This window comes from Cydia strobilella, chromosome 9 (assembly GCF_947568885.1).
Source record: "Cydia strobilella chromosome 9, ilCydStro3.1, whole genome shotgun sequence".
Classification (NCBI taxonomy): domain Eukaryota; kingdom Metazoa; phylum Arthropoda; class Insecta; order Lepidoptera; family Tortricidae; genus Cydia; species Cydia strobilella.
This window is the reverse complement of record NC_086049.1, coordinates 2,944,585-3,232,942: the sequence shown is the minus strand read 5'-3', so window position 1 is coordinate 3,232,942 and position 288,358 is coordinate 2,944,585. Positions and strand designations below refer to the sequence as shown.

The window sequence follows — 288,358 nt, the reverse complement described above, 5'->3', positions numbered from 1 at the left end:
TGATAAACGTAATAGTATGAACCTGCATTCTAACTAGAAATATTGTTTTTATCTAGGTACAGGGATATTTTGAACTCTCTATGATGCGTTCAAAACGAACTCACGGCCAATTATGAAATTCTTATATGTGAAAATGTTATTATTGCGTAATAATAACGTCGATATCGATTTAATAATGACATTCAAATTTAGAACATCTCTGAAAACAAAGGAATTAGTTTCGATGAGTCAATATAAATTTTTTTTTGTTAAAAATCGTTTATTCAGCTTCAGTTATCAACTTCCACAGTCGGAGCTATATCCGGTTTGCTTTCCTTTCCAATTCCATTGCTTTCTATTAAATTTCTGTCCCTGTAATAAGAAAAATGTGTCACAGTCGGGAAGACGACAGCAGAGACGCAGAGAGTAAATATTTAATACTGAGTAAGAATGTTGCTTTTCATAAAAAGAAGCGATATTAGATAAAATATATATCTAAATAATATCAAGATTCTTTGAAAAATTGTGTTTTTTTCGTGTACACAAATTTTATTTCTGATTTTCCTTTTCTGTCGCTAAAAGAACATTAGACGCTACATCGGGACGGCTTTGGCTGACTTTACTAAGGGCCAGTTGCACCAACCACAGTAAAGTTAACAGACTGATCAACGTCACGCACCAGAGATCTATCAAACTTCCCATACAATATAGCGAACGCTTTAACGGTGACAGACGGGTTGGTGAGTAAAGTCACAATTATCTTAGTCTCTTTCTATACATGACAATATGACATGCGCACATTATTGCCATATGTAAGCCGCTTGTAGCGAGACTATCTCAGGGCCAAATATAATTATTGAAAGCTTTCAATAGGAAAAATAAAATGATGACTCCAAAACTTACGAATGCTTCGCCAGATACCGACTGGGGACCAGAAAACAGTTCGATTCGCGGTACATTATATCGCGTTTTTTGCTGCACGGCCACGCCAGACTCCACGCATCGTTCTTAAATACAGTAGACACATTTTTATTTGATCTTTATATTTTTCTGTTATTTTTTATCATAGTTTAATTTTTCTTGTTAAAAATAAACAATCGTTTGGTGCTTCAAACAATGTCGATTATCTCAAATACGATTTTTTTAAATTGCTTTTGCCACATCGTAAGAAAGTACCATAATATTTATTGTTTAAAAAATGTTCCCATATCACTAGCTACCATAGACAAAATTGCACAGAAATATAGTTTTTTTTTGCGTATTATATTTCTAAGAAGTAGAAACATAAATAACGAGGCAAAGAGAAACTGCGGGGCGGGAACAGTACTGGTAAACCGGGGTGACTTTGAAATGCATGGGCGAAATTACGTCCGGGCGGGATTTTTAGTAAATGAACAATAAATCTAACTTATAACATGAACAGTTCGAGAAAATAATTAATAAGTAATGATAAATTTGTGGCCATGGAGACTTTCAAAGTAAGCCCAACATTTCCTAAAGTTACCCCATTTTACGTACCGCGCAACTTACCGTTTTAGCGCCTTTAAAAACTTCTTGTTTTCTTAATGATTTCACCTCCTGCACGCGTCGTTTTTCCTCTTCTTCATCTTCCTGCAAAATTGCTAATATGTACTTTACTCACTTAGTATTTGTTACTTAGTTTTATAACCTCACGTCTCTTTCAAAACTATTTTAACTCCCAAAGAGAGGCGTTATAAGTTTGACCGCTGTGTGTGTATGTGTATGTGTGTGTGTGTGTGTGTGTGTGGCACCGCAGCTCTTAATGAAAAGATTTACAAAATTAGTTGTTTGACTTTTTAACTTACAAAAACATCTTGATAAACTGTATGAACCGTTTCTTCAACATCAGGCCTGAAAAATATAAGAGCGTAGCTTAGGTTAGAATATAAAGATTGAAAGATAGCGATAGCTAAAACCTGTTTCAATTCTAAAATATATTTGCAAAGGTGTTTGTCTAAAAATGTAACAAAGCACAGCTCCATTTTAATTACAAGAGTAACGCGAGTAACAATTTTAAATTACCACGAACAAAATAGTTTTACCCTTAAAACTTTAAATTGGTTCGAAACTTTTAACACATAAATCATACTGCGCTAGGGTGCACCAAAAGGCGCTACTGAACTGGAAAATAATTATAAGTTACCGTAAATTGTGCCCACTCTGCTCCCCACTGGGTAATTGTGCTCCAACAGTTTTGGGTTCCGTAGCCAAAGGGTAAAAACGGGACCCTATTACTAAGACTCCGCTGTCCGTCTGTCTGTCTGTCCGTCCGTCTGTGTCACCAGGCTGTATCTCATGAACCGTGATAGCTAGACAGTTTAAATTTAGTTTAAATTAATATCGTGGGCCTCCTGTATCGTGAGCGTCGTCGAGTCAATACCATTGATGCTCGTCAGGTAGTCACCGACTTTCCTGCCTGCGTAGATGTACATACTGGGGAGGTGCGCGCAGTTTAAAAACTTTCAGTACTTACCAAAGTTCTCAAGTTGGATAAGGTACTTATACGCTGACAGCGCGAACTTAATTTGCAACCCCGACTCAAGAATCATATCATGAGCCTCCGATATCGTGAGCGTCGTGCTGTCAATGTCATTGATGCTCGTCAGGTAGTCACCGACTTTGCTGCCTGCGTAGATGTACATATGGACATACTGGGGAGGTGCGCGCAGTTTAAAAACATTCAGTACCAAAGTTCTAAAGTTAGATAAGGTAATTACGCAGACAGAGCGAACTTAATCTGCAACCCCAACTCAAGAATCATATCATGAGCCTCCTGTATCGTGAGCGTCGTGCTGTCAATGTCACTGATGCTCCAGGTAGTCACCGATTTTGCTGCCTGCGTAGATGTACATATGTACATACTGGGGAGGGGCGCGCAGTTTAAAAACTTTCAGTACCAAAGTTCTAAAGTTGGATATGGTACTTACGCAGACAGCGCGAACTTAATCTGCAACCCCGACTCAAGGATCATATCGTGAGCCTCCTGTATCGTGAGCGTCATGCTGTCAATGTCGTTGATGCTCGTCAGGTAGTCACCGACTTTGATGCCTGCGTGTTCGGCTCGGCTGCCTTCTTTTACCTACAACCAATATGTGATGTTCATGATTTTCATGATGTTGGATATATTTTATGATTTTATTAAGAATGAAGAGCTGACGCTTTTAATTAGTAGTTTGAGGAGGAGTCATATTTGTTATTTTGATTTAGAAATTGCTTCATATGTATATCGATAAGACTTGAGTGAATATTTAATTAAACACTAGCACTGATTCATTTTTGCCATCGTCAAACCTATCGTACGGGGCTATATCGTTCAGGACCATTTTGCTAAAACGGCCTTTCTGAGTCATACACAGCAATTAGGCCCGCGTTTCTCCTGTGGACATAGCCACATACCCAAGGTTAAGGGCTACCGTAAAATGTGGCTACTTTATTTCTTACACTATTAATTTCAAATTAAACTAGCAATTTGTTTGTATGGTGGGCCTTAGGAGGTAATAAATGTCAAATGGTATGATATGGCATTAATTCAAAATAGCGAGAAATACGTTTAAAACAGTATTCAAGAAATAAAACAATTCTTCCCTTAATATATTTCGTGATTCATTTCGCTCGCGGTTTGCAAATGAAAAGGGTTTCAACTTGTCAAGTTTAGGGTATAAAAGGGTATCGGACCGAAATAATTTACGCACATTCTGAGACAATATAAACCTCGTTTCAATATGGAATTTAGTCCTCATTCAAATTCACTTTATACCTTCGCGTGCCAGTTTTAAAATACGGCCATAAAGAGATTAATTTAATAAACCGTACAAAATACTTTAGGCCACCGAACAAAGGATATACAGGGGAAATAATTCGTGTATAAGCAAATTTTGGCATAGTTGTAGGGAATGATGTATTAAACAACATACTAAAAGTACCGGAGGGTGGGGGTGAAGCTAAAGGGTGGGGAGAAGATTTTAGGGTCCCTTTTTTATAGTTTTTTCGTAAATAACTTAAACGGTGGCCCGCAGCAAAAAAAAACTACTACATAAGTAATCTACATAAAAGATTCAGTACCCTTTCTCGCTAGGATTAAATGAAAAATTAAAATGAAACATGAATGAAAAAGGTCGTTTTTTTTTAGTTATTCGTAAATAACTCGTAAACGGTAGCCCACAGCAAAAAATGTACGTAAATAATCAGTATAAAATTTCCTACAAAATAGATATACAGGATGTCCCAAAAATAACACGTCAAACTGACACTGGAGGTAGGACACCCTAAGAGGATCCTTAACTAAATGTAAATGCTGGTCAGCAGCTCTACAATATCGATGATACTGACATTAAACTATAACTAGCTCCTCAAAAATCACTAGTACCTGTGTAACTCTAAGAGGGGTGTTATAAAACGCGCCGCCAGCCAGACTAAGCCCCCAGATCGTGTCATCGAAGTTGACCCTCTCGTGGACCCCTCGTTGCTTGATTCCCAAGAGATGGCTGACCGGGGCGCCCGCCAATATAATTGAAATAATCTGCCAATAAACCTAGGTTCCAAAGTCCTCCGTAGGTACCTGTGTAACCCTAAGAGGGGTGGTTTAAAAGTTGCCGCCAGCCAGACTGAGCTCCCAGGTCGCCAAGCTGACCCCCTCGTGGACCCCCTCGTTGCTAGATGCTCAGAAGCGCGCTGAGCGTTGCTCCAAGTTTTACTAGTACCTGTGTAACTCTAAGAGGGGTGTTATAAAACGCGCCGCCAGCCAGACTGAGCCCCCAGATCGTGTCATCGAAGTTGACCCTCTCGTGGACCCCCTCGTTGCTGGACTCCCAGCAGATGGTCGAGCGTTGCTCCGCTTTGCGAAGCTCTTCAACTAACGCCTTGGGCAGTTTCATCTGAAGATGACATATTGGTGAGACTACAAGTAACCTTTCTCCCAATTTTGTTTGCTGTAGATCCAATTAATTAGAAAACAATGATTTTGATTTTCATATTATAATTATTGAACTGCTAAACCAAAAACACGAACGTATACAATAATTTTTAGCAAAAATTAGTATTTATTAATTAAGTGTTTTATTACTATTAGTAAATAGATAAAAATAAACAACTAAACATATCGTCATGATTAAAACTATTACGTATCGATAATTGTAATCACTATAAACAAGCGGTATGCGAAGATATTTGCGCATTTTAATAAACTCTATTAGCAAGGTATTAATAAGAAATGTTATTGTTTAATAATTACTATAAGCTCTTATAATTACGTAATCTTCGACCAGAAAATCCAGTGCACAAATATACATTTCTTTTAACTTAAAAAAATATCGTAAATAAAAACTCGAAGTCGAAAACTCGAGCCATGAGACTGGCGGAATCTACAACTTACATTTTTAATCTCCTCCATTTTTCTAGGATATCGCAAACTCAGTTATTACCGTTATTAGTAAAAATCGCAACGTTTATACTTTTTACTGGCTCCTGCAACGAATGAACACTTTTTGCTGGCAAGTGGTGAATGAATGGCGGGTTGTCTCGTTATAAGAAGGCGCCCGTGCGAGGACTAATAGTTGGGCGGTATTAATATATTTTAATTGGCATGGAATTAATCGTTCTAGATTGACGTGTTAAGGGGATTAATGTCATTAGAAATAAAACGACTGTTGAACAGGGAATGTTTTTCGGGTTAAAGCATGTTTATAGTTGTTATTTTTGATATTGGTGACAGTTACTCATTGAGTGTGCAGTAGGTGAGGGCATAATTTGACTCTAACAACAATTACTTAGCAACTATTTAACGATTCCCCTATGAAATAAAACTATGAAAACGGATTATATCGCGTATATTGAATTTATAATACATCCCGACGTTTCGAACTCTTTACAGCGTTCGTGGTCAACGGGTGACTGAGGAAAAATTACAAAATGCAAAAATACCCAAATACTAAAATAATGAACAATCATAGACTACAAACTTTAAGGCTGGTTGTACATGCAAAATCGGTTCATAAGGCTAGTTATACACTATAATTATTTTTCAAGTAAAGATATATATATATACGCGATAAAAAACTATGAATTAAATCTTCTCGGGTCCGTGGTGTAGGGTTGGAGCCGGCATAGTTTTTTATCGCGTATATATATATATCTTTACTTGAAAAATAATTATAGTGTATAACTAGCCTTATGAACCGATTTTGCATGTACAACCAGCCTTAAAGTTTGTAGTCTATGATTGTTCATTATTTTAGTATGTGGGTATTTTTGCATTTTGTAATTTTTCCTCAGTCACCCGTTGACCACGAACGCTGTAAAGAGTTCGAAACGTCGGGATGTATTATAAATTCAATATACGCGATATAATCCGTTTTCATAGTTTTATTTCATGAGTAACTATCGCGGTAACCGAAGACAATATGATTCCCCTATGGTTTTCACGCATCTGTTATATTTTTAAAATACTACGGTTACCTCACACCATGCTCAGTCAACAATAAATAAATAGTAGCGGATGAAACGATCCAAATTATATGACACTTAGAGTTTTGTTTTGATGTGTTTTTTTTTTTGGGAGCTCACAAATAATACAAAAGGTAATTACGGTATATATCCCGGTCAATATAAGCCTATATGGCACTTTCCTGGAAATATTTTCCAAATATACATATTTTTCTACTATTCGCATTCTAAAGTATTTGTCACAGTCTAAAAAAATAAAAAAAACTATCGTGAGACATATTTCAAAATGTTTAGATCAGTACGGTTTCACTCACATGTCGCCAAAAGCGACTAAAATTAATAGTGAGTGATTTCGAACCTCACTCACTCACTGTACATATCCTTCCATCCATTATCCTTCCTTTTACCATAACATTATAACCCTTATTTTTTTTATAAATTTGCATAAAATAAATAAATAAAAATAAAATTTGTTCATTTTAGACCATCAGATCTATATTTTGTTAGTTAATCAGAAAAACATAGATCCTATGTTAGTACTTACATAAAAACACTGATAACTATTAACTATTTACAAACTACACATTATTAATAACATCGGAGAGGAACATCGGACAAGATGGATTATTTAGCCGTGCCTATCACCACCTCTACCAGTATTTTGTGAGCATAGACTGCGTTGTCCGATTTATAGCTAATTATTATGAAGGTAAATGTCGTCAAGTGCATACTTTAAAGTCTACCTAAGGCTAAAGCTGACTACACGAATTACTATAATTAAAAACCAATATGACAAAGCTCATAATTAATTACCCTTAATAATTAAATCAACCTTCAATCGCAAACACATTTGATGCCTCACAACATTGACGCTGATTCGAACTAACAATTTTATGAACATTCAACCTCATTCTGACATCACTCTCCCGACCAATCTTGAGCTTAGGTACTTATTGTTGCGAGCTAGATACACAGCGATTTAAAATATATGAATAATAAATCAATAAGTACCAGATTTTTAAAGCTCAAATTCGTCGCTCATATCAGTGTTAATAATATGCTCTACACATCTCACTTGCAGTTGCGTTACATTGCGGTATTCGATCGATCGATTGAATAGGTGCAAAAATTCCATGTCATTTTTGCAAGGTCTGTAGAGGCCTTAAAAAGTGGCCTAGTGATGTGGCATTTCTGAGCCATTTTATTAAAAGTTATTTAATGTGATTTCTACAGTACTTATATCTTCGATCCTAATAGGAGAAAAAAGTGAATAAAGTAGTAAAGTAGTAAATAAAGTGTAAAAAGTTATAAGATTAATGTTGTCGACAAAAAATACAAAAAACGTAAGCAATATGACAAAGTCATACACTTAAACAAATAACTCCTCCTTCAATACATCTCAATCACTACATAGTATAATAAAACAAAGTCGCTTTCCGCTGTCTGTCTCGTATGCTTAGATCTTTAAAACTACACAACGGATTTTAATGGGGTTTTTTTAATAGATAGATTCAAGAGGAAGGTTTATATGTATTATTTGTGAAGGTTTTCTGTAAATTAGTTAAACACGTGCGAAGCCGGGGCGGGTCACTAGTCTGATATAAACTTGTCAGTGTCAACGTGACAGGGCGATAACAAGGTGGGTGTGTCGGTACGCCGAGTATTCCAAGCACTTGGCAACGAGTCCGCGGCTCGTGTGACTTCCGCTGTTACTTTAACACCTACAACTACGCATAGACAACATACAGTTCAGTTTTTGAAAAAAAGCCGCGGATATAACCTTCGGCTAGGCATAGATAACTCACGACGGAAGGAAGATAAAGGTAGGGCTTGGTAACGAGCTTAAGGGGCCCACTGATTATCAGTCCGCCGGACGATATCGGCCTGGCAGTTGTTCGGAACTAAAATAGTTGTTCTAACTGACAGGCCGATATCGTCCGGCGGACTGATAGTCAGTGGGCCCCTTTAGAATCGAAAGAGTTCGAGATTCTAAGTAGAAATAATATACAATTTCCCATAGGTCCAGGAATATATGATCACGCACCATGTTGCGGAATTTCACTGGAACGAATTTTTTCATACTATACTGAACTGTCACCCTATATATGAGAATGAACAGCGCCCTCTTGACAAAGGTCAGGCTTTATCTAAATAATAAAAGTGTAGTGTACAATTTTAAATAAAATAATCCCAATAAATATCGAAATATAAACTTGTCACTCTAGTCAGTGTCAATGTGACAGGGCGATAACAAGGAGGGTGTGTCGGTGCGCCGAGTATTCCGAGCTCTTGGCAACGTCTGCTGCTCGTGTTCGATATTCCTTTCAACACCTAATAATCGGGTTTATACCTACCACACCCTCATTTATTTATTTATTTGTTATCAAATAAAATTAATTTGATATACATAACAGACAAGAATAGAATTATATATTACTAGGTTTTTCCCGCGACTTCGTCTGCGTGGAATCAGTAACAGCAGCTAGAGTAAGTTTCGCGCCTGGATAAAAGTAATAGCAATCATTCAATTTCAGATTTGCTTGACATCAATTATCAGGCAATTAATTAAATCTCTCAATTCCATAACAGACACACGCCCGGTACTTTCTGTTTTCACAAACTGTGACTGCAGCTGCGATTATTATATTGCATAACGAAGCGTGTGTAAAAACTGAAGTATAGTTATGACTTGCTAGGAACGTATCGAATAGTTATTGGTACGAATTTCCCTATGCGATGTTATTGAATGAATGAAAAAAATAACTTTATTACGGGCAACTATAGCCCATAGATATAGTTGGTCAATTAACCAAATTGGCAGTAAATAAGAACAAAAAAAAAACTATACTCATCCTTTTCTTTTGGGTGCTAGTACTAGTGTAAGACAAAGATAGTATGAGTCTCTCTGTCTATGTTTGAAATGAGACAGTCCTTTGACAAACTATAAATACCTTGAAACTAGCATACTTATGTATGCTATAATGACTGCTAAGAGTCCGTGACAGTTCTTTGTAACATGTAGGGTAACCATAAGACTCGGTAAATGTGTTAAAAAAATTATAACAAACTACGTTTACTGATTTTTTAATATTCTTAAGTGTTTATACTAAACGTAGGTACACACACATAGGTACTTTTGATCAAGGCTTATGAATCAACTTGTATTATTCGTATCCGAAAATTACTTGAAAGCAAACGATTTCTCCGAAATCCTGCCACCGTGAAAATCGTCCTTGGAAAAAATTGTTGCTTTGCTACAAAAATGTGCTTGGATTTGAAAGCTTTTCATCAAAGGATTAGTAAGAAAAGAAATAAAGTGGGTAGATGTATAGTGAGCGTCGTGATAAGGGCCACGTTAGAACCCGATGAATTCTCGTCGCGGATTAGCCCCTACAATATGAGCACAATTTCCCATGAGAGGGTCTAGGGTGACAAATGCCGGCGTGAATGTCTCGCAATTTATTTTCGGTCTGTGTGGTGCAGTGTATTTTCAAATAAAAAAATAACAGACATTTTACGTGCGTTAGACAGTTTGCATCAAAAGTAACGAAACAGACTAAGCGTCAAAAGTATTCTAATGCGTAAGTTATTCATAACAAAAAGAGATATTTATCTTTAATTTAAAAAAAATGCAAATACTTTTGAACGCGAACTGTCGATATTCGATGAATAGTTATATTTACAGTACATATGGTGCTACTTTCTCGCACTAGTGCGTAGAGTGCACTTTTTGTGCATATGTCGAAAGTTTAAAGGGCCATATGTACTGTAAAACGTTGTTCGATACACGTGCGAATAGGTAATTCGCAACTCATGTCTATTTAAAACTGCCTGCGGTCGTGTTTTAATTTATCGCCACTCGTTTCGAATTTCCTCTTTTCCGCACTTGTATCGAAAATAACTATTGGAAAAGTATTCGAGGGTGGCAGATACTTTTGGCGCGTTGTTTCACACGCTAGGTACTATTGATGCTGACTGGACAAAAATTTGATTGCATGGTTAGCATGCCCTCCCATCTCTAAAAGCCGTAAGCGATATCTCCTTCTCGCTCTTACTTATGGGTGCGTCGCACATTGACCTTGGTGCGGTGCGATGGAGTGTTACGGCTTTAAGGCCCTATAATTATTGTCAAATCGATATCATAGATGGCGCTAAATGTTAGTATCACAGTCAGCGTTAGTATTGGTTAGTATTGAGTCCTTTCCTGTCGGAAAGGAATGTAAGCAAGGGATGGAAGGAGCCACGTAATTTCAGTTGAATTCGATCGTCACATTCATCGTACATAGAGGTACTAAACGTGTCTTCTAACCTTAGCGGTAAAAATAACATTTTATTTTGACCACACGAGTCAAATAAAACCGAGCCTCTATTTTAACCGAATAAAATTCTGTAAATAGAATTAACCGTCACAGGAAAATCCTTTTGACTTCGCGTTCTCAAATGTTGACGAAACGTTTTGGTGAAAAAGCTTTTCAAATGGATACGGCCCGCGAGGATGACCTGTTATGTCAATCCAAATAAAAACCGGCCAAGTGCGAGTCGGACTCGCGCACCGAGGGTTCCGTATTTTTTAGTATTTGTTGTTATAGCGGCAACAGAAATACATCATCTGTGAAAATTTCAACTGTCTAGCTATCACGGTTCATGAGGTACAGCCTGGTGACAAACAGGCAGACTGACAGACGGACAGCGGAGTCTTAGAAATAGGGTCCCGTTTTTACCCTTTGGGTACGGAACCATAAAAAACCAGACCACCGGAGTTAAATCGGGAAATGCAAACCGAGTCAAAAATGTTAGGGAAAACCGGCGTCTTTTCTGTGGACATTACAAAAGTTGGTGCAGTCCAGGTGTATTAAAAAAACAAAAAATTTGACACAATTCTAGAAACTCACAGGGCAAGCTATACTGGCGCCATCTGCTAATAAACAATTCGACCGGCCAACCCCATTCAAACGTAGTGTTGCTAACCCGCGATTTTTTCTACTGAAAAGATTTGCTTGACCAACTATAGTATGATTCTCTCTGTCTATGTTTGAAATAAGACAGGCCTTTGACAAACTATACTTACCTAGATACCGCGTTTGCTACGAATGAATCACTGCCAAAGTTATGTTGACAAGGAATGTTGAGATCTGTAGGGTAATATTACGGGTAAGTATTAACATAGAGTAACTTATACTAGAGCGGTACTGTCATAGTAAATTTTGTAACCCCAGTAAATTCACTGCCATCTGTCGACACACTTTAAAACTAAAAATGAAGATTTATAAAAATACGATAGAATGTATTTAAATATAGATAAATGATTTTTTTTAGTTGCAATAATTATTTTTATGATTTTGACCCATGTTCTTTCACTGATATGCGTTAAAATTGTTAAATAACGAACGAAACCGTCAACGCAATCTATACGACTGTAGGCCAAAACTAGTAGCGCCCTCTGAACGAGAATCAAATTTTCTTGATTTTCGAGGCACGTTTTTTCCTTAGACTGTATCCATCTATTACGGAGTTATATCTATCTTTGGTATTAATAAAGTAATCCATCTTCTAATTCTTATCGACAATAAAAAAAAAACTTGTTACCTTTAGTTTGTCAAATGACTGTCTTATTTCAAACATAGACTGAGAAAATCATACTATATTTGTCTTTCACTAGTACTAGCACCCAAAAGAAAGGGATGAGTATAGTTTTTTTTGTTCTTATTTAGTGATAATTTGGTTTGACCAACTATAGCTACTTAACGAAAAACCGTTAGCTTAATACGGACTCAGTAGCAGCTTAGCTGTCAGTGTCAGCTGTCAGAGTGATTTGACGTATGCTTGACGTTGACTTGATACAAAAATGTTTACGAATACGTGAGATCCACTTCTCGACGTGAAGTAAATATTTCTCGTTAAATCGAACTTTAATATTAATTAGTGACTTAATAAAGTGGATAATGTTTTATAATTGAATTGCTGACATTCGGAGGAAGCAGGTGAGTGGCAATTTTTTTGTTTAAACCTACAGTTGTTAAGAAACAGTTTATGTAATTAGTTCTATGTTTAAGTGTAAAACTTGGGTAGGGATGGCTTGAATAAATAGTACTTCTTGATACACCAAACTATACTTTCGCATTATAGAAGTAGGTATTTGAGTATTTTGGTACAGTAAATGTGCAGTTTTAGCTGAAAATAGGTCAAATGAGCTTGCAGCAATTATATATGTGTATCTTGTCAAATAAATGTGAATCTAGTATTGGAAGTACCTACCTATAACGCAAATTGTTTCTCATTCTCAATATTATTAGTTCTGATCATAGAGTAACTTATACTAGAGCGGTACTGTCATAGTAAATTTTGTAACCCCAGTAAATTCACTGTCATCTGTCGACACATTTTAAAACTAAAAATGAAGATTTATAAAAATACGATAGAATGTATTTAAATATAGATAAATGATTTTTTTTATTTGCATTAATTATTTTTATGATTTTGACCCATGTTCTTTCACTGATATGCGTTAAAGTTGTTAAATAACAAACGAAACCGTCAACGCCATCTATACGACTGTAGGCCAAAACTAGTAGCGCCCTCTGAACGAGAATCAAATTTTCTTGATTTTCGAGGCACGTTTTTTCCTTAGACTGTATCCATCTATTACGGAGTTATATCTATCTTTGGTTCTGATTGTGATATTGGAATAATTGCAGGGACAAGTCAAGTCACCCCCTGCATAGTCTTACATGGGGGGTTGCAAAAGACTATTTCTTCTTCTTCCTCGCGTTATCCCGGCATTTAGCCACGGCTCATGGGAGCCTGGGGTTCGCTTGACAACTAACCCCAAAAAGTGACGTAGGCACTAGTTTTTACGAAAACGACTGCCATCTGACCTTATATTAGAAGCATGCAAATACGTTAGAACAAACCTTGAAGCATACAAAAAAACCTGTATCTGCGACACAGACAGAATGCCCATGCTAATCGCTCCTACTCAACGACTCGCGAAGGCCCGAAAGTCTCTCAGTGTTATCGGGCCAAAAATAAACAACAAAATTCCTAATGACATTAAATTTACAGAAAGCGATTCAATATTTACTAAAAAACTTAAATAGCAGTTAACTCCTAGACCACGCATGTTACTCTGTTGATGATTTTATGAAAGAGATTATTTAAAATATTATTGTATTGACAACTATTGCACGATCATTATTTAAGAAATTGTAAACTCTGACCAATGTATTTTATCTATCATATTTAATTGTATAAACTGTCATATTTCAAATGTACCTGTGTAACCTGTAAAATATTTTTTAACAATAAATAAACTAATCTGATACGCATGCTGCCAAGTTTTATGCTTTCTGCCATACGGGACTATATACGCCGTATGGGTATTTGTGACATCTTTGTGGTAACGGTACCACATTGCCGATCACTAATGTTAAGGCCGGTTTATATCATTATGAATTATGTAGGGCAATACCGTTTTGAGGCCCTTACAAATGACAGTACCTTTGGCTTAAAAACGGCACAAAGGTAAGAATTAATACATACATATTAACATGGAACCGCCATTAATATCAATAGTAAGCTATTAAAAAAACCAGCTAAGTGCGAGTCGGACTCGCGCACGAAGGGTTCCGTACCATTACGGAAAAAAACAGCAAAAAAAATCACGTTTGTTGTATGGGAGCCCCATTTAAATATTTATATTATTCTGTTTTTAGTATTTGTTGTTATAGCGGCAACAGAAATACATCATCTGTGAAAATTTCAACTGTCTAGCTATCACAGTTCATGAGATACAGCCTGGTGACAGACAGACAGACAGACAGACGGGCGGACAGACGGACGGACGGAGTCTTAGGGCCTGGCCACATGTACGCGGTGCGACGTCGCCGACGCAACGCGGCGCGTTTTGCGGTGCCGCCGCCGCAACGCAGAAATCTGCGGCGCCGCTCGCCGCAACGCAAAATCTGGCGGTGCGTCGTGCGACGCCGCGCGCGGTACCGCAAAACGGTGCGCGGCGCCGCCCGCCGCAACGCAAAATCTTGCGGTGCGTCGTGCGTCGCCGCGCGCGGTGTCGCAAAGCGTTGCGCGTCGCCGCGCGCGGTGCCGCCCGCCGCAACGCAAAAATTTGGCGGTGCGACTTGCGGTGCCGCGTCCGTCGTCGCGGCACCGCATGCGGCGCCGCGCTGCATAAGTAGTAAAGAATTCGACTACCAGTGTTTGGCTGTTATTAAGAAGGCGCAGAAATAAGAAGCAATTGAAAAGAAAATTTTGGGTAAACCCATGTCTTCATGTCATGAATGAAGATGGATATCATTTCAAAAGAAAATACGAGGCATTGAAGATGACTGAAAATAAATTTTATAACTATTTTCGAATGTCTGTGCCGTATTTTGAAGAACTTTTAAGCAAAATATCGCCTCTAATAAAGAAGAAACACATATTTAGAAGACCCGTTGGGCCTCTGGAGATGTTGGGAATAACAATAAGGTAAGAAATCATAACTATTTTTGTATGTAAATTATTTTTATTCTCTAGACCATAATTATTAGGTAATTATAAATAGGTAAATATAAAAAAACATGTAGGTATATGTCTTTTTGCAAAATCAACATGATATAAGATTGCCTTTGTTAGGTATATAAAATATGTTTATACTTGTGGCTAACTAAATCGACAACTTTTATTTTTAAATCATCATTTTTTTATATACCTGCTAACATGACTATAATTAACTTTTTTTTTAATTACAGTTTTTTGTATAATTGTTTTACGAAAATCAAAAACTTCCATGAAATTACAGTGGAACCTCGATAAGGCGAATTCCTCGTTAACGCGAAATAAAATGCCAATGCCTTTCCCTTTCCTTCATAGTCGAAAACCTCCATAACTCGAAATATTTAACCTCACAAGACGAAGTCACCAACTATTCCCTTCACGACTATAACTCGAAAAAGATATAAAGATTGCACTTTCTCCGTTTCTACAATTACGCCTCTTTAACACTAATAATTTTTCGTGCGTTTTACCTCTGTAACTCGAATCCTCTTTAAAACGAATAAAAACCCACAAGAACCTCTCTAAGTCGGTGTCCTCTACAAGAGGAATCCTCTTCGTTAGCACGTACTTTTTGGCATTTCCCATGAGATTCGTGCTATCGAGGTTCCACTATATAATTATAACTGTAATCGTTAGGTACAGAAAATCACAACTATGTACTTTATAATTCTAAAAATAATACCACCACCATTTTACAAAAGCTTAAGTATAATTAAATAATTATACAAATTTGTAATCACAATTAAGTCAACGTTCCATAAATAATAATATACTATATATAGGTATATATTTTTTTTAAATCAACAATCGTTTATCTACAAGTCAACATTCCAAAAATAATTTACACGGCTTTAGAGATAATGACAATCAGGTCGTGTTCTAAAATTCTAAAATTAATACCGCCACCATTTTACAAAATAATATTTTTTTCTTTTTTTTAATACTTAATACGAAAGTGGAGGACCCGCGCGAAATCGCCGTTTCATACAAACGTGTAGTCCTGATTTTCCTCTCTGGTTATTAACATTGTTGAAAATATTTTGACACAATTTGTTGTATAGCTATGCCCCCTATGGTTAATATATATACATCAAATTATGAAAAAATCTTTTCCATAATGTTAATATCTAGAGAGGAAAATGGGGAGTACGTTTGTATGGATTAGCGGCCGACCCCTTTGCTCTTGAGTATATTTTAATAATTTTGCAAATCTGTAATTACAATTTGAATATATGTATATTATATAAATCAACTATCGCTTATATAAATATGGCTATAATGAATACTTGCTAATTCACCAACTTTCATACAGGCTTAATATAGGTATCTTAGAAAAAAATCAACAGTTTTCAATGTTTTCATATAGGTACAGTCGAGTTCACAAACATTTGTACAAGCAAACATTAGAATAATAATAATATTATATAGGTATATATCTTATAAAAATCAACAATCGTTTATATAAATATGGCCATAATAACTACTTACTAATTCACCAACTTTCATATTAGAAAAAAAATACAGTTTTCATATAGGTACAGTCGAGTCCACAAACATCTTTACAAGTCAACATCCAAAAATAATTTACACGCCTCTAAGACAATGACAATCAGGTTGTGGGGGTACAGTACATAGGGGCACAGCTAGACAACAAATTGTGTCAAAATATTTTCAACAATGTTAATAACCAGAGAGGAAAATCAGGACTACACGTTTGTATGAAACGGCGATTTCGCGCGGGTCCTCCACTTTCGTATTAAGTATTAAAAAAAAGAAAAAAATATTATTTTGTAAAATGGTGGCGGTATTAATTTTAGAATTTTAGAACACGACCTGATTGTCATTATCTCTAAAGGCGTGTAAATTATTTTTGAAATGTTGACTTGTAAGTAAAGCTGTTTGTGATTGTTGTTGATTTTTTCTAAGATATATTAAGCCTGTATGACAGTTGGTGAATTAGTGAGTAATCATTAGAACCATATTGTTGATTTAAAAAAATATATACCTATCTATAGTATATTATTATTTATGGAACGTTGACTTAATTGTGATTACAAATTTGTATAATTATTTAATTATACTTAAGCTTTTGTAAAATGGTGGTGGTATTATTTTTAGAATTATAAACTACATAGTTGTGATTTTCTGTACCTAACGATTACAGTTATAATTATATAGTGGAACCTCGATAGCACGAATCTCATGGGAAATGCCAAAAAATACGTGCTAACGAAGAGGATTCCTCTTGTAGAGGACACCGACTTAGAGAGGTTCTTGTGGGTTTTTGTTCGTTTTAAAGAGGATTCGAGTTACAGAGGTAAAACGCACGAAAAATTATTAGTGTTAAAGAGGCGTAATTGTAGAAACGGAGAAAGTGCAATCTTTATATCTTTTTCGAGTTATAGTCGTGAAGGGAATAGTTGGTGACTTCGTCTTGTGAGGTTAAATATTTCGAGTTATGGAGGTTTTCGACTATGAAGGAAAGGGAAAGGCATTGGCATTTTATTTCGCGTTAACGAGGAATTCGCCTTATCGAGGTTCCACTGTAATTTCATGGAAGTTTTTGATTTTCGTAAAACAATTATACAAAAAACTGTAATTAAAAAAAAAGTTAATTATAGTCATGTTAGCAGGTATATAAAAAAATGATGATTTAAAAATAAAAGTTGTCGATTTAGTTAGCCACAAGTATAAACATATTTTATATACCTAACAAAGGCAATCTTATATCATGTTGATTTTGCAAAAAGACATACCTACATGTTTTTTTATATTTACCTATTTATAATTACCTAATAATTATGGTCTAGAGAATAAAAATAATTTACATACAAAAATAGTTATGATTTCTTACCTTATTGTTATTCCCAACATCTCCAGAGGCCCAACGGGTCTTCTAAATATGTGTTTCTTCTTTATTAGAGGCGATATTTTGCTTAAAAGTTCTTCAAAATACGGCACAGACATTCGAAAATAGTTATAAAATTTATTTTCAGTCATCTTCAATGCCTCGTATTTTCTTTTGAAATGATATCCATCTTCATTCATGACATGAAGACATGGGTTTACCCAAAATTTTCTTTTCAATTGCTTCTTATTTGCTTCACACACACACACACACACACACACACACACACACACATTTAATGTAGATAAAATGGTATTAGCTTAAGTTTTCTTTCTGCTTTTGTTAAACTAAAAACTACTTGTTGCTACGGAGGAGCGGGGCTTCCTGATACAGGTATAATATACTTAAAAGGAAGTCCCAACCTACTACCTTGTAATGTAACTTTTTATTAATGAAATAATTTTCATTAATAACAGCCAAACACTGGTAGTCGAATTCTTTACTACTTATGCAGCGCGGCGCCGCATGCGGTGCCGCGACGACGGACGCGGCACCGCAAGTCGCACCGCCAAATTTTTGCGTTGCGGCGGGCGGCACCGCGCGCGGCGACGCGCAACGCTTTGCGACACCGCGCGCGGCGACGCACGACGCACCGCAAGATTTTGCGTTGCGGCGGGCGGCGCCGCGCACCGTTTTGCGGTACCGCGCGCGGCGTCGCACGACGCACCGCCAGATTTTGCGTTGCGGCGAGCGGCGCCGCAGATTTCTGCGTTGCGGCGGCGGCACTGCAAAACGCGCCGCGTTGCGTCGGCGACGTCGCACCGCGTACATGTGGCCAGGCCCTTAGTAATAGGGTCCCGTTTTTACCCTTTGAATGAATGAATGTGTGAATCCATCCATCCATCTGAATATCCTTAGCTATCGAACACCACACTAGTTAAATGAGTCCCGCGTTCGTTAATCAATCGGAATGTCCCCTGATGTAATGTTTAATAGTTAGTCAATATCGTAGCGCGACCTGCGCACACGCCGGTACAGTTCGCGTCAAACGCGCCGCCGCGGTACACGTGTCGCGAATATTTGCGAAAATGTTTCTTAACGCATTGTGATACAACTGTTGATTGTGTGTGTGTGCGTTTTGATGATAAAATAATTAGTATCTACTTACTACTATCTACTTACAGTTTTATTTATATAGGTATGTAATGTCTGTATTCTTTTGTAGATTTTTTTATCATACACAATCTTTTTTAATTACCTCACTGTAAATTAACTACAGTTAATAATATTGTTAAGGCCAATAACCACTGGATTTATATTGTATATATTGGACTCATATTCTTTAAAAAATAGGTTTTTATTCCCAGAGACTCCATTGCTCGCCCGACAATTAATAAAAATTACTAATAAATAAATAAAAATAATTAGAATAAAAATATATTTGATTGCCATAGATGTATTAGAATTACTCTAGGTATTAGAAAACGGGCCAAGTGCGAGTCGGACTTGCTCACGAAGGATTCCATACCATTAAGCAGAAAACGGAATAAAAATTACGTTTGTTGTATGGGAGCCCCACTTCAATATTAATATTATTCTGTTTTTAGTATTTGTTGTTATAGCGGCAACAGAAATACATCATCTGTGAAAATTTGAACTGTCTAGCTATCACGGTTCATGAGATACAGCCTGGTGACAGACAAACGGACAGAGGTGTCTTAGTAATAGGGTCCCGTTTTTAAAAGAAGACGGCTGTTGGCACAGAGATTGTGTATAATATATTAATAAATTGTATTGTGTAACAAAATGTTAATTTCGTTGACTGTGCGACCGGTGTGAAGTTAGCGGCCAAAGTTATCGGCCAACGATAACCCGACCAAATTAAGAAGTCAACATTTTTTACTTGTGCATTTCTATTAAAAAGAGCTTAAGTCGGATATTAAATGGTCAAAAGTGAAGGAAAAAGTGAGGCATCATCCTATTAATAACATATCAGGATACATTTAACCAACTAGGTATCAAAGATCCCGACATAATGTACTATACAAACCTACTATAAACGCATTTTTAGACACAAAAACGCTTCAAATATATTATTTACAGAAATAAAAAGCTTTTATCAAAGCTTTTAAAACCAATTAACCGCGCTTTTCAGAGTTGTTACACGAAAACTATCCATTGGCCGAGTCAGCGGCCGAAAGCTTCACAAATCACCAATTTTACCCAACTTCTAGAAATAAAGACACTTTCATACTTACTTCAACGTACATAGCTGTCATAAGCTTTCGAAAAAAGCTTTCCGAACCGACTTTCCTCGCTAAATATAGATATTGCAAAAGAAAAATCGTTAGCGGCGGAACGATTCTGAAAATATTTTTTTAAATGATAATAATTTCTAGATATGGAAAGTAATTATTACATCAATGTAAACTGTAAATCAAGAGCTTTTGTCAAAGCTTTCCAAACCCAATAACCGCGCTTTTCACAGTTGTTTAACGAAAAATATCCACTGGCCTAGTCAGCGGCCGAAAGCTACAGAAATCACCGATTTTACCCAACTTCTAGAAATAAAGACACTTTCAAACTTACTTCATCATACACAGCTGTTATAGGCTTTCCCAAAAAAGCTTTCAGAACCGACTTTCCTCGCTAAATATAGGTATTGCAACTGAAAAATAGTTAGCGGCCGAACGATTCTGAAAATATTTTTTTTAAATTGTGATACACATGTAATTATGGAAAGTAATTTTAACATCAAGGATAAATATAAATCAAGAGCTTTTGTCAAAGCTTTCCAAACCCAATAAACGCGCTTTCCATAGTTGTTTTACGAAAAATATCCATTGGCCGAGTCAGCGGTAAAAGCTACACAAATCACCGATTTTACCCAACTTCTAGAAACAAAGACACTTTCAAACTTACTTCGTTGTACACAGCTGTTATAGGCTTTCCCAAAAAAGCTTTCAGAACCGACTTTCCTCGCTAAATATAGGTATTGCAACTGAAAAATAGTTAGCGGCCGAACGATTCTGAAATTTTTTTTTTAAATGGTGATACACATCTAGATATGGAAAATAATTATAACATTAAGGATAAATATAAATCAAGAGCTCTTGTCAAAGCTTTCCAAACCCAATAACCGCGATTTTCACAGTTGTTTTACGAAAAATATCCATAGGCCGAGTCAGCGGCCGAAAGCTACACAAATCACCGATTTTACCCAATTTCTAGACACAAAGACACTTTCAAACTTACTTCGTCGTACACAGCTGTTATATACTTTCCAAAAAAAGCTTTCAGAACCGACTTTCCTCGCTAAATATAGGTATTGCAACTGAAAAATAGTTAGCGGCCGAACGATTCTGAAAATATTTTTTTTTTTAATGGTGATACACATCTAGATATGGAAAGTAATTATAACATTAAGGATAAATATAAATTAAGAGCTTTTGTCAAAGCTTTCCAAACCCAATAACCGCGCTTTTCAGAGTTGTTTTACGAAAACTATCCATTGGCCGAGTCAGCGGCCGAAAGCTACATAAATCACCGATTTTACCCAACTTCTAGACACAAAGACACTTTCAAACTTACTTCATCGTACACAGCTGTTATAGACTTTCCAAAAAAAGCTTTCAGAACCGACTTTCCTCGCTAAATATAGGTATTGCAACTGAAAAATAGTTAGCGGCCGAACGATTCTGTTTTTTTTTTTTTAAATTGTGATACACATCTAATTATGGAAAGTAATTATAACATCAAGGATAAATATAAATCAAGATATTTTGTCAAAGCTTTCTAAACCCAATAACCGCGCTTTCCACAGTTGTTATACGAAAAATATCCATTGGCCGAGTCAGCGGCCCAAAGCTACACAAATCACCGATTTTACCCAACTTCCAGAAACAAAGACACTTTCAAACTTACTTCATCGTACACAGCTGTTATAGGCTTTCCAAAAAAAGCTTTTAGAACCGACTTTCCTTGCTAAATATAGGTATTGCAACTGAAAAATAGTTAGCGGCCGAACGATTCTGAAAATATTTTTTTTAAATTGTGATACACATCGAATTATGGAAAGTAATTTTAACATCAAGGATAAATATAAATCAAGAGCTTTTGTCAAAGCTTTCCAAACCCAATAAACGCGCATTCCACAGTTGTTTTACGAAAAATATCCATTGGCCGAGTCAGCGGCCGAAAGCTACACAAATCACCGATTTTACCCAACTTCTAGAAACAAAGACACTTTCAAACTTACTTCATCATACACAGCTGTTATAGGCTTTCCCAAAAAAGCTTTCAGAACCGACTTTCCTCGCTAAATATAGGTATTGCAACTGAAAAATAGTTAGCGGCCGAACGATTCTGAAATTTTTTTTTTTAAATGGTGATACACATCTAGATATGGAAAATAATTATAACATTAAGGATAAATATAAATCAAGAGCTCTTGTCAAAGCTTTCCAAACCCAATAACCGCGATTTTCACAGTTGTTTTACGAAAAATATCCATAGGCCGAGTCAGCGGCCGAAAGCTACACAAATCACCGATTTTACCCAATTTCTAGACACAAAGACACTTTCAAACTTACTTCGTCGTACACAGCTGTTATATACTTTCCAAAAAAAGCTTTCAGAACCGACTTTCCTCGCTAAATATAGGTATTGCAACTGAAAAATAGTTAGCGGCCGAACGATTCTGAAAATATTTTTTTTTTTTAATGGTGATACACATCTAGATATGGAAAGTAATTATAACATTAAGGATAAATATAAATTAAGAGCTTTTGTCAAAGCTTTCCAAACCCAATAACCGCGCTTTTCAGAGTTGTTTTACGAAAACTATCCATTGGCCGAGTCAGCGGCCGAAAGCTACATAAATCACCGATTTTACCCAACTTCTAGACACAAAGACACTTTCAAACTTACTTCATCGTACACAGCTGTTATAGACTTTCCAAAAAAAGCTTTCAGAACCGACTTTCCTCGCTAAATATAGGTATTGCAACTGAAAAATAGTTAGCGGCCGAACGATTCTGTTTTTTTTTTTTAAATTGTGATACACATCTAATTATGGAAAGTAATTATAACATCAAGGATAAATATAAATCAAGATATTTTGTCAAAGCTTTCTAAACCCAATAACCGCGCTTTCCACAGTTGTTATACGAAAAATATCCATTGGCCGAGTCAGCGGCCCAAAGCTACACAAATCACCGATTTTACCCAACTTCCAGAAACAAAGACACTTTCAAACTTACTTCATCGTACACAGCTGTTATAGGCTTTCCAAAAAAAGCTTTTAGAACCGACTTTCCTTGCTAAATATAGGTATTGCAACTGAAAAATAGTTAGCGGCCGAACGATTCTGAAAATATTTTTTTTAAATTGTGATACACATCGAATTATGGAAAGTAATTTTAACATCAAGGATAAATATAAATCAAGAGCTTTTGTCAAAGCTTTCCAAACCCAATAAACGCGCATTCCACAGTTGTTTTACGAAAAATATCCATTGGCCGAGTCAGCGGCCGAAAGCTACACAAATCACCGATTTTACCCAACTTCTAGAAACAAAGACACTTTCAAACTTACTTCATCATACACAGCTGTTATAGGCTTTCCCAAAAAAGCTTTCAGAACCGACTTTCCTCGCTAAATATAGGTATTGCAACTGAAAAATAGTTAGCGGCCGAACGATTCTGAAAATATTTTTTTAAATGATAATAATTTCTAGATATGGAAAGTAATTATTACATCAATGTAAACTGTAAATCAAGAGCTTTTGTCAAAGCTTTCCAAACCAAATAACCGCGCTTTTCACAGTTGTTTAACGAAAAATATCCACTGGCCTAGTCAGCGGCCGAAAGCTACACAAATCACCGATTTTACCCAACATCTAGAAACAAAGACACTTTCAAACTTACTTCGTCATACACAGCTGTTATAGGCTTTCCCAAAAAAGCTTTCAGAACCGACTTTCCTCGCTAAATATAGGTATTGCAACTAAAAAATAGTTAGCGGCGGAACAATTTTAAAAATATTTTTTTTAAATGGTGATACACATCTATTTATGGAAAGTAATTATAACATCAAGGAAAAATATAAATCAAGAGCTTTTGGCAAAGCTTTCCAAACCCAATAACCGCGCTTTTCAGTTGTTTTACGAAAAATATCCATTGGCCGAGTCAGCGGCCGAAAGCTACATAAATCACCGATTTTACCCAACTTCTAGACACAAAGACACTTTCAAACTTACTTCATCGTACACAGCTGTTATAGGCTTTCCAAAAAAAGCTTTTAGAACCGACTTTCCTTGCTAAATATAGGTATTGCAACTGAAAAATAGTTAGCGGCCGAACGATTCTGAAAATATTTTTTTTAAATTGTGATACACATCGAATTATGGAAAGTAATTTTAACATCAAGGATAAATATAAATCAAGAGCTTTTGTCAAAGCTTTCCAAACCCAATAAACGCGCATTCCACAGTTGTTTTACGAAAAATATCCATTGGCCGAGTCAGCGGCCGAAAGCTACACAAATCACCGATTTTACCCAACTTCTAGAAACAAAGACACTTTCAAACTTACTTCATCGTACACAGCTGTTATAGGCTTTCCAAAAAAAGCTTTTAGAACCGACTTTCCTTGCTAAATATAGGTATTGCAACTGAAAAATAGTTAGCGGCCGAACGATTCTGAAAATATTTTTTTTTAATTGTGATACACATCGAATTATGGAAAGTAATTTTAACATCAAGGATAAATATAAATCAAGAGCTTTTGTCAAAGCTTTCCAAACCCAATAAACGCGCTTTCCATAGTTGTTTTACGAAAAATATCCATTGGCCGAGTCAGCGGTCGAAAGCTACACAAATCACCGATTTTAACCAACTTCTAGAAACAAAGACACTTTCAAACTTACTTCGTTGTACACAGCTGTTATAGGCTTTCCCAAAAAAGCTTTCAGAACCGACTTTCCTCGCTAAATATAGGTATTGCAACTGAAAAATAGTTAGCGGCCGAACGATTCTAAATTTTTTTTTAAAATGGTGATACACATCTAGATATGGAAAATAATTAAAACATTAAGGATAAATATAAATCAAGAGCTCTTGTCAAAGCTTTCCAAACCCAATAACCGCGCTTTTCACAGTTGTTTTACGAAAAATATCCATAGGCCGAGTCAGCGGCCGAAAGCTACACAAATCACCGATTTTACCCAATTTCTAGACACAAAGACACTTTCAAACTTACTTCGTCGTACACAGCTGTTATATACTTTCCAAAAAAAGCTTTCAGAACCGACTTTCCTCGCTAAATATAGGTATTGCAACTGAAAAATAGTTAGCGGCCGAACGATTCTGAAAATATTTTTTTTTTAATGGTGATACACATCTAGATATGGAAAGTAATTATAACATTAAGGATAAATATAAATCAAGAGCTCTTGTCAAAGCTTTCCAAACCCAATAACCGCGCTTTTCACAGTTGTTTTACGAAAAATATCCATTGGCCGAGTCAGCGGCCGAAAGCTACATAAATCACCGATTTTACCCAACTTCTAGACACAAAGACACTTTCAAACTTACTTCATCGTACACAGCTGTTATAGACTTTCCAAAAAAAGCTTTCAGAACCGACTTTCCTCGCTAAATATAGGTATTGCAACTGAAAAATAGTTAGCGGCCGAACGATTCTGTTTTTTTTTTTTTAAATTGTGATACACATCTAATTATGGAAAGTAATTATAACATCAAGGATAAATATAAATCAAGATATTTTGTCAAAGCTTTCTAAACCCAATAACCGCGCTTTCCACAGTTGTTATACGAAAAATATCCATTGGCCGAGTCAGCGGCCCAAAGCTACACAAATCACCGATTTTACCCAACTTCTAGAAACAAAGACACTTTCAAACTTACTTCATCGTACACAGCTGTTATAGGCTTTCCAAAAACAGCTTTTAGAACCGACTTTCCTTGCTAAATATAGGTATTGCAACTGAAAAATAGTTAGCGGCCGAACGATTCTGAAAATATTTTTTTTAAATTGTTATAAACATCGAATTATGGAAAGTAATTTTAACATCAAGGATAAATATAAATCAAGAGCTTTTGTCAAAGCTTTCCAAACCCAATAAACGCGCATTCCACAGTTGTTTTACGAAAAATATCCATTGGCCGAGTCAGCGGCCGAAAGCTACACAAATCACCGATTTTACCCAACTTCTAGAAACAAAGACACTTTCAAACTTACTTCATCATACACAGCTGTTATAGGCTTTCCCAAAAAAGCTTTCAGAACCGACTTTCCTCGCTAAATATAGGTATTGCAACTGAAAAATAGTTAGCGGCCGAACGATTCTGAAAATATTTTTTTAAATGATAATAATTTCTAGATATGGAAAGTAATTATTACATCAATGTAAACTGTAAATCAAGAGCTTTTGTCAAAGCTTTCCAAACCAAATAACCGCGCTTTTCACAGTTGTTTAACGAAAAATATCCACTGGCCTAGTCAGCGGCCGAAAGCTACACAAATCACCGATTTTACCCAACATCTAGAAACAAAGACACTTTCAAACTTACTTCATCATACACAGCTGTTATAGGCTTTCCCAAAAAAGCTTTCAGAACCGACTTTCCTCGCTAAATATAGGTATTGCAACTAAAAAATAGTTAGCGGCGGAACAATTTTAAAAATATTTTTTTTAAATGGTGATACACATCTATTTATGGAAAGTAATTATAACATCAAGGAAAAATATAAATCAAGAGCTTTTGGCAAAGCTTTCCAAACCCAATAACCGCGCTTTTCAGTTGTTTTACGAAAAATATCCATTGGCCGAGTCAGCGGCCGAAAGCTACACAAATCACCGATTTTACCCAACTTCTAGAAACAAAGACACTTTCAAACTTACGTCATCGTACACAGCTGTTATAGGCTTTCCAAAAAAAGCTTTTAGAACCGACTTTCCTTGCTAAATATAGGTATTGCAACTGAAAAATAGTTAGCGGCCGAACGATTCTGTTTTTTTTTTAAATTGTGATACACATCTAATTATGGAAAGTAATTATAACATCAAGGATAAATATAAATCAAGATATTTTGTCAAAGCTTTCTAAACCCAATAACCGCGCTTTCCACAGTTGTTATACGAAAAATATCCATTGGCCGAGTCAGCGGCCCAAAGCTACACAAATCACCGATTTTACCCTACTTCTAGAAACAAAGACACTTTCAAACTTACTTCATCGTACACAGCTGTTATAGGCTTTCCAAAAAAAGCTTTTAGAACCGACTTTCCTTGCTAAATATAGGTATTGCAACTGAAAAATAGTTAGCGGCCGAACGATTCTGAAAATATTTTTTTTAAATTGTGATACACATCGAATTATGGAAAGTAATTTTAACATCAAGGATAAATATAAATCAAGAGCTTTTGTCAAAGCTTTCCAAACCCAATAAACGCGCATTCCACAGTTGTTTTACGAAAAATATCCATTGGCCGAGTCAGCGGCCGAAAGCTACACAAATCACCGATTTTACCCAACTTCTAGAAACAAAGACACTTTCAAACTTACTTCATCGTACACAGCTGTTATAGGCTTTCCAAAAAAAGCTTTTAGAACCGACTTTCCTTGCTAAATATAGGTATTGCAACTGAAAAATAGTTAGCGGCCGAACGATTCTGAAAATATTTTTTTTAAATTGTGATACACATCGAATTATGGAAAGTAATTTTAACATCAAGGATAAATATAAATCAAGAGCTTTTGTCAAAGCTTTCCAAACCCAATAAACGCGCTTTCCATAGTTGTTTTACGAAAAATATCCATTGGCCGAGTCAGCGGTCGAAAGCTACACAAATCACCGATTTTACCCAACTTCTAGAAACAAAGACACTTTCAAACTTACTTCGTTGTACACAGCTGTTATAGGCTTTCCCAAAAAAGCTTTCAGAACCGACTTTCCTCGCTAAATAAAGGTATTGCAACTAAAAAATAGTTAGCGGCGGAACAATTTTAAAAATATTTTTTTTAAATGGTGATACACATCTATTTATGGAAAGTAATTATAACATCAAGGAAAAATATAAATCAAGAGCTTTTGGCAAAGCTTTCCAAACCCAATAACCGCGCTTTTCAGTTGTTTTACGAAAAATATCCATTGGCCGAGTCAGCGGCCGAAAGCTACACAAATCACCGATTTTACCCAACTTCTAGAAACAAAGACACTTTCAAACTTACTTCGTTGTACACAGCTGTTATAGGCTTTCCCAAAAAAGCTTTCAGAACCGACTTTCCTCGCTAAATATAGGTATTGCAACTGAAAAATAGTTAGCGGCCGAACGATTCTAAATTTTTTTTTAAAATGGTGATACACATCTAGATATGGAAAATAATTAAAACATTAAGGATAAATATAAATCAAGAGCTCTTGTCAAAGCTTTCCAAACCCAATAACCGCGCTTTTCACAGTTGTTTTACGAAAAATATCCATAGGCCGAGTCAGCGGCCGAAAGCTACACAAATCACCGATTTTACCCAATTTCTAGACACAAAGACACTTTCAAACTTACTTCGTCGTACACAGCTGTTATATACTTTCCAAAAAAAGCTTTCAGAACCGACTTTCCTCGCTAAATATAGGTATTGCAACTGAAAAATAGTTAGCGGCCGAACGATTCTGAAAATATTTTTTTTTTAATGGTGATACACATCTAGATATGGAAAGTAATTATAACATTAAGGATAAATATAAATCAAGAGCTCTTGTCAAAGCTTTCCAAACCCAATAACCGCGCTTTTCACAGTTGTTTTACGAAAAATATCCATTGGCCGAGTCAGCGGCCGAAAGCTACATAAATCACCGATTTTACCCAACTTCTAGACACAAAGACACTTTCAAACTTACTTCATCGTACACAGCTGTTATAGACTTTCCAAAAAAAGCTTTCAGAACCGACTTTCCTCGCTAAATATAGGTATTGCAACTGAAAAATAGTTAGCGGCCGAACGATTCTGTTTTTTTTTTTTTAAATTGTGATACACATCTAATTATGGAAAGTAATTATAACATCAAGGATAAATATAAATCAAGATATTTTGTCAAAGCTTTCTAAACCCAATAACCGCGCTTTCCACAGTTGTTATACGAAAAATATCCATTGGCCTAGTCAGCGGCCCAAAGCTACACAAATCACCGATTTTACCCAACTTCTAGAAACAAAGACACTTTCAAACTTACTTCATCGTACACAGCTGTTATAGGCTTTCCAAAAACAGCTTTTAGAACCGACTTTCCTTGCTAAATATAGGTATTGCAACTGAAAAATAGTTAGCGGCCGAACGATTCTGAAAATATTTTTTTTAAATTGTTATAAACATCGAATTATGGAAAGTAATTTTAACATCAAGGATAAATATAAATCAAGAGCTTTTGTCAAAGCTTTCCAAACCCAATAAACGCGCATTCCACAGTTGTTTTACGAAAAATATCCATTGGCCGAGTCAGCGGCCGAAAGCTACACAAATCACCGATTTTACCCAACTTCTAGAAACAAAGACACTTTCAAACTTACTTCATCATACACAGCTGTTATAGGCTTTCCCAAAAAAGCTTTCAGAACCGACTTTCCTCGCTAAATATAGGTATTGCAACTGAAAAATAGTTAGCGGCCGAACGATTCTGAAAATATTTTTTTAAATGATAATAATTTCTAGATATGGAAAGTAATTATTACATCAATGTAAACTGTAAATCAAGAGCTTTTGTCAAAGCTTTCCAAACCAAATAACCGCGCTTTTCACAGTTGTTTAACGAAAAATATCCACTGGCCTAGTCAGCGGCCGAAAGCTACACAAATCACCGATTTTACCCAACATCTAGAAACAAAGACACTTTCAAACTTACTTCATCATACACAGCTGTTATAGGCTTTCCCAAAAAAGCTTTCAGAACCGACTTTCCTCGCTAAATATAGGTATTGCAACTAAAAAATAGTTAGCGGCGGAACAATTTTAAAAATATTTTTTTTAAATGGTGATACACATCTATTTATGGAAAGTAATTATAACATCAAGGAAAAATATAAATCAAGAGCTTTTGGCAAAGCTTTCCAAACCCAATAACCGCGCTTTTCAGTTGTTTTACGAAAAATATCCATTGGCCGAGTCAGCGGCCGAAAGCTACACAAATCACCGATTTTACCCAACTTCTAGAAACAAAGACACTTTCAAAACTTACGTCATCGTACACAGCTGTTATAGGCTTTCCAAAAAAAGCTTTCAGAACCGACTTTCCTCGCTAAATATAGGTATTGCAACTGAAAAATAGTTAGCGGCCGAACGATTCTGTTTTTTTTTTAATGGTGATACACATCTAGATATGGAAAGTAATTATAACATTAAGGATAAATATAAGTCAAGAGCTTTTGTCAAAGCTTTCCAAACCCAATAACCGCGCTTTTCAGAGTTGTTTTACGAAAAATATCCATTGGCCGAGTCAGCGGCCCAAAGCTACACAAATCACCGATTTTACCCAACTTCTAGAAACAAAGACACTTTTAAACTTACTTCATCATACACAGCTGTTATAGGCTTTCCCAAAAAAGCTTTCAGAACCGACTTTCCTCGCAAAATCTAGGTATTGCAACTGAAAAATAGTTAGCGGCCGAACGATTGTGAAAATTTTTTTTTTTAAATGGTGATACACATCTAGATATGGAAAGTAATTATAACATTAAGGATAAATATAAATCAAGAGCTCTTGTCAAAGCTTTCCAAACCCAATAACCGCGCTTTTCACAGTTGTTTTACAAAAAATATCCATTGGCCGAGTCTGCGGCCGAAAGCCGATTTTACCCAACTCCTAGACACAAAGACACTTTCAAACTTACTTCATCGTACACAGCTGTTATAAACTTTCCAAAAAAAGCTTTCAGAACCGACTTTCCTCGCTAAATATAGGTATTGCAACTGAAAAATAGTTAGCGGCCGAACGATTCTGAAAATATTTTTTTTTTAATTGTGATACACATCTAATTATGGAAAGTAATTATAACATCAAGGATAAATATAGATCAAGATATTTTGTCAAAGCTTTCTAAACCCAATAACCGCGCTTTCCACAGTTGTTTAACGAAAAATATCCACTGGCCTAGTCAGCGGCCGAAAGCTACACAAATCACCAATTTTACCCATCTTCTAGAAACAAAGACACTTTCAAACTTACTTCATATTACACAGCTGTTATAGGCTTTCCAAAACAAGCTTTCAGAACCGACTTTCCTCGCTAAATATAGGTATTGCAACTGAAAAATAGTTAGCGGCCGAACGTTTCTGAAATTTTTTTTTTTAAATGGTGCTACACATCTAGATATGGAAAGTAATTATAACATCAAGGAAAAATATAAATCAAGAGCTTTTGGCAAAGCTTTCCAAACCCACTAACCGCGCTTTTCAGAGTTGTTTTACGAAAAATATCCACTGGCCTAGTCAGCGGCCGAAAGCTACACAAATCACCAATTTTACCCAACTTCTAGAAACAAAGACACTTTCAAACTTACTTCATCGTACACAGCTGTTATAGGCTTTAGAAAAAAAGCTTTCAGAACTGACTTTCCTTGCTAAATATAGGTATTGCAACTGAAAAATATTTAGCGGCCGAACGATTCTGAAAATATTTTTTTTAAATTGTGATACTGTGCTTTCCACAGTTGTTTTACGAAAAATATCCATTGGCCGAGTCAGCGGCCGAAAGCTACACAAATCACCGATTTTACCCAACTTCTAGAAACAAAGACACTTTCAAACTTACTTCATCATACACAGCTGTTATAGGCTTTCCAAAAAAGCTTTCAGAACCGACTTTCCTCGCTAAATATAGGTATTGCAACTGAAAAATAGTTAGCGGCCGAACGATTCTGAAAATATTTTTTTTAAATTGTGATACACATCTAATTATGGAAAGTAATTTTAACATCAAGGATAAATATAAATCAAGAGCTTTTGTCAAAGCTTTCCAAACCCAATAAACGCGCTTTCCACAGTTGTTTTACGAAAAATATCCATTGGCCGAGTCAGCGGCCGAAAGCTACACAAATCACCGATTTTACCCAACTTCTAGAAACAAAGACACTTTCAAACTTACTTCATCATACACTGCTGTTATAGGCTTTCCAAAAAAGCTTTCAGAACCGACTCTCCTCGCTAAATATAGGTATTGCAACTGAAAAATAGTTAGCGGCCGAACGATTCTGAAAATATTTTTTTTAAAATTGTGATACACATCTAATTATGGAAAGTAATTTTAACATCAAGGATAAATATAAATCAAGAGCTTTTGTCAAAGCTTTCCAAACCCAATAAACGCGCTTTCCACAGTTGTTTTACGAAAAATATCCATTGGCCGAGTCAGCGGCCGAAAGCTACACAAATCACCGATTTTACCCAACTTCTAGAAACAAAGACACTTTCAAACTTACTTCATCATACACAGCTATTATAGCTTTCAGAACCGACTTTCCTCGCTAAATATAGGTATTGCAACTGAAAAATAGTTAGCGGCCGAACGATTCTAAAAAAAAATTTTTTTAAATGGTGATACACATCTAGATATGGAAAGTAATTATAACATTAAAGGATAAATATAAATCAAGAGCTCTTGTCGAAGCTTTCCAAACCCAATAACCGCGCTTTTCACAGTTGTTTTACGAAAAATATCCATTGGCCGAGTCAGCGGCCGAAAGCTACACAAATCACCGATTTTACCCAACTTCTAGAAACAAAGACACTTTCAAACTTACTTCACCGTACACAGCTGTTATAGGCTTTCCAAAAAAAGCTTTCAGAACCGACTTTCTTCGCTAAATATAGGTATTGCAACTGAAAAATAGTTAGCGGCCGAACGATTCTAAAAAAAAATTTTTTTAAATGGTGATACACATCTAGATATGGCAAGTAATTATAACATTAAAGGATAAATATAAATCAAGAGCTCTTGTCGAAGCTTTCCAAACCCAATAACCACGCTTTTCACAGTTGTTTTACGAAAAATATCCATTGGCCGAGTCAGCGGCCGAAAGCTACACAAATCACCGATTTTACCCAACTTCTAGAAACAAAGACACTTTTAAACTTACTTCATCATACACAGCTGTTATAGGCTTTCCCAAAAAAGCTTTCAGAACCGACTTTCCTCGCAAAATCTAGGTATTGCAACTGAAAAATAGTTAGCGGCCGAACGATTCTGAAAATATTTTTTTTAAATTGTGATACACATCGAATTATGGAAAGTAATTTTAACATCAAGGATAAATATAAATCAAGAGCTTTTGTCAAAGCTTTCCAAACCCAATAAACGCGCATTCCACAGTTGTTTTACGAAAAATATCCATTGGCCGAGTCAGCGGCCGAAAGCTACACAAATCACCGATTTTACCCAACTTCTAGAAACAAAGACACTTTCAAACTTACTTCATCATACACAGCTGTTATAGGCTTTCCCAAAAAAGCTTTCAGAACCGACTTTCCTCGCTAAATATAGGTATTGCAACTGAAAAATAGTTAGCGGCCGAACGATTCTGAAAATATTTTTTTAAATGATAATAATTTCTAGATATGGAAAGTAATTATTACATCAATGTAAACTGTAAATCAAGAGCTTTTGTCAAAGCTTTCCAAACCAAATAACCGCGCTTTTCACAGTTGTTTAACGAAAAATATCCACTGGCCTAGTCAGCGGCCGAAAGCTACACAAATCACCGATTTTACCCAACATCTAGAAACAAAGACACTTTCAAACTTACTTCATCATACACAGCTGTTATAGGCTTTCCCAAAAAAGCTTTCAGAACCGACTTTCCTCGCTAAATATAGGTATTGCAACTAAAAAATAGTTAGCGGCGGAACAATTTTAAAAATATTTTTTTTAAATGGTGATACACATCTATTTATGGAAAGTAATTATAACATCAAGGAAAAATATAAATCAAGAGCTTTTGGCAAAGCTTTCCAAACCCAATAACCGCGCTTTTCAGTTGTTTTACGAAAAATATCCATTGGCCGAGTCAGCGGCCGAAAGCTACACAAATCACCGATTTTACCCAACTTCTAGAAACAAAGACACTTTCAAACTTACGTCATCGTACACAGCTGTTATAGGCTTTCCAAAAAAAGCTTTTAGAACCGACTTTCCTTGCTAAATATAGGTATTGCAACTGAAAAATAGTTAGCGGCCGAACGATTCTGTTTTTTTTTTAAATTGTGATACACATCTAATTATGGAAAGTAATTATAACATCAAGGATAAATATAAATCAAGATATTTTGTCAAAGCTTTCTAAACCCAATAACCGCGCTTTCCACAGTTGTTATACGAAAAATATCCATTGGCCGAGTCAGCGGCCCAAAGCTACACAAATCACCGATTTTACCCTACTTCTAGAAACAAAGACACTTTCAAACTTACTTCATCGTACACAGCTGTTATAGGCTTTCCAAAAAAAGCTTTTAGAACCGACTTTCCTTGCTAAATATAGGTATTGCAACTGAAAAATAGTTAGCGGCCGAACGATTCTGAAAATATTTTTTTTTAATTGTGATACACATCGAATTATGGAAAGTAATTTTAACATCAAGGATAAATATAAATCAAGAGCTTTTGTCAAAGCTTTCCAAACCCAATAAACGCGCATTCCACAGTTGTTTTACGAAAAATATCCATTGGCCGAGTCAGCGGCCGAAAGCTACACAAATCACCGATTTTACCCAACTTCTAGAAACAAAGACACTTTCAAACTTACTTCATCGTACACAGCTGTTATAGGCTTTCCAAAAAAAGCTTTTAGAACCGACTTTCCTTGCTAAATATAGGTATTGCAACTGAAAAATAGTTAGCGGCCGAACGATTCTGAAAATATTTTTTTTAAATTGTGATACACATCGAATTATGGAAAGTAATTTTAACATCAAGGATAAATATAAATCAAGAGCTTTTGTCAAAGCTTTCCAAACCCAATAAACGCGCTTTCCATAGTTGTTTTACGAAAAATATCCATTGGCCGAGTCAGCGGTCGAAAGCTACACAAATCACCGATTTTACCCAACTTCTAGAAACAAAGACACTTTCAAACTTACTTCGTTGTACACAGCTGTTATAGGCTTTCCCAAAAAAGCTTTCAGAACCGACTTTCCTCGCTAAATAAAGGTATTGCAACTAAAAAATAGTTAGCGGCGGAACAATTTTAAAAATATTTTTTTTAAATGGTGATACACATCTATTTATGGAAAGTAATTATAACATCAAGGAAAAATATAAATCAAGAGCTTTTGGCAAAGCTTTCCAAACCCAATAACCGCGCTTTTCAGTTGTTTTACGAAAAATATCCATTGGCCGAGTCAGCGGCCGAAAGCTACACAAATCACCGATTTTACCCAACTTCTAGAAACAAAGACACTTTCAAACTTACTTCATCGTACACAGCTGTTATAGGCTTTCCAAAAAAAGCTTTTAGAACCGACTTTCCTTGCTAAATATAGGTATTGCAACTGAAAAATAGTTAGCGGCCGAACGATTCTGAAAATATTTTTTTTTAATTGTGATACACATCGAATTATGGAAAGTAATTTTAACATCAAGGATAAATATAAATCAAGAGCTTTTGTCAAAGCTTTCCAAACCCAATAAACGCGCATTCCACAGTTGTTTTACGAAAAATATCCATTGGCCGAGTCAGCGGCCGAAAGCTACACAAATCACCGATTTTACCCAACTTCTAGAAACAAAGACACTTTCAAACTTACTTCATCATACACAGCTGTTATAGGCTTTCCCAAAAAAGCTTTCAGAACCGACTTTCCTCGCTAAATATAGATATTGCAACTGAAAAATAGTTAGCGGCCGAACGATTCTGAAAATATTTTTTTAAATGATAATAATTTCTAGATATGGAAAGTAATTATTACATCAATGTAAACTGTAAATCAAGAGCTTTTGTCAAAGCTTTCCAAACCAAATAACCGCGCTTTTCACAGTTGTTTAACGAAAAATATCCACTGGCCTAGTCAGCGGCCGAAAGCTACACAAATCACCGATTTTACCCAACATCTAGAAACAAAGACACTTTCAAACTTACTTCATCATACACAGCTGTTATAGGCTTTCCCAAAAAAGCTTTCAGAACCGACTTTCCTCGCTAAATATAGGTATTGCAACTAAAAAATAGTTAGCGGCGGAACAATTTTAAAAATATTTTTTTTTAAATGGTGATACACATCTATTTATGGAAAGTAATTATAACATCAAGGAAAAATATAAATCAAGAGCTTATGGCAAAGCTTTCCAAACCCAATAACCGCGCTTTTCAGTTGTTTTACGAAAAATATCCATTGGCCGAGTCAGCGGCCGAAAGCTACACAAATCACCGATTTTACCCAACTTCTAGAAACAAAGACACTTTCAAAACTTACGTCATCGTACACAGCTGTTATAGGCTTTCCAAAAAAAGCTTTCAGAACCGACTTTCCTCGCTAAATATAGGTATTGCAACTGAAAAATAGTTAGCGGCCGAACGATTCTGTTTTTTTTTTAATGGTGATACACATCTAGATATGGAAAGTAATTATAACATTAAGGATAAATATAAGTCAAGAGCTTTTGTCAAAGCTTTCCAAACCCAATAACCGCGCTTTTCAGAGTTGTTTTACGAAAAATATCCATTGGCCGAGTCAGCGGCCCAAAGCTACACAAATCACCGATTTTACCCAACTTCTAGAAACAAAGACACTTTCAAACTTACTTCGTTGTACACAGCTGTTATAGGCTTTCCCAAAAAAGCTTTCAGAACCGACTTTCCTCGCTAAATATAGGTATTGCAACTGAAAAATAGTTAGCGGCCGAACGATTGTGAAATTTTTTTTTTTTAAATGGTGATACACATCTAGATATGGAAAGTAATTATAACATTAAGGATAAATATAAATCAAGAGCTCTTGTCAAAGCTTTCCAAACCCAATAACCGCGCTTTTCACAGTTGTTTTACAAAAAATATCCATTGGCCGAGTCTGCGGCCGAAAGCCGATTTTACCCAACTTCTAGACACAAAGACACTTTCAAACTTACTTCATCGTACACAGCTGTTATAAACTTTCCAAAAAAAGCTTTCAGAACCGACTTTCCTCGCTAAATATAGGTATTGCAACTGAAAAATAGTTAGCGGCCGAACGATTCTGAAAATATTTTTTTTTTAATTGTGATACACATCTAATTATGGAAAGTAATTATAACATCAAGGATAAATATAGATCAAGATATTTTGTCAAAGCTTTCTAAACCCAATAACCGCGCTTTCCACAGTTGTTTAACGAAAAATATCCACTGGCCTAGTCAGCGGCCGAAAGCTACACAAATCACCAATTTTACCCATCTTCTAGAAACAAAGACACTTTCAAACTTACTTCATATTACACAGCTGTTATAGGCTTTCCAAAACAAGCTTTCAGAACCGACTTTCCTCGCTAAATATAGGTATTGCAACTGAAAAATAGTTAGCGGCCGAACGTTTCTGAAATTTTTTTTTTAAATGGTGCTACACATCTAGATATGGAAAGTAATTATAACATCAAGGAAAAATATAAATCAAGAGCTTTTGGCAAAGCTTTCCAAACCCACTAACCGCGCTTTTCAGAGTTGTTTTACGAAAAATATCCACTGGCCTAGTCAGCGGCCGAAAGCTACACAAATCACCAATTTTACCCAACTTCTAGAAACAAAGACACTTTCAAACTTACTTCATCGTACACAGCTGTTATAGGCTTTAGAAAAAAAGCTTTCAGAACTGACTTTCCTTGCTAAATATAGGTATTGCAACTGAAAAATATTTAGCGGCCGAACGATTCTGAAAATATTTTTTTTAAATTGTGATACTGTGCTTTCCACAGTTGTTTTACGAAAAATATCCATTGGCCGAGTCAGCGGCCGAAAGCTACACAAATCACCGATTTTACCCAACTTCTAGAAACAAAGACACTTTCAAACTTACTTCATCATACACAGCTGTTATAGGCTTTCCAAAAAAGCTTTCAGAACCGACTTTCCTCGCTAAATATAGGTATTGCAACTGAAAAATAGTTAGCGGCCGAACGATTCTGAAAATATTTTTTTTAAATTGTGATACACATCTAATTATGGAAAGTAATTTTAACATCAAGGATAAATATAAATCAAGAGCTTTTGTCAAAGCTTTCCAAACCCAATAAACGCGCTTTCCACAGTTGTTTTACGAAAAATATCCATTGGCCGAGTCAGCGGCCGAAAGCTACACAAATCACCGATTTTACCCAACTTCTAGAAACAAAGACACTTTCAAACTTACTTCATCATACACTGCTGTTATAGGCTTTCCAAAAAAGCTTTCAGAACCGACTCTCCTCGCTAAATATAGGTATTGCAACTGAAAAATAGTTAGCGGCCGAACGATTCTGAAAATATTTTTTTTAAAATTGTGATACACATCTAATTATGGAAAGTAATTTTAACATCAAGGATAAATATAAATCAAGAGCTTTTGTCAAAGCTTTCCAAACCCAATAAACGCGCTTTCCACAGTTGTTTTACGAAAAATATCCATTGGCCGAGTCAGCGGCCGAAAGCTACACAAATCACCGATTTTACCCAACTTCTAGAAACAAAGACACTTTCAAACTTACTTCATCATACACAGCTATTATAGCTTTCAGAACCGACTTTCCTCGCTAAATATAGGTATTGCAACTGAAAAATAGTTAGCGGCCGAACGATTCTAAAAAAAAATTTTTTTAAATGGTGATACACATCTAGATATGGAAAGTAATTATAACATTAAAGGATAAATATAAATCAAGAGCTCTTGTCGAAGCTTTCCAAACCCAATAACCGCGCTTTTCACAGTTGTTTTACGAAAAATATCCATTGGCCGAGTCAGCGGCCGAAAGCTACACAAATCACCGATTTTACCCAACTTCTAGAAACAAAGACACTTTCAAACTTACTTCACCGTACACAGCTGTTATAGGCTTTCCAAAAAAAGCTTTCAGAACCGACTTTCTTCGCTAAATATAGGTATTGCAACTGAAAAATAGTTAGCGGCCGAACGATTCTAAAAAAAAATTTTTTTAAATGGTGATACACATCTAGATATGGCAAGTAATTATAACATTAAAGGATAAATATAAATCAAGAGCTCTTGTCGAAGCTTTCCAAACCCAATAACCACGCTTTTCACAGTTGTTTTACGAAAAATATCCATTGGCCGAGTCAGCGGCCGAAAGCTACACAAATCACCGATTTTACCCAACTTCTAGAAACAAAGACACTTTTAAACTTACTTCATCATACACAGCTGTTATAGGCTTTCCCAAAAAAGCTTTCAGAACCGACTTTCCTCGCAAAATCTAGGTATTGCAACTGAAAAATTGTTAGCGGCCGAACGATTCTGAAAATATTTTTTTTTAAATTGTGATACACATCTAATTATGGAAAGTAATTTTAACATCAAGGATAAATATAAATCAAGAGCTTTTGTCAAAGCTTTCCAAACCCAATAAACGCGCTTTCCACAGTTGTTTTACGAAAAATATCCATTGGCCGAGTCAGCGGCCGAAAGCTACACAAATCACCGATTTTACCCAACTTCTAGAAACAAAGACACTTTCAAACTTACTTCATCATACACAGCTATTATAGCTTTCAGAACCGACTTTCCTCGCTAAATATAGGTATTGCAACTGAAAATAATTAGCGGCCGAACGTTTCTGAAATTTTTTTTTTTAAATGGTGCTACACATCTAGATATGGAAAGTAATTATAACATTAAAGGATAAATATAAATCAAGAGCTCTTGTCGAAGCTTTCCAAACCCAATAACCGCGCTTTTCACAGTTGTTTTACGAAAAATATCCATTGGCCGAGTCAGCGGCCGAAAGCTACACAAATCACCGATTTTACGCAACTTCTAGAAACAAAGACACTTTCAAACTTACTTCATCATACACAGCTGTTATAGGCTTTCCCAAAAAAGCTTTCAGAACCGACTTTCCTCGCTAAATATAGGTATTATCAGCTGTGTACGATGAAGTAAGTTTGAAAGTGTCTTTGTTTCTAGAAGATGGGTAAAATCGGTGATTTGTGTAGCTTTCGGCCGCTGACTAGGCCAATGGATATTTTTCGTTAAACAACTGTGAAAAGCGCGGTTATTGGGTTTGGAAAGCTTTGACAAAAACTCTTGATTTATATTTTTCCTTAATGTTATAATTACTTTCTATAATTAGATGTGTATCACAATTTAAAAAAAAAACAGAATCGTTCGTCCGCTAACTATTTTTCAATTGCAATACCTATATTTAGCGAGGAAAGTCGGTTCTGAAAGCTTTTTTGGGAAAGCCCATAACAGCTGTGTACGATGAAGTAAGTTAGAAAGTGTCTATGTTTTTAGAAGATGCGTAAAATCGGTGATTTCTGTAGCTTTCGGCCGCTGACTAGGCCAATGGATATTTTTAGTTAAACAACTGTGAAAAGCGCGGTTATTAGGTTTGGAAAGCTTTGACAAAAGCTCTTGATTTATATTTTTCCTTGATGTTATAATTACTTTCCATAATTAGATCTGTATCACAATTTAAAAAAAAAATATTTTCAGAATCGTTCGGCCGCTAACTATTTTTCAGTTGCAATACCTATATTAAGCGAGGAAAGTCGGTTCTGAAAGCTTTTTTGGGAAAGCCTATAACAGCTGTTTACGATGAAGTAAGTTTGAAAGTGTCTTTGTTTCTAGAAGTCGGGTAAAATCGGTGATTTGTGTAGCTTTCGGCCGCTGACTAGGCCAATGGATATTTTTCGTTAAACAACTGTGAAAAGCGCGGTTATTAGGTTTGGAAAGCTTTGACAAAAGCTCTTGATTTATATTTTTCCTTGATGTTATAATTACTTTCCATAATTAGATCTGTATCACAATTTAAAAAAAAAATATTTTCAGAATCGTTCGGCCGCTAACTATTTTTCAGTTGCAATACCTATATTAAGCGAGGAAAGTCGGTTCTGAAAGCTTTTTTGGGAAAGCCTATAACAGCTGTTTACGATGAAGTAAGTTTGAAAGTGTCTTTGTTTCTAGAAGTCGGGTAAAATCGGTGATTTGTGTAGCTTTCGGCCGCTGACTAGGCCAATGGATATTTTTCGTTAAACAACTGTGAAAAGCGCGGTTATTAGGTTTGGAAAGCTTTGACAAAAGCTCTTGATTTATATTTTTCCTTGATGTTATAATTACTTTCCATAATTAGATCTGTATCACAATTTAAAAAAAAAAATATTTTCAGAATCGTTCGGCCGCTAACTATTTAAATAGTTGCAATACCTATATTTAGCGAGGAAAGTCGGTTCTGAAAGCTTTTTTTGGAAAGCCTATAACAGCTGTGTACGATGAAGTAAGTTTGAAACTGTCTTTGTGTCTAGAAGATGCGTAAAATCGGTGATTTGTGTAGCTTTCAGCCGCTGACTCGGTGAATGGAAATTTTTCGTAAAACAACTGTGAAAAGCGCGGTTATTGGGTTTGGAAAGCTTAGACAAAAGCTCTTGATTTACAGTTTACATTGATGTAATAATTACTTTCCATATCTAGAAATTATCAACATTTAAAAAAATATTTTTAGAATCGTTCCGCCGCTAATGATTTTTCTGTTGCAGTATCTATATTTAGCGAGGAAAGTCGGTTCGGAAAACTTTTTATAAAAGCTTATGACAGCTGTTTACGTTGAAGTAAGTATGAAAGTGTCTTAATTTCTAGAAGTTGGGTAAAATTGGTGATTTGTGAAGCTTTCGGCCGCTGACTCGGGCAATGGATATTTTTCGTAAAACAACTGTGAAAAGCGCGGTTATTAGGTTTGGAAAGCTTTGACAAAAGCTCTTGATTTATATTTATCCTTGATGTTAAAATTAATTTCCATATCTAGATGTGTATCACCATTTAAAAAAAAAACAGAATCGTTCGGCCGCTAACTATTTTTCAGTTGCAATACCTATATTAAGCGAGAAGTCGGTTCTGAACGCTTTTTTGGGAAAGCCTATAACAGCTGTGTACGATGAAGTAAGTTTGAAAGTGTCTTTGTTTCTAGAAGTTGGGTAAAATCGGTGATTTGTGTAGCTTTCGGCCGCTGACTAGGCCAATGGATATTTTCGTTAAACAACTGTGAAAAGCGCGGTTATTAGGTTTGGAAAGCTTTGACAAAAGCTCTTGATTTATATTTTTCCTTGATGTTATAATTACTTTCCATAATTAGATCTGTATCACAATTTAAAAAAAAAATATTTTCAGAATCGTTCGGCCGCTAACTATTTTTCAGTTGCAATACCTATATTTAGCGAGGAAAGTCGGTTCTGAAAGCTTTTTTTGGAAAGCCTATAACAGCTGTGTACGATGAAGTAAGTTTGAAAGTGTCTTTCTTTCTAGAAGTTGGGTAAAATCGGTGATTTGTGTGGCTTTCGGCCGCTGACTCGGCCAATGGATATTTTGCGTAAAACAACTCTGAAAAACGCGGTTATTGGGTTTGGAAATCTTTGTCAAAAGCTCTTGATTTATATTTATCCTTGATGTTATAATTACTTTCCATATCTAGATGTGTATCACCATTTAAAAAAAATATTTTCAGAATCGTTCGGCCGCTAACTATTTTTCAGTTGCAATACCTATATTTAGCGAGGAAAGTCGGTTCTGAAAGCTTTTTTTGGAATGCCTATAACAGCTGTGTACGACGAAGTATGTTTGAGTGTGTCTTAATTCCTAGAAGTTGGGTAAAATCGGTGATTTGTGTAGCTTTCGGCCGCTGACTCGGCCAATGGATATTTTTCGTAAAAAAACTGTGAAAAGCGCGGTGATTGGGTTTGGAAAGCTTTGACAAAAGCTCTTGATTTATATTTATCCTTGATGTTAAAATTACTTTCCATATCTAGATGTGTATCACCATTAAAAAAAAAAAACAGAATCGTTCGGCCGCTAACTATTTTTCAGTTGCAATACCTATATTAAGCGAGGAAAGTCGGTTCTGAAAGCTTTTTTGGGAAAGCCTATAACAGCTGTTTACGATGAAGTAAGTTTGAAAGTGTCTTTGTTTCTAGAAGTCGGGTAAAATCGGTGATTTGTGTAGCTTTCGGCCGCTGACTAGGCCAATGGATATTTTTCGTTAAACAACTGTGAAAAGCGCGGTTATTAGGTTTGGAAAGCTTTGACAAAAGCTCTTGATTTATATTTTTCCTTGATGTTATAATTACTTTCAATAATTAGATCTGTATCACAATTTAAAAAAAAATATTTTCAGAATCGTTCGGCCGCTAACTATTTTTCAGTTGCAATACCTATATTAAGCGAGGAAAGTCGGTTCTGAAAGCTTTTTTGGGAAAGCCTATAACAGCTGTTTACGATGAAGTAAGTTTGAAAGTGTCTTTGTTTCTAGAAGTCGGGTAAAATCGGTGATTTGTGTAGCTTTCGGCCGCTGACTAGGCCAATGGATATTTTTCGTTAAACAACTGTGAAAAGCGCGGTTATTAGGTTTGGAAAGCTTTGACAAAAGCTCTTGATTTATATTTTTCCTTGATGTTATAATTACTTTCCATAATTAGATCTGTATCACAATTTAAAAAAAAAATATTTTCAGAATCGTTCGGCCGCTAACTATTTTTCAGTTGCAATACCTATATTAAGCGAGGAAAGTCGGTTCTGAAAGCTTTTTTGGGAAAGCCTATAACAGCTGTTTACGATGAAGTAAGTTTGAAAGTGTCTTTGTTTCTAGAAGTCGGGTAAAATCGGTGATTTGTGTAGCTTTCGGCCGCTGACTAGGCCAATGGATATTTTTCGTTAAACAACTGTGAAAAGCGCGGTTATTAGGTTTGGAAAGCTTTGACAAAAGCTCTTGATTTATATTTTTCCTTGATGTTATAATTACTTTCCATAATTAGATCTGTATCACAATTTAAAAAAAAAAATATTTTCAGAATCGTTCGGCCGCTAACTATTTTTCAGTTGCAATACCTATATTTAGCGAGGAAAGTCGGTTCTGAAAGCTTTTTTTGGAAAGCCTATAACAGCTGTGTACGATGAAGTAAGTTTGAAACTGTCTTTGTGTCTAGAAGATGCGTAAAATCGGTGATTTGTGTAGCTTTCAGCCGCTGACTCGGTGAATGGAAATTTTTCGTAAAACAACTGTGAAAAGCGCGGTTATTGGGTTTGGAAAGCTTAGACAAAAGCTCTTGATTTACAGTTTACATTGATGTAATAATTACTTTCCATATCTAGAAATTATCAACATTTAAAAAAATATTTTTAGAATCGTTCCGCCGCTAATGATTTTTCTGTTGCAGTATCTATATTTAGCGAGGAAAGTCGGTTCGGAAAACTTTTTATAAAAGCTTATGACAGCTGTTTACGTTGAAGTAAGTATGAAAGTGTCTTAATTTCTAGAAGTTGGGTAAAATTGGTGATTTGTGAAGCTTTCGGCCGCTGACTCGGGCAATGGATATTTTTCGTAAAACAACTGTGAAAAGCGCGGTTATTGGGTTTGGAAAGCTTTGACAAAAGCTCTTGATTTATATTTATCCTTGATGTTAAAATTAATTTCCATATCTAGATGTGTATCACCATTTAAAAAAAAAACAGAATCGTTCGGCCGCTAACTATTTTTCAGTTGCAATACCTATATTAAGCGAGAAGTCGGTTCTGAACGCTTTTTTGGGAAAGCCTATAACAGCTGTGTACGATGAAGTAAGTTTGAAAGTGTCTTTGTTTCTAGAAGTTGGGTAAAATCGGTGATTTGTGTAGCTTTCGGCCGCTGACTAGGCCAATGGATATTTTCGTTAAACAACTGTGAAAAGCGCGGTTATTAGGTTTGGAAAGCTTTGACAAAAGCTCTTGATTTATATTTTTCCTTGATGTTATAATTACTTTCCATAATTAGATCTGTATCACAATTTAAAAAAAAAATATTTTCAGAATCGTTCGGCCGCTAACTATTTTTCAGTTGCAATACCTATATTTAGCGAGGAAAGTCGGTTCTGAAAGCTTTTTTTGGAAAGCCTATAACAGCTGTGTACGATGAAGTAAGTTTGAAAGTGTCTTTCTTTCTAGAAGTTGGGTAAAATCGGTGATTTGTGTGGCTTTCGGCCGCTGACTCGGCCAATGGATATTTTGCGTAAAACAACTCTGAAAAACGCGGTTATTGGGTTTGGAAAGCTTTGTCAAAAGCTCTTGATTTATATTTATCCTTGATGTTATAATTACTTTCCATATCTAGATGTGTATCACCATTTAAAAAAAATATTTTCAGAATCGTTCGGCCGCTAACTATTTTTCAGTTGCAATACCTATATTTAGCGAGGAAAGTCGGTTCTGAAAGCTTTTTTTGGAATGCCTATAACAGCTGTGTACGACAAAGTAAGTTTGAGTGTGTCTTAATTCCTAGAAGTTGGGTAAAATCGGTGATTTGTGTAGCTTTCGGCCGCTGACTCGGCCAATGGATATTTTTCGTAAAAAAACTGTGAAAAGCGCGGTGATTGGGTTTGGAAAGCTTTGACAAAAGCTCTTGATTTATATTTATCCTTGATGTTAAAATTACTTTCCATATCTAGATGTGTATCACCATTAAAAAAAAAAAACAGAATCGTTCGGCCGCTAACTATTTTTCAGTTGCAATACCTATATTAAGCGAGGAAAGTCGGTTCTGAAAGCTTTTTTGGGAAAGCCTATAACAGCTGTTTACGATGAAGTAAGTTTGAAAGTGTCTTTGTTTCTAGAAGTCGGGTAAAATCGGTGATTTGTGTAGCTTTCGGCCGCTGACTAGGCCAATGGATATTTTTCGTTAAACAACTGTGAAAAGCGCGGTTATTAGGTTTGGAAAGCTTTGACAAAAGCTCTTGATTTATATTTTTCCTTGATGTTATAATTACTTTCCATAATTAGATCTGTATCACAATTTAAAAAAAAAATATTTTCAGAATCGTTCGGCCGCTAACTATTTTTCAGTTGCAATACCTATATTAAGCGAGGAAAGTCGGTTCTGAAAGCTTTTTTGGGAAAGCCTATAACAGCTGTTTACGATGAAGTAAGTTTGAAAGTGTCTTTGTTTCTAGAAGTCGGGTAAAATCGGTGATTTGTGTAGCTTTCGGCCGCTGACTAGGCCAATGGATATTTTTCGTTAAACAACTGTGAAAAGCGCGGTTATTAGGTTTGGAAAGCTTTGACAAAAGCTCTTGATTTATATTTTTCCTTGATGTTATAATTACTTTCCATAATTAGATCTGTATCACAATTTAAAAAAAAAATATTTTCAGAATCGTTCGGCCGCTAACTATTTTTCAGTTGCAATACCTATATTAAGCGAGGAAAGTCGGTTCTGAAAGCTTTTTTGGGAAAGCCTATAACAGCTGTTTACGATGAAGTAAGTTTGAAAGTGTCTTTGTTTCTAGAAGTCGGGTAAAATCGGTGATTTGTGTAGCTTTCGGCCGCTGACTAGGCCAATGGATATTTTTCGTTAAACAACTGTGAAAAGCGCGGTTATTAGGTTTGGAAAGCTTTGACAAAAGCTCTTGATTTATATTTTTCCTTGATGTTATAATTACTTTCCATATCTAGATGTGTATCACAATTAAAAAAAAAAAAACAGAATCGTTCGGCCGCTAACTATTTTTCAGTTGCAATACCTATATTTAGCGAGGAAAGTCGGTTCTGAAAGCTTTTTTTGGAATGCCTATAACAGCTGTGTACGACGAAGTAAGTTTGAAAGTGTCTTAATTCCTAGAAGTTGGGTAAAATCGGTGATTTGTGTAGCTTTCGGCCGCTGACTCGGCCAATGGATATTTTTCGTAAAACAACTGTGAAAAGCGCGGTTATTGGGTTTGGAAAGCTTTGACAAAAGCTCTTGATTTATATTTATCCTTGATGTTAAAATTACTTTCCATATCTAGATGTGTATCACCATTTAAAAAAAAAAAAACAGAATCGTTCGGCCGCTAACTATTTTTCAGTTGCAATACCTATATTAAGCGAGGAAAGTCGGTTCTGAAAGCTTTTTTGGGAAAGCCTATAACAGCTGTTTACGATGAAGTAAGTTTGAAAGTGTCTTTGTTTCTAGAAGTCGGGTAAAATCGGTGATTTGTGTAGCTTTCGGCCGCTGACTAGGCCAATGGATATTTTTCGTTAAACAACTGTGAAAAGCGCGGTTATTAGGTTTGGAAAGCTTTGACAAAAGCTCTTGATTTATATTTTTCCTTGATGTTATAATTACTTTCCATAATTAGATCTGTATCACAATTTAAAAAAAAAAATATTTTCAGAATCGTTCGGCCGCTAACTATTTTTCAGTTGCAATACCTATATTTAGCGAGGAAAGTCGGTTCTGAAAGCTTTTTTTGGAAAGCCTATAACAGCTGTGTACGATGAAGTAAGTTTGAAAGTGTCTTTGTTTCTAGAAGTTGGGTAAAATCGGTGATTTGTGTGGCTTACGGCCGCTGACTCTGCCAATGGATATTTTGCGTAAAACAACTGTGAAAAGCGCGGTTATTGGGTTTGGAAAGCTTTGTCAAAAGCTCTTGATTTATATTTATCCTTGATGTTATAATTACTTTCCATATCTAGATGTGTATCACCATTTAAAAAAAATATTTTCAGAATCGTTCGGCCGCTAACTATTTTTCAGTTGCAATACCTATATTTAGCGAGGAAAGTCGGTTCTGAAAGCTTTTTTTGGAATGCCTATAACAGCTGTGTACGACGAAGTAAGTTTGAAAATGTCTTAATTCCTAGAAGTTGGGTAAAATCGGTGATTTGTGTAGCTTTCGGCCGCTGACTCGGCCAATGGATATTTTTCGTAAAACAACTGTGAAAAGCGCGGTTATTGGGTTTGGAAAGCTTTGACAAAAGCTCTTGATTTATATTTTTCCTTGATGTTATAATTACTTTCCATAATTAGACGTGTATCACCATTTAAATAATATTTTCAAAATCGTTCGGCCGCTAACTATTTTTCAGTTGCAATACCTATATTTAGCGAGGAAAGTCGGTTCTGAAAGCTTTTTTTGGAATGCCTATAACAACTGTGTACGACGAAGTAAGTTTGAAAGTGTCTTAATTCCTAGAAGTTGGTTAAAATCAGTGATTTGTGTAGCTTTCGGCCGCTGACTCGGTGAATGGAAATTTTTCGTGAAACAACTGTGAAAAGCGCGGTTATTGGGTTTTGAAAGCTTTTGACAAAAGCTCTTGATTTACAGTTTACATTGATGTAATAATTACTTTCCATATCTAGAAATTATCATCATTTAAAAATATATTTTCAGAATCGTTCCGCCGCTAACGATTTTTCTGTTGCAATATCTATGTTTAGCGAGGAAAGTCGGTTCGGAAAGCTTTTTATGAAAGCTTATGACAGCTGTGTACGTTGAAGTAAGTATGAAAGTGTCTTTATTTCTAGAAGTTGGGTAAAATTGGTGATTTGTGAAGCTTTCGGCCGCTGACTCGGCCAATGGATAGTTTTCGTGAAACAACTCTGAAAAGCGCAGTTAATTGGGTTTAAAAGCTTTGATAAAAGCTTTTTATTTCTGTAAATAATATATTTGAAGCGTCTTGGTATCTAAAAATGCGTTTATAGTAGGTTTGTATAGTACATTATGTTGGGATCTGTTCAAGCCATTTTTGATACCTAGTTGGTAAAATGTATCCTGATATGTTATTAATAGTGACGCCTCACCTTTTCCTTCACTTTTGACCATTAAATATCCGACTTAAGCTCTTTTTATAGAAATGCACAAGTAAAAAAATTTGACTTCTTAATTTGGTCGGGTTATCGTTGGCCGATAACTTTGGCCGCTAACTTCACACCGGTGACTGTGCGACTGCTTTTACCTTCAAAAAATATTTATGAATGAGGACTGTCTTTTCAAAAGGGCTTATTTTTTAGATGGTGTTCATAGCGAAATAAGCCCTTTTGAAAATACCCCTCAAATCTTAATTTTCAATACCGGTTTTAATTTCGGAATTCCGGTATTGTAAGTTAAAATCAGATTTCAATACCGTACCGGTATTGAGAATCGTCCGATATCGGATGTACTAGCTTTACTAAAGATGCAATATTGCTTTTACTGCTAAGACTATAAAAAACATAATTTTTTTAAATGCAATTTTCTTTGAAATTTAATCGTATTTTAATCCAACAGTGCCATTGTCATTGCATGTAAAAGAGCCATTTGACGTCATTACAGTTTTCCCCTTCTATTCTTGAGACTTCTATTATCTACAGTCAAGGTATTAAATATCGGCACAGACAAAGTGCCAAAAATATGTACCTTCCTTGATGTATGCCATACATAAATCTAAGTATTTACCGTCTAGTAGCTTGATAACTGAATTACATACCTATAATAAATCTTAAGACCAGTTAGTGCATTTACTCGATAAAAAGAACCTATAAAAGATAATTAGGTAAAATAAGTAAATAAAGCCATTATTTCCAGTAATTATGTATACGATGACATTTATTATTGGCTACTATTTAATAGTTAATCTGGTTTTCAATTTATCTCCTTTCCTTTCACAAGCACTTAACAAAATTTAAAGGCCAACTCAGTCCTCCATGGTCCAGTATAAGATTGAACCTTGTCGACGCATAGTTGATACAAATCACGGGGTCAAAATATGATGGACATAGATCATATTAGGTGAGCTTAAAACGTTTTGTAAATACATAGGCAGCAATCCCCCTCGTGTTATATGAGTACTTCCTTGTTTTGACACAAACAGGTTCTGATGCAGTGAGAAGTAATCTCGTTAGGTGTGATTTACAACATATGGACCGCGAACCAGCAATAGATTTTTTTATCTTAGGCGATAACTCATAATAAAGTGGTTAAAGAAGGTGTATATGTAAGTCTTGTAAACGTCGGCTACCGCTCCGTTGGTGGGTCGAGGTACAGTAACCACGTACCTACTTAGAAAGTGTTATTTTCTTCAGACTGCGGATTCGTAAAATTACAGATAATCAGTTTCTACAAGATAAAAAGTGTGTCTGGCAAAAAAAAACCTAGCGGCTGGGATACATTTTAGCATAGCATAAGGTATTTTTGGTTACTAATATTTGCAAAAACAAATACACATGTATCGATGTAGATTGTAAAAGGTACAAAAACTAAAGTCATTGCTAATTAGTGATTAGCGCTGAATTTCAATATCGAGCCTGCGTGATCTTTATCGTAATTGCGTTCAATATCACTGATTTCATTAATGATTTGCCCCGTTATCTCCACTAACAAGTTGAACCTTGAAAATATTTGGAATATGAATACCGGATATATATCTATGCAAATACGATAAGAATGGAGAGTGGATTAACCGATAAATGTTAACCTATTAACGGCAACACAATTTATTGACCTTTAATTAACCTTGTCTCCTTGCAATAAGGTTTGCGGATAGTTGATTAGTTTTATCGACAATTGTACTTGCAATCAATATTCATTGATATCCATAGAGGACCACCCACGGACCCCGCTTTATCAAGCTGTTTAAGAGTCACATGAACGTAGCCGCCACCATACGATCAAAGTTACTCTCTCATTTTAAAACGACGTTCTGAAATAACATGTTTGACTTGAACATTCAAGGAACATAAGTATAGGTATGAAACGAAACTCACCAGTTATTTTGCTATAATAATTTATTTCTCCAACATTAACTTATCAACACTATCAACAGTAATACCTTCTTATAACTACACTTCACAATCCCACCACAACCTCGTCAGTCCACCATTAACTTCTTTCTGTCTGTTCCAACCCAGCCGTTTTACATTATTCTTAAGTACCCTCCTTTTATTTTTTTATTTTTAACCACAAAGAAGGAAGCACGATACCAGTGTTACCACATTAAATTTATCAATTACCTACATAATCAAATAAATATTTAAAAATCATGACACTCGGCCATCCGGCACCGTGCTGCCTCCTGGCGCACGATATCGTTCTTAATCAAAAATCATGACACTGCTCTGAATTAACATTGTACCAGAGAAAATAAAAAATACAAAAACATTTCTGTTCTTAAGGAACACTACTTATATACTATATATATAATAACTTACAATTAGTCATGAAAACACAATTTTAATTATATTTCTCGATATATTCAACAGTCATATTTTTATATATTTTATACATTTATAACACTATTTTTTTAATATTGTCTTCGGTTACCGCGATAGTTACTCATGAAATAAAACTATGAAAACGGATTATATCGCGTACGGATTATATAATCCGTTTTCATAGTTTTATTTCACTATTTTTTTAATCAAATTTACGATTAAGAGCCTTGTATGGAGATTAATAATAATAATTGTTAGTTACTATCGCTACTATCGTTATCTTGGCTTTCATCACTGTCGTGTAATTCAAGAGTATCGATATGTATCCATGGTTTAATCGTGTCCATTGCTGTGATGGTCGTATAGAGTTTACCTTTTATGCTAAACCCTGGAATATCTGCTATCCTATATCGATCGTTTCCAAGTATTTCTGTTATTTTTTTAAGGGCCTTTATATTTGGATAACAATTGTACTTTTTCCGTTGTTTTCAAAATTATTTTGCGAAATGTTTACTTAATCCCCTACGGTATCTTATCTTATCTTATTTTTATCATCTCAATTTCATTTTTGTTTGTTCTTTGTCAATATGACGATTCAACGGAGCCACGCCGTTCTGTCGCCAACATAGTGTTTAGTTTTTAAGTTTATGAAATCTATATGTATGTTAGTCTGTAAGGTATATGTATATATATATATATGGTCTTGTTGCCCGAATTAAATTTTTAAAATAAGTAAATAATAATATTGACGCTGAGCTATTAACGTTGTTTTGTATATCAAGTTTATTTGTCAAACTATCGCGCATTTTCAATCCAAACATTGCTTCAGATTGGGTTTTCGTGTGGATACATTAATCGTATTTTTATTAATGTCCCATTGAATTTTACCTAGGCACTTGTCCCAGTCACGCTCATGGCCAAAAGAGTCCTGTGCAGCTAGCGAACTTACGGATCGTTTGGTTAAATATCTCTGCCTGGCCATTAGCTCTAACAAGCAACTGCAAGGTCTCGTTGTCATTATGAATGGGATTTTCTTTAGGAGCAATATTAATATATAATATTAGAAGGCCAGACTTGTATGGTCCTTAAGAGCGGTGAGACCCAGCAGTTCCGTCAAAGATAGCCCAACTATCAAAGGGGTATTCATCCATTCATCATCTACGACTGAAACCTTAATCGGTTAATTTTAAACTAAACTTTATTTTAATTTCATCAACTTTTAAACTAACTCGCGACTTTATAATTAGGCACTACTGCATTTGGGCCGAATCCGTTTATTACCGGTACATTATCAAAACTCTTTGCCAGTCCTAAATTTCCTGCGTTACTTTTTCTCATTATCGTTATTTCGCTACAAAAATCAACCTATGCTGCAAAGCTCTGATCGTTACATAAAAATTTGGTTTGTAACATTGATTTATAAATTTTCTTTTCACCTGTACTATCGGCTCGCTTTATGTAATCATTTACATTCAATGGATCAAGCTTACAATTATCAAGATCATGCCCCACCCTGTTGCAACGCCTGCACCTTATTTGCGGCTTTGTACACTTAAAGTAGGGATGACCTTGAGAATGACAATTAAAACATGTGATCGTGCTAGAAAATATACCAGATTTAGCATTACTCGTTGTATTATCCTTTTCTGTATTATTATCGACTCGAATTTTACTAGTGGATGGTTTATGAAATGGTTGTGTCCTTTGTGAACTTAAGTAATTAAGTAAGTCTTCGGGTTCAGAGCAGTTTAACGCTTGAGCACCATTTCGAATTGATTTATCTGTGACTCCATAAATAATGCATTCCACTGCTTTTTTACCTTGGATCTCACAACGAGTAAGCAGACTAAGCTTATCATAAAAGTATTCCCTCAGATTTTCATCATTACGAGAAGTCCGGCCTATCATCTCTTCTAAAAGCCTCCCATAGTTTTCTTCACTTGGGAAGCCTTTTTTTTTTTCAATTTACATTGCCACTCTTCCCAACTGTAAACTACTGTGGGCAGGGCCTCAAACCATTTTCTTGCTAAGCCAGCGAGTTTCTGAAGTGAGAAGTGAATAACTTGCCTCTCATCCCATTTATATATTTGTGAACATTCATTGACTTTTCTTAGCCAGCAGTCAATGGTTTGGGTCCTGTTAGAAGGATTGAATTCCGGGACCATATTATTCATGTTACTATTACCTAGGCTAGGTAGTATGCTATTCTCTGTTTTCCATGTTAGGAACATATCCAGCACCTTTTCCGTTGACAACCTACTATAATTCTTGCGTTGCTGGACTGGACTTCTCCTTCGCTTACTCTTACGCTGCTTCCTTTGTGCGTGGTCGTCTGATGAGCTCGGCAAAGAAGATCGACTCCGACTTCCTTCTTGACCGTCGCCGCTTAGGGGGCGTGCCTGGCGGTGAGCCGCCTTCATCTTCTGTAACCATTGTACTTAAAACCTGCATTTAGACAAAATTTCATTAGAATCAAGCCTCCCAACTCCCAAAATATTCCGGATCCATATCCGAATCCATATCAAAATCCATATCCAAATCCAAATCCAAATCCGAATCTTATCCAAATCCAAACCGTCACCGTCGTCATCATCATCATCATCATCTTCATCATCATCGTCATCATCACCATCATCAACACCATCATCATCATCATCATCATCATCATCGTCGTCATCATCGTCAATACCATCATCATCACCTCATCATCATCATCGTCATCGCCATCGTCATCATCATCATAATCATCATCGTCATCATCATCATCGTCGTCGTCGTCATCACCATCATCATCATCATCATCGCCATCGTCATCATCATCATAATCATCAGCATCATCATCATCATCATCATCGTCATCATAACCATCATCAACACAATCATCATAACCATCATCATCATCATCATCGTGGTCATCATCATCACTACCATCATCATCACCTCATCATCATCATCGTCATCGCCATCGTCATCATCATCATAATCATTATCGCCATCATCGTCGTCGTCGTCATCACAATCATCATCATCATCATCAGCATCATCATCATCAGCATCATCATCATCATCATAATCATCGTCGTCTTCGTCATCATCATCATCATCTGCATCACCACCACCATCATCATCATCATCGCTATCATCATCATCATTATCATTATCATCGGTATAATCATCATCATCATCATCATCGTCGGTATCATCATCATCATCATCGTCATCGCCATCGTCATCATCGTCATCAATAACATCCTCATCATAATTATACGTCCATAGACAACTCCACGCCTGGATTCGGCCACGGCGACTGCTGTCAACTCCATTAGTGTCGCTAGTGTGCTCGTACATTCACATAATATAGTTTGTGAAAGGGCTGTCTCATTTCAAACATAGACAATCATACTATCTTTGTCTTACACTAGTACTAGCACTAGCACCCAAAAGAAAATATTATATATTTTTTTTCTTATTTACTGACAATTTGGTTTGACCGTTTGACCCATCCATATATCCATATTCTTTCCCTTATCCGTATTCGTATATATATACCTATACCATCCATCCACATCCATCATATACATACATCAGACATAATCAAACGATACTTTACAAATAATTAAAACAAATCTACATCACAAAAACAATTTAAAAAAAATACCGTTAGTGGTTGCATTGTGACGACAAAAAATAATTCAGTCTTGTTCAATACTTTGTAAAAAAAAATGTTTCTTACGTCCACGGCCAAATTAACAATTCGTTAAATCGATCTTCCACTTGGCATATTTTGAATCTTTGCAATAATACCGTTAGTAGTTGTATTGTGTCGGTAACGACAAAAATTCATTCGTAGTCTTGTTCAATACGTTGTACAAAAAAATGTGTTTCTTACGTCACGGCCAAATTAACAATTCGTTAAATCGATCTTTCACTTGGCATATTTTGAATCTTTGCAATAATACCGTTAGTAGTTGTATTGTGTCGGTAACGACAAAAATTCATTCGTAGTCTTGTTCAATACTTTGTACAAAAAAAGGTGTTTCTTACGTCACGGCCAAATTAACAATTCGTTAAATCGATCTTTCACTTGGCATATTTTGAATCTTTGCAATAATACCGTTAGTAGTTGTATTGTGTCGGTAACGACAAAAATTCATTCGTAGTCTTGTTCAATACTTTGTACAAAAAAATTTTTCTTACATGCACGGCCAAATTAACAATTCGTTAAATCGATCTTTCACTTGGCATATTTTGAATCTTTGCAATAATACCGTTAGTAGTTGTATTGTGTCGGTAACGACAAAAATTAATTCGTAGTCTTGTTCAATATTTTGTACAAAAAAAAATGTTTCTTACGTCACGGCCAAATTAAGAATTCGTTAAATCGATCTTTCACTTGGCATATTTTGAATATTTGCAATAATATTTCACATGTAACTATTCATTTCATTGATCATAATCTTAAAATACCACAATTCCAACAAGTGAATATTACCTTGATATTTGTTCATAACGGTTCTTACACAATTATGCAATGAATGATCATTTCAAATTGGTAACTTCTGATAATTGTATTCATACGCGTGGGTGGCGTATTTGCTGTCTTTTCGATATCAATCAAAATTAAAATGCTTAATTGTGTAATAAAATAATTCATAATTAAATAAAAATCCATTGCACATACCTCTTTATTCCTTTTACGTGGGATGCACCACTTCTGAGATGAAACGAAACTCACCAGTTATTTTGCTATAATAATTTATTTCTCCAACATTAACTTATCAACACTATCAACTAGTGATGGGTCGTTACCAGTAACTTACTCAAAAGTGGGAATATTCCCGGTAACATTGAGTAACTTTGAAAAAATTATTAGAATTGTATATGCTTTTTTCGTGTTAAATACTTAAGAAAATAATAATGCTATTATTTACAGTCATAAAACAGTCAAGGAATCTCTGAAAGAGTAAATTCCCAATGTTACCGGTAACATTCCCAATATTACCAGGTATTTTTCCAAAGTTACTGGGAACATTACTATCTGGAAATAATGATTAAAAGTGGACTGGAAATAAAGTAAAAGAAAATATGTGTATAAATCAGTTTAATTATTAGAATAAACCAATCAACATCTAAATATATAAAAGAAGAAACTGACTGACTGACTGCCTGACTGACATATCAACACACAACCCAAACCGCTGGTTCTAGAGATTCCAATTTTGGCACGTAGGTTTCTTATAAGGTCTAGGGGTGCACTAAGAAATGATTTTTTCAAAATTTCCCCCCCCCCCCAAGGGGGTTAAATGGGGGTTCAAAGTTTGTATGGGGAAACAAGATTAGTTAGACTATTATATTCGAAACTTCACAGGAGTATTCCTAAGTTTCCTAACGATAAATGAATAAACACGTGTTACAGGTTTTTTTTGCAAATTCCCCCCTAATAGGGGGAAATGTGGTGACAAAGTCTGAAAATCAACATTGGTATTGTTTCTATGGTTTATCGGGTTGCTAATTAGGAAAACAAGAACGATTTTAAAATCCAACGTGACGGACGTGAAAAACCATCTCCCCTGTTGGGGTGCAATGGGGTTGAAATGTCTAAATATCAATATGGGTGTCGTTTTTATGGTTTATTGGGACGTTAATTACGAAAATCGCATCGATTTTGAAATTGAATAATGTGCTCATGAAAATTCTTGAAAGTACTCGTATTTGTGCCAAATTGCAATTCAAACGGTCCAGTAGTTTCGGAACAAATCGGTTGTAACAGACGGACCGACAGACAGCCACACGTGATCCTATAAGGGTTCTAATTTTGCTTTTGAGGTATGGAGACCCGCGTTATCCTAATAGACTTTTAAATTTGTATTTGGTGCCATCTCGATCGTCGTCAATCGGTACCTAGGCGAGTGCGGGCGGCGCGGCGGGACGGACGGGGCGGAAGGAGTAAGTCATCGGGAAACTTCCTGCATCCGTAATGAGTACATTCAAGGTGCTACAAGAAGGTGGTTGTCTGTTTGCTTCTTATAAGTTTAGGTTTCCATTCTAAGTAAAATGCAAAACATCGTAAGTACATATATATGTATTCTACCTACGAACCATATACCATATAAACCATCTTTATTCTTTTGTAAGTAGTTATAAAACCATATTTTCTCCTTCCCCTGCCTCCCCCGCACCCTGTACATTAGACAAAAAGCCGCGGGCAAAAGCTAGTTTCGTATAACGTTTCAAGTGACAAACGTCATTTTTGAGTTGTTGGAATTTAGATTTTATATTAATTAATCAAATTTGAAATTAAAGTAGTAGTAGTAGTAGTAAAGGGATAATAAATAATGATCACAGTTTTATACAAAATACTAGCTTTTGCCCGCGACTTCGTCTGCGTGGAATTAGTAATTTGGGTAGCTTATTTTTAAACAATCGGCTAGATTTATTGTTTCCCCATACAAACTTCCACCCCTTTTTACTACCTAAATTTTACCCGCTGAATAGCTTGTGGTAGCCCCCTGGTGGGAGATCAGCAGCGTCTCCAGCAGAAACTTGGTACCAAAGTCTTGCAGGTGTTCCAGGTCTTGAGCTATCTCCATCATACACTACCAACGACACGTTGAGCGAGTGTTACCCCTGACCTTTTGTACCCAGCAGCACTCCAGGTGTTCCAGATCTTGATCTTTTCCCATAATACACTACCAGCGGTACGTTGAGCGAGTGTTACCCCTGATCCGTTGCACCCAGCAGCACTCCAGGTGTTCCAGGTCTTGAGCTTTCCTCATCATATACAACCAGCGTCACGTTGAGCGAGTGTTACCCCTGACCCTTTGCTCCCAGTAGCACTCCACATTGTCTTGAGCTTTATCCATCGTATAATACCAGCAGCACGTTGAGCGATTGTTACCCCTGACCCGTTGCACCCAGGAGCACTCCAGGTGTTCCAGGTCTTGAGCTGCCTCCATCAAACATTACCAGCGGCACTTTGAGTGAGTGTTAGAAGAGTGGGGAAGAGAACAGGATGACTTCGGGAATAAAAACTACTCTACACCCTCCCCAACAATTAAGACTATCTCCATATCAAATTTCATCTAAATCGGTTTTATTGGGTTCCATACAAATTTCCACTCCCCTTTTCACCCCCTTTAGGGTTGATTTCTAGGGTAAAACCTATCCTGTGTCCCTCACGCAAAATAGGCGCAATAGTAAGACGTCGAGTTGCGGAAACCAAGCCCGCGAATATCTATCCTATGTCCTTCCCCAGGACCCAAATTATCTCCATACCAAACTTCATCTAAATCGGTTCAGCGGTTATTGATTCCCCATACAAGTGTCAACTCCCCTTTCCATCCCCTTAAGGGGTGAGTTCTGGGATAAAAAAGTATCCTATGTCCTTCCCCGGTACTCACTATCTGTATACCAAATTTATAAAATTGATCCCATAGCTCTTATGTCAGCGAATTAAGAACTATGGGACATATTTTTGAGTAAGTTGTACTAAAAAAATAAGTTTTGAACCTTATTTTATCTCATATAAGTCATCACTATCACCAGTTTCGTATGTTACCGGCTTTTGGGAATGTTACTGGTAACATTGGTAACTTACTAGTAACATTCCCAAATGGAAACTTACTGGTAGCGGGAATGTTACCGCTGCCCATCATATCAACAGTAATACCTTCTTATAACTACACTTCACAATCCCACCACAACCTCGTCAGTCCACCATTAACTTCTTTCTGTCTGTTCCAACCCAGCCGTTTTACATTATTCTTAAGTACCCTCCTTTTATTTTTTTATTTTTAACCACAAAGAAGGAAGCACGATACCAGTGTTACCACATTAAATTTATCAATTACCTACATAATCAAATAAATATTTAAAAATCATGACAGGTACCTATGTCTGGTATTGTAATACCTACAAATAAACTAGTGGCTCTGAGCTGTTGACCTCGCGAGCATAGCTAAAAAAATTCACGAAAATCGGTCGGGAATCGCGACCTGCATAGGAGAACATCCGGACATATGAAAGCATTTTTGCCCAAGCTGAAACGTATGATGTTTATATAATGACACTTTACACTTTGTTATGTCAAAGTCAGAGCAAGGTTAACTAATGCGGACTATAGCACCAATCGCCATAATGGAATTCTCAAGGAAAAACACGTAATCAACATTTACAGTGTTTCTAAGAACATTAAACCACGCAATAAACACTGGAAGCCTTCACCTGAACAGTTACTTAATAATCAACCGTGAAGAAATGAAATATAATAACATATAAAACTAACTATCAATAACTATTAAAGAGTATATCTGCGTATAAAGTTGCCTCCCCTTTTAGGCCAATTTCGCTGATGCTGTTTATATAAATAGAAAAAGCAGTGGCCCTAAGATTGCCCCTTGAGGGACGCCACACGTAACCGATAAAGGTTTGCTTTCAAGTTCACCGATTTTAACTATTGGTTTTCTGTGTCAAATTTGCACTTTGGATACATTTTAAAGATTTTACTGTAATGCCGTCTAAACCTCGGCCAGTATTAAATTTAAGTGTTGATATTTTTGTTTACTTCATCTTCAGACGCAGGTGTAAACTTTACGAGTTTATGTTGTGTCTGTTTTCCTGATGTATGTGAATAGCTTGTATTTGAAACCTGTGCGTTTGTGATATATTTTGCTAATTCTGCCCCGATATTTGAAAAAAAAAAATGTTAAAACTTTCACAAATTTCTTTAGGATCGGTCACAGTTCCAGTTTCGGTTTGTAGTTTCTTCGGGATTTGGCTCTCCTTTATTTTATTCTTTGATAGGCTATTTATTAAGCACAACATCTTTGTAGGCCAGATCTACTTACGAATGTGAATAAAATAATAAAGATTGCTAATCTGACCTATAAATTGTATATACAGATGTCAATCACAAAAATCTGCTAATCTGCATAAAATGCTTTCTTCGTCATAAATTTTATTCTTCCGTTGACATTCACAGTTATCACTAGGAGTATTTATCGTACTTCTAGGCATTTTAATGAATGCATCTTACTGGAGCCGGATTCTGATTTTAATTTCTTGTTCTGAAACTGTATAGACTTCATCTAATTATGTATAAAATTAAATGTTTTGTTTTGCAGGCTGCATTATACACTATGCATTTAAGGGTTAAGTTTATCTGAATACATAAAACAGGCCCGTTATAAAGATAATGACAAGCCTAAAAGGTAGGGCATTAAAATTGTAGAAGTTGACTAAGAGGTTTTTTTTTTAATTAATTGTACTAGGAGATAACAGGTGACCCAATTGTCTTTTGTCATATCCTTGTAGATGAATCGATACTTGTACATATTTACATTATTAACAAGGTTTAAGTTTTAGTTTCAAGGCATTCATTTTATCTTCCTTCCTTATTGTTTGTGTGATATTTATATATTTTTGATCGATAAATATATTATGAATAACTATCCCAAACCTCACGATAAAATGTATGCTGCTTCACCTCACTCAGCACTATTCGCAGATCCGGTTAAAGGGAAAATGGTCGCGCGGGTCGAATTGTCAAGTAAGTAATGACTGAAAGTGGGCTAAACGATTGACATTGTGGAATGTGTGGAAAGTATCCTCAATAACCGACAGAGAACCAAAGTTAGGTTAGACCATCCGATTAATAAACTGTAGACGGTTATACGTACATACATAGATACACACCTATTTCCCGGAGGGGTAGGCAGATACCACGGATTTCCACTCGCCACGATCCTGACATACCTCTTTCGCTTCCTTCACTTTCATAACATTCCTCATACACGCTCGATAAGTGGCGTACGCGAAGAGAGGCCTATGCTCTTGGGCGACTGAAGGCTAAAATGATGATGTCACATGATGTGGTCAAAAATTGTTCAAACCTAGGAGGTGCTGTATAAAGCAGGAAAAATTTCACGAAAAAAGCAAAAAGGTGACTAAATATTCGGTCAGGTTCCTTATACACACACAAGAGATTCATCAAGATCTCTTAGGTACCTAAGCATGCTCCATCATATACCGCATCGGCACTCACCTGATGGTGAGATTGTGGCCAAATGCTCCTTGTCCTTTATCCAATAAAAAAAGTCTTATAAATGGCAGAAAAGTCTGTGACGAAGCCTGGTTTGAAACATTCGCCGGTAGAATGCTGCCCAAAAAATAAACAGTCTCTGAAGTGAAATGAATACCGGAATTCTGGAATCCCAAAATACCAGAATATCGGTGACTAAAACTGCGATTGTTGCGTAAATTTCGCCCTATACCTATATATATTTTTTTTTCAATTAGGTATAATATTCAAAAATATTTTTTGTACCTACAACAACCAAAAAATTGTGACATACACAGAGAAAAAAAAACACTTAAATGATTAATATCAATACCGGTATCAATTCCGGTATTCAGGGCAAATATCGGATTTCAATACCGGTTTTAGCAATCATCCGATATTGGATGCCTCACTCTGAAGCCTCCGCGGTAAACTTCTTCTGCTAGAAGTCCGGTCTCGCATCGACCATCATAATTCATACTTCATTGCCATCAAAAACGATATCTCCATGAATTGAGTAATTTCTAAATTGTCTTTATTGGACGTTGGGGCTAATGATGTTAACAGCTAATCAAATTTACAATTGTTATGAAATATGCAGGAAAATTTGGGTTTATTCAAGCGTTGGCTGGGCAAACATGGGACGACGGGATCTGACGTATGTTGTAATGTGTAACACGTGAAAACACATTGTGAGGTGTTACACGTGGAAATGCCTCTAAGGTGAGGTAATCACGTGTCACACATTACAAAATTCTTATTTACTTATACTAGTAATAGTGCCTCTACAAGTTTAAGGACAGCTTTTTAAAACGATTTTTGAACTACGGCATTTTAACAGTTTTGAATGATTCACGGTTAGTTTCAATATCGACCGGGATATTGACCGTGATTACCTTTTGTATTATTTTTGAGCTTCCAATATTTCGACGCAGTAAAAGATGCATCTTGTAACTGAAGATAACGGGTGTTAAAGTTGTGTAGACCGCGCTCGGTCTACCCTCGTTCGATATTAGTCTACGGCATTTTCTTTTCTAAAATAGTTTTCATCACATATCAATGATAATTTTTTTCTAGTTTTTATTTTACCATTTTATCGACGTGATTGATATTTCCATGCCAAATTGCAGCTTTCTAGTTTTAATTATCACTGAGCTAAGCCGCGGAGAACAGACGGACCGCGGGACCGACAGATAGACAGACGGCCACGGTGAAACTATATCCTAGTTGATTACGGAACCCTAGAAAGTTCCGGATATATTTCCGAATATGACATCCAGTGAAGACAAAGTGACCTAAAAATTAAGTGTGTGCGTGTAATCTTTACGCGTGATTGAAGTAAAACTTTTTTGACGTTTATCGCTATGTTGGCACTTTGACGTGTGTCCTATATTGAGCATGTGTCACTACTGAGCGTTACTTCCGTCAGAAAAACAATCTGAGTTACCCTCTAGTCGCGCCTAAAGAAGTTTTACTTAAAAAAGATAAGCTATCTACTCATAACTAGTCTTTCGTTCGCTCTATAGTTCAATTTTCTTGATGTGCTTCAAAAAGTTGGGCCCAGGCAGATTAGTTATTTACCTATATACACTCATATGCATATGCAACACCTTTTATCAATCCAATTAATTACAAAATAATTATGCTAAACCAGTGTTAAACAGTTGAACGCACTCCGCAAGGGTAACCCCGAACGCCGTATTTCTTATTTCTGTGTTATCATAATTGTAATTTGAACCCAATTTACCTTGTTATGTAACCGAAACTCATTATCTACCTATAAATAAATACTTCGGTTTATATATTTGGTCATACATAAGTACTTGATTTTGACATATGCAGAAATGTAAGTAGTAAGCCTTATAAGTACTTACTCGTATTTGTGATGCGAAATTCATTGGTGTTTTCCGATATAAATAGCAATAAATCACGTCTGTAGTCACATTATAATCAAACAAATAAACCTGACATTCCTGTGGATGTAGGTTTTGCAGGAATATGTTTTTTTCTCAATAAAAAACCCCCATCACTCAATTTGAAAATGGATTGTGCAAAAATGTCATCCAAAACGCCTTCGATCAATCTTCTATCGAAGACTGTTCAAAATTTAACTTTGTTGTTCACCGAAGCTGGGCTATGGATAACATTTGACGGATTATATTTAGCCTCAATGTTAATTTCAACGAGTTTTCAGTAAAGAGCATATGTAGCTTTCGCAGGTGTATGGGTTTTGCAGCAATCGCCATCGCTCAATCTTTAATCGAAGACTATCCTGAATTTAACTGCAATGGGTTGCAATAGCATCCGACAGATTACTATTAGTCACAAACACAAAGTTAATTTCAACGAGTTTCACTAAATTGTATATTAGTAGATTTCGCAGGTGTATGGTTTGGTTTAAAATTATCGACTCAAAACGGCCGCCAACACTCAATTTGAAAATGACATTCGAAGCGTCTTCGCCCAATCTCCCATCGAAGACTATTCTAGACATATAGCTTTGTTTGCTGAAGCCGGGCTGCGATAGCATTTGACTGATCACGTTGGCTGAGCCAGATGAATGGGGCGAATCGACTTGTAATCGATGGACTAACTGGAATCCTGTAATTTGTTCCAAGAAAATTCGTTGTAATATTGATTTAAAACCAAGATTCGTCGTCGTCTATAAGAAATATCGAAAAATATTTGACCGGCGATACGGGATCGGGGAGAAATTTGACATATAAACTCTTCGACCAAACTATTCCGGGCATTGTTCGAATGTTACTTGGTAGTTTTTTCTACGAATATTCGCTTTATAAAAAGTAAAACCGGCCAAGTGCGAGTCGGACTCGCGTTCTAAGGGTTCCGTAGTTTTCATAATTTTTAACAATGCATTTTTTTATGTGAAACGTGAGTGAATTGTCTTTAAAAAACCCGTAGGGGTCGGATCAAAAACTAAGTAATTAAGTCCGACTCACGAGTTATAATTTATGTATGAGTATAACATTTAAATCAAAGACGATCGGATTATTCGTCTTGTTAATCAATAGGGCCGAGATAATGGCACCTTTTCCTTTAAACTACACAAACGAACAAAAAACTATTGAAGACCGCAGATTGCGGCCGTTTCGTAAGTTGATAGTAAGAGTACGGTATCGAGTGACTATCCTTGGAAATCTTGGAATGCTCCTTTATCCCATTCCAGGCAGGGTAACTGACACCTACACTTTAGCCGAGGGCTTTCAGTAGTGACGTTCCCGGGAATGTTTACGGGAACATTTTCGATATATATAAGATGTTTCCATTTTGGAAATGGATAATAAATTCTTACCCATTATACTGACCCCCGCTGACGCACAGTTATTACGAATCTCGGAAATAAGTTAAACTGGGCCTTAGCTCACTGTCAACTACAAAACGTTTTGTGTACATCTCAAGTAGACGAAATGTTAACCATATGCACCACTAATCACCTTGTTTTGTTAAAAGTGTATCGGCCGATTTTATTTTACTGTATGTTTAAATACCCTCTATGTTATTAGTTATTTCGCTAATTTCATGCAAAATAAATGTATTTGTGTAGTTTTAAGTTCTCATGTAAGTGAATTGTCAAATTCTTATTGAGAATAAAGAATCTTAAACCTAAAAAAAAAATTCCTTCCCCATACAATAATATGAAAAAAAATCGAAATAATTCCATGGAAATTTTGCATAATTGGTAATTTTCCGACGGACATCAGACGGACGCAGTGGAGAATATCGAATTCACGGGTACGGGGACGGGTATCAGTAGGTATACCTTATGGAAACCAATGGTTTATGCAATGCGAACTATGCGCTGGCCGAGTATGGTCATACATCAGTCAAAAATAATGATTTGTCAGAATTCATAGGGGTTTTGGCAAACAGCACTTGATCGTTGATAAGATTTATCAAGATCCTATTTACTGCTCTGTGCAGCAAGTGTAATGGCATATTTACTATCAAATAAAGAATTTTAATCTTATTATAACTACCATCACCATGCATTTTACGCCAATTACGTAAAATAGCAATCATAAAAGCAAATCATGGCACAGCACTATTGCCGAGCTATCTTGTCGAAATTAAATTTCTACCTGGCAGTGTGAGAAACAGAATTCTCATAATTAACTCGAAATAAAATATATCTTGAAGTTCATTGTGAATTTAAATACAATTTAATATTTACCACTAGCTTTTCGGTGAAGGATAATTGTGACGACTGATGAAACTGGCCTAATACTAATAACGTCAATATTTTTCTCTGTTTTCGAAGGTCGCTTTCATACTACGCCAGTTCTTGAGATTAGGTCATTGATATAAGGCTGGTTAAAATGAAACTTAAAAAAGTAAACAGCAGGAAAAAAAACAATCTTATACGAAAGAGCGATTTGTTCACATCGTGTCGTACGCACCGGGAAAGGCGGGCATGGATAACATCTTACATGCACATAGATATGCCACTCGAAACTAAATAGAACAGCCTTAAGCTCCCAGACAAGGTTTCACTATTTTTCCAAACCTATCGATCCATTACCATCGTACCTTATCATCGTAAGCTTTTTGACAAATCGTCTTTTAATGTCACCACACACTACATTACAAGACGATTTGTCAACCACCACCGCAACCGCACTCTTGTTTGCCACCGCTAATTTCAATGGATCTGGTGTTGTACTGCGGATATTCACTCAAAAGTTTGTTCTTCCCGGCGATAATCCATCTTGACATTCTTGACACTGCCAATCCATACTTTCTGAATTCGATATCCTCCACTATGTCTAAGTTTCGTGACTCGTCTGATCCACTCATTCTTAATAATGAACCGACTGTAGCGTAGTTCTGAGCACGACGTTCTTTTTGTACATGCACCTACTGTTTTTATTATTAGTGACGTATCTACTGTTTTTAAACATAATAATATTATGTAATCTGTGACGCGGGCTAGGGAACCGACACGTACTTTAGTCATTAATCCGGGCATGGGGAAACTTTTCACCCTTTCGAGAATACGAGAAAAACCTTTTTATATTTTCTTTTCGACCCTTCTCAATTCAGATTTGGGTTGGTTGTCAATTGTCATATTATTAAGGGAAAAAAAAACAATAAAATATATTTGAATGGGGAAGGCAACTATCACATTGATTGTCTATGGCATTGTCGAATTATATACCATTATTGTACTATCGTCTAGAGTACCATCTACGTCTAACCAATCCCATAACCAATCAACAGGGCTGTCTAGAACAGAAGGCAAACGACCCGACGGGCTGACGCTGGTTCCCTGACAGAGAGGGCGGTGTCTTATATGGAATGCAACCTGTGAGAGTACATTTGCTGCATACCATGTAGGATTATGGACACACTGCTAAATCGGCAGGCTCAGCGGCAGAAACTGCCGCCAAAAACAAGCGCCTGAAATACTCTGCCTTGGAAGTCACCTACGACTTCGTGCCCGTCGCCGTCGAGACAGCCGGGCCTTGGGGGCGGGAGGCGCGTGAGCTCTTCCAAGAGCTTGGCAAGCACCTCAGGAAGAAAGGGAATGCCCCCGTTCTGAGTCATACAAGCCATGACTGGTCTCCGTTGCCATACAGCGGAGTAACGCTGCTAGTGTGATGGGGGCCTTTGGAGCCGAGATGGCTCAGAACTGGTTATAGTTTCTTAAGGTAGTTTGTAGAATTATCATGTATTTGTTGCATATATATTAATTGTGGTAGATTTCTTGAAAACAAATTAATATTTTAGTGGCAGATAAGATCAAACTTTTTATTGGTTATACCACATCAAAGAAGGCAAAGGTGGCAAAGAAGCATACGGCCCGCCTGATGTTAATTAAGCAGCCACTGTGGCATATGAACGCCTGCGTAGCGGTTCCGTTAGAAATCTACACACCTTTTTTAAAGAACCCCAACTCCAAAATCTTATCCTCGTTTGGACTAAAATACAATTTAATGTTCGGTATCTATTATATTAGGTAGATTGCCTTGTTGTAGGATGTGATAAGGTCCAGTGAGAAATCCAATCAACTAACAGGATTATGGATGATGTTGTGCGGATTATGGCGCACCAAGCCAGTACCCTTACCATGAGCGTCACACGCAATGAAAGAAGTGTTTGCATAATAGTAGGTAATAAAATATTTTGTTAATTGTTACTACTAAAACGCTTCACGCACCTTACTTAATCCAAATAACTGGCCTCCTAAATAAGATCCTAAAAAAATTCTTCCTAGATAGTGCAGATACGCTCTTAGTCCTTACTAAACGCGGTTACACCTTTACAATTTAGGATTCTGAATTAAGTAGGTAAGATGTGTGACGTGTGACACAAAAACACAAGAATTAGGACTTGGGAACTGTGTTAAGGATATTGATCAAAAATATCAAAATGTATTTCTTGCAGCAAGGCAGATTACAGCAATGCTGCGCTTGTAATGTTACCTTTCTTTTTTTTTTGTTTATCCTTCAATGGAGTTTTCCTGTGAATTAGTCCTAATCCTAGTGTATATCTTAAACGCAAACCAAAAGACCTTCGTAAGTTCTTCATTGTTTAATCGTTGTAAGGTAAATAATTGTTTCTATTATGATTTCAATTGTTTATTTCTATCTAATGAAATACATAACAATGCTTTTATATTAGCATAATATACCTAACGACTGCTAAATACATTGCACGTTTATAACTTATAACACAATACAAAATAGTGGTTGTTGATGTATTTCATTTATTATACATATAGTAAACACACGAAGACAAATGCTATTGACGGCACGTTTCGTATTTGATTGAGTGTTTCCACTTATACGTAGAACACACAGTCACAGGTGTGAAATATTATAAATTGACAAGGGGTGCTAGTACACTATAATAGTTCTTAGATACATGGCACATCAAGAGTAAGCGGGCATTTTGCTCTCTTCCCAGAACATGCAGAATGTGGAATGAGTTACCTCCTAAGGTATTTCTTTTGCGCTACGACATGGGGTTGTTCAAGAAGCCAGTATTCAGGGTTCTCAAGGGTCGGCAACGCGTACGTGGCTCCTCCGATGTTGCTTATGTCCAAGGGCGACGGTGACTGCAGCAAGGCAAGGGCATAAGAACGCAGACACACACACACACGTAGAAGTAGGTAGACGAATATAATAGTTAGGTTCCCCAGCCCTACATCCGACAAGTCTCAAGTCTTTATCAAGCTTATTAGGTACTTACTGGTTTCCCTGAAACAAATGTTCTTCTGCGCTCAGTAAGCAATGGCAATACAAATACGATCCGTGATGAACGGACCAATCATTTAGTTCCTATAACTTGTATAGAGGCATTGAGAAAAAGCCCTTTGAGAGAAAATTTATACACGACAACTATGAATTAATCAATGCTTTATTTTCGCAAAAATAAACGAGCAAAGTATTTCTCAATATCTGAGCAATATTAAGACGACACAAGACTACGTCGCCGCCAAAAAAAATACAGATGTATAAAATGTTAGACGCTTTTTGTACATTAATGATTTATATCAGAAATAAAGATTTTCTAAAAACGCCAACACAAATGCCCGGCGGATTGATCGAGGAATTACGTGGCTCACGTCTCCCAACCCCTCCAATGATAGATCATCATCTCGGGAGGAATTATTGCCAACGCCCAGATAGGCACTTAATATGCGATAGATGAAGCTTGGTGTATTATCATTACAGGGACGAGCGCGGGCGACTCTGACCAGGATCTCAAGAATTGTATCGTGTGCATAGTTATTAGACCGCAATTTGACTTCTGATCCTTCACTAGATCCTAGATAGAGAGATCCTGGTCTATCATGATGTTGGGCGCCATTTTAACGTGACTTCGAGTTCCGTAAGAACTATGGCTAATCTGAGAGCGTCCTTATATTAGTTATCATTGAGCTCGAAGCGAGTGGTTAAAATAACACCCTTGATGGCAATCCGAGTCGTAAAGCTTAAATTACTCTGATAGCGGACATTTTTATGACCAATCAAGATGGATACATTTTAAAGCTGTAGAACGTCGCTCTTGGCGCGAAAATATGTCATTTTATTTTATTATTCATCAAACTTGGAATGCGAGGGAAAGATGGCAAGAATTTTCAGTCATTTCATCAAATGCCCTTCTACGTAATATACAAAATATTACGTCTTTTCTTACCACTCTTCCTTATCTCTTATCTCCATAGTAAAACGAAAATTAGACATTCGTCGTAAATGCGTGCAATCAGTTCAAATTACCTTATTGTGATTTCCGTTCATAAACGTGTATAAACCACACCTAATTATGTACAATAAATAGGTATTATAACCGCTCTCTAATTTTAATCGCAAACGATTATAAACGATTACGATTATGAAACGATGACCATACGCAAATTCAACGTAATTTTCAATTCCTGTTATTTTTTTTATCATATTTCCGTGTGATTATTTTTTATTGCGTACCCAATATAACTGATGTTTACTTAAATTATCAATTTCAATTCGCATTCTGCAATCTAATAGTAGGAAATTATACCTATGCTAGTGGAACTATTCTTATCGCTTACCACGTCAACCAGTTTTATATCTGTTTACGGTTTCAGATAATCGTTTTTTTTTTTTTTTTCTTAACGTCACGTTCGGATGTCAAATCCAGCTGCATTACTGTTGCAGCCGCTGTAGCCGTCAATTTCCTTGATTTTATCAAGAAAGTCACGTAACGAACGTCATAATCGCGACAGTAATGCAGTAGCGAACGTTAATACTCATTTTATCAAGGAAATTGACAGATACAGTGGCGGCAACGATACCGCAACAGTAACACAGCTGCAGTTGAAAATCGAACGTCACCTTAAGAGTATCCTACATTGGGCACTAAACCTAGAACACGCTTATACGTACTAATCAATCAACCCATTGCGAATCGTCTACTCCTGACGGTGGCGACCACAGTGTTTTGGGAATGAGATTTGTCTGTTTTGGGTACGCATTAAGAGATTTTTTGGCAGACGTATACAGGTATATACACACGTATACAGGTAAGGTAGGATGTATGATGAAAAATTTCAAAATTTAGATATTTTCAATAACAAGTTTTGTACCTTCAAACGCCTGACCTTGAAGTGTATTAATAGGCTTTAACAGGCTTTAATTAGAAAATTTAACAACAATTGCACTTTTGTCTGTGTTACAATTTATCCATTTTTGTTTTATTCTTCCATTCTTGTTTTATTTTTATTTTTAGTTTTATTTTTATTTTTATTTTATTATTGTTAAAATGAAAGTTTTTTTTCTTTTTTGTAACATTGTTTTTGACAACTTAGAAGTTCTATTTCTAGTTTAATTTAGTATTTATATAAGTCACATGGTTTTCATACTATTTTTTAGGAAACTGTAGGTCTATGAGTCTATTACCCTATATTGTAACAACTTATTAATATAAGAGACTGTTTGTTTCTAAATAAAGAAAATAAAATAAAATAAGGTACTCCACACAGAATACTGTCGCCCGGTTTTCAACAGCTTGCCCGACTCTGCTTCCTGTCCGAATTTCTCATTACCACCTTATATAAATAATGTTGGATGGAGACATGAAATTATTCCTTACCTGCCGGAGTTACGCGAGAACAATTACCTATTTATATTCCCATCTATCTCCACCCTTCGGAATATTTAAGATCAGAAATTTATCAATTTCATTTTATCATAGATTAAAATCTTTACCATCCTTATAATACCCTATCTGTACCACACCGAGTACTGGCTTCCGCAATACAGGCTTGCCTAGTGCGGGGACCACCGACACCAAGTTTGCATCGCACGTTAAGATAAGTTTCTTACATAGTAAATTAGTGAATAAGTCTGTAAATATATAGGTTACTTAATAAGTTTATTGTACCTACTTATCTTAAATAAATATTTTTTCATTTTTTCATTTTCAATCAGAGTCCATGTATAACTTTTCAACTAGCTTGCGCTCATTATACCTGTTCTGTTATGGTTGGTTATGTTTAGCGAAACAAATTGACTTGTCAGGGCCATACATACCGGCACATCATGATATTCAATTATCGTTCACTGTATGCATTGTCGTTGATTGTGAAATTACATTAGACGCCTCTAATGTGATGTTTCATGTACTGCTGTATGAATACCTTTGTTACGTTTATTTACATATGCCTACTTATTCTTTTGAACATTCTGCATTGTTTCTTCGTTATTTCTATTTCTGCTAACTGTACCTGTGTAAACTTGACTAGGTGTTTTTTTTATTTTCTTTTTTTAGGGTTCCGTACCCAAAGAGTAAAAACGGGACCCTATTACTAAGACTCCGCCGTCTGTCTGTCTGTCCGTCTGTCTGTCTTTCTGTCTGTCTGTCCGTCTGTCACCAGGCTGTATCTCATGAACCGTGATAGCTAGACAGTTGAAATTTTCATAGATGATGTATTTCTGTTGCCGCTATAACACTGTTTCCCTTGCTAATACTTATTAACGAACTTTTTTATTGTAGCCACTTTGGTCTCCTTACACATGAAAACATTATAAATAATAATCCTCTCTTTAGAAATATTATAGCTTGGTAGTACCTAAGCGTTATTTTAATGTAAATCATATTACTAGCTAGCTTGATTTCAAATAAATGTAAACACAAACTGGTTAATAGAAATCCTAATCAAATCCCAGACAAATAATTGATCAGACCTGCCTGACTCGCAACAAAGGGCGACATTGTTCACCAAAGGTTTATTAGCAATCAACCGACGTTACATCTCATCCTAAATGAGTACACAGGCCACAATACCAGCCTCGACTATACCTTAATGGGTTATTATCCCTTGCCAACATGTTTTGTCGGATAGAATTGACAGTAATTGATTGGTTTCAACCCTCTTGGGAGGGTCTGAAATCTCCCAAGTTTTTGTAATTTTTCGTATTCAACTATCTACTCGTCTTAGTTTGTGGACTTTCCGTAATTAGATTTTTGTCAATTGTAACATTTGTAACTTTGTCACTCCTTGCGATGGGATTATACCTATAAAAGTCTGGGAGTTGGACGTCGAATTTAAAGATAGAGAGTTTCTTATTTAGTTCCCTATTAGTTGTGCCGTTCCCTTAGAACGTTCCTCTTTTTGTATGGACAATATATCCTTGCTCGAGAATATTTTTCATAATAAACGGAGAACGTTCTACCTACGTATTATATATTCTGTTCAATATTTACTTAAATATTATAACAGAACCAGTACCCAAATTTTACCCAAAGCGTTCATATGAGATGCAGTAAGTCCCAAAAGTGTCCCAACAATAATGCGTAATATTTGTCGTTCTGGACAATAATACATACAGTCAAAGAATTTTTCCGACCCATTTTGTACCTTGTCACAGTGACAATAATATGAGGTCTCTAGCAACTTGGTTGGACTAAAGCAAAGGGGTTGCCGACACTTTCATCGGAGTGATGTTATTATGACACCTATTTTTTATTGTGTTATCGTAGAGAATACGCTAAAATAAGCATGTTTTGTAGGAAAAACTTTTCTCTAAAATCAAAAATGGCCGAGATATTTGACCCGCAAGTTGAAACCACTACTTGACAAATTAAAATCAATCATTTGGAAAAGTAAATTTAAGTAACAGAGACAAGATAGGTGCGACGACGAGCGAAGCGAGGAGGAGTGTGTTAGGTTGACCGCGATGATCGCGATCAAACAGAACAGACGTTATTGTACCTACTAAAAAAAGTCTTTTTTTTGCACCCCCTTTGCTTTAGGCCAACCAGCGACTTTCATATTGATTGTCACTGTGGCAAGGTACGAAATAGGTCGGATTTTCGTAAGGTTATCCTATAGGTTAGGTTTGTTTTATGGCAATTTTGAGAAAAACCAAATTATGTCTAACGAAAATGCGGACAAACAATACATTATGACTCAAAAGTCTTAAAAACTTTATGGGAAACAATAGAGACCCGATTTTAAGATGTGTTTTGTTATGTTGTGAAATCAAGATATTTGTCTTCCTTCTTTTATATAAAGATACCTATAAGTACTGCTAAAAGATCAAAGCGGAGTCTGTATAGCTCCGTGGTAGATTGAGGCGTTTGTTCTTAATAAGAAATTAATACTTAAGTATATTATAGTTACTTTACTGAGGCAGTTGCGAGGCTTTCCTTATTTCTTGCGCTAAGGTTATCTCTTGGAATTAATCTTTTTAACACACGGCCAAACATAATTTTTCATTTATATTTTTACTACCAACCATTTGCATGAATTATTTGCATAAAATATAATTATCGAAGACTCTTTTATGAGCCATTATTTTCCCTTTTGCATGAAAGAAAATTGTCTCCTAAAACAATAAGGAAATATGAATATTCAAACGAGGGTAAGCATTGTAAGAATTTGTCCAGATTAAACAAATCTTAAATCTTTAATCTTAGATTAAATTAGATTTGATTAGATTAGATTTTGTCGGGATGTATTATAAATTCAATATACGCGATATAATCCGTTTTCATAGTTTTATTTCATGAGTAACTATCGCGGTAACCGAAGACAATATTGTGTCTAGATTAAGTTTTTTTTTAAAAGTAACTATGCTACTTAAACATCTCACATTTTAAGTAAAAATCTTTATCAGTACCCGTACAATGAGTCACTGACAGTGTCAAAACTAACATATACGCTAACGTGTACGTAATTTTTTTTCTTTACATCTCGCTCGCACTATATACGAGTACGAGCGAGATGCATAGAAAGTAACTTACGTTCTCGATAGCGTTTATGTCAGTGCTAAACTGATCGTGAAACTGATGGTAGCCACACTGAGCACACGCCTCCTTTAGTAAATATACGTTTTGTAGGCATTACGAACGACATTGTATTGTTTTAATAATTACTTGTTCTTTTTGTCACCAGGTACCCCAAAATGGCATCCTCTTCAAAAAACCGTTTCAAAAGGCAAGCATGGTGCCGACGGCTGCTGATAAAAAGACTGCCCATAGTAACATGGCTTCCCGAGTACAACTCAGACAAGGCAGTGGCCGATCTTATAGCAGGGATAACAGTCGGGCTCACGGTCATACCACAGGCACTGGCTTATGCTACGCTCGCCGGCTTAGAGCCCCAGGTAAGGAAATCTTGCATGTTTAATTATCTGCCTAGGGATTCCTGTTTCAGCCGGGAAATGATAAATGAGTGAGCTTCCGTAAAGCGTTTCATGAGATTCAGGCGCTTGTAGATTTTAGCTAGAAAATTTTAGTGAGACGAGAACAATTAAATATTTTTCCCCTCACTAGCTCGGAAAGTTGTCTTTTATCCTTTAAAACAAGCGGGGAAAAACGCATTTTATCCACTAGTGGGGAAAGTAATTTGACCTTGGATGGACCATGTTTAAGTAGCTTGACAGATAACAAAAGGTAAAACGCTCATAATAATGATTCATTTGATATTAATTATCATTAAACAAATGGTTTGAAAATCTAATAAAAAATACCAAATTTAGCTTTATTTAATGATTTTATGTCATAAACCTTAAAGTTCCATAAGAAACGTTTGTTTTTTTTAAAATGATGTTAAATATAATTCTGAACGCACAAGTTGAGTCGATGCAATTTCAAAACGCATCATTGACATTTCATACGTCAGAAATGTCAACATTGTCAACAAAAATTTTGCTTAAAAACTTCTCACGTAAAAATACAGAATTTCCAGTTTTTTGTTATAATATCGTAAAAAAATTAGTGATTTCAGTGATGAAGATGATCTACCGCCTGTGGATGTTGCACTTTCCTCGCTATAGTGAGGTGAAAAGTTTTGTGTTACACACGGGTGCAAATGTATTTTACTTCTCGTGTGTTGAAACACTTGCTACGCTCAGGATTCTATTTTAGAACCACTCGCTTCGCTCGTGGTTCAACTATAGAATCCTTTCGCTTGCTCGTGTTTCAATTCCACACTCGCGGGTAAAATACAACTTTGCACCCTTGTATAACAAATAACTATAAAATCGGGTCAGTAATTTAGGTCGAATATAGATCATGTTTTGATCCGAGCGTCCTATGAGCACCAAAGTTTGACGAATACTGCATAGTAGGTATTTGACCGCAGTTGATATTCAACTTTAATAACCTGCCTTTATTCCAAACCTAATCTGAAGAATTGATTTAGGTATTCGTTTTTCTGAAAGCGAAGTGGTTTTTGTCATCTTTTACTAAACCTGTCATTTTGTGGGATATTACGGTTTCGTCCAGATGTTTACCAAAATGTTATTTTGTAAATAAGTTTCAAGAATCTCTTTGGCACGTGCCAGGAAACCCACGACGGGTTTGGAAGCCATACCGCTGCCACCAGCACTCTAACTGTCTTTGACCCGTCTTCTATTCCACAGGACGGCCTGTACTCCTCTTTTATGGGCTGTTTCGTGTACGTGATCTTCGGCTCGTGTAAGGACATCACACTGGGCCCTACCGCCCTTATGGCGTTGATGACGCACGCTCAGATACAGGGCACGCCGCCGCGGCCGGAATACGCCGTCCTTCTGTGCTTTCTGACAGGCGTCGTGCAGCTCGTCATGGGGATGCTGCATTTAGGTGAGTTGATGTACCTAGTTAGTTGTTTTCATATATTTCTGCCGAAAACTGACAAACATTAGTGCATTGTGGCTACGAAATCTGATGCTGGAAATGGTGAAGATGGAAGATGCTCTATATCCATAGACTGTGCGTAGAGTAGAATAGAAAGAAGATATAAAATTAAATAACTAAGTCAGTTGTCACTTAGGCTAGGCGTGTATCGTCGTGTAATCCATACTAATATTATAAATGGGAAAGTCTGTCTGTCTGTCTGTCTGTCTGTCTGTGTGTTCCCTCTTCACGCTTAAACCGCTGAACCGATTTAGATGAAATTTGGCATAGAGATAGGTTGAGTCCCTGAGAAGGACATAGGATAGTTTTTATCCCGAAAATCATCCCTTAAGAAAGTAAAAAGCGGGGTGGAATTGAGATAATTAACAAAGTGTCTGCTAATTTGTGTGCATAATATGCTCAAATTTAGATTGCTATGAGATTTTCTCCAGGCGCTATTCTTACTCTAGCTGCGGTTACTAAGTCCACGCAGACGAAGTCGCGGGCAAAAGCTAGTTACTACATATATACCTAAATTTTTTGGTTATCTAGAGGAAGTATACCTACTGAATAGAAAGTAATTTAAAGTTCGAATAATAGATCCATTATTTTTTACCTTATCTTTATCAGGGGTCCTGATAGACTTCATATCGGTGCCTGTGACTGTGGGCTTCACGTCGGCCACGTCGGTCATCATCGCCGTGTCCCAGCTAAAGGGACTGCTCGGGCTTAGCTTCAAGTCGGGAGGATTCCTCACAACCGTCAAAATGGTAATTAATTTCTAACACCTTTTTTACGTGGAGTTGGTTTCAACTAGGAACGGATATTCTTGTCGGACTCATGGGCAAGGGCCGACACTACCGAGTTACCGACTAAACCATCAACCATCCACTATGCCCGTCTTGCAGCGTTGATGACGGTGAACAAGGGATCGCGAGCATTCAACCGCGAACACCGCCTGCAGCGACATTCTTCTAAGACCTGTGTTTATGTTCTTCTTCTTTTCGTGTCGTGGTTCCATTTTTATTTTATACGATGGATGGTAGTATCAGTATTTTGGATGGAAGGATGCTCGAAGCCTTTACGATTGTAACACAGCGTCTGGCGTACCCCGGGCAACGTTCGGTATTCATTTATCGAGCGGCTAATCCTTTCGGCACGATGGTTCCACCAAGTTATACATGTGTTTATGTTGCTTTCAGTACTATAGATGGAACATAGGCCCATGATAAAGAACCTTAAGCCCGGTTTGACCCCCTGTAAATTCAGAGAAAATTAATAAAATTGGCCCTTATGTGATCCGTACTGAACGGGACACAGTATTTCTCGGCGCTGTGCGAATGTGCATGTTCAAGAAAATCACTGGATTTTTTTTAAATGTGCCTACGTTTTTTTCTATTAACGAAAAAACATTGAAAAAAATACCAAACAGCAGCTGGTTCTTAAATTTGCTACATCTTACACACACTAACTGCTAGCGAGCGGAGCGAATGACAGCGGAAACTAAAATAAACATGGAGTTAAGACTAATATTGCCTGCACTTGCCAGTGTTGAATGATATTATAAATAACATAATTATTGTGTTGCAACGACATCAAAGCAATTTATTAAGGATTTGACAGTCGTGACAATATTACCTACTGTCGCGAGCTTCAAACAACACCGGGAAGGGAGACGGCATTCGTACTATTTCCCCTCTGCCGAAGTATAGGTACAACTGTACCTATGGCTATGCTTGTTGTGACTCGTCCGTACACAAAAAGAGATCGAGGTGTGCAAGATGTGTCTTTGACGTGTGTGATTTTCTGTGTATGTGTGTCGTAATTACAGATTGGATTTTGGATGTAGTGAGTGAGAAGTGCGACTGTGTGCACGTTTCCCCCCCGCAAAAAATGGCAGGTTGATTTGTACGGTTTGGGCCCCTACCTTCCGACATGTCGGAAGCCGGCGTTGCTCGAAGGTCGCGATTAGAACGTTAATTGTAACTTTTACATACTCATACGCAGTTGTCTGTAAGTTATCTTTTTTTGCAGGTTGCAGAAAATTTACCGAATGCAAGACTTGCAGACAGCGCTTTAGGAATTACGTGTATAATTATTTTACTACTTATGCGTGTAAGTATTTTATGATTTCATCAAAAGTAATTAAATCTTCAAGGCAGTAATTATGAATTATAAGCGGCATGATTTTCACAATACATACTTTCGCAAATTTTTTATACTACGATAATGTACATCTTTTATTGTAAATATAGGAATGTTTTGACTTTCTTGGAATACATATAAATATAAAAAATATTGTTCAGCTATTACTTTCATTGCCATTCTTACTTAAATAAATTATTTTATTTTACACATTATGTATAAGGGGCATAGACATAATTTATTGGTAATAAGGTATTACAGCTCACAATTTTTAAACTTATTTGTACACATCTCATATCTATTATGTTTATATCAATTTAATATTACACTATTCTTTATAATCTATGAATTCTTTAAAACTATAAAAACTTTGCTTGACGACCCAGTTTTTTTCAGACCCAGTTTCCGTACCCAAAGGGTCGGGACCCTATTACTTAGTCTCCACTGTCCGTCTGTCTGTCACCAGGCTGTATCTCATGAACCGTCACAGTTGAAATTTTCATGTGTTCATTTTATCAGCCTAGCTTAGTCTCTCACTGCTGGGCAAAGGCCTCCCCTCGTTTCTCCACCCCCCTCCCCCCTCCTCCCTGTCGTTCGTACTTTTCCGCCAATCCGGATAAAATGCGTCCAAGTCGTCCCGCCATCTCCTTTTCGGTCTGCCTGCACCATCTATGGTGTTGCGTGGGTCCCACTCCTTTCCGGGTGCATGCGGCGGACATGTCCAGCCCAGTCCCACTTAAGCTTACCCAAGGCAAAAATCATAAGATTTAAAAGTTTTAAGATTTATATTTTGACGACCGGTCTGGCCTAGTGGGTAGTGAACCTGCCTGTGAAGCCGATGCTCCTGGGTTCGGATCCCGGTAAGGGTATTTATTTGTATGATAAGCACAGACATTTGTTCCTGAGTCATGGGCGTTTTCTATGTATTCAAGTATTTATATATTATATATATCGTTGTCTGAGTAGCCATAACACAAACCTCCTTGGGCTTACCATGCGACTAGTCAATCTATGTAAGAATGTCCTATAATATTTATTTATTTATATGTTCATTGTATTGAAATGTTCACAGAAAATGAAAGATATAAACCTATCTAGAAGCAAAAAGGGCCTAAAGAAGACACTCTGGCTGCTATCCACCTCGAGGAACGCGATCGTCGTCATAGTGTGTTCATTGATATCGTTCGGATTCGAGTCGCACGGATCTCAACCTTTCCGGATAACGGGACGGGTAAAGTAAGTCTATCTACTTATCTAATATCATAATTCAGTCTATATGTGTCCCACTGTTGGGCACAGGCCTGCTCTCATGTACTAGAGGAATTGGGTTAAAGTCTCCACGCCCCTGACCCAAAGCAGGTTGAAAACTTCACATACACCTTGGGTCTTAGCGGATGTATACAGGTTACCTTACGGAATTTTCCTTCATCGAAAGGCGACTGGTATCAAATGATATTTCATACGTAGAAACATAGTTCTGGGAAACTCATTGGCAATCCGGAGCTCGAATCCAAGACCTTCGGATTCAAATTCGCACGTCCTTACCGACCAGCGCTTTCTTCTTCCTACCTACTTATCAATCAGACTCATAAGTCCACTGTATTTTTTTGCCGCAGCGGGACTTTTTACAAGTGAGACTAGAAGTTTTACGAAACACTTAAGGCGGTTCCCTAAGCCTGAAGGCGAAAAATCTCCTTATATGATCATATTTTTCTAAGAGACGTTGATAGTCGTAGACGTGGAAAATAGTAGATTGTTAACCAAGGGATGAAAGGCACTCATTTCTGCTGATGTATTTTCCGAGGTATTATAGTCCGAGGCTGAAATGATGCCTTTCACCCGAGTTAAACACTCTACTTTTCATTTCGAATACGAGGAAAGAAAAATTCATGTGTTTTTTAAAAACATGACTAAGGATACATTTTTCTTTTGTTGAGGGTATTGTTTAACAAATCCATTTAATCTTAAAATGTAATTGCTTATCGTAAAAAAAAACGTACTTCGAACGAAAAATGCTCTAGTGCAGACACATTTCTGCAAATTATGACACTGCGCTCGATACAATGAATTCCCAAAGTAACCTCCAACTAGGACTATAAACAAAAAAAAGACGAAAAAACAATCTTAACTTAAATAGTAATTTTACCGCTTTCGAATTATGATATTGTAATCCAATATTTTTATAATAAATAAAAATCATCAAAATTCGATCAAAATTGACACTTGGCGCGCATGGTCTTTCCCGTTCTTTCTTGCGAAATGTGACAGTGATAGCGGCAAATTGATGGAACAGCCTTAACAAGACTTTTTTTTGCAGAGAAGGTCTCCCATCTTGGAACCTCCCCCCCTTCAGTACGTACGCTAACGGGGAATACGTATCATTCATCGACATGTGCTCAGAGTTGGGCTCCTCGATCATTCTGGTTCCTATTATTGGCGTGCTGGGCAACGTGGCTATTGCTAAAGCTTTCGGTAAGTGATATTCAATCTTATTACTATGGTTTTAAGGTTGAATTTTAAATTAATTCGCATTGTTTGTGATTTAAAGATTTTGATTAGGGAAACTAAATCTTATTTTCCTATTATTATGTTTTATTCTTGAATTTAAGTTGGAACGTTAATACTACAGTTTTCTATGGGACATTCAATCTTAACGCCTTATTATTATGGTTAAATCTTGAATATAGTTGTGTCATTCGTCTTAAATCTTCTGGCAGGGGAAATTCAAACGTATCAATTTTTTGTTAAAGTTAAAATTTGAAATGATTGCGATGGATATGACCGAGAAATTGGCACTTAATTACTAGCAAGCTTTCAATTTAAATCCACCGTCGCAAGGAAACTCGCTTTCACGTAAAAAAATCGCATCGAAATCGATCCATCTATTGGAGAGCTAAGGTACCACAGACATACAGACAGACATTAGCGTCAACCATATATAACACCCGTGTTTTTGCGTAGGGGGTTAATTTTGTCCATTTATGATGGACATTTCCACACTATGTTATTGCAAATACCATGCTCTGTATCCCGCGAACTTAATGTTTAACCAATATAATCTTCCTCTTTCTAGCAAGCGGAGAATCAGTAGACGCGACTCAAGAGTTGTTAACGCTGTCCCTCTCCAACATATTGGGCTCGTTCGTAGGTGCCTTCCCAATTACTGGTTCATTCTCGCGCAGCGCCGTTCAACACGCAAGCGGTGTGGCCACGCAGGCGGGCAGCCTCTATACAGGTGACATGTTTTCAACACACTATAAAACAAATGTGACGTTCTCAATCAAAAGGTACCACATTGTTGGTTGCCATAAGGACGCCCTGACAGGTTATTTGTATAAAGATACAAGCAAATTTCGTCTTTATCATAAGCGACAAAGTGGGACCTTTTGATTGATAACGTCACAAATAGTGGGAAAATGCCGATGACAGGTCGAGTGGAGAAAACGAGGGGAGGCCTTTGCCCAGCAGTGGGACACCAAAGTAGGCTAATAAAAATAAAAAACAAATGATTAACTGACTCCCACTTTTGACTGGGAATAATGATCATTATTACTCCCTGCGAGTAATCCTTTTTTATAACGCCCTAGCTTGTAATATTCTCAGGAAGTGAAAGTATGTATTATTTAATTAAAGTCATTACGGGGTCTACTTAACGCGATTAAATTTGAACACAACAATGACATTAATTATGTTTCAAAACGCGAGAATTTTAAGTGTTATATGTATTATTTATTTATTTAGACTTAATTGCACAAAATACAAAAAAAAATACAAATGGCGGGCTTAATGCCTAAAATCATTCTGTACCAGTCAACCATTGGGCTAAACAGAGATGTAATAAACTTTCTAAGTTGTAATAATCATTGCAAGTTCCTTTGCAGCAACGTTTGTCATTACAACCTGGGGGTCGATTTTATTACTCCCTAGGTAGCAAAGGTCGCTATTACTCCCTAGGAAGCAATGTTCGCATAAGTCCCTAGGGACAAGTTCTAAAGCATGACACCCAGGAAAGCTAGTGAATTAGGGCCTTTTAAATGGGACCTCACGGCTTCGGCGGCTTTGCCGTAAGGCCCATTTAAAAGGCCCTAATTCACTAGCTTGCCTCGGTGTCATGCTTCAAAACTTGTATCACCGAATTAGGCGTGTCACCAAATAATGCGAGTTTACCCTATAACATCATATTTCCTCATATTTACAGGTACGCTGGTATTGCTGGCGCTGAGTCTCCTCACGCCGTACTTCTACTACATCCCTAAGGCGGCGCTGGCCGCCGTTGTGATATGTGCTGTGATATTTATGATAGAATATGAGGTAAGAATACTAAGGGGTAAAGGGCACTGTTACATGGGTCCCATTTGGTGCAGTAAACGGTTCAGTTACGAAATCGACTTTTAGTGAACTGTTCTATAAAAGTAGAACTTCTACTTTACAGAATAGGTACTAAAATTACCCCTTTTCATCGTTTAAATTTACTATATTTTTTTTACCAGGTAGTGAAACCAATGTGGCGCTCCCGACGCGCCGACCTCGTGCCCGCCTTTGCAACGTTCTGTGTGTGCCTCGTGGTGGGCGTGGAGATTGGCATCTTGGTGGGCGTTGTATTAAACGTGCTACTGCTGTTGTACCCCAGCGCGAGGCCTCAAATGGAGGCTGAGATCGTCACGGTACGTTCTAAGGAGTCCTAAACCTAACCAGGCGGTGTAGCCGATGTAACCGGGTGGTGTAGCCGATGTCGCCTTCTGCGTATGCCTGGTGGTGGGCGTAGAGATCGACATCTTGGTAGGCGTTGTATTAAACGTCCTACTGCTGTTGTACTCTAGTACGAGGCCTCAGATGGCGGCTCAGATCGTCACGGTACGTTCTAAGGAGTCCTAAACCTAACCAGGCGGTGGGTGTAGCCGATGTAGCGCTCCTGCCGCGCTTTCTGCGTATGCCTGGTGGCGAAAAGATCGGCATCTTGGTGGGCGTTGTATTAAACGTCCTACTGCTGTTGTGCCCTAGCGCGCGACCGCAGATGTACGCGGAGATCGTCACGGTACGTTACAAGGAGTCCTAAACCTAACCAGGCGGTGTAGCCGACGTAACCAGGTGGTGTAGCCGACGTAACCAGGTGTTGTAGCCGAGTTTTTTGAGCGCGCTTGGATCATGACTGCTCCGGCTGGTAAATAATTGAAACATGTATACAGATTTTCAATATGGCGCCCACTTTCTCCGAATCTGACCTTAGCTTAAAATAATTAGAAGTTTTTATTATGTAATAAAACAACAACTAAAATAATGAAGTATAATTTCTTACTTACAGAACGCATCAGGGCTGGGCTACCTATTAGTAACAGTAGGCAACAACCTGTACTTCCCTGGGGTGGAATACATAAGACAGTACGTCGAGCGAGCAGCCAAGAAGCAAGGAGGCTGTAGAATGCCAGTGGTTATTGACTGCAGATACGTACTCGGTAAGTTGTTATAATATTTCTACGGAATTGTGCCTTGAAGTTGTGTGAAAATAACTATTAATTGTATTTGTAATTTATCCCCTAAGTTTATTCAAACAGTATCTACTCGTAAAAAGGTGGTAAACTTACCCACAATAGTGTGGGTAAGTTTATTTTATAATGAGAAACGATCTTAAATAGAGTTAGACCAAGAAAAGTCTCCCGAGATTTTGACAGCACACGCAGTGCTAACGTGTTATTTATACGTCATAATTTCATAGGTTTGACGTTTTAAATAACACCTGCACTGCGTGTGCTGTCAAAATCTCTGCACTTTTCTTGGTTTAACTCTATCACCGTCCATTTGTATCAGCCGTGTAAGAATTCTAATGACGTCATGTTTTGTCGCAACTACTTCTTGAGCTTCTTTCTGCCAACTAGACAAATTCAGCCTAGTGATTAGTTATGTAAAACAGAATATGTCTTAGTCACATCATCATCATCATCAAGTCATCCCCCACCGCGTCTGTCTGTTTGTATGTTCGCGATAAACTCAAAAACTACTTTTTGGAATTTCATGCGGTTTTTACCTATCTATAGAGTAATTCTTGAGGAACGAATTATTTTTTGTAACACGTGCGAAGCCGAGGCGGGCCGCTAGTTCATAATATATCTTGACCGTCGCATGGGTCTCTATTAGATGTTAGGATACTTAATATAATCCCACTCTTTCAGGTGCTGATTTCACAGCAGCAAAAGGCATCTGCGCGTTATCCAGCTCTCTAGTATCCCGAGGACAACCACTAGTACTACTATCACCGCGTAGCAACGTGTCTGCCGTGTTCAAAGGGGCCGGTTCAAGCGTAGTGGTGGTTCCTACTGCCAACGACTTGGAACGGGCGCTGCAAGGTAATACTAGAGGAATTTGAACCTTCCATACAGTGCATTAGTTCCATATTTAAATGGAATCACTTACTAGTATCACGAGGACAACCACTAGTACTACTATCACCGCGTAGCAACGTGTCTGCAGTGTTCAAAGGGGCCGGTTCAAGCGTATTGGTGGTTCCTACTGCCAACGACTTGGAACGGGCGCTGCAAGGTAATACTAGAGGAATTTGAACCTTCCATACAGTGCATTAGTTCCATATTGAAATGGAATCACTTACTAATAGTATCACGAGGATAACCACTAGTACTACTATCACCGCGTAGCAACGTGTCTGCAGTGTTCAAAGGGGCCGGTTCAAGCGTATTGGTGGTTTCTACTGCCAACGACTTGGAACGGGCGCTGCAAGGTAATACTAGAGGAATTTGAACCTTCCATACAGTGCATTAGTTCCATATTTAAATGAAATCACTTACAATATATTTACGTATGTGCGATACAGATAGGAATCAGAAATCGTTTATTGCCTTTTAGTGTTTATCTTTCAGTTCCCGCAGGATTGTGTCTGCTAACTGTCTAAAAAAAGATCTGTGTAAGCTGAAGATGTCATGTCACAAGGGACGAGTTGATGATGTTAGTATTTGTGTTTCATTTTCATACGTTACACTTTTATTTTATTTTTTATTCTAAGAGGACGAGGAGCCGCGGCCCTGCGAGGCCAACGTCTCATGTCTTTATTAATAGTATACTGTATTTCACCGATTCTCTTATTTTTTAGTAGTGGGTTAAATTCTTCGTGTGCCACGTAAGTGTCCCCAGGTGTGTTCAGGTCTTCTATTCCCAGCGATGCGATCTTGTCCAGCATTTTGTAATTCTGATCGGCAGCTCGGAGGTGCCTTGCTTCTAGATCTGTCATTACAGATAGGAACAGGCGGGTGAATGTACGAAATTGTTCGTGCTTAGCGTCCTTCCTTTACTACCTATGCTCACATTTTAGACAATACGTTTTTTCTTTTTTACAGATCTTACCGGCCAAATAGCAATGCCTCTACTAAACGGCACAAAGGAAACCATCACACCACCGCCGTCGTACAACTCTCTACTCGACGACGTCACAGAAATCGTCACCGAAGACAGAACCCAGACTCCCTTGCTTAAGATAGAGAACATAGAAACGTCCAGTGAGATCAATGATACTTGACCATGTTAATTTTTAGCGTAGATATCTGATAATTTTTGTTATAGGTACCGGCAGGAGAGTTGAGGTTACTGATGCGCCGTCGGAATGTTTCTAAAATAGCAAAAGTTTCACGTGAAATAATTTTGAAATCTTGTCATATTTTTGTTAATGATCCAATTTTTCCAATTTCAAAATGAAAACTTTATTTACTTTTTGTAATTTCTGAAATTTCTGAGACCTTCACCAACTTTTTTTGCAAATTGCACATCTGTAGTTAAATTGAATCGAAACTACAGCTATACAGTTTGAATTACAGCTATACACGGTGGCTAAAAAGTAAGTGCATTCCTGTTGCCAGGGAGGTTTTGGGATTATACTGAGCAACTTTTACTATGGGACCAACCCCGAAATCGCCAAAAAAAATTTGGCTGTTTCATATCTTTTGGCTCGTCCATTTCCTATGGGAAAAGTTGCTCAGTATAATCCCAAAACCTCCCTGGCAACGGGAATGCACTTATTTTGTAGCCACCCTAAATAGAGTGATAGCAGAAACAGTAGTGAATGAACGAATTAGTGAATGTGATCTTTAAGATTTTACACCTTGAAACTTTACCAGAAGCATACTTTTTTAGGTTAGGATTTTTTCTATTTTTTCTTTATTTTGAACATTTTTAGTGTGTACCTGTACCTATCTGCTATATTGTCTGTGCTGCTAGGTAGTATGCTTGCCTTTTTGCTTGATAAAAATTAGTGATAATGTAAAATGTTCAAGATCTTCTCTTTAAGCACGACAATTCAAGATAGTCAACGGGAACCAAACCAAAATTGCGCTGGAACAACACTGCGCTTTCATTATATGTGACGTTTTCAAGTAAAAGGTACCACATTGTCGCTTACCATAAGAACGAAATTTGCTTGTATCTTTACACGAATAACGTGTCAGCGCGTCCTTATGGCAAGCGACAATGTGGTACCTTTTGTTTGAAAACGACACGTATGATGTTTTGACCTCAACTCTATTGCTGATATCTATACTGACGCTTAATTAGTATTAATTAGGTATTGAATAAATGTTAATATGAAATTGATACACTGTTTATAGGAAGAGACCACAGATCAGTGTTGGCAAAACGTTAATGCAATTAACCATTAACCAGTGCAAATTGAACCGTAAACTGTAACCGTCCGTTGCGGTTTACGGTTCAATTTCTGCTGGTTAATGGTTAATTGCAATTATCGTTGGGCCAACACTGTCATATATCGTAGATGCCGCAAAAATCTGAACCATAATTTTAAACTAACACTGGACTTAATCGCGTAAAACTTACGTTTAATTATGGCCTGACGTTTCGAATGTGACGTTACGTTCGTGGACACAGGCAGACTGACACGTTCGAAACGTCAGGCGATAAATAAACGTAAGTTTTACGCGATTAAGTCCAGTGTTAGTTTAAAATTATGAGTAAGGATCATGTTAGTTTAAATCAATAAATCTGAACCAGTTTGACTCTTACTTGGACTGATTTTAGTTCAATATTTATACGACGACCGGTCTGGCCTAGTGGGTAGTGACCCTGACTGTGAAGCCGATGGTCCTGGGTTCGAATCCCGGTAAGGGCATTTATTTGTGTGATGAGCACAGATATTTGTTCCTGAGTCTTGGATGTTTTCTCTATGTTATTAAGTATTTATATATTGCTTACCCAAAGTGACATATTAACATAAACTAACACAACAAAACGATAAAACTGGTTAGATTGTATTTAATAGAGGCAAAAACTGGTGCGATAAATATTTAATGATTGTACACTAAATGTGTTATTATATATATCATTGTTTGAGTACCCATAACACAAGCCTCCTTGGGCTTACCGTGGGACTTAGTCAATCTGTGTAAGAATGCCCTATAATATTTATTTATAATATTTATATTTGAGCTTAAGTACCTACATATCGTATTGCCCATTCAGTGAACAATAAGATTTTAAATCTTATACTTAGAGGCTTTATGGATAATTGTGATATGGGCGAATCAACTTTTAGACTGGCTAATCTGTCCAAGACATTTGTGACGTTTTCAACCAAAAGGTAACATTGTCGGTTGTCGATAAGGTTGATTTTAAATTGAAGCTATATAGCTTCCATAATATAGAAATAGCGCCTTATTGACGGCCGACAATAAATTACATTTACAGTACATATGGTACTACTTTCTCGCACTAGTGCGTAAAACGCGTTATGTATTGTAAAACGTTGTACGATACACGTGCGAATAGGTTATTCGCAACTCGTGTCGATTTAAAACACTCCCTGCGATCGTGTTTTAATTTATCGCCACTCGTTTCGAATTTCCTCTTTTCCGCACTTGTATCGTAAATAACTATTAAACTTCAATCGAAAATTTTGCTTATAAATAATATACATACGTTAAATCAAACGATTTGGTCTCTGATAGATCTACAATTTTGACAAAAATTCAGTTAGGAACATGATTTCTTGGTAATTCCAGACACATTACCAATATTCCTTTCATACATACATATAATCACGCCTATTTCCCGGAGGGGTAGGCCTCTAGACCACGGATTTCCCCTTGCTACGATCCTGACATACCTCTTTCGCTTCCTTCACTTTCATAACATTCCTCATACACCCTCGCCGGTTTAGCTTAGGGTGCTCTTGGCCTGGCCTTTCTTTAGGATTTCCCCGATCTGATCAGAGAAAGTCCGCCGAGGTCTGCCCCTTCCAACTCCCGTTTCTACCTCTCCCTTATACACTCTTTGTTAGCTTTTTTTTTTCTTTTCGTTATATTACTTTCATTTTGTACAACAAAGTGTTTACTTAATTACTTACATTAGTTAGTAGAGCCAGATACGTAAAAACAGTCTGTTTAAAAGTTGATTTACTCATATATTTGTTTTTATTTTTATATAGAAGTAGATCCTATAAAAGGTTCTACACCACCTATACACACATATATGTGATAGGATTAACAGTGAATCGAGTATGTTAAGTGAAGAAAAACTTAGGAGTCATGTTACCTACCTTATTTATATAGAAGTAAAATTTCCTAACCAGTCAAACTACCAGAGTTATCGTATTATGGACGGATAGTGCCATCTACATTAGCTGTCAAATCCTGATCACGAATTTTTCGTAGATTTTGCACATGTTGATTTTTGCGAATTCTAATTTGCACAAAAACAATAAGGGCCTCATATTTTCAGTGTTTTCCGTGAATCTGATTTTGGTCACTGCTTAATTATTTATTTTTGTATAGTAGTTTAATAAGTGACTGCTACATAACATAATGTTTAATTATGTACAGTTACATACACTGCTGTATCCATACACATACCTATTGTAAGCTCTCGAACATGGTTCATGAACCGCATACGACCGTCACTGCGGCCTTTCCTCACGCCAAGGGCCTTACACTCTTTGATAGAGAAATATAGTCTTATTGCGATTTCTATAAGAGGAAAGAGAAAATAGTGCCATGCTTTGTCTTTATCACCGACCGGGCATTTTTTCATGGTCGGGTTATGGCATCATGTGAGCATCATAGCTATGGCGAAATACCGAAATTTATAAGAGTGAAAGAGAAAAGACATTGGACATGCAAACCGGATAAATTGCGTAGTATACATTTTGTATGAATATTCTTTCTCTTACCCCCGGTCGCTCGGTGGCGCGTCTATACTAACTATAACTACTTGTATATATACTATATGGATCACACACAACAAAACGTCATCTGGAGTTATACTAGGAATGATATCAAATCAAATGCTTTGTTTTTCAGAGATGTCGGAAATTTTAATGTCATTATTATATCGATATCGACGTAATTATTACGAAATTATAACATTTTCATATTTGGTATGACGTTTGTTGTCACAAAACAGTTTATCACTTTAAACTGGCCGTAATTTGCATCATAGAGAGCTTATGATATGTGTGTGTAGATAAAACTATTCAATGTTAGCTCTCTGCCTTTAAATGAACTCATTCCATTTTCTTGTACATTGTGTATACCTCGTATTAAATTATTTTTTTCGTTTCGTTTGTGTTGTTCTTTAGTTTACTGCCAATTTTATCGATTAAAGGCCTATTCACACCAGATGCATGAGCGTACAAGTGCGCGTTGTAATATACAGATCTTTATGACAGACGGCACACTGCTTGCGTGACGTGTGCGTTGCCAACATTTTGACGACTGGTCTGGCCTAGTGGGTAGTGACCCTGCCTGTGAAACCGATTGTCCTGGGTTCGAATCCCGGTAAGGGCATTTATTTGTGTGATAGCACAGATATTTGTTCCTGAGTTTTGGGTGTTTTTTATGTATTTGTGTATTATATATATCGTTGTCTGAGTATCCGTAACACAAGCCTTCTTGAGCTTACTGTGGGACTTAGTCAATCTGTGTAAGAATGTCCTATAATATTTTATTTAATATTTATTATTAGCGCACGCGCATGTGCATGTAGACGCAAGCGCATCCGGTGTAAGTAAAATTTTGTATTAAGCTTTAAATTACTGAAAATGACTACAGGAACATAATGTATTAAACAAAATCTTTAAGGTTAAGCTCTCACTGTACCTAATCTATTATTTATTTATTTAAGGGGGCAAAGAAATCTTGTACTTATTTTATTATGAGTAGTATGTAATATTATGGTGATACTTACTTTAAATTGATTGGTTAATTTATATTATCCTTACCCAGAAGTATCTGCCTTAATCAATATTACTGTATCTGTAAAAAGCACACAAATAATAACCATAGTTCAAATGACATTTGGTGGATTTTATTTTACTCCTTGACAAGAAAAATGCCAGTTACGAATATATTTTTTTATTCATAAATTACACAATATATTTTATAAACTAATCTTAGCACCATTAAAGTTACAAATTAATAAATGCATCATCTGACTATTCCACATCTATGAGTATCTTTAAAACTTAATTTTCCATAACAGTCTTAACTTGTATTTATAAATTAAAATCTATAAGCCCGCTCCACACTCGTGCGCGAATCGCGGCGCGAAGCCGCGAACGCGAGTGTGGAGTCGATTTCGCTGATTAGCGAACTAGACTTCACACTCGCGTTCGCGGCTTCGCGCACGAGTGTGGAGGGTGCTATAAATGCAAATCTGAGTACAATTAAAAAAAATAGATGATATACTAAAGCAAATCCGACCAGGCTTATTCTACCAACTTGACAATTGTCACCTGACTGAGAGGACCAGGCTTCTTGACATTGGCAATTCAGCTACATTTGGCAAAAGTCACCAAAAACGAGCTTATACGCGCGTATAATGTGCTAGTCTGAAACCGCCCTTATAGTTACAGGGCTATCAGTGTATCAATTGTCAAGTTGATGAGGCGACAGTGTCAAAAGCAGGATTGGACCTTTTCATGGCAGTCACTCGTTCGCGGACCCGTCCCAATTTCCTAAGTATATGCATCTTTGCAAAGCTATACGCCTACGCCAAACTCTAATGTGCCTTACGCTAAAATGTTAAGGTTGCTTATTCCTTTGTCACGCTTTGCACGAACATGGGTTTGGAAGCTGACAGCAGTTTTTCTGACACGACGTGCGCGATTCTCGCGCTGCGACGCCAAACTAGTTCCCGTGTGCGTTCGTGGTTGCTGTCAACACGGACCTAGGAAACAAGGAATAATTAGTCGTATTGGTACTGGAATAAAGTTTATATTTAATTGCCATTATAAAGTATCCTATCACTTCATAGGCAAACTTTTATAATTTAGTCGAACTCGACTTTAATTATAGTCGGAACTCGAGTTTCATTCAACTTGTTACAGACTCGAGTCTTTTGTAGAGACTTGAATCCTCTTCAAAGTATTCAATTTAGTTACAAAATTTTCATGTTTCATTTTGTCTTTACATGGGTTAGGCACACAAATTATACACTAACGCCTAAAGTTTATTTAATGTTAATAAATAAGTCCCTTTGAGTTGAGACTCGACGATCGAAGTTATTAAAGCGCGTCTCGTAAAAATGAGACGAGTTTCTTGAAATTTAGATTCAGCAGACTGGAGTTCCTACCAACACTAATAACGACGCCGCTATATTATATTAATATCCATATGATTGTTATGCAAAAAAGATACCACTCAAAAAAATGGTGCTTATCAGGGGGCGATTGTTGAATTTCAATCACTCGATTTCGTCACTCGAAAATCGATGGAAAACGGTTAAATGCTAATTTTTGAAATACGAGCGATATAAATTGGGAATCGAGTGGTATTGACAACTCGTTTTTAATTCTATTAGAATTTAAATGAATTTAGTAGTAGAGATATTTTTGAACGAAATATACGAAATCGAGCGGTCGAAATTTTAAAATCGGCCCCTTGTCCTTTTATTAACAAAATACACTTAAAACACAATTGACACATGATTTTCTGTACATTTTTGGGCTAAAATAAAATGAAAGTAAGTTGTACGATTACGTGTCGATACCACACTACATGTAAATTGTCAATGGAATAGATTATGAGAAATACTCCAGGCCTAAAATGGGAACCTAAGTAAAGGATAAATAGAGTTAGGCCAAGCTAAGTTGACAGCGATTTTGATAGACTGTGCAATAGCACAAGGGAGCAAAATGACATATTTACGGCGAAGGCGTACATTGAATCCTGAATGAAGCGAAGGATTCTATAATAGAATCCTGAGCGTAGCGAGTGTAGCGAGGGATTCAAGTGATAACGCCTAAGATAGAAATGTTATTTAAACGTCATAATTTCATAGAAGTTTGACTTGAGTTAGACGTTTAATATAACACTTGCACTGCGTGTGTTATCAAAATCGCTGCAGACTTTTCTTGGTCTAACAGGTAGGATTGTATGTGTTGCCAAGTTGCCAACCTTATTCTAAAATACTATTTTTTTTTCGCTTACCTGTTTAGGCTGCAGAACTTTGATAGAGTGTAAAGTGGCGACACCCTCATTGTTAACCCTGAGGCTAATCTTGCCGGTCATCTCGGCGGTGGTGGCGGTAGCAGACTTCAGCTCCTTCTTGGCTCCACGTCCGACCTGGGACCAAATAAAGTCAAAGTTTAGAGATAAACAAAGGTTACGGTAGATGTCGCATGTAAGTGATATGGTGGAAATATTCGCTGTCATCGAGTCAAGTCTCAGTAGCTCAGTTGGCAGAGCGGTGGGCTAGTGATCCAGAGTCGCGAGTTCGAGCCTCACCCGAGTCAGTGAATTTTCCACTTTTCATTTATCTTCAAGAAAATCGTCAACGTTTTTTGGGCCATCCTGTATAAACTAGAGTCCATCTAAGCTAGCTCTGCACCGACTTGACATGTGACTAGTGTGGACGTGCCACAATAACTGTCCAATTCCTATAGGGCCCTCCACACTCATGCGAGACTCCAGACTACGCGGCGCGAAGCCGCGAACGCGAGTGTGGAGTCTAGTTCTCTAATCAGCGAAATCGACTCCACACTCGCGTTCGCGGCTTCGCGCCGCGTAGTCTGGAGCGGCCTTATGAAATTACGGCTTAAAAATTGAGAAAAATAACGGGATAAAATCATCGCATTAAAAACTATCATGACTGGTTATTAAATCAGACATGTGTTTAATCCTTAACCCTGTTAGCTGTACTCCTTGACCGTGTGCAAATAATTTAAATTGCGAGCGGGTTTGCTTGCATGCCGTTGCGTCGTGTGATGGACCTACTATTTTTTATTCTGGGTACGTGAGTTAGAAGACAAAGTTGGCTAGAAGAAATATATCCAAACCGAATTTATGACGTGGTTCAAAAAAACGACGAAGCGCTTCAAGAAAAGGTAGGTAGTGCCCTTGCGCTTCGCTTTGCTCATCTTAGCGGGGGCACGGTAGTGCTGAGATACTGTAACTACCTACTCAAAAAAAGCCTCGACCTTAACTATCGCAACGAGTGACAAGAAAAAGATGATCCGCCTAAGTATTTTTGTGTCGTACCTCGTTCAAGCCTGTGAACGGGCACTAAATAAAACAGCTTTTTAAGAATGATTACCAATATGTACCTAATGGGGCACTTTTTGCGGTAATTTTTTTGAGTAAATTACATATAAATTATTAACCATACTGAATCAATTATTATTAACAATTAAAGAACCTGATAAAAATTGCACACTTACTTCCGTGGAATTCTTTCTAATGTCAAAAAACGAAGTATAATAATATGTACGTACCTCTTTTTCCACTCTCAAGATCAAAGGTCCAACGGCAAAGTTACTCTTCACAGTGGTGTGATCCGACATAATGCTGACGGCAACATCTCCCATTCTCCTCAACGAAGATAGCCCATACAACGTCCCCTTAGCTCTCGGCTTGCTTTTATTAACTGTCGTCTTCGTCTTAGTCTTATTCGGGGCTGGTTTTTTATTGGATGTCGTTTTAGGAGGCTTAGTTTTAGGCTTCGTAGTTTTTGAAGGTTTCGGTTTTGGAGTAGTCGCTTTAGCTTTTCCGCTTTCTGATTTCAATGCCCTGCCTTCTGCTTTAAGCTGTTCTACAGGCACTTCAATCTTAGGTTCTTCGATCTTGTTAATTATCTCAATGTTATCTGAGGCGATTTTGTCAGTCGTCTTTTTTGGGTTTCCGCCGCGAGCGCTGTTCTTTTTTTTGTTAGTCGTTTTCCTGGAAACGAAGTAAGTGTTAATCTTAATTGAAACAAGTGAAAGTTATTCGATTTCGAAGGCTATAAACGTTTCTTATTTGTGGGCGTATTATCTCACGATCATTGATTGCCTTTTGGTCCATTAGAACCAATTGACTTAAACATGCCGTTTATTGCTTGTTAGGTAATCTTGTAGTTACAATAACGATAGCTCGTTTTTATAAAGAGGGTAATTTTACTGTTTAACAGTTCTCAATGTAGAAGAAACCGCGTGATTGCTTTTGATTTGCGTTATCAATGTGAAGTCTTGGGTGCGTAGCCAATATGCCAATCGCTTACGCTCCGTTACTGTCTCTATTGCACTAATATGGAAGTGATAGAGAGAGACGACTATGTACGCTACGGAGCGTTAAGGATTAGCTCTTGGCTGCGGACCTTGGTCTCAGATTGCCACCGTACCTACACTACTTTTTATAGAATTTGACAGTGAACGCGGATTACGGCTTGAACTGGATGTCAGATGATGTCAGGGACAATAAAATTTTAAAAACTAGAAGAAATGCTAGAGGAGTTTCGATTTTTCAACATTGTTTAGCAGGTCTTATATTTACTTTTACCTAACCCGGTGTCTGTTCGTCAGTAATCGAATTTCGCAAGTTATGGATCCATTTCTCGGTTTCCATTTGAGCTTTTAATATTCCTACGTAAGTTCGGTGACAATGCAATTGTTACAAATTAGTTGTTTATTTAAGATAAATTTTAAATAATTCAATTTGCGGCATATTTATAAATATAAAACTTAATGAGTACCTACCTTAAGCGCTGGTGGCCTAGCGGTAAGAGCGTGCGACATTCAATCCGGAGGTCGCGGGTTCTAACCCCGGCTCGTACCAATGAGTTTTTCTATAAATATCATTTGATATTTTACTAGCCGCTTTTCGGTGAAGGAAGACATCCAGAGGAAACCAGACTAAACCCAATAAGGTCTAGTTTACCCTCTGGGTTGGAAGGTCAGATGGCAGTCGCTTTCGTAAAAACTAGTGCCTACGCCGATTCTCGGGATTAGTTACCAAGCCAGACGTTGTAACATGGCAAACCTGCATAGCGCAGCCACCGCGCGCACTGGCCGGTTTTAAAAAAAAACTAAGCGATTCGCCCGTCTTTTGTTTTTTCTTATCAATTTTCCTCTGAATTTTGTTGCAAATAACACAACTTATATTTATTTTCTTTAATGTGACTAAATGCTTATAATTTGTGTTAAAAGTACTAATGCGATTGTAATGCGAGGGCTGCGTCTAATGCAGGTAAAATTTGTATAATTGTATATATAGTATTAAGTTTATGTTTAAATGAAATCGAATCCAAGTCTTATTTGTACGTCACTGGTACTTGCTTGCTTGGGTTAGGTTCCAACCCGAAAACTAAGAACGCACGATTGTTGCAGCCCTTTCTTTTGGTTTAAAACTGAAGACGTATGATTGAAGCTACTTATTTTCTGGATATTCGCTCCTGAAGTTTTTAGATAGCCCGCAGTTGCTACTACCGCTGCCGAAACTTATCGTTCGGCTCGACGAAGATTGGAATTCGAAAACGTTACGTTGGGCGCCAATGTAGCCGGCTAACTACCGCCGTATAAAGCGGCAGAAAATGAAAACTAGGTTCTTATAGTAAAACAATATAATAGTAAAAATATGTACAATAAATTCAAACTAATTTCTGTCAGTACACCAGTCAAAAATAAAAATATCGTCACTGGCCTTAACGTTTTCGAATTCCAATCTGGCATGTCAAGCTAGGTTGCGTAAGCTAAAGTAACTTACCTCTTCTTATTCTTGTTCTTATTTTTCTTCGGCTTAGTAGATTTCTTGCTGGCATCAATGGGCTGAAGCTTCACGCTGACAGGGTCGTAGGATCGTCGCAGTATGTCGTTCATCTTCTCAAGAATATTGTCAATGAAGCGGTTGTATTTCACTATGTATATCGCTGGCACTGGTTCTTTTGGCGTTTTCTCTGGTTCACCTTCTAGTGCACCTGTGAATGGTTTGTTTTGCTCAAGTTTTGCGTTTACTAGTAAGTAGGAAATCTTAATTTAATACGGTTGTGCTTTCATTGCGAGTAAATAGTAAATACCGTTGTAACTATACTTTGTACTTTCCATATCCTCCAGATATATTATAGCCCTATCTTGCACAATAAAGTGCACACAATACCACACAAAATAAATATGACACAAATAAAATAAAATTAAGTACGTAAGTTATATTTCTGCGTTTGGTTGAGCAAGATATTATTGAAGGAACGTGCATCAAAACTATTTGTGCATCATTGAACACCACTGCTACTTGACACAGAAAAGAGAGTGAAATATTTTGTTGTTGATAATTCTAAACTTCAGTTAACGTTGTGGTCGTGGTGTCTGCATGAGGTTCGACTTGCTGTCTACGTGTAAGTTAATGTTATCCTTTGTTCCTTTTGGAATAAACTTAGTACCTAAAGACACTCTCCCAGACATTCTTGGTCTAATCTTAGTTGTTTTCCATAGATTCCATTCCCTCATCCCTCCCTCATCATCCCTCAGATGCCGCATTTCTAATAACGGTGCTCATATTCTGTATCGTGGAATTGAATATGAATATGAATTGTTAATTCAACCGGCGGTTCAAAACTCTGTTGTTGGAAAACTCTTTGCAAACTAAATAAGAAGGTTCCCCCTCCTTAGTCCTTTCAATTACCATATTCTTCTTCTCATCTCGGGGTGCCTTTTACAAGGGATGTTGACCGAGGGATGCCCAGGCTATCGCATCCCGTCATTTGTATAATTTTCCTTTAGATTTGTACAAAAAAGATGTCAACTGTTCAGGATTCTTACTAAAAAGACGAGGTATGCTCATATAGATTTGAGGTATTCTCGTTTAGATTTTACCTATATTGAAGAATGTATAATACCTAGTTACTTTGAGTAATATTGTAATTTTTTTATTTATTGTTTTCGCAAGTTGAAAGTTTGAAATAGCCCACTATTACCTACTTAGTTACACTATTATTTTATTTAGTGTGTAAACGTGATTGTATCTATTGAAGTTAGTTTGACAATAAATTTAAATAAATATCACATATAGGCCTAGACACATGGTACACACCAACCTCGCTTAAATCGTCTGTTTATTAAAAAATGTTTCTCATCTCAACGATTTTCCGATACAGTATTGAATTTTGGGTCTGTCTAATGACATCTATTATAGATATGAATAGGTTTTTATTGTGATTAGGCCTTGGTAAATAGGAAATTCCGAAACTAGAAACCCCTTTGGAAAGCTGTTTCTTGAAGTTCAAACTTTGATTCATTTTTAGAAAGACTAGGTTGGACGACTGGCCAGTCAAGCACGTGAGTGATTTTAAAATTCTTTGTCTAAAATAAACATTTTGATTGAAATTTGTAATTTGTGGCTTTCCAAATACTTAAAAACCAAGGAATTAAAAAAAAAGTAGGGCATTTGCCTTGATAACTGAATTTTACGAAGGGACATGCCGGAGGCCAAGAGAATCGAAAGTTTTATGTACTTATGCCGTATAATCGACTGGTGTCACTTGTCATATTTAGATATGTTTTGTTAAGCCTCGCACAGCTAAACTGTGGAATGAACTGTCGCCTGTGGTATTTCCGGACCGATATGACCTTCAAACCTTCAAGAAAAGAGCGTACTCCCATCTTAAAGGCCGGCAACGCACTTACAACCCCTCTGGTGTTGCGGGTGTCCATGGGCGGCGGTAATCGCTTACCATTGGGTGATCCGTCTGCTCGTTTGCCTCCTATTTCATAAAAAAAAGTATGTTGAATTTGTAATACGATAGGTACCACTTTGGACAACATATGTAGGCAATAATGTACTTTTTCAAACCTGATGTGTGAAATGAGAGAGGTTCTCAAGTCAAGGTGTATCGTAGGTACGTATGTAGCTACCATCATAGCTGTGGACCATCATATTTAAAAAGTTAAATAATTTAATTTTCTATATTTATGTCTGTGTAAATTTAGAAATTTGAAATATATGTTATCCTCATTTTCTTTTGAGATTATTGAATGGTTATCTACTAAACTATTTTCGGTTGTTTAATATTTGTTTACATGTTAAAAAGTTAACTATTTAGAAATGGCAGGTTAGCGAAGCTATCAACCATTAGCCATTATAAACAAACAAGTGCATGCTACCAAGTAATCGCTTCTAGTTATACACAACATGATAGGTTTCTAATTGACGATTCGTGCAAAGTGTTGTTTGACTCACAATATTACATTCTAGTAATTTATTGTTGATTGATTTAATCGTTACTAATACTTCGATACTTCAAAACATTGACCTTCCTGGCACGCCAATTTTAAATAATTAATATCTAACTGGATAAATGGCTATGCATATTTTATAAATTGTTCTCATTTTTGCGGCATCCAACGGTATTGCACACTATTTTAAAATTATGTACGGTATGTAGTTTACCCACGTTATTTGTGTTTGATTTGCAAATGAGCGCAAAGTCAAAGGGAAACTTTGCCAAACAATTTCTCTTTCAACGGACGTGACATTCCTTTTATTTAAATATAAACTCCTCAGTTTTTCATTGCATCACGCGAGTCTACATATAATTAATTATTGGCCTGCATAATTCATAGGATACACCTAATTCTGAGCACGTATGAAGACACGCGAACTAACTGTATCGCTCCCGGAGTAGCGCTTGAATTCTAATGGCCAGTCCCAATTAATACACGCAGTCAACGGTGGATTTTCTATTTTCCACACGTAAAAGAAACTGCGTGCCGAGACGTGCTAAAGAAATCTGAAGTACGGCATAGTTACGAACCGGCACCATATGTAGGTTTCTGCTACGCTGGCTATATACTTCTCGATATTGACCATGATAATGACTTTATAATTTACGTTATGCAACGTTTCACTCTAGTTTAACTACTCATTTAATTAATACTATTTATAAATCTCATTGGAAACGATCTCGAAGTTTTACCGTAAAAACCAAAGCTATCCAACAGGTACAGGTACAGGTACGGTATGTAGGTTACCACTACCGGTAACAAACGAGTCCCATTCGGGTCAAATATGACTCCTCGACTCTCCCAGCATTTCACGGCGACAAACATTTAAAATTTCTCTTCTCGCATCTCATTATCTCGTTTTCACTAAGCCGGACACTCACGCAAATTTCGCGGTACGCGTCATTCAGTGAGAGTAAACATCTAGTGCGATTTACTTTCTATCAGTGTTGAAATGTTGAAATTCGTCAAGGTCGCTCCTTAACGCGGGCGGCAAGGTCAAAGAAAGTGTCAAGGTTGTAGAAGAAATCGAGCGGGTTCATCGTTCGGGCCGGATTGGGAAAGTGCGCCCGTCACCCGACCTCTTAACACACATCCACGCCCATCAAGTTCCTTCTGCCCGAGCTCTGCTGAGCGATTAATGAACCTGTTCACCCGTCTCAAAACTTGTCCCTAGTCTCACTTGATCCTTAGATTCGTGGTAACTGCTCAATCGGCCATCACACTTACACTGGTCCACCTGTTTAAAGTGGACAATGGGTAATATGCCTTGTGAAGGGCCTTGGCCACGGCCACGATCACGCGAGGGATTCCTACCTCTTTCTCTGCCCCTCATTTTCTAGTTATCTTATTTTAATTAATAAAGGAATTGGGAGCGGGACGAAATTGGTCTGTGCGTTAGATTATATAGATAAATCGGTCAAAAGGCTAGTTAATTATATCTACACTTTAATATCTACATATACAATACTAATATTATGATCTACGTTGGACGTAATACGGGATCAATATAGATAAATGCCTAAAAAAGTCATTACATACATTACGAGCATACGAAGTAATAGGTTAGGATGATAGGATCTACTTTATAATCATGACTAGTATACATTTTATATTCCAAATTAAATTAATATCACTAGATAATGTCACTCTATCAGCTGACAAAAATAATTTCAACTAGAATTCTGACCGATCATTCATTTCAATCTTTTGCAATATGTAAAAGAACGCACAAATCATTTTGTAGGTTACGGAAAAAATTGCACACAACAAATTAGAACAACAGATTTATTTCCAATAAATTGCCACGAGACCAGTGTGACATGATCTAGACATTAATTTAACTCTCTCGGTTCCATACTTACACTTTCACACGTCAAACACACTCACTTAATAAATAAAATAAATTAAATAGAATAAATAAATAGTCAATAAATAGCTAAGCTAAAGGAGGGGACCGCGGAGGTCTCTCAGGTGGATGGGGCCGATGGGGCCGACGCCCGGGACTCGGCGCCTACTCACTATCTGAACTTTTTGTGCTCCGCAGTCGCTGCCGCGGCGGCCGTCGCTTTGGTTTTCTTTACTTTACCCAGATAGTTCGCTTTTTTCCCTGACTTTTTCGTGTGTTTGACGAGACTAGCCTTCAGCTTTTTGGACTCACGTGCTTGTTTGCTCACGTTTCTGCCGAGAGCGTCGGTGATGTCATCGTCGTCATCGTCATCGTCGTCGTCCTCATCGTCGTCGTCGTCCTCGGGGTCGAGCGCGTCCGCGATGTCGTCCTCCTCGTCATCATCATCAGCATCGTCAGCGTCGGCGGCCTCTTCGGCGGGCTGGGCGGGTTCAACCTCGGGCTCCTTTTGAGCGACCTCGGACTCTTCCGCGGCGGCGGCTTCGCTGTCGCCCTCGACCGCCTCTTCGGCGGCTTCGGCTACTGCGGCGGGCTCTTCAGCACTGGCGGCGGCAGCGGCGGGCGCGGCAGCCACGGTGTCGGCGGGAGCCACGACCGGCTGCACCGCTGCTGGTGTGTCATCGTCATCATCGTCCTCGTCGTCTGCGAATGAAAAATCACAAATATTAACCGTCCTGACACTTTCTAGAATACAAGTTGATTTTTCAAGTATGTATCTGAAATCAGCTCACCTCCTAAGATGTCGTCGAAGAACCTCTCCAAGTAGTCCTCGTCATCATCATCATCGTCGGCCTCCTCCTCATCGTCGTCGTCATCGTCATCATCGTCGTCACCTAAAAAGACATTTTTATGAAAATTCTGCACTACGGCGCCTAGTTTTTAAGAGATTGCATATTCTCAAGAATAAGGGACGGGCACCGCCGTGGCCGGGTGGCGTAGAGGTTATGGCGTAAACTTAAGAAGCCGGTTCGATTTCGACCTCGGCCACTGGAGGGCTTGGTTACTTTCAAATTATTTATCTTCCATCATGTAGGAATTCTAAAGATATTTCAATCTCGGACGTTTCAACTGCTGGTTTCTACAACCCCAGTTTAATCCAGGCTAATATTGTCCTCGTTATAGTAGCGTGTATCGTATCATCCCTTGTTTCCTGCGGCTATTTAAAGCCGTGACCAATCCAAAGTTTTCTTTTACAAAATCTGTTTATCACAAACCACAATAAACACCAAGAGGGTTGCTAGGTATTTTTAAACCTGCTCTTTGAAAGCCCCGTAACCAACCATCCAATTACCGTGTGGTCCAAAAGCTCCCAACTAAGCTCCAAAATTCGAGTTCATTTTGGAGCTTAGTTGAGAGCTTTTGTTAGGAATATATTGAACTGAACGTCAGGTGCGACTATTATTTGAATGTCGTAGTTCTATGGCAAAACGTTTTTATGAATAGAAAAAAAATCCAGAAAAATCATTGATAGGTATTTATTATATGTTGCACTTGTCTAACATAGTTAAGTCTACTAGTGGACTATAGTTGGTTGGTTTTACGGTACAAAACCATGTTTATCATAAATCATACATTATCTGCGAAGTAGGTTGTAACGTTTCTGATTAGCATCACCAAACGCAAATGAACTGTTAAGCAAACAGTAAATCAAAGACGCCGTCGGACCATGACGTCCTGCAGACTTTCGTCGTTAGAAAGCAGGGGAGCATCAATTTCTCTGATTGAGTATCTGTATGAATTAATTAAGCATTGAGCGCGCTATCACGGCCGGCTCACATTCCTCGGCCTGGTTCTCAGGTATTTTATCGAAAAAACGTAACACTTTCGACGTTATGATGAATTACATTAATTATATTCTTAATTATTTTGATTTAAAAAGAAAGTTTATATATTGCTTTGTTGTTAAATGAATATACAAGTGTATTTCTTGAACACGATTAATTTAGAGATTGTTATCTATTGCTTAGTTACACGAATATATTGAACTACGTATCTTAAACAAGATTAATTCTGAGATTGTTAGATAAAATCTAAACGTATTTTATTTATAACACCATCTATATTGTAAGATACACTTGATCTGCTTATCATTGATAATTACTTCCCATCGTAATTAAGCAGGTGTTCATTAAAATGCAGTAAATTAACTTCGTAACTTAACAACTTCTACAGTAAATTGGTTACCGGTGCATTCAATAAGATGTAAATCTCATACTTCGTTTCAACCGTTATGGTTCCTACTCATTTGAACGGTAAACCTAGCCAACAGGTCAGTATGCGAGTATCCGGACTGGCTAAACAAGTGCGAAAATGTTTGTACAATTGAAGTACCGTACAACTGCTATACTCCAAACTCCTACTATATTCCAAAATTTCTCAATTATCTCTCAACTATGGTTCACGTCACTTAATGTTATTTATGTATAGTTCTATAGCAAAATATGATTATGAATGGAAGAAAAACACACAAATCCAAATAGATCATTGATGTTTATAATTAATTACGTATTGCCCTTGTGGACCATTGTTGTACTGGACTATAGCTGAATGTTTTTACAGTAAAAAAATTGTGAAATGCGTATATAAATACTACTGTCACGATGTTGGCACCTTGTCCCTTTAGGCATTGCTATTTGAAACGTTTTGGTAAGTTTTCGAAGAAATCGCACAAGACACACGTTACCAAATCAAAAGCCGGGTTGTTTAGCAGCAACATAAGTGAAATAATTATTTGACTGCCCTTGAATTCCATCATCCGGAACATTAGCCACGAAAAAAAAATCTTGAGTTATAGAGTTGCTTTTAGATGGCTATTAGGTATGCAGAAGACACCAATGACTTAAATGTATGAGATTCTCCAACCTAATAAATGACCTGATTGAAATGTTTAAGTCTGTGGCTCACCTGTCAGTGCATCATCCAGGTCTACGTCGTCATCATCATCGTCATCGTCGTCGTCGTCATCGTCATCAGCCGGCGCGGCAGGCGCAGCCGGCACGGCAGGAGCTGCCGCTTGTCTGCCGACTTCCTTCTCCTCCGGTCGCGCGATGGGGCTCCCGCTCGCCGACAAAACTAAGCAGCACAGCGCCGCTAACAACCACAACGACCTCATCTCGTATCTGAAACAAACACAGCCCTTTAATACCAGCCTCTTCACCGCGATCGCGACAGTGCCCCACGTTCCCGCACACACAGACACTGTTGCCATCACGATATCACAACACTGTCACTGCACACGTGCACTGATCCTTGGAGCACTTCACCTTTTGTTAAACTAGTTGATCACTGGTGAGTCCGTGGGGGCTCAGCGGAAGAGGTTCCGCTCGCGTCCTTCTGTGCCGGTGGTCGGGACGTTATGGCCGAGCCTGGCGAACGGAAACGGTATAGCGGCGGCGTCTTCACCGCGCACTCTTTTATACAGTTACGTCACACACGCAGGGAAGGAAAGTAGTGATGGTAGCCGCGCCGGCACAGAGCAGCGCGCGCGCAGACGCGATACATTCTTACAAAACGGTTATACGCGACAAACACGTATCCATATATAGTTTTTCATAAAACCGGTCAAAGCTGTTACTAGACTAGCCTAAGAAGTCTATGATCGTTTTTCAAGAATTTGAATATTTTAGTCTTAGTAGAAGTAGACAAAAAGATTTCTATGCGAAATTATGTATTCTTTGAATCGATGAGTACGGCTAGTTTGAGTCGATTACAATTTATTCACCTTGTTTACCAACTTGCGTCTCTTCGGAGAAAAGTGCGAGGCCAAGTCGGAATCTTTAAACATTTTGAACATTAGTATGGGGCAGGCCAGTCCCGTACTTTCACTCAAAGTTATGTATGTTAATATGCTTCAAGTAATTGATAACGTGACGTAAACCTTAGACGGCTGATAATAGCATTTCTTTCACGGGCAGCTTTTACATAATGCAAGGCACACGCAATTGACTAATTTAACATTAAAAACCGGCCAAGTGCGAGTCAGACTCGCGCACCGAGGGTTCCGTACTTTTTAGTATTTGTTGTTATAGCGGCAACAGAAATACATCATCTGTGAAAATTTCAACTGTCTAGCTATCACAGTTCATGAAATACAGCCTGGTGACAGACAGACGGACAGACGGACAGCGGAGTCTTAGTAATAGGGTCCCGTTTTTACCCTTTGGGTACGGAACCCTAAAAAGTAACATTGCCTAATAACGCTGGGTTATAATAACAATACGCGCATTGTTCTTTGACCTAGAACTTGGCAGTGATACGATGCCGATTAGACTGAATAACTAAGTTAGTTTACATTTAATCAGGTATTATTTTCATGTTATCAACTTTCTAGTTTAGCAGCTACCGTCAGCTGCGAGTCGATTGTTTAGAAAGCTTCAAGTTTGTTAAAATTCGCAGAAAATTAGAAAATGAAATGCTCGTAAAAGAGTTAATGTAGCATCCCGCCGTATTTGACCTCACTGAATGTTTCTAATCAGAATTAGTGGGAACCTAATTCAGACGAATTCAAAAGACCGATTGATTATAAACATTTATGTCCTTCTTGCATAAAGGGTTATTCAATAAGAGCACAGATCAGTGAATAAATGCCAAGGCAGACGAACGGACAGACGGACTGACAACATATTGATCCTATAAGGGTTCCGTTTTTTTCCTTTTGAGGTACGGAACCCTAAAAACAGGAAAAGAAAATATTTTTAACGATATTTTTTTCAAACCTGTTTTCATTTATGAAGTTTATTTATTTATTTATTATTTATATGTGGGCTGTGGTTATTTAAATGATATTTTATTCCAAAGAAAGTGAAAGGCTATTTTTGTCTCCAGTTTTTCAACTATGTACGTAGGAAATATTATGATAACACGAGTTTAAAAATATGTGTACGAGTGTAAATTATCTCATCATAATTCAGGGTTCCGACTCAGCTATACGCTCCGCTCCACTGTACTTATTTAATGACAATTAACTCTCTAAAATAAATCAAAAGTTTGCTTTGTTATATGGAGTTAAGGTTTATATCTTTAAAAAAATCAGCTATTCCAAACATATTTATATCAATCAAAATTAAACTATCGTTAGACATATTTCAAAATATTTAAAGCACTACGGTTACACACTAGTAATTATATCAATACACATACACACACATACACACACGTTCACACACATTCTCTCTCTCTCTCTCTCTCTCTCTCTCTCTCTCTCTCACACACACACACACACACACACACACACACACACACACATACACGTTTTATCTCAATTTTTGTAATTTCAATTGTTTTGAGTGCACTAATCTCTCAACATTACCTATATATATAATTTTATTTTCTAATTTAATTTTACTTAATTGTTAATATAAATTGTATGTTAAACTTTACTTTAGCTAAAGTTCATACTAATTAATATGATATGTTCGGTTATTATTAATAAACCCTTAATAGTTAGTAGCGGGGTCTTCTGTCACAAGTATTTACAATACTTACAAGGAGATTCCAAGCATAACTAAATTGTAAATTGTGAAATGTTGTAACCAAAAATAAACAATTTTTTCATTTTTTCATTTTCATATCTTAAAACTGAATTAAGTGCAATAAATACACATCGTGTAAAATATGTTACGGATTTCTCATTTTCTCGTGATACTGATAAAATAAATATTGCGACACATCGCGTAATTTCTTATTAATGCTACATTATATGCATACCTACGTATAATATATACACGCAGGAGCTAGCAAACTTATAAGAAACAGAGTATTACAGTATACCTAGGGCAGCAAAGTATGAAATGTGTTTCTTATTTATAGGCCGAGGTGTGAGAATACTTACTATCGGCGCGATTCGGGAAATGAATTAGAGATTCACTAGATATGAAATAGTAAAGATATGTGACGTCCCACGGGTAAAGGTACCTTATGGCGGTTGGCGCTTACGTTATTATTAACGCCGCGCCAGTCACCATAAAGTACCTTTTCGTAGAAGAGAACCTAGAAATATGGGCCAGTTTTCACAATATTCAGAATAAAAATAAGAATAATTATTTATTCTTTTAATGATAATCCCATAAGAAGAAACTATTATTTCTTGATGATTTCTTCTTTTCTTGCTGTTGTTGTCTGTAGGTACATGTTCTTACTTTTGTTGTGATCGTCACGAATAAATATCTTTTTTATCTTATCTTATTTCGAAAATTACCACAATAATTACGTAATAGTGCGTGTGTTTTAGTTTATTAACACCTTGTATATAATTACTAGATTACTTTACTACCACTAAAAAATAAAAAACACTAAACAATAAAAAACACTAAATAATTTTCCTTAGCGCTAACGCGGCAGCGCGGCACCGCATTGTTAAGTGGGAACTTCTAATGAGCAATGTTCACATATTTTACGGTGCACAATTATTTACATTCCTACTTATTAGTTTACATCGTTCCTTATAATTAACGATTTATTTGAACAATGAATTAAGTTGACACACACAGCATCACTGATTTACTACTTACTACTTACTCCGTTGGCTCAGCGAGCCAAAATGAGACTTGGCCTCCGACACAGCACAGCGCCACTTTTCTCGATCCTGTGCGACCTCTCGCCAATTGGTGACTCGAAGCTCGCGCAGTTCCGCCTCCACCCTGTCGCACCAGCGATACCTGGGGCGTCCAATAGGACGTCTTCTTGCTGGGCGGCCCAGGTATGCTCTTTTCACGTTCCGATCCTCATCCATTCTCATAAGATGGCCCAACCAACGGAGTCTGTGAGCTTTAGTCTCTCTCATGATGTTAGGTTCAGCCATAGCCATAGGTCTTCAATCTCATGGTTCCTAAGGACTGTCCAGCTTCCATCCGATCTTATTTATCACTGATTTATGTATTCAAAAAGTTGTATCAACAACACCCTGATTTAAAGTTTCACGATTTTTACACATTATTATTCACAACGACGGGACTTAATCCGGGGATTTGTCTTCTCCGAGACCACGGAGACAACGCCGTCCTCGAAACGTCGGAGGTAAATTGAAAACTTAAATTTATGCGACGACGGGACTTAACCGTCGTTGTATCAACATCGTTTGCTGATAGGGTTTTTTCCGTTGTTAATTATTTAATAAGGTGGTCACCTTACGAATTTTAGTACCGGTCTAGTAACACTTGATTGCATAAAACATTTTTTTTATTTTGGCGAGAATACGAATATTGCAAAAGCGAGCTTCCCTTTAAGGGATCTCTTCCGGCTAACCTTTCAAGCAACTTTCAAGCAATTGAGAGAAATAAATACGAAATATTTTTCACAATAGTTAGCTTTTATGACGTTAGTATCCACTAAGAAATGGTTTTTCAAAATTCATCCCCTAAGGTGGTGAAAAAGGGATTGAAAGTTTGTATGGAGATTTTTTTTTTTGAGTGCGGAACTTGAAACTTCGTATAAAGGCATATTATTAAAATACAAGAAAAGTGATTTCAGCGATTATAAAAATTCATCCCCTAAAGTGGTTAAAAAGGGGTTGAAAGTTTGTCGTGGTCGTAATTTTATTTTAAGCTACGTACTTGAAACTTCATGGAAAGACAACTAATGAAAAGGGAAAAAACTTATTTCAGCATTATTGAAATAAGTTTTTTTCCCTTGTATTATTATTATTTGTATCTCCTTCGATATCACGGGCCTATAAATCCCGGTCTTTTGATAGGCTTGCGTGGGGATATAGATCCAACACGTAGAGGCCCCTTGGAGAGCTTTAATGTCATGTAGAACGCCTGCTGGAACCCGTTCACAGGCGCAACAATAGACACCCATGAACCGGTCGCAGCAAGCATTGGGACTATTGCAGAAAAAGTGAACAGTATGACGGTCTATGGATTGAAGTTTGGGTGGACAATGAGACTGGGCTATTGTAAAGAACTCCGGACACCTACCATAACAATGTTAAAACACGTTATCGAGGCAGGTGGTGACTTGCCGCTGACTAGATGGGCCCCTGAAACTGCCGTCGTGAAGACGACCAGGAGCAACACCGGTGTGAGCGGCTCAGGGGTGTCGAGAGGTGTGCGCCGCTTTCTACCCAGTGGCTGTTACCAGCCACTGTGCCCACTCGCGTCTTATGCATCTTGCACTTCCACCCCTGGAGCATATAGCTCTAGCGACTCCTCTCTGGACAGCCAATGAAGGCAAGCCAGAGCTGAGAGTCCTGCGGGTCCCCTTGGGGTCCACTCCGACCGACGAAGACACGCCGGAGACGGAGACCCTGACCGACTCTCGGAGCACTCGGGTCCGTGGGGTCGTTACTCCCCAACAGCTCGCCACAAGCTGCCCTGCGGGCTTATTATTTGTATTATTAGTTTCGGGAGCGAATATTTTTTTTAAATAGTAGACTTGTAAATCTTCTAAGAGAGTCGCGAGAGGGATTATATCGGGAACAATCTTTTGCTGCACAATGTTCTATATTATGCTCATGTAGAATATATAACCACCAACATACAAATCCGCGCGTACGAAGTCGCGGGCAACAGCTAGTTGCTACATATACTTTTGAACGCGTGCTGCCGAGATGTATCTCTATTCTGAAAAGCATTCTACGGTACTAAACGGTATGCATTTAGCTTTATCGTGCGAACAGCTAAGGAGTGGAATTCACATAACGGAGAAATGGTGGATCTTCGTGCCAAACTGTATGTAGGTATTGTGTTTATTCGACTTGTAAAAAAATTGTGTACCTATCCTATCTCAGAAGCATAGTTTTTCCAAGATACCACTATCAACCGAAAATTAAAGTTGGACCAAACTAACTCTGCACTAAGTTTGCAGTAACACAGTGCCGAAGTGTCACCATTAAACACCATGCTGAGTCGACTCGGGACCATTTCGTGGCTAATGTGTCATGTAATGTAATATGCGTTGTACTTAAGTTATGTGTAAGTTTGCTTTTGCTCCTCTTTTTAGGGTTCCGTACCCAAAGGGTAAAAACGGGACCCTATTACTAAGACTCCGCTGTCCGTCTGTCCGTCCGTCTGTCCGTCCGTCTGTCCGTCCGTCTGTCCGTCCGTCTGTCCGTCCGTCTGTCCGTTTGTCCGTCTGTCTGTCACCAGGCTGTATCTCATGAACCGTGATAGCTAGGCAGTTGAAATTTTCACAGATGACGTATTTCTGTAGCCGCTATAACAACAAATACTAAAAAGTACGGAACCCTCGGTGCGCGAGTCCGACTCGCACTTGGCCGGTTTTTTTATCTGTATATTTTTCCACGAATAAACTATTTATATTTCTATAAACGTCAAAACTCTATGAAAACATGAGGCTTATATGGCACTTAGTGCTTAGACGGCAATTAGTAAATCTCGACCATCCTTCCCTTAGTCGATATCGCAACGAGAAAGGCCTAAACCCGTTTTTGGTAGTGTCGGCGTCCACAAATATTTGTATGCGGCCTGTGAATGGGTTTCGAGGACTTTCTCTCATCGAACGGAGTCTCTAACGCACACAGTGAGCGTGATGCGTTCGTGGCTGCGCAAGTGAGGATATAGTTTTTAGTTTAATTGACTAGTTATTGATAGTAGCCAGTAGTTGAGGGCAATCTCATAAGGGGCTACCCGAGGTTTTCATCGATTTTTGACAAGTTTTGAATCGTATCTCCTACTTTTGCACTACATATAGAATTATAAGACAAACGGTTACCGCATTTACAAACGGGTCTATTGCGAATTTATTTTGTTACCTAAAAAAATAAATAAATGTAAATGTGTTGTGTGTATTGTATGTGTTCAAACCGCGAAAGTTTAAAATGTTAAACGGTTGTCGCTTCTTTAATCTTTTATCTCCATTTCTGTCTACCGGATTTTGAAAGAAATTAATACTTATTTATGTTTGTTTTTTTTTAACATTGTCTAAAAATACTTTTTTCGTATCTCGATTGCTGTGAAAGTTCTTACATATACGAAATCTACATATTTGGGCTCCCCTTTGACGTCTCTAAAACTAAGATTTTAATTTTAAACTAATTAACACAAAAGTTATGGCCAGAAAACCAGTTTTTTGGCCTAAAATTCCTCAACTTTGTTGACAAATATCTCTAAAACAATGAACTTTTAAGTAAATATGGGATACTATATTGCTTAAAGTCTTTGCTGTTAATATGATAAGGGGAAAACGCTGCGATCGACTACGAGTGTAGCGCTACAAAAACGTTGGCAGTGGATGTGTTAAGTCTTTCCGTTATGCATAGGTATGTACATTTTTAGTTTAACTAACAATGCTTATTTATCTCTCTCAATTGATTAAAAGTTAGCTGGATACATTAAAAAGATAACTTCGCCTTTGTACACATATATTGTATTTTGTATTTCTTATGTGTTATGTACTTGTTATTTATTTGTATATTTAAACTTTATTGCACAGTAAAAGTTGTACAAAAAGCGAACTTAATACCTATATGCAATAAATATTGTTATGTGCAAAATAGTTATTTTCGATACAAGTGCGGAAAAGAGGAAATTCGAAACGAGTGGCGATAAATTTAAACACGACCGCAGGGAGTGTTTTAAATCGACACGAGTTGCGAATTACCGATTCGCACGTGTATCGAACAACGTTTTACAGTACATATGGCCCTTTAAACTTTCGACATATGCACAAAAAGTGCACTTTACGCACTAGTGCGAGAAAAAGCGTTTTACTACCCACGATACGATTTATTTACTAAAACTTTATTGCACAGACGGACTTAATGCCTAAAGACATTCTCTACGAGCCAATCTTTGGATCAAACAGACATTTTTGTTGCTGCAGTAGAGATTCATAACTTACAAGGAGAAATTTTACAGATTTCAGACATTTCCCATAAGTCCTAGTTCGCACCGGTCCGCGACACACTCACACGCAGCTCTCTCGTACAAATAGACACTTGTCGTCATAAGGTCAATGTATTCGCGAGTGACATAGTTATCGATTATTTTGTCGCACTTCCTACGGTAAGGTTCCTTTACGGGTAATGTGTGGGTCACCTGGATATTATTGGTAATCAAATTCCGATACAATTAAATGAGTTCCTAATTCATATTTTGCTTGAAAAAGGAAATAAATATTTACTTTATGTAGGTATATAGTTGCTTAATAAGTTATAAGCCTTGCGTTTATTCAACAATGCATAAAGGATTATAATAGGTATATACCTGTGCCCAGAAGTGGAAGTTATAGGATGAGTTCGTATCAAAATTAAGATAATTTAAAACATTAATATAATAAATTATCTTATTTTCACTTATTTTGCAAATTGAAAGTCTTTAGGCTTAATTTTTATTATAATGATCCTTGCAAGTCCCGACGTACTTGTGTACTTATACTTAATATAGATATAACTACGTAATAGATGGATACAGTCTAAGGAAAAAACGTGCCTCGAAAATCACGAGAATTTGATTCTCGATCAGATGTCGCTACTACCTCTAGCCTACACTCGTATAGAGGGCGTTGACGGTTTCGTTTGTTATTTAACAATTTTAACGCATATCAGTGAAAGAACATGAGTCAAAATAATAAAAATAATTAATGCAAATAAAAAAAATCATTTATCCATATTTAAATACATTTTATCGTATTTTTATAAATTTTCATTTTTAGTTTTAAAGTGTGTCGATAGATGGCAGTGAATTTACTATGGTTACAAAATTTACTATGACAGTACCGCTCTATAATATTATATCCTCTTTGCTTATACAAATAAAATCGTTTTGAATGTTTATAGAAATAAAAGAAAGTTCCAAATTCAAAAGCGCAAAAATAAATAGGCCGATAATAATTAAATTCAGACTCGATTATGTAACAAAAACCCGACTAAGAAGTTCTGACATAACAATACTTGCATACACAATTTGTCCCAAAAATGTATTCCAAATAACAGCACTCACAAAGAAACATGTTACATATCAACACGTTTATCGCTTTGTGTCTTAAGCATCCGCTTCTTTCATGCCAAACTACCTCCCATTCACGATATGAATATGTTATTACATTGGCAAAACATGTCGTATAAAAGTGTCATGTACGCGCGTGAATGTCATCTTGCTTCTTAGGGTTCCGTACGCAAATGGAACAATTATAGGCTGGCCCAAAAATACGTAGCAAAGATGTTTTACTGTAAATATTGTTGGTAATTTTAACAAACAAATAAAGGAGAATAATTTTGAATAATGTATTCCAAATGTAACAGCACTCACAAAGAAACATGTTACATGTCAACACGTTTAGCGCTTTGTGTTAAGCATCCGCTTCTTTCATGCCAAACTACCTCCCATTCACGATATGAATATGTTATTACATTGGCAAAACATGTCGTATAAAAGTGTCATGTACGCGCGTGAATGTGATCATCTTGCTTCTTAGGGTTCCGTACGCAAATGGAACCATTATAGGCTGGCCCAAAAATACGTAGCAAAGATGTTTTACTGTAAATATTGTTGGTAATTTTAACAAACAAATAAAGGAGAATAATTTTGAATAATGTATTCCAAATGTAACAGCACTCACAAAGAAACATGTTAAATGTCAACACGTTTAGCGCTTTGTGTTAAGCATCCGCTTCTTTCATGCCAAACTACCATTCACGATATGAATATGTTATTACATTGGCAAAACATGTCGTATAAAAGTGTCATGTACGCGCGTGAATGTCATCTTGCTTCTTAGGGTTCCGTACACAAATGGAACCATTATAGGCTGGCCCAAAAATACGTGGCAAAGATGTTTTACTGTAAATATTGTTGGTAATTTCAACAAACAAATAAAGGAGAATAATTTTGAATAATAATATGTTTAGTTTTAGTTTAGTGGTTGTAGTTTTAATTGTTAATGATATTTTGTAAAAGACGTGTAATTAAGAAAAATATTCAAAAAAAATTGCGGCATCCTGTACAGTTAGCAGTAGAAAGTTGAGAAGTTCAAAAGTAGCTAAACACAACCTTATTGTTACAGAATAAGAGCATCATTATGCAGATCATTCTGAACACTTCGTCCTCTTAGCTACTTTTGGCTGTTCCAAGCCAGTTCCGTCCGTTCGTCTGCTCGAACTTTAAAATTTAGCTAGATACTAAACCGCACTGCAACCTTTAGTTTGGTAGGTAACCGCAAACCACAAGCATTGCTATGACGGAAAATAAAATAAAATGGTTTTTGCAATGGTCTCCCACAAGTCTCGTGGATGACCACTCTAAACAAATAGATAGAGTATTAGCTAGTATTAGCTTATTTTAAAGTTCGAGCACACGAACGGACGGAACTGGCTTGAAACAGACAAAAGTAGCTAAGAGGACGAAGTGTTCAGAATGATCTGCATAATGATGCTCTTATTCTGTAACAATAAAAGTAGTATTAGTATTATTAGAGTATTGTATTAGCTAAGACTTGAATAGATCAAAGTGAGGAAGTGTCATCATAATTGTCATTTGACACAGACTGCAATTGCAAATGCAAAAATTTATTCCCTAGAACTATAAAACACATAACATATATGCCTGACACCAAAAAACAACAGACAAACGTGAGCCGACATACGGAACCCGCGGTACGTTAATCCAACTCGCACTTAGCCACACGTATGGCGACATATTTAACTTTTAATTTGATTAGCTTTCTTTTGAATAGTAAATAGGGATGCTTTTTGTTAAGAGTTGATGATTTTTCCCTGAATAATAGTCATTGTTACTAAATGCATTAGGTAATTAATAAGGTGTATACACTTTAAACAGAATGGTCCAAAAATACGATAACAAATTTTTTTATACGGTATAAAATGTAATTAAAAATTAAAAATACAATCATGTAAGAAAAAAAACGTGTATCTAACCCTTTTTTTTAAATTATCAAATAAGTATAACTTTAAAAAACTTGTTAACGTAATTTAGGGTCACCTTTATATTTGAATTGTCCGAATGATCCGAGTTGAACTCTGAAATATGGCTAAATTCGTTATGGCTTCAGTTTTTTTTTTGGTTTCTAAAAGAATGTCCAGTTCAGATCAGTATATTTTTAAACATCTGAGGTAGAAATCAATCTTTGTTGCAATATAAGCACGGATATTACTTACGCAGATAATAAAAGATCAGAGTTTGCGCTCTCCTCTGTACCTACTCTCTTGGTCATATAAGGTAAGGTGCCTTGGGGTAACTTCGAAAGCGGCGTTATTTTAAAAATCGCTAATATCTACTAAACTATTAAGCTAAATAAAAGCACTTTTTTGATTATTTACATTAATTTTAATTACACAGCTTTGAAACAGTGTGAGAGTTGGTAACTTCTAGAATTAATGAAGCTTAAAAAATAAATAGAAACTGCAATAGATATAGAGATCATAATAATCGTTTTATAAATAGAGCTGTATGCTCTATTATATAGCTTAAAAGGGCAATTGTCAACAAAAATATGTAAGGCTCTGTAAACCACTATTATAACCATTTTATTTTTAATCTAGATTGTGTCTGACTGGTCTGACAGATCCAAATTGTATTAATTTTGGTAGTGGCTAGAGGATAATGAAGAAGAATAGGTAACTATAAGGATTTTGAAATAAAAGTATGAAATCGGATTATATCGCGTATATTGAATTTATAATACATCCTGACGTTTTGAACCCTTTACAGCGTTCATGGTCAACGGGTGACTGAAGAAAAGCTAAAAGCTACAATAAACTTACAATGTGCAAAATAAACTTTGAATTTTAAGGCTGGTTATACATGCAAAGTCGGCTCATAAGGCTCGTTATACATTAAGGTTGGTAAAGAGTAACTATCGTGGTAACCGAAGACAATATTAATATAAAGATTTTTATAGTTTTAATAACTTTTTTTTAATTATATATGAGGCCAACGAGCAGACGAACGGCTATGTATCGTACGTAACGGCGGGGCGGCAGCTGACGTTCACGAGGGTTCATCATACATAGTCGTTAACCGCTATACGAGTTTTCGCCCGGGAGGCGATGACCGACGAAATTTGCGCCTGGCTCGCGGTCTATATCGTCCGGCGGACTGGGGTGGCCCCTTAAGTCTGAGGAAAGCCTCCAACAGCGCACTCGCTGTGTTCAACTAAGCTGTGTCCCCATGGCCCACTAACGCGACCGGTTAGTACTTTCTTTCGGGTCTCACTTCCGCCACGCACAAGGACAACATACAGGCTTCCTGCTAACTACACTGACTAACACAAGGTTCTATGTCTTGTATGATCAGGGTCAGATAGAACCTAGTCGCGACAGGTGCAGCTTTAATGGGAGTGTAATAGCATATATTAGTAGTACAAGAACAGTTAAGTTTTATTGACATCAAATGTGTGGTTTTTTCAATTTTACCATGTTCAAGAGGATATTGGAGGAGCGCTTTTCCATACAAACGTAGTCCTGCTTTTCTGTCTAGATGGAAACGTTATGGAAAATATTTTTACACATAACTTTTTGAACAACACAAATATTTTTAGCCCTTCTCCGTTAGTTTACCCGCTTTAACTAGGCTCCCCTTTATGTACGGTACGCAATCTCAAAATGATAAGAGAACCTTAGTCTTATAAATTTAATGAGTATACCACCTATGTATGTATTCAGAAACTGATATTAATATAAAATTTGTATCAAATTGATATACGCCGTGCTGTCTTTAAAATACAGTTATTGCATATTATTGTACATATATGCAAGCCAGGAACAGTGTTCCATGAACAATAGCATCCCGGGCGATAACTAATAAAGTGAGGCTGTGTGTAATGAACCCTCGTGGACGTTAGCTGCCGCTCCGTTGGTGGGTTGAGGAACGGCACACCCAAACACTCAAATCCCGGGATGCGATGACTGTCGAAATTGGCGCCTGGTCCGCTGCCTATTTAATTATGTGCCATCATAACGCACTAACATTAATTTTGTATTATATTTTACATTTTCGGAATATGCCGCCAAGCAATTATCATTGAAGAGATTATGCGCAGAGATACATAATAATTAGTCAACTTAACGTCATAATTGGGTTCTAGTATTCATAAAAAGTGGATTTCATTACCGGTTCATAAAAAGTTTCAGCGTGATTATGTATTCGCTAGATATGCTACTAGTTTTTATTAGATGAAAGATAAGAAAACTCGTCTTATTTCTGATCATTAAGGAGATCCCATTCGAAGCTTACCTTCGATCTGAATCCCGTAGTTTTCTAATGTTTTTATGTAGCTTATCATATTAACAATTTACTTGAAAGTTCATTGTCTTCGAGATATTTGGCATCAAATTTGAACAATTTTAGGCCAAAGAACTGGTCTCTGGCCATAACTTTTGTGTTAATTAGTTTAAAATTAAAACTTCTAACCAGTTTCTAGAGACGTCAAAGACGAACCCAAATATTATGTATATGTATTCTCTTTCACAGCAATCGAGATACGAAAAAAGTGTTTTTTTAGACAATGTTTAAAAAATCATAAAAAAAAAAAATTTTTATTCATTTCTTCCAAAACCCGGTAAACAAAAATACAGATAAAAGATTGAAGAACCGATAGCCGTTTGTCTTATAATTATATCTGTAGTGCAAAAGTAGGAGATACGATTCAATACTTGTCAAAAATCGATGAAAACCTCGGGTAGCCCCTTAAGCCCCATTTAGATGGTTCATCATCATGGACTTGCATGTAATTTTCGTTACATTGCGGTATTTGACACTGATTTAAACTTTTACGGCCTTTACTCATTATTATTTACAACGACGGGATTTAATCGCGTAAAATAAGTTTAAAATTTTAGCTCCGTTTTTTTTTCTTTTATAAGGATGAAAAGGGCTCGTGATCTTGACTAGAAATAACACAAAAGTGGCAAAAAAGGTCACAAAAAAATGGCAAAAAAAAGAAACGCTTATTTTGTCTTTTAACTTAAAAAGTAACACATACGACTACCACGCCCAAAATTTCATACTAACTCTATACTTTAGACATCAACGCGTTGGACCAACCAAAATCATTAGTTGCTTTTAATGACTTACTTATAACTAACTTATAACTCTGTTCGTGATTTGACATAATGTAGGGAAAAGAATCCAGTCCACAAAAATCGGTCAAATCAATTTGATCTTTCTGTCAAAAAGAAGTCATTAATTTAAATTATATAATATCGCCGCTATACGTGGCTATACTTACTCAACCTCGTATCTGCAACACTCATTTGATGACAAAAACACCCGTATTCCGAATGAAAGAAAAGCGATATTTCCATCAAATGATTGTTGCAGATATGAGGTTGAGTAAATATAGCGACGATATACAGTGTGTCAATTCAATACGGGCGAATATTTAAACGATAGTTAGCATAGGACCTAAGAAGTATATTGAGATAGATTTTGCTTAGAAATACAATGAATATTTTAACCATACAAAATAATTCGGCCCGCAATGAAAACACACAAGTTACGGGATATGAGCTTTTTAAAGTAGGTAACTGTCAACGCTTGTTGGCAGCATAGAGTAACTTATACTAGAGCGGTACTGTCATAGTAAATTTCGTAACCCCAGTAAATTCACTGCCATCTATGGGTGTTTTCTATGTATTTAAGTATTTATATATTATATATATCGTTGTCTGAGTACCCATAACACAAGCCTCCTTGGGTTTACCGTGGGACTTAGTCAATCTGTGTAAGAATGTCCTGTAATATTTATTTATTTTTATTTATTTTATTTATTTATCTGTCGACACACTTTAAAACTAAAAATGAAGATTTATAAAAATACGATAAAATATGGATAAATGATTTTTTTTATTTGCATTAATTATTTTTATGATTTTGACATATGTACTTTCACTGATATGCGTTAAAATTGTTAAATAACAAACGAAACCGTCAACGCCATCTATACGACAGTAGGCCAAAGCTAGTAGCGCCCTCTGAACGAGAATCAAATTTTCTTGATTTTCGAGGCACGTTTTTTCCTTAGACTGTATCCATCTATTACGGAGTTATATCTATCTTTGGTTGGCAGTTATGTACTATTAACATAATAAAACATTACACTCTCTTTTTTGGGCAGTCGTGTAAAAAAGCTCCTATCTCGTAATGTCAAGTCATCTTATGTCTCTTAATGTTTGCAGTACATTGCTGATCGCTAAATTAAAACAAAAATTACGGGGTCAAGGAAAAAATATAATTACGAATTACAGAATAATATTTCAATGTTAAAAGCACCAGTCAAAACTTGCTAACTTATCGCAAATCTATGTATTTAGAAAAAAAAAGGTGTTTTGCTAAATGCTAAATATAACATTTGTGTTATAACAAATGGCGGTATAACAACGCCATCTGCTATACACAAGCGGCATTAGAACAGCCTTTCCTTGCGTTTGCGCAGGCATGCAACATAGTGGAACGGTAATCAACGAAAGCCGCTTTGAAATTAATATTGTTAAGTTACAATAGATGGCGTTGTAGGTCTTACCGTACAAATGTAAAATGTATCCACGAATGCAGTGTCGATACAAACCCGATAGGGTTTCACGGCACTTTTCTGTCTGATGTAATGTAAGATTTTAATATAAAAAAATAAATTAAAAAAAAATAGTTTTTAATTTTTTTTAAGAACCCTAAACTATTGTCCAAAGACTCCAAAATAAACTCGAATTTCTTCGTTCAGATGCGATTATTATTTTAACGTAGTTCTATGGAAAAATATTTTTATAGATAGAAATTGTAAAACACTTACCTAAAACAGATACAAAAATATCACAGAAATATAACATTGGGTAGTTAACCAAAATTTATTTAATAAATTGTAAGTGTTCTCGTAACGTTGTATCTTTACAATGTTTTACAAAAAACGTATGTTGTGAACTGGTTCATTCTATTCTTATTAGTACCTTTCTATATGACTTATCATGAATCCAACCAAAAAAATGTGAAACTTCATTAAAGTTTGTACATAATGTGTATAGGTACTTAATGAAAAAGAGGCTTCAGAAGAAGTTTAATCATAAATACTCTTTATTGACACACCTCAGTAAAAAAAAATACAAAAGAAAAGAACAATGAGGGCTAACGCGTATGAATTCGCCGCTAGGGGCGCTAGTGTAGATGGTGGTCTTTTCCATAGTTCGAAATGTCAAATGTCACTTGTCACTTCAATGACTGACAGCTGTTCTTTAGTCTTTTGTATGGATGGTATAGAAAGGATGCCAATCTCTTATGGCAGATTTGTTGCAAAAGTGACCGCTTTCAGTATTAAATAATAGTTCCTAATCTCTCCGGTGACGCTAGTTAGGCTCTGGGACATGAGTATAACATGAACCATATAAGGCAACAAATAACCCGACCAAATTACGTAGGTTGTTTTTGGTAGTATTTCGGTGTATGGTGGCGCCGCCTATATAATTACTGTTTTTTGATGGACACTTTTCAGACAGATTTGGCTCCTTTATATAGTCTCCATGGTCTTTTGGACCACCATCAACAGAGGCGCCAACTGGTGAGCAAAAAAACGATAGCCCTCATTAATTGATTTAATTTTATTTCAAGAAATGTTTTAACAATAATAAATAAATTTATTTATCACATTATCACATAAATACTTAGCCTAAACAACATAAGTATTTGTTACGTATTAATTTATTTATCAATGAATATTTGAATGAAAGTACCTAGCTGTTTTAAGGTTGCGTCGGGCAAATTTTTGCGAAATACTTTAGGTATTCTGCCTTACGACCACACTATAAACATGATAGATCTCTAGGATTCGCACAGTAGGTTAAGGTTCATGGCACTAGCATGTTCAAACGGTTCAATATATGTATACAATAGGCACACTTAAAATTATAGGAGTGTAATGTTCTCAGGGTTAATGTTTTCATGTGAGTTTTAAACAACTAATAGAGTTAGACCAAGATAAGTCTGCAACGATTTTGATAGCACACGCAGTGCAAGTGTTATTTTAAACTTCTATGAAATTATGATGAATCACGCTGAGCCTTTTCAATATGGCACTATCCCTTTCGGCTATTTCATCATGTCAGCCAATAGACGTCCACTGCTGGACATAGGCTATCGGCTATTTAGGGTTGTGAAAATTCAAGTCATTATTCTTATCTGTGATCATTCTGTGATCGTGCACGCAAAGGGACGTCAAGTTGTGTCAACCCATATAATTGCTCGGAGCAATGCGGAACGGAGCCGAGAATACCCAAAGGAGGAGTTTCGCACCCCTGGTAGAGGCGCTGGGAGGTGTGTGGCCAATTATCGTTCAAACGGTCGGATAACACGACTCGGAATCCTGCGCTTGCGGTCGCTGCCGAACTTATACACGACGCAGTTATACTGTCCCAAAAATATTTATTGAACCGTTAATAGGGTTTCGTACCCAAAGGATAAAAATGGGACCCTAATACTAAGACTCCGCTGTCAGTACGTCCGTCCGTCTGTCTATCCGTCTGACACCAGGCTGTATCTCATGAACCGTGATAGATAGACAGTTGAAATTTTCACAGATGATGTATTTCTGCGGCCGCTATAACTACAAATACTAAAAACAGAATAAAACAAATATTTAAGTGGGGCTCCCATACAACAAACGTGATTTTTTTTTCGTTTTTGCGTAATTGTACAGAACCCTTCGTGGCTGGTTTTTTGTTACCTACTAAGGCTATTCTGTAACTGGTGTTGTTGTTGTGTTATGATAGGAATGTTTTTAATAATGGGTCATCACATGACGACCACATGTAGTAAACTTTTGACAGCTTTTAGTATTCGAAGTGAACGAAGACATGCAACGACCGAAAATATTCGGCACAACTCTAGTTACAAAACATCAAGCGGCCTGTTCGAATCATTCAAACATATCAACAACAAATCGAGTTAAGATTTTGAAACTCTCAATAGGCCTTCATTAATAAGTATTGTTGAATATGTTCCAAGTATTCTAAGCAAGGCTATCCTTAAAACAGATGCACATTGCACAATGCATTCACAGAACGTTATTTGTAGAGATAAATTGAAACTTTACGGCATTGATGTGTCATTGATATTTAAATTGAGTTAGTTCATATTCAGTTCAGGGGAGAGATTATGTCACCAGTCTCTAGGTACGTAGAGTTTAGTAACCTAAACCAGAGACAAGTTTATGGTAGACTCAATATACGTATATTTCGTACTTGCAAATTTATTACTTTATAACAATTATAAGATACCTGATTAGTATACCTGATTAGTAAAATATATGTAACACTAATTTGCGTTGCACCAATACATAGGTGAGATATTTATTTATATTGAAATCATTTTGATATCATATTCCAGTTTTCATACAAAAGGATAAGGTATATCTAGGTTTGTAATTAGTTTATGTAGCTTCAGATACCATAGTTAAAAAAAACCGGACAAGAGCGAGTCGGATTCGCCCACTGAGGGTTCCGTACTTTTTAGTATTTGTTGTTATAGCAGCAACCGAAATACATCATCTGTGAAAATTTTAGCTGTTATTACGGTTGATGAGATACAGCCTGGTAACAGACAGACGGACAAACGGACAGACGGACAGAGGAGTCTTAGTAATAGGGTCCCGTTTTTACTACTTTTTACCCTTTGGATACGGAACCCTAAAAAATACAGCGAATTTAAGTTTTTCATACAAAAACATGCTCTATTTCGTTGGTTCTATAGACCTACTAGAGCTATATAAACTAGGTACAGAACTAGATATACCTAATGTCATTGGATATGTAAAGTTTCATTACAATCCAACACGTAGTTTTAAAATGAGAACGTAACTCCGTTTGTATGGCAAGGTGAAATTCTTCTTAGTTTCTTAAGTTCACAGTACACCTCGACCGTGTGCTTTAAGCTCGTACCGACACCGGTCGTCTCAAATGTCAAGGACGTCATTGTACGTCTGCCGTCACGTGACGGCGTCATGTGACCGCTGTTTTTCTGCTTCTAATAGCAAAGGAATTCGTCTTCTGCATTCTGAAGCCTGTTTTCCTTTTGGCTAAATATAGTTTGACTAGCTTAGGATCGTGACCTTATACGACCGATAGTGGGTATGGCGTATTATATACCCACACAATCGTTTTGTGTGTTTATAGTAGACGAGACCGTCTAAGGTAACTTTGTACCGACTTGGACAGAACAAAGCATGGTGTCATTATAAACGACATATTTTCATAGAAATTTGACATACTATGGCTATATTATGACACACAGCAAATTCCGTGCAGAGTAATGTTGATCTGACTAAGCACTTTGTTGGTCACAATACAAGTTACTCAATACAAACTTATCCTTATAAGCGATCTCTTTCACCTTTAGGCTGAGAACGCACTGTGATTTTTTTTTTTGCGGTTTCAGAACCGCAACGGACTCCTCCACCACTTTTCGAGCAAAGGACATGTGACACACATTTGAGACAGAATTAGGACTATTTCGTTGTGTAATCGTATGCATCTTATAAAGTAGACAATTTTTTTATTTGACTATAGCTAAGTTTTTTTTTATGTGATAGTCAGCAAACGAGCAGACGAGCCGCCTGATGGGAAGCAGTCATCGTCGCCCATGGACGTAAGCAACATCACAGGAGCCACTTAAGCATTGCCGACCCTTGAGAACCCTAAATACCCGCTTCTTGCAGAATCCCATGTCGTAGCACAAAGGAAATACCTCAGGAGGCAACTCATTCCACATTCTGCACGTTCTGGGAAGAAACGAGCGGGATGCCCGCTTATTCATGGTGTGCCATGTGTCTAAGAAGTGAGGATGAGTTTTACTCCTTTGGCGGGAGGTGCGGTGATAGAAACGAGACGATGGCACCAGATCAAAAAGTTCTTCGGAACATTCCCCATTGTACAGACGGTAGAACATGCAAAGAGAGCCTGAGTTACTTAGATAAAACAAGTGTGGTATATAAGGGTTTTTTAAACAAGAAAAAAACCGGACAAGTGCGAGTCGGACTCGCCCACCGAGGGTTTCGTACTTTTTAGTATTTGTTGCGGCAACAGAAATGCATCATCTGTGAAAATTTCAATTGTCTAGCTATCACGGTTCATGATATACAGCCTGGTGACTTACAGACGGACAGACGGACAGTGGAGTCTTAGTAATAGGGTCCCGTTTTTACCCTTTGGGTACGGACCCCTAAAAATATGTAAAGCAAATAAATTTAGCATTAGTATTTTTAAATCTTAGAAATAATGCCTGTTATTAGTTTTGTAAACATTTGTCAACGGGCAGGGTGCCCAAGGCTGGGCTGGCCGTATTGCCTCGCTGAAAAGCGATACCTACTTACCTATTCGCCTGTTTCCTATATTTTAACCTTCCAAATATTTTACTTTGTTTTTTCATAACCATTTCTGAAGTTTACAAGGAAAATCTATCCTTTCCGTATTGACACAGGTAGACCGTTCAGAAAATATTAGGCAATCATTTACGTCATCAATATAAGCTGCTGATCTCCGAAGTTTACCAACGAATTTTTTTTAATTTTTTACATAATTTAATTATAAAAAAAACCTTTTCTAATTTAATTTGTAATTTAAGCCCATTTATGGGTTTTTAGTATACTTGAAATGTCTATGAGATTGCACTGAAAATACCTTATTTCAAGTAAAACAAAAATTGTTGAAATCGGTTCACAGGATAAAGAATTAAGTATCCTTGAAAACCCAACATACATACAGGTCGAGCAAATTAGTTAGCCAATTTGCCGATAGATGGCGCTGTACACAATAAGGCTTAGTATACTTCTGGTCAAGTCTTTCGTGATTCTATTTACATGTGAAAATTGAAAGATTGTACGGAACCCTCGGTGCACGAGTTAAACGAACTCGCACTTGACCGGTTTATTTAGTTGTAGGAGTACTAACACTGGTTATTAGCAAAGATAGATATAACTCCGTAATAGATGGATACAGTCTAAGGAAAAAACGTGCCTCGAAAATCACGAAAATTTGATTCTCGATCAGATGGCGCCACTAGTTTTGGCCTACTCTCGTATAGAGAGCGTTGACTGTTTCGTTTGTTATTTATAATTTTAACGCATACCAGTTACGCAAGAACATGGGTCAAAATCATATAAAAATAATTAATGCAAATAAAAAAAATATTTAGCCATATTTAAATACATTTTAACGTATTGATATAAATCTTAATTTTTAGTTTTAAAGTATGTCGATAGATAAAATGGAATAGATGGCAGTGAATTTACAGTGGTTACAAAATTTACTATGACAGTACCGCTCTATCTTATTATATTCTCATTGTTATTAGATACTTAGCTTAAAATAAACTAACAAAATATATGGATTGTTACGATCTGCAATAAATTATTATTTAATTTAATTTAATAAACTATACCAATCAATCGCCTAAACGTTTTAATCTACACGACTTAGATGCATGACTAAATAAAACCAATTTTTGAGATCCGATTTCGACTAAATCACGAATTTAGACAATACAGATCGTGACCATGAATAAACAAAATGTTGCAAAAAAAAAATAACAAAAGCATTACAACAGTTTTAGCAAGCCTATAAAATTGGATTGTTTTTACTAACACTGCCAAGAAAATGATTTGAGAGGAAAGGGAACGAAATGTCACGCGACCGCTTCTCCATACAAAACGCAGTGCCCATTTTCCTCTCTGGATATTATAGAAAATATTTTTACGCAATCAGTGATGTGTGCCCCTTTATTGGATTCTTTAATTATTATTTAATTAGTAACGAGCTTTTCAAAAATGTATGAAAATAGTTTTTTGCTTCTAACTCAGACACAGATAATACATAGCATAATTAGTCAAGCATAATTTATAATGTAATTTCATATTATGAGAATAAATATCTAATCTAATCTAATCTAATAATCAAAAGGGGCATAGCTGGGTCAAAATTCTTTTCGTTGTTTTGTTTCTGACCACTCTGTCACGCTTCTATTTTTGTCTTTTATCAAATCAATAAAAAAAGTTGAGGGTTAATAATAATGGCATGTTTTATTAAATAATTTTACGGTTTAGACTCACTTGTTTTAGTCACTCGCGCGACATGTTTCCAAAGAAACCTAGGCTCACCGAAACATGTCGCGCGAGTGACTAAAACAATTGAGTCTAAACCGTAAAATTATTTAATGTTAGTAGGTATGTCTCACAACAGTTTATTCAATAATAGCATGTCTTTCTAGCTGTAGGTCCCTATAGGCTGTCTCTCTTGAGACAAATTAAAAACTAAATTTCACAAAAACAAGACAACGAAAATAATTTTGACATTTTTGACCCAGCTATGAAAATGTATCGTTTTGCATGGATATTATAAATATTGAGATTTTATGATGTTAGCGTGAAAATATTATAAATTCACTGAAAAATCTGCAAATTTTGTAAAACAATTTGAATTCAATTTTTATTATTTTACATAGTTATTACTAAATATGCAAAAGCAAGTCAACCGTATGTAACAATCTAACAATCCAACAATTGGTATGATTTTCCGATATCCGCTCGTCTCCAAAACTATGTTTACATAGAACCATCTTGCTTTTAAACCTGATTACGTGACGGTTGCGTAAGGAAAGACATTTTTTTATTATTGCTATCTCGAACCGGTCCGCTTGTTTTACGTGTCATTTTGCGAATCACATGACTCGGGGAAACGTAAAAACTGAGGCACTACAGCAGGTCCAGGCTCTGGTGGTTGTTGGACTTATGCAGTTAATTTCTAGTAATTAAAGTCATCGTCATTGGCCTTATCGTCTATTGCAGACGATTTATGGTGTAACACCGGAGAGACACCGTATTTGATGGCTAAAAAGACCGATGCGAGACCGACATGGCCTACCGCAGGCCTGACAAGAGAAGTTTGCGGAAAACGGTACTGAAACGCCTTGACGTCATTTTTGCCTCTTGTCAGCGAGTGCGGCGAACCAGAACTCATCACAAAACTTGCGATCCTCCAAAACGCCTAATAAAAGTAAGGTAACGTGTATTCTGATCATATACCTAAAAATTTAGGTTGTAATTTGTCTTTACTATACCCAAAAGAGAAAAGTATTATTAAAATAAAATAAATGTCAATGTACCTAGTACTTAAAAACTAAGTAAGTGCAAACCCTACGTACGCATCACAACCTAGGAATTATGCTCCAGTATCTACTTTCAGTGCTTTCGGGAACATAAGAACTGACATGTTATGTTCTTTTTTAGCGTTTGGGCCAGTTCACTTTTTATGGACACAATGGACACATTTTTGGACAAATGGCGGTAATTTTTATAGCTTTTCTTACTGTAAAAGTACTGCCTGAAACCTATAAAAAACCGGAAATGCTATAAAAATCTACAATTAAGTCGTCAAAAATATAAAAATATTCAAACCTTATTTTAATTAATTCTGTGTCGTCCTACTGTGAGCCCATCACCATCACGTCGGTAGTAATAACCGACTAGACGGTGACGTACCAACGTGAACGCAAAATAAAAGCTCCGTGAATCTGATTTCTCGCAACTCGAAACGGAAGTACGGAAACTTAAAATTCAACATTGCCTTTGCTAGCTGAGGTCAACATCCAATGAATAAATATTTCTATTGACTATGTGCAAAAAGTTTATTAGATTTGCGAAAAATACCTATGGTTTATGTGGGTCGCGAATCGCGAGCTCGTTAGGGATCGAAAAGTTTTGAAATTTAAAAAGAAGAAAAAATAAAGCAGGTCGTTTTTTTTTTCATTTTTAACCGACTTCAAATCTCAAAAGGAGGAGGTTATCAATTCGGTTGTTTTTTTTAAATGTTTGTTTGTTACTCCATATCTCCGTCATTTCTGGGCCGATTATTACAATTATTTTTTTGATTGTAAGTATATACATATATACAGATCCATGAGGAATCGAGGGAACTCCTCAAATGTTAAAGACATACATTAGTGATTTTAGTATTTTCATCAACAAATCAAGCATTTACATTTAAAAAACCGGCCAAGTGCGAGTCGGACTCGCGTTCCAATGGTTCCGTACATTACACAATTTAAACAATGTATTTTTTATGTGAAATGTCTTTAAAAAACCCGTAGAGGTCGGATCAAAAACTAAGTAATTAAGTCCGACTCACGCTTTACTGCACATTTCTAATGGGTTTTCCGGTGATCTATAGGTAAATATCTATTTTGTGTATATTTTTTTTAATTTTTGACCCAGTAATTTCGAAGATAAAGGGGGGAATGGTCATTTTTTGCCTATTTTCTTTAATAACTTCTAAACGATTTATCTTCAAATTATAAAAAATATATATTTGAGATTCTCACAATGAGGTCTTTCATTTAATATGTAACACGATATAGTTTAACAAACTTTATTTTTTAATTTTCTCATTAACCCCCCAAAAGTGGCCCCCGTGTTTAAAATTAATTTGTTTACGTTACATGTTCATCTTTGGGTCTCAAACTTACATATGTGTACCAAATTTCAACTTAATTGGTGCAGTAGTTTCGGAGAAAATAGGCCGTGAAAGACGGACAGACAGACAGACAGACAGACGCACGAGTGATCCTATAAGGGTTCCGTTTTTTCCTTTTGAGGTACGGAACCCTAAAAAGTGACTTTTGATGAAGTTTACTGCTAATGATGATCAGAATGGAACTCTTCAACGACGCATAGCTCTCGTTTGGCGATTTGTCCTCTTCGTTATGTTTGTTAAGCAAGTTAGGTTTTCAAGACACATTTTTGTCAAGCTCGAGTTCTGATGATCCATGAGTAATCGAGGGAACTCCTCAAATGTGAAAGGCATACATATAGTGTTTTTTGTATTTTCATCAACAAATCCAGCATTTGCATTTAAAAGAGTGACGTTTGATGAAGTGGAACTGCTGATGATGATCAGAATGGAACTCTTTAACGACACATAGTTCACGTTTGGTGATTTGTCCTCTTCGTTACGGACCCGGACTCAAAAATGGACCCGGGCTCGGATCCGGATCCCGACTCGGACTCGGACCCGGACCGAACTTGGGCCCAAACTTGGACTCGGACACGGACCCGTATATGGATATGGTCCAGGACCTGAACCTGAACCTGGACCCGGACCCGGTCCAGGACCCGCATCCGAACCCAGGCCCGGACCCAGACCCGGAAATGATACTAGATAATTTTTAAGAAAAAAAAACCGACTTCAATGGGGGATGCCGCTGAAAGTTCACTTATTGTTGATGGTGCACTCTTAGATTCCAGACAATGAAATGAAAAAGACAGCATCTTTTGCCTAATTATGTAGAAAAGGAGGTAAAACGACCCACTTTTCTAGTAGCATTTCGTTTTTGTAAGGGTCGCAATTCTAACCTAACCTAACCTACTTTTCTGATAGCATTTCGTTTCTGTAAGGGTCACAGCTCTAACCTAACCTAACCTACTTTTCTGATAGCAGTTCTGTTCTGTGAGAATCGCAGTTCAAAAAAGTCACCCACCCACCTAACCCACTTTTCTTGTAGTTTTTCCGGGTCCGGGTCTGGGTCCGGATCCGAGTCCGGGTCCGTGTCCGGCTGTCCGGGTCCAAGTTTGGGTCAGAGTTCGGTCCGGGTCCGGGTCCGAGTTAAGGTCCATGTTCAGACCGGGGTCCGGGTCCGAGTCCGGATCCAAGTTTAGGTCTGGGTCCAAAGAAAACAAATCGCCAAACGTGAACTATGTGTCATTGAAGAGTTCCATTCTGATCATCATCAGCAGTTCCACTTCATAAAATGTCACTTTTTTAAATGTAAATGCTGGATTTGTTGATGAAAATACAAAAATCACTATATGTATGCCTTTCACATTTGAGGAGTTCCCTCGGTTCCTCGTGGGTCTCATCATCAGAACTCGAGCTTGACAAAAATATGTCTTTAAAACTTAAGTTGCTTAACAAACATAAAGAAGAGGACAAATCGCCAAACGTAAACTATGCGTCATTAAAGAGTTCCATTCTGTTCATCATCAGCAGTTCCACTTCATCAAATGTCACTTTTTAAAATGGAAATGCTGTATTTGTTCATAAAAATACAAAATTCACTATATGTATGCCTTTCACATTTGAGGAGTTCCCTCGATTCCTCATGGATCCCATCATTAGAATTCGAACTTGACAAAAATGTTTCTTGAAATCCTAACTTGCTTAACAAACATAACGAAGAGGACAAATCGCCAAACGTGAACTATGCGTCATTGAAGAGTTCCGTTCTGATCATCATCAGCAGTTTCACTTCATAAAATGTCACTTTTTAAATGTAAGTGCTTGATTTGTTGATAAAAATACTAAAATCACTATATGTATGCCTTTAATATTTGAGGAGTTCCCTCGATTCCTCATGGATCCCATCATCAGAACTGCTTTTTGACAAAAACAGGACCAATCTTATGTATATACTTATAATCAAAAAAAGAATTTTAAAAATCGGTCCAGAAATTACGGAGATATGGAGTAACAAACATTAAAAAATAAAATAAAAAACCGAATTGAGAACCTCCTCCTTTGAAATCTTGAAGTCAGTTAAAAAGTAGGTTAGGCTAGGTTTGAGCTGCGATCCTCACAGAACCGAACTGCTACTAGAATAGTGCGTAGTTTTACCTCCTTTTCTACATAATTAGGTAAGCAGATGCTGTCTTTATAATTGCATTGTATGGAATCGTGCACCATCAACAATAATCTTTCACCGGCATCCCACAACATGGAAGTCGGTTTTTGTTTTCTTAAAATAAATTTTTCATGCCAAGACAGTCGCGTCATAGTATGAAAAAAACACTTGTTTAGATAAATAAACTAATAATAAACTTATAAACTTGACGTAGCTGTTATTATTTTAATTAATAAACTTATAACTCATTATTTCCACTAAAACTAAATACTACTATTTAGACAGTATTATTGCAACCAATAATAATTTTAAACGAATGTAATATAATGTTAAGAGAGAAAGATAAAATTAGGTAGTTACTTATTTTATATATAATAACGTTTCCAGGTAGCCTCTCCAAGAAAGCCTTTAAGCTTATAATTAATTATAAGTTACCTGAGGTCAATAGTAAGAAGGCACACGTGGAGATGGACCACGTAGCCTGACAACAGCAGAGGTCAAACCTCGGTATCCGGGTCGACGAACTACACTAGAAAAACAACATGTATCAAAATCGCTGATAATAACTCGCCCGGTTAAAGGACAAATGTAGTATGTTGATACAAATGATAAAGTTGAATTTAAGACCCCGTGGGTTCCTGTTCTTCTCTCACTCTCCCTGAGCGTAAGCGTGAGCGAAATGGATGTACGTGCTCGGGACCGCGGATATGTTCGAATTTAAACTATCATAAGACATACTAACTTAGCTAATTTTGCGATTTCACTCACGTATTTTAAGTCACTCGCGCGATGTGTTTCGGAGAGCCTAGGTCTCCATTATCAAGCACTAACTCAACTATTTAACTGTGTCAGAGCAGCGGTCATGATATCCACGATATTTATGAGTTAAAAAAATTACTGTTTATTTCAAAAAAAAGAAATTACAAAAACTACTTACAGATTTAGCCTAATCTACACTCTAATAGATTGTACGCTAAGTATGGTGGTAGTGACTAGGTATTGACCTAGCTTATAAAAGTGCTATCAGAAGACTTCTTACCAACGTACTAGAATAACTATAAAAGCCTGATTAGATCTCAGGAATGACCCCCCCGACCCCCCGTAGGTTTAATGTGCCGCGAGCGACTGAAATGTAGAGCCCACAGTTTGACAGCGCCAAATATTTTAATCCCGGGCAAAAGGTTTCACATAGAATTTTGTTTTAGCCAATTTAAACCAATCATAACTATTCGCGGGAAATCTAATCGTGTATTGAGTAATATTCAAAGTTGGAGGTGGGGTATATTTATGGAGATGTGTTATCAATAATTTTAAGAATAACAAGTACCTACTTAATTAATATACATACGCCGTATGTGCAGAACATGATGCACTTATTGTAAATAGGCCATCATTGTACCAAATTCTTAGAAATAAAAAGTTGTATTTGAATTTGAGAATAATTGTCAGTGTATAGTCCAGAGTCCGACAAGAAATTGTAGAAAATTATTGTGGGCGCCACTTCCTACGTAACTGTCAAATTTTTGACGTAAAATGCTTAAAACTGGCAACTGTTGCAGAATAGAGTTTATATAGCAACATTTAAGAAAACTACTGGTTACCATAGCAATGTGTCAACATTCTTCTTGGACAAAATATAAAAGCATTCGTTTGTACTTTCGCAGTTTTAATTCATAAAAATTACTTATTTGGACTCCAAGGCAAAAGTATATACTTTAACAGCAACAATTTAAGTAGTATGGATTTTTTTAGTTCCATTTAATTAATTTCTACTAGTTTATGTCGCACTGTACAGTCGCCTTCCAGATATATCGGAGCGGCCGAGCGTGTTCAAAAATATCTACACACGCACTCTAACGCCTTGACAATAATATTATAGGCATGTTCAGATATTTGTGAGCACCTTGGCCGTTCTGATTCTGATATATCAGATGGCGAGTGTAGGTACATACATGTATGTATATTCCGTCGCTGCTTCTTACGCAATAAAATTTTAGATTTTGAATAAATAAACCCGACTGCATACAACGTATGTATCGATATACCAATTTGAGGATGATAATGGTTCTTGTCACGACATCCACTCACGCGCATCCTTGGTGCGACGATTCCCTTCTCCTGGGCTCATTGGCCCTGAGTCGCCGCCATAGACACAATACTATTTTTTACATTGTTATGCTATCGACATGCAATAAGAATGATGATAAATATTTAGATGTCCTCTTTTTTATGAGAATCACAGGACTAACAACTACCCAGTAGGTACCCACACGGCACAAATCTAATATGATAATTAAAGTCAGGATTTTCTATATGATTATTTCAATTTCAATTATTTTTCAGACAAAGGCCCATATAATTTGTTAGTAATACAATTAAATTAATCTTAATATGTTAATGTTAGTAAATTTAAAATTAGAAATAAAAATATACATAAGATTTAATTACCTATTTACATAATCAAGACTGCCACATTCCAAGCACTACCGCTGTACATGCAACAGCATCCAGTAGTGGTGTAGTGTTGGTGTTGTGCTGTGTGCTTCTTCTACCCTAATCGATTATTTGACTCGGGCTAAGATTACCTATATTATTCTACTTAGCGCCACTTGCACCATCCCACTAACCCGGGGTTAACCTGTTTGGTGGGAGCCAGCCTCCTTCTCAACTGATCGCCTCCATGTAGTACAAGACCGTCTACTGCCAGCCGAATGCCAGCGGAGACCCTGCTTGGCCAGGTGGTTGTCCGGTCTACGGAGCACATGTCCGGTTCTGATCCAACGCCATTTCCTTGCAAGGATTTCCCGTCCTATTGGTTTCTGCTCAGTCATCTGCGATAGTCTAACGTTTGAGATGGTTCGTGGCCAGTAAATCCCTAGGATGCGTCGCAGGTCGCAGGCACTAGTTTATAAACACCTGCAGACGATTGGTGATTTTACCGTACTTCAGCCTTTTAAGGTGGAGGTTCGCGCCGCGACAGAGACAGAAGACCGCGACCGTCACTTGACGGTAGGCAACATACAAGCGACAGTTCGCGAGCGAGACAGACAGAGCGTCTCCGGTCTCTGTCTCTTGTCTCAGCGCGAACTGTATGTTGCCTACCGTCAAGTGACGGTCGAGGTCTCCGGTCGCGGTCTTCTGTCTCGGTCATTGGTCTCTGTCGCGGCGCGAACCTCCACCTTTACAGTAACATAATTATATATATCACTATAAAATTACCTTTCCTTCGTAATTTATTAATGTACAAATAACAGAAGCCTAATAACTAACAACACCGTCATTCCACCACCGTATAATTTCCACATCACAAACCATTACACTCAAACTTGCTCGACCAGCTTATTCCAGGATAATTTCATAACATCATCAAACCAATTTACCTAGCGCCGGATTTACAACAGGAAACCGCACATTGGGGGCTCAAGTTATATTGGTATTTAATGGTGTTTTCATTTAACGAAGGTTGGGTATTAAAATCCCTTCACTTGTATCCAAATGTTAGCTTAGTTGCACACGAAATCCCTATTGCATCTTAATCTGATTCAAGTCGCTTGTTTATTTTAATTTAGTACTATTATCTACACTGTTAACTTTACAGATAATTTGTAAACATTATTGTAAGGACAGTACTGTTCTTGTTAGTTTAGTACTTAATAAATATGTAAAATAGCGCTTATAGCGCTTTGTACAGCTCTATCTAGCTTCAAATAAATATATCTGGCATGCTGGCTTCAGTAGGTAGACTAGCTGACAGATTATTTAGTAAGGCAACACTAACTAAGGCCCACTTGCACCATATCACTAACCCGGGGTTAACCGGTTAAACCTAGAGTTATCATGGTTACCAGTACAATTTGTCGCTGGGTTAATGGTTTAACCGGTTAACGCCGGGTTAGTGGAATAGTGCAAGTGGCGCTAAGAGACAGTATGGTACTGCAACACGTAAGTTAATCAACACTCATTTTCAGGCAAACACGCTGAAAGTGAGTTAAAAGCATATTGTTGCTTGTGGAAAGCTTGACTAATTGTAAAACGGCCATTATTAAGGTCACCTCGTGCGTCAAAGAGAAATTTTGGTCAATATTTGTTGGACACGTGGTTGCGAAACTATACGTAACGTCTTGGAGTATTATTCCGAATGGGGGCAAATCGAATGCTTTGGAAAACCACCGTAAGCGACACTTGCACCATCCCACTAACCCGGAGTTAAGCGGTTAAACCGTTAACCCAGTGTCAAATTGTACTGGTAAGCTAGCTACGAATGGCGCTGGGGGACTTGTGGTGGATATTTAGAGTGGACGATCCCAAGCTACCAGGAAAATTGGCTATGAGATGGACAGATCAGGTTAAGATTGTATCAGAGGCGTCATGAGACGATACAATAAGGCAGCCAGAAAGGATGCCAGTGTCTTTTGAAGCTTGCCTCCAATAGCATAAAGTATGACCACGACCACTTTGTCAAGAATGGAACTACACAGAAGATGCACTATTTAGGAATTACTTTAGGTCACCGAACAGGTCGCTGGTTTCCCCTTGCTGTAACGCTGCGTCAATAATTATCAGTCGCAATCAGAAATAGTGAACCAATCTAGCCATGGGCGAAATGGCATCTGCGACGCCCTTTTCTTTCAATGTATATATTCCCAGGGCAATAAATAGGGTTGGCTCCTAAAAAAAAAAAAAAAATTTAAACTGTTTATTTCAAGAAAGATTACAAAGACTATTTACAGACTTAGCCTAATCTACATTCTAATAGATTGTATGCTAAGTATGGTCTATGGTATAATATGCTATATATAACAATTATGAGGTTAACTTAAATATTCAGGCAGTGCTTTTTTATCATGATTTTAATTTTATGTGGCTTACCCTCTTCTAAATTATCTATTATATCTCTAGGAAGACTATTTAAGATGTCCTGCGGGGCCCCCTTAAGTGGCGAGGCCGTGGGCGAGGGGCGGCTCGCCTACGCCTAACTACGCCACTGCTCAGAAACTTTTACTAGTTTTTCTGATAGTTGGACTCGCCTGGTCTCAGTTAGCAAGGGAAACGTAGTGATTTTCGCATTACGGCCTTGGAGATGTCTGTTTGACAACATTATGCGATCGTAAACATCCACGCGTAATGAAAATTATTGTTCTGCATGGTTGTTATTATTACAAAAAGAGAAATCTAATGATAAGCGATATTTTGAATGGTTTTTGCGCTTTTGAGTCAGGAGTGATATTACACCTTACACATTTAGTGATGAATTTATTTACGGAATCTAGATGAAGGGGTCTATTTGATTCTTTGTGAACATGAACTTATTTATTGTTTTGCTTATCAAGCGTTTGCCGCAGTATTTTTCGCTTGTACGAAGTGATGTGAAGTTCACTTAAATAGTTAGTTGATTTTGCATAGTGCATCCAAACCTAAATATTTTTTATATAGGTAGGTAAATTATGTAATAAATGTTTTTAACTACGCCGTCATCGTACTAATTTGGGATTCCCTGCCAAAGCTTTCACTTCATTCGGTAACCTGCTTACCCATACTCCTTTATTGGAATGTGCCCAAAAATAACGTAATTGTCAGAATCTTTTGTATTTATCCGACTAAGGCAAATACAAAAGAAAAGGTTACGATTTAAATAGACCGCTTAAATCTAAGGTACCTAGTTAATTTTTTTATTTAATAGTTATTCTCCCAGGAAATCCAAACATTTAATTTGTTAAGCCACATCTATAATTTGTAAATAACAACCTTACTTACATACCTCGAACCAGTCGAAACCCCTTCCATCAAACGTGGAACCGGTGGAACAATTAGCCATTAAACCAACACAGCTAAGAACAATTGTCTCTATCATTTCGTAAGCGCCCTGATTCTGGGCTCCGACAGTCTCACGTGGTTTTGCGATTTCTGTGCTGCATGTAATTGTTTGTAATTAAGATTTGATTTAGCAAAACAAACAAGAATTAGATTATAAACTGAAATAGATGTCATATTTATTATTTATTATTAGCCTACTTTGGTGTCCCAGTGCTGGGCAAAGGCCTCCCCTCGTTTTCTCCACTCGACCCTGTCATCGGCATTTTCCCACCATTTGGGGTAGAATGCGTCCCGCCATCTCCTTTTTGGTCTGCCTGAACCCCGGCCTGCACCGTCTATGGTGCTCCGTGGGTCCCACTCAGTAACCATTTTGGCCCACCTTTCCGGGTGCATGCGACAGACATGTCCCGCCCAGATGTCATATATTAAAGAAAAAGTGACGAAGCCCTCCAGTGGTGAAGGCCGGATTCGAACCGGCGTCTTTAGCAATCCGGGCTAACGACTTGAACCCCTAGGCCACCCCGCCACGGCGGAACCCGTCCCAATTTCTCGACTATATGACATCTTACTAAGACTAGGCGTCTTTGACCAACTTTAAGGGAAAACAGAAAGCGCTAGCACCGCCTATAGATTGTTTTGGAGTGGTACATTTATACATACACAATGTAAATTGTACACATACAAACCCTCAGGCTCCCTAAATAGCCCGTGTCAATAATAACGGGTCATTTTTGAACTGTAGTTGTATTCTTAAGTTATTCTGGTTCGTTGACACCGCATAACTCCATGGAGCTCATCAGATTAATTCAAGCCTGAGATAAATCTATTGTTTGAGACAAAGAAAATTAAGAAAGACTTGATTAATTAACTATTGTTTCTGTCGACATCACATTCGTCGACAAATTGACAGTGAGCTTCGTGGGACTGGATGATATGTTCTCGACACCGGACGAAAAAATTAGGGGTCAAAATAGTTCGTAACTGATCTTCAATTATAATATTGTCTTCGGTTACCGCGATAGTTACTCATGAAATAAAACTATGAAAACGGATTATATCGCGTATATTGAATTTATAATACATCCCGACGTTTCGAACTCTTTACAGCGTTCGTGGACAACGGGTGATCTTCAATTATTAACGCAAAATATAAGTAGGTAGTTGAAAATATTATTTTTTGCTCTACTTAAATCTTATCCTACCTATTAAATGTAGAAACGGACAAAGTGCCAAAAATATGTATACATATGTTATTGCCCATACATTAATTTCGTGTATATATTTTTAGCACTGTGTGTGTGTGTCTATATTTAATACTTTGACTGTACAACACGAACCAGAACGCTCAGCCCTTCCCATTTTGAATGTTATATTATAGCGCTCAAAGTGCACGCTACTTACGCCCTTACGCTACACGCAGGTCAGGCAGTTCGCAAAAGTGAAAGCCGTGCGGTCACCACTCACAATCGGGTAAATATTAACGTGTTATGTAATGTCGGATGTATTATCGATCATGTGATACGTGAAACGCTTAAGTGTTAAAGATAAATGTTTGGGGTCAATTTTACACGGATTGACCTAGTCCGAAACTAAAGCGTTTTTTTATACGACGTCGGTGGCAAACAAGCGTACGGCCCGCCTGATGGTAAGCAGTCACCGTGGACGCCTGCAACTCCAGAGGTGTTACATGCGCGTTGCCGACACTAAAAGCAAGTTTCTTCTCTTCAGCTACGTTAGACACGGTGGAGATATTTCTGCATCTCACTTCTACGTATTGCTGCGTCCCTGGCCCTGGCGTCAGTTACTGAATTAAGTAACGTGTGTGAAGCGTTTAACCCATTCACTGCTAAGAACCCGCTAGGTTGGTTAATTTTGTACTGGAAATGCTTGAATTTTGTACTGGAAATGCTTGAGTTAAGCGGGGAAGACCGCTGACTAAATTGACGAGATTTCTACCGAACTGTCATAATCCGCATATAAAATTAGCGGCAACTGTCGTGAAGCAAATATTTATACAAAGCGTGGCCCTGAGATACCCGGAAGATTTCAAGCTCGCATTCCTGAAGTCATAAAGAGAAAAAAATTGCATATTAAGTATGTACTTAGTTCAAAATCGATGCAATTTGCAAATGAAATTTTTATTAGCATTATAATCTATAATTTTTATTTAGTTGTGCTGATTTTTTTTTCCCTGTACTTGTTCTCCATTTATTTTTGCTACCCTTAGTCCCTTATACATATTTCTTCCTTGCGCTAATTTCTATTACCTAAAGGGGCCCACTGACTATCAGTCCGCCGGACGATATCGGCCTGTCAGTTAGAACAAAAATTTGACAGTTCCGAACAACTGACAGGCGGATATCGTCCGGCGGACTGTTAGTCAGTGGGCCCCTTTAAGGTTGTCTGGAAGAGATCGCTTTTTAACGATAAGACCGCCTGTTGCTGCTTGTTTTTGTGTTATTTTGCTGTATTTAATCATGTTTTATTGTGCACAATAAAGAATATTATAAAAACACAAATTAAAATATTTTAATAGAAAATAATTTAATTTCTTCTTAGAGTAATATAAATTGTTATGTTTGTGTACGATAGCGCAATACATGAATATTGTATTTTACCACGTAAATGATAGTACTTTTATACTGATAACTAAAGCAATTCGTGTAAAATTATTCCCTAACTATTCCAAAATATCAAAACTGCACAACGTTAATAATCAAGTTCTTTCTTCTGCCGGCACTCCCGGAGTTCAACCCGTTATTTATTTTTTATTAATGAGGGTTTTGTTATTTTTAGCGAACGATATCTTATTCTAGTAATTATGCCCAGATTTATCATTTATGGCGAGTGTGAAAATCCTAAAATGAATTATCTATTCTACATAAGGGTTGGCAATCCGGATCCAAATTATACTTTATGGAAGATCCGATAGATCCGTGTCTAGATCCGGATGATTCTATACAATTTGAATCGGATGCAAGAGTTTTATGTTTATCTCTAACACAACGATGGCTGGGTCATAATCGATAAGAATTTTTGCCCTGACCTATCTCACCTATTTTTTACAGAAGAAAATATACCTATTTATGGAAGGACTACGTAGCTAAATATATCCTATTAAAAAGTTCATTACACTCTAATTTATATAGGAGGTTAATCCCTTTTCTACTTAAGAAAACTATTTGCTCAGATAGCCAGTATAAAATCATTTAGAGCACATTTTATGATTTAGTTATACAAGCAATGAAATGTACAATCTGATGTTTGTATTTTAAATGCTAACATCTAGATATGTTCCTAATCGTCTATGCGTATAAATGCAGTTATCAAATCATTTATTTGCATTGAACAATGGCGCGTGACCAACGTCCGCGTGTTTAAACAACCATCACTTAAATATGCCTATTATGTAGTTATTAGTTATATAATCGCTATGAATTGTAGTACGCATATATATCAGAGGCATTTTGTAAGAATCCGCCATAATCCGCCGTTTACAAACGGCGCCGTCATTTTATAAACGCGAAGCGGTTTGCAAATTGCTGAAGGCAATTTGTTAGTGCGCTTTAATAGCGTCAACGTCAAACGTTGTGGGTTTCGTTAGGGTGACCATGGCTTAAAAGAAGTTAAAACTTCACAACTTCACTAGAATCCTATTTCTGGGCGGTAAGTCAACGGAAGATGCAGTCGGAAACTTGACCAGGAAAGTCACTTCTGCACTAGACTGCAGACTGAAGTGTGTGGGAGTGTTTCTTGACCTAGCAAAAGCATTAATCACCGTGTCAGTGCCCATATTACTGCGAAAGCTAGAGCATTATGAAATTAGGGGACCTCCGCTTCAGTGGTTTCAGAGTTACCTTACTGGCAGGTATCAGAGATTGCGGGTGGATAAGTACTTGAGCGAAGAAAAGCCAACTGTTTTTGGTGTACCACAAGGCAGTGTTCTAGGCCCAACAATGTTTATCTTTTATATAAATGATCTGAATCTTCTCCGCCAAGCCGCCTCAGGGCGACCTACTCTGCTGCTGCTGTGGGAATGCTGCTGAACTACCATCGAATGATCCCTGCAATTCAATCAGTCGAACGGAACGGACTGCATTCGGTATTTGGGTCTTGACGTTGATCAGCACTTCTCATTTAAGCAACACATAGGCTCACTTTCACAGCGAGTTAGAAAAATGATTTATGTTATGCGCCTACTTCGGAATTCCGAGTAAGCGAATAACCGAGTCCTGCGTCAAGTCTACATTGCCTTATGTCAGTCTATATCGTACATCGGTATGGGGCGGAGCTGGCACCACCACCACGATGCTCGGGTTAGAACGAGCACAAAGAGCTCTTCTCAAGTTTATGTACAAGAAGCCCTACCAACATCCTACAGGCCAACTTTTTGCCGAAACCCAATTACTTTCAGTTCGACAGTTATTTGTCTGCAGGGTCGCCATCATCATCATAGGCCTTTCAGTCTATTGCAGACTATACAGACAGTGTCAGGTAGCGTGACAACGTTTCACATGGCTGTGTAAGCCAATACGGGAGCGGCAACCACGACCGTAAGACAGGCAGGTGTAGTGTGCCCGTGGCCGACAGTTGTCGCGCTGATGACGCTTGGCACGCTTACTGGCGAGTGTCTTAAACCAAGCGTCATCGTGGATTTTACTACCGTCGGACACCAGTTTGCGCCACTTATCTCTGTCCTCGGCAAGCTTCTCCCATTGATGAACCGGGATGTTGACGGCGTGCATGTCTCGCTTGGCGCAGTCCTTATGCCGTAGCATCGGTCGACCGACGCTTCTCTTGGCATCAGCTATGGCGGCAAGCAAAACACGCCGCGGCCATCGAGAAGGTTGCATACGATGCACATGCCCCAGCCAGCGTAAGCGTCTCTGCTTTAGCAGCGCAAAGAGGCTGGGCAGCTGAGCAATCTCAAGAACCCTCTCGTTCGTGACCCTGTCCTTCCAAGATATGCCCAATATGTTCCGGATGCAGCGCATGTGGAAAGCGTTGAGACGACGTTCGTGCTTGGCATACGATGTCCAGGTCTCAGCCCCGTACAAGAGTGTGCTCAGGATGCACGTTTGATAGACAACCATCTTGGTTTTCCTGGTTAGATGTTTGTTTTGCCATACTCTTGCACTCAACTTCCCAAACATCGTTGCGGCTTTTCCGATTCGAACGTCGATTTCTGCATCCGGTGAGAGATTGCTAGACACAGTCGACCCGAGGTAGCAAAACTTGTCGACTGACTCCAGCGGGGCGCCCTCCAACAGGATTGTCGGTATTTCTGCACACCCTTGGGCCAGCACAACAGTTTTCCGGGGATTGATGGACATCGAGAACAGAGCACAGGCACGAGAAAACTTGTCCATAATAGTTTGAAGCTCAAACTGTGATGTGGCGACGAAGGCTGCATCATCAGCAAAGAGCAAGCTATCAACGAATAAATCGTCGCGTTTACGCTTAGATTTGAGAAGGGAAATGTTATAAAGTTTTCCATCAGCCCTCGTATGCAGATGGATACCCTGTTGGTCGTCACCGAAAGCAGTTTTCAGCAGTAACGAAAAGAATATACCAAACAGGGTAGGCGCCAGTACGCAGCCTTGCCGAACACCTCTTCGCATAAAGAACGGGTCAGACACGGTACCGTCAAACACTACAGCTCCTTGCATACCTTCGTTAAAGGACTTCACAAGACTCAGGAGTTTAGGTGGGCATCCTATGTGTTCCAGTACGAAATAAAGCCCTTCTCGGCTAACTGTGTCGAAGGCCTTATTCAGGTCAACGAATGCGACCACCAGAGGTGTTTTCTGCTCTCTGCACTTTTCTTGGATTTGCCGAAGTGTAAAGATCATGTCCGTTGTGGAACGCTGAGCACGGAATCCAGGGTCGCCATGATGATGCATAAACTCACTGTTAACTCCCCCACACGCAGCATTACAGTGCAAAAGGGTTTTTCGTGTCCCACAAACTTTGACAGAAACATCCTACTCGCGACGCTTCCCACAATTTCTACATCCATACATCTACAACCAAATATTAAAAGCTTTCAACATACAAACCTTGTCTCTGAAATAACTGCTATAGTTACCTACTAAGTTTTCATGTCATGTCAATTTGGAAAATAAATATATCTATATTTGTAATTTAGATTTTTTAAAGTTAAGTAAATGATCTTAAAGTTTTGTTTCAAAACCAACTATAAATTCCGCAAAACAAAATCGTAAAAATAGGACTGTCGAGCGAACGGTCAGCGTGTCAGTAGCGCGTGATTCGGCGGGACGCGAAAATTCAATTTTGTCACCGAATACGCAATCGAGGATCGTCATCGGACGTAACCGCCAAGTCTTATTGGCAACTTTCTCTCTCGACGGAGTCGGGCCGAGCGACGATCCGAGCTTCATTCTACCAACATCAGCGAGCCCGCGTGTGCGGACGCTGCGCTCGCGACCCGGTCAACACGTGAAAAAAAAACCGTCGTTCCAATTTCAAAAGTGTTCAAAAACTTTTCGTGTTTCGTTGTGCGTATGTTTGTGTGATTTGTTTATTGTAAAGCGGCAACATGGGAACGTTTAAAACGTAAGTTCCATTTATAAAATTTAAAGTGCATGGTCTACATTTAATTTGAATGTTTAAAGTTCCAAACAAAAGAATTGTCTCCTGTCCTTGTTGCTAAGTTTCGAGTGCAGAATTCCTCTCGTCTAGAAAATGTAGGACAATGCCAGTCACGGTCGTAAGCTCACGTACTTAGTTACAAATTGCAACTAAGTTTCGTAAAATTAACCTACTAAAAATAATACTTTGTCTATCGAAAACACAAAGATAAACATTATTGTTCAAGTAGGCATATTACAATGCTCTTATGAACGTCAAATAAAGCTACACCAGCTCTAACTCTACACCTCTGCCCGAGAAGATTTAAATCCCTCCTGAATTGGAGGAACCCTCCTCCCAATATGGGACCGGCAAGAAACTCGATAATTATATAATAATCAGTTAGGTGATAGTTATATAATTAACCGTCATATATGTATTATACACGCTACGAATTCGTAGCGTATATGACGGTATGATGTAGAAACATGCCTCATAAGTTAGTTTCCTGCTAATCAAAGCTTCCAACTTCCGTACGTCAAAAATGGAGACTCATATATTTATGCTTGTAAATTGGCATGTAAAAAAGTTTTGTATATATGTATTGAAATAATAATTTAAATGTCTTAACTACCTACGTATTTTCTGTTGTAATCCATACTATGAAGTTTGTTATATCTAGATATATTTGGTTGTTAATAAATTACTTAATATACTACAAGAGATTATTATTATTATTATTATTGGGGTGTTGTGGGCCTTTGAGTGTCACGTCGACCAAACAGTGATCTATTGTGACGGCCCTTTAAAGCTCATTACTAATGCCCGTTGAATCCAGAAAATTCCAGATTCTTTGGGCCGTAATGTTCTGTACCTCATAGGGTTGCAGTACGTGCCGCCCTAAGTAGGTACTTCTTTTTGACATTAGTGGTCCACAGGAACAGAGAATGTGCATTGCAGTCTCCTCTGACTCCTGGCAGAACCTGCATGTCGGATCTTGTATCTTTCCTATTTGAAACATGTGTTTGTTCAACTTGCAGTGTCCAGTCAGTATTCTAGTCACCGCGCAGATTTTGTGTCTTTTGAGCCCTAGAAGCTCCTTAGCAACTTTGCTGTTGAACCCTTTGATTAGAGCTTTCGAGTGTTTTTGTCCTTTGACGAACTTCCACCAATCGATTGCTCTCGTTTTTTCTAAGTTGCTGAGCAGAGAATATGCATCCCATTTTGTGGTTCCACAGAACGGTTCTGGGCCGACCAGGGTTGTGTCTGCGCCCTTTTTAGCAAGTTCGTCCGCTTCTTCGTTTCCGTTAATGTCGGAGTGCCCTGGTACCCATCTAAGTATGACTTTGTTGGAGTTAGCCAGTGCATTTAGGTTTTTTTTACAGTTCTGGACTAGTTTTGAGTTTGACTCAAGTGAATCTAGTGCCAGCAGAGCAGCCTGGCTGTCTGAGTTGATGTAGATATGTTGGTGTCTTAGGTTTTTATCCAGGTTGATCTCCGCACATTTGTTGATGGCGAAGACTTCTGCCTGGAAGATTGAGGCCTGTGTGCCCATGCTGACGCTAGCTCTGAGTTTAGGTCTTTCACCATAGATCCCACATCCTACATCATTGCCTTTCTTGGAACCATCTGTGTACCAAATATAGCTTCCTTCCTCAACGTACATTTGGCCGTTGGACCATTTGTCTCTAGGAGGTATTTCTACTGTGAACAGTTTGATAAATTGACATTCTGTGTGCGTGTCATCAGTGGGCATGCTAAGGGTTTTATTTGCAAAAACCCAGGCCTTCAGTTTTGTTAGTGCTTGAGAGCGCCATTTTGGCCTGTTTAGCGTGCATATTCTGTAGACGCACTGCTTGGCCTCCTTTTGCACCTGTAAGTGGAGTGGTAAAATGTCCAGCAGTGCATCGAGGGCCGCCCCCGGTGTCGAGGAGAAGGCGCCTGTTACTGTTAAACAAGCCATGCGTTGCAGGCTGTTTAGAGTATCTATTGCCGTCTTTTGGCTGGTTTTGTTACAATGTTACAAACGAATAAATCTTTCGCCTTTACATTATTCCAGCTCATTGAACACCTACGAGCCCGATTTATTATGCTTATTGTTACCATTTTCTCACACTTTCTAAGTTCCAAAAAACTTACTCCCCACGAGGCCAAGCAGAGGTCGCCGGCACTTAGTGCTCCAAATGTCACTTAACTATATCTAGACAGTTGAAATTTTCACAGGAGATGTATTTCTGTTACCGCTATAACAACAAATAAAATTAATATTTAAGTGCCCATACAACAAACGTGATTTTTTTGCCATTTTTTCGCGGAACCCTTCGTGCGCGAGTCCGACTCGCACTTGCCTGGTTTTTTTTACCCCAAACTTTTACGAAGCATTAAAAATTACATAATTCTTGTTGTCATTAAACGTGCAATATTTACCCAATAACTGGCGTATTTAATATTAAACTATTTTACAACTACATACTAAAACGTCTTGATTATAATCTTAATAAACTAACTCCCATTTTTTAGTAACGACACTTCAGACTTGGTCAATTTCAAGCTAGACTTTTTATTTGTAAAAGGAAATTAGCTAATTAGTTAGTCTCGCTTACACCACCAATATAAACTGTTAATGTCACGCTTTTTGTAATTACAAAAAGTTAATTGAATGGGGATCCATTAGGTTTAACAGTCAGTATTATATTTATTGTGATAATTTTGATGTTATAATAACTTTTAGTTACTGTACAATCTTAGCAACATTTTAATTGTGCTTATAAAGTACTAAAAGTCGAGTAATCGTAGTGTTTAACTATAAAATCGTAGTGTTTTAATAAATAAATAGAAAAAAAAACGAATATAGAATAAAAATAAAATGTAATAAAAAACACTTGGTGTTTAAATCCAGAGTAAATTTTAATTTAGATAATTTATATTTAGAATTAGAGACTAAAACCTAAATGCAATTGAATGTATCTTTAATGGAACTACGTTAGACCAAGCTAAGTTGGCAGCGATTTTAATAGCCTAGACTGCGCAAGTATTATTTTAAACGTCAAACTTTTATGAAATTATGCCGTTTAATAAACACTTGCACAGTCCGGGCTATCAAAATCGACACTAACTCAAGTGGTCTAACTAGTTTAACGTAAACAAATTTAAAAAAATAATGTCCTTTGTACACCTTGATCACCTGCGGCCGTAGCACGGTCGCATTTTTATCGCCTGTCACCATGCCTGTCACGTTCTAAAAAGCATGTAAGTGCGAAAGTGACAGGCATAGTGAGTGACAGGCGATAAAAATGGAACCATGCTGCCACCGCTGGGTGCCAAAATATAATATTTAGTCGTACTTATACCGATTACATTTGTTTACCAATTGTTTAGCTTTAGCAAACATATTTGCCGTCTTCTTACCTAATTGTTGACCGTTAATAGAAAAAAATTCGCATTTCAAATTATGTAAGTAAATATTATTGAAGCTTTGTGTGGGTGTGTCAAGGATCTGGCTTTGCGTAATAGTCACTGACCCACTTAGATGGAATAATAGATATTTAAACTTAATATAATATTATCTATATACCTATAGTTATTTGACGACCGGTCTGGCCTAGTGGGTAGTGATCCTGCCTGTGAAGCCGATGGTCTGGGTTCGAATCCCGGTAAGGGCATTTATTTGTGTGATGAGCACAAATATTTGTTCCTGAGTCATGAATGTTTTCTATGTATTTAAGTATTTGTATAAGTATTATATATACATATCGTTGTCTGAGTACCCACAACGCACGCCTTCTTGAGCTTACCGTGGGACTTATTTTTTTTATTTTTTTTTATTTAAACTTTATTGCACAAGCAAAGAAAAATGTACAAATGGCGGACTTAATGCCAAAAGGCTTTAAGTCCTAAAGGGGACTTAGTCAATTTGTGTAAGAATGTCCCTATAATATTTATTATTTATTATTAATTTTAACATAATAGGTATATGATATCTTTCAACTAATTTATTTAGTTAAAGCAAAGAGGATATAATAGGATTGAGCGGTACTGTCATAGTACCGTGTCATAGTAAATTTTGTAACCACAGTAAATTCACTGCCATCTATCGACACACCTTAAAACTATAAATGCAGATGTATAAAATACGATAAAATGTATTTATCACTATTGTGTTGCAGAAAGTTTTTTGACATATTTTTGTATTTCATAATGTTACTTGGCAGAAATCTCGTTTGGCAGAATTACCTTTCGCATACTGCTTTTCGCATAATTTCGTATAAATATCAGTTTGTCACTGCAGAATTTCTTTTTGCATAATATTATTAAAACCCTAACCTAACTCACTTAGAAAATTCCGCCAAATGAATATTATGCGAAATGACTATGGCAAGTATATAATTATGCGAAAATATCATTCGACCAAAAGTTTTCTGCGATACGTGTTATGCGAAGTGTATTTGTATTAATATTCTGCCAGATGAGGGGAACCGGTTTAATATATTTAATGAGGTCGTATAAAGCTTAAAATGAACTGCCAACATAGATTATTCTAAACTACTTAACTTTACGTGTAGTGTACGTTTATTTTACCTCATTAATGCACAATTCACATACAAAGTTATCTCAACGCATGGCTAGTTCAATCTTACGTCTGATGAAGGGATCTTCCTTACAAATTGCTGAATAATACTGCTATTTGTTGATGATAATGAAGTAAACAGATACTGCAAATAGTCTTCCTTGTTGTATTATTGAATAAGATAACGTGTTTGATCATGGATTTGCTTACAATGACTGGAATAATTTCAAATAGCATTAACAGCTCTATTTGTAGGGGAATTTGTTTCCGTCGTCTGTATTTCCTGACAAATACGATCAGCAATCAGTAATCAGTAATTTATTGCTTTCATATGTACAATAAAGTCTTACATTAAAATGGTGATCAAGCTATGAACCCTGTAAGGGCACTGCAAATTAAGCATGTAACTTACAATACTATAATATTACATAACATAAACTTAATCTCAATATAAATATGGAAATTTAACATCATGAGAGGGGGGAGGCCTTTGCCCAGCATTCTAAGCCTTTACAAAACAAGACTGAATCATAACCTTCTTTTAATTACAGTTGATGCGGGCCTGAGGTTCGCTTGGCAACTAATCCCAAAAATTGGCGTAGGCACTATAGTACGAATTGGGTTTTGAACCCGCAACCTCCGGATCGAAAGTCACACGCTAGGCTATCTATCAGCACTCTTTAGCAAGACTGAATAAGATAAGTACTTAGGTATTACTGAACAAAATAAGCTCTATCTGAGGCCCTATCGTCGATAATTAGTTATCATTTATTTAACATAAAGATGAATTTATAGTCAGTTTATAGTTTTAATAAAATGTGACGTTTTCAACCAAAAGGTACCACATTGTCGGTTGTCGATAAGGTTGATTTCTAATTGAAGCTATATGGAAATAGCGCCTTACTATAAGCGACAATAAGTACCCTTTTAATTGAAAATGGCACAAATGTGTGATTATAAGGCGATTTATTCATGATGTTATCCTTCTCCGAAAACCTAGTGATAATCATCATAAGTACCTACCGAGAACTTCATTGGTTGATAATTTACATAAGTTAAGTAGGAATTTCCATACATTTCAAATATTATTGACATTATTCTATGAAGCGGGGAAGACCCACACAACGACTGTAGGCATTTTTTTTGTAGACAGCCACTTTTCTTTTTTTGCTATGATTGTTTTTTTTTCTCGGTTTTACCTCTTTCTTGTAGTGGGGAATTTTTCTAACCTCAGCTCGTAACAATAAGGGCCACTTGTACCAATTCAGGGTTAGTTACTAACTTGGAGTTAACCGTTACACAGGGTTAAATTGTACTGGTAACTTCGGGTTTAACCGGTTAACCCCGAGTTAGTAGCTAACCCTGGATGGCGCAAGTGGCTCTTTAGTCTCTCGAAACATAGAGTCAACAAATTTCATAGAGAGAACAAAGTGAGAGGCTGTCGTTTTAGTTTGTTTTCATAGAAATGTTAATAATTATTATGATGACAATTTGTCATTGCAACTGCCATGCATAGTTAACTTGGTCCGACTCTACCCAAGAAAAAATCATTTGGTAATATGAAATGATTTTCCGTACATTTCCGTATATTATTCGTTTGGTGAACAAAAACATAGTGAGGAAGTTACACATATCGATAAGGTTCAGTTTTCTTCTGAGTAAACAAGCAATAAACACTACTGAATAAACACTAATAGGTTGCCAAGCGTACCCCGGGTTTTCTTTAAAATGCAACCGCGAAAGCACTAAGATGGAAGATTATATAAGATTTGTTTATGCATAATAATATGTTGCAGCTGTACAACTCTAAAGCTTGTATGGAACAAATATATGTGCATTCCCGTTGCCAGGGAGGTTTTGAGATTAAACTGAGCAACTTTTACTATGGGACCAACCACGAAATCGAAAAAAAATATTTACCCTCCCATAGAAAATTTACCAACCCAAATGTGTGAAACAGCCAAAAAAATTTTCGATTTCGGTGTTGGACCCATAGTAAAAGTTGCTTACTATAATACCAAAACCTCCCTGGCAACGGGAATGCACTTATTTTTTAGCCACCGTGTATATGGAACCACTTCGTACTCGAAATATCTGTATTTCCGTCCCTCTAGCACGAGTAGGTAAAGCATAGCAGAGAGAGAGCTGGTAGGGATAGCATGCATCATCTTTGAATTTATATTTTCGCGGTAGTTGTCCTATATAACAGCTGTTTAACTTTATCGGTTAACATGGACCTAAGGATAACAACCTGACGTAATGTCACCCATCGAAATGCGGGTCGCGTGTGACTTACATCACAAGGATGCGCAAGCGATTGCAAAGCAAGTTCGGATTAGTACTACGTGCGCTATTCTAACCGATTTTGGATGGTTTTAGTGCTATTTCGTAACATTGAACTATTCTGAGTACTACTGACAACGAATTTGATTTATGAAATGAAATGAAAAATCTTTTTTTAATGCAGTTGCTCAAAAAGTGCTACTTTTCGTGGCTGTTTAGCGTGCGGAAAGTTGGTTTTCGCAAACTAGTGCTTTTTACTTTTCCAATTTTTTTAAATTTTTACTTGTTCCAATTCGTGACTACTTATTGATGAGTGTTAATATTAGTTTCCTTTAAACGTCGTAATCAACATAAACACCTAGTTAATGTAAGAATACGAAAAATATGCATATTTCATATTTAATTACTTACCTCTTCATCATAAACGTGTTATAAGTATTATAACACGTTTATTTTTTAATGTTTAAAACCGTTAATAAGTTGTCTGCATGGAAAGGAACGCCTGTCAAACAAGAGGCGTATTTTCTCACTGCAAGAATGTTTTAAGTTTCCAAAGGCAACATTCGATATTGTTTTTATAAATATACGATACACAAATAATCGTAAATAATGATATTTAGGTAATAATAGTACAATGTTTTAATATTTACAATTGTTTCTGTCTTATAGAACATGCATTTAAAAAAAAACTTTCATTGAAGTGGGTTCAATAAAAATCTATTCTAGTCGAATAAAAGCTAGAAAAACACTTCTTCATAATGTCAATGTCAATGATATCACAGAATTAATAATATAAAAGTTTCGAATTCCATTCCTTACTTGTTGCTTTTCTCAGTTTTTCGCAACTGTATTAAAAAACGTCGTTCGATACACGTGCGGAAATGTCATTCTTTACTCGTCCCGAGTTTTGCCACTCGCCTACGGCTCGTGGCAAGATATCTCTATGCTCGTGAACTAATGACATACTTTCCGCACTAGCATCGAAATGTACTATTTCTGGCTACTAACGATGAGATCAAATGAGATGAGAACGAGACGAGACGAGACGAGACGAGATGAGATGAGATAAGATTTATTTCATTAAAAAATATCGAAAAAACCATACGAAAACTTAGATAATTATATATACTGAATAAAAGCTTCCATAACCCTGAAGAAATAATGATGATTATTCGAGAATATTCAGTAATTAACAATGGACAATTTATGCTTATATGTTAATTCTTGGCACTCATCTCGGTCATGGTTTGCATAATTATATCAAATTGTATAAGCCGGTTTCTTATAATTTGATTGTAATAACACACTACGCGAGAAAAAGAAAATTTTAGGGTCGTTAATTAAAATTCAAATTGCCTTAAAAGTATTAATTCTATTGTAATTTTTGTGTTGGATATCGCTGACACATCAAAGTAAATGTATATGTTTTTTTGTAATTATAAATACGTCCAGTCTTAATCATTAATTTAATAGATAATTGCAATGAGGATATAATAAGATAGAGCGGTACTGTCGTAGTAAATTTTGTAACCACTGTAAATTCACTGCCATCTATCGACATAATTTAAAACTAAAAATTAAGATTTATAACAATACGTTAAAATGTATTTAAATATGGATAAATATTTTTTTTATTAGCATTCATTATTTTTATATGATTTTGACCCATGTTCTTTTACTGGTATGCGTTAAAATTTTAAATAACAAACGAAACCGTCAACGCCCTCTATACGAGAGTAGGCCAAAACTAGTGGCGCCATCTGATCGAGAATCAAATTTTCATGATTTTCGAGGCACGTTTTTTCCTTAGACTGTATCCATCAATTACGGAGTTATATCTATCTTTGATAATTGTAACAGAATATAGGTATTATTTTAATCTTAGTATGTATAACTAAATAAGTATATCAAATGAAGTGACCTTGGAGAAAAAGCAGAAATCTTATACGTTTAAACGAGCAATTCTTGTATATATATATATATTTTCGTTGATCTCGGAAACGGCTCTAACGATTTTGATAAAATTTGCTATACGGGGGTTTTCGTCGGCGAAAAATCGATCTAGCTATAAGGTGTTATCTCTGGGGAAACGCGCATTTTTGAGTCTCTATATGTTTCTCTATGTGTTTGTTGTGTGTTATGTTGTGTATGTGTGTTGTGTGTTGTTGTATGTTATGTTTGTTGTGTGTTTTTCGAGTAACCCTCGGTCTCCCAGATATTTTTATCTATATTACTTAGCATGCTTTCTTGACAATGTTTATGACAATTAAAAAAAATCGATTTATTTTTTAGGAAATTTTCAAAATCGCGGAGTTACGGGGGTTCGCGAGGTCTACAGCTCACAGAGCCACTGGTTTATTGAGGACTACCGTTTTTGAGCTTTCCAGTTGGCGCCACTGTAGATGTAGATCCAGAAAAACAGATCTGAAAATTCTTCTATGCTTATTTTTATAAAATCATAGAGTAACTTTATACTAGAGCGGTACTGTCATAGTACATTTTGTAACCCCAGTAAATTCACTGCCATCTGTCGACACACTTTAAAACTAAAAATAAATATTTATAAAAATACGATAAAATGTATTTAAATATGGATAAATGATTTTTTTTATTTGCATTAATTATTTTTATGATTTTGACCCATGTTCTTACACTAATATGCGTTAAAATTATAAATAACAAACGAAACCGTCAACGCCCTCTATACGAGTGTAGGCTAAAACTAGTGGCGCCCTCTGATCGAGAATCAAATTTTCGTGATTTTCGAGGCACGTTTTTTCCTTAGACTGTATCCATCTATCTTTGATAAAATCAATACGTTCTAATATACACAAAAGTATTTTAACGTCTATATGTGCCATTTTTCAACCTGTTTAATTTTGCATACCTATATTTTAGTTTGCACTTTTTTTAAACCACTAACATTTATTGAGCTATACGACACTGTTTACCACGATTAATCAAAGATGGACAAAGATTTACCACAATTATGAATAAGGAGTGAAAATTCCCAATAAAAAAGCTTGAAACCCCCAAAACTGCTATAGGCATTTGACATTTGAAAGACTTCCATCTACACTAGCGCCCCTAGCGGCGAAATTAAACGCGGTAGCCCACATTGGTCTTTAGCAATTAGTTTTTTTTCCTACGATCCTTATCGGTTTTACGCAATAGGGGATCCCGTCTTCGTCTCTTGCATAAGAACACGTTCTGATTTCTTCCCGCCCGCGGCGGTACCACTTTCATTAACTCACCACGAATTCGCCAAAAGCTTACGCGTACCAACTTGACGTATCTCACTTTCGCTTTTTCATACAAACGTTAATCCCCGTTTTCCTCTGGATATTTATATATTTAAGCTTTATTGTAAAAAATATATTTAAACATTTATCAATGGCGAACTTAATGCATACTGGCATTCTCTAACAGTCAACTATACAAAATAGGTATCAAACATTTATGTTCGCATTTTTTTCGCTCCGGCCTCATAATAATTAATAAAATCGAACAAAGTCAAACGTTTGCTGTGGTTGGTATACATCAAATTGTGTTAAAGTATGTTCCAAAGTCTCACAGAGAGGAAAATGGGGACTTGATTCACATGGAGAACCGGGCGTTCACTTTCTTCTTAATCTCAAGCCACTTTATCCACTCTTTAAGTCGAAGTAAAAACATCTCAAAGGTGCGATCTTTAGTTACGTGTTTGAATTGAAGTAACAGGCAAATCGCTAAACGCATTCCGGCATTACTTTTCATTCATAAGTCGGTATTATGTAAGTTGCATAACGTTGTATTATGCGTGCACGATAAGTTTAGTTTGTTTGCTTACAGTACAGTGTTAAGGCGATAGATTTAATACGTGCTTATTATTCTTAAGTGCTTGCTTATGCGTAAGTAGAGCAATGCGATGTGTTTATACTCCAAGGAAAGTAAGAAGAAAATTATAGCATAAAATATGATTTCCGTTGTCTATGGATGTGGATGAAAGGTATTTATTACTCTTTAATTGAGAATTGACACTGAACATGCAACGTTCTAAGGGACAAAAAGTTAATATAAACCAAAAATATTATTCGTAAGTTGTGAAAAATTATAAATCCAAATATTATGACGCGCAACACATTTTCGTAATTTTGGCGGAAAACGTCACAACGATCGAAGAGTAGGTAGTCTGAATTTCCGTAGTTCCAAACTTATTGGTTTTTTAATTACTTTGTAAACAAAACACTGAAGTCCTAACCAACCCGTCAGAGAAAAGTGAACATTTAATAGTTACCGGCAAGCTCGGTTCTCCGTACAAACGTAGTTACGCTCTCATTTTAAAACGACTATCTAGATTGCTCTGAAACTTTGTACTTACAATAGGATAAGGTATAATCAACAATAAGGTACAATAGTTAAGGTGTAGGTATAAAAGGTCTGTAATATGGTGTAAAGGTGTAAAGGTGTTCATATGTCATAGAAATCGAACTAGCTGTAAAAAAAGTTTGGCAATAAACGTGCAAAAAAAATACCGAGAACATTACATAGAAACTTTTTGAAAATTCTCTTTGGCACATTGCTAAGTTAGACCGATGGGCCAAACAAGGCACGGCCAGTTGCGCGCACGATTACAGCATTGGCGAATCTTCCTTCCTCGGTTTGCGCAATACGTACACCTGCGTGACTCTTACTTAACTTTTGTTAAGCGGAAATAAATATTACAAGATGCTTCATACTCTAAGAACAAATTAAATTATTTTCTATGTTTTTTATTTATTTATTTTAGATTAAGATGCTTCATGTTAATTTTGTCGTATTAGTCAGTCTTGGACGATAAATTAACGAATTGAAAGAAAAATCACTACAACTATATCCTCTTTGACCTTATATAACAGTCCCCCGCCGCGTCCTGTCATTACGTTCATACGTTCGCGATAATCTCAAAAACGACTGAACGGATTTTAATTCAATAGAGTGATGCTTGAAGAAGGTTTAGGTTTATAATTTGTTAAGGTTTTGTGTAAATTGGTTGAAATAAGTATGACGATGTTTGCTATAGTCGTCGGAAAAAAATCACATCTTATTACGCTTTACTACGAGTGCGAAGCCGGGGCGGGTCGCTAGTAATTCTTTATATTTTATACTATTAACTTTATTTACTTTTTCCTTGTTTTTAATTCATTTTATCGTGTTATACTGATGTTTTTGATACTATTATATTCGTGGTTGGTTCAAAGCAATATTAATAGGTCTATAACATCATCCAGAATGAGATGAGATGATAAAATAACATGACTGGTGTATCGAGTTTCGGTATCGGCTCATTATAATCGCTATTTTAATCAGAAACCTGTTTCTTATGTTCGACATACCTACTTCGAAAAAAAAATGTTAATTTATGGCACAAGAATATTTTTCTTTCTTGCAGCTGCAATCGCGAAATATTTAATTGAAGCAATCTTCGTTTTCCACACATCAATAGCATTTGCCTTGAACCTATAACCTATGTAATTATATTTTTACCTTAAACCGCTGGCCCTCCGGCCTTCACGTCAGTGATAATAACGTCCCCTACGCTGCGTCTTACGTAAGCGAACAACTCGCGAACGCGAAGCGGCGCTGCGCGGCGCGGCGGGCCAACGGCGTTCGCGAGATCGCCCACGTAGGACACTTCTATTAACAAAGGATTGATTCACCGCGCGCCGCATCGCTTCGCTTCGCGTTCGCGTGTTGTTCGCCTACGTAGTACGCTGCCTTATAATGGCCGTTTGATATTTATATGCCTATTGTACTTTGACCCTTCTCCCGTCGTAACTGCTAGACGAAGGCTAGCGGGACGATTAGCCTAAAACTTATAAATAATGGACTTGAACTGAGCAATAAATTGTTTCTTATGAGATGTAATTGTCCGTGTATATTAAATTGTTAAGAACTGTATTATTCACCATTCATAAGTGCTTGTTGATATAGGCCTACATGAATAAAGTATTTTTGAACTTTGAACTATGAACTGTGTGCGGGTTTCAAAACGGAGGTTTTTTTATTTATTAGCATTTTATTTAAACTGATAGTAAGTGCTGATGATGTCTATTCACTCTAGATTTGAAAAGATCTAAGTGATAGTATCGGTAGAGAGTACCATTTTGTACCATTTGGAGTTGAAACTAGGTCCATGGGGTCCCAGCACTCCCAGCGCGCACAAGTTGTTTGCAGAAATCGCGAAGCGTCTGGTTGATGTAACTGGTGACCGAAGAGCTGGCGGCTTCCTCGCACAACGTTTCAGCATTGCGATACAGCGAGGAAATGCCGCCAGCATCCTTGATACAATGCCTCAAGGGCCAATTTTAGATTTAAGCTAGTTATTAATTTCGTTTACGTAGTACCACTGTATATATTATCATTATCTCGTATGTAAATAAATGGATTTTTTTAAATATTAAATATCAAAGGTTTTTTGTAAATTCAGTTATAGTAGGCTGGGAATAGATTTGCAGGAACTAAGTTCCACTCCTTAGCCGTTCGCATAAAAAAGTCTGGAAGCAAAATGTTTAGACGTATCAGTAGCACGTCGTTGAAGCCCTGGTACCCTTTGTGCCCAAATCGTTTCTCGGACATTATGAAGAAATGTCATTAGACATCTTTTTAGGGTTCCGTACCCAAAGGGTAAAAACGGGACCCTATTACTAAAGACTCCGCTGTCCGACCGTCTGTATGTCCGTCTGTCACCAGGCTGTATCTCATAAACCTTGACAGTTGAAATTTTCACAGATGATGTATTTCTGTTGCCGCTATTACAACAAATTCTAAAAACAGAATAAAATTAATATTTAAGTGGGGCTCTCATACAACAAACGTGATTTTTTTGCCGTTTTTTACGGAACCCTTCGTGCGCGAGTCCGACTCGCACTTGGCTGGTTTTTTTATCAGATGTTTTCAGTGATGGAAAACACTGTAACTAAACCTATAGGTATAAGATTTCTATCTTATACTTAAAAAAAAATTTTTTTCGTATAAACAATTAGGTACCTACACGATCCTTACGATGACTATCATTACAATTGATATAATGATCCGGATATGGCACTTATTTTATTACAAAGGTCATGAACATTTTAAGAAGTAATCGGCCAATCAGCCTGAGACTATCCACTCATACATTATCGCTAATGAGGGAGCAATAAGAACTTCAACAAAAGAACGGAAGCTTCTTTAGTTTGCGAGGTTGTATAGGTAACAGTAGGTACCGTAAAATGTGGTGAGTAGGGTTCGCGGGGAGAGTTGGGTTATGAATGGAGAGAGAAGGGATGAAAGGGGGGTGAGATGCGTTTTAAGGCTACTGCTACAAAAATAATGTATTCCAATTTAAAATGGAGCTATAGTAATACTCATAATAAAAAAAATCGATCCAACAATCTTCCAAAATCACCTTTGTATGAAAACTCATCTTACCCCAATTACGAGGGACTACGGTATGAGGTGGAATTTCCTGTTTATCGTCAAAATTATGAAATGGAACTACCCAAAATAAAATAAAAACTAAAATACAAACGACCGGAACACTTATTATATACACCATTCAGTTTGCATATGTGAAAATAAAATGTTATCGAGGTTTGAATGTCAGTTTGCGCCTACTCACCCCATTTTACTGTACTGAGTCTTTGGATACCGATTAATTTAAAACAAACAACAAAATAAACAACACAACATATAACAAATAGAAAGAGGATGAAAACAAAAACCCAGAAACCATAAGCAATATTCATAACGCTCTGAATCAAGGGCCGACACTCTTTGATAGTGAAAGATAGTTTTATTGCGATTCCTATAAGAGGAAAGAAGAAAATAGTGCCATGCTTTGTCCTTATCACCGACCGGGTGGCATCATAGGTAGGATGGCGAAATTTATAAGAGTGAATGAGAAAAAATCCTATGCTGCCCAAATTTTATATGAATATTCTTTCTCTTACCCCTGGTCGCACGGTGGCGCGTCTATAACTACTTGTATATACTATGTCTATGCTCTGAATGTATTAAGTAACCATAGAGATTTAGATTTTTCATTTAAGAGCATGTGTGATGAGCCTTACACTAAATACTTTACTACTTTCCTTACATTTAGCATATTTTTTTTTATAATTTGGTATTATAAAGTGCGAACATGCTGGCCCTCAGATTTGCACGTTGTACAAATTCTGTTAAAATAACCTTATTTAAGGCATAACTACACATCACTGTACTTTGTGCCAGTTGCAACATCCGCACTTGACAGACTGATCAACGTCACTCGGCGCGCCGCGGCGGTTTACTATAAAACTTTCCATACAATAAAATTTAGCGAACTCTTTAACGATGACAAACAGTTGGTGCAACCGACCCTTAATCTGTTGAGATAGTGCTTTGACCTTCAGCTACTCAAGAGTTTACTTTTAAATGTTAAATATTTTTGATATAGCAACACAAAAGGTTATCAATGCAGGAAATATTTATGGACAATTTCAATTAACTGAAGTAATTAAATAAACTCAGTAACCGCCGCTTCGTTTAACAATTAATAAAAAGATTACATCTCCGTATTTAATAATACCACAAACATATTCATTTATGATTGCATTGCATTGATTAGTTGCATGGATTTAAATTTTGTCTGTATTGTTTTAAATATTGAATTTATATTTATTGAATTCGATATTTTCTTTTAGGTAATTAAAATTGTAAAATTACTGTAATATTTACATTATTTAGGTACAGTAGACCAAGATAAGGCTGCAACGATTTTGATAGCACACGCAGTGCAAGTGTTATATACGTCATAAATTCATAATTTCATAGAAGTTTGACGTTTAAAACTTTAAAATAACACTAGCACTCCGTATGCTATCAAAATCGTTGCAGACTTTTCTTGGTTCAACTCTATACATTTTTGACACAATTCTCATATACCTATTTGTCTTCCATTTAAATACCCATTAGCTTTATTATAAATATGTCAGTTGAGATATATGGCAGAATACTTTGAACAGTAGTTCAACGCATTACTACGTTGTGTATATTTAAAATCTGAACTAATTGCCGATGACACTTCGTTTAGTTCATTTTAAATTAAAATACTCCCACTCATCACGCGGTCATTGTAACCGTGAGAGATTATTTACTCCGCGACAATGCATCAGTGATCGTCAATTGTTAGTACTTATAGGCATTTACCGCGTTTCCTGGAGTATCTAATAATTATACTGTTGTGGAGAAAATATTTTCCATTTATATTGGCCTCGTGGGTTGAGATTGAGAGTTGTGAGCAGTAGGGCAGGTTGGCGCACGTGACTTGCTTGTACGGCGCTTGGTTTGCATCAAGTCAAAATAATCTCCATACTTTGCGTGATTGTGTAATTACCCACGACAGTACAGAGACTTTAAAGGCTTTGAAGGTCCATGGTCCACAAAGTTTGTAATTTATAATTTATATGTACAATTGTAATTTATGTTTTTGAACAATAAAGATTTATTATCGAATTAAAAGTGTGTGAGACATGCTAACATTAAATAATTTACGCGATATACGGCTCTCGTGAACGCTGCTCGCACTGTTAGAGCTTGAGAAAGGAGACCTAGGCTCTCCGAAATATGTCGCGCGAGTGATTAAAAACAAGTGTCTAATTTATCAATTAATTAAGGATCAATACCAATATTATTTATAGTGTTGCCTAAGTTTTTTCTTCCTTTTATGAATGTTGCCTCAGAACAGTGACATTCAAATAAGATTCACAACTGAATATATATTTGAATAATTTGAGATTATTCTGGACCACAGGAGCTTTTGAACTATTTGAACTATAGGAGGGTGGTTTTACGTTACCATCGCACTGTTAACTGTAAATCGATGGACCTTATGTCTTTAGTAATAAGGTCCACGGATGTACAGTTAGGAGTGTTACTGTTTGTATCTATCCATTTAACAGTAAATTATTTCCATTCATGTGATAACCCGTCATAGGGCTAAGTTAACAGATGCCGTTCTCTAAGGAGAGTGCAAACGCCTGCAAACAAGTCCCCAACGCGGCGCCAGCATTGTAAATGGTTACCTAACCGTTGCGGCAACGAGGTTGCACCATCTACAATTCTACACCCGACACCATGCTAATTGGTTGGCGCATTTGTCCCGATATTGGCGGATATCGAATTGGTCTCGTGACAGTTTTGTAAACCGAATTATTTATGGTCATTATGATAATGCAATATTGTATACGCGGAGACCGTTATTTAATTAACAAGTAGGCACTTTGACCGAAAAAGTACAGTCAGCATCTAAATTAGCGTATCAGCTTATGCGTCAAAAGCGTCTACCCTTCTGTAATAGCTTAACAAAAAGAGTTATGTAGAACTGGTAGCCCGTGAAAATACTTTAGAACGGGTAATGTAGAAATTATACAGGGTGGAAAGACACGACGATCCTTCTCGCAAAGGGGGGTTAGTTTAAGTGATGGAGAATCGATTCATAATGTTTAGATTTTTAATACGAACAATTAGTAAAAATATTAAAATTAATTAATCTTCTTCTTAGTGACAACCCTATTATTACTACGTACTATCAACCTACATGTAAGTATAATGTGACACTTATGTTTACAAAAATATTTGACATAAAATTGACATACGGCTAGTTGGGTGTGGTGGAGGATATCTTTGTCTGTAGCGTCGTAACGTCTCGGCGGCATTATATTATAATTACACTCCCCGTATAACATAAGCAAATTTAGGTAATCGCGGGCTCCCAAGGGCCCAATTGCAATTTATTTGCGTCACGGTTTTATCACGGGTAAAGGTGACAGTCCATTTCCATCCGCAGCTGCATTATTGCTCCGACACTACTGCAGCGGCCTGAACGCGTCGGTGTTATTGTCAATTTCCATAGTAAAATGAATGACTATATCGACTGCACGTATGGTGATTTTAAAGGTGACTGTCCGTTTGTAACTTCCGCTGCACTGCAGTTGCGACGTTACGCGGTGCCGCACTACCGTAGCAGCACGACTGCGGCTGTTACGGCGTGCAGTCGCGACAGCGTTCGTTGATGGCTTGTCAATGTCAAGTCATATAATGTCAGACGTACAAATAAAATACTAATTTACTTTTGTATTTTTTACGTGAAGAAGCGAGTGACGATAATGCTACATGCTACATGAAAAAGAAGACCAGTTTGCCTTTCTACAATAGTCAGAGTCCGACGAAGGCAGCTACGCAATATTAATAAAAAATCTGATATTTAATGGTGATCCTTTATTCAGATAATATTGCCGATTAAATGAAAAGCAATTCAACATTGAATGAGACTTAATAATTGACGAAATACAATCAAATTACTCAAATAAAATTAATGCAGAGGAAAAATTATTCTTAACATTAAGGTAAGTTCACAATGTGAAATTTTCTTCCCCATCCTCTTGCCTAAATGCGTGACCACCAGGTGACCACCGCACACAGCAATCCGATGCGATGAATAAAATTATTTGTAAGAGATATAAGTAATTGCGCAATTTACACTTCATATTGTCAAGTTTCCTATTTGAAACTGAAACACAAATTAAAATCCCTCTTGTGTTGCAGGTGTCCATGGGCGGCACGGCACTCTTTATGATATGACCGTGCATCCATATAAAACTTGACGGGCGAGACAAGAAATCCTTTATGAAGAAAGCTATTGCCCTCACCTTGGCCGATAGAAAGAACTTCAAATAAATTAATTTGAATAATAAATGGTTTCCTCGTGGTGGTGTGATGAAAAATTGCGTGTTGCACTGTAACAAAGTTTGTTTAACCCTCATGCCTTAAGACCCCCGCAACTGTCAATATTCTAAATTTTAAACCATTCGCTTCTCTCGTGGTTCAATTTTGTATCCTTTCGTATGTTTGGATATCAATATATTACCAGGAGGTATTAAACAACATCTTTGCTCCTTGTAATAAAAATTAATGATTGCTTCGTTTATTTAGCTCAGGAATGGCTTTGCAAATTTTGCAATGACAAAATTAGAAAGTGTCGCCATAAACGACATTATATAATATGGTATTACGACTAGAGTTGCCAGGAATATTCGGCAACTATTCGGCCTATTCGGCCACTTTGCCGATTATTCGGTATTCTATTTGCCTCTCTATCGCTCGTGCCCTGTCGAGCTTATAGCTATCCTCGCAAAACTACGAAAAAATAAAAGAACAGTTTATTTAATGAATTTATCATGAAATGATAAAAAAAATCACGTAGGAAAATATAGCTTGGCCAGGATTAGGGAATATTACGCAAAACTGCGTAGGGGGCGCCAGGGCGCCACTAACACAATCTGAGGGTCTATCGCAAACCAAGATGAAAATCGAAATTTCGTTATCTAACATCTCTGTCACTCTTGCATATTCGAGCGATAAAGAGGCAGATAGCGAAATTTCGGATTCGCGTTTTCCGGTAGGTCCTCTGTAAACAAACCGCCTTGATGCATCAATGTCATATTTTGTTATCTCTGAAAACTTGTCAAAAACCTATTAAAGGTACAGTATGTATACTACAGTATGTTAGTATGTATACGTGTATGTAGTGGGTACGGTGTGTTACTCTATGGTTTACTAAAAAGGCTAGTCCTGCACTCTGGTGGCAGAACATTGCAGTAATATCCCCTTTTGTCTTAGGCTAGTATACTAGTACCTAAAGGAAATGGATGAGTAGATTTTTGTTTTTTCTTATTTACTGACAAATTTGGACACTATTTCCCTTCTGCCGAGGTACAAGATCAATTGTGCATGCATACAACTAGCGCGGTGCGTGTTGTACACAATTATTGTGTACAACACAGACGTTTCCTAACTGGCTCTGTGATATGGCTCAATATAGATTAGCAAAAAAGTTTACAGTAGGGACAGTCGCCATCAGATATATCGGAGCGACCGAGGTGCTAAAAATATCTGAACACTCTAGCGCCTTGACAATAAAGGCGTGTTCAGATATTTGTGAGCTCCTGGGCCGACCCGATATATCTGCGATATATGGCGACTATACGTATTATATTCTTTGGACTGTACCATCGGGGTTGTATATCCTTGGGTGTAATAAGCTCCTTATTAGAACGTAGTGGTTATATCCTCTTTGCTTAGAACTACTCATATCTGTGACCCAAAGGCATTTCAGTGCAGGTGACAGATTTGACGTGCGGTCTGCAGCCGCAGTTGCAATAATACACTAAATACACAAAAATGGCCATGCTACGTGCGGCCTTGTCATTAATTTTACTATGTAAATTGACAATAACACCGACGTGTCGGAGCAGTAGTGCAGCTGCGGTCGGGAAAACGTTAAAATCACCATATTACGTGCAGTCGATATCATCATTCATTTTACTATGGAAATTGACAATAACACCGACGCGTTCAGGCCGCTGCAGTAGTGTCGGAGCAGTAACGCAGCTGCGGTTGAAAATGGACAGTCACCTTAACGTTTTCCCGACCGCAGCTACTCCGACACGTCGGTGTTATTGTCAATTTCCATAGTAAAATTAATGACAAGGCCGACTGCACGTAGCATGGCCATTTTTGCGTATTTAGTGTATTATTGCAACTGCGGCTGCAGACCGCACGTCAAATCTGTCACCTGCACTGAAATGTCTTTAGGTCACAGATATTAGTAGTTCTAAGCAAAGAGGATATAACCATATATGTTACTGAACCTAATGAGGGTTGTCACTTGCAGTATTTTGCATTAAAAGTTAACTGCCTATAACTTTAAAACGGTTACGAAACTTACGAATCTGAGCCTAGTTTCTTTAGAGGAAATACAGTACTAAATCCAAACAATCCCCCTTTTGCGGAAAGGATCGTCGTGCTTTTCCACCCTGTATATGTTTCAGGAAAAGTATTCCAGAGTGGCAGATACTTTTGATGCGTTGTTTCATCCACGGCTGTATCCACACCTACCCCTTTATGTGAACCCTACCCCTATGGTTCGCTATGCTTACACAAAATGTACTTATCAGTTGCAACTCGTAATCGATTAGTACGATACAGATATGTACTACAAATACATAGTCATAGCGACACACTTCGCCGGCCCAGACCCGCATCGTTGCATCATCGGTATAGGCGCGCGCACGCGGAAGCAGAGGCGTGTGAAGCCGGTATAAATCATTATAGGTACTATACTATTAGAAGAGCAATAGTTCTATATCATTGGTATATCGGTTTTCTAAATCATTTTTATAAAATGTACTATTTTTGCATTTCGACTTGTTAAGGCGAAAGTTTACGTAGACTTTTCAAAATATTAGTTTTTTCCCAGACATTTTTTTATCTGGGTTAAGGTTTAAATACCTATCAACTTAAGTTTGACGACTTTGAAGTGCTAATAGTATACATACTACTGAGCTACACCTCAGAGCTCAGCTATACATATGCCGTGCCGGTTTCCAAGCCGGAGTTGTTGCGTTCAAACTTAGCTCCTAAAAATTATAGATAGTTACTCGGTATGAAGTATGAAGATATATGTAATGTATGAAACCTTTGTTTTTGCTTATTTTGAACGGCTACTATAGTATAGTTACATGACAAAACAATGTTATAAATTATTAATTATTATTTATACTAAATAAAAGAATACATCTGCCAAACTACGAGCAACCGTTTCGGCAACAACAAATGTGTACCACTTGTTATAATGTAACTAATAACATTAAAACTTATTTTACCCGTGGAGCGTCCTACTGACACACGTGTCAGTAGAATTAGTATAGGAGTTCCATACTTAGAACAGGGGCGCTCCATGGGTTAAAATACAACAGAGAATAAAATGACGACAAACTGGTCTATCAATCAAGTTTGTCAAATATGAATATTCCTTTTAAAATTAAAAATTAAAATTAAATTTCTTTATTGTCGGATAACAAATGATCCGTTTTTTTTTGTTAGTACATTAAATTATTTATAAGAAATCTTAAAAATAAATGTTAGTAATAAATAAATTCTAATGTACCTTTTGTAGTTTTTTATCGGAATTACCATAATTACCATAACATGTCTCTACCGTAATACCTAAACACCAACATTGGTGACTTCAACATATCAGAGCGATATTAACAAACATGAATCAAAACAAATCTATAAAATTATGTTTTGTGGTATTTATTAGCTGACTTAAAATATATGTTATTTAGAATACTTATAAAGCATTACAATTGCAAAAAATATTAAGAGTTAATAATACAATAGATTTATTTTTAACACATTGACAACTTTGATGTGGTAATTAGTGTAAGTGATAAAAATATACTTATACTGTCCACTTTGCATTGGGTCTTTCTCTCTCACTTCTCACCATAATTATATACCTATTTGACCAATTCCCAGCAAAAAGGCATCTGACATCCCTACCCTTTTTGCAAGGACCTCCCCTCCGCTCCTTTTTCCTTACTGCAAAGCAAAGCATATCATCCTGTGAAAAGGACATCAATAACAACCCTTTTTTTTTTTTTTATAGAGGGGAAAATGCTTTATACCACCCAGGCGCGGCGACGGGCCTGGGATGGTTATGTGGGACTCACGGTTTACCCACTAAAAACCCCTCTTGACCGCCTCAGGGCTATAAGGCGAGGCCACAGGAACACTGGAGCACTCTTCCGCAGCATCAATAACAACCCTGCCGCATCTGCTCTACCCTTCGCCCATGATTCAAACATCATACAAAATCTATATTGCAAAAGATCACATAAAAACACTATACACACATCCATAGTGTGTCCATAGTTCACATGGGTTCGGATGCGTTCAGGATATCAACAAAGGTCGGCCGGTGTCCGGTTCGTGAGGTCACACGCTTCGCTATTAACACTCCAAGACACCTCCAAGACACCTGCATCCGCGTTCGAAAAAAATACGCAAAAACTGAGCATGTCTACGTTTTAATGATAGCTCGTGATAGGCCACTTTAGGTTTGACAAAAAAACGATTTTGCTGGACTGTCAAATTTTGGTATTCGCGGAAAACCGTAGCCAAATTTAGTTCATAAAGTCTTGGTACTTACCATCTTATTTTTTTCAAGTGTTATTTTAATAAAATTAATTATAAGCGTTTGTTATTGATTGTTTCATATTTACGATAAAAACGTCATTACTATGATTAGTTCTTCAATAATATTAATTCGATTTTTCGAATACATTTAAACAATGTCACGACATGTGTAATTACGGGTGTGTTTAAAATGCATACGTTTGTCAACGTCTTCATTGTAAGCAAACACAAGTTGGCTTCTACTTATATTACTAATACTTCTACTCGCCTCACATATATATTTTTTTAAGTACCTAACTATTCGTATGGACATTTTGTAACCTAAAAATGAAACAACATGTAAAATAAACATTTTCTAAAGTAAACTGTTTACACATACCTACTTGAAATAGAGTCGATCACCGCTACGTCCACCCGTTGAAATCTTTTGTATTGAGAAGCTTAGGCGATCCGTCACATATTCATAATTTCTAACAGTACATAAACATACATTTCGAGGTTCCAGCCTTATGTTCCTATCGAACTACCTAATGTATACGATGTGCTAGTTTTACCTTAATGCACTAGAAATCCGCGCCATTGTCTACTGTTGTCTCGTCCAAAAGCAAATTTTCTGAAGATTTGCAGGTATAGAAGTTTTTTCTGTCACAATCGACGTGAAAAATGCTTAGTAAAATAATCATCGACGACTTGAAACGTTAAAAAAATATGTATGGGACAGTTCATGGAATGCCCATATTCGAACACTATTTGTTTGCCTTATTCCAAAAGTTGACAGCTCGTTCGTCAACTCTGTTTTTCGGAAATCAAGATGGCAACTATTGGGACATTGTCCAGCACTGAGACATTTACGTTACTTACATTTTTTTTAATGTAAACATAACTGATACTCTTTTTAATGTTCTGTAATGTACAAGCTAAGTTTATACAAAAATATTCGTATCGCTAATTAATTTCTACAGTTTTTTATCAACCACAAATTAAGCACGGCATCTAACCTTGTTAGTATGTCTGTCACATCGTCGCGCGTAATGCAGTAGTGACAGAATAACCAAGATTAATGGTTCCATTCGATAACCTACATTTTTTGCCGATGTTTCGTCACGCTTTTTTAGTATTCAGTTCATGTCATAGGCCGGCAAGTTAACAGAGACCCACATTCGGCAAATCCCAGCTTTACCTTTACTGTTTTGTTGAAAAAATGAAATTTTCGGGTTAGAAACATACTTAAGGGCTATTTAGACGATGCGAGAACAAGCATGCGATTAGTTTGGTTATTCAAGTTTTAACTTGGTCGATTAGTCGAATAGGTTGGCAGTAACTAAAGACAAAGAAAAACATGAGATTTTTTTCGAATCCTGTCTGAGCTTTTAAATAAACAAAAACACTTCAAAGGAAAACGAGTTCAAAGAAACATTTAGCCATCTAACAACAGATTAGAAGCCATTGAACCGTTTGCGTTAGTAGTAGGAGTGGGACTTGCTTGCTAAAGAATGGACATGCAAACCTGGGTATTTAGTTCTCATGACTGTTTTGAATGAAAATTTTGTAGTATAGGGATAGGGTCTAACTACCGCAATGCTTTGACCTTGCTTATTGCTTCGTAAAGTTATGTAGTGGTTCACCCTGAATACTAGAAGTACCTGTACCGACATACAAGTCTCCAAATGTCCACTCCAAATAATCTACGTGACTAGTTGACTGCGACGAGTTTTAATTTAACATACAATAAACATACAATAAATACAAATACAAATACAAATAATTTATTGAAAAAAGTATTGTACAGAGGTTCATCTTAAAGACTAAGAGTTGTTAGTAGAGGAAAGTGGTTTACGAATGCCTGAACTAGGAGTTCCTGTGTTTCAGGCAGCGAAGGACAAAATTAATCAATTTTTAATTAATCACTTAATTATAATAATAGACCAAGTACAATATTTTCACGTCCTTAATATTATACCATAACCATTTTTATACCATGTTTACCATAAAAATGCCATTGTACTTAAACACAAAAGAGATTTGTCGTTTTCGCACATAAATTGTCAACAACATTCTTTGTAGATTGCTTAATTCCCTCGTAAATATCGTACCTAATTGGCGTCATTCAAACCTCAATCATCCTGCGACATCGCGTGAGGAACAATATTTAGATGTTTTGAGGTTTACGATGTGTTATGTTATCTTATAATGATGCTTTAAAAGCGATAGGTAGGATATGAGAATTTGAGTAACTATGTAGGTACTAAAATATGTATAGTATTCAGAAAGCAAAAATAACTCCGATTTCTTGATATTCAAGGTGTGGTTGTACTGCAGTCAGCGTCAAAAGATTCTCTAATAACTTAACATTAACAAAAAGGGATATGTCTCTAAATAGAGCAATTTAATGACGATTAGGTAGCGTAGCGTGCAGGACACCCTTAAGTGGTTACACGGTGGTTACACGCGTCCCAGCCTGCCTATGGTATATCGCCTTTCAGCCTATATGTAGCTTAGGTGATTTTTTACCATTAGGTAGTACGACTAACGCTTGTTTAAGACTGCGAAAAAAATCTACACTATAAAAAAAAAAACAAAATTAAATACAAACTTTAATTGATATAATTACGGGGCAAGTGGGCGTATACTATAATGGATAATATATTTCTTGAAAAAAAGGCTGGGCAGGAAGTTCGCATGTTAAGCGACGACCCATATGAGGTAACCTCTTATAAATAAATGATAAATAGGTCTAAAAGGAAAATCCGCATCCATCTGATTACGAAGATTCTTAGAAGATGAGTTCGATCACGACCAAACGGATAATATACGGTGTTTAATTAGTGTTATCGGTAGGGTCATAGCAATAACATTAAGACTTATCTACATAATTACTTATATGGTTTATCCTCCTTTGATCGGTAATCATAAGGCATATGAATGTGGTATTTGTCTCGTTTAATGTGTTAAGCATAAAAACAGTATGTGCGTTTAGAAACTAAATTGTAGGTACCTATACCTATACTTTGTTTTATCGAATAGTGAGCTGCAATTTTATGGATGATTTAATACATAATGTGTGCATGCAATGTTGCAGCTAGGTGTAACTATACCAGTTAAAAGTATCATAAACTAAAGTTAGCAATTTAAAACAATTTAACGCCCTTCTTTCGTATTTTGTTTGAATAGGTTGATGTTGTTAAATGTATTTAAATGACATGTCACAATATCATAGTGTCAAGGCCTGTAATTTGAAATTTAAATGATTGATTCAAAACTAATTAAAAAAGCTTTGCCACGCGCGGGTATTGCTATCAATGCTAGGAATTTTAATTGCTCAACAAATATTTATAATACGAAACATTCGATTATTTCATCGACGTTTGAAGATTTTGTAACATCGTGTAATTGATATGCAATTCCTTTGCCCACCGATTGAAATAAAAGTTTTTTTACATAATCAGGTTCATAATTGATTTATATATTTTAACAATACAAGACTATTTTCTTTGCTTATTATATACGAGTATGAGCTTCAGAAGAAATCAGCAAGATATGAATGAATTCAAAATTAAATTAAATAAAACTCATTTTCTGTTAATTTGTATTTTACATAAGAAAATGCCAAAAACAAAATGATTTATTCATGTTTTTAAAAACAATACATTATTATTTCACACGCCGTGTTGTGACGTTACACGTTGCTTTTATCCTACGTCACTGAACAGCTAATTTATGTTTCGGAAAATAAAATTAATTAGGCTCTGAACAATGAAGACATGTATTGTACAACATTACGTAGCATAGCCCTTTATTGTTTAAAGCCATCCAGCCAAATCATACAAAAGTTTCGCCACTGACCTTGTCCAACATTACCTACGTTATTCCAACTATTAACAGTATTAACCTAGTTAACTAGTCAGAATAACCAGTATAAGGAGGTCCTCAATTATTTATAGTTGCTACGGATCTCTACACTAGCGCCTCTAGCTTGTCTCACTTGAGCTCGCGCGTCAAAGACAACGCTGTTACTCCATTGAGTGACTATTTTGGTATGCGTTATGTGTCTGTAGTCACGTTCCTCACTTTCCCTCTTATGACAGAAGTCGAAGGCTTCCAATATTGCGTACTGACATTGAAACATTTGAAACTATTCGTGATTTTGTTATTGCATTTTGAGACTAACAATGACTAGATTATTTCTAGCCCTTGACTTGTAATTTTGAATATTGAATATTATGTTAATCAAGAAGTCACAGTTCATACTGCGAAAATAACCATGCATAAGTAATACAATGCCCAATCAATATGCATTGATGTATTGGTTACTAAGGCAGTAATCAGTTAAGGTTTTTAAAATAAAAAACCGGCCAAGTGCGAGTCGGACTCGCCCACCGAGGGTTCCGTACTTTTTAGTATTTGTTGTTATAGCGGCAACAGAAATACATCATCTGTGAAAATTTCAACTGTCTAGCTATCACCGTTTATGAGATACAGCCTGGTAGCAGACAGACAGACAGACAGACAGACGGACAAACGGGCAGACGGACAGCGGAGTCTTAGTAATAGGGTCCCGTTTTTACCCTTTGGGTACGGAACCCTAAAAATGGTTATAGAAATCGCTGTTTTGCTATAAAACAATTTATAATTTAATTTATTTATTTAACTTAGTTGAGTGGTGCCAGGATATATTTATTTATTTATAATTTTACAATAGTTATTTGTTTTACAAGGGGGCAAGGTTGTTGTTTAACCTCTCGTGCTAATATTGATACCCGAGGAAGCGAAAGATTTCAAAATTCGAAAAAAAATAATCTGTAGCGTTGCGAGGGTTTCGAGGTACGAGGGTTAAACAAATTTTGCCACCGAGAGAAACACAAAATTTATCACCACACCAAAACAAGGAAAATTTTAACTGTAAAATATAAAAAAAAGCAAATAGATTCAAAATGAATGTTATTAAATATTTATCATACAACATCATCATTTAAAAGTCAATTATACCAGTAAACAAGAAAACAACTCAAAATTTGATTACTTTGCCTCACATGTGAATAAACTTTCTTTTCAGTTTTTGAACAATCAAGAGAGCCTTTATCAGCTGTTGTGGTGAAAACATTTTTACCTATTAGTTGCTTTCATTTTTCATTAAACAGATTAGTCGAAACACGCTAAGTTTTTATGCCAAGTGCTACGTCAAAGTTTGTGCAAAGTTATCATGGTCAGAGCCTATTTTCCACCAGAAAATTACCACTGCTGCTGCATGTCCGCTTACTTACTTACTTACTGCTGTGGCGCGACGACCCGAAGTGGATCTTGGCCACCGACACCAAAGACCGCCATGCTACTCTGTCCAAAGCCATTTCTGTCCAGTCGACGGCGCCGAGTTCGCTGAGGTCTTTCTGCACTTCGCCTCTCCAGCGGTACCTAGGGCGTCCAGACGGTCTTCGGCCACTTGGTACTCCAGAGTACGCCATCCAGAGTGCGCGATCTTCCCCCATCCGCACTACGTGCCCGAGCCATCGGAGCCTGGCGGCTTTCGTTTCTCCGATGATGTTCGGCTCGGACACCAGATCTTCAATCTCCTGGTTCTTGCGGAGTCCGCTACAAGTCACTAACCCAATTACTATGCTTAAGTATAGACAACTTTTAGCCGTTTACAAGTATTGATTACCCAGATATTATAATAATATTTTATATCGAAATCATGGCTCCACCATGGCTCTGACTATATATTGTGTAATTTTGTTTCTTTTGTATATCTTGTAGTGTTCATTAGTCATAATTTATTTTTATGATAAACATATGCATGTGCTTATGTACTTTAGAAGTGTTAAATGTCGTTTAAAGCTTAAGTGTAAGTATATAGTGTATGTCTGTGTATTTAGTTCCGATCACAATGCTATCCTAAAACTACTGTCTTACCTCCTAGTGGGAATTGTCTTAGGATGTAGGCTATATGATACTTTTATAACTTTGCCTCTTAATCTTATTGGCCTGTATCTGTTTTTTCCCCAATAAAGAAAAGAAAATAAAATAAAATGGCTGAACATAGATTTGGCCTCATATCAGGTGAACTTTTTTCACACCATCCGGACCAAGTCAAAAAGTTCATTTGATATTTGCTCTACCATATTATAACTTAATTATCATAATTTGTATAAATCATTTTTTTATAAATATTGCACTTTTGGTTAGGAAGCATAAACTTACAAAAAAGGTTACATTCCAACAAGTACCAATTAATAACAGTAAGCTTTAAAATTAGCTAGTTCTGAAACGATTTCACCTCTTTTATTTCCTGCTAATGAGCAGGAATGAATGTTATTAATGAATGACATTATTCATAAACGATTATCAGGTATAACAAGCTCTTGATAATCATTTGTCCTTATCCATCATTTTGACATTTGTGTGTGTTAAAAAGGGACTAAATTTAGCAGAGGTTTTATGAATAAATAAGGGGGTAGGTAAACCGCTGTAGCATGGGTATGGATACTACATTGGATACCTCTTGTTGACGCTTTTCCTAGTCTACCTATGCTAAACTACGTACCTACGTACAGCTTTATTGTATGAAAACAGTAGCATTTTTAAGATAGAGCGTGTTATGTAACGTACGGCATCAACTGGAGACCAAGATCTGAGAAAAAACGCAAAATGTAGTCTCTTGCGCGAGTTGCGCGGTAACATTTTATTTTATTAAAATTTAATCGTTCTTTAATAAAATAAAACTATGAAAACGGATTATATCGCGTATATTGAATTTATAATACATCCCGACGTTTCGAACCCTTTACAGCGTTCGTGGTCAACGGGTGACTGAGGAAAAATTACAAAGTGCAAAAATACCCACATACTAAAATAATGAACAATCATAGACTACAAACTTTAAGGCTGGTTGTACATGCAAAATCGGTTCATAAGGCTAGTTATACACTACAATTATTTTCAAGTAAAGATATATATATACGCGATAAAAACTACGCCGGCTCCAACCCCACACCGCGGACCCGAGAAGATTTAATTCCCTCCTAAATTGTAGGAGGGTATCCCAATATGGGACCGGCAACAAACTCGGCGGGACACATCTTTTCAAAACATCAGAATGTCCAGCATCATCCAACACTAAGGTCTCACAGTCTATGTCTCGCTTGCTCCTTTATCAGATGGACTACAGGATCCCAAGCTGGCGTTCTTTAATATTTGAAACTAACTCGCACGGAGATTACCGAATAAACCAATGCAAATATAATGTCGCTATTTAACTTATAATATAATGACTATGGCTAGGTATACTTTATTATAACGTCAATGACATAAGTAGAAAGTACTAGTGAAGTGTCAGCTGTGATAGAAACGAAAGCCACACTTGTGGTTGCTATGTAGCTATTCTGGCTCTTGTGGTTACTTCCTATATGTTCCTTTCATTGTAATAACTTGAGAATATATAGCTTTCCTCGAGAGACCACAGTATGGGGTTCATCAAAAAGGAGTGTATATGTTCTAAAGCTTCCAACCTTTTTCTGTTTTGGAAGCTTTCGAAATGTGGTGTTGGCGGAGGATGGAAAGGATTAGCTGGACTGAAAGAAACACGAATGAAGAGGTTTTGAATATGGTAGGAGAAAGGCGAAGCTTATTAAATACCATAAGGAATAGGAGAGGCAAGATGTTAGGACACCTAATACGAAACGACAACTTTTTCCTTAACATCCTGGAAGGAAAAATTGAAAAGACGAGAGGCAGTGGAAAGCCTAGAATCACATACCTGAGCCAAGTAAAAGAGAATGCATCGTACGAGCAAATCAAAAGACTGGCTCAAGAAAGAAAGGACTGGCAATTACTCCACCGACAAGAGCAAAGCTCTTAAGTGATGATGATGATGATGATGTTCTAAAGGGTCGGCAACGCGCATGGCCCTGGAGTTGCAGGCGTCCATAGGCTACGGTAACTTAATATCAGACGAATCGTATGTTTGTTTATTGCCACTGACGTGGTATAACAAAAAACAAGATTCTATGATACAAAATACATTTGAAATAACTTATTGCAAGTAGACTTATATTGACCGGGATATAGACCGTGATTACCTTTTGTATTATTTGTGAGCTCCCGATATTTCGACGCAGTTACATGCATCATCCAACGAGTGTGAACGCGACCGGACCAACAAGTGTGAATGCGACCGTTGGTAACGTTGAAAGTGAACGCAGCCGACGCGCAAGAATGAGGGTAGACAGAGCGCTGTCTACACAACTTTGACACCCACCCGCTATCTTCAGTCACCCGTGAACATGATGCATGTAACTGCGTCGAAATATCGGGAGCTCACAAATAATACAAAAGGTAATCACGGTCTATATCCCGGTCAATATAAGTCTAGTGAAACTAACCGTGAATCATTCAAAACTCTTATTGCAAGTAACTAAGAGTATCATATTAAAAATTCGACTTGTCATAGTGACCTACAAAACGAGTTTTATCAGACAAGTCATTATACAATAAAGCTGGTCAGGTCTAAGCATACTTTTAGTATTGATTTTACATAATTAAATAAAAAAAACGGCCAAGTGCGAGTCGGACTCGCGCGCGAAGGGTTCCGTACCATTACACAAAAAATGGCAAAAATACACGTTTGTTGTATGGGAGCCCCACTTAAATATTTATTTTATTCTGTTTTTAGTATTTGTTGTTATAGCGGCAACAGAAATACATCATCTGTGAAAACTTAAACTGTCTAGCTATCACGGTTCATGAGATACAGCCTGGTGACGACAGACAGATGGACAGCGGAGTCTTAGTAATAGGGTTCCGATTTTACCCTTTGGGTACGGAACTCTAAAAAGCATCGATATAAAACTTCGTATCAAGTTTTTATACCTAGCTCAATACATTGTTTTGGACGCCTCCTGAGAATCCTTATGAAGGAATAGAATAGAATAGAATATTTTTTATTTTGCTTAAAAATGTGGTACAAAATATATTGTGGTCACACACATTCCACCAGAAACAGGCATGCAAAATTTAAAGTACCTAAATATTAAAAGAAAGCATGCAACGGTACGCATTTAGAGTACTTACAACTAATATTCTAGTGCTCTTAAATCTAGCGTATTACTAAAATGTCAAAATTACAATTATATTACCAATATGTCATAACTACAATACAGATTCAATAACTAATTATATCATAAAATCTCAAGTTTGATGTCTAAAGTAATCGAAATATTCTTCAACAAGGAATAATTCTTAATTCAAAAATGTTTTTTCATCACACTTGTTCGTAAAAGGTGTTATTACACGTAGGAAATGAGGTCTGTAAATACTAAATTTCTACCTAGAGCTGTAGTGTATCTTTTCATCACACTTGCTAGGCGATGCGGTCCGTAAATCTTAAATTTCGACCTAGGGCTCTAATGTACGTACGATATTAGGCAGAAGTTTTATTTTTTTTCCTTATTTTTTCCTCACAAGTGTGATGAAAAACATTATATGTGCCATGCGCGGGCGATACAGGAATTACGAACGAGTGTGAATTCTTGTTTACTATTACAATCCACTTAAATATTGTATTAGGGTCTCTATTGTTTTCCATATAGTTTTAAGTCACAATGTATTGTTTGTCCACATTTTCGCCCAGATCGCCCACGTAGGACACTTCTATAGGTATCAAAGGATGGATTCACCCCGCGCCGCATCGCTTCGCTTCGTGTTCGCGTATTGTTCGCCTACGTAGCACGCTGCGTTACATAAAAATAGGCCCATTAGCACTCGATCTAGTTTATGTGCTCGAATTTCTTTTTTTACAAGTGTACAGCACGCTGTCTCGGCTGTCAGTCCTGTCACTTCCTGACTTGTATTCTAATCGCTTTCTGATCTCAGACGAGACGAGCGTCAACGAGACGTTGAAATCTCGAGATCCGTGCGTGACGTGGAAAGCTTGGCCGATTTTTATCCCCCGATCGATATTTTTTTTGACCCGTTATTAATATATTTAATATGGCTGTGTCTCACGGAAGTTTTGTTATTAAGTTTTTTATTTTGTTGCAGCTGTTTTTTGTTTCGTCTGAAAAATTGTGGATTGGTATATAGTATATACGAAGTTGTTGGTATATACTATATACCAATAACTTCCACAAGGGCAGTGTTCAGTGCAGTGAGCAGTGTTCTACAAAATCTTCCTCAATCTAACTCAACTTAAAATTACATTTCTTTTTTTAAATCCCGCATTGGGATTTCGTATTTATTACACCCTGAATGAGGAGCAATTCAAAAACACCAAATCTTATAAAAATCTGCTGAAAAAAGAAATAAAACAAAATAAAAATCGTCCCAGCTACTTAAGGGGCCCACTGACTATCAGTCCGCCGGACGATATTGGCCTGTCAGTTAGAACAAAAAAGAGGCCGATATCGTCCGGCGGACTGATAGTCAGTGGGCCCCTTTATAATCAGAAGGCAGATTCGTACTGGTTCACCGGCCGCGTTCAACTCTTTATTTGGTCAGCGAACATTCACGGAACCTGTTACATAGTGGCGATCAATCATGTGACAAGGAAGGCTTACCTTCCCCACTATTTGTTGCAATTGGTTTGACATTTGATCTAGAGCACTCCACAAAGTGTAGTATTTATGTTTTATGATACCACGTTGTGTAAGCGGATGTTCCGAGATTTATTACGGTTTTACAACTACCATTGGTCTGATTATTATAATTATGATAGTTCAAGATATAAAAAATAACCCTCCTTTCGGCAGATGGTAATTAAACGTGAAAAATTGTTTAACAATAGTAATAAAACAACTACTGTAATAATATAGCTTGATCGAGTTGTTATGCGTGGTGGGACAAAACGTTACCGTCTTTGGTAACTTTCTATCACTTTAAGTGATGTTTTTTTTAATTAATAGATTGTAATAGAAACAATAAATAAAGCCTTACAGAAAAAAAAATAAACTACAATTAACTAAACTAAAACTACTATAAATCTAAATCTAAAATGGGCCCCCGTGGCATGGTGCCGAGGATGCTGGCAGCATTTCCGCGCTGGATCGCTATGCTCAAGCGTTGGGCGAGAAAGCTGCTGTTTGCTAAAGTGATGTTTGCTAAAATGTCAATGTTTTTGTAGGAAATATAAATCTGAAAAAACATAATCTGTGATGAATCAAGATTCAAGACAGAATCTATCAAAATGTCAAATCCGGTCATTGGCTTACTGTCCTATCTCAACTACGGTATAAATTATTGTTACTGTCTTAGAGCGTTTTTACATTGTCCGATCCGATATCGGATGTCGGAAGGAAGTAAAATGTAAGATATATGTGTTTTTCTGTATTTATTGATACTTACTTACTTACTGCTGTGGCGCGACGACCCGAAGTGGATCTTCATGGCCTCCGACACCAAAGACCGCCATGCTACTCTGTCCAAAGCCGTTTGTATTTATTTATGCATTAAATAAATCATTGTTACTTAAAACGATAAATAACACAAAAATGGCACTCTTCTGCAGCTGTTTTTGTCATGATGTCTGAAAGGCACTTCCGATAAATTTAGCCATGTCGAAGCCATGAAGAAGAATATATTTGTTTGTGTGCGTAATATGTGTAGGCATAATGCTTGTTGTAGTGTGCGTGACCGCTAAAGACGGCGCCCGGGCGCGCCCCCGCGGCCTGACTACGCGGATGTCGGATCCTACATCCGATATTGGATCGGACAATGTGAAAACGCTCTTAACGTGACGTTCGGATACGGTAATACTATTAGTTATTCTGTGGTTCGGATGTCAACTACAGCTGCATTACTGTTGCGGCGTCATTATTGCCGCCGTTGTATCTGTGGTAAGTGTAGAGAGGGCCAATAGAGAGTACTCTCTCCAGGCGGGTGTTATGCCTGGGGACCGAAGTCCACTGAGAGTTAGTCAGAAGGAGTATATATAGTAAGTGACATTTGAAACTTCGTAAGCGCGATGTAGGTTTCTAGCTAATTGCGTTCTAGCTCCCTAACGCCATCTGTTAGATGACGTCGACAGTGGCAGCTAGTGGGGACGCCACATATCTGTCAATTTGCTTGATATGTCGCACTTATTTTATAAAATAAGTGACGTTTGCCGCCACATTACTGCTGCGATTATTCCGACACCCATTTTATCAAAGAAATTGACAGTACAGCGGCCGTGACATGGACTAGACGCTGCAACAGTCATATTAAATCTGTAACATTTATTTTCTTATAACTTTCCGAATTTTATAAGACTTGATAAAACTAACGCACATTATTATTTGTTACAGGCTTAGGCGTGGTATCCTGCTGCTAGTATTATCATCATGTGCGCTGGCGCAGAGCAAGTCAGACGACTTGCAGGCAGTACCCAGCGATCTCAGAAGAGCAGTCAGCGAGGCGCTCGCTTTAGAAAGACGGTTCCTACAGGGGGCTAGAGAGTGAGTAACTATTACTATTGACTTGTTAAGGTAACGCTGGAATCACGCAACAAGGTTAAACACATTTCAGAAAATAACCACCTTTGTGGACAATACAATAAAAGTTCTTAATTTTGCCATGTCTACAGGAAAGTCGCGCACAAATTAAGCATTCAACAAAATGTGTACCTGGGGTTTTCAGAAAAAATAGTACCTTTTACTTTTTTCGAAAAACCATAAACTTTTGGGTTATTTAGACTTAGAATTATGAGTAGGTACTATGTACTATTGAATGAGATGAAGAAAAAAAGTGTCCCCAGTTTTCAATACAAATTTTGGGTGTCAGTTTTGTAACGGTCCATACAAAATGTATGTGAAAATACGTTACAAAACTGCCATTTTTTTGGGGATACATTTTTTTTCTTTTTAAAGCGATAGTCTACGAAGACTATCGCAATCGCAATCGAAAATCCATCTACTGTAATCTAGTAGATGGATTATCGAAAAAAAGTAAAAGGTACACTTTTAATAAAACTATGAAAAACGGATTATATCGCGTATATTGAATTTATAATACATCGGGATGTATTATAAATTCAATATACGCGATATAATCCGTTTTTCATAGTTTTATTTCATGAGTAACTATCGCGGTAACCGAAGACAATATTATGTACACTTTTAAGTTTTCACTTAGGTTTTCACTTGCATTTTCATGCCCAAATGATACTTGATGATACTGTGCGTAGGGGACAGCAATATATCGAAATTAAACTATCGTGAGACATATTTCTAAATATTTAGATCACTACACTGGAGAGCTTCGTCACTTTTTCTTTAATTAAATATATGACATCTATTTCAGTTTATAAATCATTATTATTGTTGAAACGGATATTATTGTTGTAACGGAATTATTTTGATAAATATGTTCGCACCACGTATTGTTCGTATCACGGATTTGTTCCTGAGTTATGTTATGGATGTTTCCTATATGTATATAAGTATTTATATTCAAATCGTCGTCTAGGTACTCACTACAGCCAGCACAAGCCTTATTGGAGCTTACTGTGGGATTAGGTCGGTTTGTGTAAAATTGACCCATAATATTTATTTATTCTTAGTCCAAGCCCATAGACACTTCAACAAAAATAAATTCAAATCAAATCAATCAACAATTGGTACTCCATGTTAAGATTAATAATTCAATAATTATTTCTTCAGTGAAAACTGCTCATCAGCAGAGGACTCCGTCAGCAGCACGCCCTGTCCGCCGAGCAAGTACCGCAGCGCCTCGGGCGAGTGCAACAACGTGCGTCACCGCCCGTGGGGTAGGCGCGGCGACGTGTTCCTGCGATTGCTGCCCGCCAACTACGCCGACGGTGAGTGATTTATACTAAGATATTTAGCACTCCTGTCCGCCGAGCAAGTACCGCAGCGCCTCGGGCGATTGCAACAACGTGCGTCACCGCCCGTGGGGTAGGCGCGGCGACGTGCTCCTGCGATTGCTGCCCGCCAACTACGCCGTCGGTGAGTGATTTATACTAACATATTTAGCACTCCTGTCCGCCGAGCAAGTACCGAAGCGCCTCGGGCGAGTGCAACAACGTGCGTCACCGCCCGTGGGGTAGACGCGGCGACGTGTTCCTGCGATTGCTGCCCGCCAACTACGCCGACGGTGAGTGATTTATACTACGATATTTAGATCACAATGGTTACACTCACTAATATTTTTAGTCGCTTTTGGCGGCTTTTGTGACGATTGCGTGGACATAGTAAGTGCAGTGTGCGACTTCGGTGCTTGAATACAGCCGCCCTACAAGACCTTTACTTGACGACTCCGGCTGCGGGCTGCCCCGCGCCCCCCGCCACCGCCCCATCAGCGTGCGCGCAACGAGCGACGAGGCGAGCGGCGCAGGCAGTGCACGGCGTACAGCCGCCGCGGGCACTCGAGCCTGAGGAAGGACTCCCGACGAGTGCGAAACATGTCGCCAAAAGCGACTAAAAATACTAGTATGTGTAACCGTAGTGATCTAAATATTTTGAATTTCGATTGTTCTACGATATTCCTTCCTTCTTCTTTGTCATATCCTCATGACTGAGGGACGTGACGACTGTGGACACTCTTCACTACTCTCTTTCCAAGCCGCTTTATCTTGGGCCCGGTATAGTAGCCTGTAATGTGACTTTAGTCTCTAACGTTATTCTGTCAGCCCAAGCGGAAAAACCGATTTTTATGACCTTTGACCTTGAATAACTTCTGACGCGCACACGATATATGCGTCGACTTTTAAGAGAACCTTTAATACATCATAATGAAGGTGTATACGGGTTTCCAGCTTATTGTCTCTCATTCCGAGGTTGAACCCCTTTTTAGGCTTAAGATGACTGGCCTATAATCAATCAATCAGTGCAATCTAAATGTTGAGTTGGTTACTCTCTGTGTTTTGCCCTTAATCAACTTAACTGTCTCTGGCTATTAATTCCTGGAGATTTTCGCTGAATTCGGGGGCTTAAGTATTATCTAGGAACTCAATAATCCCTTATTGTTGTGTTAACAACACAATTACATGTGTTACATGTGTTCATTATGCTAATCGCTTCAAGCTTGATAAGATACCAACTCCCCTACGAGTATAATGGAAGTTATTAAAGTCGATGGCCAAGTTCATCGCCGGTTACAAAACAATTATGAAGACGACTGCTTAATTGATCGATTAGATTAATTTCCGACATGACAGTAATACAAAGTATTTGTGAAGGCCACAGTATGTTTACGAATCAGCCTAACACAAAAGGTTGTATCTATCTGGCTTTGGTTTTATTTTGCGTCTTTTTGTGTCTCACTAGTAAAGTTTAGTGCCAGTTTTTTAATTATCTGCAATTATATGGGTGCATGATATTTCCTTAATCTACTTGTGCATGTGTTTTTGTGACATCTTCAATTTAAAATTTGAATTCTAGGTAATACACTAAGTACTATTAACAAATACAATTATGTATAATTTCCAATGCGATGTAAATATTGCTTGTGAATCATAAAAATGTAATGACAATCGATATTTTAGGTTCGTTATATTATTTTTGATTAATCTTCCTTAAGGGGCCCACTGACTATCAGTTCGCCGGACGAAATCGGCCTGTCAGTTAGAACAAAAATTTGACAGTTCCGAACAACTGACAGGCCTATATCGTCCGGCGGACTGATAGTCAGTGGGCCCCTGGTATGATACGAAACCTCCCATCATGAGCTGAATTTTAAATACCTAATTTCTTTATTTATTGTGATTACCATTATATACATTCGTAGTAAGTAATATGTAAATACTTTTAAGTATAAAATGTCATGTAAAAATCATCTTTACATACTTAAATGCTTAATAGATTTAACACCTGCTCCGGCAACTTCGCGATTGCTTACTACTTCTTTGTAATGTATTAGTGTAAACTTAGTTTTATGTACTTTATTTAGCCTTAAAGCTACTGACGACATTAAACAATCTAAAAACTCTTTTGTCGACTTGTTAAGTTTAAGAATTTAGCTCAAAATGGAAAGGAAAAAAGTATCAGATAATGTGGAGTAAGACTAACTTGACTTATATTATATCGATCGGGATATGGACCGTGATTTGATTACCTTTTGTATTGTTTTCGTGCTCCGGATATTGCATTAAGCCATAAGCTGCGCCATCCATTTCATTATGAATTGACCGCACAGCGCTGATTTTCAGTCCGCCCCCTTACGGAACCACATACCACATTGAAAGTATGTATGCGGGATATTATTTTAACAGAAATTTGTAGTTTTTTTACTGTGTTAAAATAATTTAATAAATAAATATTGTATTAATATGTACTTAGATTAATTTTAGAATAACTAAATTAAACGAAAAATTACATAAAGTTATTTTAAAGATTTTAATCTCAGTTTGATAAATGTGCAGTCAGCTGTAGAAGAAAGTGACCCCCTGCGTAGAAGGTTGTATATGTAAAGGTGCAAAGCGAATAGTCTTACTAATTGTACCTACTTGTCCACATAAAATTTTCCGAGCAGATCATAAATGATAAAGTTGTCACTGTGAAGATTTCTATTTACGCATGTCAATCGATCTGCTCGATCAATTATTGTATGATTACTAGGGTCATTAACTTTTATTGGTGCATATCATGTGATTTTTGCCGTTATCCAGTACTTGCAATGCAATGCAATACCCTCTTCCTCTTATCGTGTTTGAGCTATTTACCGCTCAACCATTATGGATGTGTGTGTCGCGCGTGAAATCAAGGAAATCGGCGTGTAATGATATCCCTATTTTGTCCTAGCAACACAATCTTAGCTTATCTTTTAACTGCGTGATAGTTGCTAAACTTAGGTACACTTAGCGTCAAATACTTTGTAGCAACCAAAATAGTCAAATAGTTCGGTACACCATATATTTAGTATGGTGTCCCGAACTATTTCGCCACTTTGACTGCTGCAGAGTATTTGACGCTGAGTGTACTTTTCTTCTTTGTCAGTACGTAAATAAAATAAGATGATAGGTACTTTTTGATCCTCGCCTTATTGGGAATTTTAAATAAGGTCATTTTATAAATTAGCGTGAGAAGTTATACATTTTAATGACGATATAATATATGTGCTATTTTCTATAAAAAGGGACCTTATTATCGATGGCGCTTACGCCATTATTAACGATGCTCCGATATAAATAAAATGCCGCGCGACGCTGTGCGGCGTAAGCGCCATCGACAATAAGGTCCCTTTTCATAGAAAATGCCCCATATGCCATTTACGGTAATTAAAATTATCCAAACAAAACAACCAAAGCATTAACAAGTTTACGGCGGTGGATTGGATTTATAAATAAACCAAAAGTGGAGAAACTTGATTCAGTTAAAGGTCATAGTAAAATGTCACTAGCGGCACTTTAGACAAAGTTGCTAAAATATTTAGGTTTCATTCAGTATTTAGACGCTGGATTAAATAACACAGGGGGAGTAGCCAATCAAAACAAAATAATTACATTAAAAAAAATTAACGTTCAAATAGTTAAAATGATTATTTTTACTATTTGATTGATGTTTGCCTAACAACCACTGTATTTATGGCTACGGCCCTAGGATACTTCAAATAGTTATCATAAGTACAGTAGGGGCAAGTGTGCGCCTAAATATATTAATTCATCAATATTATATTTATAGTATGTAATGTGTATGTATGTTTGTATTTATGTACCTAATACTCGTATATATATATATATTAGTTTGCTTTTCTTTTCATTCAATTTTTTTTTTCTACACCAATTGTCAGTTTGTGTCTGTTTGGCCCTATGGTTGACTGGTAGAGAATGCCATTTGGCATTAAGTCCGCCATTTGTACATTGTTGTATTTATTTTGTGCAATAAAGTTTAAATAAATAAATAAATACAACCGTACCCGAACCGTACGTAAATAAAGTGTTAAAGATCCTTCCACCGGCCGTGACCGCACTTTTCCCAGTAGGAAATGGAAACATTTGTCATGGGTCAAGGGTAGGCGAACGACCTGATTCTAATTTTAATATACGTAAAAAATTTGATCTAAATACGATAAGGATCGGATCCATATCATATCCAGGCCGCGAACCCAACGTGCCAATCGTTAACGCTTCGTAGCGTGTCGTAGTCATCTCTCTCTTTCATATTAGTGTGACAGTTGGTGACAGTGACTGTTGCGTTTCGTTCGCTACGGAGCGTTAACGATTGTACGTTTGCTACGCACTAGGTCTAATTTTTGACGTATAAATTAGATTCAGACTGGAAGTTACCCCTGTTAGCGCACTTGTCTGATTTTATGTACTTACTCGGAATACATCATCCTTATAGGTATATTGTACTCTATGCACATTATACGGGTTTGGCGTATAAAGTTTATTCGGCTCGCTGGCTCCCTTCCTTTCCCTCACATACTCGATAGGTATAATATAATCTCTTCGCGGCTGTTTTGTATTGTGTGCTATTCTAAAATTGAAAAATACCAACCTTCTCTCTTCGACCTTAAGGGGCCCACTGACTATCAGTCCGCCGGACGACATCGGCCTGTCAGTTGTTCGAAACTGTCAAATTCAGTAGTCATCCCATAAAACGGGTCCTTAATCTCCCAGAACAGCCGAAGGGACAAGGCAGGCCACCTTCTACATGGTGGTCTAACGTGCAGAGAGAGGTCCAGAAGCAGAACATTAACCCACAGACAACCCGAAATAGAATTCTTTGGCGCAAATGTACGGGAAGACCCGACCCCAGATAAACTGGGATAAGGGTAGGACAAAGAAGAAGTTCTAACTGATAGGCCGATATCGTCCGGCGAACTGATAGTCAGTGGGCCCCTTTGTTGATTGTTAAAAACTTTTTATAAACAATTGAGAAGCTTACATCACGATAGAAAACCCCATCTTAGCCGTTATTTCATAACGATATTAAAAATTCAAACGTACTTATCCATGCTTGTTACTTGACTTACTTGCGTAAAGAGTTGATGGATGTGGCTGATTAAACCTAACATACAACTTTCTTTAGTGACAAAGCGATGGTGGTAGTCGTGTTACGACATACGAGATATTGCGTTCAATGACATGTTTGGCTTGTTATAGTTATATGTACAGTCGCCATCATATATAGGAGCCATTGATTTTTCACCGAACAACTTACAAGCCTTTTCCTTTTTTATCATTCTCATACTACTCATTTTTCATAGATAAAGTTAATTAAGTAAAAAAAACAATGTAAAAAATCCCGAATTAATCATTTCAACAACCTGCCATTCACATCAGCGCAAATCCTGGCCATCAAGCCCCTACTACGTATGTCTATACGCGCAGACATAATTTTTGGTTGAGGAGCTGCTCAAAAATAACTGAACGCGCACTCGCATGTTCAGATATTTGTGAGCGCCTTGGCCGCTCCGATATATATCTGACGGCGACTGCACATTTTTTTTAGATAATCTCATAAGAAAAACAATCTTATTGCAGCTACCTGTTGAAATCCTCGGTGAGGTATTTAATGAGGTCAGTGAAGAAAGATAAAAAAATACCGATAAGAATTTGGCATCAAAATGTATATTTCATATTTGTATATTCATAATAATTCATATTACATGTCGTTTTTATAATTACATTAAGATAACTTATCTGCAGGTACCTATTACTGAAAGAAAAAGCTTTTCTTTTCATAGATCTTTTATTTTTTTGTATCGATAATTTTGTGTTCCCACCTATAAAATATGTTACTATATAAAAGGATCAAAGATAAATATATAGATAACATACAGACTGAGAAGTAAATCTCAGAATCGGCGCATTCAGCACAAATTATAATTGCAGGGCAAGCGTTGTGACATGGTTGTGACCATTGATTAGAGTAACATTAATTATGTTGGGTCATATTATTATCGAACGTATCTAAAATAATTGCCTCCATAATTTTAATACCATCACAAACATTGTGATATATTTATGAACAGTAACCAAAATTATTAGTTTAGCACCCCTGCATACAAATATGTGAAATATGTATGCTGGATGTGCTTTATTTCCGTTGGTATACATGTTACCTAGTTGGTTTTTTAGGGTTCCGTACCCAAAGGGTAAAAACGGGACCCTATTACTAAGACTCGCTGTCCGTCTGCCTGTCACCAGGCTGTATCTCATGAACCGTGATAGCTAGACAGTTGAAATTTTTACAGATGATGTATTTCTGTTGCCGCTATAACAATAAATACTAAAAAGTACGGAACCCTCGGTGGGCGAGTCCGACTCGCACTTGGCCGGTTTTATTATTTAATGTTGATTGATACCTAGTTTAACGAACTATAATACGTATTGTATAAGTTGGATTTAAAAGACACAACGTAGATCATGACATATTTAAACCTAAATAAACAGACTACTGATGATAAATAAGGTTGTCATGTTATGTAGATATTCACGAAGATATCATATGCACTTTTAGCGGTGAAGCCTCTGTAGAAGAAAGGGAAGAGAAGGGAACTACTGGCACTAGTAATTTGTCTCATCAAGTCATCGCCCTTTTCCTTTCAAACAGGAAGGAAAATTAAGCGGCTTAATAATGTATCATATTTTTATTGCCAGTAAGTACCGAAGCAATAAGTCAGGTTTAAGGTACCTACAGGGTTTTGTGCGACTACCATATATGAAATAAATGAATGCAATGTTTAAGCAACGCATGAAGCCGGCAAATTATTTTCCAAAATAAGTGTTGCATCCCTTTCCTTATTAATATAACCAATGTGATGCAACCGATGAGCATAAGTAGTTAGACAAGTGTAACTTCCCAGGTAGCATTTATACGTCATTATTACGTCCGTTACGTCATAAAGACGTCATTATGACGTCATTTTGACGTCGCTGACGTCACTTTGCTACCTGGGTTAAGAGCTCTTTAAAAGTAGTTTATTAACAAGCCGTTGATGGAAACCTCTGGGAGAAAATCATGTTAAAGATCGGCCACGCCGCTGCTCAAAAGACGTGATTGTCCGGCCGAAATAAGGCCGAAACCTGATTTTTTGCCGAAATCGAAACCGAAGGTTCGGTTTTGCTCTAGTTTCGGTCGAAACTGAACTTTCGGCTCAAACTTGGTTTTTATGTCGAAACCGAAACTTCGGTCGGATCGGATATTACCGAAAATTTAGGCATTATGTTGACCGAAATCGAACCTTCGGCCGAAACATGATTTTTATGCCGTAACCTGAGCCGAAACTTCGGTCGGACACTAAAAGACCTTGACAAACAGTTTACGCAACCAATCGCTTGACAACAACATATCTATAAGCCACATCACTGCGTATACGCTGCGTCGAGTTTCGTTGTGCTTATGATTTTTTATATCATAAATACGTAGAATTATGCAACAGTTACTTAACACTCTTTTTTGTTTCCCCAGATGTCTCCAAACCAATGGAGCCGCCGCGGCTACCAGAGCCGGCGCTGGCGGTGCGCGCTGCAGCCCAGCTGACGCAGCCCGCCGACCATGACTACGTGACCAGCATGCTGGCCGCCTGGGGCCAGCTGCTGATGGACGATCTCATCGCCACCGTCAACGGGAACAAGGTACCTATACATTCATTAGAAGGCTATCAGTAGTTATCAATCAACCAACATATGCCATGACATGACAGTGGTAAATCTAAAGCCTGCTAAAACTGACTAGTTTGGCTAACTTTATTTTTTTTAGTAAACTTTATCTAATCCTACATTTAATAGTTTATTATTGTCGATAAAATTCTAACACTTAATTTCTTAAATAACCAACGATGAAACTTATTTATTTGCAATAACAATAATGTTTTCCTCATTAGCCAAAACACGAAAGATTACTATAGGTACTTATAGGTATAATATTTAGCTCGCTCGACTCGATATGATTTATCTTCAAACATGACATGAACATGACCAATTGTTTTGATCATATATCACCTAACTCACCTTAACAGCCGGTTTTGCGATGCGTTTCTGTAAAGATTCCGCGAATGATCAATTATTTATTTTATCATTCAAATTAGTTACGTACTCCATACCGGTTGTAGTTATTTATAGACAACTGTTTTAAGTCTACTTACACATATTACATTAACATATCACTTACATAATCTTATAAGAAAGGCAAAACTACTAAGTAACAATTTCATTTCATTTGAAAGCTCGTCGTAAATTGAAGAAATTAATAACCTACAAAATTATTGACTGAGTCTTTATTTGGAAGCTCGAGGCCTTTTGAGTTGTACTTAATAAAGACTCAATAAATGATTCGACTCGGGACTCAAGACTCGGCAGTTTTTTAGCGAGTCTCGTAAAAGCGAATAGAGTTCTTCAAGTTAGGACAAAAGACTTGAGCTCCTATGAACACTAGCAATATATCCCTTGCGTCGTCGCGTGCCGCACTCGTTACGAGTAAATAGTTAAATACGCAAGACAAAGCGACGTACCTGAGAGCCGGATACGTGCGTACTGCATACGCATCCGGTGTGACCTGGCCTTTAACAAAGGTGTGGCCCTCATGTCTTATATGTGCAGGTAAATTGCATAACTAATTGCGTAACGTGTTGTTAACCGCATCCATTGATTGATAATATTGACTTCATGCAGGCATAAATTACAATAAAACATGCTACATTGTTCAGTAAAGTCTAAGATTACATCATATATATATATTAAACGATTAAAAGATTATATGCATTTCTGTGGTGTTAAGAAAAATACCTTCGTCGGCAAGATATTTTGCATATATTATCATGTTGCAATACTCGTAAATACTATTATGAATTTAGTCTTAACGCAATGGTTAGGGAGATGTACATCAGAAGTTTTCAAAGTCAAAGTCAAGTCTGTATCAATACCTAAAATCATTTGGAGGCATCCATAAATTAGGTACGTCTAGAGAGCTCTGAAGTACGAGAGACGTAATTTAACAAATAAACTCTCTGCCATAACTTTGTGAAATTAGAAAATAATCTAAATTATACCTCTAAGAAGCATTAAAAAATCCAAACAGTGGATTCTAGCAAAAATCCACGTAATGACGGTAATCGTAATTAGAGCCAAGTAAAGCCGAGTCGTTTAGCCCACAAAGCTGTTCCACAGCACATCTTGGTTGCACCGAGGTTGATACGGTTACCTTAACTGGGACCAGTATTTTATATTCATAAAAAGCTTGACTTCAAACACAAATAAAAGAAGGATAAGTTTTATAAGTGTTTTATAAGCATAATTCACGATGCAATCTTCGGTACGCAGGAAACTGGTACAGCTACCACAAAAATAGTATTTTATACAATCGTGATATAATAGAGAGCTTTTTAGCCGAGTATCGTGTTTAATAAAGGTACGAGAAAGGTACGAGAATTATATCATTATTGTATACAATACTTTTTCTACGAGTAATCTAAAATATATTTTTTCTACTATAAAACCTAAATAATTAAGGAAAATTAGGTAAGTATCTCAGTAGTACAAAAGACATCAACGCGTGCATAATACATATATGAATAGGTATTACTTATGAAATAGTCGCGCGTTGGTGTTTTTTCCACTGCACCGCAGCGCCACGTGATTGGTTAAATTAATTATACTTGACTAAACCGTTTCGAAATGAATATTATAGTTGAGCTGGGAGCCCATGCATGAAAAGTACCCAATTACAAGAATTACAGTTTATTATACGAAATCTTAATTCAAACATTGCAGTCAACTAGTAGAAAAACATTTTTTAGGTGTAGGCAGGCGTGTCTCACACCGCGATTACATCACGTCGCTACCAGTACCTGCGGCCGCCTCAATTTTGAGGTTTTGCCATAGTAAATGCCGCACACCGCTATGGAACGGACGCCTGCACGCGCTTGCGCCGCCTTGCGCGTAGTCGACGCGTTTTGTTCGGGAGTGAATCTTTTGTACCTAGTACTATTATATATTCTGTCGTGTAGGTTAGTAACACAATTTCATCTGCTTCACTTTTCAGCAAGCAAATTATGGTCAGACTGATGACCTTTAGGTATCGCTTTGGATAAACTAAACCATTCACCAGGAGGTGATGGATGATTTATCTTCAGTTATAATCAGCAGCTTGTATCGCGTATGACATTTCCTTATTCAGCGTTTTACCTATATAGACACCTCGCTTTAGTATAAAGCGAGCGCCACCATATCGTGTCATGTTGTGCGCACTGAGCGCTAACATTTTACACCTAAGCGTCATAATTCATAAAGATTCGGTTAATCTATGCGTGATAAGTTGAGATACTGTTCATACTCATTACATCTTGCTCGAAGGCCGGAGGATGTTTCTGTAAAGAGGAATGGACGCTGTCGCAACACTCGCAACTCGCAGCGTAATCGGCCAGCTAATGCACCGCCCACTTATGCACGCACTTAGTTTTTCAATCTTGAACTTGACCGGACTGATGATGTGCTTGTTACGTCTACGTCTTAAGAGCCAACAGGAGTGGTCATTTCTCCATACAAACGTACTCGACTGTTTCCTCCGTGGTTTTTGAAGCTAGAGCAATGATTTTTTCAACACAGATTAATATTGTCAATATCTGTGTCGGTGTGTTTTGCTTTTTTTGATATTTTTGTTTTTTAAGGCGCTAGAGCCCTTCAAACATGGCCAAAAATGGCCTCACTGACTATGCCGCAATGAGAGGCGTGGTATTCAAAACTGGTATCAATTAGCCAAAAAATCAAAACAGTCCGACACAGACAATTTCATAATCATTTAGATTTCCAAATTTGGTTACGATTGGTTAAGTTTTGGAGGAGGAAACAGTCGAGTACAAAACCTCGATTTTTGAGATTTTTACGCAGGATTTTTCGCCTAAGCTGCAGTTGTTCTTATCGCACTAATTTTAGGGGCGGGGTCAAGTTTCTAAATACGTATACAGACAGAAAAGTGATGGGCAATAGTCGACATTAAATGTCGATAATCTAGTGATGTGATAAGATCGATAAACCTTTTCAAAGTCGCGATTTGCCTCTTAGTAGGCGAAGTAAGTAAAGTGAGTATGCACTTTGGCCTCAGGGGATATCGTTTAACACTATTTATTATTCCTTGGTTCATACAAAGCTGAGCTGACGCACTAGCTACGAGATTAAGTCCTGGTAACCCGCGAAAAAGGGAGGGGAAAAGTCGGCTTCTGCGGTCCAGTTTGCCTCTATTTCTACATATCTGTTGCTATGAGATCAAATTTGGTATAATTATTGTGTAAATTAGGGACGAATAATTTATTTTAGAAATAATAGTTTCACATTTTCATACACAAATCTGAATATATGAACGAAACATTAAAATCATATATAATTTTTGGTCACTGATTTGCTCTTTAGAAGCAAATTATGGTGATTTGCACTAAAAATTAATTACACAATTTAGTCCATTTATTCGTTATTTAGAAAAGTATCAGTTCTAAGTACGTATTCATACATTTGATTGTAAAAAGAATTAGTAATGCTTTGGTTAAAATATTGTTTTATATTTTACAATTTTCACTATTATTCTAAAATTTATTTTAAATAAAGTATTACTTTTATTAAATCGTTTATGACGTGATCTTATTAAGTATGTATATGAAAAGGGCTCCACGAGGCGAAATACTTTTTACGCCAATTATTTTCTTTTTTTTTTTATTTACAACAAAGACGAAAGTTCGAGAAAAATGTGGTTACTTAATAATTGCCTAACTTGTTGAAAAAATAACTTTACATACTATCAACTTATAACCGTAGTATATTCCATGATATGTTTTAAATGCACCATATTTTTTTCTAATTTTTAAAAGAATATTTAATACCTTTAAAATAATATCTGCCTGTCTGTCTGACTGTCTGTCAATCTATCTGTCAGTCTGTCACCAGGCTGTATCTCATGAACCGTGATAGCTAGACAGTTGCAATTTTTACAGATGATGTATTTCTGTTGCCGCTATAACAAGAAATACTAAAAACAGAATAAAATCCTCCTCAGTCACCCGTTGACCACGAACGCTGTAAAGAGTTCGAAACGTCGGGATGTATTATAAATTCAATATACGCGATATAATCCGTTTTCATAGTTTTATTTCAAGAATAAAATAAATATTTAAGTGGGGCTCCCCAAACAACAAACGTGATTTTTTGCTGTTTTTTGCGTAATGGTACGTTTGCGTTTTTTGTTAATAGCTTTTGAACTTTTTTTATGTGGGAATGCTTCGAATACATTTTTCTAGACATCATTCCGAATCTAATGAGGTATCATACGTATTTTTAAGAGTTAGTATCTCTATTAGTGGCAGCCGTACAAGCCCAATTTCAAAGAAAAACCGCAAATGGATGTACAAGTTAGCCGTTTGGCACACGCATACTGAGGTCAAAACAAAATTTTTGACCCGCAGTTCCTAAAAAAATCCCTTAGGAAGGGTGTGCTACAACATTTTTTTTTGTATGGAAAAAAACATTTTTTTTTTTCAAAAACCTATCGTGTGTGGTATCATACGAAAGGGCTTTTTGAGGCGATTCTAAAAGTATACCAAATCATTACATTTTAGCCATTTTTTTTTGTAAATTAAAACAAATAGAATTTTCAAAACATACCAAGTTTGGGGTCAAGTTAAAGGGTTAAAGAGGTATTTCCCGTTGGATATATGGATATTACGTATCCTTGTATGATTAATATGTACCGTATCTGCAGTACAGTTCCATAAGTCTCGTAAAATAGGTATTGAAGTAGAACGGCCGGTCCGGGCCGTAGCAACTACGCTCGCATTCCATTGCTAATTGTTCTGTTTCTAAGTTATTGATATACCCGACAAAAAAAAACAAAAAAAAGTGTTTTTTGTTTAATTTAGTTTAATTTGTATACTTTTAGTTTAAGTCATATATGTTAATACCTACAGTATTAAGTTATTTGTTATAGGTTAAGTGTGCGCTCACCGATAAAATGTATTTTGCGTGAAAAAACAATTAATTCTCGTGTAAGTGAATATTATGTATTCTTATGAGAAAATAAAGATCTTTAAACCTAACTGTGTCACTTTGAATTTAAAAAAAAAAACTAAATAAAATTATTTTTAAAATTCCTTTTTTTGGGTTAGATATGAGGAAATCACGTATCATTTTTGGTATATTGTACAAAAAAAATCAGCCATATCGTATCTGGAGGAGCCCAAACTTGGTATGTTTTGAAAATTCTTTTTGTTTCAATTTAAGAAAAATGGCTAAAATGTAATGATGTGATATATTTTCAGAATCGCTTCAAAAAGCCCTTTCGTATGATAGATAAGAGAAGAATACGATAGGTTTAAAAAAAAAAGTTTTTTTATACAAAAAAAAAAGATTTTTTATCCAAAAAAAGTTTCAGCACTCCCCTCCTAAGGGATTTTTTTTTTAGGAACTGCGGGTCGATTTTGTTTTGACCTCTAGTATACGTGTACCAAACGGCTAACCTGTACATCGATTTGCGGTTTTTTAATGCGAACAGCTTACACTATATTTTTAACCACCTTGAACGTTTTGTAGACTAGACTATTGTCCCAAATTGGGGTTTCTTATTCATTCCGACCAGGATTAGGAGCTCTTCAAACATACCTATTTTAATCAAAATCTGACTCATAAATAAAAAACGGACCATTAATAAAACTGTATAATTACATCAACGTAAGAAATATCTCATGTCACATGTTTCTTTGTTATGATAATTTTATCTAACCTGAGGCTTTCTTTTTTTCTAATCAACGAAGCCGGAGAGCGACAAATTTGTTTTTCATCACACTTGCTCGAAAAGATCTTATTTCATGCAGGTGTACTGAAGGGAAAACAAAAGGCCTATATTGTTCCCGCGGGAGTTATAGCTTTCTTTTTTTAATTAGATATGTCACTAATTCATACGAAGTACGAACCAAGTAAGTTATAAGTAAAATACTTTGTTTAAAGTAGAAGGGTGTGTAAGGGAGTTTTACTTCTAAAATACTGACAATTATAATTTAGTATTTTTGTTTATAATATTTAATTGGATTAATTTAATAGCCGTTTAAAATATTTTTACACAAAATTTTCAATCGTGGCTGAATGCCGAAGGTCTGTGCCTTAGATGCCTAACCTGTCAAGAAATGACAATATGGCGGACGAATATTTGAAATGTCACCGTATTTTATAATTATTTCCCTGAAAATTTAGTTTTTCATTACAAGTGTAACGAAAACCATTGTGTGTAACTCCGGGGGTAAGAATATTGTAAACTCCTCCTTTACAGAATCTCACTTACCCCCCTCGTTGCACAATGTAGGTACTAATAGCACAGCGTGTCGAAAGTTGATACTTTCCGCACGGAAACGAGAAAAGAAATGATTGTTTTTTACTCTCCTGTAAAAGTCAAAATGTTATTTGGATTGCAGGTTGTAGAAGGATATTGAATTCAGCTACCTAAAATCAAGAAGTTAAATCACTATAACAGGAAATAAGTAAACGCTCAGTGGTGGTAGCGAGCTAAGCTAACAGAAAAAGTTTGTAAGAACTAGCTATAGCCTATGATATGCCTATATAGCGGGCCGCGACCGCGACGCGACTTGCAGGCATAAGGTCCGTGAGCGCAAATGACGTGCGCGTCTGTGTGCGTGCACCACACACGGGGATATGGCGGCGCCGCCCCCGTCAGCGCGACGGAGATAATCAGTTTGAAATCTCAAAATTGAGAATTCGCTCAGCTCCTGTTGGCTCTTAATGCCGTCATCGCTCATCGTCGTGGTTTAATCTTATTTAGAAGCCAATTAGGGATGACAGCTGGTTATAGTTAGACTACCTTTGATATCTAAGCCGTAAGAAATACAAATTTCTCTCAGCGTCATAAAAATCCCTTAAGTCCTGATCCTGATCAAAAAATCAATATCAATATCTCGAAAAGCTAGCCTAACTTTAAGTGTTTACTAAGTAAGTTCTTTTTTGTAACTGAAGTGGCGCTGTTTGTAGAAGGTTTTTACAATGAATGTCTTTTCTTTCTTTCTTTCTTTCTTTGAAAAGTAATTAAGCCATATTCGGAGGATTTTATAGAATGTTTTATTTTCGAAATATAGTCGAAACCGCTAAAATCCTTCTGGTTTCTTTTTATACACGGATATGAATAGAAACGGATTTAATAAGCAAATATTTTAGTTCTGCTAAAAATTCGGAAAATGGTTAGGTATATCATATTAGTTATTCATATTCAGTTATATCAATCGTACCTACTGATTAGAGAAGATTCGACAAAATTCTTGAATTGAATAACTCCGTAGTTAGGTAGGTATTAGCTCCGATAGTCGTCAAATCATTCCGCCAGAAGGAAGTTTAAAATTAAAAATAATTTGCGAAATTGTTCGCGAGGTCACATGGAGGGTTTTTAAGTGAAAGCGCGACAGGAAGTATTTAGATACCTACTTAGTTCCGTATCTAGTGTCATTGTCCAAGGCCTAATAGAGGCCTATAAAGGTCAAGAAATGATGTTAAGTTGCAGTGAAAGCGTTTAGTTGCAATTATGAAATTAGAGATTTCTTAAGGCCCCGTGGGTTCAGGGTCTTCTCACTCTCACTGAGCGTACGTGAGTGAGATGGCTGCGCGTGATCGAGAAAAATTATGGGATGGGTTCAATCAAAACTAAAATTGCGCATTTTAGAAACAATTTTCGTATTTTTAGTTTTTTAGCTTTTGTGCAATAATTGTTACATAGGACTGTCTCATTTGAAACATAGACAGAGACAATCATACTATCTTTGTCTTACACTACTACTACGTGGTAGTACTAGCACCCAAAAGAAAAGGATGAGTATACTTTTTTTTGTTCTTATTTACTGCCAATTTGACCAACTATATTTTTAAGGTGCGTTTTAGACCCATGATCGTATTTTTTTTTCTATCAAGCGAAAGTCAAGGAATCAGCGCCAAAATCAGGTTTCGAATCGATGAATTGAAGTTGTAATCTAAAATAGCGCTACGATTTTTCAAAAACTGCTGGCTGAACCTACTGCACCTAAAGCTAACTGTAGCTACTGCAATGAGGGCTATCGTTTTTTTGCTCACCAGTTGGCGCCTCTGTTGATGGTGGTCCAAAAGACTAAAGAACAGCTGTCAGTCATTGAAGTGACAAGTGACATTTGACATTTCGAACTATGGAAAAGACCACCATCTACACTAGCGCCCCTAGCGGCGAATTCATACGCGTTAGCCCTCATTAAGTAAAAGCCAAGTTTTGGCCCCAAAATGTCATCTATGACCTTGGGATCAAAACGTTTGGAGAGCCTTGGGTTATAGATTAAAGCCTTAAGTGTACAGTGTAAGATTTAAGTGTACAGTTTGTGTCAGATTTTTTATTTTACATAATTATAGAGTAATTCAAACTTTATGCTTTGCATTTGCATCCCTAATGTGTATGCGAGCAATGACAATAAAGGTCACCCATCCGATGAAATAATAGGCTTCTCCTTAATTGCATTAGGTTAGTAATTTATACGTCGAAATGAGTTTAATAAGCCAATTAGTTTTGTTTAGCCGTTGGCTTGACATTAAAATTAATAAGTTCCGACTTATTGTTGAGTTTAACACAGTGTTTATTTGTTCCTGAGGAATGTATAAAATATTAGGTTCTATCCGATACTTTTTTTTTATTACAAAAAGGCAAGCATTTGACCGCAATCTCACCTGATGGTAAGTGCCGATGCAGATACTTCCTATACATTTATGGAGAATTATTTTAGAATGTCACTTGCCTCACTATTACATGATATATATAGGTACCTATCTACTACTAGTAGTAGTACTAAGTACTAAACTTATCAGCATTTCATGCTTTTGACAGAAAAATTACGTCCTTGGCTTCATTACAGTGACAGATTGAATACCGCTTCTTACCAATTTCAGAGAAGAAATTAATTTTGATGACATTGATCTACCGATCAGTTACTTAATACTTACCTACCTAATCGATCAAACAATAACAACGCTATTTATTTCATTTCATTTATTGATTGTAAAGTCATGTACATACATTTTATAATTAAGGTGTTACATCAATTCTGAAAGTCAGTCCATGACGTCCTGTGAGGACATACAACAATATATTAGACCGTAATCTAGGCTAAACATTATAACTTTTTACTTCTTGAATAATCAGATAATCAATCAATAAATTGCTATAACAAAGAGTCTATTTCCCCTAATTAGTTAACATCGCGCACGCACCAGCTGATATAAACGCAAATGTGTTATATAACCTTTTTAAAACGGTTATGGAAATTCATAGATCGCTAACCTTACGTACTAGATGGAGCATGTAAGTTGACTCCCGTCTTCGTTCATTGAAGCGCATTTATTGACATTCTTTAACGGCCTCCTATTTAGCCTAGTCGGTAGTGACCCTGCTTACGAAGCAGAAGGTCCCGGGTACGAATCCTGGTAAGGGCAATGTATTTATGTGTTTATCACAAATATTTATTCCTGAGCTATGCATGTTTTCTATGTATATAAGTATTTATATATAACTTTATATTATACATATATATCGTCGTCTAGTACCTACAATTTAACACAAGCCTTACTGAGCTTATTGTGGGATTAGGTTGATCTGTGTAAAATTGTCCTATAATATTAAATTATTATTATTCTTGGGTAGGTACTGACGTGACGCTATTTCTTTAACACTTTAAGACCGCCCCGATATTTGGCATGAAAACGTTTGATAACAGCTTTAAATTCAACGGTAGGTGTATTTATTTGCAATACATAACTCTGCATGTTATTAAGGTAGCTAAAGCTAAAGTGGACCTTTTAGTAGGATTCCCCATTAATTTACTAACACAACGCGACCGCGGGCGGGTTTCAGTTGCGTCAACGATTACGACGTATTTTTGTGGAAATTACAAAAACGAGAAAAATAGAGTTACTAGAGCTAAATCTCACACGGTATGCTATGTATTGTGCGGTATAGTATGCCAGGCCTCATGTGGTGTAAATTTTTGTTTTGGAAAAACAATTCCCGCCGATTTTCTTGCGCCGGTATCTTCTCGGTTAAGAGGTGTAGATTAGAATCGGTGTTGTACCTAGTATTTTTGACATTCGTAAGCACATTGTGTAAAAATTAAAGAATAGACAGTGCATAAACTTTGTAACTTAGACAGTGCATCTAAGTGATGTGGCATGAGAACTAATAAAGAAGAAATGTGCCATGCTTAAGAACTTACAAGAGGGCTAACCTTTCGTATGCTCCCGTCAAAAATTTGCTATATAAATAGCAATCATGACAACTTCATGTTTAAGTTGAATATATATGAGAATATGAATGAATGAATTATTTAATCCAGAAAATATTTCCATATGATATGAGGTTAAAACATTTAAAACTAATTACATAATAATATATGATTAAATTAAATTAAGACGTACACAAACACATAAAATTAAAATTAAATTAAATATATGGAGCAGATCTGCTTCTAAGCATACGAAAGGTAAGGCAAGGCAAGTGTATAAAAATGTAATGTAAATAAAACAGTCTATCGGAAGTAATCTGTGTATAAATCGGAATTCTGTTTCCGGATGTGAGAGTCACAATGGTCGAATATCTTCAAGTACTTAGGTACTTGTCCATTGTTCGAGGGCCATTATTTAAGTTATTGAAAATGCCTATCTCAATCACTGTCAAATTATACATTTGTGCGGAGGAAAATAATGTAATTATGTAATTTTGTTTGCCTATGTTAAGAGACATACGCATTGTTCCCAGGTAGCAAAATGACGTAAAATGACGTCAGCGACGTCATAAAGACGGCATTATTACGTCATCATGACGTCGCTGACGTCATTTTGCTACCTGGGTTATTGGGAACAATGTGTACCCTAAATTTCTGCGACAGTGATCCAGAAGAAGATGATTGCATAAATTAAATACTCATGTTATCAAATTATACAGGGTGGCTAAGAAATAAGTGCATTCCCGTTGCCAGGGAGGTTTTGGGATTATACCGAACAACTTAGCTTTTCAGTATAATCCCAAAACCTTCCTGGCAACGGGAATGCACTTATTTTTTAGCCACCGTGTATAAATATCTAGCTTAATATTATTCACAACGACGGGATTTAATCGCGTAAAATAAGTTTTAAAACCTAAGTAAGTATTAGTTTTATTTAAGTTGTTAATAATGAGTTAAAAATCGTGAAAGTTTAAATCAATGTCCAGCTAATCTCTAATGTGTCCTGATGCTCAGTATGTACCGTGTACCTAATTAGCTGAATGACATAGCTACATTGATATTTAGCATAAACTTTTTCCAAATTCACAGATGCACGTAAAGTGCCTTATCTACATAAATGATTTGCCCAAAATAATAAATAGCCCATGTACCTTGTTTGCTGACGATATTTCTTTTGTTATATCGTGCGAAAACGAACAAAACTTGAACAGTGATCTAAACTCTACCCTAAAAGAAGTTGTAACCTGGCTCAGCGACCACAACTTACAAGTTAATTACGAAAAAACTAAAATTATACAATTTAAACCTTTCCAAAAGCGAACATTAAACATTAATTACTCTTACAACAATAATAAAATAGAATCAATAAGTTCAACGGTATTCTTGGGTGTTAACATAGACTCAGCCCTTAACTGGAAAGATCACATAAATAAAATAAGTAGCAAATTAAGTAGCTTCATTTACGCACTATATCACCTAAAAAAATGTACTGACATAAAAATAGCCACAAATGCATACTACGCCTATGCTCACTCTTGGTTACAATATGGAATTATACTGTGGGGTAATAGTCCAAGTGTGAACAATCTTTTTTTATTACAAAAACACTGCGTTAGGATCCTTGTGAACATTCATCAACTGGAAAGCTGCAAACCTCACTTCATAAAGTTAAGAATCCTGACCTTAATCTCCATGTACATACTGGAAGTGTGTCTATTCGTAAAGAATAATGAAAACCTCTTTCCCCAATACTCGCGATCGGCCAACCTACGACCTAAAACTAGACTAGCCACACCAAACTCTACTTTGCAGATGATCCATAAAGGCCCCTTTGGCATGGCCATAAAAATATATAATAAAATCCCAAACGAAATAAAAGAAATAAATAATTATAGTAACTTTAAAAATGCATTAAAAACTTACCTAGTAAAAAAAGCATACTACACATTAAATGATTTTTTTAACGATAATATGGACTAATAACGTTACCGGCACCGATAAAAGTTTGAAAAAAGGTTACAAGAGTGACCATTATAAATTATACACTAGTCTTTAGGAATTGGCTTATGCCTATGATGCATGTTATGTCATAAGTTAGTGTTAAGTATATTGCTATACCCTTACAGGGTTCATGTAGAACTGTATTAAATAGTTTTAAGAACTGTATACTAATATGAGTGCAATAAACAATTCTAATTCTAATTCTAAGTCAACAACTGGAATATATTTTATAAATAAATGGAATCAATTAAAATAGTTTACAGATTACATCTCTGTTTAACACATCTCAAATCAAAGGCAAATGGCGGTCTAATTTTGCATATTCAGATTATAATTTCAGAAGACGTAACAATTTATTACGTCAGGCCTTGCTTGCAAATTTGCAAGCTTCTTTTTTCTAGGTAAAACGATTGTATTTTGTAAACCAAAAATATACTTAAATATTAACTCTAATAAAATTTTAACTAAAACTAGTTAAACTACTTACAAAATTTAAGTTAACTAATGGAAAACAATTATTTAAATATTACCAAAGAGGATATAATAAGATAGAGCGGTACTGTCATAGTAAATTTTGTAACCACAGTAAATTCACTGCAATCTATCGACACACTTTAAAACTAAAAATGAAGATTTATAAAAATACGATAAAATGTATTTAAATATGGACAAAGATAGATATAACTCGGATAAATGATTTTTTTCATTTGCATTAATTATTTTTATGATTTTGACCCATGTTCTTTCACTGATATGCGTCAAAATTGTTAAATAACAATCAAAACCGTCAACGCCCTCTATACGAGAGTAGGCCAAAGGTAGTGGCGCCATCTGATCGAGAATCAAATTTTCGTGATTTTCGAGGCACGTTTTTTCCTTAGACTGTATCCATCTATAACTATCTATCTTTGATATTACTATCAGGTTACTAATATTTATCTTTTGTTCAAAGGACTGCAATGGGGGTCACTGTGAATACGTGCGATCTGCGCCGACCAGAAACATCGACTCTTGTGGTTTTGGTAAGTGTTTTACAGTTTTATTCGTTTTATTACAAGCTTTTAGTGTTTTAGTACCTGTTCGTCTAAAATCGATTTTTTTATCCCAATATTCGATAGTTGAACCCAAGCCGACAATATGTCCTGATTTATATTAATTAGGTACCTCTACTATAAATCTGTAATATGTCTATAGTACTCCATAACGGGGTGTGCGTGGAGTAAGCTGGCCTAATGTTAGATACAAAGTGGCCATACAAATTTGATTAGAATAAAATGGTCACGATATATGTAATATACTTACTTATTAATTTTATCGATCGAAGTTATACACTAGAGTCCGCCTAAGCTAACTGCATCGAATTAAAAAGAACTAAACTTGTCATATTTTCATAGAAATTTTACATTAATGATGATTGATGACATTGCAACAGTTGCCATGCTGAGTTAACTAGCTTGGTCCGAGTCGTGTTTATGTCTTCATTTTCACTTATTTCTTCAAATATTCTCGTAGTAAACTGTCAGGATGTGTGTCAACACTTAACAACATCACATCACGAGTCGTGCTCAAGAATGTGGAAGGTAGTTACCAACCTAAACTTGGCGAACTGACGGCAGGACAACATTGCTTCTAAAATGCCATGTTTGCGTGCAATGTCAGTTATCTCGCTCATACTTCATGTTAGAATTTAAGACATATAGTAAAGGAACCAGTCAATGAAAAATTGCTGACTCGATAAAAAAATTACATGCATTTTTATGTTTACGTGTCACAGTCTTATGCGTAATCACTGGTAATATTCTGTGACGTAAAAATGTACTGCTAGGACTATCGTAACAGCCAAGCATACCCGAAACCTGAAACGACTACAAATACAGGCGTTTGGCCATTTAGCGAGGTAAATCCGTACCTAAGTCACTCTGAATAACTTTTACTATGGGACCAACGGAAACGGGCGTTCAGTATGTACCTGCATTGCGCATGAATTACCTATCCTTGCTCTATTTAACTTCTTCAATCAAAACAATGTGACTTTTCTTACATCCTCAGAGTCACGTGACCAAATGAACATGGCGACAGCATTCCTGGATGGCTCAGCTCTATACGGCAGCTCAGAGAAGGAACTGCGGTCTCTACGATTATACGACGTTGGCAAGCTTGATCTCGCTTCGTGTAGAAAGTAAGTACCTTGCACTATTGACTGTTTTTGAACGTTATTGTAAAGGAATAAAGTCTAGTATCGATCAGTGAAGGTCTAGAGATCAAATGAACACGGCGACGGTCTTCCTGGATGGCTCAGCTTTATACGGCAGCTCAGAGAAGGAAGCTGTCTCTGCGATTATACGATGTTGGCAAGCTTGATCTCGCTTCTTGCAGGAAGTAAGTAAACTATCAGCTGATTAATTCAAAACGTTATTGCAAAGGAATAAGGTTCGATTCCTACATTGGCACACACTTCTGGCAATATCACTAGAAAAACGCGAAATTCAGAAAATGTGTGCGGTCAATCTTCCGCGTAATATCGACACGATTTGTATCAAAACCAAACAAACCTCAGTGATACAGGTAAATGGTAGGTGATATGTGTTTCTGAATCTAATACCTGTCTGTTAGATCAATTTCGCTTGTCTACTATAATTGCTTCTTTATGCAGTGGACGTCAAAGATATGTTTACAATTTTCGCCTTATTACAAGGGAACAAGATGCAAAAGTGTAAACACATCTTTGACGTCAACTGTACCAGATAGCGTGAGATTGATAGTCTTGAACAGGGTCCAAGTAGAGGGCCATCAAAATAAAGGAAGAGTACACGCTGATTCTACCTATACCATCGAGGAGCTTACTGGCTGCAGATCCAAGGGCTTCTTTAGGAAGGTAAAACATCGGCCAGGATGTAAAGTGCTAACAAAGAGTGACTTATGGTTATCCAGACCCTCACTCCGATATAAATACTAGGAAACACTTTTTGCCGAATCGTGTGGTAAATGTGTGGAACTCTCTACTAGAAAATAGACTAGATACACATTTTAGAACTTTGAAAAGTGCAAAATAAAATACAAGTGCTCGATATACACGCATCAGCTCCAAGAGCTGCTAGCGTATCAAATAAATAAATAAAATTCTTTTAAATAACTGGGCAGTTTCTAAGTAGCAAACTAACCAATGATTCAACATCTGTTTTTGCAAGTTTCGTTATCATATAGCTTCAAACAGTACACCATTAAAGTTGATATTCACACATAATCACGTGCGTTCATATTTCGAGATAGACATTGGCTAAGTGTTCACACCATTGTTCACATCCACACTTTTTGCCTGACTTGAGTAAACGTTTACTTAATGGGCTAACATTTTTTTAATATGCAAATAATAGAGTGGTTTCCAGTTTTGATTTGACGTCAGACTAAGTAAAACCAAATAAAGAATTAAAAAAAATGCAAATATCGCAACAAATGCCAAGCTCAAACTGATTTTCCAATGTCACTCACGGTTGTTGGTGTGTGTGGGTGTTTGCGTTATGCTCTTAATGTTATGTAATAGTAGATAGGTACTTAAGGTAGGTAAAAGTTCAAGTGGCCATTATACTATTAGAAGAGCCGGTTAAGCAATCGCAATCTCTGTTCAGCCTTAAGGTTAACTGGTAAAGAATGCCTTATGGCATTAAGTCCGCCTTATGCACTGTAAGGTTTTTCTTTTGTGCAATAAAAATTAAATAAATAAAGCTAATAGAACCTAAATGGTGCTCTTATTGAATCCCTCTCTGAAAGCAATTATTGCCTTCCCAATGATCTGTAGGTATGACAATGACACGAGTTGACACGACATTTAATATGTTACGAACCAAGTTACATGTTCAAATGCGTATATCCATTGGCGCGAACCCAAATGTACCGTGTAAATGTGCCTAAATTGAAGAATAAAGATTTTCATTTTTAAAACACATTTTCGTAGGAATTGACTTGTTTCGAAGAGAAAATTGAATTCATTTTACTTTGATTTTCTCGTTCTCAAAGGCATGTAGGCAAAATCTCAGCCTATATTCCTAAAGAACAGGGTAATATTCACCTTTAGTACAGTAAACTTTTCAAAATTTACAAATATATAAGAGCTCACAATTCAGTGCTTCACGCGGTTTTTCGTAAACGACCATTAGAAAAAAAAAACATTACTAATTTAATATATAAGTCCTTTTTCTAGTATTTAAACCTGTACTTATTACTAAAGATCAGAAGACGCTCTAACTGGGACAAGTACTGTTTGTTTCTAATAATGAGCGTAGTCCTGAGTTTCATGGAGGAATATTATCAATTTTACATTATTTCGACTTTTCTTGTCAGAGCGCACTTAATTATTGGCGCCTTTGTGTTAGTTAAACCACGTCAAACTCACGCGGATGTTCGCTGTGTAAGCAACAAGTGTAAAGACGAATTAGCTTGTTGTATTTAGGTACCATCATATTCATGACCTCATAATCAGCGCACGCAAGCATTTTATCTCACTTAACCAGTCACTATGTAGAGGTAATTACGCTATGAATTTACAAAACGCCGTAAATAATAAATAACATGCAAATAGAAGCTTTTGTCATTGATAAACCCCGATAGAATTCCTAGGTGTCGTCACAGAAATGGATTGTATGCAAATTTAGACCTTGATCATTTGCATGTAGGCAAAGATTCAAATCTCTTTCTCACACTGTTGTTAGGACAGTAATGTTGTTACTATTGTATACTGAGCAAGACGAGGGTTTGCTTCAAAATACCGAAGCGCAAATTCTTTTTAAGTAATAATTCAGTGAACCATGGGCTGCTATAAGCAAACAGCAATATACTCGTATTTAGCAAAGTATAGTTATTTATTTGTTTTACGAGGGAGTAAAGTTGTTGTTTAACCCCTCGTGCTAATATTGATACCCGAGCAAGCGAAAGATTTGATGAGAGAGATTAGAGAGAGATATTAGAAAGCGTAGCGAGGCTTTTAAGGCATCAGGGCTAAACAAACTTCGCTACCGTGTGAAACACAAAATTTTGTACCTACCTTACCAACGCGAGTAAAATACTTACCGTAAAACATTGCAAATCAAATCCAAATAAACGTTATTAAATATTTATCATTCAAAATCAAATTAAAAGTCAATTCTACCAGTCAACATGAGGACAACTCAAAATTTACATCAAATTACTTTGCCGCTCTTGTGGATAAAATGCAATTTTCGAGTTCCGAGTAAATGAAACTGGGAGCCGTTGGCTGAAGCAGGGGACGATTTAACTAACATTGTGGAGACTTTTGGGTGAGGCCTTTGTTTTTCGTTTTTCGGCTAATATGACTGATTATCGTCAGAGAACTATGAAACTTTCCATACAATAAAATTTAGCGAACGGTAAAACGGTGACAGACGGTTTGGTGCAACCGACCCTTAATGTATACTGGTTTGCCTTAGACGAACGCTCGTTTGCGATCTGCAAGCAATAGTAACATGAAAACATGGTCAGACTAAGTACTAATGTACAAACATAAGTTACATGTTCCTTTTCCTTGTCATAGCTCTTATTCCGTTGACAAAAGGAATATTTTTGTTAGACTTGAAGTGTAAATAAGGTGGTGGGATTGTAAGTAAGCTTAGAGGTTTATTGACATGTTAACAAGTGTTATACTGGGTATTGTACAAAGGATGTGGATTCTTAAGAAACCACATTACGTTTGTAAATATGGTTATGTCGTATTGCGAACTTGAAGGGCAGTATTGCTTCGAGAAGAGCATAATATTAGAAAAGTTTATAAAGGTTTTTGGTCACATTGCTTAAAGCACCTTAAAGGGATGGCTTAGGCATAGTTACTGGGAAGGGAAACTACACGCTCTCGAAAACAAAGGTAACTTCAATGACCTGGTAGTAAAATCCTCTCAACTTTGAACGCCAAACAAAGTCTACATGAGCAAATTGATTCTGCAGAGTCCGATCCATATTCAATAAGGGGGTATCTTTGTTTGACATAATTATTGAAAGTCATAATGTAATGATTGTCAGATTATCATTAGTCATAATTCTGAGACCGTTAACTTTTCAGGTTAGGTTAGGTTAGGTTTGTTTTATGGCAATCTGGAAAAGTTACGCGTTTCTGAGAAAAACCAAATTATGACTAACGAACATGCGGACAAACAATACATTATGACTTTATGGGGAACAATAGAGACCCTTAATAAGGACACAGAATGAGGAGATAAGGTGCCTGCTAGAAATTACCCAGAGCTTAAATTTTCTGTTCCTAAACAATTACTAGTACTATGTGTAAAGCTTGAGACTTAGTAGTATGTAGTATGTATGTGTAATCGTTGCGTCAACAGCTTTTTTAAGACATTTAAAGAGTCCTGAAGAAGGGAAACTCAACGTCGTGTCGTATCAGGCTGTCAAAGAGAAGGCAGAGGACCGCCAAACATAGAAATTACTCCACCGACAAGTCTTACCCTTAAATATATGATGATGATGAAATATTCCTGCCGTAAACACGAGGCAATTTTGAAACCTTATTGGTTACTGTATTCTTCACCTGGAATGAAACACAATTACTACTATACTTCACTGGCTCAGTGATATATAAGGATTCTGCACCACTTCACGCCAGTTGGGTATTCCGAGGGCGGACAGGTCTTTTAGGGCTTCGACACTCCAGCGGTATCCCAGACGGACGTTTTCCGCCCGGGTGCCCCACATGCGCTCACAAGTACGAACACAATTAAGCCCTAGTAATTATCCGTAAGTATAGATAAATATGTGTAAATTTTCTATTTCAGATGCAACGAACCCACCCCAACCGCACCCCTCTACAAGGCCCTAGTGGCTGAACACAATCGCGTGGCCGGACAGCTGTACGCCATGAACCCCTTCTGGGACGACACGACGCTTTTCCTAGAGACACGACGAATTATCGCTGCTGTCATACAACATATCACGTTCAATGAGTTCCTGCCTGTGCTTCTTGGAGAGGTAAGGATATTAAGGTGATATATGTAAATAGTAGCTGAAGATTAAAGGTTATTGTCAAACGCTTTGGTGAGATAAAGACGACTAAGAATTATATTCATCAATATCTTAACTTAGGGCGTCAGCAATATTGCAGCAGTCTAATATTGATTGATTCGGTATTGTGCCGAAGAAATGATGATGCACTCAACATTCAAGACTACGATGCCATCCCTCATATTCGATAGATGTCCGAGATTTTGATACCCTTAGACATAGTGCCCTAAGCAACTGATTAATTGAGTTGTTAGTTAATCCGGCACTGCAACGATTAAACTTAGAACTCTTTGAAGTAACAGGTAGGTACTCTACTGCTCATTGTAATCGAGGAAATTTAATAATTTGAAGGAGAAGAAGCCACAAAGAGGTGTAGCATTGGATTCAACATTTACTTTGTTGTTTTTTCGCAGGTGGGCATGGCTAAGGCTGAGCTGAAACTAACTTCCCTTGGGTTCTGGCGAGGCTACTCCAGCGCCAACCGCGCTGGCGCCTACTCCGAGCTAGTGGCCGTCGCTCCTGTCTTCGAAGCTATGATGAACGAGAAACTGGTAAAGGATCTTCCGAATCTTTAGTTTAAAGTTTACGAATAATAAAAACAGATGTGCAAGTTGCTGAAAGTTGTTGAAATAAACTTTTAAAACTTTATTCTTTTTCAGATCAACGCTACCATCACCGTCAAAGACTTAGCCGAAACCAGCGCAAACCGCGTTTCTCGCTTCACATCTTCAGCCACTTGGGACCTGAACAGGTCTCGTGACCATGGAGTGTCCTCGTACCTTCGGGCCCTCAGGCTATGCGAACCTATGGCTGGAGTCAAGTCTTATGCAGACTTTGATAAATTGGGCTTCGATCGCGCGCAGCAGGAGATGTTGGCGAGCATGTATAGGTAAAATACACTCTTTTATGTTACATGTTATATTCTCTTTACAACCTAGAGTCGGACTAAGTTATCTGTATGGCATTTGCAATGACAAAGTGTGGCAATATCGTCATTATGTCATTAATGTCAAATTTTGATTAAAATATGTCGTTTATAATGACACTCCCTCACTTTGTTCTATTCATGTCGGTGCAAAGATAGATAAGACGGTCTCTTTCAGAAGATGTTTATAGATTCAATACCCACTTCCTGCTAATAACATAGATACATTGATAACGAGTTATGCTTGCAGCTAGTTGTAAGTCTCTCTATCAAGAGGGTTCAAACTAACCCAAAATCAAGACTAAAGTTTCTGAAGTAATAATCTGTCTCCATCCGCAGTGTCTACGTCTAGTCTACTTTTCTTCGACGCTTTACTTATGTATTTGGTTAACAGAAACCCAGAAGATGTGGAGCTGATGATCGGCGGTTCCTTGGAGAAGGCAGCGTCTGGAGCAGTAATCGGATCCACTATGGCCTGTGTTCTAGCTCTCCAGTTCGCTAACCTTAAGAAGAGTGACAGGTACGTCATCTCGGCACCTTTAAATTTTAGACAAGGGTATACAAATTACAATACATCATTTGCCTCAATTGGAGCCACAAGCCAGATTCTAACGCTAGTATGGAAGCTGAACTGTCTAGCTTCTTGTCTGTTTATGATAAGGATCCCGACCAATTAAGGATTTTTAGCCTTATTTTTGCATTTTCTTCGATAACGATTTTTTTCTGCTCTCTACAGCACCCACGTTTGAACCCACGATTTTTGACCACCACACACATAGGAAAGTTTAAAGATTATGATGATAATAGAGCCAGAAAAGTAGCACCCACGTGTTTCTGTTCGTTAAAATTTGCACGGTTATAAACGATATAATCTTGATACTCGTACTCGAAAAATACAATTTGAAAGAGAAGTTTGTAGCAATAACATATTTGACTTTTTTGTTGAGTAGATATCATCGTTAGACTTATATCGACTGGGATATGGAACGTGATTACCTTTCGTGATTCATGTAACTGCGTCGAAATATCGGGAGCTCGTAAACGATACAAAAGGTCATCATTCAAAACTGTTAGATGTCATCGTTGTTCTTTTCCAGATTTTGGTATGAAAACGATATCCCTCCCTCTTCGCTGCTGCCGGAACAATTGGCTGCCATCAGAAAAGTATCTCTCTCTGGACTACTCTGTTCCGTCGATGATTCGTTGAGCGAAATACAGCCCAAGGCGTTCGTCAAAAAGGATCCTTTCCTGTAAGTATAGCTAGGTTCTCATGCTATAATGTTTCGTAGTTTTCGAAAACATCATACAAAAAATCATTCCGTCAGTACTTGAACCCACATCCATACCTACCTGGGTTACGAATTACGATGCCTTCACCAATTATACTGTAGACTTTGTTGTCCACAGTATAGATATAAATAAAATCTTTGTTTAGTTATTGTTGTTTTATTTGTAAACAAGGAAATTTTTCAATGGTATTCTTGCACATGACATGACCTCTGAAACGGTTTTATAGCAGCCGTATTTAGTAATATCTTTGTATTATTTCATTTATTTCGCGTAGGCACGAATGAGCCTTTTCTTTCAAAACGCCATTTCATACAGGAATTTTAATCACACTTACGGTATTGCACACGGTAGCTAACCTATATGTATTCTTTATAGAAACGCAGCCCAAGACTGCTCCCAGCACGGCCGCATGGAACTCGAAGCGTGGCGCGACGAAAGCGGCGCCAAGGCCGCCGAGCGACTGTCCCAAGACATGTTGGCCGCTGCCCTGGAGAAGGCCAAGCAAGAGATGGCCGACAGGAAAAAACTGGAGTACATGCTATGGGAAGTCCGTAAGTAATACTACTAAGTATACACTGAACTTAAAAAATTGTCTAGTGTGGGCGCGACCAACGCGCAGTTACTCTCACAGTACATTCGTGGCGCGATGTAACCGGCGTAAACATGGGCATAAACCGGCGTAACGGGTGTAAACATGTCTTCACAAGAATACTTAAATGGCTGGAGATATAATAAATATATTTATATTTGTTTATTTCTCAGGTGGTGGAGCCGACCCTCACTCTCCCGTCGGTACCGCTGCCTCGTTCTCCAAAGCCAACAAGTATGCCCTGAAGCTGGCCAACACTTCGCTGTTCTTTGAGTTTGCCACCAACGAACTGCTCAACTCCATCAATGGACCAGGGTATGTTTTTTGGGTGATTTTCGGAATTAGCCGACATGTTGAAGTAAGTAATTACTTTTTTAATTAATATGAAAATTTTGACAGTTCCGTACAAATCTGGCGCCAGCTCTTATAAATCTGGCAAAACAAGTGAATTAAAAATACTCACCTAATCTAATCCTTTTCAGCCACCGCCGCAAGCGCCAAGTTTTCGACGACTCCCTCGGCTTCCCGACCTCCACCGACTTCGCTGACGCCCTCCAATCCGTGGACGTGAGCGGCATCCTCGGACAGGACCAGCTCGGCCCGGTCATTGAACCCGAATGTGATGAAAACGGCCAATGTGACGCGGATAGCCCCTTCAGGACGTATACTGGACACTGCAATAATCTCAGGAATCCAAATTTGGGGAAGAGTTTGACCACGTTCGCGAGATTGCTGCCTCCTGTTTATGAAGATGGTAAGTCTATTAAATAGAAAAGTTTAACTCAAGTTGTATCTAAAATTATTTTCAAAATTTAACACATTCACTGCCAAGAACCCGCTGGATGGGTTAATTTTGTCTTGCAAATGGGGCGCTTGGCACTTATTTCAATGAGTCGGTATGTGGTAATGCAATTTTCATTAACGTCGTTATTTTCGTGTTTTTTTTGCTCACAATATGGATTCGAAAATACAGTTTTATTTCTCAAAAAATCGTCAATGGCGTCATTTCTTCAATGCATTTTTGATTTTTTCCAGGTGTCAGCCGTCCCCGCATCAACTCAGTAACCGGTACTCCGCTAGTGTCACCACGTATTGTCTCAACAGTGATCCACCCTGACATCTCCAACTTGCACACTCGATACACTCTTATGGTGATGCAGTTCGCTCAGTTCGTCGATCACGAGCTGACCATGACCCCTATTCACAAAGGTAAAAATTAGGTTCTAAGATGACCACACGATGATCATCATCATAAAATCAAAACGATCAAATAGCTATCCGAGGCTTATAATTATAACCTCCACCTTAGCCAGTTGTTCGATCCCAGTGTCGACCATCTTCTTCTTTGTCGTTGTACTCTTTGCAGTGTCGTGGTCAACTGCTGACATCAGGCACAGATTTTTCGCTATTTTCCGCGGTTGGAGGTCATTCTGGCAAATGCGTTCAGGGGCCCTTCCATGGCAGATTTGATTTGGTGGCATAGGTGGCCTTTTACGCGGTCTTGTTCCGTTTGCTCTACCCTGCACCACTAGACGCTCGATCGATCGATCGAGTGTCGAACATAATAATGTGTTTATAAAACACAAACATCTTCATGATTGTGTTTACTAGCTTCTAGCTTTCTTCATACTCAGAATATTGAATATTTTCAATGAAATAAATTTTATCTTTTCTTATCTTACTATTTATTTGACTTGATGTTACTCCCCAGGTTTCCACGAGTCCATCCCCGACTGCCGCTCCTGCGACTCGCCGCGCACAGTTCACCCTGAATGTAACCCCTTCCCTGTACCACGTGGAGACCACTACTACCCTGAAGTCAACGTGACCTCAGGAGAGAGGCTGTGCTTCCCCTTCATGAGGAGCTTGCCCGGACAACAGCAACTTGGTACATTAACAAATCTTATCTTCAATTGTAGATACGTGATTAACCTCTTGGAGCATTTGAACTGTTTGAATTTTGCACCAAACTCGTTCAGTTTTGAATGACGTTTTTGGCGAGTTCGCGCGTGGTTTGTATTGATAACAGAAGACAATTAGCATGACGATGCATTGGTTTTTCAGGACCCAGAGAGCAAGTGAACCAGAACACGGCCTTCATCGACGGCTCAGTGATCTACGGAGAGAACCCGTGTATCATCCGCAAGTTGCGCGGTTTCAACGGCCGCATGAACGCTACTCAACACCCGCTCCTTACCCGCGACCTTCTGCCGCGATCTGACAGCCATCCTGAGTGCAAGGCCGCTAGTGGCTTCTGCTTCATCGCTGGTAAATCTAAGTATAGAGCTAGATAAAATACTGTCAAGTTGCTACAAATATTACAAATGGTACCCAACGTTAAATTACGTTGATTATTTTAATAAATCCTGGAGCAAATCCGATTTGACAACAGCAAAGACATACCTGCAGCTATATTGTAGCCACTGTTCTTTGTTTATAGCCGTGTGCTAGCAACCCTAGGAAATACTTCTTGCCGAATCGTGTGGTAAATGTGTGGAACTCTCTACCAGAAACTGTTGTTAGTGCACCGTCAGTGAACACTTTCAAAAATAGACTAGATACACATTTAATAATTTTGAAAAGTGCACAATAAAATACAAGTGCTCGATAAACACGCATCAGCTCCAAGAGCTGCTAGTGTATCAAATAAATAATAAAGAAATAATTCATTTGAAACTAAAGCACTTAAACAATTGGCTAAGTTACAAGGATTTTGCTGAAAAGTTATCAGACCTCATGTGAATCCATGTCGTAAACCCACAAGCTCTAAGACAGGCAAGTTAATCGAAAAACTTAAGTTTCAGTTATTAAGTTCCATCGCATCGACCCAAAATCCTGTCTCCGACAGTAATTCATGCCAGTTAATTTGTCTCAATCCTGCACCATCTTTCAAAGAATTCTAAAAGCCCGGTTTGGTCAATGATTCATAAACTGACTTTCTCTCCACAGGTGACGGTCGAGCATCAGAACAGCCAGGCCTCACCGCCATCCACACGATGTGGCTCCGCGAGCACAATCGCATCTCCGAAGGCCTGAAGGGTGTCAACCCCCACTGGGACGCGGAGCTCATCTTCGAGCACACCAGACGTATTGTCACTGCGGAGCTCACGCACGTTATCTACAACGAGTTTCTGCCGAGGCTGTTGTCGTGGAACGCTGTCAATCTTTATGGATTGAAGCTGCTGCCTGCTGGTAAATATTGTGATCATACATTTGTAGGAAGATAAATATAAATCGACCGTCGAACGACAATCTGGTGATGATTTGGATGGCATAGATTCGTACAATACTTATGGTTTGACTGATATGACTACATGACCATACTGAGCGGTACTGTAGGTACTATTGTTTAACCTCAAGCAAAGTTATGGATGAAATATTAGTCATTCTCTATTCGCCTTATACCAGGCGTGACTCACTCAGCGATTTCGTCGCGCCGCTACAAGTACTTGCGGCCGCCCCCAGTTCTGAGGTCTAGCCATAGTAATTGCCGCGCACCGCTACGGAACGGACGCCTGTTCGCGCATGCGCCACCTAGCGGTCATATCTGTCATTATAGACGCGTTTTGTTAGAGAGTAAATCTTCTGTACCTAGTACTATTATTTATTCTGTGCTTAACTTAGATGCACATAACTGTGCAGCAGTGCAGTGCAACAGTGGGACGATATAGTATTTTTCTAGCACCGTCTAAACGAGAAGCAGTAAGAATTTTATTGGTATAGGTCTCCTCTCATCAATGACTTACCTACAGCCCCTAAAGTAACGCATTGTAGGCTAGTTATCTATGAAGATATAGGTACATTACATTGATAAAATTTATCCAAATTCCAGGATACTACAAGGAATACTCCCCTACCTGCAACCCCGCTATCGTGACAGAGTTCGCCTCGGCGGCGTTCAGATTCGGCCACTCGCTGCTGAGGCCGCATCTGCCCCGTCTGTCGCCCACGTACCAGCCCATGGAACCTCCGATCTTGCTGCGTGATGGCTTCTTCAGAACTGACATGTTCATGAGTGTAAGTTACTGTGTTCTCCTTCAGGAAAACCAATAATTACGCCATGTTCCTAGCTAAATAGTGTATATGTTGAAGAGACTAATTTGACACAAGAGATCCATCATTCAGTGGGTAATCAAAGGTATTCGGAATCGGATCTCAAGGAAAAAAGGCTAAATCCAGTCCCTCTATGCGGTTAATTTTGTACCAGGATTATAAACAGAATGAAAAACAAACGATGTTTAAGGAACTTGTTTGTTGTACTTGTTTAGTATAATGGAGCCTATTTCTAGGTGTTACTGTCCTCGCTCAAATCCAGTCCAGTCGTATTTTTTGGGAGTAACAAAATTGTGATCATTTGTGATCACCAGCTAGTATTCTAAAGTTCTGAACTTTGGGGTATAGAAAAGACAAGTGTGTACCCCAAGTCTTTTTTTATACTACGTCGGTGGAAAACAATACGGCCAATCTGATGGTAAGCAGTTTCCGTAGCCTATGGACGCCTGCAACTCTAGTGGTAGTACATGCGCGTTGCCCTAACACTCCGCCCCATCGTTGAGCTTTGGCAACCATTTCTCTGTCTCCGTACCGTCCGTACTTCTTCCCTGGGTCTTCAACGTTAAAATATCTCAGGTTACAAACAACGACGTTACAGCTCAATGGTCGAATTACAATCCTCAAAACATAATTGAATTTAACTTTCACTTACAGCACGCACAAATGGTTGACGAGCTTATCCGCGGTATCGCTTCAACCCCCATGGAAACCCTCGACCAGTTCATCACCGGAGAAGTCACCAACCATCTCTTCGAAGACCGCCGCATACCCTTCTCGGGTATCGATTTGGTGGCCCTGAACGTACAGAGAGCGAGAGACCACGGCATACCCAGCTATAACAACTACAGAGCGCTTTGTAACTTGAAGAGAGCAGCTGCCTTTGATGACTTGTCGAGGGAGATTCCTGATGAAGTTATTGCAAGGTAAGAATTTATTTTTGCTTTTTGTTTGTACTTTACGTAATTACGGAGACGTCATAAAAGAAAAGCGCTTTTCAGCTAAAAATATTACTTCACCTTAATCCATATATAATTTATTATACCTACCAAAAAAATAAACTAACATCATCAGGCTTAAAAATAAATTACAAAAAAATAAATAATTAATATTACTTACCAATAACTCATTTTCTTCCTCAACCCTCTTGCTGTTACATCAATTTGACTAGCCCAACTTTTTCGTGTCAGATTTTTTATACTTTTCTTCTGGTTTGTGGCGATAAGCTGACATTTGTAGAGCAAATAAAGGTCAGAACATTTTAGAAACTACAACGAATTTTTCTATTTTCCCAGACTGAAGAGAATATACCCGACTGTGGACGACATCGACCTGTTCCCTGGAGGCATGAGCGAGCGGCCACTGCAAGGAGGTTTAGTGGGCCCCACCTTCGCCTGCATCATCGCCATCCAGTTCAGACAGCTGAGGAAGTGTGACAGATTCTGGTGAGTGACTTGACTAACGATCAATCTTTAAAAAATACGGATTACGGGCCTTTAACGTCTTTCAAGAACTCCACGTGATGGAACAATTCTTCACCCCTTAAGGATTTGCCACACCGGATGCGTTCTGCGGGCAGCGGTCAGGTCAAACTTCAACTTCAAAGGTTGCTGTCAATGTTGTTCATAATACGGGTTTGACAAGACCGCTGACAGCAGAACGCATCCAGTGTGGCAAATCCTTTATATGCGTTACATGTAATTAAGAATCCTCCTTTTCCACTCGGCCGTGACCAAAGAACTATCTAGACTCATAATTTTCAGACTGCAAGGGTATATAGGGCTATGGCTGGTCTTTCATTATGGTATTACATTGAGGGTGAAAGGGGGAAAATCCGACCGGCTTGGAGGTGAAGTGATTGTTATTCCATATTTGTCTTCAACGATACCCTTGTAACATTTCAGGTACGAGAACGACAACAACGCTGCCCGCTTCACCGAACAGCAGCTCTCGGAGATCCGAAAAGTCACGCTCTCAAAGGTTCTCTGCGAGAACTTCGACCAGAACAGCGACATCCAGAGGGCTGCCTTCGACCTGCCTAGCAATTTCTTGTAAGTTGGAACATGTACAGAAATACAGGATGCAAACTATGGGTCCATTGACCCAAACTGTTTGTCATCGTAACTAAAGTTTACAAAATTTTATTATAGGGAAAATGTAATAATTCACTCAAATCCCTTCGACGCTGGACGAAATGCTGCCCCGCCGAATACACTTACAGATAAACAGACAAAAATCCAAAAAAATAATCTCAGTTCCTTGATATTATTGAATTTTAACTATAAAACGCCCGTGAGATTCAAACATATTAAATTATTTTAAAACGGGTCACTCACGTATTATTAAGCTATTCGACTCGACATGTTTCGATCCAATTTACGAGGATCCTCTTCACGGAGCAACGACGTCTTCACTGGTCGAGGGCGCGCCGTGTACTGCGGGCCAAAACCCGACTCGCACGGCCGCTCACGACAGGCGGCGTCGGCGGTACCAGCGACATTATTGATTCTAAGAGCTCGTACATCATATTTTGTCTTATCTCCGCAGGAACCCTCGCGTGCCTTGCGGATCCCTGCCGAAGGTGGACCTTTCTGCTTGGAGAGAAAGTGCGGCTCAGGGTTGTCTCATCGCGGGCCGTAACGTGCCTGTCGGAGATTCTGCCTTCCCTTCGCCTTGCACGTCCTGCATTTGTACTTCTGAAGGGGTAAGTATAATACATAGACTACCCAAGGTATATATTTAAGTAAGAATCAGCACAGTACTATATCGCGGTCCGAAATGTGTGCTGGTCGGTGACTTAATTTCCCTTTCGTCTTGCGCGTCATGCATCTGTGCCTCTCAAGGCGTAAGTTTATTATAGTCAAGGGATCTCTTTACAATAATGGGTTGCATTACGTGCCCGACGATAAATCTGTATTGCATTTATTGTGCACGTTGACTAGTCTACCTACTGAGGTATCCTCTTGTAGTACAAAGCAGTTTGCTCATGGAGCTTAGTGCTGTCTCATCGCGAGCTGCAATATGTCCGTCGCAGACTCCGCTTTCCCCTCGCCTTGCAACTCGCTATTTAAGATGGATCTGTCGGCGTAGAGGAAATTAGCTTATGACTCACCGGATATCTTGTGGTATTTCCGTCTGTGTATGTCCTACATTTGCACCTCCGGCGCATTTCCTCATTTATTGTTCTCCATTGAGGCACGTATATAGGAAATATCCGAGTTTTTTAAGATTTATTAAGTATAGCGATAATATATTGATACAAGAGATATGTATATCACAATTTCGTATTTGTAATGTTAACACGAATTTTCCGAATAACCTCAACGTGTTTACGCCATTTTCACGTTATTAACTTAATTCCTCGTTTATAACCTGTAACTCGACGAGTTGTCCGAATTATACTCAACACGTATTCCTTTTTGGAAGTTAAAAAAAACTTTAAAATTTTGCTTTTAGATCCTGTATTTTTTTATCATTTCTATGATAGATTTGCTATTTTACGAGATTTTATCATAAAATTCAACATGTGCCATCCCTATTCCAGGCCCAATGCGCGTCGCTGCGCATCACGGACTGCGCACAGCTCCTGCGTGAGTGGCCGCGCGAGGCGGTGGCGCGCGACGACGTGTGCGCGGCGCAGTGCGGCGCGGCGGCGCCCGGCCCCGCCCCGCACCCCGCCGCGCACCCCGCCGCGCGCGCGCCGCGCCGACCGCCGCTCAACTTCAAGTTCCCCGACCTGTCGCCATTTGTTGCTAAGTGAGGAGTTGGGGAGTGATCGTTTACACGAGTGATCATACTTGAAGATTTGACCGATTTGAGAGCTCGCTGTGAGAGCGATTTCAATATTTTTTGGACGAAATGCTGTTTTGGTGTTTTCTTTCGGAAACATTGGTTTCGGATGTTTTTTTCTGGTACGAGTCGAAAAACTTCATAGTAAAACGTGACGATCCGAAGGACGATTAACATTTTTTACATTCGGATTCTAACCAAAAACAACAACAAAATTCAGTTTTAACATAAAAAGTATGTATGAAAAATCTAGAAATGATAATTAATGCCCTCAACTGTATTTGTGTTTAAAGAAGGATTATTCACTATTCAGTTCTACTCTGGTTGTAGCTAAACGTACTTGCAAAATTCGAGCAATAGCGCATTTCCTTTTACATTCACAGTTAGCAACAGAAGTAACTAAACGACATGCTAATCGTTTGCAAGTCATTCTCTTGCTGACTGTACTTTCAATAAAAAAGAATACTAAACAGGTCTACAACCTGTTATTTAACAGTGACCGGTTTTCGGTACATCAAATGGACCTTTTAATTTTTAGACCGCAAATGGTAAATATTATGAAAATATATTGCTCAAATATATTGAACAAAAGGTTGTACAATATGGTAAAATTATCTAAACGTCTATAATGGAGTTGATGACTAATTTAAATATGATTAAGTGCCGGGAATAACAATATACGTAATAGTTTATGCAACTGTTACTTAATAATGGGATTAAAACATAAGTGTGATTTTATGTAACCACTGTAACTGTGTTTCAATGCCAAATGATAAACGGTTGCATAATAAGTTATTTATCTACGAACATATTTAAAACGTTCTGTTGCGTTGTTTTTATAAGATATTTTAATTTTTAAATAGCATCGTAGCTGTTTTATGATATGGGCATAGATAAAATTAAATTAAAATGAGTCCCACTTTTAAATTATTATTTAAATGTAGGGATAAGAAATAAAATACTTTTCCAGTCTATTCCTTCCCTTGTGTATTGTAGACTTGCAGAATTATATACTCCTTGTTTAAGTTTATTACAACAAATTATTAGGTAGTTAAATATGTATAATAAATAGTTGCTATTTATTAGTCTAATTTAGGGTATTGTTAAGATCTGTACGTTGTTTAAGACACTTCGTTGCAATGCAATAATGTGGCTTTAACAAAACTGTTTCAAGTACCAAATTACATTTTTATAATTTTATACTCTTTCGAATTATAATTCTTTTTAATTATAGTTAAGCATTTATGGCCATCGTTAGCTTTAATTTTGATGTGGCGAAAACAAAATTAGGTTAAGTATATTGACATAATAAATACACCCAGTTGTTCTGAAAATACAAATGGACATGTACTAAATGTTAAATGTTACCAAGATGTACAATACCTGAGTCAGATGTGCAAGTTGCGGCGAGTTTCCAAAAAGTTGGAAATGTTCTCGAAAATTTCAGAGAAAATGGAGTTTTATTTTGGATATGAAAAATTCCGATACCCATACAAATACGAGAAGTTTCCGTAATTTTTCCATTTGGAAATTTCGCAGTTTTGGAAACTTTCCGACGGCACATCAATAACTGAGTAAAAATCAATAGTTACCTAAAATTTGTTTAATTTACCGATATGTGCTGTTCTAGTTGTATAAGTTATTAAAACAATTTTCAACATTTGTCACTGCCTAAAGGCCTGTGCACATCGGCTGCGTGCGCATAGACGAGCACGTGCGCGTGCGCTAAAATGTTGGAACCGCACGCGAAACGCAAGCGGTGAGCAGTCTCTCATAAGAATCTGTATAATACAACGGTCCACGCTCACGCATCCGATGTGCACGGGCCTTAAAAATGTACTTTTATAAATTATTGTAAAAAAACATTGGCCGAAATCAAGGTGTAAAATAATTATAACTAGCTATAGGAACACAAATCTCATCTAGTGACAAAACAAGTAAACGAATATTTTGTTTAAAAATGTTGTTTTATTAAACTATCATTTCTAAACACAAATATAAAAGCTTATTATGTACAAATCACTTTATTTTGTTGCATATCAAGTCTATTTAGTTTCCTTCTTTACAATAAATACGTTGCGTTTGAGTATATAAAAAAAAACGTGTTGAAAAAAGGGACAACACAAAACTTTGTCATTTTGTTACGAATATAGTCTTGATTGGGGCTAAGGGGCAGTTGCACCAACGATTGACGGACTGATCAACGTCACTCACAAATTCCCGTACCTACAATACAATTAAACGAACGTTTTAACGGTAACAGACTGTTTGGTGCAACGGACCCTAAAGCTAGCCTCCTCGAAACGTAACTGTAACGCTTGCCTGTGACAACGCCGAGCGATAACACCAGGCATAATTTTGTTTGCACTCTCACTGCCTCTCAAAATCCTGCGAACAAAAAATGCATGTTATTTGAAAGAATTTCGTGGACTGCCAGTAATAGGCTAAAATTCCCAGCGCGCCGTGTGCGCCGTGGCACCCTGGGGCGCCGTAGACAGTAGAGAGGGGCGCCGTGAGGCAATCCTCCTCACCATGTTACCTATCTATTTCTTATAGCCGAGCTAGGTTAGGGCGCCGCCGCCGAAATTTTAAACTTGCAAGTTCGGCGCGAACTGAAAAAGATTGGGAACCCCTGGGCTACATGACAAGTTTTTATTAATGGTATCAGGGCAGGGGCGTAGCTAGAGGATATGGCGCCCGGGGCAGTCACCAAATCTGCGCCCCCTGACGACTGACAAAAGTTTCCCTGCTGCTGCCTTTTGTCCATTAGGCGCAACACACACGGTGGGACCTCGGTAAGTGGGCTGGCCGAGGTGGCACTCACCTGCAGACAATGTGTCCGTGTGTCAGTTGGCGGCGACCTCCTTGAAGCCGTTGGTGATAGGCGCGGTCTCGTTGCTGCGCCGCCACACACACGGTGGGACCTCGGTAAGTGGGCTGGCCGAGGTGGCACTCACCTGCAGACATGTGTCCGTGTGTCAGTTGGCGGCGACCTCCTTGAAGCCGTTGGTGATGGGCGCGGTCTCGTTGCTGCGCCGCCTCACACACGGTGGGACCTCGGTAAGTGGACTGGCCGAGGTGGCACTCACCTGCAGACATGTGTCCGTGTGTCAGTTGGCGGCGACCTCCTTGAAGCCGTTGGTGATGGGCGCGGTCTCGTTGCTGCGCCGCCTCACACACGGTGGGACCTCGGTAAGTGGGCTGGCCGAGGTGGCACTCACCTGCAGACATGTGTCCGTGTGTCAGTTGGCGGCGACCTCCTTGAAGCCGTTGGTGATGGGCGCGGTCTCGTTGCTGCGCCGCCTCACACACGGTGGGACCTCGGTAAGTGGGCTGGCCGAGGTGGCACTCACCTGCAGACATGTGTCCGTGTGTCAGTTGGCGGCGACCTCCTTGAAGCCGTTGGTGATGGGCGCGGTCTCGTTGCTGCGCCGCCTCACACACGGTGGGACCTCGGTAAGTGGGCTGGCCGAGGTGGCACTCACCTGCAGACATGTGTCCGTGTGTCAGTTGGCGGCGACCTCCTTGAAGCCGTTGGTGATGGGCGCGGTCTCGTTGCTGCGCCGCCTCACACACGGTGGGACCTCGGTAAGTGGGCTGGCCGAGGTGGCACTCACCTGCAGACATGTGTCCGTGTGTCAGTTGGCGGCGACCTCCTTGAAGCCGTTGGTGATGGGCGCGGTCTCGTTGCTGCGCCGCCTCACACACGGTGGGACCTCGGTAAGTGGGCTGGCCGAGGTGGCACTCACCTGCAGACATGTGTCCGTGTGTCAGTTGGCGGCGACCTCCTTGAAGCCGTTGGTGATGGGCGCGGTCTCGTTGCTGCGCCGCCTCACACACGGTGGGACCTCGGTAAGTGGGCTGGCCGAGGTGGCACTCACCTGCAGACATGTGTCCGTGTGTCAGTTGGCGGCGACCTCCTTGAAGCCGTTGGTGATGGGCGCGGTCTCGTTGCTGCGCCGCCTCACACACGGTGGGACCTCGGTAAGTGGGCTGGCCGAGGTGGCACTCACCTGCAGACATGTGTCCGTGTGTCAGTTGGCGGCGACCTCCTTGAAGCCGTTGGTGGTGGGCGCGGTCTCGTTGCTGCGCCGCCTCACACACGGTGGGACCTCGGTAAGTGGGCTGGCCGAGGTGGCACTCACCTGCAGACATGTGTCCGTGTGTCAGTTGGCGGCGACCTCCTTGAAGCCGTTAGTGATGGGCGCGGTCTCGTTGCTGCGCCGCCTCACACACGGTGGGACCTCGGTAAGTGGGCTGGCCGAGGTGGCACTCACCTGCAGACATGTGTCCGTGTGTCAGTTGGCGGCGACCTCCTTGAAGCCGTTGGTGATGGGCGCGGTCTCGTTGCTGCGCCGCCTCACACACGGTGGGACCTCGGTAAGTGGGCTGGCCGAGGTGGCACTCACCTGCAGACATGTGTCCGTGTGTCAGTTGGCGGCGACCTCCTTGAAGCCGTTGGTGATGGGCGCGGTCTCGTTGCTGCGCCGCCTCACACACGGTGGGACCTCGGTAAGTGGGCTGGCCGAGGTGGCACTCACCTGCAGACATGTGTCCGTGTGTCAGTTGGCGGCGACCTCCTTGAAGCCGTTGGTGGTGGGCGCGGTCTCGTTGCTGCGCCGCCTCACACACGGTGGGACCTCGGTAAGTGGGCTGGCCGAGGTGGCACTCACCTGCAGACATGTGTCCGTGTGTCAGTTGGCGGCGACCTCCTTGAAGCCGTTGGTGATGGGCGCGGTCTCGTTGCTGCGCCGCCTCACACACGGTGGGACCTCGGTAAGTGGGCTGGCCGAGGTGGCACTCACCTGCAGACATGTGTCCGTGTGTCAGTTGGCGGCGACCTCCTTGAAGCCGTTGGTGATGGGCGCGGTCTCGTTGCTGCGCCGCCTCACACACGGTGGGACCTCGGTAAGTGGGCTGGCCGAGGTGGCACTCACCTGCAGACATGTGTCCGTGTGTCAGTTGGCGGCGACCTCCTTGAAGCCGTTGGTGATGGGCGCGGTCTCGTTGCTGCGCCGCCTCACACACGGTGGGACCTCGGTAAGTGGGCTGGCCGAGGTGGCACTCACCTGCAGACATGTGTCCGTGTGTCAGTTGGCGGCGACCTCCTTGAAGCCGTTGGTGATGGGCGCGGTCTCGTTGCTGCGCCGCCTCACACACGGTGGGACCTCGGTAAGTGGGCTGGCCGAGGTGGCACTCACCTGCAGACATGTGTCCGTGTGTCAGTTGGCGGCGACCTCCTTGAAGCCGTTGGTGATGGGCGCGGTCTCGTTGCTGCGCCGCCTCACACACGGTGGGACCTCGGTAAGTGGGCTGGCCGAGGTGGCACTCACCTGCAGACATGTGTCCGTGTGTCAGTTGGCGGCGACCTCCTTGAAGCCGTTGGTGATGGGCGCGGTCTCGTTGCTGCGCCGCCTCACACACGGTGGGACCTCGGTAAGTGGGCTGGCCGAGGTGGCACTCACCTGCAGACATGTGTCCGTGTGACAGTTGGCGGCGACCTCCTTGAAGCCGTTGGTGATGGGCGCGGTCTCGTTGCTGCGCCGCCTCACACACGGTGGGACCTCGGTAAGTGGGCTGGCCGAGGTGGCACTCACCTGCAGACATGTGTCCGTGTGTCAGTTGGCGGCGACCTCCTTGAAGCCGTTGGTGGTGGGCGCGGTCTCGTTGCTGCGCCGCCTCACACACGGTGGGACCTCGGTAAGTGGGCTGGCCGAGGTGGCACTCACCTGCAGACATGTGTCCGTGTGTCAGTTGGCGGCGACCTCCTTGAAGCCGTTAGTGATGGGCGCGGTCTCGTTGCTGCGCCGCCTCACACACGGTGGGACCTCGGTAAGTGGGCTGGCCGAGGTGGCACTCACCTGCAGACATGCGTCCGTGTGTCAGTTGGCGGCGACCTCCTTGAAGCCGTTGGTGATGGGCGCGGTCTCGTTGCTGCGCCGCCTCACACACGGTGGGACCTCGGTAAGTGGGCTGGCCGAGGTGGCACTCACCTGCAGACATGTGTCCGTGTGTCAGTTGGCGGCGACCTCCTTGAAGCCGTTGGTGATGGGCGCGGTCTCGTTGCTGCGCCGCCTCACACACGGTGGGACCTCGGTAAGTGGGCTGGCCGAGGTGGCACTCACCTGCAGACATGTGTCCGTGTGTCAGTTGGCGGCGACCTCCTTGAAGCCGTTGGTGGTGGGCGCGGTCTCGTTGCTGCGCCGCCTCACACACGGTGGGACCTCGGTAAGTGGGCTGGCCGAGGTGGCACTCACCTGCAGACATGTGTCCGTGTGTCAGTTGGCGGCGACCTCCTTGAAGCCGTTGGTGATGGGCGCGGTCTCGTTGCTGCGCCGCCTCACACACGGTGGGACCTCGGTAAGTGGGCTGGCCGAGGTGGCACTCACCTGCAGACATGTGTCCGTGTGTCAGTTGGCGGCGACCTCCTTGAAGCCGTTGGTGATGGGCGCGGTCTCGTTGCTGCGCCGCCTCACACACGGTGGGACCTCGGTAAGTGGGCTGGCCGAGGTGGCACTCACCTGCAGACATGTGTCCGTGTGTCAGTTGGCGGCGACCTCCTTGAAGCCGTTGGTGATGGGCGCGGTCTCGTTGCTGCGCCGCCTCACACACGGTGGGACCTCGGTAAGTGGGCTGGCCGAGGTGGCACTCACCTGCAGACATGTGTCCGTGTGTCAGTTGGCGGCGACCTCCTTGAAGCCGTTGGTGATGGGCGCGGTCTCGTTGCTGCGCCGCCACACACACGGTGGGACCTCGGTAAGTGGGCTGGCCGAGGTGGCACTCACCTGCAGACTTGTGTCCGTGTGTCAGTTGGCGGCGACCTCCTTGAAGCCGTTGGTGATGGGCGCGGTCTCGTTGCTGCGCCGCCACACACACGGTGGGACCTCGGTAAGTGGGCTGGCCGAGGTGGCACTCACCTGCACTACCTGCAGACATGTGTCCGTGTGTCAGTTGGCGGCGACCTCCTTGAAGCCGTTGGTGATGGGCGCGGTCTCGTTGCTGCGCCGCCTCACACACGGTGGGACCTCGGTAAGTGGGCTGGCCGAGGTGGCACTCACCTGCAGACATGTGTCCGTGTGTCAGTTGGCGGCGACCTCCTTGAAGCCGTTGGTGATGGGCGCGGTCTCGTTGCTGCGCCGCCACACACACGGTGGGACCTCGGTAAGTGGGCTGGCCGAGGTGGCACTCACCTGCAGACTTGTGTCCGTGTGTCAGTTGGCGGCGACCTCCTTGAAGCCGTTGGTGATGGGCGCGGTCTCGTTGCTGCGCCGCCACACACACGGTGGGACCTCGGTAAGTGGGCTGGCCGAGGTGGCACTCACCTGCACTACCTGCAGACATGTGTCCGTGTGTCAGTTGGCGGCGACCTCCTTGAAGCCGTTGGTGATGGGCGCGGTCTCGTTGCTGCGCCGCCTCACACACGGTGGGACCTCGGTAAGTGGGCTGGCCGAGGTGGCACTCACCTGCAGACATGTGTCCGTGTGTCAGTTGGCGGCGACCTCCTTGAAGCCGTTGGTGATGGGCGCGGTCTCGTTGCTGCGCCGCCTCACACACGGTGGGACCTCGGTAAGTGGGCTGGCCGAGGTGGCACTCACCTGCAGACATGTGTCCGTGTGTCAGTTGGCGGCGACCTCCTTGAAGCCGTTGGTGATGGGCGCGGTCTCGTTGCTGCGCCGCCTCACACACGGTGGGACCTCGGTAAGTGGGCTGGCCGAGGTGGCACTCACCTGCAGACATGTGTCCGTGTGTCAGTTGGCGGCGACCTCCTTGAAGCCGTTGGTGATGGGCGCGGTCTCGTTGCTGCGCCGCCTCACACACGGTGGGACCTCGGTAAGTGGGCTGGCCGAGGTGGCACTCACCTGCAGACATGTGTCCGTGTGTCAGTTGGCGGCGACCTCCTTGAAGCCGTTGGTGATGGGCGCGGTCTCGTTGCTGCGCCGCCTCACACACGGTGGGACCTCGGTAAGTGGGCTGGCCGAGGTGGCACTCACCTGCAGACATGTGTCCGTGTGTCAGTTGGCGGCGACCTCCTTGAAGCCGTTGGTGATGGGCGCGGTCTCGTTGCTGCGCCGCCTCACACACGGTGGGACCTCGGTAAGTGGGCTGGCCGAGGTGGCACTCACCTGCAGACATGTGTCCGTGTGTCAGTTGGCGGCGACCTCCTTGAAGCCGTTGGTGATGGGCGCGGTCTCGTTGCTGCGCCGCCTCACACACGGTGGGACCTCGGTAAGTGGGCTGGCCGAGGTGGCACTCACCTGCAGATATGTGTCCGTGTGTCAGTTGGCGGCGACCTCCTTGAAGCCGTTGGTGATGGGCGCGGTCTCGTTGCTGCGCCGCCTCACACACGGTGGGACCTCGGTAAGTGGGCTGGCCGAGGTGGCACTCACCTGCAGACATGTGTCCGTGTGTCAGTTGGCGGCGACCTCCTTGAAGCCGTTGGTGATGGGCGCGGTCTCGTTGCTGCGCCGCCTCACACACGGTGGGACCTCGGTAAGTGGGCTGGCCGAGGTGGCACTCACCTGCAGACATGTGTCCGTGTGTCAGTTGGCGGCGACCTCCTTGAAGCCGTTGGTGATGGGCGCGGTCTCGTTGCTGCGCCGCCTCACACACGGTGGGACCTCGGTAAGTGGGCTGGCCGAGGTGGCACTCACCTGCAGACATGTGTCCGTGTGTCAGTTGGCGGCGACCTCCTTGAAGCCGTTGGTGATGGGCGCGGTCTCGTTGCTGCGCCGCCTCACACACGGTGGGACCTCGGTAAGTGGGCTGGCCGAGGTGGCACTCACCTGCAGACATGTGTCCGTGTGTCAGTTGGCGGCGACCTCCTTGAAGCCGTTGGTGATGGGCGCGGTCTCGTTGCTGCGCCGCCTCACACACGGTGGGACCTCGGTAAGTGGGCTGGCCGAGGTGGCACTCACCTGCAGACATGTGTCCGTGTGTCAGTTGGCGGCGACCTCCTTGAAGCCGTTGGTGATGGGCGCGGTCTCGTTGCTGCGCCGCCTCACACACGGTGGGACCTCGGTAAGTGGGCTGGCCGAGGTGGCACTCACCTGCAGACATGTGTCCGTGTGTCAGTTGGCGGCGACCTCCTTGAAGCCGTTGGTGATGGGCGCGGTCTCGTTGCTGCGCCGCCTCACACACGGTGGGACCTCGGTAAGTGGGCTGGCCGAGGTGGCACTCACCTGCAGACATGTGTCCGTGTGTCAGTTGGCGGCGACCTCCTTGAAGCCGTTGGTGATGGGCGCGGTCTCGTTGCTGCGCCGCCTCACACACGGTGGGACCTCGGTAAGTGGGCTGGCCGAGGTGGCACTCACCTGCAGACATGTGTCCGTGTGTCAGTTGGCGGCGACCTCCTTGAAGCCGTTGGTGATGGGCGCGGTCTCGTTGCTGCGCCGCCTCACACACGGTGGGACCTCGGTAAGTGGGCTGGCCGAGGTGGCACTCACCTGCAGACATGTGTCCGTGTGTCAGTTGGCAGCGACCTCCTTGAAGCCGTTGGTGATGGGCGCGGTCTCGTTGCTGCGCCGCCACAGCCCGTACACGCGCCCGGGCACGCCCTAACAACAAACATACATTCATTCATTGTAATACAATAACATTCCATGTCCATGGATAGCGGAGTCTTAACTACAACTAACGACCCGGGCACGACATCGCGCGGCGGCGGCAGCGGCGGCCATAGGTTGGAGCGAGACAGCGATCGGACCTTTCGTTCCCACCTATGGCCGCCGCCGCGCGATGTCGTGGCCGGGCCGTAAGGCTTAAAACGCACTGCGGCTAATTTCTTGCGGTTTCTGTCTTTTAAGTGCATGCGCTTATAAAGCATGCTGTACGTTACACTTTTTGCGGTTCTGAAACCGCAAAAAAAATCGCAGTGCGTTCTCAGCTTAAGAGCGATAGCGTAAAGAAGCCACTAAGTTATGAGGTGACTTTCAGCTTTGACAAACAGAATATCAGATAAAGGATGACTAGCAGGGATGTACCGACTAGTCGGGAAAGCCGACTATCCGGCCACATTTGTAGTCGGCGATTAGTCGGGAAATAAACTCCTGGGGATGTCCCCAACAAGGTGTCCTACTGGTCGGGACAATGTCACAAATTGAATTGAGACACTATACGACTAGCTAGACGTTGTCTTTGAACCAGTACGGTACATCTTTCAGTTGATATTGTAAATAGCGCGACAACGCGCAAGGAACAAATAATTATGTTTCTAATGAACTTAGACAAAGCAGCACTGCAGTGGCCATACAAATGTAACCTTTATCGGGAAGTAACGATTATGAACTTGGCCGACTAGTCGGCCGACTAATCGGCCATTCGCGCGCCGATTAGTCAGCTAGTCGGCCAAAACCATAGTCGGTTACATCAATAATGACTAGTCGTACCTGCCACAGTCGCACGGTGCCGTCCTCGGACCCGGTGGCGTACAGCTCGCCGTCCGGTGACCACCGCACGCAGTGCACGGGACCGAAATGGCCTTTGTTACACTCTGAAATATCCACAGAAAATTCATTAATACGATTTATCAATTCGACAAATCCAAAACGAAACATCAACAATTCCACATCCAAAAATTTATAAAATAAAACAAAACTTGGGTGACATTAATAATTGATAACTTTTCCGTAAACTAAACCCTAAAGGCCAGAGCACATCACATGTGTGTGCGAAGACATGCACGTGCGCTAAGACGTTTGAACCGAGCACGCACACGTCACACAACCGGTGTGTCGTCTCTCATAAGGATCTATAAATTACAACGCGCACGTGTACGCACACGCGTCCGGTGTGCACAGGCCTTTAAATCGTTGAATAGGACACGTTGGTACCTGTTGATATACACAGTCAAAAGTTACAGTTCACCCCCTGCTTTCAGTACAAATGAGTACTTGCGTGCGATATTTTTTTGCAGTTAGGATGACGAAATTGGTTTCCAACTGATCCGTTATTATTTCCAGAGATGTTTTTGATTAGTCAGACACAATTTACGTACATTTCTAAACAGCTCATTTCCTAAAATCTTATATGTCATCTTGCGCACAGGGACCGGCCCGCTATCCCTTATCGGGGTTTTATAAGGGTATTGCATAAGGCTTAACTCACCATACCCTTTGCCAGACGAAACCCTTTGTTTTGGTTTTAAAAACCCTTATATAAAGCTACCACATTTGAGTAATCGGTAGCCCAAATACCCTTACAAAACCCTTATCATCCGCTCACCAACACCTTGCATATTGCTTATAAGGGTTATGCCTTATAAAGGGCTTCCCTTTTAGCATATAAGCGTGCTAATTTAAGTCATCTACCTTGTTCATAAAGCACACATTACTTCGAATTCGAGCGATCGTCGGCGGCGACGGCGGCGTTCTTTGACTAGGCACGTATTTTCTTTCCTTTTCATACACTACCGTAGAGATATACTAATCCTGTCTCTTTCACGCAAAGGGAAACCTTTATAAAAAGCACTTAAAGATAAGGGTAACCCTTATTAAGAGCTAGCCTTATTTTTGGTTAGCTTTTCGGTAAGAGTTAGTCAAAGGTAAGGGTATGAATGGGCTTGCAGTTCAAAAGGGAAAGTCTTTCAATGTGTTAGCCGTGTTTAAGTGTCGCCCATTGAAAGGGTTTTATCGCGGAAAGGGTTGTCCGGTCCCTGCTTGCGCATCGTGTCCGTTGAGTAGGACACGTTGGTACCTGTCGATATATACTACAGTACCTAGCTCGGTGCCCGTGTTGTAGTCGAACTTGTAGACCTTGAGGTCCTCGCCGCCGCACACGAAGGTGGCGCGCGAGGGGGCCAGCGAGGCGGAGTAGCACTTGGTCGGGACGGCCACTTCGCGCATCTTGCGCATCGTGTCCGTTGAGTAGGACACGTTGGTACCTGTTGATATATACTACAGTACCTAGCTCGGTGCCCGTGTTGTAGTCGAACTTGTAGACCTTGAGGTCCTCGCCGCCGCACACGAAGGTGGCGCGCGAGGGGGCCAGCGAGGCGGAGTAGCACTTGGTCGGGACGGCCACTTCGCGCATCTTGCGCATCGTGTCCGTTGAGTAGGACACGTTGGTACCTGTTGATATATACTACAGTACCTAGCTCGGTGCCCGTGTTGTAGTCGAACTTGTAGACCTTGAGGTCCTCGCCGCCGCACACGAAGGTGGCGCGCGAGGGGGCCAGCGAGGCGGAGTAGCACTTGGTCGGGACGGCCACTTCGCGCATCTTGCGCATCGTGTCCGTTGAGTAGGACACGTTGGTACCTGTTGATATATACTACAGTACCTAGCTCGGTGCCCGTGTTGTAGTCGAACTTGTAGACCTTGAGGTCCTCGCCGCCGCACACGAAGGTGGCGCGCGAGGGGGCCAGCGAGGCGGAGTAGCACTTGGTCGGGACGGCCACTTCGCGCATCTTGCGCATCGTGTCCGTTGAGTAGGACACGTTGGTACCTGTTGATATATACTACAGTACCTAGCTCGGTGCCCGTGTTGTAGTCGAACTTGTAGACCTTGAGGTCCTCGCCGCCGCACACGAAGGTGGCGCGCGAGGGGGCCAGCGAGGCGGAGTAGCACTTGGTCGGGACGGCCACTTCGCGCATCTTGCGCATCGTGTCCGTTGAGTAGGACACGTTGGTACCTGTTGATATATACTACAGTACCTAGCTCGGTGCCCGTGTTGTAGTCGAACTTGTAGACCTTGAGGTCCTCGCCGCCGCACACGAAGGTGGCGCGCGAGGGGGCCAGCGAGGCGGAGTAGCACTTGGTCGGGACGGCCACTTCGCGCATCTTGCGCATCGTGTCCGTTGAGTAGGACACGTTGGTACCTGTTGATATATACTACAGTACCTAGCTCGGTGCCCGTGTTGTAGTCGAACTTGTAGACCTTGAGGTCCTCGCCGCCGCACACGAAGGTGGCGCGCGAGGGGGCCAGCGAGGCGGAGTAGCACTTGGTCGGGACGGCCACTTCGCGCATCTTGCGCATCGTGTCCGTTGAGTAGGACACGTTGGTACCTGTTGATATATACTACAGTACCTAGCTCGGTGCCCGTGTTGTAGTCGAACTTGTAGACCTTGAGGTCCTCGCCGCCGCACACGAAGGTGGCGCGCGAGGGGGCCAGCGAGGCGGAGTAGCACTTGGTCGGGACGGCCACTTCGCGCATCTTGCGCATCGTGTCCGTTGAGTAGGACACGTTGGTACCTGTTGATATATACTACAGTACCTAGCTCGGTGCCCGTGTTGTAGTCGAACTTGTAGACCTTGAGGTCCTCGCCGCCGCACACGAAGGTGGCGCGCGAGGGGGCCAGCGAGGCGGAGTAGCACTTGGTCGGGACGGCCACTTCGCGCATCTTGCGCATCGTGTCCGTTGAGTAGAATGACACGTTGGTACCTTTAGAACAATCAATAGTAGACTTATGACATACATTCATTAGAAAAATTTTATAGAAAAATAGTGGGGGCACGTCTTCGTGGATGGCACCAACTATAAAACAATTAATGTGATGCTATCATTACTAAAAACTTACTAAATTTCAGCCAAAAAAAAAGTTTGTCCAAGTTTTTAGCGCCGGCTGTACTTTTCTTGATACAGCCTTCAATTTCAGTTGTCAGTTAAACTTCTTATTGATATGATTCGAACAAACCCAAACTCAGTGAGACTTCATTATTTTCTCTCTAAAATACATAACAACCGACCGTAGCAAGGTAAATTAAAGCTTGTAAAAAATAATAACGAATCCTAAAGATTATGTCAGAATTCAGTCGGCCTCGTTGACAGCTCAGTTTACATATAATCCGATCAAAAAAGAGTTAGGTTTTATGATAATCCGTCGTATACGATACGTGAAACCTTGCACAAGTTCAAGGAATTTTATATAAACGTATTTAACCTCGTAAGACCTAGCAAACAAATTTTTGATCAGGGTTTACGCTAAGCGGGAGTAGAAGACCAATTCGGACTTTAAAATCAAACTAGATTTGTTATTGATATCATGATTATCATGCGAACTTGACACGACTCACAGTACCTCTCGCTTGCGTTATCAACAATAATTGATGCTTGCACTTTAAGATCTAATACGTTTTTTTAATCTTATTACGGCTACTGGTCTGCGTGTATTATGTGATGAATAGTATATATGTCGCAGGCAAATTGTAAAATTCGGCATATATACCTAAATACAAAAAAAAAAACAATAACTGTGAACTCACCGTGTGCTACTGTCAAAATGGCGCCATCTCTTGACAGCTCTAAACTATTTGGAATTGAAGTAAACTCGATTTTGTTCACCTCCTGAAATACAAGTATATTTCTTAGAACATTTTCCTAGAAAAAAGTATACGCAATAAACAAATGTTCAGTTTAAGTATTCGTTGTACTGTACTACCATAGAGTAACTTATACTAGAGCGGTACTGTCATAGTAAATTTTGTTACCCCAGTAAATTCACTGCCATCTGTCGACACACTTTAAAACTAAAAATGAAGATTTATAAAAATACGATAAAATGTATTTAAATATGAATAAATGATTTTTTTTATTTGCATTAATTATTTTTATGATTTTGACCCATATTCTTTCACTGATATGCGTTAAAATTGTTAAATAACAAACGAAACCGTCAACGCCATCTATACGACAGTTGGCCAAAGCTAGTAGCGCCCTCTGAACGAGAATCAAATTTTCTTGATTTTCGAGGCACGTTTTTTCCTTAGACTGTATCTATCTATTACGGAGTTATATCTATCTTTGGTACTACGTTTAAACTGATCAATATAATGAAACGAGGCGGCAGTCATATTGATAACGTCATCACTCGGGAGACTGTCTGTTGCGATAACGTTTTACGGCAGTTTTGGAGTCCCAGCTCAATAACATACATTTTCAAATACATACATTTTAATTGTATGGCGGCGGTTATGTACGTGTGATTTTTATTTAATTACATTTTTAATGTAAGTCTCACCTGGCCAGACGTCTTGTCCCAGACGCACATAGTGAGGTCGCCGCTGACGCTGGCAATGCGGCAGTTGTGGGGGAACACGGCATGGCGGATACTGCTGGTGTGGGCGCTGAATTGTTACTATGTCTTGTGTAATAAGGTCGGTAATGTACGTCTCACCTGGCCAGACGTCCGGTCCCAGACGCGCATAGTGACGTCGCTGACGCTGGCGATGCGGCAGTTGTGGGGAAACACTGCGTGGCGGATACTACTGGTGTGAGAGCTGAATTGTAAACTCTTATGTCCTGTGTAATTAGGTCGGTAATGTAAGTCTCACCTGGCCAGACGTCCGGTCCCAGACGCGCATAGTGACGTCGTCGCTGACGCTGGCGATGCGGCAGTTGTGGGGGAACACTGCGTGGCGGATACTGCTGGTGTGGGCGCTGAATTGTAAATTCTATGTCCTGTGTAATAAGGTCGGTAATGTAAGTCTCACCTGGCCAGACGTTCGGTCCCAGACGCGCATAGTGAGGTCGTCGCTGACGCTGGCGATGCGGGAATTGTGGAGGAACACGGCGTGGCGGATACTGCTGGTGTGAGCGCTGAATTTTTCCACGGCTGAAAATAATTCGTTGTTTAAATTTCTATATGTTATTAGTTGTAAGTTGTGCAAATTATGTAGCCGAAAATTTGAAAACCGAAATAGCTGCCTAACTCGCCATCCCTAATTAATTTTGTCGTGTAGTCTCTTGCCTTAACCATTTTGCCCTAATGAATATTCGTCCCAATGCTCAATTGCTTAATTCATTAGACATAATGTAATTAACTATCCTAAAATCCAATTAATCCTAAATGTTCTTGTCATAACATACAATAATCGTCATATGTGTCGTTCTCAAGTAAAAGGTTAAAAAAAAGCCACAAATAAAAGGTACCACATTGTCGCTTACCATAAATTTACTTGCATCTCTATACGAATAACCTGTCAGAGCGTCCTTGTGGTACCTTTTACTTGAGAACGACACATTTGATTAGTCATACAATCAGCGTTCGTAAAACAACTTTCGTCGTAAACTCACTTGCCAATCTTGCCATAGTCATTTTGTCCTAATGCGGCAAAAACTCCTGCACCCTCAAGAAAATTCATTGGGCCTCCATAAAAAAAGGCCAAAAAACTTTAAGGTGACGATAGACATGAGCATTCACTTGTAACGAGCATTCTCGCGAACAGAAGAATGTACAGAAGTTCGTCGAACAATTCGCCGAATCTGCCTAAAAACTGCGAATGTTTGATCTGAATATCGAGTTAATGCAGTTTATCCGCAGCTTTAGGAATCAAGAAAAGATCTCCAAAGAAGACTGCGTTAACGCTTGGCAACCAAAAATTCAGCTTTCAAATTCGCAAATGCACTATTTTACGTGTATTTTATTATATCTTTTAGTCTTTAAATTACTAACCACAACGAGGCACCTGTATGCACACAGGAATTCTGACTCACGCCAGAACCTTGAGGAAACAATACAATACTAGTAAACACTTGACCATAAACGCATTGCTTTCGGCAAGGACTCTGATTCAATTAGACTTTGTTGTGAAATACCAGGAAAACGGCATTTTCCCTGTATCTTTGTGATCAATATCGAGGCAAATATGATGGATGCCTTAGCTTAGGGGCACGGCACACTGCGTCCGATTTGCACGTCTCTCCGACGTGCGAGCGGGATGTCGCTATAATATGCGCATAGCGTTGTCTCGCTCAGACTTCGGAGTGCATTCCCGTTGCCAGGGAGGTTTTGGGATTATACTGAGCAACTTTTACTATGGGACCAACCCCCAAATCGCGAAAAAAAATTTGGCTGTTTCATACAACTTGTGGCTGGTCCAATTTCTATGAGAGTAATAGTATCATATTAAGTAATAGTATTATCATACAGAACGGCCACGCACCGCCCCGCCCCGATGCGAATTACCTCGCCCATACCTCGCCCCGCGACAGCAGATTCATGACCGTTTGCCGACCGCTCAGAAGCAACTTACACAATGACGCATGACGGGTGTACAGACGTGCCGTTCACACATAGAAACTCAAATGATTTCTGATGTATGGCTTTTTCGCCCTGTGGTAAAAATAAAAACTCACGGTTAGCCTCAGGCTTGTTCAGATCGAACACCCGGATCAGTTTCTCGTTGCTCGCAGTAAGAAGAAGTGAGTCGTCAGCATTAAAATTCACGCTCTTCACTATGTGGTCGTGATCGAACGTGTGGACCACTTCGCCGTAACGCGCGTCCCAGAGTTTCGCTAAAAGAAAAAAATGTTGTCATAACAAAAGGGTCATAATTCGGTACACGGCGGGAACTTAAAATAAAATTACATATGGTTCAAATTTCTTCAATAGTCTGGCCAAACAATTTTTTCAGTGGAAAAAAGCGGTAAACTATAGAAAAATGTAGACGCGAAGAGTTAATCTGCCATAAAAGTTTTGAATTTCGCACCTTTTTCTACTGAGTCGAGAAATCGGTTTGATTGGTATGCCGGGCCAGACTATGAATTAGTAGAGGGAGGGCCGCTAAGACAAAAGTTAGATTTCATAATAAGTCGATTCCGCACTTATACATAGGTATACATAGGTAATCGTGTGGCGAATTTCTGCGGCTACGCGTTTGGACTACTCGGCGCGCCTCAGTGGACACGGGGTAGCGGAAGAGTGATGACGGGGGGTTTCGTTTTTGAGTTTAGGTAGCATTTCTTCGTCCGAACTATCCATCATCGACAAACTGTACAAGCACGACCTCAGCACCGGCGCCCGTGACTTCGACTCGCTTCGATTCGTCTGTGATGAACGCACACGGAAAAAATGCGACTCGATTCAAAGTGGCTCGATTCGACGCGATTCGACTTTAATGGACGCCAGCCTTACTGTCTTACTACTCTCTCTAGCAGTAGATATCATACCTGAAAAGTCAGCAGCGCCACTGGCCGCCAAGTTAGCGTTTTGAGTCAGGGCTACGCCCCACACAGCTCCTTTGTGCCCCTCGAAGGTGCCAATCCAGTCGCCCGTCTCACCTTGCCGCAACATGGGCTTGCCATCTATAATGGAATTCATAATTGTAGTCATAGACATGTATTGAGACAGACAATACATTGCAAAGCGGGAGCATTTCGGCACTTACTTTGAAAAAAACTTCTTTTTCTGAAATAAAACTATGAAAACGGATTATATCGCGTATATTGAATTTAAGATACATCCCGACGTTTCGAACCCTTTACAGCGTTCGTGGTCAACGGGTGACTGAGGAAAAATTACAAAGTGCAAAAATACCCACATACTAAAATAATGAACAATCATAGACTACAAACTTTAAGGCTGGTTGTACATGCAAAATCGGTTCATAAGGCTAGTTATACACTACAATTATTTTCAAGTAAAGATATATATATATATACGCGATAAAAAAAAAAAATAGTGGCCTTTCAACTCTGAGTAGTAGTGTGAGATACGAGATTTTTTTCAAAATAATGCCGATTTGTACATTCATATCTAGATAACAGTGAAAAGACAGCAGTTTGAAATAATAATTTTTGATTTATTTAACTTATGAAATGCAACTCTTTTGATTCTTCTGAAAATGCTATAACTGTAAAAATATAATATAAAAGGCTTGGAGCTATGTAAACAAAAGCAACTAATTTATAATAAGTTCATAACATGATAGGTAATTTTATGTAGTAAATATAGCAGTTGTAACCAGTAACAACAAAACGGGATTAAGAATTGTAACGGGAACAAAGAGTTTCTTAGAAATAAATTTTCTAATCATAAACAGAAAATTAATATGAGCAAAATGAGCATAAGGAATTAGAAATTACAAAAAAATGCCGCTCATTAAGTATTTTATAAAAACAGTCTAATTAGTATTTTCATTCACATCCCTAATTAGTGAAACATTATTATGTATGTATGTATGTATAAACTCTTTATTGTACAAAACACAGAACACAAATATGACACAGAAAGAGGCAGTACAAAGGCGAACTTATCCCTTTAAGGGATTTCTTCCAGTTAACCTTTGAGTAGATGAGGATTGATGAAGAACGGTAGACAAATATAGCACTGCGTACAATAGACTAGAGGAAAAACAATAAATTTATAAAAGAGGGCGAAAATAAATATTAGGTTCTAAAATAACCCTTTGTTCAATATGAAATAATTTATAAGAAATCACAATATTTAATTTTTTATTGTATTAATAATGTAATAGATTTATTTAAACAAATCAACAAAAATAAATTACAGTAACACAGTAGTAAATAAATTATAGTTTGTCGGAATGTTTTATTGAGATAACATAATATGTCTTTGACTATCACTTCCACATACATTATTTATAGTCATTGACTTTGAAATAAGTTCTTCCATAATAGGACCGACATAATCAATCCTACTCTGTGTATGTGCCAAGGGACATAAGATAAAAGCACTATGCTTATAAGATATACAACAAATAAGTTGTAGACTGAATTTAAATAAATTATCTATTAAAGAATTTCTCTTATCTAAAGGTTGTCTGGAAGGAATTGCTTTTTAGCAATAACATAGGTAAACAATGCGTGATTGCTAAAAACTGAATTCATTAAATACACGCTGTGTCAAAAAAAATACTGCATTTTAAATTTCTCCAATGATAATAATTCTACTGCTTTATTTCAATAAAATAATACTGTATTATTATTTTCTTTTATTGAGTTGAGAATTAAAGAGCAATTATTTCATGTAAAATAATAACAAAACATAATTGCGACGACGAACGAGTTGCCCCTGTCGCTCAAACAGTCCCAGTCTGTAGCGTCACTCAAGGCTAATCTGAAGAAGCTTTGGCTTTCCAATCAGCGTGATCTGGTTAAGTACTAACCTTTATTTTTATTTTCTTACACTTGTGATATTTATATATATTATAATATATATTTAGTATTGTATGTATGTATGCTAGTATATATTTTAATCTTTAGTGTTATTTCTTTTTTTAAATATTAATTTGTACATCCTGTAAGTTTGTCTATCTGACCTGGCTATAGTTTTCCACTCATCTACTAGAAGGTTAGCTGGAAGAGATCCCTTATAGGGATAAGTTCGCCTTTGTACTTCCATTACTATAATTTATTTTTGTAAACCTGTGTTGTGTACAATAAAGTGATTACTACTACTACTACTAATTGCTCTTTAATTCTCACCTCAATAAAAGAAAATAATACTGTATTATTTTCTTTTATTGAGAAAATAATACTGTATTATTTTATTTGTCTTATTATTATTATTTTATATGAAATAAAGCAGCAGAATATCATTGAAAAAATAAAACTGCAGTATTTTGTTGACACAGTGTGTATTTAATGAATCAGAATGATAAAGATAAAGATAGTATATTATTCAAGTAGGCATATTATAATGCGCTTATGAACGTCAAATAAAGCTACGCCGGCTCTAACCCGACACCTCTGCCTCGAGAAGATTTAAATCCACCCTCAATTGGAGGAGGGTATCCCAATATGGGACCGGCAACAAACTTGGCGGGACACAGCGGGATAGACTGACAATGTAGTTTAGTAATAGTAAAGGGCCAATGCCCTGTGCCCAACTCACTTATGAAATGCTACTATTTTAATTATTCTAAGAGACCAAAAACAAACTTTGTAGCATTGTTATGAGTATAAATAGCATTCATAAGATAAGTGACACTCTCCGCTGCCTGTCTGTCTGTCCGTTTGTCACCAGGCTGTATTTCATGAACCTTGATAGCTAGATAGAGTTGAAATATTCACAGATGATGTATTTCTGTTACAACAAATACTAAAAACGGAATAAAATAAATATTTATGGGGTTCCCATACAACAAACATGATTTTTTTGCTGTTTTTTGCGTAATTGTATGAAACCCTTTGTGCGTGAGTCCGACTCGCACTTGGCCGGTTTTTTATCTGTTATCAATACATTACGTCTCTTACATTTTCGAGATAGCTGGTTAAAAATGGATTTATAACTACCAAATTACTTACAACCTAATACAGGTTTGGTTTTAACTTCTTGTATGCGGCCTGTCAAAATTGGTTAATGAAATGGTGACCTTAATATCTAAATTCTAAAACAATAGTTTTAAACTCTTGTGCTTAATTATATCCATGTCTTAGCGTAACAGGGGTCGAAGATACATCTAGGAAATATAACAATAGCAAACACACTCCAAGAAGTTGATTGGCTCAGTAATTTATGAAAACATATTTGAAATATTCTGGGCATGATCCCGTTCAAACATTTCTATAAATGGTAAACAAATAGACAAACTCAACTCTATATAAGGAAAGATAATTTCAAATGAAGGTTGCTCTATTCTCATCTAAGATCTCTTAATCACTAGCAGATAATAGCTGTACATGACAAACAATACCTATAATTACAATTAATATTGCAACAAAACTGTTTCCTTAATGAAAGTTATCAATTTTCTCAGGTATTGGGGTATAAACATTAATGTCAAGATCTTATTGGAGCCTTGGACAAGTACAAGGTGACCCAGAGCAAGTGAAATGTCAACATGTAAAACAGAAAAGCAATTTTATTCGGACAGTGACATACTACGAGCACAAAGGCCTATAACTTAAAAGTCATGTCAACATCGTGAACAAAAAGCACGGCGCGACGTCAAGGCGAGCGGCTGCGAGACACATACGAGCGGATACTCAAGGCACTTCCTGCAAGCCCGGAAAGAGAAGGCCATCACACACCTAGAATGCATGCCGGCCGAGCGGACCGGTCGACGAAAACAAGAAAAGTGAAGGCCTTTCCAATACATCTTAACCTAACATCTGTCGCGACCAATCCCAAACAAACACAACCCAAACACATTTGCAGGTCTTCCACCCACGACTAGGCCAAGGCGAAAGGGCACGCAAGTGCAAAGCAGTCGCTAATAACTCACCTTTGCAGGCAGAAATCAGGTAATACCCATCCTTGGTAACGTCACTAAAGTCCAAATGCACCACTGGTCTAGTATGGCCACCACATGTAAGAGGAACTTGCTTAAATGTTGTCATTATAATTAATTTTGTTTGTTGTACTTTTGGAAAATAAAACTAATATCTTTGTTAACTAAAATTAACCTAATGAGTCTGATCGAACTGAATGTTGACAACCGACTGACGGAAAAGTGAAACGCAGTGTTGCTATACGAGAGGCCATATATGAAAAAAAAAGTAATGAAAATTAAAAATATAGTTTGTCAAACGACTGTCTCATTTCGAGCATAGACAGAGAGAATCATACTATCTTTGTCTTACACTAGTACAAGCACCCAAAAGAAAAGGATGAGTATAGTTTTCTTTTGTTCTTATTTACTGACAATTTGGTTTGACCAACTATAGTTTGTCAAAGGACTGTCTCATTTCAAACATAGACAGAGAGAATCATACTTACTTAATCATACTAGTACTAGGACTTGACTAGGACCCAAAAGAAAAGGATGAGTATTAAAAATTAATAAAAACAGAAATTAAACTTGATCGTTTCGGACTCAATGACACCTGTCATTAAGTTAAAGTTACTGTTTTCTGTGGTCTGTGGATCTGTCGTGGCTATACTGACGTGTCTGCGACGATTTTGATTTCCGATTTCTTATAAAAAAGACAAAACTATTTGAAAAAGACTACGAACAATTAACAACCATGGATTTCTTTACATCAATCCCAACTCACATTGACTACGTAGGGCAAGCTAAGGCAGAAAAATTATACAGAGCCATCATAACACTGTTCAGCATCGTTGGCTTCGTTTGGGGGTATATTGTTCAGCAATTCTCTCAATCCGTCTATATCCTGGGAGCCGGTTTCCTGCTTGCTGCCATCTTGACCGTGCCCCCGTGGCCCATGTATCGCCGAAACCCTTTGAACTGGCAGAATCCCAAGAACACGGAAGAAAAACCCGCAGGCAAGAAAGGAAAGAAATGATCTTGGTTTGGTTTTCTAATGTATGTTGAAATAAATAGATTTTAAGATTCATAGTTTTTTTATTTTCTATTACATCTTTGGTGGTATTTTTCTGGTGATAGTGATACAACTGATACAATTTTAATGTACTTAAAAGTAAATGCAGATCTTGATGGTTTAAAAAACGTAATGACTAATGATACATGTTCAGATAGTTGACGAAATCCTAAATTAATATCATAACTAATTGAGTTTTCATTTAACATGATTGCTGGAGCAATTACTTTTAGTCCGTAATGGCAACATACTTGCCATCATACTTAAAACAAGAATGCATCTCTACTATAAGAATTACGGTTCAAAATCAAATTAGAAAGGAATGTCAAATTGTTAGAGGGTTAACTCACAATTAACCATACTTTTCATGGGGTCTTTTGACCCTATCCTGCAGTGAATGTGTTAAAAAGTTGCTTATCAAAGCCATTCAATACTTGTAAATCTGAATTATTTTCAGGTCAGACATAAGTCAGGAAGTGGTCAGGAAACACAAGTTTATGTGCAAGCAGTTTTCATATTGCAATAAAATTTCTACTATGTGCCATCATTATCAAGCAGGAAGTGTGTATGAATAGAATAGAATAGAATAATATTTTATTCGTAAGCACAAACAAACATTACATAATATAACAACCAAAAATGGTGAAATAACCATAAATTATGATGATTAAAACTGAAATATTTGATATGTACCAAGTTTCAGTAAGTTATTAAAAATCATAAAGCCATTGTTCTATGTTAGGTTTATGCTCAAATTTTTGATGTAAAATTCCTTCAACAAGTATATTCAAACATGGATAAAATTTGTATATAGGTACCTTACAAATGTATACTTTCATGTACTACTATTAACTTTAGAATACAACAATTATATATTATAACAATTTAAAATGATTAATATTCAAATATTTTGTCTAAATTCGTTTATCCCAATTCACCAATCACACAGCAAAACATTTTATACAACAACTGCCATGTTTAAGGCTGCGTTCCCACCAGAGATGATCAAGGATGCGTAGCGAGGGATGTTTGTTAAGAACCAATATAATGACTTGGCTTACCTATCCTCGCTCAGAGCAGCTCCAGTGGGCAATATTCTATTGCTTCCTAACAAACATATCCCTCACTACATATCCTCGCACATGTCTGGTGGAAACGCAGCCTTATAAATTACTCTTATTAATGCGGAAATCGACGGAAATTAATAATAAAAAATACATGAATAAATAGAATGAGACGTGTGATTGCTATAATTAGCAACAACAAAAGTTATGCGAACATTCATATAGCGAACATACAGGGTGGCTAAAATATAAGTGCATTCCCGTTGCCAGGGAGGTTTTGGGATTATACTGAGCAACTTTTACTATGGGACCAACCACGAAATTGCGAAAAAAAATTTACCCTCCCATAGAAAATGGACCAGCCAAAATGTATGAAAAAGCCAAATATTTTTTCGCGATTTCCGTTTTGGTCCCATAGTAAAAGTTGCTCAGTATAATCCCAAAACCTCCCTAGCAACGGAAATGCACTTATTTTTTAGCCACCGTGTATATTACCGATAGTCTGTCAAACAACTTTGTCAGTAGTAGTAAAAGGCGCGAAATCCAATTTTTCTATGGGACATTAAACCATCGCGCCTACATTTTTTAATTTTACCGCTTTTTTCTACTAACGGAAATGGCTTGACAGACTATTACTCTAACCTCCTACCTCCAACATCTTTGGATCCCATTTTCATCAGACATATTTTAGTTGTCACTTTCAACAACCTCAGTAAAATAATCGTGAGTCATACTTAAATAAATATCACCTTACATACAACTATTTATAGTTGAATAAATTAAATAAGTTCAATAGTCTGTCCCGTACACACGGATGCGCGTTACACAAACAGAACGAGCCGCCTCGTGAGGAAACAGACCGAACTGCTTCGCGCGGCAATTTCCTCGCGAGGCGGCTTGTTCTGTGTGGTGCCTAATATGTTTGAGTATTTTTGTGTCCATGAAAAAAAAAACTATGCCTACAATCCTTAGAAAATTTACGTTTGTACGTGACTCAGATTGGTTTTGCAAAATACTTCTACAATGAATTTTTCCTTGCAAACCTGAATATAATCTCAAAGAAATGAAGTTATTTAAAGCACTTGCTTGCTGTCATTTCTCACAGCATTTTAACATTACATCACATTTATTCTAGCACACAAAATTTCCCATTTATATTCAAGCAAAAATAATGCGTACACAACAAACGAATAATAAATTTACGATTTTATTCACCTATTTTTAGTCACTACTCGCGATATTTCGAACAGCCCTTTATTTTCAAGCACTGAGATCTAGGTTATTAACCGCGAACACTGTAGTTCGCAAATTGAGGGCATCTTTCTCTTTTACTCCAATTAAGGCGTAATTAGTGACAGAGAAAGATGCCCGCAATTTGCGAACTTCGGTGTTTGCGGTAGGCCCCTCTGTCCGCGTCGGCGACGTGCAAATACGTCAGTATAACCGTAAAATTATTATACTTCTTGTAATTATAAGTAAAGATTCTCAAGAAAACTTCAAATTCGATTAATAATACTAATGCCAACGAACGTTTGCCGCCTTTCTCTAACAGTTAGTTTATCTCATCGCGAATGTTCGTCGTGTTCGTTTGCTTGGTCTATACGCACTATATTGACCTCACTATACCAAATAGGTACCCACTAGTCTCGTTGCTTCATTCCTCACTAAAACTAAACTTATCTCTAAGATTCTTAAAGACGTTATATATTCTATTTTCATTGCAAGGATCACATTCGTTTTTTTCTTCGCTTTCGCTAACTTCCTCCTTACTTTCGGACTTTTCTTGATCTGAGTCTTCGTTCGAGGTCTGGTCACTAACTTCGGCGTCTTGTGAAGGGTCTTGGCTATCGGCTTGAGAATCTTCGTCGATTTCTTCAGTGTCGAACAGCTGTTGTGCTGTTATGAGTGCGAATACTAACGTTACGCCGAAGTTGACGTAGGTTAGGGATAGTGGTCCTAGTGTTAAGACGATTACAGCCACTACGAAAATTACGCCTGCTACGAAATTGTAGTTTTTCCTGAAATAGGAGATTATGGATTTGTAATGTTTGTAAGTAAATTCTTGGATATAGGTGGAATTTGTTGGTTCGGTGAAGAAAAATATCGCGAGGAAACCTGCATACATACGCGAAGAAATTCAAAAGTGTATGTGAAGTCCCCAATCCGCATTGGACCAGCGTGGGGACTATAGCCCAAGCCCTCTCGAGCAAAAAAGAAGGCCTATGCTCAGCAGCGGGACGTATTTAGGCTGAATTATTTTTATATTTTATTATTTTAGGTGGACATTTTCATTTCCATACGAAGATAACAATTAGGCAAGAAGACAGTAAAATATACCTATCAAAATTACAAATTAGCAGAATTAGAGTGATGTGCCGACGTAATCTTAAAAAAAAACAGACAAAAAAATATTGAAAGCTTCTTACATCTTGTAAACTTTTCACATTTTCATTTGCGGTAGGAAATTTTGTAATTTTAACCATGAATTTCAGTGAAAAACGCACAGTTTAAAACATTTATTATTTTCCAAAATAATGCATGTGAGACTCGGTTAATTCAGAGGAATGCAACTTTGTATGGACTCATTTGTTTTTCTTTTGTCTGCTTATACAACAATTGTACTTACAAGTTTTTCCTCGGCCCGTCCATTTGCCATATGCATGTCGAGCAAATAGACAGAATTAATCCAGGAAACCTTGAATTGTCTGGCTTAAGCACCATGCTGTATCTAAAATAAATAAGAAACATTTAAAATCTATTTGCATATTATGTCTTAGGCGGGTCCACACTTAACGAGCCGCCTCGCGAGGAAATTGCCGCGCGAAGCAGCTCGGTCGGTGTAGACGTGCGTCGGCCGCAATGCCTCGGGCGAGGCACGTCTACAAAGACAGCTGCTTCGCGCGGCATTTTCCTCGCGGGGCAGCTGGTTCCGTGTGGAACCGCCTATTTACTTTTTAATATAGTAATCGAATGAGTTATATGGTAACTGAGTAACATTAACTGTTGCAGTATTTATCACGCTTGATAGTAGAAGTGTCATTATTTTGTATTATGGTGCTTGAGAGCAGTTACCGCATTAAGACGTCTGGCGACGTCTATTTCAGTTCTCAACAAGGCCAAAATATTTTGCACTAGTTTAAATGTCTTAAATAATAGGCTAGTAAAAAAAAAAAAAAACATATTCCTTTGTACCATCGGCCACACTGTTAACTGAAAGTACGTAAACCTTATTACGATAGACTTAAGGTCCACCGATGGACACTACAGTTAAGAGTGTTGCTGTTTGTACAGTCGCCATCAGATATATCGGAGCGGCTCAGGCGCTCACAATATCTGAACACGCCTTTATTGTCAGGGCGTTAGAGTGCGTGTTCAGATATTGTGAACACCATGGCCGCTCCGATATATCTGATGGCGACTGTACACAGTATAAAATATATCGTTACTCACTTGAAATTTCTCGCCCACGTCAACAAAGCAGGCACGTTAACTAACGTCACAACCGCCCACAAAAAGAACATCATCATATGGAAATTTATATCGCTTAACAACAATTCCCCATCTTCAACATCGTTGTCACATTCGTTCTTTTCTTTATCATTTTTGTCACTAGATTCTTTATTATCTACTTCTTCATTAGTTATTAAAGCTATCACTTTATTTTCATCGGTTTCGTCACTTTTTTCTTTATTGTCACTAACCATTACTTTATCAGCTTCTATTTTATCTTGTTCATTTGTATTAGTTTTACGTTGTACTAAAGTAGTACTAACAGAATCATCTGGTTTAACGACAACTGATTCTGTTTCTGTTTTCAGAACAAGAGAGCTATCTGATTCTGTCTTATCTTTATTTTTATTTTTTCTAAACGCGCGGCAGAAGCGTGATGCGTATTTGGCAGCTAATTTGTAGAAATAATCTTCTAAGTATTCTTCGTACATTTTGGATATCTGTGAAAATATAAGGTTATTTTATTAGTAAATTCCTTGCAGTAAACAATTATAAAGGTTTACTTTATACGAAATTGTGGATACTGATGTGCCGCTGGAAAGTTATTAAAATTGCGAAATTTCTACAAGCAAAAATTCTGGAAACTTTTCATAGTCCTGGAGATTGTAACTTTCCGTTTCCATAATAAAAATTTCCATGAAATTTCTGAGAACATCAGGTACCAACTTTGAACTACCTACAACTTACACTGTTAATGTAATATAAAAGTATTAACCTTAGTAATATAAGTTAATCATTAAATTTAGATTAAGGTACTAACATTGAAAATGAGTGCACCATTTCGCCGTTAAACGCAAGTTTGGCGAAACTTGTATAAGTTTAAAATGTGTTATACTTTTTTGAAAATAAATTAAAAAAAAAAAAAAAAAGAAGAAGTTTTCCTGAGCTTGCAATTTTGTAGTGGTGTGGTGTGTGCGGAACCACAGGGCGGACACGCTATACATCAAAAATCACTTGCGTTTCTATGTGTGAACGGCACGTCTGTACTAGGGCTCCCGGTATCCGTGTTACACGCCGAAACGAATACCCGTGTTCTTAAGCCCGGCGGTACTAAGAACCCGGTTTACACGGAACCGCCGGGATTCGAAAACGTTTCGAAGGAACGTTCCCAAGAAACGTATCTCAGACACGTATCTCCGTGTACACGGGTACTTAAGACCGTTCCGAACGGGTCTGAATACTCCGAACCAGTTTGAGCCAATGTACAATGGTAACAAGGTCCACTTTCCACTATTATTATGTTGACTTCAGATGAATTCGTTTGTCGTACGATTTTTAAAGTAAAACTTTTATTCTATCGCCCCAATTTATTAAGTTAACATTAAAACCGCGATTTTAATACCGTAATTCGAATTAATTTCCGAAATTTTTTAGTTAAATGCCTACAATCCGAAAAAAGTTTCACTTGCATCGTGGTTTCATAAAACCGCACAATTACTTTTTTTTTAATTGTTTTTAACCGTATTGATAAAACATAGGTACTGAGCCATCTTCCTATGTTTAATAGTAGGTATATATAATTTTTATTTTTATAAACTATTTATATCATTTAATAAAACCGATTGCTTCTAAGCTAATTACATAAATTTGATATCGATCATAGTTTTTTTTATAATTACATTATGGTATTGTAATTTTTCGTTAATAATAGGTGTGCAGACAGAATACAATATTAATTAAAAATAACAGTTTAATTATTTCGTGGTTATTTTTATCTCGGATGTATTACTGCTTTGCGAAAACAACAAACCTGCCAACGGCGCAAAAAAAGTTAGGTACACAAAAGCGGGATTATCGAGTAATCATGCTCAAATGAAAAGCAGAATTTTACCCACGAACCATAAAAACCCATACTACCTTGGATAACTTGCGATAATATTGCTAATTACATTAAGATAGATCTTTAAATTGGTAATCATTCATAATTCACTTTGGTCACTTTCTCACTAGCGTTCAGGTAATAAACTTAAATGGTCCATCCATCCATTGTTTTCCAATATCCTTTTGTTTGTCATCGTCGAAAACATGTAGGTTCCCAAACTACTATCACAAGTGTCACCGCGAATTATAAGCTTTATGTCGTAGTAATAAGGTCAAAACATCTGCACAAGAAAATGTTTTCCATTGTTTTGTAGCCGCGCCGCACTAAAAAGCGTTTTACTATGGTAAGAGGTACCTAGAGCAAAAACAATTAGAATTTATTGAGAAGGTGCAATTTTATCAAGTTGATTTAAAGTGTTTATTAATAACTAGCGACCCGCCCCGGCTTCGCATGGAGAGTCAAGCATAATAAAATACATTATGTAACAAGTATTCACTTCGGAAGCCTAATAAAACTAAGACTTCACTGTCCGTCTGTCTGTCACCACTCACTAGGCTGTATCTCATGAACCATAATAGCTAGACAGTTGAAATTTTTACACATGTATTTCTGTTGCCGCTATAACAACTAAAATTTAAAATTAAATTTTGTACGGAACCCTCGGTGGGCGAGTCCGACTCGCACTTGTCCGGTTTTTTTAGAAGTTAATAATGGGTTAATTATTCTTAAAATATAGACAGACAGCCATCGCGCACTTTTTTGTAGACTTTTTTCCACCATACATTGTGTCGTTATATCTCAAATAGATTGGGCAGCGTTTCCGATTAAGCTCCTGGCCAGCGTGATTTTTTCTAACTTCATTAGCAAACATCGTCATATTTCTACCAATTTAAACAAAACCTTAACAAAATATACACATAAACATTCCCAAAGAAAAACTTCATTCATAGGTGAGGTCTGGTTATCGCGAACATACAGACAGGCATACGGACGCGGCGGGGGACTTTGTTTTATAAGGTGTACCTACACTACATTATATGACAAGAAATACAATTTCATATCATGTTCTCAAATTAAACTAAAAATAAAGAAGCAAGTTAAAAATGTATTTTTTTATAAATACTTACCTAATGCCAATTTCGAACATTAGTTTGACTTCCTGCCTACATACTGAACTCGATGGTTCTATTTTTTTTTTTAAATAGGTACTAGCAGGTTTTTATTTTATTTTATTGCTAACCCGCAACGTAAAAAAAAGTAGCTATTTAAAGTGCTATATAAAATACTACTTTGATAAGAAGCGTGAATACTCGTAATACCTATTGCAAGCAAAAACTACCTGCTCAAGAAAGGGTTTTCTAAACCGTTTATTGAATTTCGACTCTATGACCCACGGAATAAGGATAAATATGACAGAAACTCGTCATTAATCTTTTGTCTATTCATTTGTAGCTGGCGTTCGTTCCTTCGCTACTATCGTCAAGGACGTGTCCGGAGCCACGGATAAATAAGATACGTATCTTCGAATACCCGTTTATCCGTGTACACGGGTCTTAACTACACGTTTCTTAATTAAACGTGCGGAACGGGCCAGAAAACCGTTTACGTATTATTCGGAAACGGGTATTCGAAACGTGTAAACGAAACACGGATTCGACCGCGAGCCCTAGTCTGTACACGCGTCATGCGTCATAGTGTGAGTAAGTTGCCTAAAAATAGTACTGAGCGGCCGGCAAACGGCCGTCAATCTGCTGTCGCGGGGCGAGGTAATTTGAGTCGGGGCGGGGCGGTGCGTGGCCGTTCTGTGTGACAATACTATTACTAATTCTGTGGCCGAACTGTGGGTGCATTAGCTAACGATGTGTCTGGTGGATAAATCTCTCAATGAATGCGTCGGGAGTAGATAGGCCATATTAGCTGTCTAATACATGATATTTTTTCTGTCCGCAGAAACTGTGCCTAATGTGCACAGAAATGAAGACTTAATGTATTGGTAATAAGATATATTCTCACCATAAATGCGTAGAAAGCGCCGCCAGCAACGAGAGCGGCCGCACCGCAAGACAAGGGAGCTAGCGTAATGAGGGCTGCACTCACTACCATGGGTACCTGGCCGCAAAAAGATAGTACATTACTACTGAGGCCGGGGAATTTGTTTGCTGGCCAACTAGTTATAGGCCGAGCGTAATGAGGCCTGAAAAGGCGTAGAATCTCCGGCGGAAAGTATACCTACCATAAAAATTCAGTAAAGTTATCATTTGTTTTTACCTGCGGACTGCTCATTTAATTTTGTATGACAGTGAGATTGGAAAATATGCTTCCAGAAATGTATGATATGTCAAATAATGATGCCGGTTTGGGATGCCTGCGATTTCTCCTAGTGTTGTTAAATAAAATGCTAAGGTAACTAGTGTAAGATTCTTTAAAATTACTAATTATTCGGAAAAGATTTCATGAAATAAAGAGTTGAATAATCATTGTCAATCTATAATTAATTAAATTTAAAAGTAAAGTTATTGATTGTTAACATTTGTAAATGGAAGGTAGTTTAAAGAGAAGAAAAAATGCGACTGGCATGGCGGTTAACGGGCATTCGGTTACGGGCAGAGGTGAAGGGTGGACGATTGTGAAGAGAGGTGATTGGATGTTGAACTGTAATGGAATATTGTGATCAAGAAATATATTGTTGTTATGAAAGCTGGAGTTTTTCTTACAAGTCAGAAGTGGGATGTACCTACAAGTCAGTATTGTATTCCGGAATGTCAGTATGATATTAATATAAAAATTGGTCGAGATAAAGATTAATTGCCCAATTAGTTCGTTGTAGTCCAAGTAACAGTGCTCTTAGAACAAATTAAATTACTTTCTATGAAAATTTTATATTATTTGGTTTATAGTAACAATGGTGTGAAAGTATTATAGATATATTTTAGTAATCCCTTTATTGGTTGCTGTTTAGTTAAAATTTCTTATGTCGTCATATTTCCTGTCAGTTTTTAACGGTCGGTTAGAAACAAAAGCACCGTTAATTTTATCAAGAACAAAATAATTGGGTAAACCCATTTCGTAAGGCCTAGTTGTTCACTCGAAGGTATTATAATGCAAGTTTTCTTTACAAGACCAAGTCAGGTTTATTTAGTGTTTGTTGTAATGCCTATCTATAATATTATTGGTGCATTCATTACATCGCGGCTAGCGTGAAACCTTTAGAAAACCCTTTTATTTTGACAAAATAGTTCGAATACCTATATTATTATTTACAGGAGCAGATTGAATTATTTTGTCCTATGTATGTACCGCTTATCTGGTTACCACTTTTACCATATTTATATATATTACTTATCAATATTATATACCGGGTTTTAATTGTTTTGGTTTCGAAATTATAACCTACTCAGACTTTAAAAAGTAGGAATGATACTTTTATTGTAGTTACGGACCCGTTTTGTGTTCAGGATCCCGTTTCGAATATCGGATCTATCTCGCGTTCCCGAAGTCGGGTCTGTACCGATACTGGATCCGTACCTGATCCGTACCTGATATTCTAAAATTTTCTCGTTTTAAAAATGGATGGATGGAATGGGATTCGGATCTGTTTTGGATTTTAAATCTGTTTTAAACGTCTCGTATGCTACCCCGGAATTCAAAGCAGTAAAGTAAAATTAACTAAATAAGTAAAACAGTTGGATTTAGCTTAACAAGAAAAATTTTGGTATATTTGTCTACTATTGAAAATCCAAAGGTGTAGAACTCTTCCATTGCTGGTGTTGTTTTCGAGTTCCAGACTATGGACCATGAGGAAAAGACATCCAGGCCGAAAATCGAAATCTGATGATGGACAAGGACGTCTAAGCCAAAGTCGCCATCGCCGCTAGTCCCCGAACAGGCGGAGTCGCAACCGAGGAAGCCGCAGCAGCAGCAGACTGAGCAGACACAGCAGAGTTACGATCAACTCTTTATGTGTTAAAGAGTCGAGTCCAAGAAGGTCACCCACTTTTAGTATCATAATATTATTAAAACGTGAGATGAATGATTTAATATGGTAATATGTGATGGATACCGTGAGTTGCTTTAAAACTGAGACTTCATCTCAATCATCGACAATGGGGTCCCTTTTTATAGAAAATACCACATTTATTTGTTTATTTGATTTAAACGTTTATTGATTTATTGATCGAGTATCGAGTATAGAGTTTAGAGCATAGAGTATAGAGTATCGAGTATCGATTATCGAGTATCGAGCATCGAGTGTCGAGTGTCTAGTGTCTAGTGTCGAGTATCGAGTATCTAGTATCGAGTATTCAGTATTATTGAATATTTGAGTTATTGAATAAATAGAAAATGAGGAATTTGTCACAATAAATTGGAAACTTAAAAAAAATTATAGCAATAATAAAAATTACAAGCCCTGTTAAAAAAAACAACTACCCAATTATTCGAGTTATTGAATTATTTGAGTTCTTGAATTATTTGAGTTATTAAATTATTTGAGTTATTAAATTATTTGAATTATTGAATTATTTGAGTTATTAAACTATTGAACCTTTGAGTTATTGAATCTGAGTTATTGAATTCTTTAATCTTTGAGATATTGAATAATTTAATCTTTGAATTTATTGAATTAATGACTTTGAATTATTGAATCTTCGAGTTATTGAATTATTTGAGTTATGTAATTATATGTGTTATTGAAATATTGAACCTTTATTGAATTATGGAATCTTTGAATTATTGAATTCTTAAATCTTTGAGTTATTGAATAATTGAATCTTTGAGTTGTTGAATAATTGGATCTGAATTATTGAATCTTTGTTATTCAATTATTTGAGTTATGGAATTATTTGAGTCATTGAATTATTTGACTTATTGAAATATTTGAACCTTTGAGTTAGGTATTGAATCTTTTAGTTACTGAATTATTGAATAATTGAATTTTTGCTACTGAATAATGGAATCTTTTAGTTTTTAAATTATTGCATTTTTGCGTTATTGAATTATTGTGAATTATTTAATCTTTGAATTATTTGACTTATTGAAACATTTCAGTTATTGAATTATTGAACTTTTGAGTTATTATTATTTGATTATTGAATCTTCGAGTTAATGAATTAATTGAGTTATAGAATTATTTGGGTTACTGACTTATTTGAGTTATTGAATTATTGAATCTTTGGGTTAATGCATTATTTGAGTTATTAAATTATTTGGTTATTGAATTATTTGAGTTATGGAATTATTTGCGTTATGTAAATATTGAACCGTTGTTGAATCTTTGAGTTATTATATTCTTAAATCTTTGAGTTACTGAATAATTGAATCTTTGAGTTGTTGAATAATTGGATTTGAGTTATTGAATCTTTGTTATTGAATTATTTGAGTCATTGAATTATTTGACTTATTGAAATATTTGAACATTTGAGTTATTGAATTATTGAATCTTTTAGTTACTGAATTATTGAATAATTGAATTTTTGTTATTGAATAAAAGAATCTTTTAGTTATTGAATAATTGAATCTTTGCGTTATTGAATTATTGAATCTTTGAGTTATTGAATTATTTTACCTTTGAATTATTGAATTATTTGACTTATTGAATTATTTCAGTTATTGAACGTTTATGTTATTAAATATTTGAGTTAATTAATTAATTGAATTTTGAGTTACTGAATTATTTGAGTTATTGAATTATTAAATCTTTGAATTATTGCATTATTTGAGTTATTTGATTATTAAATTATTTGAGTTATTGAATTATTTGGGTTGTTAAAATATTTGAACCTTTGAGTTATTGAATTATTGAAACTTTGAGTTACTGAATCTTTGTTATTGAATAATTGAATTATTGAGTTATTGAATAATTAGAGTTATGGAATTATAAGCGTTATGGAATTATTTGCGTTATTGAAATATTGAACCTTTGAGTTATTGAATTATTGAATCTTTGAGTTATTGAATTCTTAAATCTTTGACTTAAAGAATGATTGAATCCTTGAGTTGTTGACTAATTGGATCTGAGTTATTGAATTATTGAATCTTTGTTATTGAATCATTTGAGTTATGGAATTAAAAGTCATTGAATTATTTGAATTATTTCAGTTATTGAATTATTGAACATTTGAGTTAATAAATCTTTGAGTTATTGAATTTTTGAACCTTTGAGTTGTTGAATTATTGAATCTTTAAGTTACTGAATTATTGAATCTGAGTTATTGAATAATGGAATTTTTGTTACTGAATAATTGAATCTTTTAATTATTGAATTATTGAATCCTTGCGTCATTGAATTATTGAATCTTTGTTATTGAATTATTTTCTTTAAATTATTGAATTATTTGAGTTATTTAACTATTGAATCTGAGTTATTGAATTCTTAAATTATTTGAGTTATTAAATTATTTAGACTTATTGAATTATTTCAGTTATTGAATTATTGAATCTTTGAGTTATTTAATTATTTGAGTTATAGAACTATTTGTGTTACTAAATTATTTGAGTTATTGAATTATCGAATCTTTGGGTTATTGCATTATTTGGATCGTTAAATTATTTGATTATTGTATTATTTGAGTTATTGAATTATTTGACTTACGGAAATATTTGAACCTTTGAATTAATGAATTCGTAAATCTTTGAGTTCTTGAATTATTGAATCTTTGAGTTACATAATTATTTGAGTTAGATTTATTTGAGTTACTGAATTATTTGAGTTATTGAATTATCGAATCTTTGGGTTATTGCATTATTTGGATTGTTAAATTATTTGATTATTGTATTATTTGAGTTATTAAATTATTTGACTTACGGAAATATTTGAACCTTTGAATTAATGAATTCGTAAATCTTTGAGTTCTTGAATTATTGAATCTTTGAGTTATATAATTATTTGAGTTAGATTTATTTGAGTTACTGAATTATTTGAGTTATTGAATATTTGAGTTATTGAAATATTTGATTATTGTATTATTTGAGTTATTGAATTATTTGAGTTAAGGAAATATTTGAACTTTTGAATTAATGAATTCTTAAATCTTTGAGTTCTTGAATTATCGAATCTTTGAGTTATATAATTAATTGAGTTAGAATTATTTGAGTTACTGAATTATTTGAGTTATTGAATCTTAGAGCTATTGCATTATTTGAGTTATTGAAATATTTGAACCTTTGGGTTATTGAATTATTGAATCTTTGAGTTAATTAATTATTTGAGTCATAGAACTATTTGTGTTACTAAATTAGTTGAGTTATTGAATTATCGAATCTTTGGTTTATTGCATTATTTGGATTGTTAACTTATTTAATTATTGTATTATTTGAGTTATTGAATTATTTGAGTTAAAAAATATTTGAACCTTTGAATTAATGAATTCTTAATTCTTTGAGTTCTTGAATTATTGAGTCTTTGAGTGATATAATCATTTGGGTTAGAATTATTTGAGTTATTGAATTATTGAATCTTTGAGTTATTGCATTATTTGAGTTATTGAATTATTTGAGTTATTGAAATATTTGAACCTTTGGGTTATTGAATTATTGAATCTTTGAGTTACTGAATTATTGAACCTTTGAGCTATTGAATTGTTGAATCTTTAATTTATGGGATTATTGAGTCTGAGTTATTGAATTATTTGAGTAATTGAAATATTGAACTTTTGAGTTATTGAGTTATTGAATCTGAGTTATGGAATAACTTAATCGTTGGGTTATTGAGTTATTGAATAATTTGTTATAGAATTATTTGAGTTATTGTAATATTGAACCTAGTAATTGAATTATTGAATCTTTGAGTGAATTATTGAATCTTTGAGTTATTGAATTCTTAAATCTGAGATATTGAATATTTGAATTATTGAACAGGTAACTGAATCTTTGAGTTATTTAACTATTGAAGCTTTGAGTTATATGAGGCAGTATTGGAGACATGAAGGGGGCTCCAGTATTGTGATTAGTTATACGAGGCAGTATTGGAGACGTGAAGGGAGCTCCAGTATTGTAATTAGTTATATGAGGCAGTATTGGAGACATGAAAGGGGCTCCAGTATTGTGATTAGTTATATGAGGCAGTATTGGAGACATGAAGGGGGCTCCAGTATTGTGATTAGTTATACGAGACTGATAAGTAGCACATAAAAATAAACTGAATGAAAAACAAAACGAGAAATTATGTGCTACAGTTAAAATGAGTCAAAAAAACGGAACTGAATAAAAATGTGGTGAGACACGTTTGTGTCAAGAGAGTGATATGTAAATAGCACATTAGAAAAAAAACTGAATGAAAAAACATGAGAAATAATGTGCTACACCTAAAATGAGTAAAAAAAAACAGTTGGAAATAGAATATGTTAAGTATGATGAAGTATGTGAAGTGATGATGAAAAAAAAAACTATATTTGATACAATCAAAAAAAAAAGGAATGTGATGTCGGATTTATATTTAAAAAAACTATGTATTTAGATGGTTATATGTATATTATTCGATTTGAAATGATTATATGAATATATAGATTAATTCAATAGATAACAAGAAAATATGTATATATAGATAGACAAAGCAATTGTATTACATGAGTAATGAAGTATTTATAATTTTCTTTCTGAATGCCCGATGATTTAACATGCCGAGTGTAAGATTAGATGATAAACGTGATTAGTATGACTGTGCATGAGGACATGCACAATGTCAGGATGGGCGAGTGTAAGATTCTTTAAAATTACTAATTATTCGGAAAAGATTTCATGAAATAAAGAGTTGAATAATCATTGTCAATCTATAATTAATTAAATTTAAAAGTAAAGTTATTGATTGTTAACATTTGTAAATGGAAGGTAGTTTAAAGAGAAGAAAAAATGCGACTGGCATGGCGGTTAACGGGCATTCGGTTACGGGCAGAGGTGAAGGGTGGACGATTGTGAAGAGAGGTGATTGGATGTTGAACTGTAATGGAATATTGTGGTCAAGAAATATATTGTTGTTATGAAAGCTGGAGTTTTTCTTACACTAGTGTAAATAGTTTCTAATTTATTTGACCTTTGACTAAACATGCCTATACATGTAATCCCACAGCGACCCTCTCAGCCAGCTAGCCTCCTCCATAATATCCTGAACAGCATTCTATGCGCCAATTGGGAAGAAATCACAACAGCATAATAGTCAGAGGAATTTGAACATTCTATACAGTAGTTACATCTCATACCATCACAGGAAAATGTCCAAAATAGGTTTGAGAAAAGTATCTTTTAATTATTACCTTTTGGAGTCCTACAGCGACTCGTTCAGCCAGCCCCTGGCCTCCTCTCCATAATATCCTGAACAGCATTCAGCATTCTGAGTGCATCTCGTAGTTGTGGGCGCTGGCAACTAAAGGAGGTAGCTGCTGATGGGAAAACAGTGACAGAGATAGCAATGTGTTGGGGTGTAGTTACCTTCTGTAGTCCAACAGCGACCCTCTCAGCTAGCCCTTGGCCTCCTCTCCATAATATCCTGAACAGCATTCTATGCGCCAGTTGGGAAGAGAACACCATCATGAACAGCACGCCCGCGACCGCCACGTTCAGCAGCCCGAGGGCCACGAAATACGCGGCCAACACCATGATGGAGCGGATGAAGTAATGCATCTCGTAGTTATGGGCGCTGGCGTTGTCAAGTAAGTAACTGCTGATGGGGAAGGCCCTGGAAACAATACAAATTCATCAAAAACTGTAAGAAGACTACTGCTAGACAAATGTGACGTTTTCAATTAAAAGGGTACTTATTGTCGCTTGTCAGTAAGGCGCTATTTCCATATAGCTTCAATCAGAAATCGACCTTATCAACATCAAACATTTATTCAGCAAATAGGCCACAGGGGCACTTTTACATGTCAATTTTTACAAACAATAAAATTAACCCAAAATTACAAAAAACTAGGGATGTACCGACTAGTCGCCGACTAGTCGGGAAAGCCGACTAATCGGCTACATTTGTAGTCGGCGATTAGTCGGCGACTAGTCGGCCAAAATGGCCGATTAGTCGGCCTATTCTTAATTACAGAAAAAACAGGACATAAACGATATAAACAGCGAATATCAAATGATAAATATCTATTTGGGTTGCGTACGAAATGTTTTGTACGTACACAATTATTATTATCGCAATGTCGTCGCAGACAGTATCATATTTTGTATTTGGTTGCATTTACGAAAGTAGGTAATATGAATTTTAGGTAATTTTATTTCTATTACTTGAGGTGTCTTTAATTAAGCTGCTAGGTAGAACCTACCAACCTTACAAAACGCGGGTCTCATAAGGAAATTCTATATCACTCAAGCCGCAGAGGAATTATTACTGGTATGAGTAATGGCGGAGCACAATGCTTCTACAGCCTATGGTCACTGGGGATGGTAATAAATAGTTCATTTGTTATGCCACACGACCAGTCGTTAAGTCTTTACATCGGCAGGAAACATCTTTCAATTAGTAATTTGATAAATATCGCGACACAAATGGTTTTTGCTGTGTTGGACCAGCTAGAAAATAGTGAATTTTTATCGCGGTAGACCCGTTAATATCATTAAATATGTGTACAAAACGCGAGAGTTTAGTGTTACATAATAAGACAAAGTTATTGCAGTGAAAATCCCTATGTAAACTTTATAGAGAAAGTAATGATTACGGATTCGGCCGACTAGCCGACTAGTCGGCCGACTAATCGGCCACCTGAGCGCCGATTAGTCGGCCAGTCGGCTAGTCGGCCAAATCACTAGTCGGTACATCACTACAAAAAACAATTACATAAATATAAATGTCAAATTACACAAAAAAAACTAATAAAAAATATACAAACAACAGAAGTACTAAACAAGCGACAATGTGGTACCTTTTGGTTGAAAACGTCACAAATACTCCCTATAAGGATCTTTACACGAATAGCTCCCCGCCAACAGCCAACCACCAAACATTTGATAGTGGTCTTTAGCCTATTCTATTGCCACTTTTTTTGACCCAGTAGACATCATTTCTACGAACAATGTACCACGCTGCTATTTAAGTCTGGCAACTTTTTGAACAATGCCAACTTCATTGGTTTCTTTCCGGGTCACATAAATTCGATCACGCTGATAATTGCCCTTTTAGTTTAGTATATAGTAGGGTATTTGACAACATTAAAAATATATAACGAATTGCTGTCATCCTGAAAAATAATAAACTAATAAAGTATATTTTACTATATTTGAATGTAAATTATTTTTAGTTTTTGGAATATAAACGAAAGAAAATTTAATATTTTTTGAAATTTCATCAGGGACGTGAACGCTCTGTGATTGGTCAACGCTCGGATGACGTCACACGCGCGTAAACATTCTTGATTGCCTTGAGTGTTTTAACCGTTTTATTTGTATTAAGTTAATTTTAGTTATTGTTCCACAGTTTTCTGATATATTCCGATTTATCCGTATATCTAGTAGCACAATATTCATAAGAATCTCAAAATGGAGCCGAAATATGTGAAAGCTGATAGCGGCAACCTACCAGACAAAGACGCATCAATGGTTGCACTTTACTTTAAAGATAAACCGGATTACTATGCTGCGGAACTTAGAAATGTAAAAACAGCTATGTGAGTATACGTAGAAATTGTTTATTTACGAACATTTCGATTTCGATGATACGAATACGACGACGATATATATATAGAATACGATGACGAGAATAGTATCTCCATACTGCACTTTAGTTTGAAAGAAAAAGTATGCTACTAACTACCTACTAATGCTGAAAGAGCTATGTTATGAGGTTATGTAGTAATACATTAAATACCTAGATCTTGTTTCGTTAAATACAACAAAATCCGCTGCTTTAACTACCATATTTATTTACAGTTAAATATTACTTACATCGAAGTGGTCTCCACACATAAAAACATTTGTATGCGCTAAAATGCTCTTTGGGTCTCTTCGCGCTAGTTTTAACCACATTTTTCTTTTTTTGGGATTCGTTGGAACGGAAACAAACAATTTATCTCGATTTTTTATAGTCGTACTTGAACATTGCGGCACTATACACCATTTATATACCATTTTACAGTGAAATAATCAATTCAATGCACATAAACCATAAGATTTACTAATGTCATTGACTGAGTTTACTCGCGTGTGACGTCACACGTGTCACGTGATTAGCCCCTTTGCAAAAACAGCGTACTTTAACATTATTTTTTTATATTTAATACAGGAAATTTCACGGAAATATCAATGTAGTGTAATTATTAAGTCATAAACAATCAATTAAAACCATTTTCAAAAATTAGTCAAATAGCCTGTTTCATTGTATAAATAAGCACTAGTCTTTTTTGAACCGTAAAGGCGATATAATGTATTCATTAACCGGTGCTAAGGAATAAGGAGTGATCTAGTATACATCTTACCCAGAATACTAATTTTAACCTTTCTATGAAATATTCAATTAATTGTTCTTCTAGTGGTGCCCAACCAAAGCACACAGTATGAAAAACATAGTTTATACTTACATGAACTAAGTAATCAAAACCATCACGAACACCAGCGGAGCATAAGGCTTTAAATGTGTTGTTTCCAAGCAAAAGGTACCACATTGTCGCTTGCCATAAGGATGCTCTGACAGGTTTTTCGTATAAAGATACAATTTTCCTCCTTATGGTAAGCGACAATGTGGTACCTTTTGATTGAAAACGTCACAAATCATCACTCCTCAACACGCCATGTATAGATAAACAAGTCCCCACACCATGTAGACTGATAAACACACTTTTAGCTATGAGTAAGGGGGCCTACTATATGGAGCTAACCGCAAAAACGCAGAAATTCACTGATTTATAAAATATGTCCAAACTCAATCAATCGAAACATATAAAACAGATGATATTTCTGAGTCATGGATGTTTTCTATGTACATATTTAAGTATTTGTAAAAGTATTACCTATATATATATCGTTGTCTGAGTACCTACAACACAAGCCTTCTTGAGCTTTCCGTGGGACTTGGTCAATTTGTGTAAGAATGTCCCTATAATATTTATTTATTTATATGTACAGTCGAGTTCATAAATATGTCAACATTTCTTCACCTTAATCCATTGCAATAAGGTAAAAAAAATGTATAAATATTTATGAACTCGACTGTACCAGTATTTTTTGAGATTGGTCTTAAAAGTGGCCCAGTGGTCCTAAAAATAATAGTATAATACTTACATCAATAAAGTAATCAAAACCCTCACGAACACCAGGGGAGCATAAGGTTTCAAGTCATCACTCCTCAACGCCCCGTGTATAGACAAACACGTCCCCACACCATGTAGACTCATGAGCACACTCTTCGCTATGAGTAAGACAGCGCCGCCGACGTACGTTATTAGTACGGGAGCGAAGGCGCGAACAGACTGCGCTAGTACATGGTACCAGGAGGACGCGATGCTGGAAAGGAAAGTGTGCTTTAATAGTGGGTAAATAGGGTTGATTATTGGTTTTAAACTAAGTCGACTGATTTGTGTCGTTTAGTAGCAGGGCTCCTAGATAGAGGTTACACGCCAAGTTACGGCCCGGCCACGACATCGCGCGGCGGCGGCAGCGGCGAGCGGCGGCCATAGGCTGGAGCGAGACACAGCGATCGGACCTTTCGTTCCCACCTATGGCCGCCGCTCGCCGCTGCCGCCGCCGCGCGATGTCGTGGCCGGGCCGTTATTTTTTCCAGTGCTTAAATAGACCTTTTAAACGCCAAGAACACTAAAGTCGTCGTCACTAGTAGTGCCCACAGCGCCAGGGACAACTATACGCGTACGCTGTCAAAGTAACCTTTACACTTTCAAGTAAGGTTTACATTAGCTCGCTTGCGCCCGTGACCTAGGCGTGTGAGTGACGTTTTTGTTTATAACGTAAAGCCTTCAAAGACTTGAAAGGGTTAAAAGTGGATGGATTTATTGTGATGTTACAATGCGTTCGCATATTAACTTCACTGTTATAAATCTATTAAATAATTTTACACCGGGTCACTCACGTATTATGAAGTCGAATAGCTCGACATGTTTCGGTCCAATTTACGAGGACCGTCTTCACGGAGCACGACGTCTCGTGTCCAATTTACGAGGACCGAAACATGTCGAGCTATTCGACTTAATAATACGTGAGTGACCCGGTTTAAAATAATTTAATATGTTTGAGTCTCATGGGAGTTTTATAGTTAAAACTGTAACAAATCTGTTTAAAATTAAGGCAGTACCCTGAGCCAGAAGGCGAAAAATCTCCTTATATGTTTTTCTAAGAGGCGTTGATATTCATAGACGTGGAAAAAATATATGTAGTTCTTGACTATATTATCTTTAACAACATAGCTTCCGATACACGAATTATGACACTTCGCTCGATACAATTAATTCCCAAAGTAACCTCTAACTCGGACTTTTAATCCTACTTTACTCGGTTATTTATTATGTGATACTATAAACAAAAAAAGAAGAAAAAACAATCTTAACATAAATAGTAACTTCATAGAACATACCTAATAGTATACTTGCACTGAGGGTCCAACAGTAGCACCACTTTAACGTGATCTGACGTGCCTTGCCCACGAGTCACATTAGGATGTGTTTTGTATAAGCGTAGTTTCATCGGAGATTTCTTTAGATGCCTGAAAAAAGACAAGAAACGTGTTAATCCGTTTTGCATCCAATGGGCTCCACATATAACAAATACGACTGCCATATAGGGTTGATTCGTTGTATAGGCTGTGAGCCTGTCTCTTGCTTTATGATGATTCAGGTGCATAGTCAAAGGAATTTGAAACTTATTAACAATAGGCAAATTCCATATTTAAATGGCAGCGCTATGGGCGTGAGAAGCTGCGAGTTCTCGCGGCGCGGTTACTGAAATATGGACTGTAGCTGATGTATAGAAGGTCCAAATTCCTTTGACTATGTGATACTGCTTTATAATTATAACTCGAATGTGAAATAATGGTAGTATTCCTGATTCTCAGCCCAAGGCACTTGCATCTCCGCAGAACATGATATTCCGCTTTGCATCCAATAAGCATTAAAACCAGGCAGTATTAACTCGTAGTACAGGCTGTGGGCTTCGGTCTCTTGCTCTATGACGATGCGGGTGCATAGTCAAAGGAATTTGAACCTTCTTTATAGTAATTAGATTCCATATTTAAATGGCAGCGCTATTGGCGTGAGAAGCTGCGAGTTCTCGCGGTGCGGTTACTCAAATATGGACTGTAACTTCTGTATAGAGGGTTCATATTCGATGTTTACTTAAATAACTCACGTGAAATAGTGATAGTACTCCTGATTCTCAGCCCACGGCACTTGCATCTCAGCAGAAACGTGGTATTCCGCCTTACAACCCACTGGTTCAACATATAGTAAGTAAGCCTGCCATATAGCATTAAAACCAGGCAGTATCAACTCGTAGTACAGGCTGTGGGTTTCGGTCTCCTGCTTTATGACGGTGCGGGTGAAGGAGAAGTGTGAGGGCACGTCGACGGTTAGTTGGCGGGAGGCGTGGTCGTTAATGTCGACGTTTAATGTTACCTAAAAAAAAGAAACCAGTCATATATGGTAAATACAAACTTACATACAACATACAGCCTAAAACAATTGAAGGATATTAAATTTACAAACATATTCACCAATGTTCTAGAGCTCAATTAAGAAAGGCTTTTCGGAAATACAATCCTGAAGTGGGCTTGAAAGTTTTTGATGAGTTTATACGCGGACGAATTCGCAAGCGGCGGCAAGTAGACGTAAAAGATCAGCCATGAATTATTATCCATGTGTGCGTTTTCATACCTGTTACCTGTGTATCGTATAATCAAAACTGATTCAGCACTTGAGAAGTGAAATACTGTTTTTTTTTTGTTGTTATGTGGACCTTTTAAAACAAATGAGTGGTAAAGAAATTAGGCTGGCGTTGAAAAACCTTACGGTTCACTGCCGCATAAATTAGCTTAAGAGACCAAAGGCGGGGTTTGGGGGGGGGAGGACAGTTCTTACCGGTCTCCTCGTAGGCGACACTTTGACGACGACATGCGACCAATCAGGGTGCTTCTCGATCAAATCGTGGAGATGTATTGTGGCTAGTTTTCGTTTGCCAAAATTCGTGTCCGCGCCCGTCCAGCGACTGAGCTCTGATAGGGAAGTGCCTTGTTTGCTACAATGAAAAATACATTTTTAATTAAAGACATAATAATTACATAAAAATTGTAAATCACTACATGGTATAAAACAAAGTCGCTTTCCGCTGCGGCGCTGTCTGTATGTCTGTCCCTATGTATGCTTAGATCTTTAAAACTACGCAACGGATTTTGATACGGTTTTTTAAATAGATAGAGTGACTCAAGAGGAAGGTTTATATGTATAATTTGTAAAGGTTTTGTGTAAATTAGTTAAACTACCAGTGCGAAGCCGGGGCGGGTAGCTAGTAACAAAATAAATGACAGCAATAGGTTTTTAGGGAAAGGTTGAGATGAAACAGCCAGTTTCATCTTTTCAGAAGTTTCTATTTTTACTTAGTTTTATTGATTTTTTGATGTGGTCTGAATAGAAATTACTCAATTCTTTTATAACCTAGTTTTGTAGCTTTCATTGCTACTCTTGATTTGTCTGAGAAAAAAAAACGTCTTACTTACAATTAGAGTTTTGAATGATTCACGGTCTATATCCCGGTCAATATAAGTCTTGCGTCTTACTTACATTTTATTTTTACTTCAGCTGTCAAACTCGCTTCCGATTTATTTCTTCGATTTTACATCTCTACTACAATCAATATCTCTTTAGGTTAGAGTAGGGCTCAAAGCAGATTTATAGTTAAGATACATTACCCACTTACCAATATCTATACGAGTTATACGGGTACTGCGCGTTGCACCCAAATATCCAATCCTTGTCGTCCAAATTGACAGATTCGATCGCGACAAATCGGTTCTGTGGGAAGCTCACTAGCCTTATCATCAGGTAGGTCATTCTGGAAAGATAAATATTATGACTAGGTACAAAATGTGTTACACAGGTACATACATACATATAATCACGCCTATTTCCCGGAGGGGTAGGCAGAGATCACGGATTTCCACTTGCTACGATCCTGGCATACCTCTTTCGCTTCCTTCACTTTCATAACATTCCTCATACACGCTCGCCGGTGTAGGGTGCTCTTGGCCTGGCCTTTCTTCAGGATTTCTCCGATCTGATCAGAGAAAGTCCGCCGAGGTCTGCCCCTTCCAACACACACACAGGTGGCCAAATATAATACCACTTTTCTTGAATAAAGTATGAGCAGGCGCATTCCACATGATCGTCTGTACAACGCAACCCGGCGATTCCCTTTGATGCGTGCCCAATAAATCGACAACTCACGGGTCTCAGGCGATCATTGGCGATCATAGACTATGACTGGCGGGGAGCTGCCGAGTATGCCCTCTACACTATCGTGCCCGTCAGTCATCGTCTATCATCGCCTATAGTGTAGAGGAGCCATAATACCTTACGTGTAGGTAGGTACTAAAGCACTCAAAGCTCTTTATACAAGGGGTAGACTCTGGTTGGAGCAAAAAGCTTTGGAATCTTAGCAAACGGCAACTCTAAATAATAACGGGGGTGTTTACTGGCCATTACGGGGTCAAGGGAATCCTGGCCAAGATGGGGCACGCTGACAATACCGATTGTTGCATGTGTGGCGAAGAGGAAGAGACAATAGAACACCTTATGTGTGAATGTCACGCCCTCGCCAGACAAAGAATGAAGGACTTTGGAACAGGCTATCTGGAACCAAAGGAATTCAAAATGCTACCCATAAGGTCCATCATCCGGCATATGGAGATGGTGGGAAAAGCTCTTGAGTGGCGGACGGATCTTTCCTAGGGGGTAACTGCACAAAAGATCCCTATGGGTCGAAGTGTATCCGCAAGGGCCCCCGAAACTATAAGATAAGTACAAACAGCATATCTTTTAACTGTCCATCAGTGAACCTTATGCCTTTCGTAATAAGATTTACGAACTGTCATATAACAGTGTGGGCGATGGTACTAATACAAGCGACGTTTCAAGTGGAACCAAATGCATTGTCTGATAAGATAAGAGAAATAATTACGGCAACATTATCTGATAAGCAGCAGTATGTATATCTACTATTAAATTGAATTCGCTACTGATGAATGGACTATAGGTAACTCATAATAACTAATCGTGACTGTGCACGACGTACAACCGCCGCGGACACTCGTGCCTGAGGAAGGATTCCCAAAGAATCCGAAACATGTCGCCAAAAGCGACTAAAAATAATAGTGAGTAAAAACCGTACTGATAAATATTTTGAACTATGTACTAGATATCGTAACGACAGATAAGTTAAGAGCTTATTACACTATCCTAATTTAGTGACTAACAAGAGGGACGCCGCTATACGTGAGAAACGATAGGATGTATCTCTTATCGCGTCTCACGTATAGCGGCGTCCCTCTTGTTAGTCGCTAAATTAGGATAGTGTAATAAGCTCTTTATTGCTGCCTCACACCATCGCGATTTCATAGAAGACGTTCAATATTCAAAAACGAATAGACGACAGTCCAACAAGTCCAAGCTAAGTCTTTAAACAGAGATTTGCTGACATTTCAAACTGCTGTGAGTTGAAGGGCTAATGACAAACATCGGTAATAATAATGTTATGAACAATAATAAAATCTGTGTTGGTATAATATATATACGATACAACAATAACAACAATAAGAATAGGGAAACCATTAAATCCAGACAGGTATATGATAATAATATTCGTTTCAATAAAAAACCAATAACTATTGTTTTTATTTACAACAAGGAAGGATAACATTTATAGGCAATACATAATAAATATATATTAGTACGTAGATACAGTAGAAATATATAATATTATTACGATATTTAAATTGAAAATTATTATATTTAAAGCCCACTATTGCATGTGTTTAACATATGTACGAGTATATACTCCTATTAATAACCTGAAATTGGATAATACGTACATCATTTAGACAAGAAATAATATAGGATTTCATTAATAACTTTAATTAAATTTTCTATACATAACGGAAATGCCTAATCACCTTCCTCAATTCCCTTGCCCTTAGTCGTATTAAAATAAACATAGCGTAATCACGACTCAACCGAAAATACAGTTTCGTAGCATTTGGAGAAATGCCAGAACACACGTGGCGACTAGAAAAATGCCCACGTCGTCGGATAGAGGTACAGTTGACGTAAAACATGTTTCTTTTGGCGTTGTGATTTGTGATAAGAGGGGAAATAAGTTTGACCTTGTTTTACTACATAGTATAGGTACATTGATAGTAAAGCAATTTCATTGTAACATTTCACATCGAGAAATATTTAAGTGTATCGATTAGGGGTCATATTTGAAGGCATTTTCGGAAATACTTGACAATTCTGAATTGCCCGAATACACTTTATAAAATTACTAATAAGTGAAAAAAAGCAAATAAAGCTTTGAAACGCGGGGGAGAGAGGCTGACTGACGGACGGACAGCAGACAGTTTTGACAAAATTAAAAAGGGCATTCTGGCTACATTTTTAAATGGATTTTACCCTCTCTAAAAGCACTATTTTAAACATTTTCGTTTAAACATATTTAAAAAAGTTACATAATTTATTTATCCACGTACTATTAATTCGTCTTCGAGAAATATTGATCTACGTATAGGATAAGATCCCTATCAGCCGACAATGACGAAGAAACATGCGTATAAGGTTTAACTTTTTTTGGCTTTTAATTAAATATTCGCTACAAGTACCCCGATTTTGGGGTCTAGCCATAGTAATTTCCGGGCACCGCTAAGGAACGGACGCCTGCTCGCGCTTGCGCCACCTAGCGGTCATATCTGTCGTAATAGACGCGTTTTGTTAGAGAGTGAAACTTCTGTACCTAGTACTAATATTTATTCTGTTATATGACGTCAATCCATTATCCAAAAAGTCAGTTGAAGTAAAGTATGTCACATGTGAATTCAATCATGTTCATGTCCGAATAGTTTGATAAGGGAAAATTTAATGTTCCCTGCCAAATAACTAAGCCAACGAGCTATACAATAAAATAGATTAATATGTTTATGTTTAACGGAATTTAATCCTTAAGCTCAATCAACATTTCACCGAAAATTCCTTAGCTATCATCATCATCATCATCATCATTTCAGCCGATAGACGTCCACTGCTGGACATAGGCCTCCCCCAAGGCTCGCCACTCCGACCGATCCTGTGCCGCTCGCAACCACCGAATTCCCGCGACCTTCACCAGGTCGTCGCTCCATCTCGTTGGAGGCCTACCGGCAGTTCGTCTTCCGGTACGCGGACGTCACTCCAGAACCTTCCGGCCCCACCGGCCATCAGTTCCGCGAGCAATGTGCCCCGCCCACTGCCACTTAAGGTTTGCAATTCTGCGAGCTATGGCGGTGACCCTAGTTCTACTGCGGATATCATCATTTCTGACTATCACGCAGAGAAGCCCCGAGCATAGCTCTCTCCATTGCCCTTAGCTATGTTGTGAAATAATAATCTCACCAAAAATATACATGTAAAGGCAGACTTATTATTAGTATCACAAAATCCCTGATAAATTAATTATCCCATGGTACTTCAACATAGTGCTTTTACAATTTTTTGGTATCTAATTACCTATATACACGGTGGCTAAAAAATAAGTGAATTCCCGTTGCCAGGGAGGTTTTGGGATTATACTGAGCAACTTTTACTATGGGACCAACCCCGAAATCACGAAAAAAAATTTACCCTCCCATAAAAAATGGACCAGTCAAAATGTATGAAACAGCCAAATTTTTTTTCGTGGTTGGTCTCATAGTAAAAGTTGCTCAGTATAATCCCAAAACCTCCCTGGCAACGGGAATGCACTTATTTTTTAGCCACCCTGTATAGGTTTTTTTAAATCTTAAACGTAGTTTATTGTCATTAGCAGTGACGTAGCATGACCATATTGAGGCCCGTGGCAAAATCAAAAGGCCAACAGGAGCCCGTGGCATTTTTCCCACTACGTTCTTAATTCTTTACTAGAATTTGAATCTTAGGCCATAAAATTAAAAAAGTGGTACCTACTTGTCAATTTCCGGCCGTGATATCTGGTATATCCTCCTATTGTCTTCGTACCAGAATGCGTCTGCCAGCATCGTTGCGTTCGGTTGTAACACGTCAGGTTTTAAAAACATCGATCGGTTGGCCTGGAATACCATCGGTAATATAGTAAAATGATCAAAGGCGGTTATCACATTGAATTGGATGCGATTCTCACGTCTTGTTGTCTCGCTTAAACGTTGGAGCGTCGTGCGAAACGCAACCAGTGTGAAAGTGAAAGTGATAGATAACAGCCGAATGTGAACCTTATCGGAAGGAGATAAGCTTGCTTGTTGGTGTTTGTTTTTTGTTTGATCTTGCTAGTATAAGTCCACGTTTAACAACCATATAGTAATCTGGGCAAAAGGCATGTGTCCATTACTATTCTATCTTCACACTATATTTTCCTTTCAGAATTTCTTTGAATGACCAGAACTTTCGCCATGTATACTTCCTCGTTATTAGTCCGTAAAAAGGAAATTTGCTTACCCAGGTTTATTTCTTTATATTTCTTCATTTACATTGATAGGAATGTTAGGGCTGTTAGTCATTCATTTAACACTATTAACACTTATGTAAACGTTATTCATGACCTTCACTGTTTAGGGCCAATACAGACTGACTGCAACCCGACTGCAACTTGTATGGGAACTGCAAGCCGACATTGCAGTTAAGGTTGGTTAACCATCTGTACTGGCCCTTACTGGGGAAGTCATGGTCGCGACTATTGGTAGTTGCTTTATGCTTCAAGCCACACGATAGATGCTTCTAAATATTGGTTCAATGGGTAACACTTACGACGAAATACTGTCTAGCCAGAGCCATCTGAACATTTTTATCTGGTACTAGTTGCTCAGTCACCGGGTCCACAATCGAGAACAGGAACTTATTGATGGTTATAACAAGCTGTCTGCACCAGACAATGGTCACGTGTTCTGTGGAAACCCATACGCCTGGGATAGATGTTGTCTGTAAATAATAAAATTAATAAATCATTGACAAAATAAGGAAACATTTTAACGGAACTACGATTTTTTCTCGTAAACTAACTTGTTTTGGAAGTTAGTTAAGTATTTCGAAGTCCTGTCCTAAAAACGAATCAATCAATTGACCTAGGCTGACAAAGTTATATGATAGTCCATTGCAGGCTTGTCTCGCTACAAGGCCTATGTAATGATGTTTCGCTGTCTATTATCAAAAATCGATCGACTTAGGCCGGCAATGTTGTTTGTTAATCCATTGCTCACGCGAAACCCACATCTACCACGAAATGATCAATCGACTGGGCCGGTAATGTTGCATGTTTGATAATCCATTGCTGGCTTGACTCTCTAAAGCGTTAACATCATTATGTTTCATAATTATGTCTTTTTATCACAACGGTAACGACGATATCTTTAAAAATAAACTTACCAAAGCATTAACATCACTATCATTGCTCGCCGTCAACCCAGTGGGTATCAACAAATCCCTCGCACCACTACCAAAGCTAATCAACATCTTCGTTTCTTTCACACTCATATCACTGTTCAATCTCTCCCACTCTGTCTCCATGGCTGAATAGTAGCTATCCATTTCCCAATCGAAGTTAATAGGGGGAGCTGCTAAGGGTGCTGCTAGAGCGATGGAGATATTTGTTGTTGAAATAGTGCTCGGGTAGGCGAGGAGACGCTTGGCTATGAGGCCTCCCTGTAAAGTTAGTTGGTTTAGGAAAGTGTTCGAGGTTTTACCTTGTAAGCACAAGAAAAGTATTGTCTGTTAAGTACTCTGACTAGTTATATTTATTTCCTAATAAAATGTATATGCAGTTATCCATGTGGCGAAAAAATAAGTGCATTCCCATTGCCAGGGAGGTTTTGGGATTATACTGAGCAACTTTCACTATAAGACCAACCACAAAATCGCGAAAAAAATATGTATCCTCCCATAGAAAATGGACCAGCCAAAATGTATGAAACAGCCAAATATTTTTTCGCGATTTCGGGGTTGGTCCCATAGTAAGTTGCTCAGTATAATCCCAACACCTCCCTGGCAACGGGAATTCACTTATTTTTTTGCCACTGTGTATATACTGTGCTAAGCATTGTGGAGCTTTTTTGGTAAACTTTTTTGATATCAAATTATTGTCAAGTGGTTTGAACAAAAACATACTTTGCAATAATATGTTGTGGGTTCTGCTGCTATGGAAACAGATAAGTATCTTACTAAAATAATTTATTGTTACTTTCGTTGATGGAGAATGCTCCATCATAATTGCAATCTGCATCATAAGGCATACGTAACCCTAGACACCCTAGTGTCCAACCAGCCGTAATTTTTGCCGAAACCTAAACCGAATTGTTTCGATTTGCTCTACTTTCGCCCATACCTTCGGCAGAAACTCTATTTTTAAACCGAAACCTTGCAAATCCGGCTGTTTTTTGGCCAAAACAGATCATAGTTAACTTACCATTGAATGACCAATCACAATGACTGATGTAGGCACAGACTTCGTATACTTGTTAGGCTTGTAAAGGCTCAGTATTTTGGATATACAGGCTGCGGCAAACTTGGTCTGCCTTTGTAGCACACCTCCATAAAGACCGGATAACTCTTCATTATAACTTACTAGAAACAAAGGATTGTTATATTAATTTTTTAGTGTTTCATTACTAAAGGGTAAAAACGGGACCCTATTACTAAGACTCCTCTGTCCGTCTGTCTGTCACCAGGCTGATGAACCATGATAGCTAGACAGTTGAAATATTCACAGATTGTATGGGAACCCCACTTAAATATTAATTTTATTCTGCTTTTAGTATTTGTTCTTATAGCGGCAACAGAAATACATCATCTGTGGAAATTTCAACTATCTAGCTATCGCGATTCATGAGATACAGCCTGGTAACAGACAGACGGACAGACAGGCAGCGGAGTCTTAGTAATAGGGTCCCCTTTTTACCCTTTGGGTACGGAACCCTAAAAAAGGTTCTTTATTTACTTACTTGTAAAATAGTCAAAATGTAATTCATATCCTCTAGACAATGCCATTCTCAGTGCTACAGAGGCCATAGAGCGAGCTTGCATATGACTCCCAGAGTTTCCGGGCAAATATAATACCGGGACACCATCAAACCTAGACAGAACATAAAATTCAAGCCACTGAAAAATACACAAAGTACTGAAAAATTATCACTCCTTTCTTTGAAGTCGTGAAAAAAAAAATTGTCTTAGTCTTGGCCCAACTTCACTAAACTATTATTAACTATAACTAATATTTACCACATTTTTCTAGCGCGTTCCGTATATCTTCCCTCACTGTAAGCGTAGAGACCATATTGCGGGAACTCTTTATTTTCATCAAAAGATATTTTCTAAAACAAACAAAGAAATCAATACAGTACACCCGGAAATTTGCCGTGCCAAACAATGACACTTTTAAACCTACATCTTACCACAAATTGAGGATATTCATACATGTACGTCATTTCACAGTAATTCTTTTTGTCACTAAAATGAATATTTAACACACCCAAAAGAAATGCAATAAAGAAAATCAATGCAATTATTTGGTAAATACTCGAAGTAATTATTTGTAACAGCTTCATTTTGAATTTATAAATTACACAACCTCTACAAATCACAAAACTAGCGTTTAAATATTTAGGTGTATGTATTTTTATTAATTAAATAAAGTGTTTGCAAACGCAAATATGTGACTGGACACTTTGAAACATTTTACGATTTTATTTATATCTCAGCAAGCTCGTCTCGACCGCCCGACCGAAAATTGAAAAACACTGATCGACTGTCAGATTGTTTGTTTGAGTCGCTCCACAATTCCTGATTCATGAAAGTCATGAGATGACATAGGACCTATCGTGTGTCTGGAACAGTTTTATTTATATTTTTTATTGGACTCTACAAACGATTTGCATTTGATCGATCGTTGCTCCTACTTAGCCGGTAATTATAGTTTGTCAAAGGACTGTCTAATTTCAAATTACTATCTTTGTCTTACACTAGTACTAGCACCCAAAAGAAAAGGATGAGTATAGTTTTTTTTGTTCTTATTTACTGACAATTTGGTTTGACCAACTATATGTAAAATAGCATGCCATTTTGTTGCACCGTCTGTAGAACAGAACTGACACTGTCAGTTTTTGACAGTGACACATCACAACTTCTGCAACTTCATATCATAACATAACCTTACTTTATATTGTTGCATACTTTGATCCCCCTGATCAAAACAACAATAAAACGATACTATCTCATCTCATTCAAACAAGGTGACCTTACTTTAACTGAATGCGTTCTGTTATTTAAAGATTTTAAAGTGAGTACTTCCTGTTATGGACTTGAATGTAGGGCACATTTCAATTTTCTGTCACAAACTAGGTACTAAAATAGAAGTAATCGATATTGGTTTTAAGTAACATTGTTAATTCCAGATTTGGACATGGAAGTGATTTATCTGGGATTAGCTATACCAGCAGCAGTGGCTACATTCATTGTTTCAAGAGCTCTTTATTTGATTATACAAATACTCTCTTCAACTTGTCACTTAGAAAAACATGCATCTTTACGTACTATTCTGTGCATCGGATCTGGTGGGCATACAACAGAAATGCTTCGCCTATCAAAAAAGTTAGATTTACATAAATATCAAGATCGCTTGTACATAGTTGCCGACAGTGACACCAGTAGTGAAATAAGAGTACATAAATCAATTGAGAAAGGCACAAACTACACTATTAGTAAAATACCTAGAAGTAGAAATGTTAAGCAGTCATATATTACGTCTGTATTAAGTACTTTATATGCTACTATATACACAGTTCCAATTGTGTATACATTCAAACCAGATGTTATTTTTTGTAATGGCCCTGGTACATGTATACCTATTTGTGTAGTTGCTTTTATATTACGCTGTATACTTGTATTAGACTGTAGGATAGTGTTTGTAGAAAGCATTTGTAGAGTAAGAACCTTGTCATTGTCAGGCAAGATTTTACAATATTTTGCAGATGTAATAGTTGTTCAATGGCCTTCATTACGAGATGTTTGTCCTAGAGCTAAATATTATGGAAGGCTGACATGAATAACATGTTGAATCTCTTTTAGTGTTGTGTAATTGTTCAATTTGAATCTTAGAGGATACAACCAAACGGAGTAGCCATTAACAGGCGTTCCCCTCTGTTGAAAATAGGTGGCACAGTGTATGGACTGACGTTTTTATCTGACATGGCTATTTTTACATTACATATACATTTGACGTGCCCCTCCCCCGCAAAAATCGGCACTGTTTTGTACAGAAAATTGCAGACAAGGTGTTTTAGTTTGGTTATATCCTCTAAGATTTGAATGAACAAACTCACTACTCTTAACCTCCTTGCTTAAACAATAAAGTTTATATTTTAGCAGATTATCTTGTTGTTTGTTGTTAAAATAAAATAGTCATCCTGTTTAATTATAATTACCATGTTAGCTGCCTTTACAGTTTTTTTTAAATTCTGTGAGCTAAAGGCCCTTTTATACTATCAGATATATTGTATGGCAAAAATGACCCATTATCTGCATCCTTTTGCATTTATTTTCCCTATCCGCCTTAAATTGTGGATTTTATTAAATCTAAATAATGTATCTAAATTTGTTTTAACTATGCACAATAAAGAATATATCTATCTATCTAAATGATCCAATAAAGGGCTAAATCAGGCATAAATGAATTAGTTGGAATAAAAGTCTAAAATACCCATGAAAAATGTGTATAATTTTGGTGTAATACATAGTCCTGGAGAGATCATACTATTTCTCCTTGTTTTGATGCATTAAGTTTTTCTGGCTCGACTAGACACGCAACAAGAGATTAATTTCCTTGCCTTTTTATCTTTAAACATTGAAGACTTCTAGAAATAAGTACAAAATTATATTATCAAGGCACCACTTTCTTAATGTAAATAAAATTTGAGCAAACAAGGTGCTCTGAAATATCTGAACTAGACTGTAAAAAAGGTGTATCATATTCAGATATTTTCGAGCACCCTGATTAGTACAGATACTTGTGATGGCGACTATTCAGTCAAGGTATTAAATATCGACATGGATAAAGTGCCAAAATTATATATGCACAACCAATTATTATTGCCCATACATTAAGGTAGTGCGTACATATTTTTCCCACTTTATCCGTGTCGATATTTAATACCTTCACTGTACAATGACAAAGGATTGTAACCAGCTAGTTTTAGAATAGATATTGCTATAACTCTTTTTCGACCCATAAAATCAACTTTCCCCACCTAGAATAATGTAATTCTATTATTATGAGTTAAAATTCAGGGATTATCTAATTCTTATCACCAATGATAATGCCTTAACGTTGATACTAATTTTAAATATAAATTTAGGCACATAATAGGCAAAGATTTTAGTTGCTTAATGTTTAAGTACTTCAATTTTACAATGGATTTTTTTAACAAAAGTAGGAAAAACCCTGATAGCAATAAGTAATCCCATATTAAAGGAAATATTAAGCTTAAAAATATAAATTTTATTCATATTATACATTGTGAACGGGAATAACCCCACAGATTATAACAAATATCAATCTCGACAAAATTATTCCCCACTACGATACTATGTAGTGTAGTGTACAACTTGGTATAAGTAACAGATACAAAATTGAGTTTTATCTGAATTCTGAACTTTACGATGGCATTAGTTCCGCTACCGGCACCGCTAGAATATCTCAGGTTATTCCAGTCCACTGTATACATTAATATATTTATCTCAGATCAACAATCTAAAGTAATATCCAATCAATGTGTTGTTCAGTAAAATTGGCAAAAGTCATTATGTAAATGCAATTATTCCCTATAGATCCATCTTGGATCTATACAGAATGAAGGTGTAAATGCATCAGTCTTCAAAGATCTCATTTCCAGAAGGTCTCATATCACACAGATCAAAAAGGGAACTGAGAAAAAATGTGACGTTTTCAACCAATAGGTACCACATTGTCGGTTGTCGATAAGGTTGATTTCAAATTAAAGCTATATGGAAATAGCGCCTTATTGACAACCGACAATAAGTACCTTTCTGATTGAGAATGGCACAAATATTACCATCCAACCTTACTGGGAACAAATGGGAGTACACAATCCTATTTTTTCATGCCCTAGCTAGATCTGTATCACCAAATGAATGCTTTTAGTTCAATTAAACTATTTTAAGCCTTCATAAGGCAGAGGGAATATATTTCCCACATGATTTTGAACTTTGTTTCAAAGGGATAGGGTTCAATTTTGCATAATTTCTGATGCCCTTATAAAAGGTTAAAATATGTATTTACATGTCACAAAAACACACTTTTTATAATACAAATTCCAGGGACAGTCAACATATGTTTACATATTTCACTTTATTACAAAGGAGCCAGGTGCGAAAGTGTAAACATATTTTTGAAGCTCTTCCCATTTGTTTTCAGCAGGGACAGATAGAAAAATATTTCTTTGTCCCCACCTCATGCTTCTCATCCCATGGAGCAGGAACAAATGGGAATGCACCATCTTTGCTAACTCAACTTATGACAAAGATTAACAAATAACGTCCCACACTACACTGGAAGAAAATGTTCTTACATTTGATCATTGGAACATGAATTTTGCATATGATGCCTTATCTTGCATCTCTTTCATTAATATCGCAAATGAAACTGTCAACCATATTTGCAAACAACAGCCATGTATGTTGTAGGCATAGAGATAAGATAAAAGTAAACATGGCATTGTTGGCAATGACCTATTTTGCAAGTTCATTTTATGAATTTTAATGTAACATTCTTAAAAGTTAAAGACATTTCGTGTTATAGAAATCCAATGTTTAAAAGCCTATAAATTTGTGATAAGCTTAAAGCGCATATTATGTTTTTGTAGTTTTAAAATAGGTATCGTTAAATCCCACTTATATCAAATTTAAATGTGTAGGCTAAATTTCTGTGTTCGAAGATACTACAACAAAGACAGAAGTTAAGCCTGTCAGCCTTTAAGTCTTGGCCAAGACTACACTTGAAGTACATGTCAATTAAACATGGGCACTGTTTATCCTAAAATACAGATTAACCTACTTAGGAAACAGAGCTTCTGATTAATTTTTAAGAATTCCATTTGTATAAGTTTGTTCATGAAATAAATCTGTCATCTGTTTATATAAAAAAAGCATTGTTTAAAACCGATAACAAGATGACATCAACATTGTACGATATACATCTTCAAATTGTTTCGTAAATGTCAGAAATGTCTTCATCTTTAGTTAACGTCACTTTCTATCAAAAACACAAATATTATCTCAATGTAAAATTTTAAATTTTAGATGAACTTACCTTGAAAAATTAAACATGAACTTGCACTATGCAAACTTATTCCCAATTAAATTCCATATTTTTCTTTATATTTTCGTCACTGTATAAAAAGTTAGCATTACCACTAGGTAATTCAATTGGCATAATAGAGAATACTAATTAACCAATGTATATACATGCATGTAAATAAGTACATACAAGGAGATTAAGTTAACCTTAAACAACTAGATGCAGTGATTTATATGGTAAAGATAACTAATTTCCATACAAAATGCAATGCTCCAAAATGGTGTTAGTCTAAGGTGCATCCATACTGCAGTTAAATTTTATGGAGCTACTGTGGCACAGAATAAGTAATAGTATTATCATACAGAACAGAACGGCCACGCACCGCCCCGCCCCGACTCGAATTACCTCGACGCGCGACGCGTACCAGATTGACGGCCGTTTGCCGGCCGCTCAGTACTATTTTTAAGCAACTTACTCACACTATGACGCACGACGCGTGTACAGACGTGCCGTTCACACATAGAAACGCAAGTGATTTTTGATGTATAGCGTGTCCGCCCTGTGACTGTGGAGCAACACTGCAACAGTAAGTAAGTTACCTGAATGTTGCCATGTCATACAGTAATGTTCCGCTTTAACTGCGGTGTGGATGCACCATGCAGAAAGTTCAGCCCTTAATTTTGCACAAAAGTCAAGTTAGTGAATGTAAACCTCCTCAAGAATAAAAAAGAATGAATCCTGGATAAAATGCAATAAGAGGGTTAGAGGTTGTGTCCCAACACTGTAAAATTAAGGGTAATAGAAAATGTATGGAAATTAGCAGTCATTATTAACTAGTCTCTGCTAGAAGTAACAAATATTACAAATGCAAGCCTGCCTCATGGTTTGGCGCCGTCATTAGTTTGATTGCTAGTCTCCTCCTTGGCTTCGTCATTTCGTTCCGCTATTTTCCCATCACCAATGAGGCACATTGCTTCGTCATAAGTAGGCGGAGGAGGTTCAGAGCTTGATGGTTGCGGTTTGCTCGGGGCAGCGCTTGATATTAAGGCGTCGTAGGACGGAGGTAGGGTGGCGCTGGATGCTGTTCTGGGGACCTGACTGCTGTAAGATTGTTCGGCTTGAACTGCTGCCATGTCCTGGAATAGTGATAAAGAACTTTCATTAGATGAACATGATTCTGTCCTGTAAAAATTTTAACTGTTGTGAGTAGAGTGAATTTACAGGGGGCGTCACAGAAAAGTGTCACGTATGTGACACCATATTTTTAACACTTCTGATAAAGCTAAGAAGCCGATATTTAGCATGATTTTGATTATGTTTGACGATATATTCTTAGATTTAGTTTTTAGATTTGCGGTCATTTATTTTATTTTAATTTAAATTGATTACTAATAAGTAAATGTAATTAGCCTAGAATAATATTACTATTGTGTGCCCTTACAGGGTGTCATGATCTGACTTTATATTATGTAACACCTATTACATAATAGGTGTTACATAATATATTTTTAATATATGTTTTTAAGCGTCTACTCCGCAAGCATCTTCTGTCAGAAGAATTTAAATAATGTTCTCCATCTTGTATGTACTAATATGTATTAGTTTATCTTTAGTATATCATATAAGTATTAGTATTTAATCATAATTTTGTTAGTTTACGTTATTATGATTATATATATATACATAATATTTGATTTTTTTTTGGTTCTATTTCTCGTTATAATTTATGAATCTATCCTGCACCAACATTTATGTCTCTGTTTGACCTAATGGTTGACTGGTAGAGAATGCCTTTTGGCATTAAGTCCGCCATTTGTACATTTTTCTTTGCTTGTGCAATAAAGTTTAAATAAATAAATAAATAAATAAAATATAAAGGTAAGGTGTCATGTACATACATGACAATACAATAAATAAATAATAAACTTAGTTGTAGATTCAACAGTATATAATACAGATTTCTGCAGGTTATTAAGGTAGCTGCCATCCTCATCACATCCCGAACAAAACAGACCTTTTTGTGGAATGCCCCAACATCCAATAAGTTTACAGCTAAACCACAGAATAAATAATAGTGCTACCGTACAGAAAGGAAACTTCCTATAGTCAGCAGCAGAAGTTGCTGAGCGTGCGAGGTGTTCAGAATAATCATGACGCGACTTTATTGTTAAGAGAATAAGAGCGCGTCAAAGTAATTTTGACCACTCCACCCGCTTAGCAACTTCTGCTGCTGACTGTACAAAACTGAAGTTTGACAGCGGTTTAGGGACAAATCATGCTGTTCCTTTCTAATATATGGCACTTTCCCTTTCGGCTATTTAATTATTATTATTATTATTATAGCCTCTTTGTTTCCATACTCTTTTCCATTTTTTTTTTTTTTTTTATATTTAAATTTGGTTAAAATATGTTTTTATGCTGTTGTTGTTTCTGTTATTTTTTCTTCTTTCTTGGGGTATGGATCCCGTTTGGGTAAAGGCCTCCTCCCATTTCTTCCATAAATATCTATGTTTGGCATTGTACATCCAGTCTTTCCCGGCAACCTCTACTATGTCATCGGTCCACCGTTTGACAGGTCTTCCAGTTTTCCTCTTCGCTGGTAATGGTCCTTTCCATTTTGTTGTTAATGTTGTCCATCTGTTATCTATACACCTTGAGATGTGTCCTGCCCATTGCCACTTGAGCTTTAGAGCTTGTGTGAGCGCATCCTTTACGTTTGTTTTGCTTCTTATAGTTTCGTTTCTAATTTTATGCATTTTGTTAATTCTCAGTATGCTTCTTTCCATAGCTCGTTGTGTAGTATTTATTTTTTGTTTGATTTTGTTAGTATAAGTCCACGTTTGGCATCCATATAGTAAACTGGGCAAAAGGCATGTGTCCATTACTATCCTTTTTATCTTCATACTATATTTTCCTTTCAGAATTTCTTTGAATGACCAGAACTTTCGCCATGTAATATTCTTCCTTCTATCTACCTCTTCCTCGTTATTAGTCCGTGAAAAGGAAATTTGCTTGCCCAGGTATATGTATTTCTTTACATACTCAATAGTGTTTCCATTGACATTGATGGGAATGTTTGGGCTGTTAGTCATTACCTTCGTTTTGCTTCTGTTCATTTGTAGGCCTACTTTATTGCTTTCTTTTTCTAGTGTGCATAGCATATTCTCTAGTTGTTTGGCATTTTCCGCAAATATGATTATGTCGTCTGCAAACCGCAGATGCGTTAGGTGACATCCTTCAATGTTGATACCATATCCAGTCCAGTTTAAGTTTTTAAAAATATTTTCTAGTACGGCAATGAAAAGCTTAGGCGACAGAGGGTCGCCTTGCCTCACTCCTCTTTCAATTTTAATATGATCTCCTCTTGTTTCAAGTTTAACTCTGCTTGTGCTATGTGAGTATATGTGTTTGATGATATTTATGTATTTCTCTTCTACTCCTGACATTTTCAGTGCATTCCAGATTGAGTTATGGCTGATGCTGTCGAAGGCTTTGCTGTAGTCAACAAAAGCAACATATAATGGTTTCCTGAATTCATTAAATTTTTCGATTAGTTGTTCCACTACATGTATATGATCGGTGGTGCTAAAGCCTGAGCGGAAGCCTGCCTGTTCTCTTGGTTGTATGGTGTCGATTTTTATAGCAATTCTTTTCAGTATAATCGATGTGAAGAGCTTGTATACACTTGTCAGTAGGCTAATGGGTCTGTAATTTCCAATGTCTAGTGGGTCTCCTTTTTTGTATATTAGTACTATATCAGAAGAGCACCATTGTGTTGGAACTATTTCAAATTCTAGTATCATATTAAATAATCTCGCTAGGTGCTTAAGTAATATTGGAGCTCCTAGTTTAAGGCAGTCATTTGCTAGTCCATCTGGGCCAGGGCTCTTTTCATTTTTCAATTTCTTTATGTGAGAGTTTACTTCGTCTTCGTCAATTGATTTAACTGAGTTGCACTCATTGTTGTTGATATGTTCTTGCTGTAATGGAGTATTTTCTTTCTTGCTGTAGAGTTCTCTATAAAACTTAGTTGCATGCTCTAATATCTCCTTTCTTGATTTGGTTTCGCCTGAGCCATTCTCTAACTTTTGTATCCAATTCTTGTGTAGAGCCATTTCCTTGTAAGCTCTTTTGGTACTTCTGTGCGTTTGTAGATTTCTTGTTATTATCTCTTCCCTGTAATTATTGTAGTCTTCTTTGATTGCTTTGTTAGTATTTTTAAACATTTTTGTGAGTTCCTTTTTTTGTTCTTTAGTTTTGTTTTTTATTATTATTATTATTTAGCTTTATCCCACATTAGTGGTCCCCAAGGGTATAAGCCTCCTCCATCTGTCTCCACCTCTCTTTGTCGGTGGCAACATCCATCCATTTTTTTCCCGCAGCCTGTACAATGTCATCTGCCCATCTTTTTCTTTGCCTTCCCGCTCTTCTCTTTCCAGCTGGGCCTGGCCATTTTGTTACAAGATTTGTCCACCTTTGATCCTGATATCTTGCTACATGACCTGCCCACCTCCACTTTTGTTTCAGACTAAACTGCAGGGCATCTGTTATCTTTGTTCTCTTGCGGATGTCTATATTTCTTGTTTTTTGTATTCTTCTTAAATTTAAAATACTTCTTTCCATTGCATGCTGGCAAGATAGAATTTTGTTCTTCGCTCTTTCCGTGTAAACCCATGTTTGGCATGCATATGTCAAGCTAGGAAGAATGCAGGAGTCCATTATGATCTTTTTCATGTTAAGATTGTAATTGCCTTTGAGAATTTCTTTTTGTGCCCAGTATTTCTTCCAGGTTGTGTTTATTCTTCTATCAATTTCATTTTCATTACTGGTTGTTGCGAAAGATACTAATTTTCCCAGATATACATAGTCTTCCACATAATCTATGGGTTTTTCCTCTATTTTGATAGTCTTCTTGTTGTAGTTTGACATGATTTTAGTTTTAGATGCATTCATGTGCAGGCCGATTTTTTTGCTTTCAAAGTCCAGTTCTTGTAGCATTTTTTCCATGTCTTTTGCTGATTCACTAAAGATGGCTATGTCATCAGCAAATCTTAAATGCGTTAGTTTTTTGTTTGATATCCATATTCCTTTTCGATTCCAGTCCATTTTCTTGAAAATATCCTCCAGAACCGCTATAAATAGTTTTGGAGAGAGTGGGTCGCCTTGTCTCACTCCTCTCCCAATTGTGAATGGTTCGCCTTGCCTTTCTAGTTTAACTCTGCTTGTGCTTTTTGAATAAATATTCTTTATTATGTCTATATATGTGTTGTTGATATTATTGTTTTTTAGGGCAAGCAATATAGATGACTGTGTTATACTATCGAAAGCTTTCGAGTAGTCCACAAAAGCTATATATAGTGGCCTATTAAATTCTTTATATTTTTCAATAACCTGTTCCATGGTGTGGATGTGGTCGGTTGTAGAATAGTGTGATCTGAATCCTGCCTGTTCAACCGGTTGATTTCTGTCGATGTTTGGAGCTATTCTACTCAGAATTATTGATGAGAAGAGTTTATATATTGTTGATAGTAGGCTTATAGGTCTGTAGTTGCTGATGTCAAGCGGGTTCCCTTTCTTGTAGAGTAGTGTTATGTTGGATTCACACCACTGGTTTGGTACTTCCTTGTTTTTCAAAACTAGGTTGAACAGTTTTACTAGATATGTTATTAAAATTGGAGCACCTATTTTTAGGGCTTCATTCGAGATGCTGTCTGCTCCTGGGCTTTTCTCAGGTTTTAATTTTTTTATATGTTTTAGGATCTCATTTATAGTTATTTGCTCTGGGATTGTTTCTGAAGTATTTTCTTTATTACGGTTATAGTTAATTTCTTCCTCCTGTAATGGTTTTTTGTAAAGTCCAGCATAGAAAGTTGTGGCATGTTTCACTATATCATCTCTATCCCTAGTTTCTCCCTTTTCATCATTCAAAGATTGTATCCAATTTTTGCAAGTAGCAAGTTCTTTAAAAGCTCTCTTTGAGCTTCTGAACTTTGACATGTTCCTTTCTATTACTGATTGTCTATGGCTATCATAGTCTTTTCGGATTGCCTTATTTGTTTGTTTGAATATCACCTTTAATTCTTCTTTAATTTCTCTGGTTCTTGGCTTCATGGTCAATAGTTCATGTCGTCTAGAAATTAGACTAAGTGTTTGATTGGTAAGAACTCTGTGTTGGGTAGTGCTTGGTTTTTTAGTAGATTGTAGACTTTTTGCTATTATTATTTCCAATTTATTACTTAGGGATTGGACATCTTCGGACTCGATCAGTGAATTTTCTGATGTTGTTACATATTTTTCTAGATTTTTAATATAGTTACTTCGTTCTATTACACTCTTCAGCTTGTTGGGGACTGTATTAAACACTCTTCGACTGACTTTAGGTTTTTCTGTATTAAGAGTACATCTTACTAGTCTATGATCCGAGGGAAAGCTTACATTGTTCAACACCTCTATGTTTTTTATAGTATTTGGTTTAGGGCTGAGAATAAAGTCGATTTCGTTTTTTGTGTTGTTATCAGGTGAGACCCATGTCCATCTTCGAGATGCTTTCTTTTTAAAGTATGTATTCATTATAGATAGGTTGTTCTCATATGCATACTGTATTAGGCGTTCGCCCCTGGCATTTCTTTCCCCATATCCATGTTTTCCCATTATGGTGTTTTCTTCTGGTTTGGGATGTCCAATTTTAGCATTGAAGTCCCCGATGATTATTATGTTTTTATCAGCTGAGCTTTGTGCTTCCGATAAGTCCTTGTAAAATTTTGTGATGTCTTCTTCACTTGAGCTCTCAGTAGGGGAGTAAACTTGTATTATTGAGAGGGGTCCATCTTCAAATTTCATTCGTAGTAATGCGACTCTTTCTGATATTCCCTTAAAGCTTAAAATATTGTTCTTTAATGATTTTTGAATGATGAAACCCACTCCATAGAGGCCCTTAGTTTCACCCTTATAGCACAGTATATATTCTGTATGTTCTTCAATAGCACATCCCAGTTTTCTCGTTTCTGCGAGTCCTATGATGTCCCATTTGATTTTTTCTAATGCTTGGTTTAGGTCTAACATTCTTTGTTTTGTTGATAATGACCTTACATTATAAGTGCACACTTTAAGATAGTTATCCTTTTTTGATATTGTTTTCTCTTGTGATTTGATGCGGTTAGTGTTGATGGTGTTCTTTTGGTGTTTAGAATTAATTTTTGTTGATTTTTTGTTGGATGGAGGGTAATAGTCGTCTTTACGGTAATAGTTTTGTTTTTAGTTTGTATTAATTCTGCATGTTTCTTGATTAGTTCTTTTGTATGGTTGCTAAGTATTGTATGTTGTTTCCTTCTAGTTTCTTCCCTACTTTGTAAACTGCGCAATATATTCTCTTCCAAGTAGTTGTAATATGTTTGTACACTTTCAGGCATATTGGTCAGTTCTCCATTAAGATTTGTTTTTAGGTTGTCTATGTAATTTTTAATTTCATCAACAGTTTTAGGGCTTCTTATCTTGTTTTTATAATTTTTTCTGTTTTTACTTTTGTGGCATAGATTGAATGTTGCTCGAAGTAGTCTGTGGTCCGTCCGGCTATTTAATAGGGTTGTCAAAATTGAAGTCATTGTCTTATCAGTAGTCGTGCACGCAAAGGGATGTCAAGTTGTGTAAACCCTAATGATTGCTCGGAGCAATGCTGAGCCGAACGGAGCCGAGAATACCCGAAAGGAGGAGTTTCGCACCCCTTGTTTAACTCATACTTTAAGCTTCTCATGCAATGTTTCAGAGAGCCTAGATCTATATCCTGTAGCCGCCCAGAGGCCTATAAAGAGGTCTCTCATTCCATTCTATTTTTAAGGATTATTTTGACAAATGGACCTAGTTATGCACAAACGTTCCAACCCACAATGGCGTCCATAGTGGGTTGGAACGTTTGTGCATAAATACGTCCAAATCGAAATCACATTTCTCTTTGCAAATTTTGAAAAGAGGGCAGCTAGAAGATATCATTTCTGTCTAATTTTTATTTACAGTTTTGGTGTTGAGCCGTCCTAAACAAAATGAACCATGTGTCCAGTCCAAAGTTATATGAGTTAGGCCTTATCAGTCTTAGCCTTTTTTATGTGTGTGCTTTGCTAAAATTGTAGAGTTCAAACATCAGGCAAACCTGTTTGAATACAACAATTAACAACTTGTTCTCAAATGAGTGACCTGGTGCTAATGAGTTGTATGTATAACATGGAGCTAATAGCATCAAAACAACAACACAATTACTTTTATTTTTGTAACTCTCTAGGTAGTTAACTTAAAGGTGCAAAGATAGTTATTATGCTATCATACATAATTATAAACATTGCACAATTTAAATCACGGTTCAAAGCAGGGTATGGCCTGTAATTATCTTCAAATGCCATCTAGCTACGTCACGCACCCCAGCTGATCTATAGAATACAAACATTCAAATTTGTATTACTGTTACTAGCACACTTACCCTAATTATTGCACGTTGGTGAAGCAGCATTTGTATCACACTTTTTCTCCGCAGATATAACATACTCTTCACGGCCACCATCATTCCAGAACATATAAATATTGGTCCCACTAGCCACATGTGTCCTAAGTTACTCAAGATGTAACCATCGGCATCTCCCAGTGCAAGGACTGTTATAACTGTTCCGACAGAAAAAAGGACCATAGAAAGCACGAAATACGAATAACTGGTGCAGTCACATCTGCCGAACCTCTGCTCTTCATCTAAATCGAAGTCTCTATGCCGTAACCGATGTAAACGTTGTCTGATAAATGGACTATCGAATACGGTAGCCATTTTAAGAGAAATCTCATAAATCACCCGAGCAATATAGTGCACTTCACAGTTTCATTCTTATATAAAAATAATCAGCAATATTTCTAAGTAACTGGACCATGGAATAACAGGAATATGAAAGTGCAAACAATAATAGAAACTTTTCTAAATCACTTCTCTTCTCGATCGCAATACAAGCAAAAGCAAAGCAAACAGGTTAGATTTTAGAAGGTATCGATTCTACCGACTCTAATCGAATCGAAATCGAATGATCACAGGTGTAAACAGGTTAATCGATATAGTTGGTCAAGAAAAAAAACTATATACTCATCCTTTCTTTTGGGTGCTAGTACTAGTGTAAGACAAAGATAGTATGATTCTCTCTGTCTATGTCTATGTAAATGAGACAGTCCTTTGACAAACTATATGTCATGAGACTTGAGAGTTGCTTGAGAGCGTGATTGTACTTGTCTTATGGTGCGTACACACCAAGCCAACGAACGCTAACTAATGGGTTTGGTTTGCCGCAATGAGTATAGTAAGTATAGTTGGTCAAGCAAATCTTGTCAGTAGAAAATGGCGCGAAATTAGAATTTTCTATGGGACGATAACCCTTCGCGCCTAATAATATGTAGCTAGCTGTTAATATAATCTCTATAAAGCTCCCTCGACACTCGTGCGCGGATCCCGGCGCAAAGCCGTGAACGCGAGTGTGGAGGCAATTTCGTAGATCTGCGACGCTCGCTCCACACTCGCGTTCGCGTTTAAAATGTGTTTCTCTGGCTTACAAACATTCGACAAACAAAACACACACATCGCAAATTGTTACATCTGTACAGTCCTTAATTCTTAAATAAATCGATTCTATGAACCCGATTATGCGATTAAAGATTTTCTGATTGTTAAATATGGACCTTAAATAGACTGGGGCCTTTTTCATAAAATAAAGATGTCTTGCGTTACACTTCGTTTGACAGCTCGACTTGCTCTTGCTTGACAGATAGAGAAGATAAGACAACGCAGACAAACTAAATTCGCTACGTCGTAACTGGAGTATTTTGTAATTTTCATTGTTTTTCACAAATATCAAGTTGCAAATGGCTTGAAAACGAGTGATACAATTGCCGTGCTATATACTTTCATGTTCCGAAGTACCCAAGTATTAGTGGAGTTTCGTCAACATGGCTCGCACAGTCCTGTTGTTTTGTTTAGTTATCTTCGTTAGCACAGGTATGACGTTAATGTTCTTTATATTATGTTCCTACGTTGTTATTTAGAGGTTATTATTAAAGATTTGTGATTATATTGATAGTATATTAATGATTACGAATGATTATTTTTTAGTTGCGCCGTGCAAGGTGTCGTTGACGAATAATGGGCCGGCGGTGCGTGGTTCGAACATCACGTTCACGGCGACCTTGTCGCAGAGTTGTATAGGGGAAAACCTGAAGTATGTGTTTATGGACAGCAGTGGTTACACTAACGATGCTGAGGTGAGTTGTAGTTGTCAGTTTAATCTTCATCTATTGCTCAAAAATCTCAAAATTGAGGAGTCTCAACTCTTGTACAGTCAGGTGCAGAGATACCTTCCCCTTAAATAAACCTCTATACAGAAGAGGTCAGATGTCGCCAGCTGATACAAAAAAGGAATCACCACAGATACATACAAAGCTTGTGCATGTATGCTTTGTATTACTTTTTGTATTGCTGTTGATGCCCCAAATAAATAAAATAATAATAAATAATAAATAAAGCTGACACCCTACCATGAAAAAATTCGCGGGAGGCCCTTTCGATAAGCCACGGGTAAACAGAGATTGACTATTTTTAAATGGTTTGCTTGTTACAGTTCATGTCCACAACTGGTGTTGTAAACTGGACCGTTGAGTACAAACGGAATCTGTTTGTCGCTCGCCAGTACACAGCAGAAGTCCATATCAAAAGGCTTTACAATATCATCAACATGTACATTGAGATTGCAAGAGCGAGCACTGACTTCACTCTTACAGGTAAATTAATTAATTATGTTAGTTTTTATCCAACTTCTATTTCAAGTATTTGGTTGTGGCTTGTGGTTTTTTTAGGGTTCCGTACCCAAAGGGTAAAAACGGGACCCTATTACTAAGACTCCGCTGTCCGTCTGTCCGTCCGTCTGTCTGTCTGTCACCAGGCTGTATCTCATGAACCGTGATAGCTAGACAGTTGAAATTTTCACAGATGATGTATTTCTGTTGCCGCTATAACAACAAATACTAAAAACAGAATAATATAAATAATTAAATGGGGCTCCCATACAACAAAAGTGATTTTTTTGCTGATTTTTTCCGTAATGGTACGGAACCCTTCGTGCGCGAGTCCGACTAGCAATTGGCCGGTTTTTTCTGACTGGGTGCACAGTGAAAAATTAATTTTGTAATGACAAACATTTGTGTATTTTTCATGAAACTTATGTTATTACTTTGGAAATCGAGAGTTACTTGAACTTTATACAAATCCACATGTATGTTTACTTGGGGTAAAAATAGTATACAATATACATAATACATCATGCGTCATAAATGAGTCAGTTCACATTGCACGCACGATTGCTCTTATCAGTGTTAACCTATCAAGTGACATTCTATTCACGAGTTTCAATGTACTAAGGGCCGATTGTTATTTTGTTGTTGAGTTAGTTTAGTTGTAAAAAACGTCGCGATCGCGACCGACGCGTCCTCATCCATTGCGATCAGATATATATTAAACGGAGGCGATTTAGGGATCCGGGACCAACCAACCCACCTCCTCCTCCTCCTTGAACCAACGATTTATTACAACTCGAGATATGTTATAGGCGTTCCAAAATTGAAGCGCTTATTTTGTTGTTGAATTAGCTTAGCTGTAAACAACGTCGCGATCGCGACCGACGCGTCCTCATCCATCAGTTCTTTGCGATCAGATAGATATTAAACAGAGGCGATTTAGGGATCCGGGAATGTCTTTGAACCAACGATTTATTACAACTCGAGATATGTTATAGGCGTTCTAAAATTAAAGCGCTTATTTTGTTGTTGAATTAGCTTAGCTGTAAACAACGTCGCGATGGCGACCGACGTGTCCTCATCCATCAGTTCTTTGCGATTAGATAGATATTAAACAGAGGCGATTTAGGGATCCGGGAATGTCTTTGAACCAACGATTTACAACGTAAAGAATACATTAATTCATTGATTAACAGTAACCCCAATAAGTCCAAAGCAATGTGGAACGCCATTAATACCGAGCTGGCTCGGACGCCCCGTGAGCGCGTCGACTACACCGAGCTGCTAGTGGACAGCGCGGGCCGTCCGTTCGCGACCAAACAACTGGCGGTGGATGCACTAAACCACGAATTCGTATCGGCAGCCGTCGCGTGCGGCGCGCCCTCTGCCGATCGCGACCAGTGTATTGCCTCTTTATTGGACGAGCGCGCTGCCAGCGACTGTTCTATTAGACTCAGGCCGTTTACACCGTACGAAATTGCAAAAATATTCAAAACATCTATTGCACCCAAATGTTAGCTAATGGTGGGTAACGAACAATGTAAACATTCAATTTCATGATTGACAGTTGAGGGTATAATTGAAAATCATTTGAGTTTAGTGATTAATTGCTTTTAATGTTCATGGATTATGATTGTACAAGTTTAGTTGAATATGTACTTTAATCTATTTAAATATTAGACTGAATTTGTATAAATAACTTAGAAATATTTACAATAAAGTTAACATGCAAAGACTAATGTAAAATGTAGATCATTATAAAAATGTTTTATCTGGTTGGCAACATTGGTTGTCTTTGTTCAATTCATATCTATTCATTACTTACTGGTCGCTGATAAAAATAGCTTCTAAGTGTTGCAGAATAAATCATCAAGTACTTAAAATATCAATTGTAGTGAT

The 288,358-nt window shown here is 37.8% G+C and overlaps 10 protein-coding genes and 1 long non-coding RNA gene across 14 annotated transcripts; 5 read left to right on the top strand and 6 right to left on the bottom strand.

Moving 5' to 3' along the window:
- Nucleotides 1-44: 44 nt before the first annotated feature.
- On the bottom strand, nt 45-5,521 carry LOC134743865 (uncharacterized). Its single transcript, XM_063677491.1, has 7 exons — nt 5,372-5,521; nt 4,701-4,874; nt 2,928-3,079; nt 1,806-1,851; nt 1,510-1,590; nt 883-986; nt 45-351 (listed from the first exon to the last, which is right to left on the bottom strand). The coding sequence occupies exons 1-7, from the start codon at nt 5,387-5,389 to the stop codon at nt 270-272; spliced, it is 657 nt and encodes a 218-aa protein (XP_063533561.1). The 5' UTR covers nt 5,390-5,521; the 3' UTR covers nt 45-269.
- A 6,760-nt stretch (nt 5,522-12,281) lies between these two features.
- On the top strand, nt 12,282-85,415 carry LOC134744087 (sodium-independent sulfate anion transporter). Its single transcript, XM_063677765.1, has 13 exons — nt 12,282-12,422; nt 73,952-74,162; nt 75,423-75,624; nt 76,288-76,427; nt 77,692-77,772; nt 78,875-79,038; nt 80,120-80,274; nt 80,876-81,037; nt 82,001-82,113; nt 82,293-82,466; nt 83,105-83,255; nt 83,970-84,143; nt 85,146-85,415. Exons 2-13 carry the CDS (start codon nt 73,962-73,964, stop codon nt 85,322-85,324), a joined length of 1,896 nt encoding a protein of 631 aa, XP_063533835.1. The 5' UTR covers nt 12,282-12,422; nt 73,952-73,961; the 3' UTR covers nt 85,325-85,415.
- A 5,388-nt stretch (nt 85,416-90,803) lies between these two features.
- Nucleotides 90,804-103,657, bottom strand: LOC134744068 (nucleolin-like). Its single transcript, XM_063677731.1, has 7 exons — nt 103,086-103,657; nt 100,913-101,014; nt 100,434-100,823; nt 95,766-95,976; nt 93,521-93,965; nt 92,238-92,372; nt 90,804-90,975 (listed from the first exon to the last, which is right to left on the bottom strand). Exons 1-7 carry the CDS (start codon nt 103,387-103,389, stop codon nt 90,841-90,843), a joined length of 1,722 nt encoding a protein of 573 aa, XP_063533801.1. The 5' UTR covers nt 103,390-103,657; the 3' UTR covers nt 90,804-90,840.
- Nucleotides 103,658-141,942: 38,285 nt separating this feature from the next.
- On the top strand, nt 141,943-218,781 carry LOC134744081 (heme peroxidase 2). Of its 3 annotated transcripts, XM_063677749.1 has the most exons (24): nt 141,943-142,132; nt 177,293-177,442; nt 178,646-178,803; nt 186,362-186,528; nt 200,113-200,182; nt 201,210-201,339; nt 205,952-206,144; nt 206,591-206,728; nt 206,837-207,066; nt 207,497-207,622; nt 208,200-208,352; nt 208,768-208,943; nt 209,155-209,296; nt 209,464-209,735; nt 210,017-210,190; nt 210,693-210,869; nt 211,046-211,249; nt 211,931-212,173; nt 212,814-212,998; nt 213,689-213,957; nt 214,327-214,476; nt 214,936-215,082; nt 215,579-215,735; nt 216,576-218,781. In XM_063677749.1, the coding sequence occupies exons 1-24, from the start codon at nt 142,116-142,118 to the stop codon at nt 216,789-216,791; spliced, it is 4,044 nt and encodes a 1,347-aa protein (XP_063533819.1). In that variant the 5' UTR covers nt 141,943-142,115; the 3' UTR covers nt 216,792-218,781. The 3 variants fall into 3 exon arrangements, with proteins under 3 accessions (XP_063533819.1, XP_063533820.1, XP_063533821.1); XM_063677750.1 differs by lacking the exons at nt 141,943-142,132; nt 177,293-177,442; nt 178,646-178,803 and adding an exon at nt 178,991-179,099; XM_063677751.1 differs by lacking the exons at nt 141,943-142,132; nt 177,293-177,442; nt 178,646-178,803; ... (1 more) ...; nt 200,113-200,182; nt 201,210-201,339 and adding an exon at nt 201,433-201,539.
- On the bottom strand, nt 217,791-219,863 carry LOC134744114 (uncharacterized). Its single transcript, XR_010128064.1, has 2 exons — nt 219,778-219,863; nt 217,791-219,208 (listed from the first exon to the last, which is right to left on the bottom strand). It is a non-coding gene; the product is annotated as an uncharacterized LOC134744114 (long non-coding RNA).
- A 6,398-nt stretch (nt 219,864-226,261) lies between these two features.
- Nucleotides 226,262-238,962, bottom strand: LOC134744067 (serine-threonine kinase receptor-associated protein). 2 transcript variants are annotated; one of them, XM_063677730.1, is made up of 8 exons: nt 238,723-238,961; nt 234,704-234,838; nt 233,891-234,049; nt 232,246-232,367; nt 231,019-231,100; nt 230,030-230,197; nt 227,206-227,309; nt 226,262-226,374 (listed from the first exon to the last, which is right to left on the bottom strand). In XM_063677730.1, exons 1-8 carry the CDS (start codon nt 238,835-238,837, stop codon nt 226,285-226,287), a joined length of 975 nt encoding a protein of 324 aa, XP_063533800.1. In that variant the 5' UTR covers nt 238,838-238,961; the 3' UTR covers nt 226,262-226,284. The 2 variants fall into 2 exon arrangements, with proteins under 2 accessions (XP_063533800.1, XP_063533799.1); XM_063677729.1 differs by lacking the exons at nt 226,262-226,374; nt 227,206-227,309 and having other exon boundaries at nt 229,641-230,197; nt 238,723-238,962.
- A 389-nt stretch (nt 238,963-239,351) lies between these two features.
- On the top strand, nt 239,352-239,793 carry LOC134744066 (signal peptidase complex subunit 1). The gene has a single exon (XM_063677728.1). It carries the CDS (start codon nt 239,465-239,467, stop codon nt 239,744-239,746), a length of 282 nt encoding a protein of 93 aa, XP_063533798.1. The 5' UTR covers nt 239,352-239,464; the 3' UTR covers nt 239,747-239,793.
- Nucleotides 239,794-242,455: 2,662 nt separating this feature from the next.
- Nucleotides 242,456-271,009, bottom strand: LOC134744064 (GPI inositol-deacylase). Its single transcript, XM_063677727.1, has 17 exons — nt 270,738-271,009; nt 270,565-270,656; nt 270,288-270,418; nt 269,753-269,910; nt 268,717-268,992; nt 268,102-268,272; nt 267,289-267,410; nt 263,018-263,152; nt 262,183-262,339; nt 261,455-261,720; nt 260,685-260,813; nt 259,382-259,603; nt 255,599-255,845; nt 248,192-248,287; nt 244,297-244,796; nt 243,473-243,574; nt 242,456-242,864 (listed from the first exon to the last, which is right to left on the bottom strand). The coding sequence occupies exons 1-17, from the start codon at nt 270,888-270,890 to the stop codon at nt 242,501-242,503; spliced, it is 3,321 nt and encodes a 1,106-aa protein (XP_063533797.1). The 5' UTR covers nt 270,891-271,009; the 3' UTR covers nt 242,456-242,500.
- A 462-nt stretch (nt 271,010-271,471) lies between these two features.
- Nucleotides 271,472-272,713, top strand: LOC134744062 (UDP-N-acetylglucosamine transferase subunit ALG14 homolog). The gene is made up of 2 exons (XM_063677725.1): nt 271,472-271,621; nt 271,737-272,713. The coding sequence occupies exon 2, from the start codon at nt 271,745-271,747 to the stop codon at nt 272,384-272,386; it is 642 nt and encodes a 213-aa protein (XP_063533795.1). The 5' UTR covers nt 271,472-271,621; nt 271,737-271,744; the 3' UTR covers nt 272,387-272,713.
- A 324-nt stretch (nt 272,714-273,037) lies between these two features.
- LOC134744063 (uncharacterized) lies at nt 273,038-284,635 on the bottom strand. Its single transcript, XM_063677726.1, has 2 exons — nt 284,124-284,635; nt 273,038-276,792 (listed from the first exon to the last, which is right to left on the bottom strand). Exons 1-2 carry the CDS (start codon nt 284,457-284,459, stop codon nt 276,535-276,537), a joined length of 594 nt encoding a protein of 197 aa, XP_063533796.1. The 5' UTR covers nt 284,460-284,635; the 3' UTR covers nt 273,038-276,534.
- Nucleotides 284,636-285,443: 808 nt separating this feature from the next.
- Nucleotides 285,444-286,575, top strand: LOC134743864 (uncharacterized). The gene is made up of 3 exons (XM_063677490.1): nt 285,444-285,668; nt 285,783-285,931; nt 286,288-286,575. Exons 1-3 carry the CDS (start codon nt 285,620-285,622, stop codon nt 286,561-286,563), a joined length of 474 nt encoding a protein of 157 aa, XP_063533560.1. The 5' UTR covers nt 285,444-285,619; the 3' UTR covers nt 286,564-286,575.
- The last annotated feature ends 1,783 nt before the right edge of the window (nt 286,576-288,358 follow it).

Bases quoted from the DNA above. Each gene is read 5' to 3' on its own strand.
- LOC134743865 (XM_063677491.1), bottom strand. The intron at 1,852-2,927 runs GTAAGTACCATA...TATATTTTTCAG, and splicing joins ATTAAGTTCGCGCTGTCTGC to GCCTGATGTTGAAGAAACGG. The intron at 1,591-1,805 runs GTAAGTTAAAAA...GCAATTTTGCAG, and splicing joins CAGTTTATCAAGATGTTTTT to GAAGATGAAGAAGAGGAAAA.
- LOC134744087 (XM_063677765.1), top strand. From the start codon at position 73,962: ATGGCATCCTCTTCAAAAAACCGTTTCAAAAGGCAAGCATGGTGCCGA. The intron at 81,038-82,000 runs GTGACATGTTTT...TCATATTTACAG, and splicing joins GGCGGGCAGCCTCTATACAG to GTACGCTGGTATTGCTGGCG. The intron at 83,256-83,969 runs GTAAGTTGTTAT...CCACTCTTTCAG, and splicing joins TGACTGCAGATACGTACTCG to GTGCTGATTTCACAGCAGCA.
- LOC134744068 (XM_063677731.1), bottom strand. From the start codon at position 103,389: ATGGCAACAGTGTCTGTGTGTGCGGGAACGTGGGGCACTGTCGCGATC. The intron at 101,015-103,085 runs GTGAGCCACAGA...ATGTCTTTTTAG, and splicing joins CCTGGATGATGCACTGACAG to GTGACGACGATGATGACGAT. The intron at 93,966-95,765 runs GTAAGTTACTTT...CTTCGTTTCCAG, and splicing joins AAGAACAAGAATAAGAAGAG to GAAAACGACTAACAAAAAAA.
- LOC134744081 (XM_063677749.1), top strand. The intron at 186,529-200,112 runs GTACCTATACAT...TTTTGTTCAAAG, and splicing joins CCACCGTCAACGGGAACAAG to GACTGCAATGGGGGTCACTG. The intron at 201,340-205,951 runs GTAAGTACCTTG...TTTCTATTTCAG, and splicing joins GATCTCGCTTCGTGTAGAAA to ATGCAACGAACCCACCCCAA.
- LOC134744067 (XM_063677729.1), bottom strand. From the start codon at position 238,837: ATGACAACATTTAAGCAAGTTCCTCTTACATGTGGTGGCCATACTAGA. The intron at 234,050-234,703 runs GTATGATATCTA...TTTTTCTTTTAG, and splicing joins TGGCGCTGCTGACTTTTCAG to CGAAACTCTGGGACGCGCGT. The intron at 232,368-233,890 runs GTGAGTTTTTAT...AATTATTTTCAG, and splicing joins GAACAAGCCTGAGGCTAACC to CCGTGGAAAAATTCAGCGCT.
- LOC134744066 (XM_063677728.1), top strand. From the start codon at position 239,465: ATGGATTTCTTTACATCAATCCCAACTCACATTGACTACGTAGGGCAA.
- LOC134744064 (XM_063677727.1), bottom strand. From the start codon at position 270,890: ATGAAGCTGTTACAAATAATTACTTCGAGTATTTACCAAATAATTGCA. The intron at 268,273-268,716 runs GTAAGTTTATTT...TATTATTTACAG, and splicing joins ATAGTGATGTTAATGCTTTG to ACAACATCTATCCCAGGCGT. The intron at 242,865-243,472 runs GTAAGTACAATT...CTCCTATTTCAG, and splicing joins GACGGGCCGAGGAAAAACTT to GAAAAACTACAATTTCGTAG.
- LOC134744062 (XM_063677725.1), top strand. From the start codon at position 271,745: ATGGAAGTGATTTATCTGGGATTAGCTATACCAGCAGCAGTGGCTACA.
- LOC134744063 (XM_063677726.1), bottom strand. From the start codon at position 284,459: ATGGCTACCGTATTCGATAGTCCATTTATCAGACAACGTTTACATCGG. The intron at 276,793-284,123 runs GTAAGTGTGCTA...TCACTATTCCAG, and splicing joins ACCAACGTGCAATAATTAGG to GACATGGCAGCAGTTCAAGC.
- LOC134743864 (XM_063677490.1), top strand. From the start codon at position 285,620: ATGGCTCGCACAGTCCTGTTGTTTTGTTTAGTTATCTTCGTTAGCACA. The intron at 285,669-285,782 runs GTATGACGTTAA...ATTATTTTTTAG, and splicing joins AGTTATCTTCGTTAGCACAG to TTGCGCCGTGCAAGGTGTCG. The intron at 285,932-286,287 runs GTGAGTTGTAGT...TGCTTGTTACAG, and splicing joins GTTACACTAACGATGCTGAG to TTCATGTCCACAACTGGTGT.